We start from the raw sequence: 243793 nt of genomic DNA, 5'->3' as shown, positions 1-243793 counted from the left end.
ATGCTTCCTTGATCCTGCTTCTTCACCCAAACTCCTTGAGCCCAGCCTGGCCTGCTCTTCACTGGACCCAGCTCCTTGGTTCTGGGATCCTCCCAGAGCCAGGAGTGCAAGGAGGCACTAAGAGAAGGGATGAGAAACTCTTCTGATGGTAGAATGCACAAGAACACCCGGACATGCTGGTGGTCCCACATGCCTTGGCAGCATTTGAAAACACTGGGGGGAAAAATGAGAACTGGTTTATTTGATTTGCTAATTGGTTTATTTCATTTGCAGCCACTTCCCCTGCCTGACCTGGGCACAGCTGTCAGTGCTGAGGTGAAAACACACTGAAGGAAATGTGTTCTTCACACCAAAGCTGAGGGACAGATTTTCTTCAATGGCAACTGGCAATTTTACCCCAAACTCTGGGTGCTGAAGATGTGGGGATTAGACTTTGGATTTATCACATGGAAACACCCCACATAACCAGCACCAAGCAGCATTTGCCTGAATTGTTTTAGCCATGCCCAAAGCCAGCTTTGCTTTACCAGGCTGCGTTTCAGCTTTGTGCCAAGACTCATGCTCAAGAGACTGCTTAGGGACCAGCTTTGGTGGTGTCTGTACTCACTAAGGACTTGAAAGACACAGCAGTTTGGAAATGTGAATGAATGCTCAGATGGTAGATCACGTCACACCACAGTGAGGTGTAGCAAGACCCTGGGCCCATCAGAGACTGCCCTGAGACACTTTACCAGTGCTGCCATCTAGGGAGGAACAATCCATCTTCCACAGGTGGAAGAAGATTTCCCAGAAGGATTTCAGAGCTTTTCTGCCTCTAGCACAAGGGTTGAGCCTTTGGTGCACACACTTGCTGACACCAGCTTGTAAAACCATCACCCCACGTGCTGGGAGTCACCCCAGCTGCTGCTGCTCACTAACATGTCTTCTGGCAATGGCACCTCTGCCAGGCCCACCAGAGTGGGACCAGGAATCACTCAGGGGCAGCTGGGTGGCCAGGATGATTTCCGCTGCGTGCACGGCCGTGCTTGTTTTGTGGCTGAGCTCTTGTGATGTATTTTCATTTCAGCACAGGGGAAACTGCAGGCAGAAATCAGAGCCTGCATTACATAAACTTGGGGTAAAGATTAAGACACGTTTGGCTGCTGAGACATCTGGATCTCATTGGGCTCCTCTGGGACAGCAGCCTATAGCTCGAGCCTGAGGAGAAGCGAGAAAGAGCAGGAGTCATTTTTCATCCAAATCTCCATCTGTGCAGAGGGGCCGAGTCTTGGTGAACCTCCATGGCCACAGCTCTGGCAAAGGTAGCCTATGAAGCGCCACATGGGCTGAGTGTGTTCTCCTCTCGCTGCACAGTTGCTAACTTGGAAGGGATCTGCTGTAATGCAGCCCAAGGGTAAAAGTGAATTTCCTGAGAAAACGATGACTAACTGGCCCTGGACACAGAGAACGAAGCCTCCTGAAGGAGCTGCGCCAGTTATAGGATCATAGAATCACAGAACTGTTTCAGTTGGAAAAGACTTCTAAAATCAAATCCAACCATCAACCCAACACCACCATGGCCATTAATCCATGTCCCACAGTGTCATATCCACACATTTCTTGAGCACTTCCAGGGATGGTGACCTCCCTGGGAAACCTGTTCCAATGCCTGACCACTCTTTCTGTGGTTATCCTCAGCCACCAGCCACTTCTACTTCTCATGCTGTATATCCAACTCAGAGACTTGCTGGCATGCAGACAGCTGCCCATAGCTACATCCTGCTCAGTGTCCTGGTGGGTGAATCCACCCAGGCTTCCCCAAGAGCTATCTTTTGCCTGTAGCCATCTCCCTCTCCATTGGAAGGCTCCTAATCCCATGAGCTCAGTGAGCAAGGGCTGCACTGGCACAGTTTGTTATGGGGGGAAGGATATTGATGGGGGAACTGCTTAAGCTCTGCTGTATCACACTTGTAGGTGCACGGGGAAAGAACAGCTGGAGGAACTGTAGCTGAGATGAACCTGTGACATTGCAGGAATCACAGAATCACAGATTGGTCTGCGTTGGAAGGGGCCTTAAAGATCATCTACTTCCAACCCCCTGCCATGTGCAGGGACACCTTCCACTGTTGTTCAAAGTTGTTCAGGTTGTTCAAAGGCCCCATCCAACCTGGCCTCGAACACTTCCAGGCTTCCAACCTCCACAACTTCTCTAGGCAACTTGTTCCAGTTCCTCACCACCTCAGGAAGCTTTGCATTTCCTTCTGAGGATGCTGAATTAAGGCAAGAGCCCCAGCAGAAGAGAGCTGCAAGCTGCTGTCAAGCTGTTAGCAGTGGGCATGAGAGCAGCTCTTGATGCAGAGCCTGACTGAAAAATGCTCAGGGTTCCATTAGAAGGAACTCAGTGCTGACCTCCTTTAAAAAGAGGCCAACCATAAACTATGGGGTCACTTGTTCATGCAACGCTTCAAAGGCAAATCAGAGCAACCAAATTGCTTTTCCCCCCACTAATCCCAGCCTTTTGGTTTAGTGCTTTGCAGGCAGCAGCGAGCAAAGCCCCTGAGCCCTGACCTTGTGGAGGGAAGTGCCGAGCTCACCAGTGGGGCACCAAACCTGTGGCTCTCCGAAGCTTGGGCACAGCCTTCCCCAGGGTCAGCTTCTGCCATGGCACTGGGTGATGGTGCTGCACAGCCCCCAAGCTTGCAAGAATGCAGCCCATGGGTTGTGCTGCACACCTGTCTGTGGGCAGCAGTGGCTCCTACCATGGCTTTCAGCCTTCATTAATGTCTCCTTTCTTCCCTTTACCCCAGGACTGAGCTAGAGTCATAGATTTATAAAATGGTTTGGGTTCATTGGGATCATCTAGTTCCAACCTCCACACGATGGGCAGGGACACCTCCCACTAGCCCAGGTTGCTCAAGACCTCATCCAACCTGGCCTTGAGCACCTTCAGTGAGGGGGCATCCACAACCTCCCTGAGCAACCTTTTCCAGTGTCTCACCTCCCTCACTGTAAAGAATTTCTTCCTAATTTCCAATTTAAATCTCCCCTCTTCCAGCTTCAATCCATTCCCCCTTGTCCTATCACTACAAGCCCTTGTAAAAAGTCCCTCCCCACCTTTCTTGTAGCACCCATCAGGCACTGAAAGGCTGCTGTAAGATCTCCCCAGAGCCTTCTCAACTCCAGGCTGAACAGCCCCAACTCTTGCAGCCTGTCCCCATAGGGGAGGTGCTGCAGCTTTCTCAGCATCTTCATTTCATTAAGCAGCTCTTAGGGTGCTAACCCAATTTTCCAAATGTATGACTCGTGACTCTTGTTGGTTTCTATAACCAAATCAGGCTGAAGCTCTGTGGCCAAGTCCAAATTCTTTTGTCTCTCAGTGTATTTTATAATCTCCACTTTACCTTGTTGTCAGGTTTGCTACTCACTGCCTGAGAGCTCAAATGTTTCCATGCCATGTGTGACCCTACAGAAGAAGCTGTCAACTAGATTTCAGCTTGGTCTTTCAAGAGCTCAGAAGAAAGGAGATTCCCCAGATTAATTTGGAAGCTTCCTTGCTGACTGCACCTGCCCTTTCCAGACCATGTGGCTCACACTTCCAGAAGTCACAGGAGGCTTGGTGCTAATGCTGCCTGACACCAGCACAGGAGCCCTTCATGGCAGTCCCAAACGCTCCAGATGTGCTCCACTGGAACAGTCGCAAACCTCCTCTGTGCATCAAGGAGGGAAGAGTGAGCTGGCTGCATGCTGCAGAGCAGCAGCAAAGAGAAGGTGAATTTTATCTTCTCCATGAAAAGCAGTTCTGCAGAGAAGGATCTGGTGGGTAACAAGTTCACCATAAACCAGCAATGTGCCCTTGTCGCCAAGAAGGCCAGAGGTCTCCTGGGATGGATTAGGAAGAAGGTGCCCAGCAAGTTGAGGAAGGTCAAGTAGGGGTCAAATCAGGAGCAGGAACATGGCTCAGCTCCAAGGGGATAGATTCCAGAAAAACAGGCAGGCAGGTGCAGCTGTAGGCCCTACCATTGACCAGCTACAACCATGTCCCAAGTGACCTTCTTCTCTGTGCCTTTGGATATGACCATAGAATGACAAACTGGTTTGGTTTAGAATGGACATTTAAAGGTCATCCAGTCCAACCCCCCTGCAGCCAGCAGGGACATCTGCAACTAGAGCACGTTTCCCAGAACCCCAAACAACCTGACCTGGAATGGTTCCAGGGGTGGGGCATCTGCTATCTTTCTGGGCAACCTGGGCGAGGCTCTCACCAATCTCAGTGTAAAAAATTTCTTCCTTCTCTCCTTATAGTTCACCTCTTGTCCTGTCACAACAGGCTCTGCTCAAAAGTTTGTCCCCAGCTTTTTTATTGACCCTTTTAAGCACTGACAAACCACCAGAAGGTCTCCCTGGAGCCTTCTCTTCTGCAGGCTGAAAAACTCCAACTCTCAACCTGGCCTCACAGCAGAGGGCTCCAGCCCTTGGCTCTCTTCTGTGGCCACTTCTGCACATTAACACCTGCACATCTGACTGTTCCAAGGATCTTACCATCCACATACAACCAACCAAGAGCTCACCAAAACCATCTTTCCTTCTCCAGAAGGGAGCCTCATGTGATGTATGAAAATACAAGAGCATGAACAGCACATGTAGCCCAAATCACTTTAATGTCCTGCAATCTTGTTATTACTCATCTCTGCATGGAGGGTTTGTTGTGGGTTTTTTTCTTATACAGAAGGCATGTGGGGGTCAATTTACAAAATTTAGTTTTGAAAGGGAAGTGGCAAATCCTCAGCCCTGATGCAGAGCCACTGCTGACTCAGACCTCACCTTTCAAGGGCTGTGTATTAACAATGATCAAGTATTCCTTCTTTGCCAGGAAACTTTCCAAGTTAGAAAAACAGCCTCTGAATTACTGAGGATTTGAGTTTCTCTGTTATTTCCAGAGCCTTTTGTTTAAGAAGAAAACCCAGCAGGTAGCTGAACCAAGAGGCTGTGCTAAGGAGCACCTTACAAGGCCCTCCCACCAGTGCTGGGTGATGCAGGCAAGCAGCACAGCCACGTGCATGCTGTGTTGAGAGAGGCTGGGTTTATTGCCTATCCTTAGCAGTTCAACAGTGCTCTTAAATACAGAAATTAAATTACTCTTGAAGTGAGAGATGTGACAGGAAAAGGGCAGAGAAACTGACTTCCTTCACTCAGGAGCACTCCAGCAGGCTGGCTGACCAAGCCTTTATGTTATGACGGTGGGACCGGTGCGGCCGGTTCTCTCATGGAGCTGGGAGAGTTTCAGTGCAATGGAAATGAGCGGTGCCAGCATGACCTGCAGAAAGGAAAGAGATGGCTCAGAGCTACCAGGCACACACAGCCATATCCACCCTTCCCTCACTAGAGTCTGATGTCATCCCTGGGCACCCACAGCTCAGTGCTGCTGATGGAGGAACTGCTCCAGCAGGACCAGCAGGAGGTACAGTGAAGCAATGGATGCCATGTTACACGAGTAACACAGCTCTGGTGCTCCTGCTGCCACCCTCCAAACCCAACTGCACCACTGGCACAGGACACTGAAATCCCTGCTTTAGTTCATGAGATTTTTTCAGTCTCTTTGTCAATAATGGCACAGGAAGTTATGCACAAAGAGCTTTGAGGTTGTTTGTTGGGAACTATAAAACGATTCTTTTCCTCCTGTGCCTACAAGAGAGGTCAGCAGCATTTTTAACTGATGCTATAAAGAACAGCTAGGACTTAGTACAGGACATCAGTGATATCTCACACACAGCCACATCCTTTAACTCCCTTTTTTTTGTTTGTTTTAAAGAGTTGTTTCCCAGCTGGGTATAGGAGTGGGTTCAAGAATCAAGAATCAAGAAGGTTGGAAGAGACCTCAAGGATCATCGAGTCCAACCTGTCACCCTACACCTCATGCCTATCTAAACCATGGCACCAAGTGCCACGTCCAATCCCCTCTTGAACACCTCCAGGGATGGTGACTCCACCACCTCCCTGGGCAGCACATTCCAATGGCCAACCACTCTCTCTGTGAAGAACTTTCTCCTCACCTCCAGCCTAAACCTCCCCTGGCACAGCTTGAGACTGTGTCCTCTTGTTCTGCTGCTGGTTGCCTGGGAGAAGAGACCAACCCCCTCCTGGCTACAACCTCCCTTCAGGTAGTTGTAGACAGCAATGAGGTCTCCCCCGAGCCTCCTCTTCTCCAGGCTGAACACCCCCAGCTCCCTCAGCCTCTCCTCATAGGGCTTGTGCTCAAGGCCTCTCCCCAGCCTCGTTGCCCTTCTCTGGACATGCTCCAGCAATTCAACATCTTTCCTAAACTGAGGAGCCCGGAACTGGACACAGTACTCAAGGTGTGGCCTAACCAGTGCTGTGTACAGGGGTACAATGACCTCCCTGCTCCTGCTGGCCACACTATTCCTGATGCAGGCCAGGATGCCATTGGCTCTCTTGGCCACCTGGGCACACTGCTGGCTCATGTTCAGGCGCCTGTCAACCAGTACCCCCAGGTCCCTTTCCACCTGGCTGCTCTCCAGCCACTCTGACCCCAGCCTGTAGCTCTGCATGGGGTTGGTGTGGTTCATTTATCCCTAGTGAGGCAACATTTCAACCTGAATCATAGAATAGTTTTAGTTGGAAAACACATTTAAGACCATTGAGTCCAACCATTATCTAACTCCACGAAGTCTGGTGCTAAGCCATGTCCCTCAGCACCACATCTCTGCCTCTTCTAAACACCTCCAGGGATGTGGATTCAACCATCTCCCTGGAGAGCCTGTTCCAGTCTTTTAGAGCCCTTTCAGGGAAGAAGTTTCTTCTAATGTCCAACTTAAACTTGCCCTGGTGCAACTTGAGGCCATTTCCTCTTGTCCTATCACCTGTTACTAGGGAGAAGGTGAGGCCAGGACTGAATCCATGTCCTCTGACACTTGAATCCAGCCATGGATGTCCCACGAGCAAACAGGAAAACTCATGTGCAAATGCACTTGTTCCACACAGAGCTTCACGGATGATTTGATCTGTTTAGACTGGGATTAAAGACACCAAATCCCTTGCTCCCAGAGTCCCTGGAGCACCTCCACAAAGCTCTGAGCACAGCAGTGCTAGGCAAAGTTTTAAGTGTTTCAGGCAGGCTGGGAGGCAGCGGTGCCACAATGAAGATATGACACTTACCTGTGGGTCTTGATGTATCTTCTGAGCATCCTTCTCATAGCTGTCGATGTAGAGCCGCACGGTAGCCCCAGCACTGCCGGTACCGCTCAGTCTGAAGATGATGCGGGAGCCATCCGAGAAGATGAGCCGCAGGCCCTGGTAAGAGAGAAGGGATGAGAAGGGCCTCTCAGCTCCGTGCTTCTTGGGGACTTAAAGTATTCCCCATGAGGTCCAGCCCCATGACACAATCCCCAAGCTCCAACTCTTCAGAGAGCTACCTCGGTATCTTCTCCCCCATCCTGGAGGAGCTACCATCCCTCCTAACCCACCTTGGAGAACCTGCCAGAGCTCCTGAACATGAAGCACATTGCTGCTGTATAGTACCTCACCTCAGTGCTTGCTTGGAAACAAGAGCCAGGGACTGACTCTGTCAGACACAGTATTACGAACCTACTGCTTTTCCACCCAAACAGGACATTAGGACAATGCTTGCTCACCCAACAGGTAAGCCAGTAACTCCTGCAGGACTTCTCCATTATTCCTTCAGAATTCCTGTGCTGCCACATTCTGCTCTCAAAGCCATCCATTCACAGGACATTTTTATTTCAATAATCTCTGGTGACAGGTTGCCCATCTCACATGGAATTAATACCCCATGACTTCTGGGGCCTGGAACTCAATCTCTTGGCACAGCCACTCTGCCATGCTGCCTACCATCCTGGGGACAAGCACATGAGTGCCATCACCTCAGGGATAAGAGCATCTAGGAAGGACTCACCTACAGCAGCCTGGGGGTCTGGTAATAGAGACAAGATGCTACCTGAATGGGAAGGGTTGTGCCTCATGCTCCAGTTCTGACCTTTCAGCACAACCCACATCTCAGCTCCTGATTGCCCAAAGGATTCCCTTATCTCAACCCCATCTCTCCTTCCCTTTTAGGGTAGCTGTAGGGAAGCTCTGCTGCCCCTCCAGCTCTCCAAGGCAGCAAGGCAGAAATTTCCCCTCATGTAGGGCAAGATCCCACCAACAAACACAGGGCAGAAGCGTTTTGTCCAAGGGACACAATGTTTGACTTTAAAGCAGGTGGAAATCCAACGAGCAAAGATTAAGCCCATAATATAGAGGCCAACACCCCTCTGAGGTTACATTCAGCCCAGGCACCTGGTTTCTGGAGACACTTCCATCCACAGGATCATTGTACTCAAAATTATCAGCTTTCTCCACCGTGTAGACTTTGTCACCACTTGATAGCTGCTTCCCCACAAAGGAGCGGTCAAACATTAAGGTCTCCAGATCCTTCATCATTTTGTTAGCTGCATCTGCATCCACCTCTTCATAGTCATACCTACAAGCAGTCACCACAAAACCAAGATAAGGAATGAGTGGCAGTGTTTTGTGATTTGAACTCTGTGGTCTGCTCCATAGATGTTCTTCACTCCTTTCCTGGAGGAGAGGACAGGAGAAGAGAGATTTGTGAGCCAGAATCTGACACAAACCCATGGGATGTGCTGGGTCCTGAGGGTGGACACAGGGCAGAGGTAAGTATGAGGTGTCAGAAGTGCTTTCCCCACCTGGTGAAGAAGTTTCTGCCATATTTCTGCCAGTGATCCTTCATGATGTCCTCCACGCTCTGCTTGCGGGTGGCTAGGATGGACAGCCAAGCCAGGACAGCCCACAGCCCGTCCTTCTCACGGATGTGGTCGGAGCCTGCAGGGAGCAGAAACACATTTCCCACCTCCTTTCACGCAAGAGCCTGTGCTAGGGCCCTACCTTGTCTTTTCCATCCAACTGGCAGCCATACAAACTCACAAATGGAAGGCATTTGAGCTCCATCTCCACTGTAAACTGTTCAAGATATCATCTGCTTTTAGCTGGAGCCCAAATAAAACATTCGGCCCCTTTTAACACACACACACACACACACACAGACACACACACTCTCTCATTGTTCACAGATCCTTAACTCTGTTCCCAAGGAAGTCATGGGGAATGCACAGTAAAAGAAAGGTCATCATCCAAAAAAGAAAAAAGAAGGCCAAAGCAACAGAACAGCTCAGGAAGGACTAACATCAACCTCTTCGAGCAGCTGTCACATACTGTCAGCCAAACCAGCCTGCTCTCATCAGCACAGATCCTGGCAGAACACCAAGAAAAATGTCAGCCCTGGCTCTCAAACCAGACCCAACAGCCCCAAAATGACGTTGCAATGGAGAGAGGAGCAGGTTGGTGAACAGCAAACAGCTCAAGGAGGGACTTCACTTGTGTGTGGAAACTAGAAGAGCACCTTGTGCCTACTCTCAGTGCCACACAGGCAGTGAAAGAGCCTGGTTTGGCTAAGAGATGTTCCTCCAAAGCAAGCACTGCATGAAGAGCAGGATGCCCTCACAGCCCAGCCTAGTCCACACTGGAGAGGGACTGACAGTGACCGGGCAGGGACTGGACAGCACCCAAGGCCCTCAGGAAACCTGAGAGGCTGTTGCAGCTTAGATAGCACCCCTAACACCTAAATTAAACAAGGGATCAGGTGGCAGCCCAGAATACCTCTAGCCTAGACCCCATGCTTTTGGCTTGTGAGTTCAGTGCTGTGCACCAATTCACAGCTCCTGAGTTTTATCTTCTGAGCTCTGGACAACCTCCAAACAGGTATTAATGAAATCCCAGGGAAAGCCTGCTAATGGAGAAAGCACTCCAGAGCTGCCATTTTCCCCTCTCAAGAACTGCCAGAGTGGGCAATCACCAGGGGAAAAGGGCTGGGGGCTGGAGCAGGGGTTACCAGGCTCTTTGCACAAATCCCACCATTGTGGGCACAGCGATAAATTCTCCTTGGGGTCCTTTATGGCGGGGAGAGCTGCAGGGAGGTGATGGAGAGGAATGCTAAATAAACACAAGTCCCCTGTGATGTATCAACTTATGGCTGGAATGAAACAGCCAAGAAAGCAAGTAGGAATTCTGTCATGTCGCATTACTCTAATTGCTCCTGGACTCCCGTCCCACCGGGTCACAGTTTGTTTCAATTTTTACTGGGGTCTATTTGGCTGCTCCTTCACCTCTCTGCCCGTCACCACTCACATTCTGTCTAGCTCCAAACAGCTCCTCATTAACTTGCTATCAACCAACCTTTCTCACCCCTTATTCATTCCTTAAAGTGCATTTACCAGAGGGACAAATCCCTTTTGCAGTACATGGCGAGTCCAACACTCCTGGGCCCTTTCTTCATGTGTCCCCCTTCCCCCAAAACTGCTTCAGTCCCAGTCCTCTCAGACGTGATGCTGCATGGCCAAACTCTCCAACCCCTCTCACAGCCCCTGCTGCAAACAGAATCAGTCACTTTTATTTGTAACGTAGTCACCTACTGGGGGATGGAGAGAAACTATGAGCTCATTGCTCATACAATAAAAGATGGAAACCATTTTAGAGCTGCTCATTAGAGTCCATCTTCCATCAGCAACCCCATGAATCACTTGCTGCTTTTTGTTTGTATTTATTTCCTCAAATGCCTTCTCATTAGCCAAAGTCCACAACATCTACTTAATGCCTGCTGAAATCACTTGGGGCAAAACTCCAACAGCTTTCTTTACTCACCATTTGCTTCAAGATTTCTTTACAGAGATGCCATGTTTGCTGAAATTCCCTTTTCCCTCAAACCTGAGGCCAAATCCCATCTATCAGAGTAGCAGCTGACTGAGAAAATACTGACACTGAAGACTGCTTCAGCCCCACAGCCCTTCTGCTTTCACCAGAGTGTGTCAATGTGATGCCGTTTCATCAGCATTATCATAGAATTCCAGGTTGGAAGTAACCTCAAGGATCATCTAGTCCAACCTCTATGTGCCTGCTCCTGCCAGTTGGCATTCTCTCAGCTACGGAAGATCTGGGATCATCCTTTCACACCACTGCACACCTCAGTTTGACAAAGCACTTAATTTTAGGTGCTTGGGGATTTAAGGCTGTCTGGGCTCTGTGAGGAACCCATGCACAGGCTAAAACATTCTTCTGAAATATGGAGTGGTGGAGCGAAAGCATGAAAGGTCTGAGCCTGGAATCATCCAGCCTAAATTCCCTCAAGAGCTTGTGCCTTGTGTGCCCTTCCACCTATCCACAGTCTCCAGAGCACAGGGAAAACAAGACCTCAGGAAGAATTCAGACCAGATAAAAGTCATAGACTAATTGTGTATGAATTAGGTGTGTGCAGAGAAGGTCCTGTTTCCACAGTCAGGACAGTAAGACCATGGTGGCAGATGCCATGGAAGAAGTCAGAAACTGCTAAGGCCTCCTGGGAGCAGTGAGTATTTCGGGCACACCACTCCAACATGGAGCAAACTCTGCTCACTTGAACTTCCCTGCACAAATAACAGTTTTGTGTCATGTGCACCCCCCTAGTAAATTCCTTGTGATGTTCTCTTTGTTTCTTAGTAACCTAATAACTCGCTCAGTCTGTTCAAAGGCAAGTGTTAATTTAAACTTTATAAATCATACCTTGTTTTTAGAACAGGAAAATGAGGGCCCTATTAAAGCTCAGAGATTTAATAGTGACCTGAAACCTTCCCTAATAAAACTGCATGCTCCAAACCATATTTCTTTCCAGAAATGAAAACATTTAGAAGGTTTTCCTGGCCACCAAGAGTTGAAAAATACATTTAACACGGCACTTAATCCCCACAGACTCAATGACCGGGCTAGTAAAGAGGCCCTTAGACTTCCTGCCTATCTACAGATGCCTTCCTAAATAACTTGGAAGAGAACTAGCTCTTGCCTGACAAAGCTTTTAGCATTGTGTTTGTTCCCACCAGTGATTCTTACAAGATTTTACTTAAGTTTTATGATTTTAGAAGCATTAGCTACTTCACATGAAAGATAAATCCCATGCTGCCCAGCACAATAGGAAGGACCAATCCCATCCCTGGTGAACTCAGGAACACTGACTTACCAGTACCAAAGCTTTCCTCTCCGCACAGAGACAGTTTGTTCGCATCCATCAAGTTTCCAAAGAACTTCCAGCCAGTTGGAGTTTCATACAAAGCAATCTTGGTAGCATGGGCCACCCTTCAAAGGTAAGGTCGAGTCACATCTCAGCTGGACTCTCAGCACTCCCATGTAAAATACTGCAGCACAAGCTGGGGTTGCTAGCAAGCACTGATTTTGGGGTAACCCTGAAGGCAGGTCTTACCACTGTTAAGGTTTGTACAGGAATCCTCTGCTTTATCCTAGTTCAATGTCTGGGGAATGGGTGAGATGCACAACTAAAGAGCAGATATCAACACACAGCTCTTCTAGAGACACTAAATGAGTGACAGGCACTCTTTATGAATCCCTCTCCCTTCCCTAAGGGAAAAAGAAAGGAAACAAGGGAGAGAGGCTTATCAGAGAGAGACTGTCATTCATTTAGTGCCCAGCCCAGCCTTACCCCTTGACAATCTCACAGATTCATAGATTGCATCGGGTTAGAAGGAACCCTCAATGGTCATCTTCTTGTTCAATCGCTCTGCAGTCAGCAGGGATATCTCCAACTAGACCAGGCTGCCCAAGGCCACATCAAGTCTGATCTAGAATATCTCCAGGGATGGGGCCTCAACCACGTATCTGGGCAACCTGTTCCAGTATTTCACCACTCTTACTGTGAAGAACTTTCTCCTTGTGTCTAAGTGTTCTCTCAAAGCATTTAACAAAGATTCACTACCAAATTAACAAAAAAGGGGTGGGCAGGATCATTTGTTTGGGCTTCTCTGCAGAGAAGAGCCAAAAGCAGAGCCCAGCTCAAGCCCCAAAGAGGATTTAATTCATTAAACTCCCCTAGCAGCCAGCCCACTGCAGCCCTGGCACTGCATCCACCATGCACTGCCTCTGCAGTGCAGACACCAGAAAGGGCTGGTCCTCTCCCCTCCAGCACCAGGCAGAGAGGTTGGGTGGTACCTGTCGAGAGCCCCGCTGGTGGGCATGCTGCGCGCAAAGCCACGGACTCCGGTCTGCTGGAAGTAAGGGATGCTGAAGATGTTGGCAGCGATGACGGCGACGGAGTCGGAGGGGTTCACGAAGAAGCCGTGCTTCCCCAGGATCATGTTGCGGTCCTGGCGGGGAGGAGAGGAACGTGCAGCCCTGCTTAGTGCGGAAAGGCTGCGGCAGTGGAGGCTGTGCTGCTTGGCAGGCAAAGCCCATAAACCCACAGTCAGAGAGGCTTTTGACTGGAGTAAATCCTTGTGAGACAGATAACCAGCAGCACCTGTACAGTATTTCACCTCCCTGCTGATTTTTCACAGCTTTTAAAGCTACTTAAACACACTTTGGACTTCATTACTAACACGGCAGCCAGCTATTGCCATGGTGGTGAGCTACGGCAAGTGGATTGCTTCTATTTGCAATTACAGAAGTGAGAGAGGGAGAAGAAAGAGCTTCACCTTCCTCCTCCTCAGCTTAAAAGCAGCTGAGCAGTCAAAGAATCACAGAATCATAGAATTGTTCTGGTTGGAGGAGATCTTTAAGATCATGGAGTCCAGCCATTAATGCAACACTGCCAGGTCCTCACCAAACCCTCAGCACATCTCCATGGCTTTTCAGTCCCTCCAGGGATGGGGACTCCACCACTGCCCTGAGCAGCCTGTTCCAGGACTTGAGGACCCTTTTAGGGAAGAAATTGTTCCTCATGTCCAACCTAAACCTTCCCTGGTGCCACCTGAGACTGTTTCCTTTTGTTTTAACAAAACAGAGCAGCCCATTTACCCCATCTCCATCAAAGGCAGCTCCAAAGTCATACTCTCCCGTCTTCATGGTCTGGACCAGGTCAGCAGCATAGGTTAAGTTGGGATCAGGATGGTGGCCACCAAAGTCCTCTAGCGGGGTGCAGTTCACAGCTGAATTTGCTGGGGCTCCGAGCTCCTCACACAGGATCTTTTTCACATAAGGGCCCACAACTATCACAGCAAAACAAGGAGAGGACACAGGTCAGCCTCTGCCCTCAGGCAGCTCTGCAGCAGCCACAGAACCACCCAGACCTCCAGTATGCTCAGTTTGGGTCAGTTTTCATGGTTTATTGCGCTAAAACCCAAGCACTTACATCAGAAGCCCGAAGCAGCACATAAGTATGCTTCAGTCTGATCTACCCAGGCACACAAGCTCTTGCCCCTCAGCTGAGGGGCTGTCCCACTAAACAAGAGCACTCATGGCTTCAGGTGAGGAGGAGCCTGTGCCAGGGCAGTGTGTGAGCCAGGATCCCACTGTGAAGGGCTTGAGCACTGAGGTAGGAATATGAGAGCCCCATCTAACAGAACAAGCTGCATGTGTGATTCACAGCCAGCCAGCAGTACCACAGGAGTTACTGCTCCTCAAACACTAATTATGGAGAAAATAAGTGAGCATAAGAAAGGGAATGGTCTTGGAACAGGAGAAACAAGGTGCTAAGAAAGCTGGGGTGCTCCTGACAGTGTCTACTGAAAGAGACTCACAAGTTTGGCTTAGATGTTAAACGATATAAAACAGTCTAAAGGTCTCATTTTTGTACTCAAATATCCTTGGCCAGACTTTGCCTAACTGCTGTGACCTGCATGGGACAATGACTGATGTGCAGTCTGCCAGGGCAGCTCAGATCACACCATCAGCACTCAGGTGTTGCTCAGGTGTGGATTGTGGACAGCACACCCCCCCAACCCCCAAATATTTCCCAAATCCAAACATTTGACCAAAAAAATGCAAAGCCATAAAAATTTTGCCTGCAAAAAGGAAAAAGCAATTATTTTACAAACCAGAAAATAAATGTCCAAGTGATGGATATAAACACCAGGAAAAGCTTCTTCTCTGAAGCTGTTGCCAGAGCCCTGGGGATACTTGGCCTAGCACAGTGCCTCAAACCCAAGTCCACCCATACCTCCATGCATAGCATCTATGCGAATCTTCAGGTGGTTCTTCCCTGAGAGCAGTTCCTTTAAGGCATTGAAGTCAAAGATGTTCCTCAGCATGTTTGCATAAGCTTCTACTGAGTCCACAATCTCCACTGGAGAAAAAAAGTCAACAGAGATCAACTCTCAGGAGTCTGAAATCATTGTAAAAATGCTGCTGCTCATGGCAGTGTGATGACAACCCATAGTACAAAGGGACAAAGCTTGGCATAAACTCTTTAAACATCCCAAAGAAACATTTCACAATGGTCCTATATCACAGAGCCATAGAATTGTTTCAGTTGGAAAAATCCCTCTAAGGTTATTGAGTCCAACCTTCAACCCAAGATCACCATGGCCATTAAACCATGTCCCAAAGTGCCACATGTTTCTTGAACCCTTCAGGGATGGTGACTCCATGACCTCCCTAGGCAATCTCTCCACCTGAAGAATTTAATTAGAGGCTGTCATTGCTAATGGGGCTAGAAACCAGATGGACCAACAAAATTCTTAGGGCAAACACTGTTCCCTATTCCAGCTTCTTTTGAGATGGTTCAGTCCCACTCTGTTTACCTGGAGAGTGAGACTAAGAAAAAGGGGGCAAAATACATAGAAATATAAAACCAGATCAAATTTCCACCAAAGTCAACAGAAATTGTGCATCTAAGAGCCTGAGAAAGTTGCACCTTGCAACTAACAGGCAGCACAACGACAGCCATGAAGACCTCATTAACATGATCTGGTTGGAGATGTCCCTGTTCACTGCAGGAAGGTTGGACGAGATGACCTTTGAGGGTCTCTTCCAACCTGAAGTGTTCTATGAACATCAAAACTAAGAAAAATACCAACTTTTACCATCTTTTAATGTATACTTTTTTAAATTACAAGTTCAGGGCACCTGGAGATGATAAAAACATTCTTGCTCTAAGTGTTTTTCAAGTCTTTTTAAAATGCATTTTCATATTTCACAGCTGACAGAAGTCATGTGTGAAGTGTAATGGCTTTCCCACTCCTCAAGAATGGGAGTTTCCCATTCCCCATGGGAAACCATGGGGGGGAAAAAAATCAGTTACAAAAATTAAACACTAACACTAGGATTTTTCCTCAGGAAAACACCCTTTAACTGCAGAGTTGGCAACCTTACAGACCAAATAGCCTCTGAAAGTTGGACTTGATGACCTTAAAGGCCTCTTCCAAGTGAAACAATTCAATGATTTTAAAGAACTTTGATGGATCAGATTTACCTCCTGAAGAACAAGCTTTTTCATGACAGAAACAATGACATAATTGAAACAGCTACACAACGTAAGACGTAGGCCAAAGGAAAAAGCAAAGCTAGAATGCCAGGGTGACCAAAAGTGATGTCCTTGCTTGGTTGACCCAGGAGATGAGAAGGAGAGAACAGAATGGCCATGTCTGTCCTTTAGAGAGACCAAATGTCCTTAACCTGCTCATGGCAGGTCCACAGTAACTCCAGCAGAAAGGAAACTTTCCAAGAAGAATAAGAGTCATTTACCTGTAAATGGTTTAAATTTGTTCTCCAGGTCAAACTGCTGTTTTCCAATGGTGCTCAGGTCCACCTGGAGATCTGGGCAGATTGCATATTCTTCAATCTTCTTGCTGATCTGGAAAATTTTGTCTGTGATACCTTCTGGAGCAGGACCTGAAAGATAAAACAGGCAAGGGGGAAGATGTTAAGGAATCAGACTGCAAGAAGAGTGTGCTTCAGAAGCACAGGAAGAGATCTGGAGCTGGCAATATCTCCCTTGAAGAGGAGTATCAAGGTATGAGGTGGGGGCAGATCAATCACCTGCTCTGTGTAACGAAACCCACTGCTGAGGGCACTGAACCTCTGTGATACCACGACAGTTAAATTAGGTTCCTTGGGTTCAACACAAGAAATGGCCAAGCAGAAACAAATGAGAATGGCCTTACCTCCATTGGCAATATTGAATTTAATGCCAAAGTCCCCATTGGGCCCCCCAGGGTTGTGGCTGGCTGTCAGAATGATGCCACCAATGGCTTTGATCTTCCTGATGATGCAGGACACGGCTGGAGTGGAGAGAATCCCGTTCTGCCCGATGACCAAGCGGCCGATCTGACAATTCAAGAGCAAAACAAACCTACAGTGAGGCCCAAATCCTCAGACCAGCAAAACTGCCAACCTCAAAATGCAGGTAAGGCAGAGGTGTGCTGCAGCCAAACAGGTTGTTCCTGGGAGGCTGCCAAAGCTCCTCACTGTGTCCCATGAAGGTCAGCACCTGAGCCTGCTGCTCTGTTGTGCCTTTTTAGCATTTTCCTTTGTGAATGCTGCAGCTCAACTGGACGTGGCAGCTTGCACTGAAGAGCCGAGCGTTCCAGAGGCAGCTAAACAACAAGCAAAAAAACCCCAAACCCCTTTGGCTATGATCTGGAACTCTGCTTTCAAAAGGCACAATGGGAGTGAAAGAGGCCAAAACAGAACAAAAATTGAACATCATCACTACGCCCACAAGAGCAGCTGCACACCCTCTTACTCACAGCATGCAACACACCTCCTTTCCACAACTACAGAGTGAATCCAGACCAACATGCTAACAATGCAAGGTAATCAGGACCTGCTTGCTGGAGATCACTCAATAAAACAGAATCATAGAGTCACTTTGGTTGGAGAAGACCTTTCAGATCATCCAATCAAACCATTCTCTAACTCTTCCAAGTCTGGTGCTAAACCATGTCCCCCAGCACCACATCTCTGTCTCTCATAAACACCTCCAGGGATGGGGATTCAACCACCTCCCTGGGGAACCTGTTCCCATGGTTGAGAACCCTTTCAATAAAGATGTTTCTTCTAATACCCAACCTAAACCTCCCCTGGTGCAACTTCAGGCCATTTCCTCTCATCCTATCACTTGTCAACAGGGAGAAGAGACCAGCATCCACCTGGCTTCATCCTCTTTGCAGAGAGCTGTAGAGAGCCAGAAGGTCTCCCCTCAGCCTCCTTTTCTCCAGGCTAAACAACCCCAGTTCCGTTAGCCACTGCTCACAGGACTTGTTTCCTAGACCTTTCACCAGCTTTGCTGCCTTTCTCTGGCCCTGCTCTAGGACTTCAATATCTTTCTTGGAGCTAGGGCCCCAAAACTGAACCCAGTACTCAAGGTGTAGGCTCACCAGTGTTGAGTGCAGGGGGACTGCTCCTGCTGGCAACAGTATTGTTGATCAAGGCCAGCATGCTGTTGGCCTGGATGAGGATGAATATTTTGCTGGAAGAACATGCTCCTTACTATAGCCCCAAATGAGGTGCTAGAGATTTAAAACCATACCAGACTACTTTCCATCAACTGAGGAGATCAAACAGAGAAAAGAGGAGGATTTCCATTAAAACACAAGCTGAGCCAGGAAACAAAAGGCAGCACTGCCAGCCTGAAGGTGCCTGCTCAGTGCTAAGCCAAGGGCAGTGAATGACTGCGATTCCTCTGCCCTAGCACTGCCTGGTGCTAAGGTCCAGTTCTGCTGCCCAGCCCTTGTTACATGCTCCAGCTGTCACAAACCAGATGAGCAAGGGAGGTGACTGTGAAAGAACTGCACCTCTAGCAAATGAGGAGCATAAACATGAGAAAGCACCTCATCAACCCAGGGTAGGTGCCCTTCTCTCAGCTGGCCACAGCACAGTGCCTATCTACTAGTTTATCATGACACACATTCAATTCAGAGTAGCCCAACCAACATGGGATTGCTTCTTTGCACATTCTCAGCCTAAGCCAGCACACCTTGCTTCATGTTTTATTCCACCCTCCAAGTCTTGCTCCTTTAGTTTCACTGAGAATTAATGCAGTCTCCAAGGAACTCCTCCCTAAAACTTCATCTTGTGCTTCCCAGCTTCCCTTTGAGGGTCAGGTACAGCCACAACATCCTTCATCATTGGTGCTCTGCTTGCATCATAGAAGCATAATCATAGAATGGTTTGGGTTGGAAGAGAGCTTAAAAATCATCTAGTCTAACCCCACTGCCATGGGCAGGGACACCTTCCATTAGAGAAGGTTGCTCAAAGCCTCATCCAGCCTGGCTTTGAACACTTCCAGGGATGGAGCATCCACAGCTTCTCTGGGTAACCTGTTCCAGTGTCTCTCCATCCTGATGGAGAAGATTTTCTTCCTATTATCCAATCTAAAATGAGCTTCTCCAGTTTGAAGCATCATCCCTCATCCTGTTACTCCATGCCTTTGGCAAAAGTCCCTCTCCAGCTCTCCTGTAGCCCTCTCAAATACTGGAAGGCTTGCTCTAAGGTCTCTCTGGAGCCTTCTCCAGACTCAACAACTCCAACTCTCTCAGCCTGTCCTCACAGCAGAGGTGCTCCAGCCCCTTGATCATCTCTGTGAAGACCAAAGGATGCTGCTGAGAACTGGCAAAACTGGAGGTGCCCTCCCAAACCAGGCAGCAGCTGCAGGAGAGCTGGGTGAGCACATCAGATCCACTGTCCTTACCCAACTTGTCCTCTCTGCACACCTGAACTGCAGCTTTTACATGAGCATTGCTGCTCCTGCAGTAAGGAAGGGAAAAGATCAAAACAGCAAATAAGCAAAGAACCTGTCACCACACAAGCTGCTCTTTGATCTAGGGTCCTCCTTGGCTTCCAGAGGTTTTTAGCTTTCATTCCCTGCTCATCTCATGCCAAATCCTTTGTAGTAACCACTGGAAAAGGTTGCTCAAAGTAGTACTGTGCTGAGTAATTCACACTTCATCTTTTTTCATGTCCTGGAATTTCTTATGAGAAAAATCCAAGGCTGTAATGATGCAGAAATCCCTCTCACAGAATGCTCAAAAGACACCCGTTCAGCAACAGACCCACTTTGTGCAGTCATTTTGGGTTACAGCATTTTGAAGCAATCCAGGCAACAATTCCATCCTGGTTTTACTGAAAGCCTCACTAAGATGCAATAAAGGAGACCTCCTGCAGTCCCTCTCCTCCCTCCAGTAGTGCAAGCTGATGCTTTCACACCAAAAACATGTTTTCCAGGGCCAAGGAAGCTGGTGTCTACATCTCCGTCATGTCACCAGCAGACACTTTCAGTCCTCCTTCTGTAAAAGGGATGCATCACAAGATGTACCAACCCCATATACAAAATCCTCTATCTAAAATAGACACACTGCTCTTTATACAGGCTAGGTTACATGCACAAACTACCTCTGTCATCCCCTTTAATAAAATAATGATTTTAAACACAGAGTGTGATGGTACTGACACAGCAAAGGTGCTCAGCACAGTTTGGAAACCTTTAGCACTTCCAGGATTGGAGCCTCCACAACTTCCCTGCTCCAGTGCCTCACCACCCTCATGAAGAAGAATTTCCTCCTAATATCTCATCTAAATTCAGCTCCTTTTTGAATCCATCACTCCTCATCCATGTCTTTGTGTTAAAAAGTCTCTTTGCAGCTCTCCTGTGGCCCCCTACCACCTCTGGAGATGTAACATTACCTGTGTCTGCCCAGTGCAAGCAAGGAGATTTTTGCATGCTCAGAACACAATATGCATGTCCTCCTCGTGGCTTTTTCCATCTGGAAACATCCTTGGACTCATCACTTCTATTCTACAGAGCAAGATGAGCAGAATGCTGATAGGTATTAGCCAGACTGCACAAAAACAATCACTGAAAAATATCAAAACCAGCAGCAAAACTAGATTTTAGCCAGACATGCTAGAAAAATGTGCAGGAGAGAAGTCTCAGCTGGTGAATAGCAATCTAATGCCACCTTTACCAGTAGAAAAATCTGTCCTCATGTCAAGCAGTCCAAGCAGCAAGCCTGGCTCTTTGTGTACATTTTCCATCTCTTCTCTCAGCCCATACACTGACTTAAGGGAAATACACCAATTTGCACTGCCAGAGGAATTTTTTCCCCCAAGATGGAAAAGACCCTGATAAAACAAAAAAGTTCTCTCCTCCTACTTGCCCATTCACTACTAATTACCTCATTGTCATCAAGGATTTTCTTCTGTCAAATTCCTAAGAGCCAGGTCTTTCAGCTTCAAGTTTGCTCTGTACTAAGAGATCCCAGACAGCCCTCAGAGTTTTTAATTCTGTAAAAGCAGAAAGAAACAAAGACCACTCCCCAGTGCCCAAGAGTCTTGCAGTGCACCAATCACACTCTGCTGCAAACTTCTGCTTCCAAAATGGAGATTTCCAGCACAACCAGAGGTTGTCACTCACTTGCTAACTCTGAGCTCATTTCAGTTCCCAAAGTCCTTATTACATAGCCACCATTTCTGCATGCTGGGAAAGAAACAGCCACCTTTTGCCTTTGCTGAGCAGCTCAGGTGGATGCTGGAAGAGCTTCTGCCAAGCTGCCACTGAACAGGGAGCCACAGCTCTACCACTTACATCGCCTCTGAACACCACCAGAGATTTACCATCTGAAGCACAGACAATAAAATCCACAGGTGCCAAGAGCTTGTGGCATCTCAAAACACAAAATGAGAACACAAAAGCAAGCAGCATGTATTTTCCTGTGTATTCCCACACACTTCTACCCACCTGCATCACAAAACATCATAAAACCAACTGTAATTTCTATACTACCAAACTGATCCTCGTTAAAAAATTAACTAACAGCAGTTGAATAAAGCCTTGGGGGGGAATTAAAGCTCCCAGTGACTAGTTTATTTTGTTTTCCTGCATTTATCAGCTAGGCAGCTACAGGAATTGAAGCCATTTAACGTTTACCAACCCCGTTGGCAGCAGCCATTTGGACTATCAGTTCCACTGCAGACTTATTAAGGTATCTCCCATCACCTCCAACTACCATAGAAGATCCTTGTCGGTCTCTTAAGTCTATGGAAAAAAAGATACTCTGGATAAAGTTCTGCAAGTAATTCATCTTGGATTCAAAATAAAAGGTCTTCTTCCGTAATCCACTGGTTCCTGGTTTCTGGTCACTGTAAGGAGCTGTTGGCATGGTCACAAGAGGCAGAGGAGCGTTTTCCATGTTCTTTTTTCATGCAAATGCATTGAAAAAGTAAATTAGGTCAAAATACAAAACTCAATCTTGACACCAGCAATGGCCCACCTATTAGAAGTTCAGTGAAGGCATTGAGCACCCAAAAATAGCTCCTTGAACCTTGAGCTGCATGTAGTTCTGTAACTGAAGACGTTTCCTTGCACTTGTTGTGGAGGATCAATGTCATGGGGAACACACAATTCCACGCTGCCCCCCCTCACTGAAAGGGCCAGGAAAAGGGCATTTTGGTCCTCTTGATCGTCTTCTGTCCTCCACGGGGGCAGCTCCTCGCCATCCCGTGCTATCACCCACTGCAGAGGTGCCAGGGGAGCAGCTCGGAGCCCTCTGCTCGGCTGCAGCGAGGCGCTGCCCGACGCAGCCCCAGCGTTTTGCCAGCCAAGCAGATCTGTGCAGCAGCACCAAGCCCTCACGCCGCGCCCCTGGGCAGCGGCTGCCCGGGAGGTGAGCTCTGGCGGGCACGGCACAGCTCTGCTGGAGGTATTTTGCGAGGTCTGGGGAGCTAAAGGTCACTCTGAAAATGGAAGGCAACAGATCTGTTACCTACAGTTTGCTCACACAACTCCTGCTCTGATAACCTGACTTCTCCACAGGCTCCCTCTCAAACACAGGGACGTTCTCCATGATGAGCTATGGGTCAGCACCACAAAACCTATCAACAGGGCTCTGAGCAACCTGCTCTAGTTGCAGATGTCCCTACTCACCACAGAGGGATTGGACCAGATGATCTTTAAAGGTCCCTTCAAACCTATAAAACATTCTGTGATTCTATGAATATTTGGAAAATGACATCTGATAAAGCTACTCATTTTGGAGTAGCTTTAACACAGGCAGAAGAGACTCAAATAGCAGCAAAGTTTCACAGAATAACAGAACCACTTCAGTTGGAAAAGACCTTTCAGATCTTTGCTTTTTATTTGGAGTTATACCTGAGTGTGAGGACAATTTCAGTTACAGCTTAAATTGTAAAAGCAGTGGAATACGTTTTTGGGGAGTGACCAGCAGTGGCACCAGATAGTCCTTAAAATTTCTTTATAGAATCACTTCGGTTGGAAAAGACCTCTAAGATCATCCTGTCCAGTCATTCTCTAACTCTACCAAGGCTGGTGCCAAACCATGTGCCTCAGCACCACATCTCTGCCTCTTTTGAATACCTCCAGGTATAATGATTCAAACACTCTTCTAGGGAGCCTGTTCTAGTGATTAAGAATCCTTGGAGTGAAGAAGTTTCTTCTAATACCCAACCTTAACCTGCCCTGCTGCAACTTGAGGCCATTTCCTCTTGTCCTATCAGTTGTTGCTTGAGAGAAGAGACCAGCATCCACCTGGCTTGAACCTCCTTTCAGGAAGTTGTAGAGAGCCAGGTTTCCCCACAACCTCCTTTTCTTCGGGCTCAACAACCCCAGTTCCCTCAGCTGCTCCTCACTGTTCTCCAGACCCTTCACCAGCTTTGTTACCCTGCTCTGAACCTGCTCCAGCACCTCCATGCCCTTCTCATAGTGAGAGATGTCATCATCCTGAACATGGGGAAGGTAACTTTGAACACTAGACTGAAATCAAGAGTTTCCTCCAAACCTTTTCAGTAACACTCAAAGTTCTCTGTCCAACCTGCCTAAAACAATTTATAGATATTCCTGGAGCAATTAAAGAGTATACACTTTGTAATGACTCAGTTTGTCCTGTCATTAAAAAGCGGGCAAGGAGAAAGGAGATGTGTACACAGCTGAACTGGGACCATTTAAGCAGGAGCTCACAAGGCCGTTTCCTGAGGTGCTGATTGTGTCACTGCTCCAAACCCAGATTTTCTTCCAAGGGGTGAAAAGATCCTGTTGTATGCATTAGTGTGTTAAAACCAAGCTGGGTAATTTGTATGACACTGAGGGGAAATTTCATGACTGAAGGCAGAAAAATGCCTCTGAAGAGAAAGGTTCTAACCTAGCCTTCTGTGAATGCATCAGCCAGGTCCCTCAAGAGTGCCAAGGAGCCAGGTGAGCTTCCCCAGGGAGGAGAATTCCCAAGGAAGGGGAATTTAATTCAGGTTTGCTCTCAGCAGTCAAAGCTATTTCAGCCATCTGTAGGAAGGCCAAAAGCTGCTGCCCCACACAGCACCTACCCAAGGGCCAAGCTCTGGCTTAGAAAAAGCCAGGACATTGTGGGGTGCTGACATGAACACACCACACAAGAACCAAGCTTCCTGATCCATCCAGAGCCCTCACATTTCTTTGCTCCAAAAGTATTTTGCATGGTCTTAGAATCTGATTCCCTAATTCCTCTCTTTTCCCCACCAAACCACACTGAAGCATGTGCAATGCAGAACTAGGACAGTGCATCTTTCCCACCAGCAGTGAGGCTGCCTGGGACATGCAGCTACACACAACTGGTTTGTCGTTTATACCCTCATGCTACCTCAGCTTCCTGCAGCTGAAATGCCCTTTATTTCCAAGCAAAGGCACAGGCTTCCCTCTAGTGGCACAGAAACCAAACTCCAGCTCTGAGGAGCCTCAAAGCATAGTCCCCTGGCAGGAAAAGCCCTAAGCAACCTCTTTTCCTTCTTATACCAATCAAGATAAACTTACTGCCCTGTGAAATGGTGTGGCATTAGGTGACAGAAGAAGGGCACAGGCCACCTACCAGCTCTGGAGGCTTCATGAAGGAAATGTACATGCACTTACTGGCAGGAAAAAGGCTTATGGAGGGTCAGGAACTCGATGAAGTTCACGTGTACTGGACAGAGGAATCAGACTAAAGTAAGCTGGGAGGAAGCACCATGCTTGCATACATCAGATGGAACACATTCTGGGGAGCCCAAAACTGTGTCCAAAGAGACAGAGATCTACTGGCCAATGGCACCCTGGGCTGCATCAAGAGCAGCATGGCCAGCAGGTTAAGAGAGGTGATTATGCCCCTCTGCTCTGCTCTGGTGAGACCTCACCTGGAATACTGTGTCCAGCTCTGGGGTCCCGAACACAAGAAGGACCTGGACCTACTGGAGCAGGTCCAGAGGAAGCCACAAAGATGATCAGAGGGCTGGAGCACCTCTCCTATGAAGACAGTCTGAAAGAATTGGGGCTGTTCAGCCTGGAGAGGAGAAGACTCCAGGGAGACCTTACAGCAGTATTGCAGTATAGGAAGGGGACCTACAGGAAGGCTGGGGAGGGACTGTTTAGAAGGGCCTGTGGGGTTAGGATGAGGGGCAATGGTTTGAAACTGGAACAGGGGAGATTTAGGTTGGACATGAGGAGGAAGTACTTCACAAAGAGAGTGGTGAAATACTGGAATGGGCTGCCCAGAGACATGGTTGAGGCCCGATCCCTGGAGACATCCAAGATCAGACTTGGTGTGGTTCTGGGCAGCCTGATCTAGTTGGAGGTGTCCCTGCTGACTGCAGGGGGGTTAGACAAGATGAGCTTTGAGGGTCCCTTCCAACCCGATGCAATCTGTGAAAGCTCACCAAAGGTGGATCCTGATCACCTTAAGGACTGGAACGGAGACTAGGGATTGATCTTTTGATCTGAGAGGCTTTGTGTGGATGACTCTGATCGTTACAGATCACTTACAGGCTGGAAAGTAAATCAGCAGGTCATCTGCTCCCTGCCCAGGACTGGCACAGGATCAAATACACCTTGGGTATCATCCAGAAAGTTGCTGTAACTTGTCGAAATCTTCTCCTCCAGGTAAGCTGTGCCACTGCACAATTAGCCTCACAGCAGTGTTTCCCTACAACCTGACACACATCTTCCTTGCTGTAATTTAAGTCCTTCTGAGCAAACAGAGAAGACAGATTGATCCTAATCCTCTTCCTGACAGCTTCTCAGACATTAGAAAAAAATCCTTCAGCATACAGACTCTGAGTGCCCTCTCTTTGCTATAGTAAACAACCCCAACCTCCTTAACTTTTCCTTGTGGCCATGCTTCCTAGGTCTCTCATTCCTCATGACAGAGGCTAGTGAAGGTGTTTTTGCCTCCAGCTGTAGGCTGGGACATTTCCTAGCTTAGGTCCCCTTTTACTGTCATACAAGAACAGAGTTAATACTATGAACTAACTATTGACTCTGGTTAACGACAAAAAGACAAACAAGACTGTTTTGTGATGACTTAAACTTCACCAAAACATCGTGGAGCACACAGCTCCTCCCTTGGCTGGATAGAGTCAGTCCCTGCCCTAGCCCATCTCCTTCCCTCATCCTACCCACATGGGGATTTAGCTGTCTGGAGCCATCCCCAAGCCTGAGACCAGGCAGCTGGGCTCTCCCAGTCTCCCTCTTCAACGAATTCAACCCCAGCACAGCTTTCCTCCAAGCTACATCTTCTACTTCAACACTCAGGCAAACAAAATAGTTGTGGGAGAGAAAACTCACAGTGCAAAAGCCAGACTGAACAGTTATTCTCTTCTCATTCCCTGTAAACACCCTTGGGTCAGACTTCTCTGAGGTGCAGGATGCTCTCTCCTCTCTGAGCAGCCCTTCTTCTCCACTCCTTTCAGCTTCTTCCCACTCCCCTCTCACACGGTTCTTTCTCCTCACTCCACTGAGTGGAGCCCATGTACCTGCTGTGGAGTTGTGTTTAGTTGTGTTTCTTTTCAGCTTCTCAGGAGTTTTTCTGGCAGCAGCCAGCTAGTGCTAAGCTTTATCTCCCTATGCTCTTCTTGTGTGGTTAGTCAAAACATTAAACTGCATGAAACCCCAGGGAACAAACAGAGTCAAACCAGGTGGTTTGCCCTTATTTGGGGATTTTCCTTTAATGAAGAAATCCCATTTCCCTAGCTCCTGCCCACAGAAAAGTTCTAGTCCCTGCCCTGATGCCTGCACACTCACCATAAGAGGGTGCCAAGAGAACTGAAGAACTGCCAAAACCATGCACTTTCTGCTCAAGTGCAACTCAGGTCCAGGCAGCCACTGCTCTGTGTGTGACATCTGGCAATGTCACGACAAATGGAGCCATAGGAAAATAAACAGACCAACTGCAAACTTATTAGTCATGCAAGGAGTGTGGCTCCAACTGTAAATCCCTTTAGTTTCCTTAAGAATTAATTAAAAAGCTAAGATTTGAAGTTGCTGTAGAGATTCCAGAGAGGCAAAATGCCTGGCAGCATTCCAACCACATGAGGGCAACCACATGAGTACCTGAGTCACCCCACACTGGAGATGTTCTGTGCCTACACTGCAGCACGGGGAAAACGATGCCACCAGCTAGATGGTCAGAAAAGGGCTCTGCAGGGCTGGGGATCAAACCACCATCTGCTGGGCTGCTGTAGACACAGTGCTGGGCTCCAGGTTTGTCACCACAGGGCAGGCTGACCCGCCCCTTTCCCAGGAAGGAGTTACACATCAGCAGCTGAGATTGAGAAACTTTCAGTTCAAAGGTTGGCTCATCCAAGCATGCTCACATCTGTGTGTTACCTTGGACTGCCCTAGTGCTTGCTGTCCTGGGGCACAGGAGAGGGATTCCAGCTGGTTTACCTCCAGTAGACCCAGAAGTGTTCCAGGAATTTCTGGCCCCAGCCCCCTGAGTGATAGCCCCTGTCCCTGGATCCTCTTAGAAACCAGTGCCTGAACCCAAAAAATCCTGAATTACAAAACATAGATAACATTGTGGAGGGCACTGACAGTTGCTAGCATGAGGAGCAGGGTTATATTTGGTTTAACTTTGCAGGGTCAGAGACAGAAGTGTACACAGTCCAAGGTGTACAGAGCCAAGCTGCTGTCTGGTAGCAAGCCAGTAACCCCCAGTATGCATAGGTGATGGTGAGGTGGCTGTACATGACAGGGACCAGCACGGATAGAAGGGAGAAGGGCAGACATACACCAATGTGTAGATGACTCACTAAGATGTGCTGGAGAAGCTTCATCTGCAGGCCCAGCAATAAGAAGCAGCTACGAACAGCAGGAGGAAAGAGAGATGGAAGGTCTGTGGAGAGGTCACCTAGACCCTATCCTAGGTAGGGTCAACCCTCCCCAAACCATTCCCGTTAGGGGTTTTCCGAGGCAGAGATTCAGTGATCTCCTCAGGCAACATTCTCCTTTCATTAGCCTTGAGCTTCCCAAATGCTTTTTAATTTCTGACTTAAATCTCCATTGCTGCAGTTTTTACTCTTGCCCTGTCCCCAGCAGGCCAGAGAACGATTTGTTGCCTTCCTCCCTACAATACCATTGTAGCCTCTTGCAGCCCTGCCAGCATGCTTCTCAGTCTTTAGACCAAGTACATTTCTTCCTTAAGGGCCCTATCTGCTCAACTCCAGGTCCTTCCTGCTGAACTCTCCCTCTCTGTGGGGTCACACTCCAGAACAGGACTTAGCTCCTGGTCAGAATTTTCTCTCCTGGGTTTCACTAACAACAAGCTTGTTAATGTAATGACACTGCCAATAGTCTTTGTGATCTACTCACCAGATCTGCTGCTTAGTATGGTACTGTGCAGTCTGTCCTAGGATTATATATCTGCATATTACATTCATAGTTTATTACTTCTGCCTGCACATCCTTCTTCACACTTCTTCTTACTGATATCCCATGGGATTTCTGTTTTATTTCTTAGGTCCCAGTTCATCCCTTGAAGCTTTAATCAATACATTGACTAGCTCAGAAAGAACCATGGCAGGATGGCAGGGACACATCAGAGAGCATTTCCTGATAGGGAAGGAATTGACCCTATAATCAACAAATTCATATCCTTTGGCCTACTTAAGGAGTGTGAATCTACATACAACACTCCTATTTTGCCTGTACAGAAACCAGGGGGAGGTTATAGGTTAGTCCAAGACTTAAGAGCCATCAACAAAATTACAGATGCCAGTGCTGCTCAGTCTTGGTAAAAGACACACAAGGCAGCACCTATTCACAGCCCAGCTCACCCATCCCAAACTTTGCCCTGGCAAACTTTCCTGTATGGGAACAGGCTGAGAGAGTTGGGGCTGTTCAGCCTGGAGAAAGGCTCCAGAGAGACCTTATAGCAACATTCCAGTACTTGAAGGGTGCCTACAAGAAGGCTGGGAAAGGACTTTTTGCAAGGGCTTGTAGTGATAGGATGAGGGGCAATGGCTTTAAGCTTGAAGAAGGCAGATTTAGACTGGGTATTAGGAAAAAATTCTTTCCAGTGAGGGTGGTGAGACACTGGCACAGGTTGCCCAGGGAGGTTGTGGATGCCCCCTCCCTGAAGGTATTCAAGGCCAGGCTGGATGAAGCCTTGAGCACCCTGGTCTAGTGGAAGGTGTCCCTGCCCGTGGCAGGTGGGTTGGAACTAGATGATCTTTAAGGTCCCTTCCAACCATTCTATGATTCCATGAAAGAGAAGTCATCAGACTCCATCCTGCTGTCCCAGCAGCACAGGCAGAGCTGAGGTTTCTGGTTATGCAGTGTCATTGTTCCAGGAGCTTACAATTAAACCCCTGCTAATATGAATTTCAGCTATGTCTGCTGGATTTGCAGAGATTAAACTGGAAAGCACCTTAGCTCTCCCCTTCAGCTGGAGTTTCATTATTGTAGGGTTTAAAATTCCAAAAAAGGCACTAAACTAGACAACCTGACCACTGCCTTAATAGCCTTCAATTACAAACTGATCTAAGCCAATTAATTTTACAGGCAGAAAGAAGCTAAGCCAGTGTAAGAGCAGTTTCCAAGATGTAAGAGCTGCTGCATGCATGGCTGTCTTCTAAACCCTACCATAATCTGAAGCCAGGATGTCTCTCTGCCCAGGAATGCTCATGGCACAACTGGTATCCATTTCCTTACTTCAGATACCACATCTCAACTTCACCTTCTGCTTCTGAGAAAAACAGCAACATAAGAAAGACCAGAAATTGAGGGTTTCCTTAATGGCCTGCAGGATCCAGCATCACTGCACTCAATTCTGGTACACAGGGATTGCTTTCTGGAAGAACTTTCTTTATGACCACTTTAATTTGATAGGTTTTATACCAGAAGCTTTTACTTAAAGGGAAGATCAGACCCTGAGGACTGAGGGAGTAATGGGTTGCCCAGGGAGGTAGTTTGGGGCCCATCCCTGGAGATACTCAAAGCGAGGCTCAACAGGGCTCTAGGCAACCAGATCTAGTTGAGAATGCCCCTGGTGACTGCAGAAGGGGTTGGACTAGATGACCTTTGGAGGTCCCTTCCAACCCAGACCATTTTCTGATTCTATGATAATGATGCTGATTGCTGAATGGATGCAGGTCTGTAAACCAACAAGGCTCAGGCTGACTGCACAGTGTTGTGTGAAGCCAGGAACAAGCAGAATGAGACAAAAAAAAAACCCAACCAAAAATGAGACAAGAAAAACAAGTGATGCTGAGACAGGGGTGGGCAGGAACAAATACTGCCCACCAGTAGGCCTAAACAGACAGATTCCACTGCGACCCTTCCACAGCGGGGATGCTAAGGCTAGGAACAAGGGCATGCTCCAGATGGGGCCCAGGTGTGGCTCTCCAAGCCTGCACTGCACTGTGCTGCTTCTCCTGGGCTCAGTGGCACTGTCAGAATGGGAACTGCCCTGGAGGCTATGGCAGAACAGACAAAGAAAAAGGGAGCAGAGCTAGAAAAGGAGAGGAGTAACAAATCAAGAGCTGTCGTTCAATGCAACAGAGTTTAAACACTTGGCTTCCCTGGGGTAACTGAGCGGGGGGGAAAAGCTTAATAGCAGCCAGGCCAGGAAACCAAGCTTTCCAAGGAAGGGAACAATATTTCTAATGAAAGCACTGTTTGTCCTGCAGCAGGAAAACAAAACCAGGCTGGTATTTAACATGCAAAGCACTGCCTGGCATTCACAACACCTTCAAGCCATTTATTTTAATGTAGCTACTTTGCAGCACTTAGAAATGTTTATTTAAGAAAGAACTGGGGGCACAGTAAATTTGTTGAATGGCAGGTGACAGTGAATCAACCTGGTACTGGCTGCATGGTCAGATCTAGATTTACAGCTTCAATTCAGTCATTTTTGCTTGGTTTTGACAGAATTTTTTTTTGCCACAATTCTGCTCTGACAGGTAATGCTCCAACAGCAGCTTTTATTCACGTAATTTAAGAGTCAGACTCACTGTGTGGGAATACCATCAAGGAAGCCTGGCACAACAGACCAAAACAGCAGGGCAGGCTGCACTGGATGCACACCAAGCATACAGAACCAACAGCATCTATGTTAGTTGACTCATATAAATGCAAACTTATAAATAGCATAAACATTTCTCAGTCACACAACTACAAATTATAGAATCACACAGAATTGCTGAATGCCAGGTTGGAAGAGACCCCAGGATCATCTGGTCCAACTAAATTGAGTTGGTCCTAGTCAAACACCTGTACTGAGTTACACATTAACCATTCCATCTGGAAACAAAACTAAACCCTGGGTTTTTTTGCCTCTTAAATTGTAAAACTGACACTCACAAACTGTGGTACTTGGGGTTCTTCTGTGGCCCTAAGAGGACTATTCAAGCACATCTTAAAATGACATGATTTTAAAGTATTAATCCAACCATCTCTTCATGTCTAGGAACAGAAATACAGCATGAAATTGTCAAGTCTCTCCAAGACCTGGCTGCTGGAATCACAGAATCATGCAGGTTGGAAAAGACCCTTGGGATCATCAAGTCCAGTCAGCAGACTCCCAAGCACCCCAGTGCTGGAACAAAACCAGTTTCCAGGACCAAATTCCCATATTCTGAAGAATACTTTCTTACCAGTTAATAGCAGTAATCCACCCTTCTCTTTGAAGAGTAGGTAACTTCCAGTTACTTCACATTTATTATGAAGAAATAGGATTTTCATAGGCTCTTACTCAACCACCCTGTGGTTGGGAACTAATACCTTGCAGTTAAAGAGAAAAACCACCAAGCAAGTAGCCCCTAACCATTCCAAAACAGGAAAGAAGTACAAGGGAATTGATTAAAACCCAGCATTACTAATGTGTCCAGAGAAGTCCTGGGGGCTCCAACCCTGGAAGTGTCCAAAGCCATGTTGGATGGGGCCTTGAGCAACTCATCTAGTAGGAAGATATCCCTGCCCGTGGCAGGGGGGGTGGAACTAGATGATCTTTAAGGTCCCTTCCAACCCAAACCATTCTATGATTATATGATTTTGCATTTTCTAATGGAACTTTCTACACTTAGTCACTGCCAGTGCCACTCAAACGCAAGCAGCAGTTGTGTATCAAGTTTTCAATGGCTCTAGAGTCACTGTATCTCTTTCTGGTTACTTATTTAGGCTTTGCCTGCTATTTATTGAATTATTTGGGGGATATTTTGTTCTTCAGTGTTCCCTTATGAGGTCTCAATCCTCCTCTTTTTAAAGTGGGATAATCAGATCAACAATTTTGTGGTGCTTTTGATCTGTTAGTCCTCTTTGCACCGCTGGGGGCAAAAAATGGGGCAGTTTTATGGCACTCTCCAGCACTCTGGCAAGTCTATAGCACTACCTCTGTTCTGCCACAGAAAAGGGATAAAGAACCTGTGTCAGTAGATGACTGGTAATGCTGTCACATTGCCAAATTTTTGCTTTAAATATTCTAACATTTTCTCTCAGGACATGACCATTATCTTGGTTTATAAACCATGACTTAGAATGAAAAGCTTTTAAAGTAAATTTTTTTCTCTTCATGGTGTCTTGGCTCCCAACTTATATATTCTTCCACTTGTGTTCTTCCTGTGCCTTGTTTCCTTTCCTGCCTTTCGAGATCAATTTTCTGACTTCAGAGCCAATTCCATCCCAGCACTTTGAATTCACAGGGAGCAAACACTACAAGGCAAATGCCCATTAGCAAAGGAACCCCCCGGGACCTGCTCTGCAGTGCTGCAGAAAGCTCAGTGCTGTAAAGCTGCACGTACACGAGTGTCTGCAAGAGCAGGGTGAAGGATTCAAGCAGCAGCTGGCTCTCAACCCCTTCCCAAGAAAACACCTACTCAGCCCCCAGTACAGTTTTACCTTCAGGTCTTTGTTTACTTCCAGGATAGAGCTGAGACAGGGGCCAGAGAACTCCTCAGCACCTGGAAAGCTGCCACATCCCACCAGGCTCTAGATGCACATCCAAAAACCTGCACAAACTCAGGCTTTGTTCCCAGGGAACAAGTCTCCCAGTCTGCTTCTTGCCAAGGCTCCAAGGTGCTGCTGGGGTGTGCAGTAAAGGGTGAACACTCTGTGTTTCACCTCCAACCCCTCCTCAGAACAAATAAATAAACCAGCATCTGTTGCTTTTTCCATCAGGGAAGGCCACACAATCCATCACTTCCACACACCAAGGCTGGAGCTGCAGAGGGATGCTGGGGTACTGACTGAAAGTTGAACAGCTACCACAAATCACAGAAGATACATTTCTACATGGCTTAAAAAGAAAGTTATTTGCTTATTTACGCCATAAGAAGGCAGCTATCTCAGTTCAGTATTTTTTCCTAATCCAGACATTTAAAGGCTTGGAAGAACCCAATTGCCACAGGGAAGCTGGAATGGGAAACTCTAAGGTCTTAACCTAATGTTCAGCCCTAGCCACCAAGCATCCATCACCCTCTTTTTGTTGGTCTGAGGGTAAAAGTTTGCTGATGAGGAGGAGGAATCAGATGTCCCAAGAGAAGAGAATGTTTTCATTTGGAAAAGACCACGTGAGGGAAAATCCTCCCTTTGCGCATTGAGCTTCAGCTCAGCTATCCCTACCAACATCACATTCCCTGTTCAGCTTCTCTTAGGCTGACAAAGGGACAGCACCAAGACAAATCCACAGGGATAAAGACTCCATCAGCAAGATGCTATCCAGATCATCCCACTCAATCCACCTCATTACCAGCACGTTGTGCTGTTATCTGGAAAACACAACCATCACTCACAGCAAGAAAAAGCAGTAACAGGAAAGCTGCACTTACTCCACAGGACAACAGCACAGGCTGGGATGTACCCGGCTGGAGAACAGCCCAGTGGAAAGCAACATGGGGGTCCCGGAAGACACAAGCTCAATATAATGATCAACAAGGGCACCACAAGCAGAGATAAAGAAGCCATCAAACCACTCTGCTCAGTGATGACCAGGCCACACCTGGAATTCTGCGTTGTTTTGTTCCCCGCTATGCAAAAAAAGATGTGGACAGGCTGCAGAGGGTACAGAGAAGGGCCAGCAAGATGATCCAAGGACTGGGAAGCTGCCAGATAAGGAAAGGCTGAGAGAACTGGGTTTGTTTGACCCAGAGAAAAGGTGGCTCAGGGTGAGACCTTATCACTGTCCCAGTATTTAAAGAGTGGCTAAAGGGAAGATGCCAGTCTCCTTTTTTACAAGGAGACACGTGGGAAAGATGAAGGGTAGTGGTTCAAATTACTCCTGGGGAGATCTGATTGGACACAGGAGGGAAATTTTTCACAAGAACCATCAGCCTTTGGAATAATCTCCTCAAGGAAATGGTGGACACTTGTAAGATTCAACTGGACAGAGTGTTGGGCTATCTTATCTAGACCCAGCTTAGTCAAGAAAGGTTGGACCCTGATCCTCGAGGTCCCTTCCTGCCTGGGCTTTCCTGACTCCTCACCTCCACACTTGCAAACCCCACCGCTCCTGCAGATACCCAAGGGAGGTGAGACATCAGGTGGGTTTCAGTGCATGGAGTCTCAGCTGCCCCTACGCCGGGCCTCGCCACCTCCCGTGTCATTCACGGCTTCACTTCCAGGCACAGAGGGCGATTACTCACCGCCGCTGTCTCCCAGGCACCCCCGGCCCGGGACCCGCCTCCGCCCCAGGGCGACGCCGTTTTCCCTCCGCCGGCTGCGGGCAGCCGTGAGGGAGCGAGGCGCGGGGCCTTACCCCGTTGGCGGCGGCGATGCGGCCGATGAGCTGGATGGCGTCCCTCATGTAGAAGCGGCCGTCCCCCCCCACCACCAGCGTGGCCTCTTGCCGCTCGGCCGGCGGCACGATGGCCAGGATGCTCTGGATGAAGTTCTCGGTGTAGTGGACATTGCTCTGGAAGACCGTCACCCGCTTGCGGAGCCCGCTGGTCCCGGGTTTCTGGTCGCCGTACGGCTTGGTCTTCACCGTCACGATCTGCACCATGGCCGGTCCCTGCTGCGAGTTCCGGTTGGCCACGGCGAGACGGGGGAGCCGGCCTCGGGCCCCGCCGCCGCTCCCGCCCTGCCGCCCGCCCCTTAAAGGCGCCGGCAGCCCCGGAGGCGGGGGGACCCCCCCTGCCCTGCCTCCCGGCAGGAAAAACTATCCGGGCTGGAAAAGTGGGATAACCGCAACCTGAGGAAGTTCAGCAAGGACAAGTGTAAGGTGCTGCACCTGGGAAAGCACAATCAGCACAAGGAGGATGTGGAGCTGTGGGAGCAGAGCCAGAGGAGGCCACAGCAATGAGGGGAGGGGTTGGAGGCTCCCTCCTGTCCTGCTGTGAAGCCAGGCTGAGAGAGTTGGGGTGGCTCAGCCTGCAGAAGAGAAGGCTCCAGGGAAACTTTCTGGTGGCCTTTCAGAAAGCCGGGAACAGACTTTTGAGCAGGGCTTATTGTGACAGGACAAGGGGTGATGGTTCAAAACTGACAGAGGGAGATTCAGATCAGAGAAAAGGAAGAAATGTTTGACCCTCGGGGTGGTGAAATGCTGGCTCAGGTTTCCCATGCTTTTGACAAGAAAGGTTGGATCAGATGATCCTTGAGGTCCCTTCCAGCCTGGTATTCTATGATCTATGATTCACAGCCTCACACCAGCAGGAAGGTGGCAGCAAGATGATGCCAGCCTTCCTGCCGAGCCATGCGTCTGTGCACCAGGAACTCTCAGAGGATGCCCATGCTGCCAATCCCTGTGTGGGAAGTGGAGGACTGAGGAGCTCTGTCATCAGAGACAGGCTCTGACCACTCAACACAAGCATGAAAGCCACCCAGTGCTTCCAGAAGGGTGGTCAGGGAAGGGCAGTCTTAGCAACATCATGAAGAAGCTGCAGTTTGTTACTATAGCTTTAGTTCTCAAAAGGAAGACAACACACCCCAGAAAGACTCTTTTCCTCCCTAATGTCTCCCATGGAAGAAATGAGACTGACATCTGTGTTCACTCTTAGAAGATTGAAGGTGTTTCCATCTTGGTGGTGCATGGACTTAGAACAAACTGGGACTCACTCTGCAGATAAAATAGATCTCTTACATCCTTCAGGGCAGGAAAGGTAGAAGGTATCATGGAGAGATAGCTTATGTTTCCACCTAAAATGGCAGATAATGAAATTCTTCCTAGCAGTAAGAGGATCACCAAAAAAAGGTTCCACTCTTTATTGCTGTGTCATGTTTACTAGAGCCTACCTACAGCAAACTCAAGACTGTTCACATGAATGATTTTTCTGCTAAGAACTTCAGCTTTAACTGTTCCTTTCCTAAAATGCAGGAAAAGTCCCATAGGGATTCCTGCCACATCTAGCAAGGCTGATTTTATAAACAAAAGAAATGCAAATAATGGAGTGTTGTGCTGTACAGGCAGAGTGCCTCATGATGCCCAGCACCTCCTCAGAGATGTAGCTAGAACTGCTGATGTACCCACACACACCTCGCCTGAGGCAGCATTTACAGAGCTCAGCCACCTGCTAGAAATTACCAGCTATTTCTGGGGCTTCTTAACACAACTTCTACTCCTTCTAGACAATTCTGAAAATTATGTCTGCTGTACTGGCTAAGAGAAGAAAAAAAGAAAGAAAAACTGAAAGATCACCAGCAAACCTGCCTGAGCAGCAATTGCCGAGGCGTGTAAATCACTGGCAGCCTCGTGCAGGGCTCTCATTTTGTAACTGACATTTACTTGCCCAGGGTATGATTACAGCAGGGTAACAGCAGAGTGCAGGAGTGGCTGGCAGATAAATATAGCCTTTCAGGACTGCTTGCTGCCCTTCTACATGAGGTCACATATATTTCATGTCTATTTTAAACTCAGACACTTTCTAAGCATCCAGTGGTCAGGGTCACGATTTTTTTTCCACATTAACAGACATTTAGAAGGGCCAGAAGAACATAATAGGGTGAATATGGCTGAGTAGTACCTTGAAGCTGGTTTTCACTGCTATTGCAGCCTAAACTTGATGGGCTTCAGTCTCCTTATTTCAGCTATCCTGAAAATAATTAATGATAACTGTCAAGACCCCAAGACAAACCTTTATTTTCCTCATATCATCTTATATCATCATGCCATAGAATCACAGAATTGCTTTGGTTGGAAAAGACCTTTAAGATCATTGAGTCCAACCATTCTCTAACTCTACCAAGTCTGGTGCTAAACCATGTCCCTCAGCACCACATCTTTGCCTCTTCTAAACTCCTCCAGCGATATGAATTCAACCTATTCCCTGCAAGCTTGTTCAAGTGTCTGAGAACCCCTTCACTTCAGTGAAGAAGTTTCTTCTAATGTCCAACCTAAACTTCCCCTGATGCAACTTGAGGCCATTTCCCCTTGTCCCAAATACAAAAAGGCAGATTTTATTTTATATAAGAGTATGAATTCAGGCAGTAATTACTGAGAATATGTGCAACATATTGTCACCAAATGACAAAATAAAAGGGAAAGAACCAAACCCTTGATCAGGTGGCAAAATAAATTCATGAACCCCACCCCACATAGCAGAACCACAGGAGTGTTTAGTCAGGAATCCATCAAACCCATTTATCAAAGTAAGTTTTTCCTCAGTGAAGCAGTTCTAGGGTGTGATGAAACTGTATCATGCTATAGAAAACAAGAACATATCTGGGGAACCAGCCTTTATAAAGCACGATTATATTACAACTGCCAGCTCTGATTCTAAACAGCACTGATTTTCAGCATGCCTCAGTGTTTCCATGCCTGTGCATTTCATTAGGCTCTGTGTGATATATACTCTGCTAAAAAATTTTACACACTTAAGAGTTATCCCACCCCTAAGCTATGCCTATAAATGTTCCTTAAAAGCCATTAGCAGAAGTGTGATAGCAGCAACAAGTACTTCGTTGGCTTTAATGAATCAAACTCTGTGAAGTACAAAGGTATGCCTACTTTTGGAGAAGGGTAAGACCAGAAATTGTCCTGAAAAAAATGCCTGGCTTAGTCTGAATGCTACCAAGAAAAAGTCTCCTCGCAGGAATGTTTAATGTACAAGGGAATACACAGAATTATAAAGCCACTCTTCCTGCTCGTTCAGCGGCATCACGTGCTGAGAAACCTGTGCATAAGAGAGAAGAAATTGTTGTTTATTACTGAGAACCTGAAGTTAAAAAGCTAAAAACATTAAATAAGCATCTAGCATCTCTAACAACAGTTGGTGTTCAAAAGTTACTATTGAATTGCATGACAGCAAAATACCCCTGAGGGGCACTGAGCCTGCAGTTTAGATTGAATGAAGCCAAGATTAACATTAATTAAACATCTTCCAGGATCAGACAGTAAATATCTAAAGTGTCAGCAGCAATATTAGAATAGGCCCTAACCCTGCCCATGTCATGGGACTGTCTCTGTTTACCACAAGTTTGAATGCAGCCACATTGGAAAGCTGTGAAATATAAAATAGTTTGGATGCCTCTCCTTTTAAAGAGAAACTCACACTTTTAAACTAATAAAATCTGAATTTTCTTCCTAAATGACTGAAGAAAAATATCATCTGCATTTATAATGCTTTTCTGAATCTTGTTCTATCCCTTAGAAGCCTCATTTAGACTTTTCATTAAAACCTGCCCAGCTCTGGAACAGCAACCAGCAGATCAAATTGTCTCGTGGCTAAACATGATCCATAAATTAAGCCTAACAAAAATTAGCCAGCTGCAAATCCCACTGTGCAGAAAGAGTGCAACTTTAATTGTTTCTGACTAGAACATGCTTGGTCTTTTTCTCATAGAGATCAACCTATCTGCTTAAAATCTGCCAATTTAAAAAAGAAAATACAGCTTTAGAAAACGAATATTTAAAATATTCACAGAATGCCAGGTTGGAAGGGACCCCAAGGATTATCTGGTCCAACCATTCTAGGTTTAAATAAGATGGCCCAGCATCCTGTCAAGCTGAGTCTTAAATATTAGTAAATGATACAATAATGGACAACTGGAACAGGCACATGGATGAAAAATTGAGCAGCTATAAACTTTTGCAGCCATCTGCACAGGGAAACATGGATACATCAAGTGCATTGTCTATCTTTGAAACATCAAGAACTCGATCTGATTCCATACAGGTGATGTAGATGCCACAACCCTACGTGCTCATTATCATGCTAAAAGATCTACAAGAGGAAACTGTAAAGATGTGACATGATTATTTTTGTTCCTTTTTGCTTAAAGTTGGCTAAACAACAAAAATCTTACCATCATGGATTTTGGTGTCACTTCCACAGCAAAAACAGTAAGCCCCCTACTACTCAGGCAGTTCTTACTCTGCTCATTGTTGACATGAATAATCACTTTGTTTTCAGACTGTGAGTGAAAAAACATGAAGGAACTCATTAGTCTTACTGGTTAAGTGGCTGCCCTTTATGTAAGAACTCCACATTGCTCTTACTTCCTCTGGCTTTGCTATTTTATGAGATAGAAACACTTCAAGGATGCTGACGCCTATTCTCCTGGTAGACTAACAGTTCCAAATGTACATTAGCAGAGCCCAGATCCACTGGAAAAAGTCACTTAAGAGTCATTGAAACAACTGAAGCACTTAACTTGGGAATACCACTTAGCGAACAAACTATTTAGATTCTAACAGCTTACAGAGTTTCAAGAGGTGACTGGACAATTTTATGCTAGATTTTACATACAAAGAAGGTATTTCTCTCACAAATAGTCCTTGAACTGCAAATCACTGAAGGTGAGGACAGCAATCTGGAAAAGTGTCATTGGATGTTTGCCCAATTCTGGTTTGCATCAGCCCAAACAGGCCATTTCTGAAGACTTCATTAATTCAGGTTAGAAAAAAAAAAATCTGATGAACTTAATAGAAGTCTAATCACTTAAAGAAAAGATGCTCTTGTTAATGCTATGCAAGGAGGATCCAATATATAAAACTGAAAGCTCAGGTAACAGAAAATTCTTTAACCATCAGTTTATCCTGGGGTAAGGGATCCCAGAAGAGGGGATCATCTCAATGCTCATCAATATCTAAATGGTGGAGGTCAAGAGGATGGGGCCAGACTCTTTTCAGTGGTCCCCAGGGACAGGACAAGAGGCAATTCCTATCACTGCAGAAATATAAACACAGTCTAGTGTTAAGCTGCTTGTGGCTTTGATATACTGCTCTGGCATCACTTTGGTTATTCCTCATTTCTACAAGGCAGTGAGATAAAGGCAACCAGAAGAATTAGCTGTACAGGAAGACAGTTATGGCAAGAGATACAAGGTCACTGATACTCACTCACCTAGCACAGAAGGTACATTACGGTAACTTTGTGCTTTGGGTAGCGTTCCACTTACTGTTTATTTTGACAGAGAAATAGGCAGCGAATAGGCATAGTAATGCTTAGTCCCTGAGAAACTTGTGGCTCTGTATGCAAGGTTTTTAATCTCCCCAGCTCACACCCTCAGTAAGGAGGGTTAGAAGAAAGACACCTTTCTCTACCCACTGATTAAATACATAGGCAAGACTCCCTCAGGAGCCAGCATATTTCCTTAATCACAGAAATAGCAAAGAAACAATTATTTCAATTTAAATCATCAGTACAGTAACTGAAGATCTGTTCAGACTGCACTGCTTAGAAGATGACAAATGCATTTATTTGCTTTTTTATTATTTATCCTCAGACATTTACGATACAAAAAGAAGCCTCTGATGAGGTTTACAAGGAAGTGCAACTATTTGCTTCAACACAGAACAGAGGTGTTGATGAAACTTAAATGGTGTAAAAGGCAGGTGTCAGTGATTTTAATCAGACAGAATCCAGTTGCCTCTGTACAGACCTCATCTCCTTCTCTCACATATCCCCAAACATAAAAATAACTCCAGCATGCCCACCCTAAAGGGCGAAGTGCAGAGCTAAACCTTTAGTTCCAAGGAGTCTCAGCATTCAGTCCTAATATTAGTCCACCAACACACACCCTTCTGCATGTTTGCCCATTTAAAAATATACTTCTTGCTGGGATCTTTCAAGATTTAATGCACCTTAAGTTTAGCACCTTACTGCACTGCATTTATTTACTCTAGGTTCCTGATATAAACGGAGAATGAACAGCACATTCTTTAGGTTCTGTGCAAAAGGATTTAAGGTCTTTGCTTCTCACCAACCATTTTTGCTTGGATTTACAATTGTGAACTTGAATTAGTAATTAGTAACCTCAACAGTTAACAATTCATCCATAATATGCTTCTAAAACAATTAATGCAAATCAACGCTCTTTTACTTTCTTACACACACCGAAAATATGAAACAGTGGAAATGCTGTAGTCTTTGCTGTCTCTGTATGTGTATTTCCTCTTCTTAGTATTTGTTTGCTGGTATTACAAACATATTATGTCTCCAACAATTAGGAAATTCTTGAAAAATTGGAACGTGAGTACAAACAGTGAGATTCTATATGATCCTTAGAACTGCTTGCCTCATTTAATAAAGTGTCCTTCCAAGAACACCAGTCCAGACTGTTTTGAAGTCTGAGTGATTTTAGGTACTCTGGGGTTTTAAATGTTGGGGGTTTTGAGTCTGGGTGATTTCAGGCGCTTTGGGTCTTTTAACGAACTAGATACAGAAACTTGTTTTCAGAAATAAAATACTTAGGGACAAAGGGAGAAGAACCACCACAATACCAGACCTTAGCATGAAGTATCTTACAGAAGTCTGATGCCATACCTTATTTTCAATGACAGAAGTGATTCTCCTGCCTGCTTTGTAGGTGTAGATGATGATGTTTTCACAGCCATCCATTACTTTGGCCTCTCCTTTATTAACAACAGCCTTGCAAACAGCCCTGTTGAGTTGCCAGCTCCCTGCCTCTAGATACATGGCTTTAATTCTGGGTTTGCACTTTTCTGCATAGATGTCAATGACAAAGGGGCATGCCTGCAATAGACAAAATCAGTTTCAACACTTTATCTGTAGCTTTTCTCCACAGATTTTCATCCACATCCTCAGACATGCTCTGAAGCAGAACTACCCAAATACAAGGAGGTCAGTAAATACTGAACATTCAAAACCTGACAGCTGTGGCATTCTTTTAAAACAAATGAAGACTCAGGACAAATGAATGTTTTTCACACCAGTAACAGTAGACTCAATATGCAGTTTGGTGCATTCAGCTCCAACATAACAATCCCTTCCTTGGATAGCAAAATGTACAGAAATTAAGGTGAAGTATGAATGTATTTCAGTCTCTGAAATAAACCTGTCTCCTTTAACTGTCACACTCTTGTTATTTGTACCACTTCATGCAGATTTAGAATCTTAGAATTGGTTGGGTTGGAGGGAACCTTAAAGATCATCTAGTTTCAACCCCCTTGCTGTGAGCAAGGACACTTCCTACTAGACTAGTTGCTCCAGCTCCCATTCACCCTGGTTTTGACCACTTCCAGGCTTGGAGCCTCCACAAATATCTGCCATGCTGCATTAAGCACTCTGCTCTTAGCGTCTTGGCTAAGATGAGTATGTGTAACAACCAGGAGTTTGCATTTTCTTAGACTCAGTAACAGCACTTCGGTTTCTTTCAGATGGCTACTAGCATCCAACTGGGATTTTTCAAGTTCTGTCTTTAATTTGTTAGAGGCTCAATGATCCTGAAATACCAATCTTTTAAATCACCTGAAATCAAGGAATTTAAGGGTTAAGTTACAGAGACAAGCACAAGTGACTGAGAGCTATGTTCTGAGAGCTATGTTCTGAGAGCTTATGTTGTCCTTTGGAAAGCAAAAACTACAGCCATAAACCACAGGTAATAAAAAGCACAAAATGCTTTTTTGAAACATCTAACTGGATAAAAACCTCCCCAAAAATCTTCTTCCTTAGAGGCCAGCTCCCTCTGATGTCTGAAATGCAGAAAGACAGTTTTGTAGTTGCTCTGCTAACCCTACTGACAGGAAAAAGAGAGAGTGCTCATCACAAGAAACCATTCACCATGCTTTCAGGATTTTCACTGAGAGACAACTGATGCCTCTCAACCCTAAGGAGTATTTTTGGTTCTGTAGATATTTGTTTCCCACACATATGTTTTTATACGGTGACTACACACTGAGCTGTGTAATAATATACAGGAAAAAATAATATAATCAGGTTATTTTTTTTAAATCACCTTTTCTTGGGAATGAAACTGAAATAATTAAATTATCAGAATATTTCATGTTTTCTTTAATTTTTCATAATTTTTTGTTTACCCTTCATTAAAGAAAGCCTCTTTCTTTAGTGAGAACTATTAACACCAACACTGATACTGTTTCTGTAAAAATAAAACAAATTTAAAAATCTATAAGCACATAGAAATCAGAAAAGTAATTCTTAGTCCTGTAAAGAAAACTGTGTCACCCAAAGGCCCTTTGTTAAAATTTTAGGTGAATACCTTCAGACACTGATGTGAAAGGCAACAGTAACAGAAACAGCCATGTCTGAAAATTATGAATTCTGAATCATGTGCAAAACCCTCATTGTCTTATCCTTATCCACTTCTGTGGTGGCTTGGGCCAGGAAAATTACTTTTTTTAAGCAGAACAAGTCCTGCATTTTGTATATTTGCTGACAGTCACAGCTTACCATCACTGTCTCCTTATCACTTCCCATCAGCAAGGTGCATGAGTTCTTTCAAGGGGTATAACCCAAGACTCCTTCTACAACCCCACAAAATACTGCCTCTCTCAAAAACAAAATGCAAGACTCCCTCAGGAGCCAGCATATTTCCTTAATCACACAAATAACAAAGAAACAATTATTTTGATTTAAATTATCACTACACTAATGTCAATGTTATCCTAAGAAAGAGGACACCACAAAAACTGAAAGTCACAGCATAAACCCTGTGCTAGCAGTGTTTGGACTGGATCACTGACCTACTAAATTCAATTTGCGACAGACAGAAACAGTGCTGCAGTTAAACATATGTGGTAAGTTGTATGGGAAGCTGTTATTTTTGCTCTGTGGATATCATACCTCTGTCATTTCTAATGCTTTATTGTAGCCCAGAGACAATAAAGTGACCCAAAGGTCACTAGGATCCCCTTCACGGTCATTGGCTTCCATGAGATTCAAATCCATAAATCCTTGTCTTGTTAGCTCATTCTTCTTCATATCAAAATTTTCTGTTTCAAAAGAAATATAAAGTAGGACTTAAACATCTGTTCTCTCTGCAAATACCCTTTGTCCTTCCAAAGCCAAACTCCCACTTAGGTTAACAAGGTTTACAAAATGGAGCCATTTTTGCAGCCTCAAGCTTTCCAGTATTATTTGGGAAAGAATGTCCTTGACCAGCTACATGCTCTTTGCAGAGCCTCCCTATGGATTTTAGATAATGACTAGAAACAGCTGCCCCTTCTGTAACCCAGAAGAGGGTGAGAAAGAGTTAATACTGATTTATGTTTTTCTTTCCTAGTTGTATTGTGGTTGAAATTTGCAAAATGGGGTATATTAGGAATGGGAAATGAAAGCCTGCTGGCGCCAACACCCTTAGTGCTTGAAGTCCTTGCTAGAGAAATGATTTACTTAGTTCCTAAAAAGCGATAAAATGCCAGTGATCCTAACACCCCTTTCTAGATAGGATATCATAGATCGACCACTCTAATGTCAGCAAACACATAATTGAAATGTCCTTATGTCAGAAATGTTTAAAAATGGTTTTCTCATCTTCATAACAATGCTAAATCTTTACTATATATTATTTAAAAGGGATTACCAAGCTAATAAATCTATCTAAGGGTACAGATGCTATAATAAATGGCTTGAACTTTGGTGTCAGAATTTATGATATTCATCTGAACCCTCCAACTGATTAATGACCTGGTAAAACATTCACCATATTCTCTCCTTTCCTCTCTTACACACCTCACACACCTCTCCTACTCACAGTGAGACCAGTGCACTGAGACATCACACCGACAAACTCAGCAAGTGTGGAATAGGCATGACAGGCATGAAAGGGACAGGAAATTTACTTGTAGAAAAGTTTTTTTTGTATGAGCTTTCCATCATTTAAGAAAAAGATCAATATCTTAAGAGTGTTGAGGGGAGGAATAATTAGCAGGGCCTGCCACACTGAAAACAATTTGGCCCAAATTAAGCAATGTGCAAGAGCCTACAAAGGAATTAAATCAAACATGATATGGGCTGACACACAACAATATGCAATACTGTCATGGTAAAGTTGCAGAAAAACTCTTTTACTTATAGAAACTTCTAATTATCAGACAATGGCTTCTAAATTTCCAACTTGTCCACTCACTTTGTCACATGCTTTTAAACCCCTGCTTCTGGCACTGTATTATTACAGCAGCCTGAAGTCACTGGTGGCAGAATTCTCCTAGCCCTTCTAAGAGGTCAGTATGTGTGTTTTCAGGGCCTTTGCAAGCTTAAGCAATGTCACATAATTCCCATTTTCTTCAAAACTGACATTAGTGGTCCAGCACTGCTCCTGCAAGCTGACAAGATATTGAGTAACACTGGTGAGACATAGCAGCAGCCAGAAAACAAAGCATGGCTGAAAGAATCTAAACCATCAGCTTCCTCAGCTCACAGAAATCAGATGTCCCTGCTGACTGAAGCAGGGTTGGACTAGATGACCTCAAAATGTCCCTTCCAACCCAAACCAGTTGGGGATTCTATGACTACATCTCATGGCTGTCATATGGCACACTATGGACAAACTGACACACCATGCAAGAACCTTCAAAAGACAGATGTTTAATGAAAAACTGCTGACACCTGAAGAAATGTAGTTGCAATAGGCATTTTCTAGGTCTAATTTTCTGAACGATCATTGTAAGCTGTAAATGTCATTTTTAAAGCATCATATATAGATGCCTAAAATGCTTTAAATCAAGTAGATGCTTTTCTAAACCATCATATAGACATTTTAAACGTAGATATGGTGCTGAAGGACATGGTTTAGTGGTGACCTGACAGTGCTGGGTTAACAGTTGGACCTGTGATCTTAAAGGTCTTTCCCAACCTAAACAATTCTATCACTATATATACCCAATAACTAAATGTCTCCCTTAACAGTGCGAGATATCAAAGCAGCATCAGTTTAATCTGCAGAAAGGTGACTGATTAAATACCTGTTCCAGTTGACTTCACATGATCCATTATTAGAAAACCTGTAGTTTTTGGCAGCTACAAATCTTTCACCTACAAGACTTTGCAGTTATCAAGAGGAAGAATTTTCTCAGCGGAAGGTCAGTGGCACATGAACCAGAATGAAGCAAAGCAAAGGACAGGAGACTAGAAAAAGGAAAAAAAGAAAAACAAAGAGAGAAGAGAACAGTATCTACAAGTGTTCTTGGTACAGGCTACAGTCTTCTATACTATATACATAGTAGGGTGTTACAAACAACAGCTTGCAAGTAGATTGAGAGCCCTAATTAGTTCTATCAAGAACAGCCATGGACTTACCCTTACAGACAGCCCATGCTTCCTCATCACATTTCTCACCACTAGTTCTCAGCTCAAAGAAGTTGTATTCCTCCAAACTCAGAAGACCATTTCCATCCAAATCAATTGTCTCAAATATATCCAACAAAGCAGCTCTAAAAGATTCAAAAAAGCAGAACTATTTCAAAATATTCCTCTTTCCTTTACTGTCTCCTCACACTATCAGTAACTGCCTGGTCAGTTTGAGAATACTCTGTACAAAAAGCACTTTAGTAACTTTTGAAAAACTAGATGTGCTGTGGAGCAAACACTTTCACAGTAGTCACCATGCCTGCTTGGGAATGTGACTCACCGGAACTCTTTGGTCAGAGCCAGGTCTCCATCTTCATCTCTGTACACCAATTTTGCTTCTCTGGTGATTTGTGATTTTACCTTCTTCAACCTACAGCCTGTTGTGAATGGGAGCAGCCAGTAAACTCCTGATCCAAGCTCCCCTTTCCATCCAAACATCTACTCTTAAAAGAAGACAGGCCAGTTTGTAAGTTATTTCACAAATGATATCTCTCTTTTTTACTAGTAATATCCATACACGAGTTATTAATTACTTGAAAACACAGGTAATTCTAGGTTCTTTCCCGAAATAAAACAAATGAAATAGGAATCTAAGAAAAATATCAAACCTCTTTGTTTTGTTGTTCAGTAAAGCTCACAAGCTGGAGATGTTCCTGGGTTTCATTTTCCTTGAGAATATACAGAGCTGTATCCACTGACAACCAAGGACAAGACTTTCCTAAAAAAAGAAAAAAAAAACCCAAACATTTCCAACACAAATGCTCAATAAAGTCCAGAAAATGTTATTCCTTAAAACTCAAAGTAGATATTTCTATGGTATTTATCATGTTGATCCCTGCTGATGTAAGATAGAAAAAAAGAATCCATTATATGCCATCAGGAATTCCTTCCTATTTAGGCTGATTGGATTGATTGTTCTCAGTCTTGTGATTGTCTTGCAGACAACAATCGCTATTAATAGTTCTAATATTAAAACTTCTGGTAGTTAAGGAAGGTGTTTTCATTATTTTCTATTAGTAAAATACTATTACTTATTACTTTCCTTTACACTAAAACTCCTAGATACTTGCAATTAAGGATGTCAGGAAAATCATACCATATTCTCCTCTGATGGTTTGTAGAACATTATTAAATTAATCTTGACTGGAAAACCACTGCAAACACTTAGGGATACCAGAAGATGTGACTCTCAGAGGGGTAAGTTTCAATTATTTATATGATTTAAATACAAGATCCCCCTACATGGCCTCACTTCAGATTATTTTGATCATGTAGGATTTGTTTGTCTTGGGTTAGACTGGAAAGGAGACCTGGTCTTACATATGTTGAATAGATGCCATTTGAATCTCTTTGATCCAAAGCTAACCAATTTGACTAATTTCAAGTGGCTTAAATTAAGATGGACATTAAAATAGGCAAACTAAGCTACAGACCCCTCAGACAAGATTCATAATCACAACATCAAGATACCATAATGCCATAAAAAGCAATCATCCTAAGTATTTACAGAAATCTTTGAGGTGGAAAATACAATATTCACTGTTTGTATTGTTTCCCACAAAATACCTAAACACCCGACAGGGAGATACTGCAAACAGTGCCACCATTTGAATTGTGTAATAAAAAACTTCACAAATTTACAGTCAAAAATAGTCTAAGAGGTTGGTTGACTAAAGGGAGAAAAATAAAGGACTTTCATGATTTGCACTGCCCAGGCAGTGAACAAAAATGACTAAGCACAAAATGGGTCACAAAATTGATGAAAGGGTTGGAAGCCCTCTGTTGTGAGGCCAGGCTGAAAGAGGTGAGGTCTTTCAGACTTGGAGAACTTTCCAAGGAGATCTTCTGTTGACCTTTCAATACTTACAAGGGATGAACAGAAAGCTGGGGACAGATTTTTGAGCAGGACCTGTTGTGACAGGACAAGGGGTGATGGTTTGAACTGATAGAGAAGGAAGAAATGTTTGACACAGAGGGACCCCGGCCCACATTGCCCTATCCCTGGAACCACTGCAGGTGAGGTTGTTTGGGCTCTGAGCAACTTGCTCTAGTTGCAGATGTCCCTGCTGTCTGCAGGGGGGTTGGAACTAGGCAACCTTTAAAGGCCTCTTCCAACCTAAAGCATTCTGTGGTTCTATGATTTTATGATTTTAAGCAGAAAATCTGGTTGACAAGTTACAACTGTAATAGGGCGCTGTCAACAGGGAGAAATATTCTTATATCACAGTATCACAGTACTCTGAGTGACAAACAGGTGTACCAGCAGAAGAGAAAATATTTCTTAAAGGGTGAAATTCTCTAAAGAAACACAAAGACACTTACCTTCTACCTTACGAATGTTCAAAGGCTTGATGGTAATACATACTGCAGACCTCTGAGGTAAGTGCAGCTTGTACTTGTGACTAATGATTTCACCATCTTCTTCCAAGTAGAAGCATCCTTTGGACTGTGCCCATTGCCATTCCTGGAAACCAAGCAGATATTAGATGTAGCCTGTGTGATGTACCACTGAAAGGCTGGAATTTTGCTTCATTATTTCCATCAGGCTAATGAAGCAAAACCCATAAATGAATACTGAACAATGAGGAGTTATTTGCTCAGATAAATCACAAGCACTAGTCAAATTCAGTGGTTCCCCTTGCCTTCTGGCAAAACTATTGGAAAGACAGAAACTGGAAACTGCCCTACTTGTGGAGAACCTGGTTCCTAGAGAAGCCATGATTTTGCTGAGATCCTAAAGCAGCTTCAAGTTTTGCTGGTGTTGTTTTTTAAAATGCAAGTCCTGATTCTGAGTTTCAAATATCATTTGAATATTTCTTCAACAAAACAAAAATTAAGTCCAAATATACATACATACATATATGTGTGTGTGTATTTATATATGTATATAAATATACATACATACATACATACATATACACATATATACAACTCTCCCTGGAGGTGTTCAAGGCCAGGTTGGATGAGGCCTTGTGCAGCCTTGTCTGGTGGAAGGTGTCCCTGTCCATGGCAGTAGGGTTGGAACTAGATGACCTTCAAGGCCCTTCCAACCTAAACCATTACATGAATATTGAATGCCTCAAGGAATTAAAAACATTCCTGATTTGCCTTCACTGCTCTGGATTAATTCCATGATTTCTAGCTACTTTCCCAGCAATGGAAGATGGTTTTCCTGAGCACAGCCTAGCAGGAAGAATCTTCCAGTGTAGAGAGCTCTGTCCAGGTTTCTGTATCTATGCTTACTGTTCAGTGTCACAGGTAAGCTAACACATATATAAAATGGAGAATCTCTGCATAGAATCATTTAAAAGTGGCACCCAAATAGCACAAACTCAGATATAAAAAAGATCCTCACAGTAAAGGAATAAAAAACATATCATCTTGAAAACATGAATGTGGATTAAACACTGAGAATTCCAAATTTTACACAGCTGGAAACTACGTTCATCTCAAATTACTTATTATTATGGTAAGACTGCACTGCCCATCCAAGATGCTGATCTAAAGTCAACAGTTACTTCATCCTCAGTACCCCAATAGTTTTGGTTTCATAATGCAGTTTAGATGTCAAATTCTGCTAGTTATATTTGCATACAGCTGACAACATGGAGCACTTTCAAGTGCAAACACTTTGCAACTCACTTTCTCCTGTTCTTTGGAGGTTTAGGATTTTTACAGAACATGAAGACTTTGCTGAGTGAGTTCTAAGGGACTTTAAAAGTAAATATGCATCCTCAGAGAACAAAAAGACAAAGATCAATGAAGCTATCTACAATAAAGTGAGATATCCAAGTCTCTCCTTTCCCATAGAAACAAACGAAGCCAAGTGCCATTTGAAGTGGACACAATCTGCTTGAGGGGCTGCTATGCTTAAGCTTTGTGGATGTGAAGCTGCCTATGATATTTGGTCCACAGAGTCATAGATCAGTCCCTGGCCAGCTTTTATGGTTGTCTAGTCCTAACTAACAAGACCACCCACAAATTTTATACTAATCTTTACCCATCAAACTAGATTTTTAGTGATGGGATAAACAAAAAGGGTCCAATCACAAAGAAAAATTAGGAAATGATTAGGGGGCTAGAACACCTCTCCTACAAGGACAGGCTGAGGAAGCTGGGGTTGTTTGGCCTGGAGAAGAGAAGGTTCCAGGGAGACCTAATAGCAACCTTCCAATACCTGAATGGGGCCTACAAAAAGGCTGCAGAGGGACTGTTTCCAAAGGCCTGCAGTGACAGGACAAGGGACAATGGTTCCAAGTTAGACAAGAGGAGATTTAGATTGGATGTTAGGAATAAGTTCTGTACCACGAGGGTGGTGGAACAGTGCAACAGGTTGCCCAGGGAGGTAGTTGAGGGCCCATGCCTGGAGATATTCAAGGTCAGGCTCAACAAGGCTCTGAGCAGCCTGATCTAGTGGAAGATATCCCTGCTAGCTGCAGGGGTGTTGGACGAGATGACCTTTGGAGGTCCTTCCAACTTAAACCATTCTATGATTCTATGAAATAAGTTAACAGAGATAAAACATTATTGGACTTCATGCTGAGGGTCACATGTTGAACAACAGAGTTCTCTCAGGTAAACAGATGAATATTGGGAGTGGCCCTGCAGAGTTAGATAATGGTTAGACTTGATGATCTTAAAGGTCTTTTCCTACCATAGTGATCCTGTAGTGCTAACCTTTGAGGCAACATAAGTCAGGGCTAGAATTCAAACATGTTCAGTCTGTTAAATCATTTTTAGTACTATTTTCAGTAAACTCTTTTTTCCAAAATTTGCAGGACCTCTAACTTCATCAAGTCCATATCCAGTAAATTGAGACTTTTCCTTCGAATATGAAGGAACTTCGTAACTGCTTGTCAGCTCCTTCAGTCTCTAACCTCAACACCTTACAGAACCTTTTGAGACATTAATGACATTTGAAAAAGATCCAAAGGCCTGCTAATTAAGCAATGTGGCTGTTCTCAAAGACACAAGTACACAATGTAAGTTTCAACAGCAGTCCAGATGTGCTACAACTACTCAAAAAGATACTGTGATAATCTTCATATACAAAAATCACCCTAACAGCCATGTTCTATTTCCCCTTTCTCACCATGGTAGACTTCATTCAGACCACCACCTCACAGATGGAGAGTAGGTTTGTCCTGTTTGTTTACCTTTTTCTAGCTGTTATTTCAGATGCAAGTCAACTGAGTTTTGCAGTTTTGCATTCAGATGGACATTGTTACAACAGGAACAGCAAATGATCCAAACAAGCAGGGGTAATCTCTCAGGGAACAATGTGCAGGTTAAGATGTGAGCTAAAGTTGGACAGTGCTTGAGCAAACTCTGCCCTGTTGTTCTTGCACAGAGCAGAAGGTGGTGCTATATCCTCCGTCAAAGGACAATAGGAACCTAAACTGGGGAAGCTAAAAGATGATTTTCATTGGGATTTTAAAATGTCACTTCAAAGCATAACAGAAGTTGTCAAAGATAGCTACCACCGTGGGAAATGTTTGTATTTGAAATGTTAATCATAGGATTAATTACTAATTGATGTTAATCACATTGAAGTGATGGAGCAGGTCTAGAGAAGGGCAACAAAGCTGGTGAAGGGTCCAGAGAACAGGTCTGGTGATGGACAGCTGAGGGAACTGGAGTTGTTCAGCCTGCAGAAAAGGACACTGAGGGGAGACCTTCTGTCTCTCTACAACTCCCTTAAAGGAGGTTGGAGCCAGGTGGAGGTTGGTCTCTTCTGTCAAGAAACAAGTGACAGGATGAGAGGAAATGGCCTCAAGTTGCATTAGGAGAAGTTTAGGCTGAGTATTAGAAGAAACATTTCCATTGAAAGAGTTCTCAAAGACTGGAACAGGCTCCCCAGGCAGGTGTTTAAAAGAGGCAGAGATGTGGTGCTGAGGGACATGGTTTAGCACCAGACTTGGGAGATTTAGAGAAGGGTTAACTTGGTGATTTGAAGGTCCTTTTCCAACCAAAACAACCCTATAAAGAAATTTTAAGGACTATCTGGTGCCACTGCTGGTCACTCTCCAAAAATGTATTCCACTGCTTTTACAATTTAAGCTATGATTGGAATTGTCCTCACATTCAGGTATAATGGCAAACAAAAAGCAGTATCAGTGAGAGGAACTGCTCTTGTGATGGAAGAACTCCAGCTCTTTGTCTTGAACAAACTTGTTCCATATGCACTGAAGTCTTGCTAGCTCAGTTCCATGAGACTGTTTAACAAGTATGAGTGGGAAGATACCTGTTTATTTCAGGAAAAAAATTTCCCTCAGCTATTTCTTTTGTTACCTACTGTGTACGGAGGTCTTTCACCAACTTCAGTAGAGGAGAATGCAAAGCTAAGATAATTCAGCTACTCAAAGCAGAGAAAAGATCTTAAAACATGATACATTGCCTTTTTGTTGTTGCTGTTAAATCTTGATTAAAACCAACACAAAAAATACCTTGCAGAAATTGAAGATCTCCATTAGTGATCTTCTAATGAACTGTGAATCAGCCACAGCTGAAGCCCAACAGGTCATCATGTTATTTATGCACATCTGCCGCACTTCTATAACTATTTTTTTCCCCAAATTTATTTATATGGCTGCAAACATGTCACAAAACTCCACTGACAAAAAGAAAGCACATGGAAGAAGTTACTATGAATACATTCCATGTTTTCTAAGGGTTTTTAGATTTAGACATTCAACATATTTTGACTTCCACTATTTTCTCCTGCCAAAAATGTCAAGCTGGCATTTGTCCAACTTCCTGATGACAAAATTTTCTTACTTAGAGATGAGTTGCAGGGGGGGAAATAAATTTCTGAATATAAGGCAATGAGAAGAATTTTTGAGTGCTAGATTCTGATCCAAACCACAAATGAATCACTTTGCATTTATTAAGTGATTTTTGAGAGTTTGCATTGTGTCCTTAACAAAAAGGGTTAAAAAAAATAATAATTCTGCTTATATCTTTTCATGTTTCCTGATTGATTTCAGGATTTGTATGATGTTAATAGATAGCAACCAATATCTGCAGCTGCCTTTTTTTCAATCATCTCTTATTAGCTTGTACAAAGGAAGAGGAAAACAATATTGGAAGATTGTGTCCTGGTTTTCTACACTACACATCACGTTTGAACAAGGTGAAACTGCAGGTTAAATTGCATGAAGGTCCAGCTACCTAAACAGACTGCAAAAAAATTCCTTAGAGATTATGTTTTTAAATTTTAATATAGAACAAATGTCACTGTATAGCAATGGTGAAGATATAAAGGACCTCAGAGTTCAGTAACAAACACAGAGTTGTTATTTGAAACAAAAATGTAGCTCATGAGAACAATCAGTTCAGTTTTCTAGCAGCAGTTATGCTGTGTGGTCATAACCATTTTTCCCCTTTTATACAGGAGTCTCAAGGTGCACATTTTTAATGTATCCCAGCAATTTCCAGTTAATGTTTTATATTCCTACAGCTATTATTTTCTGTTGAAAGAAAAGTAGTAAAAGCTCAGTCAAGAAAGGGAAAACAAAGGAAAAAGATCAATATTAACACTCTGCAAATATTGACTTAGCAAAGTGACTTTGTTGTTGTTCTCCCACAGGAATTTATATTGAATGAGTGATTTATTTAAAAGAAAATACTGATAGGACATACTAGTCTAACTAAGAATCAATATTTTCAGGCTAGAGCAAGTATTTACAAAGTAATACCCAAACTGAATATGCTCACAGCTCCCGTTATTTATTTCCAATTACCTTTCATATAAAGGTTTATGATACACAATCTTTCAGGCTACTTAAGCATTTAAAAGTTCTCACCAACCTAATAAATTATTAATTTTTAAATTTATCAAAAAGTCATTAAACCTTTTATTCAACAATGATTTAATTTATAAAAAACACACACTTTGTTCTTTTAAACCTTCACACCTGAAAAATTATTTGCAATAACCAGATGTCAGCAAAACCAACAGTATATAAAAATGTTCATCATAATATGTAGCAAGAAACCTTTCAATTGTTTATAGCTGCCCTTGACAAACTATTCATAAAACATAAGCTAAAAATCAGAGAAAACCAGTTTCTTATTTAAAATGCAACAACACACATGCCTAGAGGAAAACAGCCACATTTCCATAGGTCTAGCTTATGTGATACCTTCATCATGTCTGGCTCAATGAGCTTTGTGTTTCTGTGGCTACTGGCAACCATGGTGATAGTGGTAGAAACAGCTGCTTTGCAAGTTTGAGCTGATGAAGGTCTTGAAGGTGTTCTGCTATCACCTATAAACAGAGATATTTTGTCACAATTTCATTCTTTAAACCCACTTCTAGTGCTATTTGTCATCAAATCTTACGTTTATAGGCACACAGAGAAAAACTGAGTGAGAAGAACTTCAGTCAGATAAACTGACTTCCCTTGTAACCATCTAACATTTAGTAATTCACTTACCAAACATCTTTACTTCCCTTACTGTGCATCCCAGGTGAATGGGCGCACAAATGACAGAACCTTGGAACCAAATCTGCCAGAAGGATACGAAATTGTTATCACATGATTCCATTTACCTTGGAATCAAGGTAAATCTGTCCTAAGAGGATAGGTTTAACCTGCTTCTAATTTAAAGTTGCTTCAGTATTTCCTTGCCAGACAGTGCATCACTTAGGCAACAGATGCGATAAACTGTCCTCGTGTAATTACTTCCAAGCTTTTACTTTCTGGTTCCTTACATTGGGGCACCTCTGCTGGTAGATTTAGCTACATAAACTCAGTCTTCATCATTGCCTTGTCATCCTTGGACCACTTCACTATTACCTAGAATTGAAGCAACTTAAACACTGCACACTACACTTGAATATTTCATGCAGTATCTTTGCAATGGTCTTTTTCCAGTCTGGAAGGGTTTTGAAGTATCTTTGTAATTCCAGGAAGAACATTAAACTCTCATATTGATTGTGATTGAAAAGTAGCCTTGACAATTGAAACAACCAGACTGCTTATTGACAAATGTTTAAGGTTTCATCTCTGATCTGGGAAGGAAATAACTTGCTATGTTGCAACATCTGAGCATTCAGTTTCTTTCCTTTGGACTGCGTCATGTGAGTCAAACGCACCCTTAAAAATTTGAGAGCTTCAGATCACAGAGGCAGCCAAAGCCCATTTGAACATGAAATTCAGTTATTCTACTGAGACATTTATGTGAGTGCCACAGCAGAAATTCTAAGCTGAAAAAAACCCAAATACACACTCAGCTGTTCATTGACCCAGAGCATGAACTCTAACAGAATGAAAACTCCCAGTATGAAATAGAAATACCTTTTGCTGGGTCCGCTTTGTGATCAGTTTTCCTCGAGATCCTTGGTGATGGTTTTGACACTGGTGGTGTGATTCCTTCAAAGGAAGAAGTTTCAGTTTGACTTCCAAACTGCTGCTGCCTCAGTCGACTATCAACTTCCAGTTTCTCTCGTGCTGTCTTGCAGCACTTCTCACTGGTTGCCATGTAGAAGTCACAAAACTTTGGGTGAAGAAAAGTAAGCTCTGAGCGAAACATTTTTTCTCATAGTTTTAAGGATTACAATATAACATTAGTAAGGAAAGGACAGGTCGAGAGATTTCCCTTAAAGCATTTTCTCTTAAAGCACAATATTAATGTTAATTCAATCAATCAAGTGACCACTCCAGTGACATAGCAAAATGGAGCTATGATTCAACAAAAAGGTTTAACATAGAATGAAAATTAATTGCACTTTCACGCCAAGAGGTAATTTATATTTCTTTCTAGATATCTGAAAACCTATTAAGTTTTTAATAGATGATTTTTTAATAGGGAGCTGTTTTTCTCCTATGAAACTGTATTTATGTCCAAATCTTTTGGACTGTTTATTCAGTTCAAAAATTAGAGATGATGTCTGAAAAAAATGGAAAGGTTTTGCATCTTGAAATTTAGATGTTTAACATATACAATAATGTGCCACACACAGGCAGTTACCAAGTGCCACTGTCCTGTTTTGAGCTAGAACAGAACTAATTCTGTTCAGTGGTTTTACTTCCCAGCTCAGTTTCTGCTTAGTGACAGCACTTTCTGCAGTTCAGGGCATATTTTCACAGGCAGGGGATGCTTCCAGAAGAACATGATGGGGAGAGTTCCTGCCAAGGGCTGGGCTGCAGAAAGGCTCTGCCTTGGACTTGCTCCTGGGCACACCAAGGGCACTGCAAAATCCTGTGCCCCATGCTGGGAGGCAGGAAGTTAGAACTAGCACCTGCAGGGAGAAGTGGACAGGACAGGTGACCTTCAAATGAGCAACAATGGATTCCACCCCATGGACAGCATCTTCAGGATCAAGCTGAGGGATCACTAGGGTGGCCAGCATCCAAGGACTCTGTCTATTCTACCTTTGATCCCAACCCATGTGTTCCTAAATCCATTTCCCAAATCCAGCTCCTGAAACTGGTTCCCATCTGCTACTGAGTCCAGTCTGCAGCTTCCCCAGTGCCTGCCCCCAGCATCACTAATTACAGGGACTAACTGCCACCAGGGAGTTGGGTTCCATATGGGTGTGTATCTATTTGTATCTATTTCCTGTTATTGTTATTATTTTCATTAAAGCTTTGGTTTTCTTTCCCAACCCATCAGTCTCTCTCATTCCTTTTTTCTTCCCTTTGGGAAGCAGAAGGGTTCACAGAGAGCCTCTGTGGCTCATTAGTGGCCAGCCCTAACCCTTGACAGTCACAGACGCAGCAATTCTGCCTAGATGTTTGTGGCAGTTTGGGCTGGGTGCCCCCTGCCACTGCTGCATGAGATACACCTCTGGTGTCCCGGGTGCCCACCCACAGGGGTGGACACAGGACTCGGCGTATTTCTACCCATAAATCCTGCCCCCTATCAATCCATCTGCAGAGTCATTTTCTTCCTCTTTCTTCCCTCTCTGCCCCCGTGGGAGATGCTCTCTCTTATCGGGTAATGCTGGGGGAGTATCTCAGGCCTCTTAGGCCTGACTAGGCCTAATGCCAGGAGGAGAATGGAGGGGGGGCAGTCTCGGACCTGGCCAGCCTGAGACTTGCCTAGCAGCAGGAGGGGGAAGAAAGAGCCCTGGGGGTTTGGGTAGACCCTCAGGTGGGAGGAGGGAAGGATTGGGAAGCCTCTGGGTACTATGTAAGGGACTCTGTATGCTTTAGGATGTTCTTTGCCACTATGCTTTCTAGTTTTTCTGTAGCTTCACCAATTGCTTTTCCATTTAAACTTTCCATCACTCTCCATGATGTGAGTGTCATTCTTTTGTCCCTTTCGGGGCAAGAGATGTTCTGGCTGGCCTCAAACCAGCACAATGTTTGCTGTTAGTTGTCACCTTTATCCTGCCATTCCTTTAACTCTTATCTTCACACATGCTGTTAGACCAATACACAGCCAGTTGCAGGGGGCTTAGGGTAAGATTGTGAACAGACCAACTCATGGAGGTGGGATGTGTTGTGTTTGATAATGCTAACATTCTCAGGAACCTCAAGCCAATAACACAAGAACAAACAGCATCACCCTGTTTGCCATACCTTGTTGTAGTCAAGTTTGCCATTGCAGTTAAAGTCAGCATGTTTAAGAATGATGCTCACTTCATTTCGACTCATTCTTTCACCTCTCTGCAATTAAAAAAACCCTCAGTTTGGGTTCCTAATCAAGAATGCTGCTCACCTACAGCACATACTTAGCGAAAATACAAGGCAAGATTCCTTTAATAGCCTTTCAGGGAATCTTCTCTTGTGATCAATGTAAATGGATTTTGATTTGAATCATCAAAATAAAGCTCAACATCATTAAAAAAAAAAATTGTCCCTACAATGCTACTAAACACTGAGCAGGTGAATTTAACCAGTTCATGCAATTTTGTGATGTCTTCTGGAAACCTACCATGAATCATAAAACCACAGAACTGTTGAGGCTGGAAGAGACCTTGAAGAGCATGAAGTCCAACAGCTCACCTAGAGCTCACAATCCCACCACTACTGCTAAACCACATCACTAAGCCATGTCCCTCAGCACCATATCCACACATCTTTTAAAAACCTCCAGGGATGGGGACTCCACTAGCTCCCTGGGCAACCTGTTCCAATGCCTGAATGACACAGCAATTTCAGAAAACCTTCCATAATCTGGGAAATCCCAGCTCTCAGTCATCCTTACTTACACTGTAGCATGCTAAGAACCAAGAGCCAACTTCATAATGGTTACTTTCACTCATTTACTTGAGCTATCCTATTATACCAGGCTACATCTGCTATTTAGTTCACTAAAACAGTTATTCTAGGCACACATTTGTCTTGCACTGATCTGTACATGGAATCATTACTGTGAAGCCAAAGCAATTTGTCTCCTCTTGGATCCAGGTCTGAACTGTGTGTCAGAACACCAACTCATTGCCCGAGTTGGTACATGGTGACAAGGTACAAAGCACATCTTCCACAAGATCCTCCAGTAATTTGCTCTATACAGATGTATAGGGCTGTTAGCAGTGACACAGCAGTATGTGACTGCTGCACAGAAGTCTACTTCACTTTTCAGCTATAGATGTGTAGTGTAAACTCGGGACTAATTGAAAACTAATGGGAATGTCATTGTTGGTAAACGTGATATGGACATTATGGTCCTGGAGCCATAGTGGGTTGTAAAAAATCAAATCCTGATCCTCACTTCTTTTAACAGCACCAGCTGCGACTGCAGGCACCCAGTCTTCAGTTTAGGTCTATATAAAGCAAAACCCTGACTTTATGTAACAACAGAGTTTATAGATCTTCTTCATGGCCCAACGATGGCAGCACTCAGCACCTCTTAATTCTATCTTAAGCTATATAAAGACGATTTCCTCACCAAATCTTTTTGTTCATGCAGAATGAGGGTTGAAAGTTCTGCCATGGTGTTTGAAGTAGACAGTTTTGTTTTACTGGGTCAACCACCACAAATACAGTATGAAAATTGTTTGTTTCTTCTGTTCCAGTTTGCTCTCCTCTACATTTCCTTAAAAATTGGTTTATTCTCACTTTTGAGCACTCGACTAGAATTCTACTACTAGTCTATTTTTAATAGCTTCTTCTCCTTAGTCCAGGATGCTTGGCTTTTGTGAAGGGTGCGAAAAACAACAGAACAGAGAAAGGAAATCATTATAATCATCTGTGATATACATCTCTATGTAATTTAAGTGGACAGACATTATTAACTGCAAGACTGTAAGGAGAAAAAATGGAGGAAAGATCATATAACCACAGAAAATTAGACAGAAAATTTTATCACCACCCCCCAAAAAATAACTAATCAATTATTGATTTTTTGATCAGGAATATGTGTTTACACATTCAGAATAGTTTTAACATCTAATATGCAAAATCTTTAATGGTTAAAGATGGATAATTGCTTCTACTGACACTTACCATTGTAAGGACTTGATAAAGTTCATCATGTAAAATATATCCAGTGTTATCTGCGTCTAGCTTTCTGAATGCTTCAAGCAGTTCAGTTTTTGTAGCTGGTTTTTCTTGCTTTAAAATAGTACAAAAATCATCAAAATTCAGTGTGGTTGTTTGTGAAGTCCAATATTTATTAACTGTCTTCTGAGATGGATTCCTTCCAGCCTGCTGAAGTACTGAACAATAAAGCACAATGTTAACTATATATTCCAGCTGTCAGTAAAGTAGTTCTCTCAGAACATCCTTTAATCACTTGCCATGTTCAGACTTTTTTTTTAAAGCCAAATCAATCCTAAGGAAAGGAGGTCTGAAGGAGTTTTGTTCAGAGTCTCAATCCCGTACTTGACTAATACAGACTGATCATGACCTTCCCTAGCCTTGAATTCTCTGATTTGTAGAAGAGAGGCTCAACCAGCCTGAGGAACAGATGAGCTCACTCATATGTTCTGATGAAAGGCAGTGCCTGGCATCCTAGACCATCCCTCACAAATGATGATCCAGCACAGAGATGACATCTGTTGCACTGCTGAGAACCACACCCAGAGAGCAGTTTGGGACTTCTTGTAACACAACAGTAACACGGAAATTGTTTTGTTTAAAGGCTCTGCAGCTTCCACTTAATCATGTGCACCATCCCCCCAAACCCACTGGGCTATCTTCCTTAAAGAAATGTAGTAACTTCAAGCGTTTCATTAAGCCAGATATCCATTAATTCGGTCTCCTCACAGAAAAATCCCAGCATGGTGGGGGTTGGAAGGAACCTCTAAAGATGATCTAGTCCAACCACCCTGCTTTAGCAGAGGCACCGACAGCAGCTTTCTCAGGATCACAATAACCAGGTGGGTTTGGAATCTATCCACAGAAGGAGACTGCACAACCTCTCTGGGCAGCCTGCTCCAAGGCTCCAGCACCCTCAGACGAAAGAAGTTTCTCATCCCATTCAGATGGAACCTCCTGGGTTTGTTTTTGTCTATTGCCCTTTGTCCTGTCACTGAGCACCACTGAAAAGAGTCTGGACCCATCCTTTAGCCCCCCACCTTTTAGCTCTTGCTGAGCACTGAGCAGATCCCCTCTCAGGTTGCTCTTCTCCAGGCTAAACAACCCCAGCCTCACCGGGGCAGAGTAGAGAGGGAGGAGAACCTCCCTCAACCTGTGGGCCACACTCTTCTTAATACACCTTGCTTAAGTGACAAGCGTAAAATTCAGCCCAGTGTCTCCATTCCCTGACTTAACATCAAGAGCCTATTACTTTATTAGAGCCTGCTTATACTGTGATCCATATAAATCTTTCTGCCTTGCCCAGGACTGAGATCTAGTGCAGAATTTATCTTAATATTTTACATCACATCTATATATGTGAACTTGTTCATCCAAATGATGCAACATGATATCAAATGCAAAGGAGAAATTATACCAACAGACATACCTTGTTAAGGAAAACAGCCAACATCTGACACACAACCAGTCCCACTGCTCCTACACCTGGGATTCTTCAAAATTCACTTTCTGGATTTATTCTGCCCTTAAAAGCCTTCACTGAAAACATCCTTTCATCACTTTCCAGTGTGAAGAAGGCTTTATCTTAAACTGAAATTACATTCAAATGCACAGCCTATCTGAGACTGGATGGATTCTTTTACACCTTACATATACATATAATCTGGATTTTAGGGAAACAAGCTATACTTCATCTCCACCTAGGACAGCAGCTTGGTTTTTAGCCAGCTGACCAAGTCTACAGCAGCTGAGAGCAGTTCAGGAGCATCTGTGAAATGAGGTGGTGGCATCATTATGATTCTCAGTAGGCAACTGTGTCACCATCAAAACAAACAAACACAAGCAGACACCTTTGTTGCTAATCTCTGTCTGAATGCTAAGGACTAAATAAAGGTTTCTGCCTTGGCACCTCTACGAGCAGAGTCATAGAACACAGCAAAGCTTTATCCATGCCAGGCTTGTACACAGAGCAATTGTTTCAGGATTTCAGTGTCAAGGTCAGCCAAAGAAGGGCAATTACTCTGTGTGCTTGGTTATGTGGATAGCAGAGTTCCTGGAATCATAGAACTGTTGAGGTTGGAAGAGACCTTGAAGAGCATGAAGTCCAACTGCTCATAATCTCACCACTACTGCTAAGCCACTACCCCTAAACCATGTCCCTCAGCACCACATCCACACATCTTTTAAATACCTGCAGGGACTGGGACTCCACCACCTCCCTGGGCAGCTTGTTCCAATGTTTAAGAACCCTTTCTGTGAAGACATTTTTCCTAATATCCAACCTGAAACTCCCTTGGCACAGTACTGTCACTTGTTACTTAAGAAACCAACTCCCTTCTCACTCCAACTTCCTTTCAGGGAGTTGTAGAGGGTAATGAGGTCTCCCCTCAGCCTCCTCTTTCCGAAGACTAAACAACCCCGGTTCCCTCAGCCATTCCTCCCAAGAGTTGTGTTCAAGGCCCTTCACCGGCTTAGTTGCTCTTCTCTGAACATGCTCCAGCACTTCAACGTCCTTCTTGGAGTGAGGGGCTCAAAACCAACCACAGTACTCAAGGTGTGGTCTCAACTGTGCAAAGTAAAATGAGACAATCACAGCCCCAGACCTGACCGCAAATGTGGCTATAGCACAGTGTTCACTTACATTTAACAGAATATCCTTCAAATATACAACAATTCTGTCCTTTCAGATGGCAAAGTCAGCACTTGCCATACCCTACAGGCCTTCCAAGTTTGCATTTCTGAAAGTTCAGTCAGACTGCACCTTGATTCTACTAATTACCCCAGGTAATATTACAACATGGGATACGAAGCTGCTATCTATGAATAGGTAAAACTCCTACAGATCAAATTTCGCAAGGCCAGTCTCCATGAGAGCATTTTACTGTGTGGAATATCAGTCAAACATGATGAAGCAAAGGAGGCTTAAACATTGGCACCACTCATTTGATCAATTCCAGAATTTACTGAAGATGTACTAGAGATCTGCAATCACAGAATCACCACCTGGTTTGGGTTAGAAGGGACCTTTCAAGGCCATCTAGTACAACCCCCTGAAGTCAGCAGGGACATCTACAACTAGAACAGGTTGCTCAAAGCCCCATCCAAAGTGACTTGGTATTTTTTCAGGGAGGGGCATCTACCACCTCGTGAGGCAACATGGGCCAGTGTTTCATCACCCTCAGCATCAAAATTTTTCCTAGTTCTAGTCTAAATATCCCCTCTTTTAGTTTAAAACCATCACTCCTTGTGATTCTATGAAAACTACTATAAATTCATTAAATCAGTTACTGAGTTTATGCATGAGGGATGCTCTCACTACTCAGTCACCGACTGCTGTTTGCAAACTACCCACTGTAACCATCACACACAAGAGTTATGGAAAAAAAAAAATACCTAATCCTTACCCAAACTGAGTTGTTCTTTTGATTTAATGTTTTCTAAGCTGCTTTTCAAAACAGCTAGATAAGCTGCTCGGCAGTTCATGTAAAAGATTGCTTCTTCTGCATGCTGGGACTTCTTTGTTTGAGAACTTTCTGAGCATGTAACTTTCTGAACAGAGAGGGATGTGTGACTCTCAGGTCTGCTTGCCATCCTGTGAAGAATAAAATTCCAGTTACAATTTGTTACTGTCTTACCTGTTTAATAATGCATCTTCTTTGTCCTCTGAAACACAGACTAGCTCTAATTATCCTTCAAGAGAGACAGGAACTACTGGAGAGAATCCAGTGGAGGCTCTTGAGATACTGAGGGAACTAGAGCATCTCTGAGGAGGAAAGGCTGAGAGACTTGGGGCTGTCAAGCATGGAGAAAAGCAGCCTGAGAGGAGATCTCCTCAATGCTCAGCAAGAGCTAAAGGGTGGGGAGCAAGAGCAAATCTTATCAAGAATAGATGTAGCACTTATTGAAGAGAGGTCATGACTGGCTCATGTCATGTTGGATTCTTTATTGTATTTCCTAGTGTCAATAGCAGAGTAAAATCCCCCCACCTTTGTCCTCCAGTGGAAACTACATGTGAGCAGGTTTATACTAAATTGTGTCAGGAATTCTTCCCTCCCTCAAAAGCTGACTTTCAGATTTCCAGGACTGGAAAACAGGGCAGCTTTATACAGTTTCACCGGAGACACTGTGTCATGTCATAAACACCATGTAACATTCAGTGTTAAAAACAACTGGTATAATAATTATTAAATTGATTGCATGCTTTTTTGTGCTGCCAACCCATAGCAGAATGGGCTTTGTTTTCTGTTTTTACAGTTGCACATATAAGAAAGCTGGGGAGGGGCTTTTTACAAGGGCTTGTTGTGATGGGACAAGAGGGAATGGATTGAAGCTGGAGAGGAGAGACTTAGACTGGATATTAGGAAGAAGTGCTTTACAGTGAGGGTGGTGAGACACTGGAACAGGTTGCCCAGGAAGGTTGTGGATGCTCCCTTCTTGGAGGTGTTCAAGGCCAGGTTGGATGAAGCCTTAAGCAACCTGGTCTAGTGGAAGGTGTCCCCCATGGCAGAGAATTGGAGCTAGATGGTCTTTAAGGTCCTTTCCAACCGAAACCATTCTACGAATCTATGAATTAACTGAAATACATAAATCTGTAGCTAAGGATGTACTTAAACTTCACACAATTTAAGCCTTTTAGGTACAAGAACCTAAATAATTGTAGCTATGTAATTGTAAATGAATGAAAAAAAATGCATTTTTTTATTAGAACTACTCAGAGCAGTAACTAATACTGTTTGCTCACCAGTGGCCAGTAAACTTTAACAGCAGCTTTCTGCTTTTACCAGGGGTGATTAAGGTTTTTAGAGGGCCATCACAGAGGGACACTAAATCGTGTTGTACTGTTGGTCTAACAGCCTCTCATATTATGTTACCCAATGTTGACTTCAGAAAATATATTCCAGGATAATAAATTGAATATCTCGAGTTCAGGCAACAAGACAACGACATCATAGGGTCCCCTTCAGGACTCATTGGATTTTTCCTCAGGAGGCCTAAATCACTTGCACCTTGTTGAGTTATATAGGTCTTTTACACTTGGGAAAGAAAGATAATAATCGCTTATCATGGATGAAGTACCCTATTTATAATACACAGACCACCTGCCTGACACTTTAATACTACACTGGCATTAGAAGCACCCCATAGGGACACTGTGATACAGTCTGGTTACTGCAAACGGATGTCACTATAATTAAGCACCAGTGTTACACACACAAAATGGAAGGGGGTTAAAGTCAAGGAGGAAAAGAAGAATAAATGTTAATTTTCCAGTAACTAGTTTATAAAATGTGAACTCTCGTTTACACTCCTTCGACTTCCCATTACTGAGATATTTCTTATGTGGGCCACAGTTCTGCCAAGAAGTGCTGCCAACACATTGCTCAGAAATCCAGTGAGCAACAGCTCAGTGACAGCACAGCCAGCAGCCCCATGGCTTAGGCTGTGGCTTTTTTACTTGGACAAATGACGCTTTAGACAAAACTGACAGAGGGGAGCTATCCGGCCTTAGCAAGAAGGGGGAATGACACAGCTTAACTATTGCTTTCACAGAATCACAGAATCATAGAATGGTAAGGGTTGGAAGTGACCGCTGGAGATCATCTAGTCCAACCCCCCTGCTAAAGCAGGGGCAACCCACAGCAGCTTGGCCAGGATCACAACATCCAGGTGGGTTTGGAATCTCTCCAGAAAAGAGATTCCACAGCCTCTCTGGCTAGCCTTCTCCAGAGCTCCAGCACCCTCACAGCAAATGTTTCTCCTCAACCTTAGATGGAACCTCCTGGGTTACAGTTTTGTGCTTGTTGCCCCTTGTCCTATCACTAGCCACCACTGAAAAATGCCCAGCCCCATCCTGATTACCTCTACCTTTTAGATATTTATATGCATTTATAAGATCCCCTCTCAGTCTTCTCTTTTCCAGGCTAAACAGCCCCAGGTTTCTCAGCCTCTCCTCGTAAGACTGATGCTCCAATCCCCTAATCATCCTTGTGGCTCTCCATTGGACTGCCTCCAGTAGTTTCCTGTCCTTGAATTTTCCATTTGAGTTGCTAGGATTCTAACAAACAAAAAACGTCTTCCGACCCAGAATTAAGTCATACCTTACTTGACAATACTGACCTTTCCCTCTGCAGGTCTGAGGCTGAGATTCACATCCATCCACAGGCAGGAAAGCTTTGCTCACACCACTGCTGCTTCTTAAGCTTCTGAGCCCAAGAGCTCAGGCCTTGCTCACCTGAACCACAGAAGCATCTAGGTTAAAGACCTTCAAGATTGACAGGATCCCTGGCCAAACGTGGACTGCAGGCCCTTAGCAGTTTGCAGTCAGCCAGGGCAGCTGAGTCAAGCTGGCTGTGAGTCTATTCCTGACCATGATCCTTATGCTCAGTATAAAGGGGGAAGTTACTAGGGAGAAGGGAGCCTCTTGCTTGGGTTCTTTATATACTTTATATTGGCATTGGGATTAATTTTGTTTCATTAAATCCATTTTCATGACAACCATCGGCTCTCCTCTCCTTTTCCTGATCCCCTTTCTCTGCTGGGCAGGGGTAATTGGGTGACAGAGCACTCGGACTGAGCATCGGCAGTAGTTGCTCTGTAGTTTGTTGTTTACACAGAATCAGACTGGTGGGGGCTGGAAGGGGCCTCTGGAGATCACCCAGTCCAACTCCCTGCTTAAGCAAGGTCACGCACAGCAGGTTGCCCAGAATCACAATGTCCAGGTGGGTTTGGAATCTCTCTAGTGAAGGAAAGTCATCCAAGTGTAGGTTTAGCCCCAGATACAGGCTAAACATAGGCAAAAAAAAAAAAAAAAAATCACCGAATCCAACTGTAAACTGAAATGAGGAAACTTTTACCACATGACTCTCACTACTTCGCTCTCCGGTGGGCACGGGGGTCTTCTCAGGCAAAATTTGCTAGGCAAAAGACATTCTAACCCCCCTTCCTCGTTCCATTAGATAGGAACCAACTTTCCCGCTCGCTCGTCAGGCACCCGCCGTCCGCAGCAGCCCTGAGAAGGGACAGGGTTCGGCCTCACCTCTCACACAAGCCGGCCTCGCGCAAACCTTCCCAAGGCGGCAGGCACCACCGGCCCGGCTCCTACCGCTGCACAGCACCGAGGGCGGGAGCCAGCGGGATCCAACTAGTCGGTCCCCACCCCGCAGGGTGACGGCTGCATCGCTCCCCCAGCCCGACCCGGCCGCCACCTCGTCCTCCCTCCCGCCCTGCCGGGGCCACGTCCCGCCCTCTCGGCGCCGTTTCCAGCCGGCGGCGTTTGGCCGGTGCACGGAGGCGGCAGCGGCGGGAGATCTGCAAAGGAAGGCGGCGGTTCCAGGCGCTGCAATGCCGTAGGTATCGGGTATGGGCGGCGTAGCGGGCAAGCCCGGTTCTAGGTGCCGCTTTCGTCCCCACAGTGAGGGTCCTCTCTGGGAGCCTTTGGAGCGGGGCGGGAAAGACAAGAGCAGGGCCACAGCTGGAGCCAAGGCCTGTGTGAGGCGGGGCGCTTCTTCCCGGCGGCCCCGAGCTGGTTCCCAGAGGAGAAGTATGCTCCTGGGGTTATCCCGGAGCGGGAAGGAGCTCACCACTGCGTGGGGAAGGGCGGTTTTTGTTCCTAGCGTCGTCTTGCTGCTATTTGATGGGACGGAATATTTAAGATGGTGGCTCCTTGGGGCAGAGCCTCATCCGGACGGACTTTGGGCGGGCGATGCCCACTGGCTTGTGTAATATTTTTTGTATGTTTCATGTCTGTTCCCGGCTTCCCTAGCCACGGGGTTTGTTTATTTCTGTATATCCCATGGATAAAGCCTGCGAGGCTGTGTGGTTGGGGTAGAAGAGGAACAGTCATGGATGGGTTGTGCAGTTTGCCACCTGGGTTTTGTGCCTTCTCATTTCTCTTCGTCCTACAGCCATGTCGAGTCCAGATTCAGCTTTACTTTGACCTCCAGCTTTGTGCTTCGGGCTGCTGTGGGAAGCTGTTGCAGGCCTGCAGTGCTAAGGGCATGACACATTCCATGTCCACTTTCCAACAGGCTCAATCTTTTCGTATTGCCTCCAGTGGGAATAAATCCTGTTCATATTTCTTCTATTCTTTGCAATTTAGTGGGTGGTAGTCATGCAAGTCTGATGCTTTTCTTGTGTATCTTTGCTTATTATGAGATTCTGAAGAATAAAGAAAGTGTTCCCTGGAAATGCTTAAAAGACACAGAGTTATGGTGCTGAGGGATATGGTTTAGCATGACTTGGTAGAGTTAGAGTTGGACTTGATGATCTTAAAGGTCTTTTCCAACCAAAAAGATTCTATGATTCTATGTAAATGTGTAGAATGTTGCTAACTTCAGCAACAGCAGTAAGGTGAGATCTTAAGTCTCATTCTGCCTATATATGGACTTGGAATACCGTCCCAGTTTACAGCTGTTGATGCAACTTCAACAATGACTTGTGTTACAGCTAAAATATCCCAGCTTCTACCAATCTTGTCCACTGGAAGTTGAAGTAATCATGGCAGACAATAGTAATACACAGGAAGTTTATCAATACACAAGTTTTGATCTGTTGGTGCTTAAGTCTGCTTCTCACTGGTTGCACAGTGAGTTTAAACTACAAAATATGATTATGTACTCTTTCTGCTTTTGCAATTAATAAGATATTTTTGCTAGCAAGAATCAAAGTATTTAGGTGTTTTCTTTTTTTCCTAGTAAAAGCAGAAACTTAAGAGAAGGCTTATTGTAGTGGCCTCAAAATACATTACAACACTTTTAAGATACTATTAATTAAATAATATAATCAAGTTCCTTGATTCTGTGTGGGGTCTTATGTCAAGTCTGTACGTGACCATTACCATTGCATTCATTAATAAATGGATTGTGAAGGAAAGTTAAGTGCATATGGACTTAAAAACAATATTAAGAAATTAATTTCTTTAAAGAAAGTTAAATTGCATACCTAGATTCTTGCTGTAAAGCAGTTCCTCATGTAAGTGATTTCATCAAAGCACTTGTCAAATGAGTGAAGATGTCCCAGTATTAGCAAGGAACTGATAATATGACCTGGAATGATAAGTAAACAATATGCTGTAGAAGTAATATGTGGTTCTTTAACCTGATAAATATTATGGGCAAAATAATCATTGTAAGTTGTGCAGCTAGCTATAAACATGTGCCATCATATTCTGCAGTCAAGAAAGTTAATTGAGCCTTGTCAGGAAATTTTGAGCCAATTCAAGGGTAGGAAACTCAGGTAAATAAGTTGTGTACTGCCTCAAATTTCTGTCTCCCTTTCTCGTTCACACTCTGACTTTTGATTTTACACCATAGCCACAGCAGGGCTTTTCCAGCCATGCCAAACAGATAAAGCTGGTGCTCTTCTTCAATGTATTAGTTTTTCTCAAAGTTCTTCTTTGTAAGGATCTGAGACCAGACATTCAGGCCATTTGGGTCTTCTTGTTAGATGTCTGGACGAATTTTGTTTCAGCTGTCTTATCCAGGGACTGCCAATAGGCTGAAAGCACATAACTTACTTTGAATGAATTGCAGTTGCCAGAGATTTACTTTCTCCTTATGGCATCAGAAAGACAATAATTAAAAATATGTCCACAAGCAAAACAGGCTGCTAGGAAGGATTGCAAGAAGTGAGGCAAAACTGACCTTGTGAAGGCAAAATTGCATCCTTGCTGCTCCTTCCAGCATGATGGGCTTGCTTGGAGTGAGGCTTCCTCTTTGCCATGTAGCTTAGGATATTTGCAGGCCACCAGAGAGGAATTTGGGCTGCCTGTAACTCTGCTGCTATACACAGTACTTGACAGACTTCAAAGAATATAGTCTTGACCAGTCCACAACTTTCTAAGAAATTTTCTAAATATTTGTAATTTAGTGGGATTTTCGTGTCATTTCTCATTTATCTTCATCCTACAGCAATGTTGAATCCAGATTCTGCTTTACTTTGAATGCCAGCTTTTTGTGAAGCCCATCATAAAAACTTCCATCATAACATGCCTTAGTATAACATGCAAATGCATTGGCCCCTAGAGCATCCTTTCAGAGTAGATGGATTAATAAATAGAACATTTCTCTTCTGCCACTGGGGTGGAAGATGTAATGGAGTCTGCATTCCTTAAGCAATATGGGTTTCTGTTTAAAAAAAGAAATACATTGTAAAGAGTTCCATCAAACTGTAACAGCTTTGGTTGCCCTTTGGCAAGCATTTCACAGGCTTTTCTTTTTTTAATTTAAATATTACATATTTACTTAGCTTTTTTAAGGTAGAATACTTCCTTTTCTCCTTTTTGTTACAGAGATAGCTGTAAAATTCATAAGGGATTGTTGGCTGAATTATATTTCATAGATGTGTTTTTCATTCCAGTCTTCTAAGACTTTAATTTACAGTTTTGAAATAATAACATAGATTTTAAAAAAGATACATTTGGAGTGAGGTCATCTTAATTCAAGTCCAAACATTGTTTTTCTGAGATGAAAATGGAACTAAGTACCTGAAATATGGTGTATTTCCTTAATCTTGTGTAATTTGATATAATCTCTATGTTTCTTGGGGACTGTTCTTATAAAGTCTTTAAATGTTTCCCCCTCCTTGTTCTATATAATGCTTGAAACGATTGTTAAGATTTAGAAATGTGTTTAAAAAGTTTCAGTTGTCTCTGGGAGAAATAGTCTTAATTTATGTTGACCTTTCTTTCCTTTGAGCATTTAGCCCGCATTCAATAAAATTTTGATGACTGCTCTTTAGAAGACAGCTGTACGATATAAAGTATTATAAATATTCAGCTTTCCTCTTCCAGCGTTGCCATTAACAGCTGGGCATCCAGTTCAGCAGAGCAGATTTTGCAGAGAGAGCTTGGCATGTTCCTGAATCAGTATAGTGAAGAAGACTAGCAAATAGTTTCTTATGGTTTGGGGACCTGTAAAGACATAGAGCATCTGTTCCCCAGTTAAGTCGTAGTCTGGTAGCACTGAATCATGTTAAGAGCAAAAATGATGGGAAGAACTACTTTTTTCACCTTGGCTGTACCTGTGTTTGAAATGCCTGATGCATTATTTCGACTAATGGCAAAAAAAATTTCAACCCTTAGAAGGTATGTAAATGATAACGCTTTTGAATTTGTTCCTCGGGTTTTTATGAGAAAGAGACAAACCTGCAGAGCAATTTTGTCTTGATTTTTATCTCTGGTATAAAACGGAGAGTTGGATTGTCTTATGCAAACACTTTATCCCTCTAAACAAGCAATGTTTTTGTTACACAGGATTTCAATCAGTTAATCTATTTGCTTGGGGTGAGATTGGTTTTCTTGTGTAACATTAAAAAAAAAAAAGGTAAGAAAAGAAAATGTCTTTAAAATTACGAATTCTGGACCTTACTACCAGAAATCTTTGTGTCCAGATGACCATAAAACTTGTCCGTATTTTTCTCTTGCAGGGTTAAGAGAGCATTAAAGTTGGACACTGTTAAAAAATATAATGTAAGTATATCTTGGTATATGGAATCATCTGGGCTGTATATATAGCTATATAGGTGTATATGTGTGTATGATGTGCACACATGCGTCTATAAACATGATACAACATTGTAGCTGCATTTAGGTTGTTACAGATTGGATGTTGTCTAGAAAAATCTTAACAAGGCACAAAAATGCTGGAAATATTAGTATAAAATGGATTGTATTCTATTTGTCCTAAAACTGCCTGGCTTTAAGTATGGAGAATGCTTCAATAATGGAGAAATGTGCGTTTTGATTTTTTTTTTTATTGCCATCACTATTTGCCCCTAGAGCTGAAGGAGTTAAGATCCTGGGTGAAAAAATTTATTAGGAATTAGCTCCATTATCCTGGAAGTAAATGTTCTGCCATGTTAATTGTACATGTATCAATATGGAATTATGATAAAGCTGTAATCTGCATGTGATAAACTGCGAAATTGAAATGAAAACATTAAAGGCATTTTCGTGTTGAGGATGTAATTACCTCCCTCAGCTAATCTGGCATAATGAAACAATAAAGAACTAGCACTAAGATAAATTTCATCACAGTTATCACAATAAAAATAAAATTGTACTGTTGCTATTATTTTTTTGTAAATGCAGCTATAGCATAGTCCCAGTACCATCATGTCGTGATATATGTCAGTTTATTATCTGCTCCTACCAGCAGTGGGTGTTGCTGCAGACATCAGCACAGAGGAGCTTGTGAAAGATGGCAGTGTTTGAAGGCAGGAAAATTTTAGAGTGGAGAGAAGTAGCTGGTCAGCAAATGAGCTCCTAATAAATCTTCGTGTCTGTGCCCTTTCGAAGAGATTTGTTTCTATGCAGCACATATTTGGAGGCCTCAGTGGTATTTAGCAAAAATAGAAGTTTTCAATTTGAAAAAAATTCTGAATACTTTTTTTTAATTTAAACAAAGGTGGCAAAATACCGCAGTGGCACTAAAAAAAAATCATTAGCAATTTAATTAGCAGCTTAGTGTACCATTACCCAACTTGTTCTGCTCTGAATGCAGCTGTGACTGTAATTTTGCATCTGTTTCTTGGGCTGTAGGAACATTTTTTGTAGATGAGTGGTCCAGCTGAAATTACACACAGTTCTTTTTCTGCCTTAAAGTGATTCCTTCCCTGCCCTCTCCCCGTAAGATAGAAAGTCACTTGCTGGCTACCCGCATTCAGCTTCTTGTGCAGCAAAAATCTTAACAAAAGCCCATCTGAATGATGCCGGCTTTGATTGGAATCTCAACAATGTAGTTTTGCGCTAGGATTTAACAGATACTTGTCAAAGATGTCAAATATAGCATAATTAAATAACATTCTAGAAGGAATGTAAGTAGGAAGCACATGATTTGTGTGAAGTACCTGGTTTAGCTCTGCCACATCCATTGCTTTTTCTTCACTTTCTTTCCTGTTATTCGGGAGACCCTCGTTGCTCCACTGGTCAGACTATCCAGAGCATGCCTCAGCTAACCAGATCAGAAGTGAATGGGTTTAAGTGTTGCAATTTTTAAATCGTATCATACTAAAAATATGTGACTGGGCTAAGACTCCTCTTCATGGAAGAGAAATTCTTACTGCCAAATAACTTCTGTCCTAGGTACTAAGGTCACTTTTCCAGGTAGCTGCTCAAGGGAGTCTTAGTTCATACCTATAAATATGGTGGCTGAGGTGGCTGCTGTTCAAGCAGGAAAAATACCTTGAAAGTGTAAGCGGATTGGAGGTTCTCCCTGTTATAGAAGAGGTTTGATGACATTAAAATGAATAAAGTGGCATCAATCTTTACTGTAATTATTTCACTTAAAGGTGGTGTGCAGCATTCTTTAACTTGCTCGAATTTTGTAATTATAATCAAGAGGCATTAACTACGGTGTAGAAAACTGAAAGCAGATAATGGAGGCTTATCTTTTATATAGAATCATAGAATCACTTTGGTTGGAAAATACTTTTCAGATCTCCTAGTTCAACCAATATCTAACTCTGCTTAGTCTGGTGCTAAGCCATGTCCCTCAGCACCACATCTCTGCCTCTTTGAAACACCTCCAGGGATGTGGATTCAACCACCTTCCTGGGGAGCCTGTTCCAGTCTTTTGAGAACCCTTTTAGTAAAGAATTTTCTTCTAATATTCAACCTAAACCTTCCCCTGGTGCTGCTTGAGGCTGTTTCCTCTTATTCTATAGCTTGCTGCTTGTGATAGGAGACCAGGCTAAACAACTGCAGTTCCCTCAGCTGCTTCTTACGAGACCTGCCCTCCAGACCCTTCACAAGCTTTGTTGCCCTTCTCTGGACCTACTGCAGCCTCTCAATGTCTCTCTTGTAGTGAGGAATCCAAAACTGAACCCAGTATTCAAAGTGTGACATCCCCAGTGCTGAATACAGGTGGACAATCACTTCCCTACTCCTGCTGGCCACACTATCGTTGATCCAAGCCAGGATGGCCTTGGCCAGCTAGGCACACTACTGGGTCCTGTTCCACATCCTGATATGGTTTGTGGCTTTCACACGTTACCTGGTGAGCCTGATTATTGACCTTAAAATGCTTCTTTTTGCCACCTCTTTTGAGATTTAAAATTACTGTAGGTTGATTTTCCAGGGGATATTTGTGAGATGTGAAACCTACGAGGCTCAGGCCTTCTCAAGAATTGTCTTCCCATTCTGTACCACACTCTGGGTTCAGACTGTCTTTGCTCCCGACCATGTCCCTCCAGTAGACTCTTTGCCCAGAGCATGCAGGAGATTCCTGTGCTGTTTAATCTGGTTTAAACAGGTTCTTATTCCAGCAAAGCAGGGCAATATATGATTAAGGATGAAAAGAGAACAGTTTTTTCTCCACTGCAGTTTCAAATGAATATATTACCAAAGTGCAATCAGCAGCTTGTCTGATTCCGTAATTATTATTTTTTTTCCTCACAGTTTGGGTTAGATATCTTGCATTCTTAATGATATAAACCCCAGATCCTCACCTTATACTTCATTCATGATACTGAAACAGTTTGATATTCTTACCTATTATAGTTTTTCTAACCTTAATAAATGGAATAATAACTGGAACTTAAAGAGATTACAGAATAATCATCTACAATAAAGCTTCAATGAAGAAATACTGTGGGAAACTGAGTGACTGTTATGAGTGACATGAAGACAAGTGATGGATGGTTTTACAGGTGGAGTGAGACTGAAGCTGGTAGAAAAGGGTGGTAGTTGTGAAGTGGATGAGGCATTCCTATGCTTCCTACAGTTGTAAAAACAAAGAGATGGGTTTCCTTCCCAAACTCAAAACCTCATGATTGTAACAAATTAAAAAAAAAAAAATCTTTTTTTGGGTTTTGGTTGGGGTTTTGTTGTTGTTGGGTTTTTCTTTTTTTGTTTGGGGTTTTTTTGGGTTCTTTTGTTTGTGTGTTTGTTTTTGTAGGATTTGCTTTGATACCATGTTTCCAGGAGGCAAAAAAAATATTCACTAAACCATAGGAAAGAAAGAGTGCCTGTTTCACTGCATTTAGACCTTCTTTGTCCTTGAGCAAATGTTGAAAAGGACTGTGAAAAGCGGTTTTGCACAAAATATCCCTTTATAGTGTTATTTAAAGCTGCTAGACTTGTTATGTGGAATAGAGTTGTTACTAGAAGCCATTTATGTGCGAAGTGTGGTTTTGGTTTGTTTTTTTTCTTCCTTTCATTAGCAGTGTAGTGAATCCCAGTTTGTAATTCAGCATCCAGTCTAGAGAGTAAACTATGTCCCAGATAATCCCAGGATTGCAGACTAGTTCTGAAAACTTCTCTGCACAATTCCTTTAGCATCATTAACTAACTCCTTTTAGATCATTAGACATCTTGAAATCCTCAGTTGGTCCTGAGACAAAATTTGGATTTAAGGGACTCATTTGGATTTTTTTTTTTTAATTAACATAGAATCATATAGGCTGGAAAAGTCCTTTAAGATCATCAAGTCCAAGCATTAACCCAACACTACCATTTGTTTAGGAAATCATTAGAAATAACTATTTTTTGAGAGAATTAAAATGTAAAAATAGGTGCTTACAGTTTATGTGTTTTAAATTCTCTGTACTGTAAGAAAAATAATGACAGATTTTGACTGCTTTAAAAAACAAAACAAAACCAGGAAAAAACCTCAGATGTCCAGGCCAAAATACCTAAATCCCTGGAAACCAGATGCTTCTTGCTTATGAAAACTGGGAGCTTTCATAAATGGAAGTAGGAATAAAGTTAGGAATTTAGGTCAAAAAATCTGTGATCAGCTAGTAAATGTTCAGGGAGGCTTTGTCTGCGTTGGGTGGCAAGGTGTACCCCTACTGACAGGAAAGGTAGAGCCTGAATGCATTTAATTATCAGAAGGGAAGTTTACAGCTATTGTAGCTTTAGATGGACCAGGTCCTTCTTTATCTTCAGCCAACACTCATCTAAGATTGTCTTTTGCTACGTTTTAGCCATCTGATGCAACACCTTCAAAAACCAAAAGGAAAAATCTAAACTACTCACCAACTACAGGAACTCGCCAGATGAGTCCATTTTCATCTCCTGTGAGTTGTAATGCACAAAACTTCAGAACTGGCCCATCAGATGGTTAGTTGAATGTTCCATCATTCTTACTGCAACATTTTTCTACTTACTGGCTTGATTTAGTAAGTTATGTCTCATATGGTATGTTTGGTTTCTTATTCCTTCTTTAATCACTTTTGGAAAAGTTGATGTCAATTCTTAAAGCTTGAATCTTTTCCCTATCAGTCCACAGGGGTGATGATGAAACAACTTGTTTATGAAACCAGTTTGGCTTTCTGTTTGTAATACACAGCTGAGGTCTGGACTCCCTTCTGGTCAGAAGAGCTGCATGCTTGATTTTGTGGCCTTTTGAAAACAGTGAAATTTGCAACTTAAGTTCTGATTCATGTACTTTCAGGCTTCTAGTGGTAAATGCCTGCATGTATACATACATAGTGCAGTTTTTACAAAGGCATGGATTGACAGGACAAGGGGTAATGGCTTCAAACTGGAAGAAGCTGGATTTAGATTAGACATGAAGAAGTTCTTCCCCATGAGGGTGGTGAGGCACTGGAACAGGTTGCCCAGAGGAGCTGTAGAGGTCTGAGTTTGGCAATGTTGAAAGCCAGGTTGGATGGGACCTTGAGCAACCTGGTCTGGTCCAGTAGGAGGTGTCCCTCCCCTTGGCAGGGTGGTTGGAATTAGATGATCTTTATGGCCTTTTCCAAACCCAAACCAGTCTATGATTTTTTTTTTCTCTGAATATTGGAAGTTAGGTGTATTTAACAAATCAAAGCTAGAAGGGAAGTTCAGTTAGCTTAACCCTTCTGCTTTGCATTATTTTATGTAGTTTTTAGTGGGTTTTATGAACAGGCTCTTTAGGGCAATTTTTAGTTAATCTAACAAAACACTGAATGTTCTTATCTCTCAGAAAAATCTACCTTTTTATAATTACTTTTTTTCCAGCTCACTTTAGGATATACGTTCACATAGTCACAGCTGTTGATGCAGACCATAACTGCTCAAGAAATGTATTTTCAGTAGACTCACCTGCTTTTATGGCTTCAACCATCAGGACACCTATTATGACTTCCTAATATTGAAATGTATATAAAGAGACTTTCTTATCGTCTTTCCCATATGTGGTTTGAAACTGTCTTTTTAATTTTTCCTTGCAAAGTTCAGAACAGAGAAAGTGAAAGAATGTAAATAAGTCACTATTGGGTGTAAGAAAGCAAAATAACGATTGTTCTAAACACTTCCATTGGATAGATAGAAATTTTAAGAACTATCACCCAAAACAAAGTAGGCATTCGGCACATTCTGCGTTCTGCAGTGGGGGCAGTTGCTGGGCTGTCTGGCTGCTGTTTCTTCTTCTCTTCTGGCTGAAGATAACACACTGACCTTGGCAGCTAAGTTAACAACTTTCTGCTCTAACTAAACTCTGCTTCTCTGTCCAGGGGGGTCTGGGGGGGAAGCTCCTGGGAGAGGGAGGCCCCTTTGGGAGGGTCCCCTTGGGGGGAAGCAAAGGGAGCTTGGTTGTGCTTTTCTGTTGATTGTATATATTTGTAAGTGTTGTGAATTTTGTATATTTGTACATATTCAATTGCATTTCATCTGCTTGTAAATACAGCTTTTCATTTGCTTCCAGACTGAGCTAGCCTGGTTATTGTCGGTGGGGGGGGAATTTCAGCTCACACCGACACACTTTTTATTTTTGGCACTCCAACTCGGGGCTCGATTGCTTGTGATTTATTTCTGCTCAGATTAGGAAGCAAAATGAAGCTGTTTTGGGTTCTGAGTCATTCTATTTTGTCTATTATCAGTGTGATTGTCTACAGATGGGCTGTTTCCTGCATGATAGACAAGATTGTGAGATATGTGGCATATAAGTCGTTTCTTTGGGTTAAGAACAAGTTACTGAATGCTGTTGAATTCTGTTGTGGTCTTATTGGGCTTAGAAGATATGGTAACTCAACTATGAATCTGCTAGCAGACACATTTGAGTTTGTTACTCCTCTTACAACTACAGAGGGTCTTTGGAACCAGTGGTACCCTAGATATCTTGTGCTAGCCTTAATTTTGTTGTTTCTTGGAATAATCATATGGCTGCTGATAGCACTGTGTCAAGAAAGACGTAAGGCTACTTGCTCTTCCGACCTGCGTAGATGTAAGAGGAAACATAGAAAAGCTCAGAGAGGTTCGGAATTGGTTTCTGATTCTGATTACGGTGACCAGGAAATCACAGTTCAGGTTTGTGAGAAAGCTGCTGATAATTTTGACTCAGAGCCAGCAGCAGTAGCTGCGGGACCTTTGCCAGAATCTGAGATAACAGACTCGGTACACAGGCAGACATAGTTACACAGACAGACTCGGCGACACAGACAGACTCGATTACACAGGCAGAGAGGGGTACACGGGCAGACAGGGGTACACAAACAGACACAGCTGCACAGAGAGAAATGGATGCGCAGACAGACATAGTTACACAGAGAGAAATGGCTGTGCAGACAGACATAGTTACACAGAGAGAAATGGTTGTGCAGACAGACATAGTTACACAGAGAGAAATGGTTGTGCAGGCAGACATAGTTACACAGAGAGAAATGGTTGTGCAGGCAGACATAGTTACACAGAGAGAAATGGTTGTGCAGGCAGACATGGTTACACAGAGAGAAATGGTTGTGCAGACAGACATAGTTACACAGAGAGAAATGGTTGTGCAGACAGACATAGTTACACAGAGAGAAATGGTTGTGCAGGCAGACATAGTTACGCAGAGAGAAATGGTTGTGCAGGCAGACATAGTTACACAGAGAGAAATGGATGCGCAGACAGACATAGTTACACAGAGAGAAATGGTTGTGCAGACAGACATAGTTACACAGAGAGAAATGGATGCGCAGACAGACATAGTTACACAGAGAGAAATGGTTGTGCAGACAGACATAGTTACACAGAGAGAAATGGTTGTGCAGACAGACATAGTTACACAGAGAGAAATGGTTGTGCAGGCAGACATAGTTACGCAGAGAGAAATGGTTGTGCAGGCAGACATAGTTACGCAGAGAGAAATGGTTGTGCAGACAGACATAGTTACACAGAGAGAAATGGTTGTGCAGACAGACATAGTTACACAGAGAGAAATGGTTGTGCAGACAGACATAGTTACACAGAGAGAAATGGTTGTGCAGGCAGACATAGTTACGCAGAGAGAAATGGTTGTGCAGACAGACATAGTTACACAGAGAGAAATGGTTGTGCAGGCAGACATAGTTACACAGAGAGAAATGGTTGTGCAGGCAGACATAGTTACACAGAGAGAAATGGTTGTGCAGACAGACATAGTTACACAGAGAGAAATGGTTGTGCAGGCAGACATAGTTACGCAGAGAGAAATGGTTGTGCAGGCAGACATAGTTACGCAGAGAGAAATGGATGTGCAGGCAGACATAGTTACACAGAGAGAAATGGTTGTGCAGGCAGACATAGTTACGCAGAGAGAAATGGTTGTGCAGGCAGACATAGTTACACAGAGAGAAATGGTTGTGCAGGCAGACATAGTTACGCAGAGAGAAATGGTTGTGCAGGCAGACATAGTTACGCAGAGAGAAATGGTTGTGCAGGCAGACATAGTTACACAGAGAGAAATGGTTGTGCAGGCAGACATAGTTACACAGAGAGAAATGGTTGTGCAGGCAGACATAGTTACACAGAGAGAAATGGTTGTGCAGGCAGACATAGTTACACAGAGAGAAATGGTTGTGCAGGCAGACATAGTTACACAGAGAGAAATGGTTGTGCAGGCAGACATAGTTACACAGAGAGAAATGGTTGTGCAGGCAGACATGGTTACACAGAGAGAAATGGCTGCGCAGACAGACATATCTGTGCAGGCAGACGCCATTAACGAGGCACAGTCTCCTCCTCCTCCCTCTGCTGCCCAGATGGACGCAGCAGTGTCTGCAGGATCTCAAAGCACACCTCCTGCCAACCCTGCACAGACTCCCTCTGCTCCTGCTAACCCTGCACAAAATTCCTCTACTCCCTCCAACTCTGCTGTGAATGTGAAAGCCAATCCAGTAAATTTGGTGGCCACTGTAAGCAGAAAGCGCAAAGGAGCTGCAGGAGGAGATGCAGATGCTGCAGGAGATGGTGCAGATGGAGATGAGGGTCCTTCTACTCAGGGTCCCTCTGTTAAGAAAGATCCTTCTGGTGAGGAAGAGAAGGTTAGCCTTAAAACTCTGGCAGACCTTTTGAGACCCCACATGGATGATGGAGATGTAGACCCTGCTGAATTAGCAACTGCAGGCAGTGCCTCTGAACTCAAAGAAATTCAACGGAGGATTAAAATAGGATTATGGGGACAGCGACCTCAGGATGATGGTGATGATGAGGATGACATACAGTCAGCTAATGCACCCAGACAGGAAATTAGACATGTGAGGAAGGATTACATCAGAGGAGATAATGAGCCAGTCCTGTCTTGGCTAGCCAGGTGTTTTGATATGGGAGCCCTAGCATTGGTGGTAGGTGACAAGTCGGCCTCTCAGTTGGGGATGCTCTCAAAGGATACAGGCATAGACAGGCACCTAGGCAAGTGCATTGGTAAAGTTTCTCTGTGGGCACGCCTCCTACTGGCAGTCTCGCTGAGGTACCCCAGCAGAGATGATTTACCATGGAACCCTAAGCCTTGCACCACAATAGATGAGGGAATCAAGCGTCTGAGAGAGTTTGCTGTGAGAGAAATAATATATGGAGATCATAAGACTCTGAATCCTGATGAAATTCCTGTTGGAACAGGCCTTGCCAAAAAGCTCACTAAGCTTGCTCCTCCTAATTATGCTACTATTCTGGCAAGCAGGATTGTGGCAAGAAATTATGGTGGAATGCCTCCCACTGTTGGCCATTTCACTGACCAAATGAGGCAATTGGAGGATAGTCTCGCACATACTTCTTTGGTTTCAGCCATTGAAACTCTGTCTGGAGAGATAAAGAATTGCATGAAAGAGCTGAAGGAGGAACTTAAAACCTCCATATCCAACTTGATGAAGGGGGATGATTCTGATTCCTCTTCCTCCAGATGGATACAAGTTTCAGCTGTTAGGAACAGACGTGCTCCAAGAAGGCCATTCCAGAATAGGTCAAACCAAAACAGACAGCAGAGGCAATCACGTGGCAGTATCTGGATAACTCTGCGTGATCAGTTTGGTGAGAACATGAACAGATGGGATGGTCAACCAACTTCTGATCTTTTCAAGAGGTTACGGGAGCTGCAGAGGGGCAGATCCCGAGGTAGCAATACCAGGAGGGTAGCTGTCGCTTCCTCAGTTTCCCAGAACAACTCTGATAGCTCCAACAGTGATCCTAATTCTGATGCTGGACGTTGTGCCAGCTGTACATGTGGAGGTAATCCCCACCATTAGGGGTGCCCTGCCTTCCGCCAGGGGGAGGTAAGGGATAATGGAGATAACAGAATCTATTGGGATGTGTACATCCAGTGGCCTGGCACTTCAAAATTTCAGAAGTACAGGGCCTTGGTTGACACAGGAGCTCAGTGCACCATAATACCATCAAATTATCAAGGGGGAGAATCTATAACCATTCAGGGAGTCACTGGTGGATCTCAAGAGTTGTTTAAGATAGAGGTTGACATAAGTTTAACTGGGAAGCAGTGGAAGAAACATACTATTGTAACAGGTCCTAATGCACCTTGTATTTTGGGAATTGACTTTCTGAGAGAAGGGCGTTTTAAAGACCCTAAGGGTTACAAATGGGCTTTTGGAATAGCAACTGTAGAAATTGATGGAGGAAAATTGAAGTTGTCCATTAGACCTGAGCTTTCAGATGAATCTGCAGTTGTGGGACAACATGAGATAGAGGATGTAAAGCTGCCGGTTGCTTCTCAAACTGTGCATCACAGACAATACAGAACCAACCGTGACTCTTTGGTGCCCATTCAAAACTTGATTCGTCAGTTGGAGAGTCAGAAGGTCATCAGCAAAACTCATTCACCTTTCAACAGTCCAATCTGGCCTGTGCGAAAGCAGAATGGAGAGTGGCGTCTGACAGTTGATTTCCGTGCCTTGAATGAAGTAACTCCACCCATGAGTGCAGCTGTGCCAGACATGATGGAACTCCAATATGAGCTGGAATCCAAGCAGGCCAAATGGTATGCTACCATAGACATTGCTAATGCTTTCTTCTCTATTCCCATAGCAGAGGAATGCAGGCCTCAGTTTGCTTTCACCTGGAGAGGCATTCAGTACACATTCAATCGTTTGCCCCAGGGGTGGATTCACAGTTCAACCATCTGCCATGCAGTGATCCATGATGCTTTGGAGAAAGGTGGAGCTCCAGAACACATTCAGTTCATCGATGACATCATCGTCTGGGGTGAGACTGCTGAAGAAGTCTTCGAGAAAGGTAACAAAATCATTGACATTCTCTTGCAAGCTGGTTTCGCTATCAAGCGAGACAAGGTGAAAGGACCTGCCAGAGAAATCCAGTTTCTGGGAGTGCGGTGGCAAGATGGTCGCCGTCACATCCCAATGGATGTGATAAACAGAGTCTCCACCATGGCAAATCCCATCAACAAGAAAGAAACTCTGCGTTTCTTAGGCATAGTGGGATTTTGGAGACTGCACATTCCTGGATACAGTCAGATTGTGAAACCTCTCTATGATGTGACTCGAAAGAGAAACAGTTTCCAATGGGGTCCTGAGCAACAAGCAGCCTTTGACCAGATCAAGCGAGAGGTAGTCCAAGCGATGGGTCTGGGACCTGTCCGAACTGGTCCAGACATTAAGAACATTCTGTACACAGCCGCGAGTGACAATGGTCCAACCTGGTGCTTATGGCAAAGAGCTCCAGGGGAGACACGAGGACGTCCTCTTGGTTTCTGGGGTCGTGGCTACAAAGGCTCAGAGGCAAACTACACTCCAACAGAGAAAGAGATTTTAGCTGCTTATGAAGGAGTGAAAGCTGCTTCTGAAGTGATCGGAACTGAGTCACAACTTCTTCTAGCTCCTAGATTGCCAGTTCTGAATTGGATGTTCAAAGGCAAAGGTTCTTCACCACATCATGCAACAGATGCTACCTGGTCTAAGTGGATGGCTCTGATAACACAGAGAGCTCGAATGGGAAATCTCGAAAGGCCTGGTTTGGTGGAGGTGATCACAAACTGGCCAGAAGGCACAAGCTGTGCTAAACCTCCAGAGGAGAGAGTAACTCGTGCTGAGGAAGCTCCTCCTTACAGTGATCTGTCTGATGATGAAAAGAGATATGCTTTGTTCACAGACGGTTCCTGTCGTCTTGTTGGGAACAAGCGGAGATGGAAATCTGCAGTGTGGAGTCCAACGCGCAGAGTTGCAGAAGCGAGAGATGGAGAAGGAGAATCCAGTCAATTTGCAGAGGTAAAAGCTGTCCAGCTAGCTCTTAACGTAGCTGAACGTGAGAGATGGCCAAAGCTTTATCTCTACACTGACTCGTGGATGGTAGCCAATGCCTTGTGGGGTTGGCTGAAAGACTGGAAGAAGAATGGCTGGCAGAGGAAAGGAAAGCCTATCTGGGCTGCAGATCTGTGGCAAGACATTGCTGCTCGCATTGAGAGAATCCCAGTGAGAGTGAGACACATCGATGCTCACATTCCTAAGAGCAAAGCTACTGAGGAACAACAACACAACCATCAGGCAGATCTAGCTGCAAGAGTTTCCCAGGTGGACACAAACTCTGATCCTGATCCTGATCTTGACTGGAAACACCGAGGTGAGCTGTTCTTAGCTCGGTGGGCCCATGACTCGTCAGGACATCAAGGCAGAGATGCAACCTACCGATGGGCTCGTGACAGATCCATTGACATTTCCATGGATGCTATCACACAAGTCATCCATGACTGTGACATTTGTGCTGCTATTAAGCAGGCAAAGCGGATCAAGCCCTTGTGGTACGGTGACCGATGGTCCAAGTACAAGTATGGTGAAGCCTGGCAGATTGACTACATCACTCTACCTCGTTCTCCATCTGGTAAGCAGTATGTGCTGACTATGGTAGAGGCAAGCACTGGATGGCTGGAAACTTATCCAGTTCCTCATGCAACTGCATGTAACACCATTCTTGGTCTGGAAAGACAAATCCTGTGGAGACACGGAACTCCAGAGAGGATTGAGTCAGACAATGGAACTCACTTCAAGAACAATCTTGTAAAAAACTGGGCCAAAGAGCACGGCATCGAGTGGATATTCCACATTCCCTACTATGCACCAGCTGCAGGGAAGATCGAACGCTACAACGGTTTGCTGAAAACCACTCTCAAAGCCATGGGGGGTGGATCTTTGAAAAACTGGGAGAAACATTTAGCACAAGCAACCTGGTTAGTGAATAGCAGAGGTTCAGTGAATCGAGCTGGACCTGCCCAATCAGATTTGTTGCGAAAGGAGGAAGGTGATAGAGTTCCTGTTATCAGAGAAAAGAATCTGTTAGGCAAAACTGTTTGGGTATTTTCTCCTTCAGGAGAGGCCAAACCTGTCCGAGGGGTGGTTTCTGCTGAAGGTCCTGGTCACACCTATTGGGTGATGCAAGAAAATGGTGAAATTCAGTGTATTCCACAAAGAAATCTAACTTTGGCTGAAAGAGGTTAAATTCAGAGTGTTGCGCAGACACAGCATCGCGCCCAAGAGGAGAGTCCATGAGATCTACGGTGCACGAACCCTGAGAGCCCTGAGTCACCTGAGAGTCCCTGTTCCTTTCTTCGCTCCATCTGCGAGGAAACAAGCTGTTTGCTGTTTTTCCTGTGATTTGACTCTTTTGAATCATCTACATCTGAGATAGCCGGAATGGACTATGGTCTTTATTCACCTATTGTTGTAGATATTATTTTAGATTAGATAAATGATAGTAGCAGCCAATGGAATTGTTTAGAAGGGGTGGACTGTGGTGGTTTGAAACTGTCTTTTTAATTTTTCCTTGCAAAGTTCAGAACAGAGAAAGTGAAAGAATGTAAATAAGTCACTATTGGGTGTAAGAAAGCAAAACAACGATTGTTCTAAACACTTCCATTGGATAGATAGAAATGTTTAAGAACTATTACCCAAAACAAAGTAGGCATTCTGCACATTCTGCGTTCGGCAGTGGGGGCAGTTGCTGGGCTGTCTGGCTGCTGTTTTCTTCTTCTCTTCTGGCTGAAGATAACACGTACTGACCTTGGCAGCTAAGTTAACAACTTTCTGCTCTAACTAAACTCTGCTTCTCTGTCCAGGGGGGTCTGGGGGGGAAGCTCCTGGGAGAGGGAGGCCCCTTTGGGAGGGTCCCCTTGGGGGGAAGCAAAGGGAGCTTGGTTGTGCTTTTCTGTTGATTGTATATATTTGTAAGTGTTGTGAATTTTGTATATTTGTACATATTCATTGCATTTCATCTGCTTGTAAATACAGCTTTTCATTTGCTTCCAGACTGAGCTAGCCTGTTTATTGTCGGTGGGGGGGGAATTTCAGCTCACACTGACACACCATACAGATCCCAAGAGCTTTCATTTCCTTGCAATGCAGTTCCTAGCAAGAAAGTTAACTCTTGAAGACATTAAATTACTTCAAAAATAACAATAGAAATCCATCACTTCCCTTGTTAGCAAGTTCCTCGTTCAATTACCTTCACCATTAAAAAAAATTCTTCTCTCTGATTTTGAATTTGTCTGGCTTTAATTTTCAGCCATCAGTTCTCATTATGCCTTTTTTGTTGGGTTAAAGAGCTTTGTATGCCCCATATATTTTGGAATTTATGTGCAGTAATTGAGGCCTCACTAACATTCATGAATTATGATGAGCAGAAATATTCTGATCGGGATAGAAAAAATAAGAAATTTATCTGGATGTCTGCAGATTTTTGCATGAGCTTATGGCACCATATTCTCTTGTGATGGATCTGCAAAAGTGGATTTTTCTTCTAGACAAAAAAAGGGGGGGGGGGAATTTTAAGGGTGTGTTTTTTAAAAGGAATCTGATCAAGAAAGTTTGGGATTCTGTCAAAGCTGGCTGACCAAAAAATAAAAGTGACTGGAAGCCTTCAAGCTGAAAATGCTATAATCTATTATTCCATCCCTTTTGCCTATTAAATACAGCAGAGTACTTGAGGAAGCCTGGAATTATGGGGTGATTTGGTGGCAGTGTAGTTAGTCCTGTGTGTGGAGGTTTGGTTTGGTTTTCGTTCCCTAATTAGTAGGAACCTAAAGAGAAGCAGCTTTAACTTAATCACAGAATGTTAGCGGTTGGCAGGGACCTCAAAGTATCATCCAGAGCAGAACCACCTGGAGAAGGTCACTCACGAATGCATCCAGGTGGGTTTTGAATGTCTCCAGAGGAGACTCCACAACCTCTCTGGCCAGCATGCTCCAGGGCTCTGTCACCCTCACAGTAAGAAAGTTTTTCCTTATGTTCATGTGGAACCTCCTCTGTTTCAGCTTGCACCCATTACCACTTGTCCTGTGACTGGACATTTTATTGTCACTATAGCATGTCAGAGCTGTTGGAGGTAGTTTGCAGCATCTATTTGTAGTTATTTACAAGGTAGAGTTGGGGGCCAAGCACTTTTTACTAAAGGAAAAGGGAGGTTTCCTTGTTTGGTCATTACAATGTTTTCATGGTAACACTCTGCGCTGGCTTTAGGCAGTTAATAGGATAAAAAGCTTTGAGTGGAACACAGTAACTGTGTCAGAATTATGCTGAATTCCATTTAATGATACCATAATCCCAAAATTTTCACCAATAGAAATGCAATGTGACTTGATGAGAGGCCAAATGACAGAAGAGTAAATTATAGTGAACTCTGCGTGTTTTATCACAAGGGAACCTGTCCTGCTTTGGAAGTCATACTAGCAGCTTCTCCATGTGTTCAGATACTTATCTTCACCTTTATTGTTTCTTTTCTCTCTTGCCAACCTCCCAGGAGATGGAACCACAGAGCAGAATGATTCAGAAAGCAGATTACCCAGAAGAGGGCAGCCTCAAGCAGAGCAGAAGGTGTGAGTGTCTAAAGCGCAGAGGGGGTGCTGTGCTATGTGTTTTACTTACAGAAGATTCATATTTCCCACAGAATTAATAGCAATTATCTTTTAATACTTGTCATTCCCCAGGATCGGATATTCAAAGGCACAGACTATCAGTTAGAGGTACAGATCAATGCAGGGTTTGCAGTGCAAGTGTCAGCCAGTTCCGTCTTTCACTGGGACTGAAAATGCTAATTACAGGAGTCACACTCGTGGTCCTACACAATTTAGTATCCTAATTAAACTACTGAAAGCAAGCTATGTTTTGCCTTTCCAGACTCCTCTGTAAGTGTATATTTTTCACTCCTTTGGAAGCCTTAACTGCCTAAGATACAGGGCCAGTAACACAGGACTTTCCTTGGATTAAAAAGTAGCCACAAATGGCTCTGGTGAAACTTAGGGTTTTTTTTCAAAATCTTTTCAAATTCTTGTCTTTTCTTCCATGTTGTATTTTAAGCTATGAGCTTCCTGTTGATAATGGACTTGGGGAAGCCCACAGTTAGCAAAGCACTTAATTTGAACCGTTTAAACATGCAAATCAAATGGAGACAACAGAAATAGCCATTTACTGCTTCCTCCCCCAGAAGTGAGAATCAGCCTTATAAGAAACCCAAAATTTACCAGGAGAACTACAGTGTGAGAAAACTTTAAAAGAATCATAAAATGCTTCAGTTTGGAGGAACCACTCAAGGTCATCTAGTCCAAACATGAAGAAACTGTGGGAAACCTTGTAATCAAAGATTTTTCAGTCATGTGGCTAATTGCAGTTATTCTATTTGCACTTCTTTTTGTGCAGGTTTATGGAATTACAGTCCAAAGTGAAGAATTCATTGGATAGAATTCTGAAAATAAGAGCAAGTCTGACAAGCCTACAGGTCTGGTTTACATGGATTTATTTTTTAAATCTACTTTTAATACAGGATTTGAAATAGAAATTAAAATCTTCTATGCAACATGTGACTTTTGAGGAGTAGGGAAGAAAATAAACTACTTGAAAGCAGGCAGTTTTGACTTGGAAATCCAGAAAATGCAGGAAAAACACAGGATTTAGTGGATTGTTTGGGGTTTTTTTAATTAGAGGAGTTGCTTTTCCAAATACAGTAATTTGTATCACTCCTCATTTTGTACAAAATAAAAGAAGTGGTTATCAACTATGATTTATAACCTGAAATATGAATTATTACTGCATAGATTTTTGTCCTTAAATATTAAAGATCCCTTTGTGTAGAATTGTACTATTCCATTTACCACTAAGGTATCATCATTTAACAGTCTACCACATGCTAAAATGTACATCATTTTCTTGTTTCAGTCAGTTTATTTCCTTAATAAGTTTAGCACAAAGTTTGTTGCTGTATAAGAATAAATAATGTCATATAATATAATAGTAAAATAGCATAAAAAAATTAAATAGTTTCCTCTACTCCAAGTATTCTGTTGATTTATTTTACTTGCATATGTGGCCTGACAATGTTTTAGTTACCAAAAAAGCCTGTTCCTAATTGAAGCTATTTTAATTGAAATGTTTATTTTAAAAAACCCTATGGAAAAATTCTTTCTATTTCTCCTGAGATCCGTAGTGTGTGGTTTTAGGACTACCATGAAATGCTGAGGAGTGTGTTCAAGAGAATCTTAAGTGCATGTGGGTTTCCATTTTACTCACATATTACAGCAAGCTTGTCCATGTGCCAGGGTTGCTTTTTTGGGGATCAAGTGTTAATCTGTTTAAACAGCTGAAGACTTAGGAAGGAAGCATAAACAACAGGAGATTTTTAAGTAACACTTTAAAAAGGCACCTGAATGCCACTTGCCAAAGCAACTTTATTTTCTTACACTCCTCAGCTTTCTCCTCCCCTTGACTTTCTGTGAGGTGGAGTCCTTAGGAGGTTTAGACCTTAGGAAATATTTTTTCCAGGTGTTTGTATAAGTTGTAGAGCTCTAAGTAGACAGCTTGGGAATGAGATTTAACTATCTCTTTATTATTTTTTTTCTAGGCTTTAGAGGGCAGTAAAGAGCTTGAGAATATCATTGGTGTCTCGGACTTGTCTTGTGCCCTGAGTGCTGAAGTGCAGAAAACTCAAGTGCTAAGTAAGGAGGAATTTCAATTATATTTATCCCTTCTATGACAATTTAACATCGAGCACTCCAGATGTATTGGTGTGATATGTTAGACCTCAAGACTGAGTGGTTTTGGTGAGCATAAATGCACCTTAAATGTCTTTAGATGCATCCAACAGGAACATAAAAGCAAGGCAGCCCCAACAGTCACAGTCTCAGATGGGGAGGAAAAACTGACAAGAGCAACACCTTTTCTTATGTAAATAGTTAGATACTTAGTGGATCGTTAGGTAGTGATTAGGCTAAATGTTTCCACTTTGATTGCATCACCTTTCTTCTCTTTTGGCAAGGAAGTTGTTTTGTTTGTTTGCCTGGTTAGGAGGATTAGGCTGAATATAGGTTTCCAGGCTTTCAAAATTGCTATTCATGTGTCTTTAAAAGATGGACGTACCAGGTGCTTATTGTGTTGGGATAAGGGCAATTTGCAGCTGGCACATCTGTAATACTTTTCCAAAGGAACCCAGAAAGCCAAACATTTTCATTTCTATGTGTATGGTTTTAGGAAACTCTTTATCCTTACTCCAAGTCAGAGGTTCCCAGGACATATGAACCCCCAGCAGTGAAACGTGGATCCATACTTCTCTTTCCAACTGCCTCTGCAACTAGAAGGGGAATATGTGATGGGGAAATAGTCTAATGCAAAAAAAATTCATTACTGAAAGGGTTCTCAAACACTGGAACAGGCTCCCCAGCGAGGTGGTTGAATCCCCATCCCTGGAAGTGTTAAAAAGTGGCAAATATGTGATGTTGAGGGACATGGTTTAGCACCAGACTTGGCAGAGTTAGATAATAGTTGGACTTGATGATCTTAAAGGTCTTTTACCACCAAAAATGATTCTATGATTCTGTGGTAATTGCAGGGAAAAATAAACTACTACTGGGAAAAGAATTTCCCACTTACCATGTCATTCCTGTAATTCTTAAAAGTGCTGAAAGGCAGCAGTTGGCACCCAAGGCACCCCAATCTTTATGCCTCAGACAGTTAGTTCATTTGTGTTCACAATAGCAACACCTTTCATCTGTACCCATATGATGTGTTTGTGGTGCAGGTGTGTGTCTAAGACTGCATTTACCTACTTTACATCTTCTCAAAGGTCTGCTTATATTGTCCTTATAGACTCTTCATACCAACCTCTGTACTCTAGTTTCCAGGGAATGCGAAACTATGATAATTTATGCACACAAGTAGTTCCTGTGTCCAGCAAAGATGAGAAGTTAGTTTCTTACCCTGCAGCAAATGGAATGTTTTGCCATAATGCCACAACCCGTCTGGATGCTGTTTTCTGCAGTGTAAAAACATGAGAATTAGCTCTAGGAGAATCAAACCTCAAGTGATTGAGGATGCTGCTTTGCTCACAGTTGGAAACAGATGGAGACTAAAGCCAGGGAATTTGTCTTACTAAGAAACCCTATGACTTTATTTTTCAGTGCATCATAAAATCATAGAATCAGTCAGGGTTGGAAGGGACCACAAGCATCATCCAGTTCCAACCTCCCTGCCATGGGCAGGAACACCTCACACTAGATCAGGCTGGCCACAGCCTCATCCAGCCTGGCCTTAAACACCTCCAGGGATGGGGCCTCAACCACCTCCCTGCACAACCCATTCCAGGCTCTCACCACTCTCATGGGGAAGAACTTCATCCTCACATCCAGTCTGAATCTCCCCACTTCCAGCTTTATTCCATTCCCCCTAGTCCTATCACTACCTGATAGCCTAAAAAGTCCCTCCCCAGCTTTCTTGTAGCCCCCTTCAGATACTTGAAGGCCACAATAAGGTCACCTCGGAGCCTTCTTTTCTCCCAGTGCATTCACCCCAGCAGTGGAATTTATGCACCACACAATTCCAGCAACTGCTGTTGTCTCAATGGTGTCTTTCCCGATTTGGATTCCAATGGCTATTCTGTTTTCATTTTGCATGTGTATGCACTGTCCTAGTTCCCACTGTAATGCACACAACCAGATCCTTGCTCAGACAAAAAAAGGTTAGCTGAAAATAGTCTGTGTTTACCTTACTACCCTACCATGTGGATAGGGCAGTGAGACTACCCAAATGAGATCTCACAGCTATTGTCCACACTTCATGTCCACTCTTTCTGTTAGCTTCTCATGGCCTTCAAAATGGGGAAGAATCATCTTTTCCCTCTATCTCTGAGTTAGAAGCGAAGCACTACATCAGCCCTAGAAGACAAAAATGGGAACAAACTATGGTATGAGATGTGTAAGCACAATGTGTCACAACTATGTTAATTCTGAACAGGTTTTGCTAATTTTTGGAGCACAGTGACATATGTAAGTGGGGTTTTTTTTGTCCTTACCAGAAAAATCCCAAATGCTTTGAAAGTGAGAAAGGTGGTGTTAGTACTATTTTTTTTGCAATCTCTTGAGCAACATTTATTGATCCCACATTTATTTTCTCACTAGTGACTCAAGCAGAAGAACTGGAGCTGTGGAAAAGGAACCATGGAAAACTTCCTGCCCGAGGTACAAAACTTTTTATAACTCCTTGTAAGAGTTGTTTTGATGCTTCCTTTCAGTTGACTCCTTCCTAGTTGATGATTCCTTTCAGCTGATTCCTTGCTAGTTGATGGTTTCTTTCAGTTGATTCTGTCCTAGTTCATGATTCCTTTCAGTTGATTCCTTGCTAGCTGATTCCTTCCTAGTTGATGGTTCCTTCCAGTTGATTCCTTCTTAGTTCTTTCCACTTGAAATAACTTGGATGACCTTTAGGATGTGGGAATTATGATAATCAAATGTGTTTCTTCTGAAAACCTTCTCACTTTTCTGCTGTTTTCATTGTATTGGGTGTTTCTCCTTGAAAGTGAGCAAGGAGAAGATATCATTAATGATTTTGCACTTGAGGCATAATCTAGAAATATACAGTCAGGTCCTAGAGAGTTTACAGACCATTTATGTGCCAGTTATCCCTGTTCCTCCTTCCTCTTCCCTCTCCCTGCATTTTCAGTGTGCAGTCAAGTAGCAGAACCTTTTTCACCTTCTGTGTGTTGTGAGGTATTTAGCACACTCCAGGGGACTGTGAAATCCCAACTATTAGGTTTCTTCATAACTAGTGCTGTGAAAATATTTGGCATTTAATACAGTCTGGTCCCCAACAGCCACTTTAGTGCCTCATCTAGCTGGTAAGGTGGCAGCAGGGGATACACACAAGACTTATTTTCCCTTACACCCAGTGAAATCAACAGTCACCACTGATACTCTGATACTCTGTTTTCTTCAAGCATTCTATCTTAAAACAGAGCAAAACCAGAATCAAAGTCAGTGATGGCATCCCTGCTATGCCAACCAGCAGGGCAGCTTCATATCACAAGCAGCCACTTTGATTTGGGTTGTACCTGCTCTTCCACAGGCCTAAATGTGGGACACCGGAACAGGTTGCCCAGAGCAGTTGTGGCTGCTCCCTCCCTGGAGGTGTTCAAGGCCAGGCTGGATGGGGCCTTGAGCAACCTGGGCTGGTGGAAGGTGTCCCTGCTCATGGCAGTGTGGTTGGAACTAGATGACCTTTAAGGTCTCTTCCAACGCAAAACATTCTGTGATTCTTTCTGCTGTGGGGAACTCTCTTAAAAGAGAAGCAAACTGATCAAACTTCAGTTTCCTTGACTCCAGCAGATACCACAAACTCAAAAGGGATGGCATCATTCTAAGGAATTTGGCTCACTTGTGCAACCTGCTGATTTACAGCTCTGGATGTCCTGTTCAAGTGCTCCCAGCCTCTGTCTGTCACTGATATTGGCCAACACCATGGGCCACTGGAGTTTTACACAGTCATGGCTTCCTCTGTGCACTGCTCTTTAATGCTCATACGCTCATAGTCCCATCTTTGGCCTAGAAACCAGCCCCGAACACTAAATGGGAGGTGAGAAATGAGATATTCTGTGAAAGTTGGGTAACACATAAAATTATGAGTTTAAGCTGACCAATTTTGATGATGTTTCAGTGTCAGTTTTGCTTTAATAAAGAATAAATTCAGTTTTCCATTCTTGAAAATACAGTGGTAGGAGAGGCAAAGAAGTGCATGATAAAAGCAAAGCATTTGGAGATGTTTGCCTTTTAGTTCTGGATGTGGTTTTTCACAATTATTTTTAATTAGTTATGCTCAAGAGTTAAAACTGAGGGCTGTTCAGTGGCTTTCTACAGCTGGAATGTCACATTATCATCACATGGTGAGGCATGAAATTTATTTACTTTACATAAACAACCTCAACTTAAAACAACTCAGTACAAAGCATTCCCTGCTGAATGGGCAGCATTATGTAGAAGTCTGTATATAATTTTGTGCCACCAGCAGCAAAAATGGCACCATTGTTTGTCCATGCCTGGTATTGACAGTAAACAAAATGTTTTTGAACAGAACGTAAGCAAACTGTAAAGCAACTGCCAAGAGATGGAATCTAGTTGGTGTGTTTCATGGAATCACAGAAGGTAGGGGTTGGAAAGGACCTCTGAGATCATTGAGCCCAAGCCCCCTGCCAAAGCAGGATCACCTAGGGCAGGTCACACAGGAATGCATGCAGGTGGGTCTTGAAAGTCTCTAGAGAATGAGACTCCACAACCTCTGAGGGTGGCCTGCTCCAGAACCCTTACAGTAAAGATGTTTCTCTTCATGTTAAGGTGGAACTTCCTGTGTTTCAGTTTGTATCCATTGCCCCTCATCCTATCACAGGACACCATTGAAAAGAGCCTGGCCCCTTCTTCTTGACACCCATCCTTAAGGTATTTATAAACATTCAGGAGAGCCCGTCTCAGGCTGCTCTTCTCCAGACTAAACAGCCCCAGGTCTCTCAGCCTTTCCTCATCAGGCAGATGTCCCAGTCCCTTCATCATTCTTGTAGCCTCCACTGGGCGCTCTGTAGTATATCCCTGTCCCTCTTGAACTGGGGAGGCCAGAACCGGACACAATATTCCAGTTGTGGTCTCACAAGGGCAGAGACAGAGAAGAACCTTCCTTGACATGCTGGCTACATTCTTCTTAATGCACCCCAGGAGACCACTGGCCTTCTTGGCCACAAGGGCACATTGCTGTCCCATGGAGAACTTATTGTCCACCAGGACTCCAAGGTCCTTTCCATGGAACTGCTTTCCACCAGCCTTTGCAGCCCAGAACAGCCTTTGTGTGTGTGGAGAGTGAATGTGTGGGTTGGGATATGCATATTTTGAAGGAAAATTTATTGGGTTCAGAGTTTCAGGGAGTGAAGATACCATTCCAAGCAGGAAAGCTGCTTAAACTGGTTGTCCCAAAAGAGAAACACTGAGATAAATAATGTGTTAGCAATAGTGTTGCCAGCAGGAGTAGGGAAGTGATTGTCCTCTGGACTCATGCTGGGGAGACCATGCCTTCAGTATTGAGTTCGGTTTTGGACCCCTCACTACAAGAAAGACACTGAGATGTTAGAGCAGGTCCAGAGAAGGGCAACAAAGCTGGTGAAGGGTCTGGGCAACAGGTCTGGTGAGGAGCAGCTGAGGGAACTGGGGTTCAGCCTGGAGAAAGGGAAGCTGAGGGGGAGACCTCATTGCTCTCTACAACTCCTTGAAGGAGATTGGAGCCAGGTGGGGGTTGGTTTTATCTCCTTAGTATCAGGTGATAGAACAAGAGGAAGTGGCCCGAAATTGTGCTAGGGGAGGTTTAGGTTGGAGATTAGGAAATACTTCTTTCCTGTAAGAGTGGTCAGGGATTGGAACAGGCTGCCCAGGGAGGTGGTGAAGTCACCATCCCTGGAGGTGTTCAAGAAATGTGTGGACATGGCACTTTGGGACATGGTTTAATGGCCATGGTGGAAGGTTGACCTTGGACATCTCTTCCAGCAGAAACAATTCAATGATTCTGTATTCATGATTCTGCTGCCCAAGGAAGAAACAACAATGTTAGAGAAGATCAAATACTCTTAGGATTAAGGAAAACTATCTTCAGCCTTTCTCTTTTAATAAAATAAATCCCACTTTCCTTTCTATGGTGTTCCTCTTCCTGCCCAGCCCACGGGCAGCTGTGATCATCTCTATTAAGTTTAGTTCTAAACATTCCTAATTTCCATACTAGTTTTAAGGAAAGTGACAGGATTGCACTCATTGCAAGCAGTGGTGGCTTTCCCAGAGACTAGATCAGGGCTAACTGGATGGATTTCATTTAACACCACTTGAAATTGGTAGTGGAAAGCAAAGCTGGAGAGATCAGAGCCCAGGTAACACTGAGTTCCCACTCACCAAGCCAGTTTCTGGAGTCTAAATAGATGGCAAGACACAGAATCATAGACAGGTTTGGGCTGGAAGGGACCTCTCAAGTATATCTGCAACTAGATGAGGTTATGTGGAGGCAGTGTGGCTTTGGTCATCTGCTCTTCGTGTGGAAGATGTATCTATTTCTACTCTTAAGGTTTTTTCTGCCATCAGACCTGGGGAAAAGTTAATCTCAGTTACGTTCTGAAGCTGTACCTTAGGGTGAACGCTTGTAAATGCCACTGGGTTCAGCAAAACTGATGCTGCAGTGCTGAGTGTGGGGAGTGGGTTTGGTTTCATCCTAAATCCATCCCCATGCAGAGACCCAGAGAAATCTTTCTGCTATCAGAAGTAGCTGTGAGGTGGCCCCAAAGCACACCAAGAGGAGGAGTGTGCTGGTTGCTACTCTAAGGTGTGTGGGTTAAAGCTAGTGTAGCTGAGGCTGAATGTGGCCATACATCTTCTCTCATCCTCTGTAAGCAGGCCTTGTTCAGTTTGTAACCATGAAAGCCCTTTACAGTCTAGAAGAGGGAGCAGAATCCACTTTGCCTGGTACCCAAAATCTGCAGTGCATAGTGGTTTTCCCAGGCCAAGGGAGTCATCTGTCTGCTGAAGGGCAGAAGAGCTCGAGGACAGGTTTCTGCTTGACCCCCAAATCCATGCTCTTTCCCAGCAGCTTTTGTGTCTGTTGGGTTGTACCCACACCTTAAGGGAGTGTGTTTTAAAATACAGCCTGTGTCTGAGGTCACCAGCAGGAGCAGCTTTTTGGGTGGAATGAAGAGGGCAGGTTACCAACCCCTGCCATGATTTATCATCCTCTGCTATGTAGATAAAATATTAAGCTATTAACTCAGGTGGCAGATGCAGAAATGCACATGAGACGTATGGCTGCAGGCCTGGGACGTATATACATATAGACCTGTCACCCTGCACCTTGGATTTGGGTGTCAGCCACCTTTATTCATGATTTCCACACTCGTGTTTATGCTCTATTTTTCCATATATCTTTCCCCAGATGCAACAACTATTAATTTTTAATTCCAGTAGACCTGGACTTTTAGAGTATTAAGCTTGATGAAAAATTAAAAGGAATTGTAGGTCTTTCAACAGCTCCATGAAGCAGCTCCTGCAGGAGAATAAATACTCTTTTTTTCTCCCATGAATATAATTATTTCAACTCTCCCCCCCCAAAAAAAAAAGGCAGAAAAGAAACATTAGTTTGGACTCACTTAGTAGCAATTATATGTTCAAGAGGTGTAAATAACTTGGCCCATCCAGACATTACAAATATCCAGGTGCTGTGTATGTGCTGATGACAACAAAATTGAAAAGAAAGACCGTAATAACTCTGACTGGTTTTCTCTGCAGAAGATATTGATTATTTGTGTGTGGTGAGAGATTTGGAAAATTCAATTAAAGGAGTTGTGCAAAGGTTTCATAAATTTTCCCCCGTGCGGCGTGTACACAGCCGTTGTTGCCTATTAAATCAAGGCAGCACTTCACAATATATTTTCGTTGAAACATAAAAATAAATAACATTTAAACAGTTCTGCTTACTGCAGAAACAAATTTTATTTGCTGTGAAGCATTTAGTCATGTGCCAGCCCTGCCTCACACGCCTTTGCCAGCTGTAACAAATTTTATAGACGTTTCCCCCCCCTTGAGACATAGCTCATCTACTATGAATTTTTAAATGAGCAAACGGTGAAGAAGGGATGTCAGCAATATAAAAATTGATCAGTTAAAAGATAAAAGCATAAGTAAAGAGATTTGTATGGGAGTCTTAATAGGTTTTATTAAATAAAAATACTATAAAAAGACAGGAACGGATAGACTGAAGGTTTTAACTGTGGTTGAGGTGGAGAAAAATTATTCTGGCACATTTAGGAGAAGATTGGTTTTATATCACCTGACAGGTGAACATTTTTTTTCCTCTCTGCTTTTTAGACCTGCAAATGTTTTAGAGTAGTCCAACTTGGGAAGTGGGAGGGGAAAAGAAACTTGGGCAGATTCTGCTCTTTTTCATGGTTTTCATGGGCCAGGGCCAGGAGACACCACAGCAAAGGGGGCAGCAAGGCTTCCACCAACCCACCCACACAGGGATGAGCCTTCTGGTGACTCTCCAGATGCTGCCTTGCCCTGTGCAACCCCAAAACCCTGAGCAGAGGAGAAGGGAGCAAGGGCAGGCTGGTCCTGCACCCAGGTAGTGCTTGAGCTGCTGTTGGCTGCAGCACAGGGAGCTTCCCGGTAGCCTCCACAGATCCTTTCCCTGCTGCTCTGGTCACAGCACTTTCATCCAGAGATTTCGCTAATGTTCTCTTTGCTTTTAGATAGTTTAGGACTTCTGTGTAGAAAGATGTTGAGAGAGGATCGTTAAGGCTTTGTTGGGATTATTAAGAGCAACTCATTATCTTCATTAGCTCACACACTAAAAAAAGAATAACAAAAGCCACTACCAAAAGTTTAAAACAAACATCTTTTTTGTGCTACAAGCAGCGTTGTAAGGTTTTAGAGCGTAAGAGTGGTAAGTCACATGATTTGATTATCTGAGTATCTAAATCTTGGTGCCATCTGGGTAAACATTACTATAAAATAGGGCTGGTTTGTCAAAATGTGTTGTTGTGGTTTATTTTGGAAAGAAAGCTGAGTTAATGAGATTTGAGATGAATCTGGGCAGCTTACATTTTTAAAATGTGTTCTCAGACTGAAGTGCAGATCATTGAGTCTATTCTCTAACTCTGCCAAGGCTGGTGTTAAGCCATGTCCCTCAGCACCGCATCTCTGTGTCTTTTAAACCTCTCCAGGGATGGGGATTCAGCCACCTCCCCGGGGAGCCTGTTCCAGTGGTTGAGAACCGTGTATGGGCCAGAATGCTGGTCAGTGACTAAAATGCTCATAAAGGCTGAACTAGGAAGTTGCAATGAATCATAGATTCATAGAATCAACAAGGTTGGAAGAGACCTCAGAGATCAAGTCCAACCTATCACCCAGCACCTCATGACTAACTAAACCATGGCACCAAGTGCCACGTGCCATCCTTTTCTGAACACTTCCAGGGATGGTGACTTTACCACCTCCCTGGGCAGCACATTCCAATGGCAGATCACTCTTGCTGTGAAGAACTTTCTCCTCACCTCCAGCCTAAACTTCCCCTGGCGCAGCTTGAGATTGTGTCCTCTTGTTCTGCTGCTGGTTGAGTACAAAGAAGCCACCTTGTCATTCAGTGTCTTTTTCTGTCCCTTGTCACGCCAGCCCAGGCAGTTTCGTATTCTAAGCAATAGTCAGTGGTATTTTTTGGTGATGATTCCTATGAACAGATGGTGTCTGTAGGGTATGAGGCTGAAAAGTTATACCTGAAGCAAAGCTGAACTGGATGCCATTTTTCTGGAGTAACCTCATCAGACCCAGCTTAAGACAGAATTTCTGGCTTGGGCTGGGTCAAGGTGATGTCACTGCTGATGTCACTGGCACCTCATGTCAGATCCACAGGCAGGTCTTCTGTGTCACATCATACACAGAAAGTGTGTGACTCCATGCTAAGTGGGGAGAACTGAGGAGAATCTTCCCTACCACTCCTCATGTCTCTGATGGCTTTGATGCCTCTCTCCATCTAGGTTTATATAGAATCACAGACTGGTTTGGGTTGGGACATTTCAAGGCCAGCTAGTCCAACTCCACTGCAGTCAGCAGGGACATCTGCAACTAGAGTAGGTTGCTCAGAGCCCCAAACAACGTGACCTGGGATGGTTCCAGAGATGGGGGATCTACCACCTCTCTGGGCAACATGGGCCAGGGTCTCACCACCCTCAGTGTAAAATACTCGTTTTTACATATAGTCTAAATTTTCCTCTTTTAATTTAAACCCTCACCGCTTGTCCAGTCACAGCAGGCCCTGCTAAAAAGTCTGTCCCCAGCTTTCTATAAGCCTCTTTAAGCACTGAAAGGCCACTAGAAGGTCTCCCTAGAGCTTCTCTCTTCCAGCATGAAAATACACAACCCCTTTCCTCACAGTCTCTTTAGCCATAAGCTAAAGCCATAAGCTGCTGTAAGTATCTGTGTTTCTCAGGATGTTTAATATGAAGCAAATAATAATGAATTTTCTCTTCATGTTTTGCGGTGGTGGAATTGAAGTGCACTCAGGGTACTGTGACCAGAGCTGATCATCTGCTGCAGCAAACCATTCAACAGTCCTGGCACTCAGTAGCACCTGCTTCCAGACCCTTCCCTCTATGTTCTCATTCCTCGAGTTCCTTTCTACCCCTGCATGCTTTTCCTCTCCTTCTTCCAGCCATCTGCTCAGGCCTTCACCCCCATCCCTGCCCTCCTTGCATACAGAGCTCAGGTGTGGCTGCCTCTTCCTGCTATCTCCTCAGAGGACTCAGGGGAGGGTAGTTTCTCTCACACAGTGCTTGATGGGATTCTGATGAATCTTCTGACATGGTCCTTAAGGATTTTTATTTATTCTTTTATTATTAATAATAAAATATAAGGACCAGCTTCTAATACGTGTAACACATCCTTGTTCTTCTCTGTCATCACTGGTAATGAATGACATATAGCGTATGTGTGTACCCTTACAGGGAGACAGCCTCAAGTGCACCAGGGCAGGTTTAGGTCGGACATGAGGAACAATTTCTTTCCCAAAAGCATTGTTAAGGCCTGGCCTAGGCTGCCCAGGGCAGTGGTGGAGTCCCCATCCCTGGAGGGATTGAAAAGCCGTGCAGATGTGGTGCTGAGGGACATGGTTTAATGGTGACCCAGCAGTGCTGGGTTAGTGGTTGGATTTGATGACCTTGGAAGTCTTTTCCAACCTTAAAGATTCTCCTAAATTCCTATTGAGACACAGTAACTGTATGAAGGAAAAGAGGCTCCTTTAACCACCTCAGTAACTCAACTCACCTTTGGCGGGGGGGTTTACACATGTTCTAACCCCAGCACTGCTCTGGTTCTCAAAGCAGCCTTTCCTCCTACACAGAGTACGTTCAGACTACGAGCAGCTCTGCCTTCCTGACCTCGCTCCTTGACCAAGGTAAGAACCTCCCTGGTCTGCTCCGTGCCTTCTCCATGCACAGGTAGATCAGAAGGACTGAGGGGCTGAATTTTCAACCCCTTGCAGAGTGACCTAGTGTGTAAGCTGCAGTCAGGGCTGTGAGTGCTTGATGGGAAACCAGCTGTGACTCTGCATGTGGCATTTCTCATTACTGGTTTGGTAAGCAAAATGACACTGAACCTGCAGCAGCCCTGCCCCACTGCCAGACACCCAGGAACCTTTTTCCTCCTTGATGCTGTTGTCATTTTGCTCAAGAATGGCCAATCAGCTGCAAGACCACAAGGGCCACCAGGATGATCAGAGGGCTGGAGCACCTCTCCTGTGAGGAGAGACTGAGAGAGTTGGGGCTGTTCAGTCTGGAGAAGAGAAGGCTCCGAGGTGACCTTATTGTGGCCTTCAAGTATCTGAAGGGGACTACAAGAAAGCTGGGGAGGGACTTTTTAGGCTATCAGGTAGTGATAGGACTAGGGGGAATGGAATAAAACTGGAAGTGGGGAGATTCAGACTAGACGTGAGGAAGAAGTTCTTCCCCATGAGAGTGGTGAGAGCCTGGAATGGTTTGTGCAGGGAGGTGGTTGAGGCCCCATCCCTGGAGGTGTTTAAGGCCAGGCTGGATGAGGCTGTGGCCAGCCTGATCTAGTGTGAGGTGTCCCTGCCCATGGCAGGGAGGTTGGAACTGGATGATGCTTGTGGTCCCTTCCAACCCTGACTGATTCTAGGATTCTAAGACACATAATGAAGATGAGACCATTTGTGTACTTCACAGTCTACCTTCAGAAATGCCATGAGTGATGCCCTGGAATTCAGCAGAGGCTGCTTCCCTGCAAAGCTGCTGAGTGTTCCCTTCTCCACTGTCTTATTAATGCCCAGACGGACTCCTCAGCTCACTCCTTAGCCAGCCAAGGGCCTCCAAGCAGTGCTCTTTATCAAGGCAAGACAGTGGGTTGCAGGCCTAATGGTCCAGCTGAAATAGCAGCAGCAGCCCTGTGCAACATCCCTGGAGGGATTGAAAAGCTGTGGAGATGTGGTGCAAGGGACATGGGTTTAGGGTGACCTGGCAGTGCTGGGTTTATGGTTGGGCTTGATGATCTTAAAGGTCTCTTCCAACCAAAATGATTCTGTGATTCTTCGAACTACCTCTTTCCCCAGGAGCCCCTCCCCACCCTGCTCATGCACCTCAGCTGCTGATCAGGCCACTGCCATCAACTTTCTCAGCATTCCCAGAGCAGAAAGTACAAACCAGGGTGCTGACAGACACCTCAAGATGTGATTTTAAGTTCTGCCTCCTTTGGTTACTTGTCTTTGTTGCAGTATTTTAAGGAAGATGTGTTAGTAGTGGACACTGTCTATCATCAGACATTACCTGTGCATGGGAAAACTGCTTGCCTCTGTTTCATGAAGTCTTGTGAGACAAAGAAGTCTCTAAAGATGAGAATATCTGCAGATCATGTGTGAGAACATCTTTTCTTTGGCACGTTAAAGTATTCTGCTTCTTGAAACAGAGGTTGTACAAGATGTATTTACAAGATGTTCACAACTCACTGGGTTAGGCCAGGGGTGAGCTCAGGCACACTCACTTCTCAATGAAGGTTAAATTAGTAGCACAAATAGCTTTCAAGCCTGCTTGTCTACACTTTTACTACCCTAGAGATAGCTGCTCATGCCAGTGGCTTTCTACTCCTTACTCCTTCCAAACCAGCTACTGCACCAAAGGCAGAGCGATCGAAGGCTGGCCACCCATGCTGGAGAGCAGAGCTGGTGCCCACTTCTGCAGCTTTCCCCCTCTGTGCAGTGTAACTTCTGAATCCTACAGAATGTAGAGTGACCGTTCTATGGTACAAGAACCAGTTTTATGCCTTCAGCTGGCTTATTGGCCACTGAACTCCTGCTGAAGTTAGCTCAGAGGACACCTGTGTCTGTTGTTGACATCCATGGATGGTGTATTGTCTGTCAGTGAATACTGGCTTTGCACCTGATGTCCCAATGGACAGATACACAGTTCCTGTTCTGGTTCTGTCTTGTGACCAGCACTGTAACCCATTTTGCTTTCTTGCTCAAAAACTGTTGCTGTGACAGCTAAGTGATCTTTTAGCAATTAGTTCTCCGGATAAAAACTTCAGCGTTTCCTTAAAACATCTCCAAGTATTCCTGCAGTCCAAGGGAGACCGTCTGTCACACTGTGTCACATCAGGATGTCTGCCTCCCTGCCTGTCATGTGCAGTGAGGCTGGTGCTGGAGGCAGGACAGCCCTGCCCTGCTGAGCAGATCACGAGTGACACTGCTGCCATCTAATTGCTATTTATTTTGGTCATTCCTTGTCTCCACACAGGCATTATGTGAAAAATGCATTCCGCATCAACCCCAACTTCTACATTTGCTTGACTGTACTTAAAAGGAGAGAAGAAATGGCTGTAAACCAATCTCCCCAGCAAATACCAGTTCGGGATGGCTTGTTACACCAGGCAGGTGCACATCTAGATAAAATTTCTGGCATCTATTTAAACTTAACAATGTGCACAACCAGATAATCTCAATGTAAATAATATAGCATGGTTGGCTTATGCAAGCATGCCTACAAACTGCAGGGTTAGGCTTGCTGCTGCAGGGAAAAGAAACTCTTTGCTGTATCTTTTTACTGCAAATAGAGAATTTTACTGTTTTAATTAACAAAACTCCTCCACTTTAACCCTCCCTCCAAGAACTGAGCGAGAAGAAACCACAGTAAAAGATGGAGCTTAGGGTCTCGGGTCTCCAGTGGGAAAAGGTGGTTTCTTAGGGCAGAGGATTTAATCAAATCCTCATTGCCCAAGCAAAACATGATTTAAATGAATAAAATTCACAACTCTTCTCAAAGCTGATTAGGCTCAGAAGAAAGAGGAAGGTTTATGTGCAAGGAATTATTCTGAGTGCTGAACATGTTTAAGTTGTTTGAAAACATCTTCCTTTGTCTGTGGCTGCCATAGGCAGGGACCCATTTGTCTTCTGCAGAGATGTTGCCCACTCTCAAGTCAACCCAAGGCACAGCAGATGTGGGTTCTCCTCCCATGGTGTGCTGCACACTGAGGCTTTGGGAGAGGCTTTGGCTCTGTGGAGCCTGACTGGATACAAGTGTTTCTAACTGTTGGAAGGGAGCTGTGCTGGCTACTCTGTTCACCATCTGCACAATTCTCCTAATTAGGCTTCTTCCGTTAGTTGCGTGGACATGACCCGCTCTGTGTGATAATGGAAGGGTGGTTTGCACCAGCAATAGTTTATAGAATCCGATTGTAACCTCAGCAGCAATTAAAGTTACACCATGGCAGTTATTAAATATAACAAAATGTGGTATTTAATCATTTCTTGGGCAAATACACAGTGACAGACCAAGGTTCTACTGCAAATACTCCTAAAATTTGCCTTGGCTGTCTCAGCAGTTACTGTTTCTTTGACCTCTTGCTGGAGGAGGCTTTTGCCGTTGAGAAACAGCTGGGGCTGTTAACCATTTCCAGTTCCACACAAGGTGGATCGTATGACTCTCACTTTATCACCCCTGGAGGCCATCTCAAGGACAAAGAAAGGAGATCCACTCAAAACTAATGTTTTTGTATGGGGGGAAGGAGCTCACCACCATCTCCTGGTGAACACAAAAGAGACCAGGCTCTTACAGCCCAAAGTTCTGCTTCCTTTGAGCTCACTTTGCTGTTTCAGTGGCAGGAGATGTTTCTCAAGCTGCCTGAATGCCTCAGTCCTGCTTGGAGAACATGCTGGTTTGGAGCTCTCACAGCCTCTGGAGCCAAAGCTGCCTATTGATGCTTCCCAACACACAGCAGTGCCACTCAGCCTACACTCCTGAAAAGATGGGCCATGCTGTGGGCAGAGCTCACATGCCAGGAGGAGTCAAACCCTCAGAAACACTAGAAATACTTGTGAGGACAGTTGAGTTTTATTGCTTTATAGTGAGCTGTTCCAGTGGAGGTGAACTGCTGAGCTGTGCTCACCCCAGTACCACCACAATTACTCATCCAGAGCACCTTTTCATCCTGCCTGAGCTGCCACGGGTGTCGTGTTGGCTGGAGTTACTTTTTCCACAACAAATAAAGCTGGAAATACGGAATAAATACACTGGGCCTGCAGCCACTTCCCTTACAGCATTCATAACCCCCACAGTTGGGAGTTCCCACAACAGCTGATTCACACACTGCAGAGACAGCCCCAGAATGTGCTCCTGGCTGGGGCAGCTTGGTATGTGACAGCCCAGCCAGGACAGGGGAGAAGCCTTTCACCGAGGCTGGCTTTGGGGCTTCTAATACATAGAGAAATATAATCATATATAATATAGACTATATATAGTGTCCAAGCAGAGTGAAGACAGAGGACAGACTGACTCCTAATGAAGCTATACCAGCCTGAATGCCTTTATGATTCCTTTTCTTACCCCAGGCTGTTATGTATAGAATTATTCAATCCATTTGTATCCTCTGAACTGTTGGCAGGGGGTGGGGGGCTGTGCCATTCAGAGGAAGAAACTGCAGGGCTGAATTCTATTTACATCTGCAGCTCTGTGCAATAAGGGATGGTTTGCTCTGGTTTTTACCTGCTTTCAAATTGCACTGCTATACCTCAGCTTTTACTTGTTTCTGCTGAAGATCTTTTGCTTTTTGGAGCAGTTGCTGAGAGCCCTAACACTGTAACAGCATTAAAATCTGGCTGACAGCAAAGGCAGGACCATCTCCCAACCTCTGCATACACAAGAACCTTCTCCTTCCCAAACCTCTACTCCCCTACCCAGCTCTAACTTTGGTGCACCTCTGGCTTATGCTCTTCATTCTGAAAGTACTGGCAGTGTGGAAAATAACATAAAAGACAAGAAAATCAAACTCCTGTGGGTGGACTGAGGCTGCTACAGAACTTGGGTCAATCTCCAGCACATGAGATTGGTGGGAGGCCAAGTTCTCTTCCCTGCCGTGTTAGTTGAAGAACAAAGTGCTCTCCTTAGGTGACAGCACCCAAATAGTGCCTCACAGACAACACCCTGTGAGACACCAGTGGAGGACAATTCGTGTTATAAAACGATTCAGCAAGACGAGGTACAAGTCAAGAGTTTCTACTTAACCTCCAATACTTCAGCTGATTCTGTTGGGAAGCTTGTACACTCACTGCTAACAAACCATTTTGTTTGGCTGATACAACTTGGGGATTTCAGGATTAATTAAAAATTTGGTCCTTTATTAGGTATTTTAAGTTTACAAATGGTAGCAAAAGTATTACTCTTCTGAAGAAAACACACCAAGCCCATTTCCACGCACTCTTCCCAATGCTTCTCCTAGAAATGATAAGCGTAATGTGTTTGCTGACTCTCACCAGCTTACAGGAAGTCTATCGTCCTACAAACAGCTTTACCTGCGATGCCAGGCACTGCTCACTGCAAATCCTCTGTCCTTTCACAGTCTAGCCTTTGGTCTTTGCAGGTTAAATGATTTTCTTCTGAAAGCCTCGACTGTTCTTTGAGTCCCAGATTATAACAACATTAAAATACACCAGAAATAACATGAAGTGTAAGCAGGAAATGAGGGACACGGACAGAGGGAACAAATCAGGTAACCTCTGTAGAGGATTCACTGTAGCACTCATCAGAGACAGGACAGCCATTAGCGTCACTGAGAGGAGAAACTGCAAGGGAAGGAGGGACAGATTAGCTGATGGGGATTTAACATTAAGGCTGCTGCTGTAGTGCTGAGGGACATGGATTAGCACAAGACTTGGTAGAGTTAGATAATGATTGGATTTCATGATCTCAAAGGTCTTTTCCAACCAAAATCCCAGAATGTTAGGGGCTGGAAGGGACCTTGAAAGATCATCCAGTCCAACCCCCCTGCCAGAGCAGGATCAGCTACACCAGGTCACACAGGAATGCATCCAGGTGGGTTTTTAGTATCTCCAGAGAGGAAGACTCCACAACCCCCCTGGGCAGCCTGTTCCAGTGTTCTGTGATTTCTATATTCTTCAATCCATACATAGATGACACTGCCCTAGTGTGGCTTTCCCTCTTTGGGGCTTTATACAGTTATTAAAAGTAGTTTGTGCAAGTACTTCAGCACCATGAAGGGCTGCAAGGAAGAGCTACAGGAGTTAAAATGGCTCACCAGGATTTTGACAATCTTGGGAAATGACTTGACCCATGAAACATATCCCCTGAAGGAAAGGAGGAATAGCTTCAGCTGCAGGTCCTCTGCTGATGTCTTCTCAAATATGGAGAAGGAAGCCACACAGACAGAGAGGAAGGCCAGCGAGGTCATGGTATAGGGCAGCAGCAGGCCATCCTTCAGCAGGAGAGGCAACATACTGGTGACACAGAAGTGAGCCCACATTCCAAGTTGTATTTTCAAGGATGTAAAAAAAAAAAAAAAAAAGAGGACAAAGAATACACTTAGACTTACAGGGATTGAGGAAGAACACAGATTTCAAATAACATTTATAGAGTCCAACTCACCTGAATGTTGATACAAGCAAAAACCACGTGGCCATGAATGGGATTTCATTGATGATCAAACAGACAGGTCTGAAATAAGATGAGGGGAATCAAACACTGCAAACACTGACAGAACAGCTCTTCAGCCTCAGCCTTTCACATTGGGCTGCATACCTTCTGCTCTGCAAGTAGGGCAGAGCATTACCACAGCAGTTTGGAGAACAGGTTCAGTGAGGAGCAGCTCAGGGTACTGGGATTGTTCAGCCCATAGAAAGGAGGCTGAGGGGAGACCTTCTGGCTCTCACAAAGTGACAAAGGAAATGGCCCCAGGTTGCACCAGGAGAGTTTAGGTTGGACATGAGGAACAATTTCTTCCCCAAAAGCGTTGTCAAAGCCTGGCCCAGGCTGCCTAGGGCACTGGTAGAGTCCCCATCCCTGGAGGGATTGAAAAGCTGTGGAGAGGTGATGCTGAGGGACATGGTTTAGTGATGACCTGGCAGTGCTGGGTTAACAGTTGGACTTGATGATCTTAAAGGCCTCTTCCAACTAAAATGATTCTGTGATTCCCTACTGTGATATCAGTGAGGTATCAATCACACAATTTAACTTGCCCCCATGGCCCAGCCTTGCTATGCAACTCAGTACATGTCTCTACTGTCCCTGGCAGCAGCACCACCTTGTCCAAGCCCACAGCCAGTCTGTCCCTGGGCAAACAGGGATGCCCTGCACCTCAGTATGCTCCAGTAAATGCAGCCAGAGAGGTAAGTGAAGCAGGAGAGACCACAGCATGGCTGGGTTTGGACACTCATTTACAGGTTATTCAGAGAAGCAAGATCAGATATGTACTTGTAAATGGGAAAGCAGCACAGGGTAACAAGATGAGGAAAAACATTCTACTTACAGTGACACGAGAAGAATAGATTTTTCATGGACTTGAAAGGAGAACAGGAAAAACGACAATGCACAACTAACCTTAGGAAAGGAAATCAGAGACATATTAGCGTATCTGAGCGCAATGCAAAGCACTGGTTCAGTTTCTCTGCTGGCATGGAAGAGCTAAATGATCTGATTTTTCTGATTAACTACTATGTTTACTCTGGTGCAGTTTACAAGTACACAGAGCTGCTCCTGTAACCACCTACACACGCTGCAAAGCACCCTGTGTGGAAGTTTACCCAGAGCACTTCCTCCCAGAGCCCTCACTCTTGCTTAGCTTTTCCTGGCACAAGTATCCCCAACACCAGGCAAACACAACATTCACTGGCAGAGTTCAGTCCTGCTGACACCTACCCTCCTTTTTGACAGAAAAGGTTCATCCTCATGAATAGTCAATACACCAAAGTAAACAGCCTGTCTTTTTTTTTCCCCCCACCAGATAAAGCCACACTGTAAAGCATAAATCAATTCTTGAAGACGACAAATGTTACTTTTAGTCAGTGATGTAATAAACCCTCAGATATTCTTCACATTAAAAATAAAAATTATCTTGTAACTCTTGAAGCTATAGGACCAGCTCCACATAGCTGCTTTCTAGGAAATTTTGATTTTTGCATGTAAATCACGTTCCTGTGCTTAAACCCAATGGCATATGACTAAGAAAAGGCAAACAATTGGGAAAATGGTATCATTTGCTTTTTAAGCTGTTAAGGAGCTTGCAACATCCATCTCAAGATGCTTTTATTGAATTCTGCAGCCAATGCACTACAAAAAAATAGCACTTTGGAAGGTAAGCAGAAGAAAGTCTGACTCTGTATGAGGCTTTTAATGTGTACAGAATCTACTCAAGACTCTTCAATGGAAGATCATAAAAATGTAGCATTATAGAGAACTGAGGGTAAGGAAAAAAAGTCTGGATTTAAAAGCTAGGTCAGATCCTCCTGGCCATGGGTTACAAAGAGTTTTGGACCACATCTCTCAGGAGAAAAATGGACTGCACTTAATGGTACTTCTGATCATTGCAGCAACTGCAGGGAGAAGTGTTGGCTGCAGCCCAGCTCTCAGTGGTGGGCACAAACCAAGGAGCCATTAAAATAGACACTTACCAAAGCAAATTTAAACCCTCTGAGAGAAGGCTGCACAGTCAGCTTTATACATGTGGGAAGCAGGCTCAGGAAGGTCACAGCAAAACTGAAGAATTTTAGAAGAGAAACAGCTTTAATACGGGAGTAGCCACATCCATGGTGTAACATAATCACTTTGGAAAAACGCGGAAGATAGGAATTCAGTTGTGATTTTCACAAGTACAGAAGGAGACCCATCATGAGAGGGGAGCACTCCACAGTCCACTGATACAAGTGGGTTTGAGGAAGGAATGAAGCATTTCAGACTCTGGAGACCTGGACTTGAATTCTTCACTATGTCAAAAGCCAGAACTATAAACTGTGGCTTCCAAGAGGTAATTCTTCGAAGAGGAAAGCAAATTTTAACTGAGTTTCAGCCAACCAAGTAGCTTAAATCACTACATAAACCATCAGGAAATGTTTCATTCCTAAATCTTCCCAACTGTACTTGGGGAAACACTTTTCCCTTGGAAAAAAAGTACAGTATAGGGAAAAAAACAACCAAACAACCAACTTTTTTTCCAAGATATTAACCATCAATTCTCATTATTCTTTGACCAGAATCACTCATTTGGAAGAAAAAAAAATAATACAGATAAACTACCTAAAGCACTTCAGTTATATCTTACCTGAATTTTAGCTGAGTATGAGGTGTGACTATATTCTTTATCTTTACAAGGACACTGAGACTGCACCAAATATTGGCAACTTTATCCTGGAAGGGAAAGAAAAAAATACATTAAAAGAGTAATTAGTGATAATTCAATTCATGTAAATTTATGTTTGTGACAAGAACAGGGCTTGAGAGATGAGTTTTTACCCTGATACTGCAAAAAACCCACTTGTAGTTTATATTCTTAGATGAACTTCATATTCCTAGATATGCTCTTAAATTATTCTGATCTTCAAAAGGTTAAAGTTTCGAGGCAGTCAATTAAATGAGAAATAGTTCTCTAGCACTATCTGTTACCTCCTGAGACCACACATTTTGTGAAAACAAGGCTCTGAAATTGCCTGTCCCTGACTAAACACTGCCACACATGAATCTTTTGTCCAACGTGAAGACACTGTGCACTGTCATGTTTCATTCCATACCTGAGCCTCTTTAGCTGTGCTCACTGCCTGCTAGCAATGACAGAGTTAACCTCTAATAAATCAAGGAGTCTAAAGACATTAGCAGTTGTGCTAGGATCACTTTCAAAATTAAATTTGTAACTCCAGCTCTCATGCTCTTGAAACTCATCCCGAAACAGCTGCTTGAATCACAGCTGTGTGAACATAACAGCCAGAACGCCACTGCCACCAGCAACTGAGCCACCTTCCTCACGTGCTCCCCAGCAGCACAGAATATGCACTTCAGATCTGCTGAGGATTCCGAGGGCACAGAGGGGTTGGCAGCAGCAGGGAACACACAGGACACGCTTGCTGATGGGCCAGTGGGGTTTTACAGCCATCACCATTTGTTACTGCTTCTGTAAATGGGAAGCAAGTCAAAGAAGCTGTCACAGGCAGCCCAGGATAGCCTTACCATTCACTGCTTACGTGGACAGTTTCTCATTTTATCTAGATTAGCATCCAGCAAGTCACTCCCCTGGTCAACTCAGGAAATATTTGTGCTAATATTACACTAAAATCCTTCAACTCTTTCAGACTCACTGCTTATTGTCATTTACAGATTTGATTTTTTAATGTTTGTACTGAATAAAAGGTGTGGTGACCAAAACTATGTATTTATAAACTCCAGGTAAGGATCAGGGTCATTGGTTGGGCATGGGGGGGCTTCAGAGGGCGGTATCATTTGTAGGGGGTTTATTTAGATAAAACTAGTAAGAAAATGCTGTCTTTAATACATCAGCACTAACTTTTGAAGAAAACAAAAGTGCCAGTAGTGACACGACTTGTATCTAGAGTATAATTTAAACTGACTTAGACTCCATCAGCATTTACTCAAAATCCCTGGGACATCAAAACCTGGACGCTCAAAGCTTCATTTTACTGCTTAAACTGCTTTTCAAAGGGTAATATTAAGATTCATGTCCTAATTAAGCAAAGCAGCAACAATGACTTACTGTTAGTTAGGAAATCAGTAATGGCCATCAGGTAAATGAGTAACTGCTTTACTAGATGAAGGCTGCAGGACTCAGCACCTTGCAAATATCCACAGAATGAGGAAAATGGTAAAGGTGGAACTGGCCTCAAACTTGTGGAAAATAGTGTGGAAACTTGCACTGAAAATACAAAGAGTATGCAAAAGCAAGTCCCAGGCTGTACCCAAACCCGTCATTTTTTAATTAATTATCTTCAAATAATGAATCCTGTTGTAAATAGTTCAGCAGAGGCAAAGACGGAGACTCAAGCTGTTAACTTTTAAGGTTCCATCTTCTGACACTGTCAATTACTCTGGAATCTATGTCAATGGAAAAATGTATGGATTGAAGTACGGGGTTTGATGATGGGATAAGTGTTGTCTACTCATATAATATCCTGGAAGATGCCAGCTGAGCTGGGGTTAAATACTGGATTAAATAACTGGCAAGAAACGACTGCTGAAGGCAGCAGCTCAAATTACTAGTCCTGTGGTGTGTCTCCCACATGAAATCCCCAAAGGTCACAATGAAGGTTTCTCAAGGGATCTAAGAAGAGGGAACATTTACAGCAGGGTGGGGGAGAAGAAAACATGCATGCCTCAAACAAGCCTCGGTCAATGGGAAAGAGTCTTCTGAGTACTTGCATGATTTGTTCCATGTTGGTACAGAAGGGCAGCCAGCAGACAGCAAAGGAAAGCACCACTGTCCCTGCTATTTTAGCTAGCAATACCAATCTGCAAACAGGAGAAAAGCTTCCATCAGAAAAGATCAATCCAGCTACTGGCAACAAAAGTCAGCTCTTGATGTATAGAATAAACCTTGTTTTAAGAGATACAGAACTCAAGGTGACAAATCTAAACACAAAGAGTTACAAGTCTTCATCCTCAGAGCAGTGACAACTCCATGAGAACCACCGAGCCACTGCTGTCAACCCAAACCTGCTGCACACTGCAACCCATATTTAGTTTAGCTCACAGAATGAAGAGGGATAAGGAAGAATACCTTAGTGTTCAGTGGAAATAATGTAGGTCTCAAGATACGTTTATTCAGGAGGGGAACACATTACAATAAGGTGTATCTTCCACTGGAAATTAATGGACTCATAGAATGGTTCAGTTGGAAGGGACCTTAAAGATCAACTAGTTCCAACAATTCCTGCCATGGGCAGGGATCACCTTCTACTAGACTCGGCTGCTCAAGGCCTTATCCAGCCTGGCCTTGAACACCTCCAGGGAAAGTGCATCCACAGCTTCCCTGGGCAACCTGCTCCAGTGTCCCAATGTAAAAGATTTTTTTCTAATATCCAATCTAAATCTACCTCCTCAAGGTTCAATCCATTCCCTCCCACAGGCAAATAAAAGCAATCCCATTCTCACTGCCAGGCTGCCTGGGCGTATTCTTGAGAAAGATAAAACAGTTTAAAGCCACTTTGCAGTCACTTACCCCTTTCCTTTCAGTCCTTTCTTGAAGCACTTCCCAAGCAAATAGCAAAAAAAGGGCAAAGAATGGTAGAGTTCCATTTGCTTATAATTTAAGGCCAAGCAAAATGCCAGTGACCCCAGAAGGTCCCAGTCATAGGACAAACAAAGCACAGCCCACAAGGCAAAGCCAAGGCTCACTGAGTTGTATATGGTTTTTTATGTCAAGGACAAGATACACATCTTAGTGCTGGAAGCCAGTACTGAAAGCTCTGAGGGACAGGTGTAAAGCAACAGGCAAAAGGAGTTTGTTGACGTTTTAAAAGCAAATCACCAGTTGTGACTGTTGTTCAGAGACAAAGAATCTGATTTCTATTTAAAGTGTATTTTTGATATTTCCAAGGCTTAACTTGAGGCAAATATGAGGACGAATTTTTTTTGTGTGTGTGTGTTAATTATATATGTAATGTATATTCAGTGGAACAATCTTGTGGTGGCAGTACTCTAAGATTCCTCAGGGTGAATATTGTTTTTTTCTTGGTATTTACACGATTAAGGATAAAGCTCTCAAGAGTCTCTCCTCCCAGCTCCCAAAGGATATGTGCAGAATATTAAAATATATCAGGATTTAAATTATGTATTATTTTGTTCAAGGACTCCTGGGGGTTTTTTGTGATTCTGCTCTACTCACAATGCACCCTCATCCATGGCCAGCTCCTTTAGCTGCTCATATTGAACAAACAATGATTAATCAGTACTAAAAGCAACATTACATATTTTTACAGAGAGAAACCAAAGAAAAGTTCTAGTCAGAAATCTCACAATATATTCTTTTCTCCTTCTCAATATAAATAACTACAACAACACAGCATAGCACAGACTCAGAAAATCATTTTGGTAGGAAAAGACCTTTAAGATCATCAAGTCCAACTATTAATCTAACTCTACCAAGTCTGGTGCTAAACCATGTTCCTCAGCACCACATCTCTACAGCTTTTCAGTCTCTTCATGGATGGGGACACGACCACTGCCCTGGGCAGTCTGTTCCAAGGGTTGACAACCCTTTTGGGGAAGAAATAATTCCTCGTGTCTAACTTAAATCTCTCCTGGTGCAACCTGAGACCATTTCCTCTCATCCTATCATTTATTGCTAGGGAGAAGAGACTAACTCCCACCTCGCTCCAACCTCCTTTCAGGGAGTTGTAGAGAGCCACAAAGTCTCCCCCTCTGCCTCCGTATCTCCAGGATGAACAACTCCCTCAGCTGGTTCTTACAAGACTTGTGCTCTAGACCCTTCACCAGCTTCATTGCCCTTCTCTGGACCTGCTTCAGCATCTAACACATTCAGATTGTCTACCTTGTTTTCAGCCCAAACAAGGCTCTCAAAACCACAATGCATATTTGAGATCTCATCCATTTCACATATACAATGTTATACCAAAATGCATCTTCTAGTATTTTGGCATTTATATCTGGCAGAGCCATGCAGCAGCAGTTAAGGTTAAATAAATCTATTAACCTCGTGGGAGTTGGTCATAGACAGTGAAGTTATTCACCTGAGAGTCCCACGGCTGGAAGAGACCACAGGCGACAGAACATCTGTCAGCTTCACCACAGCATCTGCTACATTTCATCACCCCTGAGGTGAGGTTTACTGAACCTTTCCTTAAAGATCTTGATGCTGCAGATTCCACAACATCCACAGAATTTATTGCAGCATTTCACTCTAAGGTTCAGAGCCTTTAAATACATGGAAAAGACTCATCTTTACAGTCAGGACAAAACCAGAACTGCAAAGTTCCTGAACTGTAACTCAGATATTCAATAGGTTTGTTTTCTTCAGAATCTGCTCTCTATGATTTATTACCTTGCAAGTCAGGATAAGGAGATAAGGAGAACTTATCCCAATGTTCCAGTATTTAAAGGGTGGCTACAAAGAAGATGCTGATTTCCATTTCACAAGGAGTCACATGGAGAAGATGAGGGGGAATGGGTACAAGTTACTCCTGGGGAGATTCCCATTGGACACAAGTATTTTTCACAAGGACCATCAGCCATTGCAATAATCTCCCCAAGGAAGTGTCAGAGTCCCAGTACTTGAGGGAGCAGTGGATGTGGTGCTGAGGGACATCATTTAGTGCTTCGCCATCTTGTCTAGACCATGCTTTTGCCAAGAGAAGCTGGATCAGATAATCCTTGAGGTCCCTTCCAACCTGGGATTCAACAAGTCCTTGCTGCTAAAGAAAGCCACCAATTAGCAAACTATTTGATTGTCAAAACTGCTTTAGTACTAGGTGCTGAGATTCAGTATCTTCTTAGAATATTTCAATATCTACATTTACCAGATGTCCAGGATTGTGTCCCTCTGGCTTGATGGCACTGAGCAGCACAGCCTGGAGCAGTCAATTAACAGCATTTGCTTGTGGATGTGAAAACAAGTATAAACCCAGAAATCTTAGTAAAAAAGACCCACCTGTGAAGGTGTCTGCCACCAGCACTGACTACTTAGCTCTGATGGTGTAGCTAGTATCAGGTGCCTAGTTTGAAATGGTTGGGCAGTAAGTGAAATAAATCCAGTCTCGAGTAGCTGCAAAGGCACATTTTATAGAGCTGAACATTTTACACAACTACACTGTACACCTCTCTCTGCTCTGAGGTAGGCAGAAGCCTCTCAGGTGTCTTGATGTACAAAGGTAATCTAAGAACAGATACAACAGAACAGTGTTTCTTGATAAATGGGAATTCATGTCACTGCAGAACAAGGATACTGGAAGTGTCCGTGGTCAATAAGAATGAGGCCTGGATAAAGCAGTATGCAGAGAGCACTGGCAGCCTGAAAAGAAAGGTCAGTAAAAAGGGAAAAGTAACTATTTAGACGTTAGATAGAACTATTTCTCTACTACTTCCTCAGTACAAAAATTTGCCCCTACACAGTGCATCCTAGATGTAGGAATCTGCTTCTCTAAAGGTAACCTTCTGTCAGTAATATTGATCAAGACTTTCCATAAATAAGAAAACATTGAATGGAAAGCAGCCTGCCCTTTGCCAGTCAGCTCAGAGATCACCCACACCCATCTCTAACCTTCAAACCACTTCAAACATCAGAAGACTCATTCCAAACTGCATTGGTTCTACAATGAGGAACATGCAAGACAAGGCACTTCCTAGATTTGTCACAGCACAAATGCTGGATTTACTACTCAAGCAATAGATTAAAAAAGAAATCGAATTCAAGAATTTATGGATACAACTCTTCAGAGCATTTTGTTATTGTTATTAAAAGAATTACTGTAAGATAAGGCAATGGCTTTATCTTTTTAACTGAAAAGCCTTTAATAAGGGAAACACTGACTGTCATCAGTTCTGTATCAATTGAAGCCATCACAGTGTTCTATACATTAACTGCTATCCACAGTTACATTTCTATCCTGTTTTAAGAATATGTTTTCCCTGGGTTTTAATTTACACACACCAGATACTTGCCTTCTTTTTAGTAGATGTTTCTTTCAAAGAAAAACAATATAAAACAACTGCAGGAATATAAACCAGCAAATCAGCAACAAACACTGAAAAATAAAAGATGGACTTCAGGTTAGAATCTTCCCATATACTTCACCTTAATGCTATTCAAGTTGTGGATTTTCATCTGCAGTGTGAATCTTTGACTCTATTTAGTAGCTTCTTAATGCTCCATGTTTGTATTTGGTGTAAAAAAACCAAACAAACTACTCAGGTGATAACTACACAGTGTTGGAGTGAGACTAGTTGCCTGCTTTGTGAATGTGAATTGCATCTGAATACTGAATACTTCACTCTAATCATTCAGTTGAAGAGTTGTCTGACTATAGTTTGAACTGAATATGCTTTTCTGTTCTCTTACATCGCTTTATGTTTCACTAATTTAAAGACGTTTCAGGCTTGGCAGCCACACCAAAGCTCATTTTTTTTCCCAACTGGTTTGGAAAAGACAAGTTAAAAATACAGGCAAATAAGCATTAAAGTATCAGAAAGTCCTTCCTTAGAATAAACTGGGTAGTTCCACTTCAAAGGACAAGAAGAAATAGGTCCACAGAATTTGATCTTGTTAATGTTTCTACCACTATCACTTCTGGTGTCCAAAAGCTGCTGCTTCCATGTGTTCAGCTGTTTTGGCTCCTGGCACAGCCTCAGTCAATAAGGGAGCACACTCTAGTTCCTCACATGCCAAAATGAGAGAAGGCATTCTTCGTTCGCAAAAGAAATTAGCTCCTACTAGATCCAGTCGAGTGGTTTGATGGAACAGAGAGTCTGGAGATATATACTGGAGATTGTTAAGAGCTCCTTAACTATGTGTGTGAATTAGTGGTGATGTGGATAAACAGAATAAACCAAATTGTTTGGCTCTGATCATCTGCCTACAGTAAATATTGGTAAGAAAGTTGACTGGAAACAGAATCAGCAGGTTCACCTGCCTAGAATTGTGTCAGCTGCTGCCCATACTTAAACCACCAAGTGAATTCTCCTTAGGTATTGTCTTCAGAGCCTGACAAACTCCCATTATGTCTATAAATCAATTTCAGAAAATGGGCAATTATTCCAAGAGGGAAAATATAGTTCACATCATTTTAGTCTCATGTTTTGGAAGAAAGTGTTTGAAGCTATCAGTTATTCAGTGGTGAACTGTTTCACAGGCTTAAGCCACAATTAAATATACCCAGGGCATTAGCAAAACAAATACATCGACACTTAACAGAAAGGTGGAACACCAACTCCTGACATTGACCAGCCTGAATTATTTTAGTGCATCCTTCTAATGGCTGTTTTTACAAAAGGTTTATCAGTTCTCCCAGATCCATCAGGGCTTTGTCAAGTGAGCTGATTTCAAAATTAATAAAGACTATTTCAAGGGTAATTAGGTTCTAGTGATTTTTATTTTTTGTTCAATGCAATCAATAACTAGAGACCAGACTGAGGGGTTGGTGAAGTACAGAAAAGCTATTGATGAGCTACAGCTTCTGCTGTTGCAAACAGAAAATATTTTGAGGAACTCAAAATGAAAGGCAGATTTAAAATGAAAGAAAACAGCAATAGGAACTAGATCTTTAAGGTCCTTTCCAACTCAAACCATTCTATGAAGGCTCAGAGAGCAAGAACTCACTGTCCTCACTGTTCCCTGTCCAGTACTGATACAGCTACTGAATTGTTTCCATATTGTTTTTTTGCACTTGTTTTACCATTTTCTTTGTAGAGGCAGTTAAAAATAAATGGTAAAAAATTATTACAAAATGACATTTAGGATAGAAGACTTTTTTTGTTAACAGAAGTTTGTCTCTAGAAAGTGGTGACTGAAAGAAAAGTGGGATCTTTAAAAACATCAAATATCTCCCTTTCAGGTGAAATATGCAGCTGATAATAAAAATCTGAGACCTCAAGAGGCTGCTAAGTCAGTGAATGTCAGTCTATATGCAAAATAATTTTAATATTAAACTCAATCTAAGATGGAAATAGAATCACAGAATTGTTTTGGTTGGAAAGACCTCTAAGATCATCAAAATGAAAAGTGTATTTATCAGAATGGAAAACACTATTTCAAAATGAAAGCATGTTTCTGTGCTATAAAAAAGTGGCTTTGTTTTAGAGTTGTTACTGAATTTATTGGGCTGAAAACTTGTTTGTGTATTTTATATTTAATCAGCTTCACAAATGGCAGCAGAAAAGAGAAGCATACAGGAGTTTGGTTCATAAATGGACCTGCAAAGCCACCCATCAAAGAACTGGGAATAAACTGGTGAAAACAGAAGCTGTGTGATATTATACATGCTGAATTAGTGAGACCATTCTGTATGACTATCCTAAGGAAAGATAATTTTCCTACCTGTTGTACGCATAAATAACTTATGTGGCTGACTCTCATACCCCCGAGATGTGTGCAGAGCAATCCAATCAGGATTTATTAACTTTGCACTGTAAAACAAAAGCACAGACACATCAAAATGCAGACAGCTCTCGTTTCCCTTTACACTCCTTTCAGCAATAAAGATGACATGCACAGGGGCATATCCCAAGAATTAAGATGAATGAGAAGAAGTATTTCAAAGAGCAGTAGTGATCAGTGGAAGATTTTCCTCACCACTAGAGCAGTTTACACCACAGTTTTCAGCTGCTCTTTCACAATTAAAATCCATAAATAAAAATCTTTGATAACAGTACAACTGGAATTCAGTATTTGTTAGGACAAGATAACCACCTTCAGTCTAGTTCCAGTGACTTTAAAAAAAAAAACAATTGTAAATACCTCTCATGCTTAAGTATTAAATATAAACCATTTACAGTTCACATAGATGCCCTGCATAACTGTGCCCATGCACTTTAACCTACATTCTTATTCCATAAGTCTCATTCCAACAGCAGTAAAGCCCCTGTGGAAAAAGTATTCCAATAACAGAATTCTATTTACATGATATCCAGTCATCAAATGTCACTTGGGCTCTCAATAGGCAAAAGTTTTCCCATGATCTGCACCCAATTCCTACAGCACTTTGTGCCTCACTGCTCCAATAGTGGCTTCTCTGGAAAGCTGAGTAACAAAGCCACACCTAAATATGCTAACGCTGAAAGACCTTACCAAAAGAACATAACCCTTTAATCATTACAAGGCAGAAAACGAGTAGAATTAGTTTTAAGCAACAGGGATACACATAAAAACCATATGTCCTCAGCTTTGAAGTAGCATCAGCTGGTAGTTTTTAGCTACCAGTTTCTCTCCTTGGGACAGAAAGAAAAAGAAAGGAGAAAAAGAAGAAAAAGATTAATTTGGTGTTTGGTGTTCACCATCACAATAAGCATTGAAAGTATTAACTTACATGTAAGCACACATCAAGCTGTGATAGGCAGTAAGAGGTGGATAATCAAGGCCCCAGTACATCAGGTTATTATCACTTGTATTGAAGTACCTAAAAATAAAAAAAATTGCAAGGAGGATCTATGTGCCCAGCTTTGTTTCAGCCCAAGGAAAAGCCCAAAATATTAAAACATATATTTTTATCAACATATTCTAAATACAATATAGAAGTTAGCAACTTCTAGTTCTGTTCTATTTTACATCACACACACCAAAAAAAAAAAAAAAAAAAAAGAGAAGTGGCTCCGAACAACTCAGGGTTGCAAAACAGACTGAAAAAACTGCTAAAGCATCTTTACCTGGAGAGGGAAAAATCCTTGATGTTTGACAAAAAAAGCAGAGACGGAAAACCTCACAAAAACAGTTTTGGACACCTACTGTAGTTCTAGATTTGTGGTAGGCTTTGAGGGTCCTCACTGCCATCCACAAAGCAAACCTACGCTGTTCATGAACAGCAATTAATCCAGAAGACCACAGAAAACTTGCCAAAGAGGAAATAAACCCAATGCAGTTGCAAGGAAATTCCACAAAAAAGGAATTCTAGTGTTTTTCCCCTATATTAATCCTAGATTCTCTTTTTTGCTGGACTTGGACAAACCATTTCATGTGACAACAACTTCTGAATAGTTTATCTTTACCTGCTGCTCTTTTAAACTGTTTTGCAGCAAGTTCTGAATTGCTTCTGCTCAACCTTAACATGAAAACCCATCTGCTGAAGTTACCCTGCTGGAAAGCAACTGAAGAGAAGTGGAAAAGGGTGGCGTGATGGTATTTCACAAACAAAAAGGATCATAGGTCTGGAAGAGAACCATGTCACAGCAGGTGCCCCTAGGCACTTCTGTGAGCATGAGTATAGAAGGCAGAGGGCTAAAATATTCCTTAGAAGGAAGCAGCAAATTCTCAGAATAACAGCTCCCCAATAACCCACACAAGGGCACGAACTTCTGCCACACAGGTCTACCTCAAAACTGTGGTGAAAGCTGGCAGCAGTTAAAATGAAGTCACCTCTTCCAAAGGAGAGGGTGCTTTTATCCAAGGAAGGCAGAAGTCACAAAAATAAGGCGCTAGTCACAAAAATAAGGAACTAGGCCCTCTACATCTCACAGTGAAGCACTGACTAGTGCACTCTGCCTGCAAAGGGACAAGCTCTTGGCTTTCCCAGTTTCTCTCTTCAAATGCAGCTAGTTTCTGACATTTATTATAGTAAATGGTATTTCTTGAATTCTTTATGAGCTGCCTGCAGCTGATGATAATCTGATGATAAATCATATTTCTTTGAGTTGCATCTGTGCTTTTTATCCCACAACCCAAAATTGCTTGTGCAAAGACAGTTGAGATTCTTCATGTAGACTATGACATTCGGTACTTAGTAAACTCTTCAGGTTTTGGGGTTATTTCAATTTTCACTTCCATAAACTCAGTTTTCAACAGAAAAACACCCACTATACTCAGTGATATTTAACAAAAAAGGCTTCACAGTTTTAATTAGCAGTGTAACAAAGGATATTCTTAAAGTAGCTTTTCATAAACAATGTCAAGACTCCAAAGAATAACATAAGAAAGAATTAATTAAATTCTGGCCTTTGGCTCAGAGAAATTTCACACAAGGACACCAAGTATAAACCACACTGCAGCATTATTGGTTTTAATGAATCTTTGGTTTGAATCAAAATAAGAATGAAACATGCAGTTGTATCACCTAGACTTGTCGACTCAACAGGAAATGTGACAATTGTGTCTCAAAAAGATCAGACTTTATAGGACTATGTCCTCACAAGAAAGCTACTCTCTGTTTACCTAGTCAGATGTCCAGGACATGTGCATGCTGCATGGAGAGCTTTATCTAAATGCTAAACAAATAACAGCACTAGAAGAGATTAGTATTTCAGCTTCAAACGTGAACACTATTTTTACATACCATAAAATATCTTTTCCCACTGTAGAGTACAGGAGGTGAAGGGACAGCTTAGCATTCTAGAATGTAACCCCTGCACATCAGCTGAGATGTTCTTTTCCAAACACCCAAGACTGAAAATCACTTCAATATATTAAAGATTCAATTTCTACACCAGTCTCCAGACCACCCCCCCAAAAAAAAACTACAACAAAAAAACCCCAACCAACCCACACACCCCAAAAAAACCCCAAACAAACTCAATAAATAAAAAAAAGGCAAATACAATAGGACCAAGATGCCCAAACTGGCAGCCCACATGCTATACCTGCAATACAGTTTCACCTGGCCCCTAGGATTGCCTAGAAATTAAAAATAATCCGATAATGATATTTAAAAAGTAATCAAATAATAATATTACAATATTCCAAAATAATATTCCAAGCTACCCACTCTATTATTATGTCAGGTCTCCATTATCCCAACTCTGGCATAAGTGGATTGGAAATCCCAGAAAACGTAAAAAACAAATGGTAATATAGATAGAATACAATGATCTGAGGTCACAACGTAGAAGTTATCTCAGAGTTCCACACTGCCATTCTTTTGGAACTGGCCCCACATATACTTACAGAAATACAATTGAATTAACAGTCTGTTCTATCATCTGTCTGTTCCTCGACAGAGAGCTGAGTTAAAAATGACACCAAAAAAACAGAATGCCACTGTTCCTCTTAGAAGATGACCTGGAGTTCCAATTTATTATTGTAGCATATAAATGGATTAAATACTTTTCACTGTTCTATACTAGTTCTAAAGAATCTCAGAAATAATTTAAAAATAAATTATCTGGAATATTTTTACAGTTTTAGGTGACCAGTTTAGGAGACAAATTTTCACTAGCCTTACATTTAGATTCCAGGCACCCATATTTTAGACCTGTGTGAAGAACAAGGGTGTGAACAATGAACTGGCAGGTGTGAAAAACCACCAGTGCCCCGAGTGCAAGAAGTCAAGCCTCTGCATGTGCCCCTGCCTTTTAGTTTAGGGAAGACAAGCAGAGTTCATTTTGGTTTGGTCAGTGAAAGCTTCCATGCATTTCAGGACTGGAACCTGGAACACCGAACTGATCTAGACCAGAGCAAGCTTCTCTGATCTCTAACATAAGCCTGATACAAAATTGCTTCTTGATTTTTCCAGTCAATTCAAAACAAAGGTGGAACTTCACAACATAGCCATTTACCAACCAGAACGTTTTAGTACACAAGCTCATAGCTAGCAAGTAAACAAAAGCACATTTTAGTATTTTTTGTTGTGGTGGTGTTGATATTATTTGTTTTGGTTTTGTTGTTGTGGGTTTGTTTCATTTCTGTGAAAAAATGGCACCTCAGCCTAAGAATAGGCTGTTACTCTATTACTACAAGAGTTTCTTAGACTAGTTCACAGAACAGTAGCTGTTGCAGAGATCCTAAATGTATATTAAGATAAAATAGGAAGCAAAGTTTCATTACATCTACTCCTTTGTAACCTCAACTACAACAGCACTACATACCACTGTCTGATGGGTAAGTTGTAAGTAACTTCTTGCCAATGTCTCTGAGCTTCATAGTCTCCATACATTGGAGGTTTTCCTGCACCTAAAAAGAGAAGACAGTATTTAGGAATTTTTTTTTTAATTGCTTTTCCTCAAGGTATGTCTTTTCATATTAATATATTACTAATTTTATTCTCCATTCCTGTGGTATTTGAGAACAAACTAGATCTCAGCTGCTATGCAGTCTAACACAGAGAAAAAACAGTTACACTTTCTTCCACCTATCGGGATATTTCTGAGCTGAGCATTTATCCACTGTGAAGAACTGCTTCCTCATCTGACGCACACACACAAAAAAAAAACCACTTCTAAGTGTAGATGAAAAACATCACGCTTTCTCTGAAGTACAAAAATGTACGTAACAGACACCTTCTCCTGATTGTACGAACTGCCACACTTCCTTAGCATATAACTGACAATGCTCTCACCTGTGTTTCAGCGATGGCATGGTACCTTGCTATTCACAGTAACAACCAGCCTGATACTTAAATTTACCAGAACTAGGTGCTGCAAATCCCTCAGCTCCTCTCCCTTTCCCCTGTTGCCTGCTTTGCAGGCGTACTGCATGTTTCTTTCCCCACGGTTCTTAACCAGGAGTTAAGGATGAGCCATGTACTGAATCAGGCTATTGAGTACAGAATAGGTTTAGGAAAACTTTTTATCTACAAGGCTTTCTAAATAACTGCTGCAGTTTGGTTTACAGGAATTCTCCCTCACACATTTTTCAGCCAAGTGATGGTTGTTTACGACTTCTGCCAAGTGAGTTATATTAAAGAACACTTTTCACACATGCATACATAAGTCTCAGGAAACGAAGATTATTTTTTTCCCCAGTTTTATCAAGGCAAATACTTCAGATGTCTCCTCCTACACAATTTTTTCAATAGAAACCTAACTGTGATAACAGCCAGATGTTAACCATCTTTATCACAGTTTATTTACTTCTATTAACCTCAATATCTTATTGAAAACAGAAACTGAACTCATCAGACTTCCAGTCAAATATTGACACTAGCCAGACAGGGATTTAAGAGTTTGGGGTTTTTTTTAATATTTAATATAGGAAAAGCATCTGTATTTTTTTCCCCATGATCTATGTTTGTGGGAGTTATGCAATCTCAGATATGTGCTTTTTATTCCTAAGTAGTGGAGAGAACAGTTAATCTCCACTAATTTATTCCTGGGTAGCAGACAGAGTAGATTATCTCCTCTGCATGACACATGCAACTAAAAGTTCCCCAAATAAGTGGGGTCACTGAAAAAGAGGAGTTTTATCACTGTTGATTCTGTAGCTATAAATCTAGTGGAACAAAGAACGTGCCATACAAAACACTAAGTGTTATCAAGATTTTAGAGTGGTGTATATACACACCCATTTTATTTCAGCTTCTCCTCTCACAAAAAAAAAAAGAGGGCGGAATTAATTGACTTCAGAATGAACAAAAGAAATCTTAATCCAAAGGTTTGATTACTAAAAGCCAAACAGAGACTGATCATACCTCAGTTTGAAAATGCATATTTGGCTTCATCTACAGCAAGTATACAGCCAAACAGAACTTGGATTTAATAAAAATGGACTGTTTTGTTCTAAAAGGGTCACGGATTAAATTTAGAATGGTTATTTACCTTCAACTCATTTAGCCAGGAGTTTGGCAATGCATTAAAAAAATTATGCATTAACCTATGAAGCCAAGTTTTTCCTCAATTCTCCTACACCAATTAATATCATAAATAGTAACCTTTCCAAACTAGCTGTTAGTTACCTGCTTTCTCCACCAGCCCACCCTGTTCCCAGTTCTAGAGACAGATCCAAAAGCATGTTAGATATCGAGCAACAACAGAATGGAAATGATAGATCCAAAACCTTACACGGCAGATTTAACCCCCTCACATCTGGCCAGCCACACTGCGATGGTTTCAGAGCACACCAAATCAACATTTCTATCAGAGCCTTCCTCAGAGAATGACTGCTTCTAATCCTTTACTCGATTTTACTGTGTTGAGCAGTAGTGAAAGCAAACTGAGATCATGTCAGTTTAAACATTACCCTGTCCCATTTTTTTCTTGCTCCTGTGATTAGAAGTTTATTACATGTGAAGGAAGTCAAAAGAGAAAACAAAAATTCCAGTGTACTTATGCATTTGAGAGCTGACATTTAGGTTTAGGCTTATTGTTTTGTTTTTTTCCACCAGCCAACCATCAAAGTTGAGCACATGTTTTAATAAATTGCTGGATTAGGTCGGATGAAGCTTTTCCAATTCCTACAGAAGCTACACAATCACTGTGTAGGAAAAAAATATTTAAAATTGTTACTTTAAATTGATATTTTAGCTCAGGTATTACTTTAAGACTCACTTTCAGAATATTGATTGGTTTGAAATTAAATCAACTTTAAGAGAAATTTAGTTAGCAATGGAATTGTAAATACAAAGATCTATTATTGTGTGGCAAAAGCCAGGGTCTTTTTCTGCCTATATGTAGGTTAAAAAAAAAAAAAGGAGGCTTTTAGCTACAGAACAGAGCTCTCATAATGGCATTTTCAGCAAGCAAACTCAAAATAAAACAAGAAGGTCTTCATGCAACTTATCATGAAGCAAATTTCTTCAAGTAAATAAAACCCAGGAGTTCCCAGTTTAAAATCACTAGAATACAACCGAACAGCTCCAGCTATTCAGGGTACGAGGCTCCCAACTGTCTGAACAGAAAATGAAAGTTGAATGTGACTGAGCTTGGGATTCCTGTAGCTGATGGGGACTGAAAGTAATGTTTCTCTTTTTGAAGAAAATCCGCAGAGAGCAGCTTTCTGCAAGCTTATGCTAGGTGCAGGAATGGCATCAGGGGTCTGGAAAAAAACTTACTAGTTCTTTGCAAGTATTATGAGATGGGGAGAAGAAAAACTCATCTATTAAAAGAACATAGCTCTAGCCCATGCTGTAAATAATCTTAGCAAGTACAGCTACAATCACTCACTCCACATCAACTTTACATTGTCTTCATTATCACCAGCATGGTTTGACATAAATAGAAGTAAGTTCTATAACAGACACAGTTTTAAAAGTACAAGATTAAATAAATATACTCTTGCAGCACAATAAAAATCTGCAGCTCCTGTGGAAAAAGAAAAAGGCATAGAGGTGAACAGCCAGCTGTTCTTTAGCTTCACCTCAAACATTAATGATCATCAATTCCCCTCTACATCCCTGTCCTGCAAAAAAAAAAAAAAAAAAAGGGTTGTTTTTTTTTATGGACACTGTTTTGTTCCAAACACTGATGTTAATCACAGTACATTTCAGAATAAGAACACAGTATTAGAGGAACCTTAGGGAAACAGAAGCATTAAAATGCAATGCTTGAAACAACACATTACTTCCTTGTTCTGATTGTACATGCAAATTCATTTTAATTTCTCACAAGGTCCATAATCCACCCCCATGCAGTTGTTTTACAGACCACAAGTGTGTGTTACCTGAATAAGACCCAAGCGATACGGTCCAGCGTACTGTAAGTGCCAGTAAAACAGTAATTGTCATTAAGCTCCACTTGTCCATAGCTTGTCTTTTTATCAAGCCAAAAGGTAACTGAAAAAAAACAACAAACAAACAAAACACCACCACAAACATTTCTACTACACAGCCATGATTTTTTCTTCAGGCACTTAAAATAGCACTACTGATAGTCCCAGTTTTCTCCCCACCCAGAAGCATTCCTGTTACTGTCCTGCCACCAGAAGCATGCTGCAATCAGGAGGGGGTTTCCATACTGGAGCATTTCTAACAATTAAGCCAAACTCTGTGCAAGAAGCACTTTCACCCACTTCTGAGCTAGAAGCTGAAAAGGCACCTGACAAAATGCATAACAATAACAGCAAGAAGAAAGGTAAAATATTTCAAGAGATCCAAGAGAATTCTGATCAATACTACACTGTACATACACACATATACTTCAGTATCACCTTAATAAACTCCACACAATTTAAGCCAACGTACAGCATGTTCCACTCACAAGAGCAGACTCTGTAAGAGATCAGTACTAAAGAAAGTAGTGGGACTCAAAACACGCCATCCATGTATGTTAACTAGCTCACAAATTAATATTTGCCTCCGAACAAGAAAATCTCTACAAGAAAGTCTATAAAAATTCCTAGATTAATAGCTCACTAGAAGAAAAAATATTGTCAACAAGCATAGGGTTTTAAAAAGTGAGTAAATATTTCAGTATTAAGAACACCATTTATTTTCTCAACTAAGAGCACCACAGCCAAATTATAGAACATGTAGGTCTGGTACAGACTTCTCTGTTGGGTTAAATATATTGAAAAATTATTTTAAAAGTTAACTATGTACTAGCAAGTGTTATGCTGGAGCAGGTATTATCTGTTATAAAAACACAGCCTATCATAAACCCTTCATCATCTGTTCTAATTCCACAGGAATACAGTCATGAGTATATAAACAAAATATTAAATGCATAGCAAACCCAGGAATGCAAGTATCTGCCATTAATGACCAAAAATCTCTGATGTGAATCTTACTTTAGTTTCTTTGACTTTAAAAAAGGGGTTTGAAATTCTACCTTGCCATCCCCAAGCACAAGCACACTATCCATCATCTGCCTCTCCCTTGAGGATACACCAGATGAAACCTCCCAGGATCAGCAGACCTTCTCCATCCTTCTACCCAGAACGGCCAGAATGATCTCCCACCAAGCTCGCTTCACCATACTAAGAATAAGAAAGCTGCCAGAGCTGTCAAATTAAAGGCCACATGCACCAAACCCATAAATCAGGAAACAGGAAATTAATGATGTTGCCCTATGCAAGAACCACTAACTACAGAATAAGCAAACTTTGACCCAGAGGATAAAAAATATTTTAATCTGAGTTAGAAAAGAAAATAAAACACTCCAGCCTTGACAGTGAGAGACAGCAGTAAATCCGAGGGCTGTATTTCTGCCAAATCAGCAGCACCATTCCCTCCACAGTCAGCAACAGATACATTACAGGAGAGTGGGTGAACACAACTGCCAAAGACTTTCCTTGCAGAAGAGGCATCATCCCACTTAGGTGACTTTAAGACACTTGCCATTGCAAAAAAAAAAAAAAAAAAAAAAAAAAGTTCACCCCACACCAGCATTCCTGAATTATTTTACTAACAGGAAAATGACATCTAAGAAAAGTTTAGGCTATTCTGCTCAAAATATATTTATTTATGATTCACAGAAAGGTATGACTCAACAACACTGTCCATAGGAAAAAATTAGTTTAACAAAGTAAATCTCTGACAGCAGTAGATCACCATATATAGGTAGAAACTGATACCAGAGAACACTGATATTTGCATGCTTTTCATGCTACCCCTATGCCCAAACCACGGGAGAGGCACATTTATCTGAACCAAAAATACTGAGGTCAACTCTGTAGATCCCTTTACCCTAAGTGAACTCTTCTGCTTCCCAAACTTGGGTCCAGTAAGACCAGGCTCCTATATGACTTCCAAAATCAAGTGTCTCAAGCCTGGCCTTTCCCTTCTATACAATACTCACACTTGCCCTTCCCTTATAGCGCCAGTTAGAATAATTAATAATTATACTTCAATTCCTACATACTGCCAGACTCACCTGCAGACTCTCCCATCACTCTCTCATTTACCTCTGCCATTCCCTACATTTGGAGTAACTGTCATTTGCTGAGGTACTGAGTCTCTTTTCTCTCTCCTCTCAAAAGTGGTTCTTAAAATTCTTTCCTACTTCTTATTCATCTTCGATAATTATCCCACACCTCCTGAAGCAAAAGTCGTGCATTTATTAGAGTCTAAAGCACAGATCTCCTTTTTGCTACTCCATGGGTAACAATGGCAAACAATTAAGGTTTTTCAGATGATAAAAGCTGGTTTAACCAGTCTCAAACTTTTTTACCTCTGGATGAGCAACATTAGAGAGGGTCTCTCAAGTGAGATACCACCTATGAGCCTAAGCTCCAGAAAACCACTTGTCCTTACAGATTGCCTATTACGAAGACTCAGATAAACAAGCAACGGTACAAACCACCCACTCCTCGCCCAAAGGAAGCTTCCAGAATTCAATCATAAACGCAAGACTGTATTAAGATGTAACTCGTTATTATAACAAATATCACCACACAGCATCCTCCCCCTCTCAAAACCACTCAGGCTAAATGTAGATTTTTCACTTGTTGAAGTAATACCCGTTCTCTAAGCCTCCCACTCCGCTACTTCTTGTCACAAAACGTATTATTTCTCCAACTCCCCCACTCACCCACCCTCCATCCCCAGTCTCCTCACACAGACATGACGATAACCTGCAGCTGCTCTCAGGCCTCCCTGTCCGCCCAGGGAGCTGTCCTCAGCCATAGCCCCACCTCACACCACCCTTACCCACCGCTCCAAGAGATCCCTTCCCCTCAGCCCCAACCGCCGCCCTCACCCTGAAAAAGCGCCCCTCGCTAACCGGCACTAACTCCCCTCTCAACCCCAGGGCACGACAGCAGGAGTCAGACTGCCTGCCAAGCCCTAAGGGAGCAGTGGACCGCTGCCGCCGTCCCTTCCCGCCCGGTCCCTTCCCGCTCCTTACTGGACAGAAGGTGCGCGCACGCACTTCCGCCTCGGAAGCTGCTTCCGGTTTTCCGCCGGCCACTGCGCGCATTCGTGAAGGCGGCGCATGCGCAGGAGGGGGGAGTCTACGCCTGCGCCGCCCCGCCCGCCGCGGGGAGGCGGGAAATGGCGGCTTCCCTCAGGTGAGAGAGAAGTGGGTTTGGTGACGACTGTGGGGCATAGGAATGGAGTAGTTCTTTGGGCTACCTCGAAGGTTTTGGGGAAGCTGAAGATGATTTAGCTTCACCTCACGGTGGCTGTCGTGGGAGTGATGTTAGCCCTGTGTGTGAGCCTGGTGTGGGCTGGCTAGCCTGCCCCCAGCTCTCCTTCCCCTGGGTTGGTTCTGTCAGATATGGGTGCGTACTCGTCTTTACCCTGCTCACAAACATCCTTTCAGTGCTTAAATCTATTGCAAGCATTAAGGGAAGCATGAAAATGGAACAGTGAATATTAGTGGTGGAAAATACAATTTTGACACATGGGGAAAAATGGCTTTTCTTTCTGGTGTTGAATCTAAGTGGGGTTTTTTGTCCGTTTTTGAGGAGGAGGGGAGCAGCTGGAAAATGAGGGTGGTGAGGCATTGGAGAAGGTCGTTCAGAGAAGTTGTGGATGCCCAGACTCAGGATGTGTTCAAAGCCAGTGTGTACAGGGCCCTGAGTAACCTGGTCTACTTGAAGGTTTCCCTCCTTACTGCAGGGTGACTGGAACTAGGTGATCATTAAGGTCCCTTCCAGTCCAAACTATTCTGTGATTCTCTGAGCCATGCCAGGGAGTTTGGGAGTGGTTCCTCAGCCTTTCTGGGAGACAATATATGGGAATCAACATGACAAAAAAAAACTTGGGTTCCATAGGCCTCTCTTTTACAACCTTTCACTTTTACATGCTTTAATTCTCTTTAAGGTCTTGACAAAGTACGTAGAATCTTGGAGGTTGGAAAAACCTCTAGATCAAATCCAACCATCAACTGAATACCACATACCAAATAAACCATGTTGTGAAGTGCCATGTCTACACATCTTTCAAGTCCTTCTAGGGATGGTGACTCTACCGCTTCCATGGGCAGCCTGCTCTAATGCCTCACCACTCTTTCAGTAAAGAAGATTTTCCCCTGGCACAATTTCTTCTTGTCCTATCACTTGCTGCTTGGAAAAAGAGACCAAAACCCACCTGGATGCAACCTCCTTTCAGGGAGTTGTAGAGAGCCAGAAAGTTTCCCTTCAGCCTCCCTTTCTCCAGGCTGAACAACACCAGTTCCCTCACCTGCCCCTCACCAAACCTGTTCTGCAGACCCTTCACCAGCTTTGTTGCCCTTTTCTGGAGTTACTCTAGCACCTCAATGTCCTTCTTGTAGTGAGGAGCCCAAAACTTAACCCAGCATTTGAGGCAGTATAACATCAATTATCCTACATCATCTTTATACAACCCTTAATGATATTTAAAAGCGTGGTCTCTGGTTTTCTTTAGATTGCTGTGGTTTTCTTCTGGTTGTGCATCTAACAGCAGTGAGAACAAGAAATATAGTAGAAAACTGATTATTTTACAACTAGCACAACACACTGAGGCATTCACGGCTGAACCTTCCAGATGAACTGAACTGCTCTTCTTGGCCTGTATTCTCAGGAACGAAAGTTATAAAGGATTTAAACCCAACCCAAAATGGGTATGGTTGAGAAGTAGCTTGTCACTTACGATAGAAACATTAGAGTAACCAGAGATGACAGGAAAACAAATTTCTCCATCGATTATTTGTTTTAGACTAGACACTAGGGCCAGACAATGTTGCTTGCTACCAGAGATGGCTTTTTGTCTGGAAGTTTTTCCAAAGCAATGACACTTCCCACCAATTTTTGAGTTGAGTGCCAGTTACTTGGTCTCTCTGACTCCTGCTGTAGCATTCTCACCTGAGAACATTTGAGAGTGTTACCTCAAGGAGGTGTGATGAGGCTGAAATTTAGTGATTTTATACAAGCAGACAAAAATGCACACTGGTCTGCTGGTCTGTCAGGCTGTTTGGAACCATAATCCTATTGAAAATGGCAGATGATGGATCATCAAATCTTACATATTTTACCTAAATCTCTTGTATTTGATCACTCCTATCAGTGCTAAGTAAAATGCTTCCATGTTAGGATATTACTAAGATCCTAAGGGATGTCTGGAGATGAGAAATCAGTGAGATAAGTACAGTCCTAAAAATCCCTCAGCTACAAAAAGATTAGAAGATGGGCAGAGTTCCACATCCTAAACTCCACCATAGCTTGGCCGTATGACACTAAAAATATGGGATGCAAAGTGAATTCCAGCCTGAGTCTGGTGGAGAACCACCAAGGCAAGTCCCTGTTTAATTTTATCCTCTTCTAGGCTCTCTCCTTCCCTCCAGGAGTTTCCATGCCCAGAATTAAAAAAAAATAGTTCCCATGAGTCCGAGGAATACAGCACAGCAGCACCAAGTCCCTTGGCACTGCCTGTGGGTTCCTACTGAAACAAACAAACAAAAAATACAATAATTTAAAAAAATGAAAGAAAGAGGGCAGGAGCAGGAAAGGAGTTTTGGGATTTTACTTGCTTGTTGACAGTTTGGTGCTGGAGCTGATTCAGGGAAGCAGGAGCAGCCGGCTGCAGATTCAAGTGCATTATTTCAATTAGCTGAGCACTCTTTGTTGCAAGGTGAAATCATTCACTCCCCGGGCAAGCTTCTTTATTGAATGCTTCCTAAATACTTGCATCGGTCACGTCGCCTGGAATTGAGTCTCTGTCACTAGTATTTCTGCGGTGACTTTGAGCGGATCAATGACTGGAAAAGGCATTAAGGACACATTGATAACGCGGGGTAGCAGATGAGTGGGGCTCAGTTTTGGTGCTGGGTAGTAAAGAGAAGCCGATAATGAGCAGATAAACGGCTTTCTTTAACCCTTGGCGTAGATGGAAAGCCGAGCAGTGGTGAAGCAAATATCTCCCGGGTATTGCATCTGGAGTGAAATGCGGCCAGGATAATGAGAAAAGTCGTTCCGAAGTAGGAAAGCAGTCCTGGGAGAGGCTGCTGCTATAAAAAGTTGCTTTCCAACTCGTCTAGGATTTAGCTGCTGATCTGAGCCGCGATGCAGGAGCGAGCCGAGAAACAAACTCTGGAGACGTTTTCAATCGCAGATTCTCCATCTGACCTTTTCTCGAGTTTCTGGCACTATAAAACCCTCAGGAATTCAGCATTTGTCAGGCTTTGCTCTGAAAGCCTCCATCGTTCTTTCGAACCTTCATTTCCCCAGCAAGAGAAATAAACGTGTGTGAAATCATGACCCAAACCTGCAGGGAGATGAGGTTTAGTTCCTTTAATTTTCCCCTAAAATTCCAGCACTTAATAATTAGAAAAGCTTGAGGCTTTAGGTTTGTTTTCTTAAATTCCTGCCGTTCTGGGAGCAGGCAGTACTGGTGAGGTGCGTGCTGGGGAGTTGGGGGCACCGTGAAGCTTCTCCTGCCCGCGCTGGAAAAGCTCTTGGAGTCTCCCACCCGAGGGATGCTCCGAGCCCTCCGTTAAACCGGGCGAGACGGTTCATTCTTACGCGAGTGGACAGGCTGAGCGGCTTTCGCCTGTCCCGGCTTTCTGCATTTTGCTGAAGCTTGAGGAAACAGGGATTCAGTTTAACCTGGAGTTCAAGAGCTCTTCTTCTCACTCCCCCTTCCCTCCCCACCCCCCCATCTCACTAAAGTTGTGAAGTGCCACTTGCTTACCAAACCCTGAATTAATGAAGTTTACTTAGTTATTTAAATAGATTAAATGTCACATTTTAAATGGGAGGGGAAGGTTCTCCCTCGCTGACCTATTTTTCATTTCTGATTTAGGAAAAGGCGCGATTAGCATGGATATTGCATTTTCAAGGACCTCGCCACTATTAAATAGACTGTTAAGTGCATTTTATGGCTGAAGAGTCTGTTCCCGGTTCAGTCGGGAAGACGTGCGAAGTTCATCTCTACCTGCTACATTGAACAGTCACTGACTAAAATACTTCCTGTGGAAGTATTTCAATATCCTGCTCAGTATCTGTAAGTACATAACGCTTAATGTTTTAGGACTAAAAAAACGTAATTCAGTGAAAGTCCCTGAAATAGAGGTGTTGGGTAACAAGAAAGCTGCATCGCGGGTGGGCTGGCCAGTGGAACGAATTCCCGGCTCGGGGAAGAGATGAGACCAAGGGAAACTCTTTTGGCTGTGGGGGTGACACGGGTGCTCACAATTCCAGACCGAGCATCCCGCGCAGGGTTAAGCACTGTGAAGGTTTAAGCAGGCACATTTCAAACGCAGAATGTGCTGAACTACAAGCGCCGTTCCCGAGAAGCTGCCTTGGCCGCGGCTGCTGACCCGGCGTAACTTCCGTGCCATTCTCGCTGGATTTCCCCAGCCTCTGCCGTTTAAAATCGCTTCGAATTATGCCCCGCCAAAAATGTCGAGGCAGATTTTTTGCCTTCCTGGGCCATGCTGACCTCCCAGAAACGGGCAAGGACGGGCCTCAGACGAGGATACTTTTTGCTAAAACTGCCAGAGAAGGCACAATCCCATCGAATTCCCCAGTCCCCCGGGAGCTACCCCCTGCCCCAGGCCCTGAGTGGATGAAGGAAAACCTCCCACCTTCCTAAAGCAAGTCTGTTGTATTTTTCCCGGCTTGGGAGACCCCTCCGAGGGCCCCACGAAGGGTGATGGATGGTTATTTCTAAACCGAAACGCTCTCCCGTCTTTGTAGCTGGCCCAGGACACGGAGCCCGGGCTGGCAGGGTGGGGACAGGGGTGAACCGCATTCCCAGCCCCGGCCCAGGAACCTCCCTCGCCCCTTCGCCCTCTCTCGGGGATCCCGGTCTGGCGGATTTGCTGCCCCGAAGGTTTCTCGATGTTTTCCTCCGGCCACCTCTCCATGGGACAGACCGAAAAGAAAAGGTCTCTGACAGCTCTCATCTCCCACTCCGGGACGTTTCCCAACCCAACTGTGCCCTCCCGTAGCTCCGGAGTGAGGTTTCCGAGCTCTTCCCCGCCATGGGGACAGGAACGAGCGGCCGGGTCCCTGGGCTTTATGGCGGCTCTGCCTCCGGGGACACGGCCACTAGACCCGTTGCTGCCCATTACCGAGTTCTAGGTGCTGCCAGCCGCGAAGGTGTCGGGGGGGAGTGGAGGGGGTATAGCGCAAAGACTGGGGCTCCTGCCTGGAGAACAAAGGAGGTGATGGGGGCTGCGAAAGCGAGAGGGTTCCCCAGGAGCCCCGCATTAGCCGAGGAAATGACCCTGAAGAGCCCATCGCGTCCTTTTTTTTTTTTTCTTTTTTCTGTAGCACGGTGGTGGTTTGAAGGATTAGGGCCAGATCCTATCTGTAGCCTATTGTGCTCTCCCCGGCACCTTCCCCCGGGCGGAGAGAGCGGCGAGTCCGCAGCCATAATAAATAATGAGAGAGTTGGGGGGGGGGGGAGGGGGTCAGGATGGCTGTGGGTAAACTCTGGGGGCTGCGAGGATGGACCTTTTCCTCGGTGCTTAGGAGATAGTTATTTTCAATACACCCCGGGGATCGACATGACACGGATTATACTTTAGAGGCATCTGTCACCGGCCGTGTCAGCTTTGGCCATATGCGTCCGATAAATTTATGAAAGCAAAAAGAACAGAAATATCGCCAAAACACCGAAACAAAACAAAATAACAAAAACAAAAAAAGAAAGAAAAAAGAAAACAAACAAACAAAACCCCAAACCAAACAAACGAAAAAAAAAAAACCAAGAACCACGAAACCAAACAACTTTCTGTCACTTGGGTGAAGTGAGCAGCTGCGGAAACTTTACTAGGAGATACTGTCCCCGGTTGTTCCCGGCTCGGTAAAGGCTGCGTCTCTCTGCAGCACCGAAAGTCGCTCGATATTCTGGCTGCAAACCCTCCCCCAGCTTGGGGACCGACGTCTTCCCCCTCCCCGAGCCCAACCGGTGGCTTTGCGCGACTGCCCTCCGGAACGCCTCGTCGTGCCGCCCGCTGCAAGAGCGCTCCTAGCGCGGTCCCGTCCCGAGCAGCTCCGGGCACTGAGGATGCTCTCGGCTCCTCGGAACGCTCCCCCGGTTGCGGGGGGATGTGGGGATGCTCCCAGCCGTCCGGGGATGCCCTCCGGGGATTGCGGGGGTGCTCCCGGCCCCGGGTGCCGGGGGCGCGCCCGGTCCCCGCCGGTGCAACGGGGGCCGCCGCGCCCCCTGCAGGCCCCGGTGCGCTACTGCAGCCCCTCCGCCTCTGCCACCAGGAGCCTTCACCTGTCCACGGTGATCGCAGCCCCACGATTGCGGGGAGGCAGCGGCTGCCACGGGGACTAGGCTGCTGGACGGAAGGCTCTCCGCCGCCGTCCTTCCCGAGTCCCAGTCCCTGTCCGGGCAACAACCATCGCCCCTTCCCCGGGAAAGGCTTCTTCAGCGCCGCAGGGTCTCCTCTGCGATCGAGGGGGAAATCGAGGGGGAGAAAGAGAGAGAGAAGACGAGAGAGAGAGGGAGAGAGGACGGAGGTAACAGACAGAGAAGCGCTTTTCGGGGGCGAGGCGGCGGTGAGGTTCCGCCGCCACTGTCGCGCAGATGCCGAGCCCGAGGTATTGCTGCTATGTGGGGAAATATGAGCGAGTGATGTTCCGAGTAACAAAGGCCGAGGAATGGCATGAGCCCCTGTTATCCGGTGTCCTCTGGAAGCCCTGGATCAGCAGCTTCTTGACACAAAAATCGAATTCAAGAAGAGGCTTCTTCCCCTTTTCCCAGGGGGATCCGCTAAATATAGCCGGTACCCGCGGCGGGCGCGGGTTGCACGGTTCACCCCTCCCGCCACCCCCCAGCCCCGGTTGCTGTGTGTGTAGAACCGATTAACCCGACACAACTGCAAAACAACTTGTTAGAGCCGCCCCGCACAAAAAGATTTAGCCCCGTTGGTGTTCGGGTGCCCATGTAGGGCCCTGCTTGGCACACCCACACGGCTCCCTTCAGGTGCCTCTTTCTCCCTTTTCGCTGCCAGATGATTTAGCGAGTCCTTATTTATAAAGTTCAAACGATCTCAGCACCGCGCTGCTTGGTTTTATTTTAGTCGATGTATGCCGAGGTCTAAATATTTACTTAGGAAGGAATAATATTTACCGGGAAAGCAAAGGACACCTTTATTTATTTATTTATCCATTTTAAGGGGATGAAATTAAGCGCCTGGTCCAGCTCCTCCCTCAGCCCGTCGTTTTTTACCCCGGCCTCTTTTCCTAACAAAAGCAGCGAATTATTTAGGTAGAAAAAAATAAATTAAAAAGCAAAACAAAATAAAATCCACCAAGGTTACCAAAATTTCAGTGCTTTGTGTGGAAAAAAATAGAGTACCGAGCCCTGTCAGTGTGCGGGAGGGCCCGAGAATCCGCCAGGGTAAACCCCCTAAAGCGGGGCTTTAAATATTGCCGATTTATTAAAAAAAATATTCAGTTTAGCCCCGAAAATGCACATAAATTATTTATTTTTCCGCATCTCCCTCAAAAATTAGTTATTAGGAATTAGCTGGGAAAGGCCCTTCCCTTCACCTGTTGTTAAACACCGATTATTTTCCCGATCTAAACGCAAGATCCACGCTCTCACACCGCATGGCCAAGGCTTATTTTATTACTAAAAATAAAGAAATTAAAAAGAAACGTTGCTTAGCTCACCCCAACCTTAATTCCAAACCATTCCCCTTCTAACTATCGCGAAAGCCAAGCCCAAGCGTACCTATTCCGGCGTGAAGGGGTAGGATCCCGCATCACCGAGATGCAGAGTCGAAATCAGGCTGCGGAAAATTAATAGATTTAGGGGGGGGGATCACAAAGTCGAGGGAAATTAGGATCTTCTGGGGAAGGCTGGATTTGGAAGGTCGGTTGGTTGAATCAGGGCTAGTTGCTGACGCTGCGCGACCAGAGCGTCCTGGAAGTACCGCGGGGAGCCTGCCTGCCCCGCACGGAGCTTGGTGGAACCGGCACCAAGGCAGAGAACCGGTGGCCGTCTCTTCGCGGCCGTTCTCACAATGAGCTGAGCCGCTCGCTACGTTTGCGCGTCCGGAGCATCCCGAATCTGCGGGAGGTACCGCAAGGAAACACTCCCGCACAGCACCGGCGAAACCCACAGCTCCGCTCGTTTTTCCAACCTCCCCAAATGGGTGCTCGGAGAAGAGGCCGCGCACACAAAGCCGGGCAGAGCCGTTTAAAAATTTATTTACAAAGTTGTGTACAACACGAAGGGATAACATTTAGAATACATATATTCATCCATCCATATATAAACAGACTTCTATAATAGAACAACAGCGTTTGCCGCCTTTGTTTTTCTTTTCGCGTGTTTTATTTTCTCCAAAATTCTTTTTTTTCCCCTTTTTGTTCGTTCATTTAATATTTAAAATTTCCCCCCTTATTTTTTATACATTCTAATTTAATTTGTTCTTTTATTTTTGATAAAACCCACAGGGAGCGCCGGAACCTTCCAAAAAAATGAAAGTTCGTGGCTCCTAATTGCAACTGTCATTTCGTCTCTTTAGAAAAATAAAAACCCCGAAAGCAACGTCAGTAATTTTTAATACAAATATGTACAAGCGGGGATGGCAGGATAGGGTGAGGGGGGAACCGCTGCCCGCTGGAGCCCGGAGCCCCTCCGAGGGGGCGGCCGGCGGCGGCGGGGCTTGCAGCATCTGCCCCCGGGGGCCTACTTGCTCCGTGGTTGGTGGGGGGCTACTGCGCCGGCCACTTGGCCTGCACGGCGGCTGCGGCGGGGGCTGCAGGCTGCAGGAACTGCCCGGCGATGATGTTGGTAGGCACGCTGAGGATGGGGGCGATGGCGGCGGTGGTCCTGGCCAGCGCCAGCGGCTGGTGGGCCATCAGGGCCGACTGCACGGTGACAGGAGGTCGCAGAAAAGTCTGGGCGCTGGCAGCCGAGCTGGCGGCCGGGACGCCGATGATGTTTTCGATGCTGAAAGAAGGGCGACTGCTGGGCTCCGACTTCACGATGGAGCCGGCGGCTCCTAGGCTGTTGAGCTGCAGCTGCAGGCTGGGGCTGAGCTGGGAGTTGAAGGCTTTGCGGCTGAGCTCGCTGGACGGCAGGAGCGGCACGGCTGGCGGCAGCATGGGCCCCACCGGGGGGATGTAGGGGTACTGCAGTGCGGCCGCGGCCGCCGCGGGGTGCGTGTAGGCGCCGGGGTGCAGCCCGTAGGGGCGGCCGTAGGGGCCGGCGAGGCCGTAGGCACCGAAACCCTGCATCATCAGCGCCGTCTGGTCCCGCAGGTGCTCCTGCTGGTGCCGCTTGAAGCGCTTCCTCCGTCGGAGGAAGCTGCCGTTGTCGAACATGTCCTCGGACTGCGGGTCCAGCGTCCAGTAGTTACCCTTGCCGGGGTTACCGGGCTCCCGAGGAATTTTGACGAAGCAGTCGTTGAGGGAGAGGTTGTGGCGAATGCTGTTCTGCCAGGCGGGGAACTTCTCCCGGTAGTAAGGGAAGCGATTGCTGATGAACTCGCAGATGCCGCTGAGCGTCAGCTTCTTCTGTGGGCTTTGCAGAATGGCCATGGTAATGAGGGCAATGTAGGAGTAGGGCGGCTTCACCAAGCTGCTCTTGGGCTTGCTCTGTCCCGCCGCCGCCCCGCCGCCGCCGCTCGCCCCTTCCTCGCCGCTCCCCTTGCCGCCCTCGACCGCGCCGCCGGGGCCCGCCTCGGCCGGGCTGCCGCTGCCGCTGCTGCCGCTCTCCGTGCCCGCTCCCGCCTCCGCGGACAGCCCCAGCTCCGCCGCCTCGTCCAGCGGCAAGCGCGGGAGGGCGGCGGGGCTGCTGGCCTCGCCGTCGCTGTCCTTGCCCAGCCCGTCGTCGCCTTCGCCCACCACGTCGATATCCACATCCTCGGCCGCCGGGACGGTGGGTCCGGACATGTCGCTGGCGCTGCCGCCTCCCGACAGGGTCATCCCCGCTCGGCGGACGGGGCGCGGTGGCGGCGGCGGTGGTGGCGGCGGCGGGGCCTCCCGCCCGCACCCGGCGGCGCGGCGGGCTCCCCCCGCGCCCCCCTCCCGCCGCCGCTCCTCCGAACGGTCCCTGGGGCTAAACCCGAGTGGCCCGATTGCCCCCCTCGGCGGTGCCGTCCCCGCGGGGCATGGGGCGGCCGCTCCCGTTCCTCTCCCGTCCGCGGCGTCCCGCGGCTCGGGGTTGCCTTGGCCGCCCGGTCACCTCCGATTGCGCGCCCAGTTCCCGCCGCCGAGCATCAGGGGTCAGGCGGCGACGTTGGTTCCCGCCCGCCGCGATGCGCGCCCGCGGGCGCCGGGCATGAGGCCGCCGCTGCAGCTCCGCGGGCACCCTCCGTTCCACCGCTCCGCTCCGCGGCACCGCCGCACGCTGCTCTGCCGCCCTCCGCTCGGGATTGTTGTTTTGGGGTTGTTTGGGGTTTCCCCCCCCCTTATTCCTCCTTTTTTTCCTGTTTTGGTTTGTTTGGTTGGGCTTTTTTTCCGCCCCCCCCTTGGCGGAGGGAGGGGACGGAGCTGCCGGTGGCCGGGCGGGGCTGGGGGCAGGAGGCCGGGGTGTCGCGGGCCCTCTCTCGCCACTTTGGCAGCGCGGCGGTCCCGACTGCCTGATAGATTACTTTCCCGTTAAAGATATACTCGGAGGCGGCGCCACGTGACCGCGTGACGTCAGGCGCCCCGCTGTGAAGTCATCCAAAACTCGAGTTGTTTCATGGACTTGTCAACAAAGAGCAGCGGCAGCTCCCCTCGGCCCGCCCGCCCCGTCGGGGACCCCCTGGGGCATCGGCACCCGCCGGACACCGGGACTCTCCGGGACACCGGGATCCGCCACCCCAAGTTAAAGTTGCCGCTCCCGGGGCTGTCTTCGCTGCCTCTGCCGTTCCCGGTGCACCCCGGGAGCAGCCGGCCCGGCCGAGCGGATGCAGTGCCGAAATGCCGCTTAAACCCACCAAGTTTGGGGATCTGAAAAAATCAACTTTTACGTCGTTTTCTCTTTCTTTTCTTTTTTTTTTTCTTTCTTTTTTTTTTTTTCTTTATTCAAGAGCAGCACCAGCTGGGAGTGGAGGATCAGAAATCGGCTATTGATTAATCTATGCTTGTAGTCGTAGGAAGAAATAAAACCGACCTAAAGTAACTAAGGGAAACTATAAATAAAGAAGCTTTTAGCCGGGTTATTTTTATTTTTGTATTTTTTTTTCCTTCCCTCTTTATTTTTTTTTCTTTTTCCTTTTATTGTTTTTCCAGAGGTGTTAACGACTTAATTATTTCGGGCTTTAGCATATGAAAAAGTAGGAAATGAGGGAGTGTGTGTGAATGTGAGGAGCATATTGACGCGGCTCCAGGTAAGCCCCAGCCCGGGGAGAAGCGCCCGGCGGGGTGAGGAGAAAGGGGGGGGGGGGGGTGCCCGGCTGCCCACCCCTGCCTCTTTGTGCCCAGGAGAAGGAACCCAGTACCCCGGCTTGGATTTTTAATTCTCATCGCCCGTACCCTCGTTGTTGTAGTTCTCCGCGTGGTCGGATTTCGGTAAACACAATGCAACTGGGAAAATTAAAGCCAGGAAGAAACAATTTCCCACCATCGGTTATGGGTTAGGAAACGCGAATGGTGTTACTGTGTGTCTCTTTTTCCCTAAAGTCGCCTTTCTGTTGGTGGATCTCCACGAACCGTGACCCCGGCCTCCGCACGCGTACACCTCACACTCACATTCCTACACTCACACTCATTTTGCCCCCTCCTCGTTGCATCACAAATGGAAAAAAAATAGGAAAAAAAAAAAAAGCCCGAATCCTCGACCCCCTGTTTCGTTTGTTGCGCTTTTCTTCGACACAATAAAAGTAAAATTAATTGATTCATACCATTAATTACGGCGCTTAGCGTGAAAAGAAACGTTTCCCCTCGATTAGGGCTCTATTGTGCTAATCCCCTGTTCAATCACGGCTGCCGGCTGAGCGGCCCGACCCCGCTCCGTGTCTCTCCGCACCTCTCCGCGGGCCGAAGCCAGGCTTCAGGGTTATGACTCGCAAGGCTTCAGGTAGTCAAGTTTTGGAAAGTAGGAGCTCACCCGGCTGGGAAGTATTTAGGAGTCCACTCGGGTGGAGTGGGCAGGGAGAAAAGCTAAAGATGTAAAAGAGGAAACTTTCCCCGAAATATCCTGGGAGCCCCCAGACCCCCGAAGTTCAAGGGCTGGAAGTGAGCAGAAGTCCAGCAAAGCAGTAAAATAATTAAACGGGCCTCTGCGGAGGCGGAAACCCACAATAATGACAGCGGCAGGGATAGAAAGTGGGCGCCCATATAGACAGATGGATTTAGCAACAGGAGAAAAACAAACTGTTATCGTCCGGATCGATATGGAGTCAAATAGAGACGCGGCAAGCGGCGGGGAAAGGGAGGACGGAGCAAGTTATGAGAGAGAGAGAGGGAAAAATTAATTACAACTCAATTTGATTCTAATATGGCAAAGCCAGATCCTGGCTGCGGAGCGAGTTAAAAATAAATCGGTACTGGGGGAGCGGGGCGGGGGGGAGGGGAACTGAGGAGGAAAGGCAAGGCTGGGGCGAATTCTGCTTCTGTAATCGTTTTAAAGGAGAGAGAAACCAAAGGTGTCCTCTTTCAGCTCCTTAAGCCTATTACTTTCACTAATGAGTTATATAAATCGTTGACCTGACCTGGATTAAACCAGCATTGCGGTTCGTTTATAAACGTGCAGGGATAAAAGGGGATGGCAGGACAGGGGCAGCGTGGAAGAAATCGATGGAAAATAAACACGTTCAAGGAGGGGCACACACAAACATCCTCCGGCCGGGGCCGGGATGAAAGATTCCAGTGGCCCCGGAGCCTGGACATCCCCTCCCCCGTTATTTTTCAAGATTCAGATTTTCGTATACATATATATGTGTGTGTGTGTGTGTGTGTGTATTAAGGCCGCTATTTGCACCTGTTTGTTTGGTGGTGGTGCTTTCCGGGTTTTTTTCTTCTTTTTTTTTCTTTTTATTTTTGTTTTAATGATAATGCCGGTAAAGCCGGCAGACCTCGGTGTGGAACGAAATTGGTTCCGATTCCAAAACGGTTTCGGATTTATTTGTATTGGAAATGTCTAAACATCCATTCTGTAAAAGGCAACACGTTTAATTAACGATGAGAGAGCAGTTAGGGGCAGAAAGCTAGTAAAATTGTGTGATAAATTTATGGCATTGTTAGCGTGCTTTTAATTATGGCTATTATGTTAATTATTTCACATTAGCATGGAGTTAGCAGCAGCATGTCAGATTTAATCAAAACGAGCCTTTCTCTCGAAAATTGGGCTGTTCATTCACCACCAGCATGAACGGGGGGTCCCGAGCAGAAGCCGCTCCCCACCCCCCAATCCTTTTTTTCCTTTATTTATTTACAAATAAATAAATGAAGGCTTTTTAAAAGAGGACTTCTCCTTGAAAAGAGTGTCTGGATGTGATCTGGTGCAGGCGGCAGATCCCTTTAGGCTACTGCGAGCAGGGAGGGCAGAGGAGAGAAGCGACGCTCTTGTTTTTTAGGAATTCACCATTTTCACCCCCTCCGGAGAAGGCACTTTGTCATTTTGGATCATTCTGTCAAACAATATGATGTTGCTCATTTTTATCTGTCCCGTTTTACAAAGCCCATGTTTCACACTGCCGGCCAGGACAACACGCCTGAGTACAAAAGAATAAAAGAGACAAGCCGGGAGAATATAGGATCGTTGCCTGGATCAAAAAGGAGAAGAGAGGAGGAGGAGGTGTGTGTGTGAGGGTGAGGGTGGTGGTGTTGGTGTTGGGGGGGTTGTGTGGCCGGTGCCTCCGGCACACGTCCGCAGCCCCCGGGGTTGATCCCCACCCAGTTCCCTCGCCGGGCTGGTGATGCTGGGGAGGCAACCCGCCGGTTCCTAAAGGCTTTCGGCGCTTCCCTGCAAATAATAAAATAGAAATTAAAAATAATATTAATAATAACTTCCTAAGGTAGGGGCAGACGGCGAAGTTTTCGAGGGGGGCTCCATCCATGCCAAGGTGCGGAGCGGCCCCAGCTCTGTGGACAGCTCCGTTCTCCGCCACCGCGCCCGCGGAGATCCGTGGAGATATGTGTTGATTCCCCCTCCAGCCGCCGCTGAAATCACGGCTGCCCTCACGGCTCCGCACCCCGATCTCTCGTGGCTTCGCCCGCTCGGCGCAGGCCAGCGCAACCCTCCCCGGCTCTGCCTGCGCTGTGGCGAGCCCCCTCCTCTGGCCGGCCTCACTCCCCCCTTCCCCACGGGAGCGGGGGGCTGCGACCACGGCAGCTGCTGGCTTATTTTTAGAGCATTTCCATTCCTCCGGTTAATTTTAGATCGATTCATTATTTAGCCCCAGTTCGCCTTTAGGGAAACCCAAGCTGGGGATGGGGCGGGGAGCGGCCGGTGGTACGCGCCTGCGGGACTTTCCTGCGTGCGTGCTGCGCGGCCGCTCAGGGAAAGGCAATTTCGGGACGTCCCCTTACTCCTCACCACGGGGATGGTGCAGGGGCGAGGGACCGGCCGCGCCTCGCCAAAGCTGCGCGCTCACCGGAGAGGCACCAAGCCGGGCTGCGGCACTCCTCGCTGTTTGGAGAGACAACCTCAAACACATTCCCCCACCAAACCCTCCCCACCCCCTCCAAACCAGGTGGAGTCACCGGGGCTGCCCCGCGGTCCCAGCCCCACCACCTCAGGGAACTGGGAGTGGAGTCCCACCCCCTCACACACACAGGGATGGGGTGTGTACATACATTTATATATGCGCATGTCTATGGTCCCCCAGGCAGCCCCCTGCCGTTGGGGGCATCATGTGTTGGACACAGGCAAGGGACATCCTGAGGACCTGGCAAAAGCAGGCAGTGGTGCTTGGGTGCACCCATAACGTATTCTCTGGGGACTCACAAAATAAAACCCAAATGGTCAGAGAAGTGGAACCCAGTGCAGCTCAGGGATCCAAGTGTTCTACAAAGCAGGGCAAAATTAATCAAGTTAAAATACAGGATTATTACTAGGAAAACTGGGCTGTGTGAGCAGAGGAATTTTGCTGCTTTTTGTGCAAGACAGCTGCAAAATTGGTTGAGATATGACTTTAAAAATCCCAACACACCAAAACCAGTTGCCAATTGTTTGATTGAAATTCATTTATCCTGCAGATTTTCATTTCACAAACCCACACTCCAAACACAGAGAGGTGTCCCCAAATTTTCATACTGCAAGCACCCCGTGCCTATTCCATGGTCCCACAGAGCCCCAGCAATGTTGATTCCTGGTAGCATCCTACTCATGTCTTTATCCAAATCCAACAAAATGGCCAAAATTCATCCTCTGAACACCCTCTGTCAAACTCCTGTCCCTGCGGGATGCTCCTGGGAGGTGTAATAAATACCTAGGAACAAAAAAGCAGAGGCAAGTCCACCCAAAAATCCTTTACATTTGCTATATTTGATCTTGAAGTTCTTTTCCAACCAAATGATTCCATGATCCTATGAAGGGGTGAGTGGAGTGACCCTGGCCCAACTTCTGGGGTGCTGTGTGGGGAGGTACATGGCAGCCCCCAGCCTGACTTTGGGGTGTGACAGTGTCAGTCTCTGGCTTGTGCTCCAGGGAATGTGCTTGGGCCATCATTGCTCCTTCCAAATTCAGGGATTTCTCTATGCATGGAGGGAGAGGGAAGGATTGATAGGCTCAGGAGGGAAGAAGTATTCTACATGGAGATGCTGCCTTCTATACTTGGCCCAAAGAGCTGATGCTAATTTGGTAGGAAATGTGGAGACCACCTCAAAAAGAAGGCATACAACCCAAAAAAAAAAAAAAGGACATAGCCCAAAATGAGGGTCCTCACAGAGACAGCACTGGGGGCTTGGTTCAAGCCACTGCCTGTGTGTGTTTTCATACTGACTGCAGGTAGGCAGGAGGTCTTTTTCTTCATCTCTCCTTGCCAGTGAGATGCAAATGGCTGAGAAGAAGCCTAGAGGATTCTAGAGATCCTAGAGACGTGAGCAAATCCCTTTGGTGAAAGCAGCATTGCTGAGACCCCTCCACGGGCTGTCCCAATCCTCTTCCCATCATGAAGCCAACTTGGAGAGACTCCTGTGAGGTTCTGCACATTGGAGCATCCAAGTAGCTGATCTAGAATTTATTGTTACCAACCATTCCAGCCAGGATGTGAGCAGGAGTCAGCCCTCTTTCTATGTGCTCTCCTGCTTCCCAAAGCTTCATTTGTTTGGTTTTTTTCCAGGAGAGTTTTGTAAGCAGTTCCTCTGGCTCCTGCCTAACACACAAGCAGTGAATTATTGCTACTGTTAATAAAGTTACTCCACTAATATTTTTCCCCAACACACTGAATGTTATTGATGGGTGAAGGATGAAGCCCCTCCTGACACAGGCGGCCAGCACAGGGCCTATGCATCACTGTAGCTCCACATACACCATGCAAATGGTGCCTTGGTGGAGTGTAAGTGGTGCACAGGCCTTTTATGGGCCCTCTGCAGAATGCTGAATTTTACCCAAACTGCAGGTTAAAGCCCATGCTAGGTATTAATGTAATCAGGTCCATAATCTCTCTGTCAAAACCTCCCCAAGCACCTCTTCACCTCCTAAACCAGGTAACTCTTTATCTGGAGAGTGCTGTAACACATTTTAGAATTATGGAATCGTTTTGGTTGGAAAAGACCTTTAAGACCGTTGAGTCCAACCATTATCTAACTCTACCAAGGATGGTGCTAAACTATGTCCCTCAGCGCCACATCTCTGCCTCTTTTAAATGCCTCCAGGGAAGGAGATTTAACCACCTTCCTGGGGAGCCTGTTGCAGTGTTTGAGAACTCTTTCGATAAAGAAGTTTCTTCTAACATCCAACCTGAACCTCAGAGCTTAGGTGAGCGTTTCCAGCACTTGTGTGATGAAGCACATGTTGGCAGCTGAGCTCATGCCTAGGACAGGAGAAAGAAACCAAGGGAGGGTTTTAATTTTGACAAAAATAATTTAAAAATGGCATTTCTAATTGACAGAGGAGGATGTAAAGAATCCTTAAACCACACCAACATTATTTTTTGTTGGATTTCCTGATTTTGCCCAGATAAAAAAGATTCCAAGGGGAATTCCAGCTAAAGAGGTGATGAAACAGTGTATTTTGCTCATCAGACAGTATTTACAGTCTGTAAATAAAGCTTATTTGGGAGCTCTTATTAAATTATTCCATGATGGAGATGTTCAACAAGCACTTTGAAATGGATTTGAAGCAACTGGGCAGAGAGAAAATATGTCTGTGGGACCGTGAAACATTTATCTGTCCAGAAGGAGAGGGGGGAAAAAAAACCAGGAATGATCTATCATAAGGGAGGAAATCTGCACCTTAGCATTTGCCAAAATGTCTTAATTGCTTTGTAAACTCATCTAAATAAATAAAACGTGGAGGTCTGTCTCAGCTCTCTGCTACAGATGAGTGTGGTCTGTGTGCCCACAGTATCTTACTGTGCTCCTCTGGTGCAATATTTCATAGAATCATAGAATCATAGAATTGTTTTGGTTGGAAGAGACCTCTAAGATCATTGAGTCCAACCTCCAGCTTAAGACCACCATGGCCATTAAACCATGCCCCAAAGTACCATATTCATGCTTTTCTTGAACACCTCCAGGGACTGCAACTCCAACACCTCCCTGAGCAACACCTCCTCCTGGTTCCTTCTGGGAGATTTTCTAGATGCAACTTTAAACAGAGGCATAGTATTTTCCCTAATTATTCATTAGCCAATCTTCTGCAGGAAATTCTGCCCCAGCCCCATGCCCTCCTCTTTCGCACAAATCAGAGCTCCCTATTTGGTTTAATAAACGGTAATTTCTGACAAAGGTAACTGTCACCTTTTGTTTCATTCTGCGCGTTTATTTTTCAAGCACCAGAGCTGACCTCCGAACTCAATCTGCACTTGCCTATTGATGCATAAATATCTGTAATATCACAGTAAATTAAATCCAGTTTTAAAGGGTTTCTATTTAACAATCTGTCAGAACTTTCACAGCGTTTGATTTCTAGTTTCCTCTGTCCACTGACAGGTTTATCTCAATATGGCTTGATTAATGAAACCTTTTATTTGGAGTAAGCACACCGATGATTACCGTAATCTCTTAATGCTTGCTTAGGCAACATTGTACTCTGACAGCAGGGCTCCAAAAACTCCAGCCCCTTCACTGCTTGGCAGAGTGAGCAATGAGATCTGGGGGCTGAGGGAGGCACAGCACCATCCCACCCCGTGCTCTTGGGGCTGTTGGCAAAATCAAGCAGTTTCCTGGTTTAGTGGGTTTGGAAATGTTATTGTTGTGGAAGCTGGTGTCAAAAAAACCCTTTATCACAAAGCATTTTTTACTTGAGATTAGCAAATGCTCATTTAATTTGTAATTAATCTTGTCCTAGAGAAGTAATTGATGTTCAGGATGAGTTCTTAAGGATGATTTGTTGAATTTAGAGAGAAAAAAAAATTGCTATAGCATAGCTCAGAGATGTTTGTATAGACTTTGGGTATCTCAGTCATTAACTCCTACTGCTTGGTTTTCCTATCAGATGGCCCTGGGTAAGTTACTTCATCTCTCTGTGCTGGAATCCCATCTCACTGATGGTCATGTGTAACACAGCAAATGGAGCCACAGCATGTGAGTGGCAGAGTAAAACTGCTCCAGATGAGAGAAGGGTTGGGGCAAAACATTTCCATTTTGCTGTGTTGAATGGCAATGATCACACTTAGTGCATGGGAGGGGCTGGAAGCTGCATTTTCATAATTTCTGAAAATGAAGACCCCACCTCCCAGCTTGACCACCTGAAAAGTGATTGAATGACCTAGGTGGGCTCTGACAGCTGGGCTATGTCCAGCTTTCCAGGAATTCTTTGCTTTAGCTCTTCAACATCTACAAGAAAATCTCTAATTGAAGTCCACATCTCTCTGGAGTCAGGGACAACATTCCCACCAGAGTCAGTGAAGATTTGATTGCTGTACATGTCAACATAAGGATCATGTGTAAAATGTCACACAAGATATGTCACTCCAAATAGTCACTAATCCCTTTTGTGCTGAAATGCAAAGAACTACCATGTCAGCATCATCTGTTAAGAGTAATTTTTAATGTGATTTGTGTACTTCTACAGAGGTTCCATCCATTCTTTGCTGTGAGGGTGCTGGAGCCCTGGAACAGGCTGCCCAGAGAGGTTATGGAGTCTCCTTCTCTGGGGAGATTCCAAAGCCACCTGGACATTCTGATCCTGGCCAAGCTGCTGTGGGTGCCCCTGCTTTAGCAGCATGGTTGGATTGGATGATCTCCAGAGGTCCCTTATAACCCCCACCATGCTGGGATTTTGTGATTTGAAGAGGTTTATTTTATGAAGACATTAATCACATCAGGAAACACATTCTCAGTTCTGCATTAAGACCCAGAGAGGCACTGTCACCCCGGTAGGAACGAGTGAGGCTGGTATTTATCTGTGGGTGCACCCATACAGGCAGCACACACCAAAGCATACCCAGCACTTGGCACGTATCGCAGAGACATTTCCACTGCATAAAAAGTTGGAGAAACTCATTAGGAGAAAATAGTATATTTTCAATCAACAGATGCAATATGGTTCAATGGCCCTGCAGACAATGTGTGCTGCTGCTGCAGCTCCAGGAGCAACACTTTCAATAGATGAATGCTTTTGATTGTCATCAAAATGTTTATTTGCCAGCAAGTAGAGGCTGCGGCTCATGCAATCCTCCTTGTAGAATTATTATAATTCGCCAACACGTTTCAGACTTTTTTGGGGTTGTTTCACACTCTGCTTTTTAACCTTCAACAACAAATATTGTTGTATCATGAAGACAGCAAATCCAAACAATTACATATGTAGTCCAAAGGCATACACAAGAAAATCAATATTTGACGTCTTTGCAACTCCCTCTTTGGAGCAGCGCTCAATAGCTCCTATTCATTATCCACTTATATCTCTTTCAGATTCGCCTTTGTCACCAGAAACCCATTTTTTTTTCTCCTTTGACTTCCACATAACTTCTTTGCCCTGTACTTTTACAGATGCCTTCTGGCTATAAATACTAATGAAATCTCTTTGCTTAATTCAATTTTGCTGGTACACTTACAGTTATGACCTAACTTTTCCACGAGAGAGACTGATTGAACATTCCAATACCTTATGGATGGGAGCAAACACTCCACAGAACTGGACTGACAATTTCCATAATTATAGAATTCACAGCCTAATGACCTTAAAAAACAATAAAAAGATCTCTTGTTAATTCCATTTCTGTTACTGACATTCAAGATATTTCATTTTTCACAGGACAACAAATTTACTTTTTATTTTCAAAAGAGCAGCCTATCCTTTTCCCCTAGATTAAATTTTCTGAATATTGAAGGATTTCATTGAATATTTAGCATTTCTTTGTCTTTTAAAAGTTAGAATATTTATGATCCTTAGAATGCTTCTGACTGATTTATAGCAATCAATTATAAGAGTGCATTTTCAAATAGCCCTTTTAAAAATGAAGAATAGAATAATTAAAAAGTTCAGAAGTCCTCCCTTGCATATAATTATTTCTTTATTTCATTACAGTGCAGAAATTGTTTTTGCTGACTGCGAACAATTTTAATTGAACAAAATCTGTATTAATATAGGATAGCAAGCAGTTCTGCCTAAGAAATAAGATCACTAATTGCCTAAATTTTTATTCAGCACAGTGAGCCTTAAAAGCCACATTGTAATCTAAACCTAATCACCAGGTACAGCAGGTCCTTTTGCCGGAGTGGAGACATTCCCCAAGCATAACCTTGCTGTACATCTAATTTATTTCCTCAACAGGTTTTACTGCTGCCTGAAGCATTTGTTTGGGTGCTGATTTGTGGCAGGCTGAGAGCAGGGAGCTGCTGCCAGCCTGCCTGGCCTTGCTCAAGCAAGGCTGCCCATGCCACGTGGCCTGAACGATGGCTCATATGGCTGCCTTGTCCCCACATCTTGGTGGGGATGCTGCTGTGGGTGGTCGTGTGCCTTGCCTCCATTGTTCGTGTTCCTCGCTCCCCATTGCCTTTCTCCGCTCTCCAACTGCTCTGGAGTTTTTATCTGTTCACTAGAGAGAAGGAGAAACACCACTATAGAGAAAGTAAAAGCAGGAGCATGACTTTGCAACCTGCTTTTCAACCTGATCTAGTTGAAGATGTCCCTGCTCACTGCAGAGGGTCTGGACAAGATGACCTCTCAGGGTCCCTTCCAACCCCATGCATTCTGTGACTCTGTGATCTGTGATTTGGTGTCTTGAATCACCAGGGGGATGAAGTCTCTCTCACTGTAAGGATCTGAGGAGTTTCTGCTGGTGCTGAAAGGTCTAAACTGTATATACCTCACCCTGAAGCACACACTGGGAAGGTAGAGATGTTTGCTACAGGCTTGACTTCCTTTGACCAGGAGACCTATTCCCAATCTTATGCTACTGTTGATACCTGCATTGGATGCTGTAGTTGGGGTAGACAAGGCTGATGTCTACCTACCAAATCCCAGTTAACTCCAGGCACTGGGAGAAAGCTCCAGAGAAGCAGAAGGGAGTGCTGTGCACTTAAAATGGGATGCTAAGAATATGATTCACTGTCACTGGTGCCTCCTCTCTGCACGGAGGGCTTTGGCTTGCCTCAGGGACTCTCTCTGCTCCCTGTTGGCAACCACCCTTGTGCTACCTGGACTGAAGCTCCTTTAGCCCCATGTGATGTGCAAAATTGTCATCTGCTTTGCAAACACATATTGGGTTGCTTGGCCATGATGGCTCTTCCTGGTGCTTGCAATAAGGGAAGGTAGGACTTGCAGGAAAGGTGAGCATGTGCTACCCCCTGTATTGTGGGCACAGAGAGGGGTTTTATAAGAGGCTGTAAGGGCAAGAATACAGGGGCAAAGGTGCACACCAGCTGATGCTTGCTCCTAAGCCCTCCTCAGTCACTGGGATGCAACATTCCTGCATGCCAGGTACAGGCAATCCATCCTTGTGTTCAGCTCCCACACTGAGCTCAATATTCCAGTGGAGTTAATGAAGACCAAGAAGTACTGGTGAGGGTGGCTCAGTGTCTATTAACTTCATCTCAAGACACTTTTTTTTGGAACGAAGCAAAGTCTTTTTAATAAATAATAACACCTTAGCCAGCACAGTGCTGGCAGGCAGCTTGCAATAGCTTCTGCCTCAGGTCTCCAGCCTTGACAAGAAGAGTGTGTCAGTACTTGTTGGAGGCAGCTTGGTGCCTGGAAGTGCAGATGTGGCTTTATCAGGAAATGGTGGCTGCAGGGGGAATCTGGAGTTTGTCTGTTGTGCAAGTTTCTCCTGTCACAGCATGGTTGCTTCTGGGGTGCTGGGGGAAGTCACAAATGGGGCTGCTACTGGTTTGTGAATGAGGCTCTTTGTCAGTGTTCAGCTCTGACCTCCCCATCTCTCCTCCCAAAGACTGGTTCAAGATAAAATTCTGGGCCAATACAGCAGCCTTAATATAGTGTCTGAATGGGAGAGAAAAGATTTATAATCACCTTGATGTGAGGGTGGAATTTTCTTCCTGAGCTCACCACTTTCCAGTCCCACTGTGAAGTCTTGAATGGAGTTTTGCTCCCAAATTAACACTGTAGCATGAAAGGAAGGACAGCAGAAGTACCAGCACCAGTAACTCCTGGCAGCAAACACAATCCCACTAAGAATGGCCCAGCAGCTGGTGTGATGCATCCTTCTGCAGATGGAGATCGGAAATATTGGAAACTCTTTTTGTTTAGAATTGTTCTTAGTTGGGGTCTGCTGTTTCATATGTGGTTTTCATACATATGAACAAGTCTTCACAGAATCACAGAATGGTAGACTTTGGAAGGGACCTCTGAAGATCAAGTCCCACCTCCCTGCCAGAGCAGGATCACCTAAACCAGATCACATAGGAACATGTGCAGGCAGTCCTTGAAAGTCTAAAGATGGAGACTCCACCACCTCTCTGGGCAGCCTGTTTCAGTGCTTTGCCATCATCAAAGTAAAGAAGTTTCTTCTCATGTTTAGATGGAACTTTCTGTGTTCAGGTGTATGCCCATTACCTCTTGTCCTGTCACTGGGGACCACTGAGAAAAAGTCTGTCCTTATCTTCCTGACACCCAAGTCTTGCATCTTCCCAGGTGAGCTCTTCCTGTGGGCTTCCCTGGTGCTTGGTCACTACAAATGACAACAACTCCACAAACTTTGGCACTATCTCAATTTCCTTCCCGGTCTTCACCAAGTTTGTTTGTACAGATCTGAAGCTAAGTTTCTGAGCCTGTAGCAAACATCCAACAGTCTGCTCTTCCAGATGTTGGCTGAAAAGCCAGAAAGCTGGGCAAGAGCCCTGGTGACTCCACTGGGTATTTTCTAGAGCTGCTGGCACCCAGTACCCTGCACCCTGGATGTCAGCCTTGCAAGGCTGGTCCTCACAATGCTCCAGGAACCTGGCAAGGAAAGGAGGCTCTAGCTGCACCCAGACATTTCTGCAGCACTGACCCTTGGCTCACAGCTCTCTCCTTTGAAAGCTTTGGCACTTTTACTCTGGTGAACCCTCTTGGTGCTTCCTCAGTGCCCAGGGTGATCTGTAACAGGTCTGTTCCCTCACAGTCCCAGGACAGCTGTGGTGGCAGTGTGTGTTACAAAGCATCTGAGCTGCCATCTGTGTCCTTTGTGCCTGCTCATGGCTTCTCCCTCTGTGCCAAGCAAGATGAAGAAGGTTATTTGTCTGAAGAACATTTTCTGCTTCTCCCTCTTTGTTGTGCACCAGCGTCAACAAGCAATTTGCTCTCTCTAGCATAATTCATTTCTGTTTGGGCCCTAATTGTCCCTCCCTCTACATGGCTGACTGCTTGCCGAGCTATTCCCAGGCTCTCCCTGGGGTGTTTCTCAGAGCTCCATGCTTCCAAGGGTCAGCCCTTGTCTGCCAAGTGATGGTTGCCGTGCTGCTCGTGTCCTCCATGCAGAACAGAGACTGCTCTGAGGGACTCCTATGGTGCTCAGTCTGAATGGGGATAGCTCCAAACATCATCCTGGGGCAGTTTAAGACATTATTGCTTCCAAAACAGCTGTTGTGTTGGGATGCTGCTACTACCCAATTCCCAGACCTCCTGAGGAGCCCTGTTCAGAAGACAAGACATGTGGGATAGGTGTTATCTGTTCATCTGGACAAGAAAATGGATGTTTTCTCAGCTTCACAGAACCATAGAATGATTTAGATTGGAAGGAACCTTAAAGATCCAACCCCCCTGCCATGGATGTGGACACCTGTTGCCCATTCAGGGTGCCCCTGGCAGGATTTTGGGCTCTTGGGTGGTGCAGAATGTGGCAGGGCTGCTTTCCCTTCTGATAAGCAGGAATGCACAGATGCACCATGCCCTGCCCTGCTGCCTTCCTCACTTTGATACCCAAGATATCACAGCAAGGTTTAAAACTCAGCATTTCCCTAGGGGGATTTGGTGATTCATCCCGAGCTCCCCATACAGTCAGTCTGTGCTGCAGAGTCATTTCTGCACTGACCTCGCCACCAGCACCACTCACACACAAACCCAGGCTGCAGCTCCAATGGCAAAAGTCAGAATGTGTCTTTTAGAAAGGCTCCCAAAAAGCCACTTTTCTTTTGTAATAATATTTCCACAGGCCGAGCAATTGATGGTTGGACTAGGGGAAAACATAGATCTTTGCTTCCAAGTAATAGGCTGCAGATATGCAAGACTAAATCCTTTTAAAAACCCAGAATCACATCCATCCAGCCCAGAACAGCAAAAGAAGTCTAATTTGATAGCATTATATGTAAAGCGTTTCCCTGCCTTAGATATATCCTAGGTGTGCTGGTTATATAACATGGAACGAGCAGGGGGAGAGGACTTGATCACATTCAGATGCTACTAAATTATCTGATGACACAGGCTGTATCTTTTTTACAACAGAAAATGGAAACAACTGTGTCCTTGACCTTCAAAAAGGAATTGACTCCCCTAGCTTAACTATTCAAACAAACAACTGTGTACTCTCCTCAATTCCTGTGATAATTTTGATTTACTGTAAATGACTGAATTTAATGAACTAAATTATGCTATTTAAATGCATTTTGTGAATGGTATTGTAGTTTGTTACTAAGCATTATGTCTATGCTAAAGTGTGCTGTAAATGATATGATATGGAACATATGTGCTGTATTCATAATTTAACTGTTGCTATGGAGTGCCTCCTTCAATAGGCTGCTTTGAAAAATGAGTTCTTTATTTACCTGGTGAAATGAAGGTGATTTCTCAGCAGATCTCTAGGTCTCACTGACCTTGACGGAATTACAGTGCTAATATTTTCACATGGATGAACTGTTCTTCAATAATTTTTCCCAAAGAGATGGCACAAATAGGTTTTCCATTAATGCCGAGGCACATTGTGTGTTTTCTAATCTCACTTCTCTTTGTGTTTGAACAAATGTTTATTACAGCTATTGCACAACGACTCCTATCCTCATTAGTGAGGACAGGTTTCTGAGCTCAGAGTTGGATCTCAAGATCTTGGACATGATTTCCACAAATGCCTTGAGTCCCCAAAAGCAATAAATCATTCAGCCTTGTCAGGCCATCAGGACCATATTCAGGTCTGTGTAGAGACAATCCATGACTCTTCTGGAGATCCAACCTGACCTTCTGCAAAAGCTCTGAAATGTGGGCTCCTGCACAGACACCTCTTGCTAGTGAATCCTGCTTATTCTATTACTTTTGCAGCTTGGTTATGAGATGGTAAAGCACACTCTCAACTCTCAGTTAGATGCAAAACCCAAAATAGTTGCTTTTGACAGATTTTTACACTCCTAACCCTGTATTTGAGCTTTACGTTCAGATATATATCAGTGATCAGCATCCAGAGCATGGGTTAGTAAGTGGTATTAATTAGACAGGATACCACTAATGAAAGACCAGATCCTTATTCCAGCAAAATCGTGCAAATTAAATGCTAATTGGAAGTGGCAGGAACACATTTCTTTAGCTAACTAGATCATTTACTGGGCAATATATGAAATTTAAATAAACTGTACAATCACCCAAATGCAGCAACATGTTGGCAGGGTGCATTTTATTTTGTATGACACAGATTGTAGAATCATAGAATTGTTTTGGCTGGAGGATACCTTTAAGATCATCGAGTCCAACAATTAACCCAGCACTGCCAGATCACCACTAAACCATGTCCTGCTTTTAAATCCCTCCAGGGATGGGGACTCCACCACTGCCCTGGGCAGCCTGGGTCAGGCCTTGACAACCCTTTCAGGGAAGTAATTGTTTCTAATACCCAACCTTAACCTCATCTGGTGCAGCTTGAGGCTGTTTCCTCTTGTCCTGTCACATGTTCCTTGGATGAACAGGCCAACACCCACCTGACTATAGTCTCCTTTCAGGGAGTTGTAGAGTGAGAAGGTCTCCTCTCAGCCTCCTTTTCTCCAGGTATAACAACCCCAGTTTCCTCAGCCACTCCTCACAGAGCTGTGCTTCACTGAACTCCAGACACCTAACAGGTACTTTGGCTAGTTGGTGCAATGTGCATTAGAAATGTTATATATGACAACAGAACATGTTTAATGGGAAAAGGCTGCTTAAGCACATATTTTTGATACTGAAGGTCATACATTTGACTCTGTTTTGCTTGTATTGTAATTTTTGGCAGTTAAGGTCTGGTTCATCAGAGTGAAATCCAGCAGTTGTATCTGGTGGTGCAGCTGTTTGTAAATTCCCTTTAGCCACATAAATTTTTTCCTTTAATGCTTCCATGCTAGTCAGGACTGCATGGCCACAAATTAAGTAAATTATATGTAAAATGGGATATAAAAATAATCTTACTGTTGTCAAAAAAAAAAAAAACACAGGAAGTTGAGTAAATTTTCTGCAATTTCAATGGCTACTTTTAAATTTGGATTAAATTCAGATTTTTCTTATTCTCTTCTTGTTCCCAAAGGGAAATGCTTTCTGAGAGAAATAACAATGCGAGAAAACTCTGGTGACAACAGGGAAGGCTTTTTTCCAATATCTTGGAACATATCAGTCTTCATACAATGTACATTTAATAGGTCAAATAAGGACACTCTTTAAAGCACTGATGAAACATTGAGCCATATATAATGCCATCTTTTAACTAATTTGAACATTCACCATAAATTATGGCTGGGTTTCATAACTGTTCATCAACCATCAGCTCCCAAGGAGAACAGCTGAATTTTCTGAATATTGATTCTTTTGGAGAACCCAGCTGTTTTTTAACTCTATTTTGTGCACTGCTGTTGCAAGCAAATGTAGCAAATATTGTAAAGGTGGTGTGGGGTTTTTTTAATAGCCATATTTCCAACAGCATACATCACTCTTGGCATTTTTATATGTACAAAGGCTCCTCCTGGAGGTCAGTTGTGTTGTTAGATGCCCTGCTCCACAGCTTAGCACACTCAGGTGAATTTTTGCAGACCAGCCTGGGTTCCTTCATGTGTCAGAAAATGTACTTGAATACCAAACTGTCCAAACTAGAAAACCAAACACCTGTGGTATGCTTAAGAAACTCCTGCTGAGAAACTTGTTCCTAAGCGTTTGCTAACCGAGTGGGAAGCAGATCTGTCAGTTTGGAGCTGTCTTTAGAAGAAGATGACTGTGGTTTTGCTTTCTCTTGAAAAAATAAATGGAAAGATCTGTTGAGGGAACTGTGCTCACACCTGCATAGTGCAAAACCAGCCAGACCTCCTCTGAAAATGGATAGCATTTCCCAAGGCCTGTATAAAATGGGTACCCCCCAGCATCTCCTACAGTGTGGAACTGGAGCACGTAGCCAGTGTGTCACAGAATCACAGAATGTTAGGGGTTGGAAGGGACATGAAAAGATCATCCAGTCCAACCGCCCTGCCAGGATCACCTGAGCAGGTCACACAGGAATGTGCCTGGAGGGTTTGAATGTCTCCAGAGAAGGAGACTCCGCAACCTCTCTGGGTAGCCTGTTCCAGTGTTTTGCCACCCTCACAGTGAGTAAGTTTTCCCTTATGTTCATGTGGAACCTCCTCTGCTCCAGCTTGCACCCATTGCCCTTTGTCCTATCACTGGGCATGTCTGAGAAGAGTCTGGCTCTGTCCTCCTGACACTCATCCTTCACATCTTTATAAACATGAATGAGGTCACCTCTGAGTCTCCTCTCCAAACTAAAGAGACTCAGCTCCCTCAGCCTTCCCTCATAAGAGAGATGTCCCACTCATTTAATCATCTTTGTGTCTAGGAGGATGAATGAACTTTGGGCCTGAGGTGAAGCTCGGGACACCACCTTCCTGAAAGGCCAAAGCTGAGGCTGCTGCTTCAGTCAAGGTGGTGCTGGGAACAGTCTGGGACCTGTCCACCTCCCCTGCCGGCACAGCTCGATGAGAGGGATTTGTTCTCCAGCTCCATTTTTCTTTTGCGTTCATCAGCTGCAAACCACAGTGATGTGCAGAGAGTGGCTAAGGCCTCCTGAGCCAGGAATTGTCACGGCAGGAGCAGTCTTCCCCTGGGTACCTGCTCTGCATTGTGGACCATAATTGTGTGAGAGAGGAGCTATTTTTCAGCAAGTGGCTATCGGATACTTCCTGTGCTGCATATCAACAACCAGATCTTGACCCAGAAATGTCAGTCCCTGCTCAGAGCGGACAAGGAAGCATAATTAGAGATGCTCTGGCAACGTATTTTAGCACTGACGGTGACAATGTTTAAATTTTTAATCAGGCATGTAACATAAAAAGCACATAACATGAAATGTGAAAAGAAAATTGGCAAATACCCACGTGCTGTTTGACACTTTATTCCACTGAAGGAAGTGAACATCAATAAACATTATTTATCATAAATGACAGAGAGGAAGGCGTGTTTCTAATAAAAACCTGCACATTGCAAGGGGTGAATCTCATAAAAGCACCCTTATGGTACTGTAAAAGCTGTGCTGGGCCAGAGTGCAAAAGGAAACACAGAGACCTGCCTTGTGAAAAGTGCACCCTCATGACAATAGGGTTTGGTGTGCAGAGAGGTCCCCCTAAGGACCCTTCATAGAATCACAGAGCTGTGGAAGTTAGAAGAGGCCTTTATGATCATGAAATTGAACTGCTTGCTTAGAGCCTGCCACTACTGCTAAGCTCCTACCACCAAACCATGTCCCTCAGCACCACATCCACATGTCTTACAGATACCTTCATGGATGGTGACTCCACCACCTCCCTGGGCAGCCTGTTCCAGTGCCTGAGAACCTTTTCTGTGAAGAAATTTTTCCTAATAGCTAATATTCCTTCTTCTTTATCTACCATGTCCAGATGTATGGGAGGGTACTGAGGATACTGCATGATACCTGGCTGAAGATGATCCAGCCTGTGCCCAGGTGACCAAAAAGACCAACAGCATCCTGGCTTGGATCAGCAATAGTGTGACCAGCAGGACCAGGGAAATGATTCTCCCACTGTACTCAGTACTGGTGAGGCCATGCCTAGAGTACTGTGTTCAGTTTTGGGTCCTTCACTACAAAAAGGACATTGAAGTGCTGAAGCATGTCCAAAGAAGAGCAATGAAGCTGATGGAGAGTCTAGAGCAGAAGTCTTGTGAGGAGCAGCTGAGGGAACTGGGATGGTTAAGCACAGAGAAAAGGAGACTCAGGGAAAACCTTCTTGTGCTGGGTTAACGATTGGGCTTGATCTTGAAACTCTGTCCCAAGCAAGACAAATCTGTGATTCTCTGTGGCACATCTCTGAGCCCTATGGTGGATGCCACAAAGGTACGTACCTGTGTGATACAGCAAATGTCCTCCCAGGTCTGAGACTCAACCCTTCTCAGTGCTGGCAAACAGTGAACTCACTAGTCAGGCATTTCCAGCTGGAATATTAGAGACAAACCTAAGAGATGAGGTGGGGTGCAGATGGGTCCAATATCCAAGGTGCAAATGGGGAGTTGTTTTGTGACCCTCTCACACCAAAACTCTTATTATCTCTCCTTGGTTCTGCAAAGCCTTTCAGCATCAATGGCTGCTCAAGCTGTTTGGCACTTTCTCCTTTGTAAACCCTGTCCTGCCCATCATGCTTACTGGATGTGGACTCTTCTGACTGAAGCCCCATGGTGTCCTGAGAAGCACTGAGCTCACTAGAGGTTTTATCTTTTCATTATTTTCAGTTTTGACCTAACCAAATTCAGACAGCTTTTATGGGAAGAGTCAAGAGTTCATTCCCAAGAGCAATGGAAGCCTTGCAGCCAAATTTTTAGTACAAATGCTAGTGAAGTGAGATCTCCTCATTGAGATGATTATGAGATTTCTTTTAATGTGGGCAAAAGAAAATATTTTGCCTTGCCCATGTTTTAAGGAAGATGTGAACCCTCTCTTTTTTTCTTTCTGAAATGTAGCAAGACAATCCAGCTTGAGGCAGACAGTCATCATGGGACATTTCGTCTCAAATGGGTAAAGGCTGGCAAAGATATGGGCAACTGAAAGCAGATTTATGCAATGGGAAGTATCAGACAAGCTTAACTGTAGGCACTGGTCTGCCCCACTTTTCATAGCATTCATAATAAAGCTTTTCATGGGAGCTTTGCCTGGGTTAACTCCTGGATGATCACAAGCTTGCATGTTGCTAATAATAGCATCACTGGCTAAAGTATCTCCGTGTTTATTGAGTTTCATACTCCAATTTTGTGTCTCTGTTTTGTCCTGCTTTTTCTCTTTTGTTTTCCATCCCCGTCATGCAGTTACACTAATATTTTCCATCTTGGTTCCAAGGGCTGCCATCATTAGCTCCTGCACCACATGAACATTTGTGTCTCTCCATCAGATTTGTGAAGAGGCTGCTATGACATGGCCAGCTCTCATGGCAGTGTTTCCAGATAGCAGATGGTGACAGCTCAGTGCTGTCACCCGAGGCAGCTGGGGTCAGTTCCCGCTCTTCGAAGCGTGCACTGTGACTGGGACATGCGTTCAGACCACAGCATGGCTAGAACTGGCCAGAAAGTCTGGGGAATTGGGGGAATGGAACAGGATAGAAATGAATTTCTAGAAATTAATTTATTTTCTTAAAAACCCCATAATTTTACAGTTATTTCACATGGAGAACACTGATGAAATACTCTGTTGTCAGCCCTTGCACTACCCCAAATTAAGTTCCCTCACACAGTGCTTGGTAGTTATGACGAAGGGTAAATTTGCATCATGGGAGGAAATAGCAGAGTTTGGACTGGGCTATTACTCCTCCTGTAGATTCCATGAACTCGATCAAGCTCAAGACAATTTCTTCTGGTCCAAAATCACAGTTGAAAGCCAGGAATTAATATTTATCCCAGTTCCCTACCAACTTCTGGGAAACTGGACAAGCCTCCTCAGATCAGATCCTTACATTTGATTTCAAATTTAGATACTGAAGGATTTGGGTCTTAAACTCTGCTCTAGTTTCCTAGCTGAAAGGCAGTGGTAATATTTCTCTGCCATACAGCAGACTTGCAGTGAATAATTATTTCATATTTGTAGACTGCTTTGGAAAGAATGTGCTCCATATTGCTGGTATGATTAACTTGTGGAGCCAAAGATGGAGCTGTAGAAGTGCCTCTATGCTGTGCAGTCCTTGCTGCTCTTGAAATCCAAGGAGTATTCGGAGCCTTTGACAGGAAAAAAAACTCTTAGCAACAAAAAGAAGTCCTTCCACCCAGCAAGAACTTGGGGAACTATCAGCACACAAACTGTTTTCTGGTTGCAGAGTGAGTGTGTTTCCAGCCCACATAAAGGCTCTATTTACTTGTCTTGTCAGATGATTTTGTGAGTGTGTTGTAGAGGGTTGGAGCATGCCAGAACAACTGAGTCAACTTGCAGAGAGGACTTATTCAGGCAGCAGACGTGTGAGTAGAGGTCAGGGTTAGCATGGAGAAGGCACAGGGTCTGATTAGCAGATGAGATACACAGGACAGTAAGTGTGATGTGGGACAAATCTTAGTCATATGGTCATAGATCTTACACTTTCCTCTCCTCCAGTCATGCTTGTCAATGCAAGCTAAGTTAGTGCCTACATATTTTCCTCAACAGGCATGAACTTTTGAATGGACTCCATCAAGTCCCAGCTTACTGTTACAGACATGAGAGGTATTTCCTGACCTGATCACTCAATCCTCTGAATATATGGTAACAAAATCTCTCCCTGAATAAAACATTCTCTCTGTATGTATCATAGAATTATAGAATTGTTTTGATTGGAAGAGACCTTTAAGATCATCAAGTCCAACTATTAACCCAGCACTGCTCACCTTGCCATAGAAGGAGATCAGATTAGTCAAGCAGCACCTGCCCTTCAAGAGCCCACACTAACTGAGCCTGATCCCCTGGTTGTCCTGCATGTGCTGTGTGATGGCACTCAAGATAATCTGCTCCATAACTTTCCCTGCACTGAAGTCAGACTGACAGGTCTGTTGTTCCCTGGATCCTTCTTCCAGCCCTTCTTGTAGATGGACATCACATTTGCTAAGTTGCAGTCAACTGGGACCTCACCGTTTCCCCTTTGGTTATGAAGCTTCATTCTGCTCCCCATCCTTTCCTTCCAACTCAGGGGGCTGGGTACCAGGAGAACAAATAGTCTCATTATTAAAGACTGAGGCAAAGAAGGTATTGAGTATCTCAGCCTTTTCCTCATCCTTGGTCACTAATTCCCTCCCCACATCTGTAGGTATATGTGTGTGTGTGTGTGTGCACAAATCAGTGTGTGTGTGAGCATCCAAAACTATTAATTTGATGTGCACTGTACTGGAATGTGAAGAAACAAACCTCTAACTTCTCATATAGTGCAAAGAAGTCCTAGGCAACCCATACAGAACTGTTTCAAAATGTTTTCCACTTCAGCACTCGTCCACTCTGACCATGCCATTTAGCTTTTCAGCTGGGTCCTGTTCTTATTCCTATTCCTGCTTGAAAATCATTAGGTATCAAGGCACTGAGGACTGAATGTAAGATTGTGATTTCTGTTGTTTGTACTGGAAATCATCCTGGCTCACTTTGAGACATTCTGAGTGAAGGTTGATTTTTTAAATTTTTTTTAATCCTTTTCTTGTTTTTATATAATTTTCGATGATTTCCTCTTGCCTTGTGCTATTTTAAGATGTTTAACTAAGTAGCTCCAGAAGAACCATTCACAAAGAGTGTTGATCTGTGTTTTGAAAGTTTAACATACACTATCCACTGCACATTTACATACACCACTGAAATCCGGCATTTGGGAAATTAAAACAACAAAACTTGATTGCATATCATGAATTCGTATTTTGCAGATGTTAATATTTAATCATATGCAGAGCCATTTAGCTTAAGTGCATTAATGTAACTCATTTAAAAGAGGCCAGTAATTGTCCTATTAACTCCCAGCCTGGATGTTATCCATGCTGCCCTGCTGGTAAGGCCAGAGGGAGAGTCTCCTATTGGCACCCACAGAGATTGCTCTGATCTGTTGAAAATCCTGTTAAAATCTAATTACTTAGGAGAATAGGCCAGGGAATATCTAATGAGCTTCAGGAAACCCACTGAAAGAAATTCTCTTTTAATACAGACTGAAACATCTTCTGTGTTTCAATTACAGTGATAACACACGAACATTATTACACTTGTATAGAATGGGAGGCTTCTTTGTTATTTTAATTATATATCACTAGATTTTTCTCAGTCATGAAAAAAAATCATTTAGTTCCCCATAAAGGTTAAATGTTGATGAAAAGCTTAGTGTTGAAATAAATGTAATCTTTGTTTATGATAATTTCCTCTTTGTTTTGTGAGAAAATGTTAGTAAAACCAGGTCACTAAGGGAGGCTGACCAACCAAAGGCATGCTGAGGAAGCCCAGGGAAGGTGGGAATGTTGTTGTATGTATGTGAAAGACTTCAGAGAAGGTTGCTGACTCTTTCACCTGCCTGAAATTTGGCCTTACTTTTGTTATGGCAATTTAAGCTGCAGATATTAAGTTAACAATAAAATTTCACAGCAGCAGCAGCAAAACAGGCTCCTCTTTCTGACAGGGGGGGACTATTTACAATTTCTTTTGCTTGTAGTCTTTTTTTAGAACCATGGAATCATTAAGGCTGTAAGGAACCTCCAAGATCATCAAGTCCAACCATCAACCCATTACCACTATGCCAAATACAACCATGACCCATAGTGCCACGTCTACACATTTTTTGAACAGCTCCAAGAACTGCAACTCCACCACCTCTCTGGGCAGCCTGTTCCAATGTCTGACCACTGTTGCAGGAAAAAAATTTTTCCTAATATCCAACCTTTTAATTTGATTAATTTGAAATTTTCCCTGCTAAAAAGACCAAAATAATCATTGATGGCTCCCTACAGTGAGACAAATGGCACTGCTCTGCCTCGCTCAGAGGTTGTGGAGTCTCCTTCCCTGGAGACTTTCAAAACCTGCCTGAATGAGTTCCTGTGTGGCCTGCACTAGATGTTCCTGCTTTGACAGGGGGTTGGGCTTGATAATCTTTAGAGGTCCCTTCCAACCCCTAATATTCTGTGATTCGGTGATTCTGTGACCTGCCCTGCTTTGCCCTGTCAGGAAATGCAGAGCATGGGACTGTGCCACTCGTGGGTTTGTCCTCTTTGTTGTGGCCACCAAACACCCCAGAGCCAGAGCATCTGATACAGATGGCCTGAAGCATTACTGCAGCTGCACTAACTGGGCTTTCTGGAGCAGCTCAGCTCCACTGGATTTAATGGTGTGGAGCCTTGAGGAGATGGTGTGAGCACAGGTAAGGTGGAACACCATGTCTGCCTGAAGGAATGAGCTGGGCAGCAGAAGTCCCATACCAAGGAATGTTATGCCAAATTACTTTTGTCTCAGCACTGAGTCAGACTGGTCCCGGTACAGGGATGGTGGAGAAGCCAGTGTCAGAGAGATGCTGGATGACCCCATCCTTTTCCCCCTTCACTATTACAGGCTTGTTAGAGAATAAGGTCAGCTGTTCACCACTTCAGACTCCTGCCCATGTCTTTATGCTATGATGAAGCTATTGAAGGCAGGCTGGTGAAGTCAGGGCTTTAGTTTAACAGAGGTTGCTATGAGCAGGAGTCACCTTTTGGGCTGCTCTGACTTCACAGAATGTTGGTCTAATGTTAGCACAACGAGGGACTCAGGTGACAAGGCCTTACCTCTGTTTCCTTTGTTTCAGGTGGTGCACAACCTTGCGTTTGTGCTGACGTGTTTGCTTCAGTGCTGACCCTAATATCTTCATTTCGAGGCATTGTGATATCAGAGGTGTTTGAATGGCAGACCAAGGGAAACTGACAGCACAGGTAGCATACACAAGAAATTTCTATCTGATATCTTGTATATCTATATAATTTATATGTTTTTATAGTTATATTAAAAATGCCTTTGTTTTCTTTCATCACTGAATGCATTTTACAGCCATGCTTGTCTTGCTCTGAAAGTATTCTGATAGTGCAATGCAACTCCAGAAACGTGGATCGATGGAAAACTCCATTCTGTCTGAATCCAGAAGTCTTATGAAGAAAATGAGGCTGTATTTTCTTAAGATGTTGGGGGCTGAATATGAAGGTTCAGAGAATAAGTTGTAGAGCTTGTTCCTTGACTCGATGGCAAAAGGCAACCTCTTCCCTTAAGAGGATTTTCTTTGAAGTTTAAATGATAAATCTTTGTCCAGCACTGTAAACATATTTACTGTGTTCACTCCAGCTATCAAAGTCAGCTGAGTGGGATTGCATCCATTATGTTTGGTATTACTGGCAGTGAGGGGGGAAAAAAATGTGCTCCCTCAAGCTGAACTTGCACTCATCTGCCTAGAATTTGAAGGCCAAGTGCCTTAAAAGGCTCATATAAAATCTATCAGCAATATTCCTCAGTACATCATTCAAGTCCTTTTTATACTACTAAGATGCACATTTGGCAGGGAGAAGGCATCAAACTTGGGGGAAATGTTAAGATTTGGCTGGACTGTAAACTCTGTATTAGGAATTGATCCAGGCCTTGATTTTGCCCTTTATAAACCACAAAACTGGACCTAGATTCAGAGTGAATAATTCTCAAGCTCCTAGGCTCGGTTTGATGTGGAATTATAGAGTTCTCAAACACCTAACCCAGGCCCTCGGGTAGGAAACCCCTTGGAGGCGATACTGGCACAGCATGAGCTAGCACGAGAGCTAATGAACCAGGGGGAACTCCTAGGCACTGCTGTCTCATTCACTGAGTGATTATTGTTAACAACTTGTGCTGCTACTTTCCTGTATCTCATCCTTAAAAGATGTCACATAAAAATGGGGGATTCTACCTACAGAACGAGAGATGGATTTTGGAGACACAGGCTTGGTGGAAGAGGAAACTCGGTGACAGGAGGAAAATAAAGAAGGATCAAAAGTGGAAAGGAGGGAGGAAAATGGCTACTGTGCAAGACAGTTCAACCCCCTTGAAATGTTCCCACCCCCACTCAGCATCCAGGCTCCCGCTCTGTGTCACATCGTTTCTCTGGAAAAAGAGCCAGCCAAGTACATTCCTCCTGAAGCCTGAGCGGGGGCCTTATAAAAATGGAGAGCAGCATGTAAATCATTCATGGAGACAGGGAAATAAATAACCCTTTATGCCCATATAAATACTGATCAGCTGTTCATAAGGGAAATTTACATGGAGTTTTATTCAGTCCTGTCAGCCATTCCTCTGTCTTCCATCATTCCTGCCATGAAGACAATTCAAAATATGGCAATGGAGGAAGCAGCCTCTCCACCAGTTGATCCACAGCACATCAAGTAGAAAGCTCTGAACTTGCCCTCAGTACTGCTGTTATTTTTATTATGGCTCTTAGCCGAGTGAGATCATTCTTCCTGGTTTGCCTCTCAAGAAATAATGGGAAATAGTATGTTCAGTCAGGGGATTGATTCAGTGATCTATTAGTCTAATCCTGACTTTGCCAATCATCTACTAGGTGACTGCAGACAAATCACGTCACTCCTTTGTGCCTCTCTTTCCTCTCTGACCTTCTGTCTGTCTTGTTTGTTTGGACTGTAAGTTATTGAGGGCAAGGGCTACCTCTTGCTATTTGTATGTGTGTGCCATGTCTAGCACACTGGGACCTCTGCCATGGCTTCATCTCCAACTGGTGCTGCATGTAAATAATAACAGTCAGCTCCTCCTCTAGGAAGTCACAGAAAGAGTTGGCAGACAGTTGTAGAAACTGGTGGCAAGCTAGAAAAAAAGGAGGAAGATCCTTTGTCATGAACTGTTTTGCTAGGTGCTAAATGAGCACAGAGCTGAAAGGTGGTCCCTGCAGCACAGATCATGATGTAAGGGCCCTCTGTCAAGGAAACCTGCTCTGAGCTCTCAGCACCTGGATTCACAAATTAGGAACATGTACTGAGCTACAGGATCTGAGCCAGATGCATGCTGTGTGGCAAAGGGAAGCTAAGGTGATCTATTTGGCCCAAATTAGGCTAAATTATGTGACTATATTGCATCTACTATGAACAAGGAGTACAACTGAGGCTCTTCTGCAGGCCAGGTGGAAGCTGTGAGCTGTTCAGATGAGCCCTTGGATTATGGCTATTCTTTCTTAGAAGGATTAGGTTGAAATTTCATAAAATCATAGAATGGTTGGGATTGGAAGGGACCTTAAAGATCATCTAGTTCCAATTCTGCCACCATGGGCAGGGACACTTTCCACTAGACCAGGTGGCTCAAGGCCCTGTCCAACTTGGCCTTGAACATCTCCAGGAAGGAGTCATCCAGAAACTTCCTTGGCAACTTGTTGCAGTGTCTCACCATCCTCACTGGAAAAATTTCTTCCTAATTTTTCCTGGTTTTGAGGAACTCCTATGTAATGGCAAGATTCACACTTGTTGGCAGGGCTGTATACCAGGAATGTTTTTCATCAGCAGCAATATCGCCTCTTGCCACGGATTATTTTAGCCATCAGTTTGGTTTTGAAGCCCCTCTTTTAGCTGCAGGAATGATACCAATGTCATGCAAGTTTTGGTTGTATTTGGCTTTACCTCACTAGACTATTCCTCATGGGAAAATCCATTCATTATTTTGCATATGGCTTTTTTGATAGGACTGAAGCTTTTTCAGGGACATTTCATATATCAGATTCTGGAATTGTCTTGAAGTGTTGATGTTCTCTTCTGGTGGAAATCAGGCATGAAGATTGGGGTGTGAGTTCCTCAGTGGAGCCTAAGATTTTGTTTGCTGATTCTTCTTTGGTCCCTGGAAAAAGAAGTGTAAAATGTGAAAAGAAAGAAGATGATCCTGCATTGTCATCCATGGCTTTTAAGATAAAATTCATCATTTTGCTTTATGCACTCAGTTTATCTCTCAGAAGCTCCTTTTAATTCTAACCTAAAAGTTAAGATTGGTTTTGATATTTGAATTGTCCAGTTCAATTGTCCGTGACTGGTGATTCTGAAAACAAAATTTGATCCAATCAGATACAAATGAAGAACAGCTTCTAAATAACAACAAATAAGAACTTGAAATTGCAATAAATAACTTCTACATAACAACAAACAACTTTAGGATGCAATAAATAACAGCTTCAACTTTGATAAAAGTGCAATAAGAAAATGGAAATGATAGATGTTTTGTGCTGTTTTCCTAATTGGGTGATGCTTTAAAAATGGAGGTACAGGAAATAGCTACTTAGTTCCAGGTTGATAGATTAGTTTCTCTGTGGTGAAGATGTTTCATAACCTACAAAAGCAGAATGAGCTGTATATACCCTATCCTAAGTGGCATTATCCTCAAAATAAAGTGTAGAAGTTTAAATAAAACCTGATGGTTTAGGTAAATCCTGTGCATCTGTGTTCAGGGCCATTTGGAAAGGACTCAAAACCCCTCAACCTAGAATGCATCCTGTTTCACTATTCAAAAATATCTCCTCAGAAATGCTTCCTAATGGTGTAAACAGCCACAGGTTGTATAGTTGTTTAGTAAGACCACAATCACCACAATGCTGTATTCTGCTGTGCCAGTTATGCCAGATCCCTTCACTGCTGTGACGCTGCTCCTTGAATACTGGGTTCAGTTTTGGGCCTCTCACTCCAAGAAGGACATTTTGGTGCTGGAGCAGGTCCAGAGAAGAGCAATGAAGCTGGTGAAGGTTTTGGAGAACAGTTCTGTGAGGAGCAGCTGAGGGAACTGGGGTTGCTCAGCCTGGAGAAAAAGAGGCTGAGGGGAGACCTTCTGGCTCTCTCCAACTCTCTGAAAGGAGATTGGAGTGAAGTGGGAGTTGATCCCTTCTCCTAAGGAACAAGTTATAGGACAAGAGAAAATGGGCTCCGGTTGCAGCAGGAGAGGTTTAGCTTGGATGTTAGGAACAATTTCTTCCCTGAAGGGCTTGTCAAGGCCTAGAACAAGCCCAGGGCAGTGGTAGAGTCCCCATCCTTGGAGGGATTTAAAAGCTGTATAGATGTGGTGCTGAGGGATATGGGTTAGTGGTGACCTGGCAGTGCTGGGTTAATAGTTGGACTCAGTGATCTTAAAGTCTTTTCCAGCCTAAATAATTTTATGCTTTATTGATTCTATGTATGATGGCAAGTTTCTGAAATCATAGGATGTAAGTATATTATAGAGTAATAATTTGGCTAATGTTATAATCCTATAGGAAGGGAATTTGTGGAAGCAGATCCTACTAGTTTTAATGAGATTAACATGCATAAAACCCTGTGCATCAAGAGGGTGAAACTCAACTCTCCGTTTTTAATTACTTGTTACACCACTTCTTTGTTATAAATTGTAGTTGGTGCTCGGGGAGGGAGCCTTGGTACAGCTGCTGGTCCGCTCCTCAGGCAGGCTGGTGGGTAGGGGCTTGTGACAGCAGCTCAAACCTCTCCTAGGGACAGATGAAGTGTCTGTGTGTGCTTTGATAGCCACCTCCAAACCGTCTGTATTCATTTCAGTGTCTGTCCTCTATGACTCTTGTTCAAAGCCCATGTTTATAATATGAACAAAATGCTGCAAAACTCTACTGTGTGCTGTGCTGCAGCTTTAGTGAGCTGACCTATCACTGGAGTGTGGTGTTGCTATTGCCACAGCATCTGGAGTTGGATAAGAGGTAATAGCAGCTCACACAGGTATTGGCCAGCCTGGACAACACAGAACAAACAACCCAGGCTGTAAACATGGGCTAATTCTCTTTTCTATGGTGGAAAATAATATAGGGAAACATCCTCAGCTTGTATAAATCAGAAATATTCCACTGAAAAGCTATTTGGCTTATTAATTCACTTAAATTTTCTGGTATTACACTTATTTATGCTATTTATCTGCCCCATCGCTTTCTTAGTTCCCAAAGAATGACATTAAATACACACATATGTACCACATGTACAGTAAAGCAGATCATAGAATCATAGAATCACAGAATCAAGAAGGCTGGAAGAGACCTCAAAGATCATCGAGTCCAACCTGTCACCCTAAACCTCATGACTATCTAAACCATGGCACCAAGTGCCACGTCCAATCCCCTCTTGAACACCTCCAGGGATGGTGACTCCACCACCTCCCTCTGCAGAGCCCTTCTACCTTCTAACAGATCAACACCTGCTCCCAGCTTGGTGTCATCTGCAAATTTACTGATGATGGACTCAATCCCCTCATCCAGATCATCAATAAAGAGATTGAACAGGATGGGGCCCAGCACTGATCCCTGGGGGACACCACTAGTGACAGGCTGCCAGCTGGATGTGGCACCATTCACCACCACTCTCTGGGCTCGGCCCTCCAGCCAGTTCCTAACCCAGCACAGAGTGCTGCTGTCCAAGCTACAGGCTGACAGCTTGGCCAGGAGTTTGCTGTGGGGGACAGTGTCAAAGGCCTTGCTGAAGTCCAGGTAGACTACATCCACTACATCCAGATGTACACTTGGAAAGAAATTATTTGGAAGTCAAAGCAAATCTAAGTCTGAAATTCAAACTCTGATTACATTTTCAAAGGCTTCATAATTAGCTTTTTAATTAATTATGTGTATATGGGTTTATGTGTGTTTTTAATTTTTTTGGATATCTTTTCTTATAATATACTTTGCCTAATATCCTCAAAAATTATCTTCTCTTTCTGAAATCTGTGCATGTTCCATTTTAGTTTAGGTCTTGCAGAAAAGTGAATCAGGCAGAAACATAAACATAAAATACAGTAGTTAAAGATAAAAATTTAAGTGCCTTGAATCAAAAATAATAAGATCATTGCTATGAAATTAGAAGAGACTCATCAAAGTAAAAGTAACTGTGACTAAGGACTATGAAAATATAAAGGGATTAACATATGTGGTAATAGGGCAATTAAATCCTTAGCTTTTTCACTGGGATGATTTTATAGCATCTTCTTACTGTTGCCAGTTTGGAAGCTGCCAGCAAATATTTTCTTAATTGCAAAAGGAGACAATATGTGTCCCACTGTTTCATTCATAACATTTGATTAAGTTAAAGAGGCTGCACTTCTCTTTGAGAGAACAAAGAGATGGGACATGGAAATAGCCGAGACGTTATGCATTTGAGAAAAGATCCTGGGAACAAATGATTAACCAGAAATTTTACAGGAAAAAAAAAAGGAAAAAAAAAAGGCTACTTGTCTTGACAGAATAGCCTGATCCTGTAATAAACCCTCCCAAAGTCAACAGTTCATAAAGTCTTTTGTTCTAGTAAAAGGGTCTTTAATTTTTAACACAAACTCACACTTTGGTATGCATGAGCTTAAGTAAAATTAGAAGACATGTATATAATAGGATTTAATGGATTATCATCTGCATTTTCCAAAGATGTCAGCTTCTCTCGGCTCTGATGGAGTAGCACTTAATGTAAATTTAATTTGAAGTGATGTATGGAGGGCTTGAGGTGGTACTCTGTGATTCCCTAACTGCCTGGAGAGGCTCTGTGGGTAGCATCTGGATTTGGCTGCTCCACATGCCCAGCAGCATCTACTAACTAGGATTAATGAGGTGGCCTGTTCACCAGTGATCCAAAGGAGGTATGCTACATTTACTCCCAACAATATGAATAGGAGGGCCAGTTTCCTTTGGGGGCACACTGTTTGATGAAACTTAATGATGGTCTCCGTATTAGGTGTAATAAATATACTGTATAGAAAGCACTTCTGCTTTGTCAGATTTAAATGTTATTTAATCATAAAATGGTGTTTGGCTTCGCAGGGCCCACTTAAAGACCATAATGGTCTCAGATGGTGTCTTTAAAGCTAATATTTTGCCTAAGTTGGGGAGTAAAGGAGCAATTTAAAAGGTCTGCTATTTACCTTTGAGACAAATTTTTTTTTGCAGTTGGTGCAAAAGAGGGAGAAAATCTCTGCTTGCTTCAAAGTTCTGAAGTAGCCTTGAAAAACATCTTAGGAGTTACCTCAGTGTGTTTATGTGGAAATCAACAGCCATTAACTTTTAGGCAAAACTTCTCTGTGTGGTCTCAGGCTCATTTATGCCTCAGAATTGTATTTTGCCTTTGTGTCTAACTGAGCATTGAATGAAATCTCAGCTAATTTCAAATTCCCTTTGTCATCATGGTTTTCAGCCAAAAGTCTATAATAAATGGTCAGAAGATGAGCTGAGACTGAATGAATAGTGAGTGGTATTCATCAGCCAAACATAGAGTCCAGATCCAATTATATGTATTCATTAAGTGATAATGATATCATGGTCTTTAACTAGGAAGAAAAGAGTGTAATTGAATAATAACAGTTGTACAATCCCAGCGGAACACACTTTCCATCCCAGCACAGCGACCCTCGGGGATGATGCAGAATTGATGGAATTCTATTACTCTTTGATAGATTTATTATGAAGGGCTGAGTGGACTTGCTACTCCACTTTGTCACTCACACTAATCAGTATCGTAAGGCCCCGAGCGTGCAGGCTTTTGTATCCCTTTGACAAAGACAAGGTTAGGGGAGGATGACAGACACCCAGACCTTTACAAACCCATACTGCAAGATGAAATGGGCCAGCTGAGCTCTGAGCTGGGACAGAATTTTAATTTGTTTATCAATGGCTCACATGTGCAACACCATAAGGATATTTGTCAGAGGAGTAACACTGAAGCTAAACTCTTTTGTTTGGCAAGTGGAGCTTGGAAAAATATTTATTGAACTGTAAAAAACAGGGTAAATGAAAGGAAGGTGAAAAGTCTAAATGGAGTGGAAAATAACTTGCATTACTGTGCATAAAGTATAAGGAGGATGCTTATCTTCGTCTACATTTGTTTGTTTCAGCTGGAAGAAATTTACTCACAAACTACAGTCTGATCTCTTGTTGATTTAGATTCTAGGGGGGGACTCAGACAAAACAGATGTGGGTAAAATGAATTTCAACTGTTGTTTTTTATTGTTGTTTATTTATAAGAAGCTTCCAGTTCAGACAGATGGATTGCTCTCCTGCTTTTTCACCATTAAAAAAAAACAAAACCAAACAGCACAGCAAATAAAATACCCTGGCCTTAAAAGCTGGAACTTGTAAATGCAGTCTTGGATTTACAAAACCAATCTTGTCTGTGTTCAAGTGCGGCTCTTCCCCCTATTCATCGTTCCCATTCAAATGCAGGCAATGGGCTCTGTCAGCGTGGTCAGTAGCTATCAGAGCCCACTGGATGCAGAGAAACAGACAATTTGTTGTGCTTCTGATCCCAACAGGAGCTGCAACCAGCGTTGGCATAAACAAGGCATTGCATAGGAGGCTGCTGCCAGGGTTTGTTTTTTGTCAGTGTTGTTGAATGATAGATATTTCCATCCTTTTCTTCTCTCTGAATTGCTTTTCTTTTTCTTTCTTTTTTTTTTCCCTTTTTTTTTTTTCTTTTCTTCAGTGTAGGCATTCTGCATTCTAAGAGTGCCTTGACAATTCCAAGTCTGGGTTCAGTGTCCCTGTCCATAAAAACAAATAACTTGAGCAATGCTGCTGTCCTGTGTGGATTTGCCACACCAGCTCTTCAGTCTCTGCTCAGGATTTGTGTCAGTGGCAGCACAGTCAGCTGTGACTGCAGCAGCAACTGGCTTGGCTGGCTCTGGGGTGGAAGTGCACCCTGGACAGCGGCAAAGCAGCAGCAGGGATAATGGTGACTGGAAGGGAAAGCAGTGAGGAGAACATTAATTTCCCACATTGTGTGCTGTGGATTCTCTCTAGGGCTTTTCTCCTGCAAAAGGTATTTTGGCTTTTTTTTCTCTCCAGCCAAGGGCACTGTTGTGTGGATGTATCTGTGAAGCTTGGTGGCCCTTCTGGTTGTATCTAAGTAGCAAACTGAAGATGCATCTGGAGCCTGAGAAGACATGACCATGCTGATTATTATCTTGCCCACAAAATGAGTGAAGGGAAGATGACCCAGGTTTTACTATGTGTAGCAACCACAGCACAGAGCTGCTTGCTGGCTGGTGCTTGGGGCTGGAGCCCAGGCAGAAGCCTGGTACCACAGCAGCATGATTACTATGTGGGTTTTGTTTTGTCTCTCTTGTTCTCCCTGCACAAGTAATTCTGTGGCCTGGCAGGGGATTTGTGCTCTCTTCCAGGACCAGCCACATCCATAAAGGAAGAATTCTTTTACACTGAGGGTGGTGAGACACCGGCTCAGACTGCCCAGAGAGGTGGTAGATACCCCATGCCTGGAACTATTCCAGGTCAGGTTATTTGGGGCTCTAAGCAACCTGCTCTAGTTGAAGATGTCCTTGCTGACTGCAGGGGGGGTTGGACTAGATGAACTTCAAAGGTCCCTTCCAACCCAAACTAGTTTGTAGTTCTGTGATTCTATGAACTGTGCTTACTGGGGTTCAATGAAGTATTTTGCTTTGGCTAAGGTGCCAGTGAGTGTCTGAATGCTTCAGAACTAAAGAGTTGTCTGCAGTACAAGTAAGACCCACTGTGACAATGACCCATCTGCATGATCTCCTTCGTATGCTACAGCTGTGTGTCTCCCTTTGGGCTGGGTGGACACTGCTTGCCCACCTAGGCATTTTTGTCACCTCTTTGCATCTTGCACAGTCATGGCAGCAGTGAGCAGATGGTAGCATTTTACATCTGTTTGCAAGAGGATGCCCAGAAAATCCGAGTTCGGTAAATGGACAAGAAGGGTAATCCTTTCAATGCCGTGCAAAGTGGGATTGCGCAAGCTTCTGTTGCTTCCTAGTCTCTCCCAGGGGCTGGCACAAGAACAGCCACTTCCTGTCCTGCCCCACTTTGCTCCTCTGCTTTGGCACATGGATCAACAGGTGTAATTGAGTGGAAGGGGGGTGCAACTCCATTGCTCCCACAAAGGACCGCTTCCTGCAGAACAGATGTCAGCTGCAACGTTGTGCTGCCTGCCCATCGAAACCCCTCGGTGTCTGGCCAAAGACCTGACCAACGTGCAGGCAGGCAGAGTGCCTCCCAAACAGATGGGCAGGAGCATGGGCAGGCCAAGGACCACATGTGAGCAGGAAATATGTTGGAGGCAGGCAGTGTGAGCAGCCAGGAACGTCACAGTGTCTTTCACGCCAAGCACCTGCACAACGGTGGCAAGATCAGATCCAGCTTAGAGATGAGAGAAGCAAGGAGGAGAGTACAGAGCCAGGCAGAGGAGTTACTTGAAAGAAGTATTTTGAGAATGTCATCATTCCAGCTTCACCTAAAGTGAGGAGTATGCATGGAAGAGGCCAGGATAAATGGTGTAACCTAGCAACATAAATCCTTTCTCTTTTGCTGGGCAAAGTTATTGTGAGGAGATGTGTACCATACCTGAGCAGACTTTTGAGAGAGGATAAGAAGAGAATGATTTGAATAGAAAATCCAGCATTAATGCTGCTTCAAGTTCACAGCTGTCACAATGAATTCATTCACCACAATGTTTCCACACACTGGAGTAGTTTGTAATTTTAAGAAATGTGTTTATTAAAGGAAAAAGATCTGGAATAAGAAAGAGCAGCTTATGATCAATAGAGAAGGCCAACAGTGTCATAAAAAGGTTTTAAATAAAATCTGTAGTACAGCATCTAGAAAAGGAAGATGTTCCAAGGAAGTCTTGGTGGCTGTTTTGTTAATAGGTTTCACTTTCAAATGGAAGATCATTTTCCAGGGAAACACACTGTGTGTGTGTGTGCTCATGATGTTTTGATCCCCTGTGTTGACAGCAGATAATTGCATGAAACTCGTTTTATATTGCAAGGTGGGAATCACAAGCCAGGATGCTGATTCATGTTCTGTCGCTCCAGGAGGAGGCAACAGATTGAGTCTCTTGGTACTTACATCCACTGAGGTCAATGGAGCTGCCCTGATAGCCACCACTGTAACTGAAGGCAGAATCAGGCCCCTTTTGATGTTCAGAGGCAGTATCCATTTCTGGATGTATCTGTAGTTAACAAAAGAGCAATGGGAGCAGTGATGGGTGTTCAACTGGATGTTCTTTCATGGGAGATATCAAAATAGAATCATAGAGTACTCTAGGCTAGAAAAGACCTTTGAGATCATTGAGTCTAACTGGTAACCTAACACTGCAAAGTCACCACTAACCCACATCTACACAGCTTTTCAATTCTTCTAGGGATGGGGACTCCACCACTTCCTTAGGCAGCCTGTTCCAAGGCTTGACAACCCTTTTCAGTAAAGATTTTTTTTCCAAATGTCCAACCTAAACTTCCCTTGGTGCAACCTGATGCTGTTTCCTCTCCTTCTGTCACTTGCTACTGGGGAGATCAACTTCCACCTGGCTCCGACCTCCTTTCAGGGAGTTGTAGGGAGTGAGAAGGTCTCTTCTGATCCTCCTTTTCTCCAGGCTAAACAACTCCAGTTCCCTCAGCTGCTTCTCATAGGACTTGTTTTCTAGACCCTTCACCAGCTTTGCTGCCCTTCTCTGGCCAAAGTAATGATTTAGTGCTAGCCAGATATTTTGTTGTAGATGATATCAAGCTCCTTGTGAAACAAGGATTCACGTTCTTAGGAGTGTATGGCTGCAACAATCTATTCCTTTGGGATCCTCACACCTCTGTAAGCAAGAAACCCCAGCACAGCTGGAGTGACTGGTCCAGAGTAGATTTGCTGCAGCCATATGTGAGGTGGATGCCTGCAGTTCTACCAGTAGAATGGTTTGGAACTTGTTCCTCTGTGTGTCCTGGGATTTACTTCCCACAAGACAGTAGAGTGTACACTAGCTGACTTATCTGTGAGCCATGGAAACATTTTGAAAAGGTAAAGCAGACAGTACACTGAAGAATCATTTGTCACAAGTAATTGCAGGCAGTCAGAAAGAGCAGAGAGAGTATATGAATCATGACGTAAAAACAGTGAAGGGCAGGCATTTAGTCTGGTCTGTGGCTATAAGAGCAGTGACACAGGTTAGTCCTGGCATGATATACAAATGTTATGTGCAGAGGGACAAGTACAGTGGATAAAGAATTCCCTTTTTCTCATTATCTCATGCAGCAGAGAGGTTTTTTACTTCACACATAACTCATAACTTTTAGTAGGCAAGGAGATGACTACATTGAATTAGTGGGAACATTTTGTTTCCTGAATTTAAATATTCTCCCTGTGACAATTTATTTCTAGTGTAAAATCCTGGTAGGGTGCACAGAGGCAAGGAAATGAGCCCAAGCAGCCATTTCAGCTGGCCAAACCTGGGACTGGGGACCCACCACCACCAAAGCCCCAGCCTGAATCTGACAACTAGGCTGTTGGTAATGCTGACAGACTACCAGGCATCAGTGAGCTGTATACATTATGTTTAGCAGCTCCTGACCTATAATCAGAACCAAGAGCTCTCCATAAGGATCATTAGAAAAATAATAGTGGGAAGAACTAGGAAAAGAAAAAAGACAACAAAATATACTTTTAAAAACTTTGGCTTCATTGTTTCCATTGTTGGGCTTCAGTGTTTCCATTCAGAAATATTAAAACTGATAAATTCCATATAACCTAGGTAAGGAGAGAGGTAGGATCCAGAGTGAAACCTCTCATTCAGAAAGGAACAGCTGAAGAATCATGTACAGAGCTATTGCTTATGAATTTGTTATAAAGATGATAGTGGGAACTCCTGTTCTTATGTCTGCTTCAGGAATTTATTATTTATGGGCAAACACATGCATGATACATAATAACTTCGAGTTGTTCTGTAATTCTCTTCACTCAGACATCTCAAAACGGTCTGTAAATGTGGGTAGAATTATTAGCTTTATTTCAGAGAAAGAGGAATTGAGGCCAGGCTATCAGCCATCAGTTGTCTGTGAGGTATGGCTGGACTGAAGTGCAAATGTAGTACCTTGGAGTTCAGTGCAGAACTGGACATAAGATCTTTGAGAATAGGATAAATTGATTTTTCTCACTCCAGTTTTGCATCAGGGTAAGTCCATGGGTTGGAATTCTGATTCACAGCCCCAGCTGAGTTTAGTCAAAGCAGTTTAAGAGGTTATCACCACTGTTTCTTCTCCATAAACAACCAAGAGAGTCGATTTTCAGCCTAAAATACTTGCACAATCATGGGAGTAACATGAATACCTTTAAAGTATCCTTGAACTGTTTTAGCATGATTCAGCAGAACTCACAAGATTGCATTCTCAGTTACAGGCACCTAAAATGTGAATTGCTCTGCAAAGTGCTTACACCACATCACCCAGCAGCTCACATGTGCCTGCCTCAGACTGGCTCAGTGCAAGCAAGTGATAAAAAATGAAGATTGCTCACACACAGCAGAAGTTCCTTGCAGCTGTGGTGTTCTCAGGACATGAAGCACTGGAGGCAGCACTAAAGAAGCAATTATCTTTGGTGAAAGTACTGCAGACACTGAAAGCTCTGCTTGGCCATTGGAATGTGCTGCCCAGGGAGGTGGTGGAGTCACCATCCCTGGAGGTGTTCAAGAGGGGATTGGACGTGGCACTTGGTGCCATGGTTTAGATAGGCATGAGGTGTAGGGTGACAGGTTGGACTCGATGATCCTTGAGGTCTCTTCCAACCTTCTTGATTCTATGATTCTATGATTCTTGTCCAAGTATTTTCTTGTGCCACTCCACAGATTTAGGCACAGATGAAGCTGCAGATTGTGGATGTCTCCATAACAAAGTGACAAAACAGTTACTTAAGAGATGCAACTCAGCCAAGCCTCTTACTCCACAACTCATCCAAAATCAGCTGTATTGGGTAGTGGCAATAGGAAATGAATGTCTGGGCTTGATTATCACTTGTCATAGAGTAGTCCATTAGCTTTCCTTTTTCTGCTAACAGACGGTTGTCAAATAAATGCATAGCCCAAGCTGAAAGTTCTCATTTTCAAGTGAAAAAAGTTCCCTGAAAGTTGAAATATCTTATTTTGACATTTTCAGAGCAAAAAGTGGAAATTTCAAATGTTGAAATTACTTTTCATTTCAAATATTCAAATTCTGTATTATATTTAAATGTTGTTAAGAGATAAAAAGGTCAAATTTTAAAAGACCATGTTAGAATTATTGTTTCAATTCAGCACTGAAACTATTTCCCACGTTGTACAAATTTTCCTTCATTGAAAATTTCAGGTTTCATTTCTGATCATAATACAGACAAATGTTCAAACTTCAAAATCCTTTGCTTGGCTCCACCGGGAGTTTCTTCTCTACCTTCCCTCAGAGTGACTCTCAGCCTGAGCCCTGAGAAGCCCAGTGGAAGTGGTCAGGATTTTTTAGGAACCAAACAGTGATCTTAAACCAAGCCACTTTCACAAGTGGATTCCATGAATCAAAACTTCCTGTTGATGGATAAAGTCATAAATAAATCTTAAACCTTAAACTTCTTCAAAACAGACAGGAAAAAAAATGTCCCCACTGTTCCCAAAATTATTTTTTCTTCATACCTCTGTAGAAAGAAAAAAAAAAGGAAAAAAAAAAAAGAAAAAGAGCCAAGGATCTTTGTAGCCATGTTTATGTATGTTTCTTTTCTAAAGCTAGTACTGATAAAACTGAACCTCTGTGCTACTCTAATTACCAGGCTTTCATGTCCAGTGTTGAGATTACAGACATCAGTTCTTACAGTTTCACATCCTTCCATTTTGTCTGGAATTGGCTGTCCTCTTGGCTGTCCTCTCCTCTGAAATGTGTATTTCCCTGTGCTGTAATTGGGTTATTCTCCAGCTATTTCTGTATTGACTTCCTGAGATGGGGTAAATCATGGTGCCTGCAAAAGATCAAAACGCTGAACTTCAGCGTAACTGAAATCTCTGCAGTCTCTATAACTTTTTGTAACCCATTTGGTTTTTTTCTTCTCATCTATCTCACGTTTCTCCTTTGTTAAGCAGTTGCAGCAGCCACCTTTGAAGTGAAGGCTCATGCTCAAAATCTTACTGTTTTACAAGTGAAAGGAGAGATTTGGAATGTAGTGTCTTTTTCAGCCTTAACAATAACATCACTGCCAGCAACTCTATAACAAGGTCTGTTATACTCCCACTCCTACTTAGTGGCAGAAATTGGTCTGTTTTATGTTCCTGCTCAGACATTTCCATTCATCTCTGCCTTGCTTTTAATGGCCCAATCTGTACCACTCTCGTTAGTGAGTGTTTACATTCATGGTCCATTTGGGTGGAACGATTTCTCACCTGAGGATTGCATAGCCATTGTTCTGCTCAGGTTCTGTGCATTCCTTCTATTTTATGCTGAATCTGACTATGGGTGGCATTGTGTTTTAAGATATCAGCCTAAGAGGAGAGTGCTGCTGTGACAAGCACCAGCTTGGCTGGCACACGACAAATGGTGCTGGCAGATCCTGTAGCACATCACCGTGTTACTGCACCCTGCTTCTGTAAGGGTCCCCATCAGCTGTCTGCTGCCATACAGGGAGTGTAGACTGGTGCACATTTCCCTCCAGGAGTGCTCTTGGAAGAGCTCTGTGGCTAATCTAGACAGTGTACACCACATAAACAGAACACCCCATTTTTGCACGACTCTAGAAGAAGGGTTAGAAGATAGGTGGAAGAAAAAAGGGATGAAAAAAGACTTTCTGAGCTTATTGTAATGTACCCATTTTTTGTTGAGGCTGCCATGCAGTCTTTCCTTTCCATCCGTGGAGTTTTAGAGCCTCAGATGAAGCTAAAGAAATGAGTTTATCTTTTTTATTGCTAACAAACAGCCCATCGGAGATGACTTTTGAAGACAATCACAACACAGTGAATTATGTACTTACTAAAGGGTGGCTAAATCAGACACCTGCAGCATACAAGAACCCCAGCAACTGTAATGAATGAGCAACTGAGACCATTTTATTTCAGTCAGAATCTCAGTGAACAGCTGTTAATTCAAGGTGATTTGGATTTGGATTTTATTTTAAGGGGGTTTAAAATTTATTTTGTTTGTTGCCTTTTTTTTTAAATTGGAATGGTGGTGGGGTTTTTTCATTGCAGTTTAAATTATGCATCTCAGCTGCTGATTTAATTTAAATTTAATAAGAGTTATTATAGGATAATTAGATACTATTAAGTATGTTTTTAAATTTAATAGTGATACTACACATCAATAAACATCCTCTTAATAATCAGCTATGTTTTAATCACACGTTTTTTAAATGAAACTCATATTAAATCTTATTCAGATATAATTTAAACTGAAACAAACAGATACTCAAATATCTATTACTCTAAAGTAGCAATTTGTGTTGGCTAAGCACTGCTTTTATGAATAATGGCACACAGCTCTTTAGTCTGAGAAATACAGTGACCTGGCAGGATCTAGGATGAGCACTGCTGGCCAGATGTGGTACAGCTAAAGGGTGGGGAAAGTGGAGAACTTAATGGTGAGATGCAATTTGCTGTAGATGTATCTCCCTGAGATTTTTAGTATTTTTTCCTTTAAATATCTGGATACCGAATGTCAGAGTGTAAACTGTATGTAGCTCCAACCATGAAATCCGTGAACAAATTCCTATCGACTTCAGTTAAGAACTTGGAGAATAAGCCCTGGTTACGAGGGAGCTATTGTCATGTTTGTGAGAGGCAGCAAGGTACAGCGTGGAATTTCTCACCATCAAAAGGGTCACAAAATGCAACTGAGGAGATCTGAAAATGGAAAATGTTACTAAGGTCTGAGGCAAAAACTTTTTAGCTTTCTATTCTCTCATCTTTCATGCTTAACTCTTCCCTCTTAGCTTTGCAAAATACATGCACAAGTGCATTGCACTGACTTACATTTGTTAACCTTGCTATGGGTGTAGTATCTGCTGGCATCTGTATGGTAATGTTGTTAGGAAGCCAAAGCCTCAGCAAGCCAGAATAGGTGTGAATGACTAATCACATGGGATTGTCCCTCTAACTCTTGCACCTTGAATGCCAGGTTCAGTTTTGAGCCCCTCACTACAAGAAGGACACTCTGGTGCTGGGGTGAGTCCAAAGAAGGGCAACAAAGCTGATGAGGGGTCTGGAGAACAGGGCTGGTGAGGAGCAGCTGAGGGAACTGGGGTTGTTCAGCCTGGAGAAAAGGAGCCTGAGGGGAGACCTTCTGGCTCTCAACAACTCCCCGAAATGAGGCTGGCACTGAGTGGGGGTTGATCTCCCAAGTAACAGCAGACGGAATGAGAGGAAATGGATTCAAGTCATGCCATGGAGCACAAGGTTTAGGTTGGATATTAGGAAAAAATTCTTCCCTGAAAGGCTTGTCAAAGCCTTGGAACAGGCTGCCCAGGGAAGTGGTTAAATCATTATCCCTGGAGGTGTTTAAAAGACATCTAAATGTGTTGATGAGGGGCATGGTTTATCACCAGACTTGGTAGTGTTGGGTTAATGGTTGGACTTGATGATCTTGAAAGCCTTTGCCAGAATAAATGATTCTGTGATTCAATGATTTTGTGGTTCTATGATTCTAATACTAACTTAACCTTGCAGTCAGCAACGGTGAGTTAGAATCTCTTGGGATAAGTTCAAGGCTTTGGTGTATTTTTAAGGATCACTGGATCTGAATTTATAGGACTATGCATAAGTCATCTCAGGGTTGGAAGGGCTGCTACAAATGCAACGAATCTGGGTTATGATGTTTGCTTCCTTTGCAGGTTGTCGGCCTGCAGCTCAAACAGCACAACTGCTGGTGTAATGAATCATTAACCCACCTCAGTCAGAAGTGATCTAGCTTCAGAGAACCTTGTGCTAAACCTCTTTAAGCTAAGCCAAGTCATTTGACAGCTCTGGGCTAACTAATGGCTACCTGAACAGTTGTGCTGGCCACTCTAAAGGAGTGATAATCTCCAGTGGGTGCTGAGGGAGTAGGGAAGCACAGTTGCTACCTAGACCAGCTGCAACATCATGGTACCACCAGAAGTCACCCTTGTAACTAACATACTTAGACTTTTGTTCTGTACAACATACAGAAAACGACCTGGTCTCAGGATGTGGCAGGGACTTGCTCATTATATGGCTGCCTGAAGGCTCTATTTACTGCAACCCAAATGTGTTTGTCGTTCCATATGCCAGCCAGCTTGTGAAGGGATAGCTCTGTAAGATGCACCGGCAGGCATTATGGAGAGGGAGTAGCAGAAACAACAGAGTGTTTCTTGTCTTTCGAATTAGAAGGATGATTGGACAGCAGAAAGGGAAATTTGGAAGGTTTTAGCCTATTTTAAAAAATTAATTTCTACATGACAAATGGTGACATTTATAAACTGTTGGAGAGGGCCCTAAAATAAAGAGAAAGGAGGTTGAAAATATGAAGACCAGCCTGGAAGGAGATCAGGAGGAAAGCTATTCATAGCAAACCCCTCCCTGCAATGTAGAGAAGTAATAAAAGAACTCCAAGGCCATTCCTATTGGTGGATTTTTTTTTGCCCTGACCCTTCTCAGAACATTTAATTTAGTTCTGCTGCTTTACAAAATGCTGTTGTCACACAGATGGATTGTGCACCACTACAAGAAGAAGGGGAAATCTCCCTAAAGCAAAGCCTTGCAGCTCAAGGTGAAGTCCCTCTTCCTTCAGAGGGGTTCCTCTGGGGCACACTCAGCAAGGCTCCTCAGCTTTGTGTCAAAAGCTAGTACAGGCTCTGTGTATTTCCTCCATGGCTCTGCAAAGCCATAAATATGGAGTCCACTCAGTGCTTGGGCAACAACCTCCAAATGAAAGCAGAGAGTACAGCTCTGTTCTGAAGAGGTGATTATGGAGATCCGTGGCTTCATTACCTGGTAATACAATCCTTTAATGAGGAAGCTAAGGTTTATTGGTCAGAAGGGATACAGGAAAAGATCTAACTCCAGCTTAACTTCATGAATAGAATTTGGTGGATGTTGGCCAGGTTTGCTTTTTACATGTAAGCCTGTGATTGGAAAACATCCAGGAAACATTATTGGCAGAACACCCTGCACCGAAATCTAGACATTGGTAGTATTTAGTATAATAATATCCTCTTCTTTTTTCACTTAAAATAATTTCAGATATAACTGGATTTCAGACATAATCACAAATCTGACAGATTGGAGAAGGATATCCAGTACTTGAAGGTGGCCTACAAGAAAGATGGGGAGGGACTTTTTATAAGGGCTTGTAGTGATAGGACGAGAGGGGATGGATTGAAGCTTGAGGAGAGGAGTTTAGCCTGGACATTTACAGTGAGGGAGGTGAGACACTGGAACAGGTTGCCTGGGGAGGTTGCGGATGCCCCTTCCCTGGAGGTGTTCAAGGCCAGGCTGGATGAGGTCTTGAGCAACCTGGTCTAGTGGAAGGTGTCCCTGCCCATGGTGGGGAGATTGGAACTAGATAGTCTTTAAGGTCTCTTCCAACCCAAACCATTCAACCATTCTATGATTCTATGATTCAGTACCTTCCTTTCTGCAAGTGCAGAGCCCTCATAGAATCTTAGGATCAGTCAGGGTTGGAAGGGACCACAAGGATCATCTACTTCCAACCCCCAGGCAGGGACACCTCACACTAGATCAGGCTGGCCAGAGCCTCATCCAGCCTGGCCTTAAACACCTCCAGGGATGGGGCCTCAACCACCTCCCTGGACAACCCATTCCAGGCTCTCACCACTCTCATGGTGAAGAACTTCTTCCTCACATCCAGTCTGAATCTCCCAACTTTCAGCTTTATTCCATTCCCCCTAGTCCTGTCATTACCTGATAGCCTAAAAAGTCCCTCCCCAGCTTTCTTGTAGCCCCCTTCAGATACTTGAAGGCCACAAGAAGGTCACCTCAGAGCCTTCTCTTCTCCAGACTGAACAGCCCCAACTCTTTCAGTCTCTCCTCATAGGAGAGGAGCTCCAGCCCTCTGCTCATTCTGGTGGCCCTTCTGGACACATTCCAGCATGTCCATATCCCTCTTGTAATAGGGGCTCCAGAACTGGATGCAGTACTCCAGGTGGGGTCTCACCAGAGCTGAGTAGAGGGGGAGAATCACGTCCCTTGACCTGCTGGCCACACTTCTCCTGATGCAGCCCAGGATCTGGTTGGCTCATGTCCTGTAGTAATGCAACCAAACACTGTATTGGTAGCATGTGCTAGCTTGAAATGTGGAACCAGGGTCTTGAAAACCTTTTGATTTTGTTTTAGGTAGCCCTGGCATCTCGGCTATGACTGGGTGATGATGACATTCACTCTTCCTGCACTCTTTTTGAGGCTTCTCTGCAATACATCTTTCACTTCCCCTCCTGAAGAGCCGACACTGTTGTGGTATCACAGTATGCTGCTAAATGGCTGATTCCTGCTACTCTGTATGAGGCTGTGTTTCTGATGAATCCCAAATAAATCTCCAAATAAAAAATGCTACACAATGTCAGATGATCATTACTATTACAGATGTGGAGACTCCATTAACAATATGATAAAACATCAGTCATATGCTTGAGGTTCTTTAAGGTGCAAACCAAGTCTGGCACATGAGCTGGCTGTGAAGAGAGCCATACACCACAGTATTTTGTTTTTCCCAAGCGAATACTATTTCCTTTGAGATTTGAGTGTGATTTAAGTGGTGATTTTCTGGAGCTTCCCAAGAGCTTTAACAAGGGCTCACATTTTATTTTAACAGCTCTAGTAAGTCATAAACTGGTGTGTCTTGCATCTATGTGGTTTGTTAGCAGCTTAAAACCTTCTTTGCTGCTGCTTAAAACCTTCTTTGCTGCTGCTTAACACACATGGGAGCAGAAGCCATCTGGACCATGTCAAGAATCTTTCTGTCCTTGCATGGATAAGCTGAGATGGTATGGAAGGAAGGCACTCAGCTGATTCCAGAAACAATTAGGGAATACAGCAAAGGAGTAACCCTTGGTGATTAGAGTGACCAAGGTAATCCACTTGATTCATATGCTGAACCCACGTTTTCATTAGGTACAGGCTTGCTATTATCTCACCTAACTGGAGCAAAAGCTTACAGAGAATCCCTGCCATTCCCTCATTTAAAGAAGAGTTACAGTAGATCCTCATAACTACAGGAGGACTGTTAGAAGATGTGGGCCAGCTTTATCTAAATAGCTAGAGAGACTGGAGGCTCAGTTGGAGCAACCCAGAAAAGGAACCTGATTTGTTCACAGGATCATAGAATTGTTTGGGTTAGAAAAGACCTCTAAGATCATTAAGTCCAACCTTTGACCTAACACCACCATGGCCATTAACCCAAGAAGTTTCATGAAGTGCCAAGTTAATTTTCTGAAAAGTTAATTTTAAAGGTGCATGATGATACTGTGAGAATGATTTGAAAATCTTGTGCTTTGGCTGTTAGCCAAACTGGCTTCCATCTAGCTTTTTTTTCTCTCTAAAATAAGTTTCCCCAGTTCCGTGTGGGTTACTGTTGCGTGAGGTATGAGCAGTGCATCAGGCAGAAAAGAGAAACTTGGACTCATGTTTTCATTGTGATCATAGAATTCACCCTGGCTGCATGTTTTGTTATTAAATCTTACCTACAATTTTATAAGAGGTCATCTGATGAATTTCTATAGTGGATTTGTATTAAATATGTATTGGATTAATATATATAAAGCAAAGAAAGGGCAAGTGGAAATCCCTTTATCTGGCCATGAGACTGCTCTGCTGCCAGCTCTGTGAGTATTGCTTGAATAACCAGAGACCTAAAATGATATTACATAGCCATAATTCAAGAGTAATCTACTTAAAGGAAACAAGCCACTTGATTTTATATTACTGCCAAAATAACCCCAACCCTACATTAAAAGGATGTTAAGGGTCCTTGCAGTGAGAGAGTCCTGCAGAAAAGAAAAGGAGATAATGATGTTAATTATGTTATCTCTAACTGCTGGCATGAAATATAAAAGGGAGTTAAATTAAGAGTTGTTGGAAGCAAACTTCATTCTCATGTTCCTGAATGGGAGTGCTGGAGTTTGTTATTTTAAAGTTGATTTGATCTGTGTGATTTCCTGGGCTGTTAAATAGGCAAACTGGGTCTGACTGGAAAAAAATCTTGTATGAAACATGGTGTAGCTACCAGTGACTTGGGTTTTGGATTGGTTAGTAACAGAAGATGTCATCCTGCCACATGAACCAGCACAGAACTGGAACTGGACATACTTCACCACTGGGTTTCCCAGATGCTTGCTCAGAGTAGAGAAATTCTGACATACAAGAATCCTGCTTTCTTCTTGGATTAGTCCTGCCTCTCCCAAACCTGCTTCTCACCCATTACTCTCTTCTTCCCTGCTCTGCTTCTTCCCAGCTATTTGTCTTTAGGTGGGGAATTTCCTCTCAATTAATTCCTCTCTTAACCTTGTGCTCTCAACTAACAAAGTTCTTCATCTAGTATCATTCACCCCCTAATCTCCCACCTGCTAGTTTCTTCCAGTCCTGCATTCCCTGGTCTCCTTCTTTCTGCCTGCTGTTCCGCCAAGACTTTCACCAGCTCTCCATGTCCTGGTCTATATTGATTGATGTGCCCCTCTCTTCAAGCCAGGCCTCCTGAATGTCTTACTGCTTTTTGCTGCCTGAGTGCTAGGAAGGAAATAACTGACAGTAGCATCAGAGAGAGGAACTTCTCTGGACCAACTCCTATCTACAGGAGCTTGACAACATCTACAGGTTGTCTTTTGATGTCTATGTTTTCATCTTGGCCTAGTATCAAACAATTTAATGTTTCTGAAGTCTAAAGATACTTTAGGAGAGGGTGAAAACACTACTGTAGGCTGCCACTGGGGAGAAGACTTGGGTGAGATGCTTCCTCCTCCGTGCCGGAGCTGCCATCTGGGCGCTAACCAGGAGGGGGGGATGTTCCATGGGAGGACAGCTCAGGTACCGCTGCTCCGCTTCTCCGTGCAGCGGAAGGGGGAAAAAGAGAGCAGAGCTGGCAGCAAGTCGAGAAGATCCCCACTCTGTTGACATCTCATTCTCGTTTTCAGCTTGTCGCTTAAAGATTAGGACTGCTGGGCAATGAATAATTAATTTTGTATCTTTGCAAAAGTGTCTGTTTAAAGGACACTGTGATATCTGGAGCAGTTGACAATGTCACAAGTCAGGTGTTGGAATAGGTTGCTCAGGAAGGTGGTGAAATCACCATCCCTGGAGGTGTGCAAGAAACATGTGGACATGGTATTTTTGGACATTAGTAATGGCCATGGTGGTCTTAGGTTGATGGTTGGACTTGATGATCTTAGAGGTCTTTTCTGACTGAAACAATCCTACAATTCTCTGATTATCTAAGCAAAGGATTTCCCAAGGCTGAAGGGCTTTTGTCACCATTGCAATGTCTGTCATGGTGCTGAGCACTATGGAGAGCCTTTCTGAACAGCCACATCCAGTTAGTGAAGAAACTACACTGCACTGGGCTCCCTTTCATAGAATCATAGAATTGTTTTAGTTGGAAAAGACCTCTAAGATCATCAAGTCCAACTATAAACCTAACACCTGCAGGGCCGTTAAACCATGTCCTGAACTGAGAGGATCCAAACTGAAAGGATCCATAAATTCACCCTTCGCAGTGTACTCTCTTTCCAAGTACTCCAACTAAGGAAAACCAGAACTTCACCCTTCATGGTGTACTCTCTTTCAGCCTTGTCACATGCACGGGCATTTCTATTTTTGTCCCATTCCCCCTAACGATAGGACTAGGGGGAAGGGAACAAAAATAGAAATGGGTAGATTCAGATTGGATGTGAGGAAGAAGTTCTTCACCATGAGGGTGGTGAGATGCTGAAACAGGTTGCCCAGGGAGGTGGTGGAAGCCTCATCCCTGGAGGTTTTTAAGGCCAGGCTGGATGTGGCTCTGAGCAACCTGGTTGCGAGGTGTCCCTGCCCATGGCAGGGGGGTTGGAACTAGATGATCCTTGAGGTCCCTTCCAACCCTGACAATTCTATGATTCTATTGTGGATCAAACTGTCACTGGGGAACCTCATGGTACAACCCATTACCAGCTCAGCACAGGATGAAATTAGGTGTGCTGGGGAGGCAGGCTGTCCTGGTATGGGTTGGATCCTGCCCTCAAGTGATGAAACACATGAGGTTGCTTCTGTTAAGCATGGTGTATCCTTGAGCATGCTCGCTGGAGACAGTGTGATTTGGAACCCTTTGTGACAGGACCCACAATGCAAAGCACCCCATTGGCCCTAGTGCTTCTTTACCAATCAAATGCATTAATGACAAATAGAACCCAATTACGAAGGCGATAACCCACAGTAACAATTCAGCTAGCTCAGGGGATGAAAAAATAATGTAGCTAAAAAGTCATAAAAATGAATACTCTTTGATTAGATCCAAAGCAGTGGTATCAACTGATTTTGCTCATTTAACCTGCCTCCTGCTCGCAGTGCGGCCGTCATTTAGCTGCAGGGTGGATGTGTTCAGACCGAACTATTAATCTGTTTCAAAATGCCATAACATTTCCATGAAGAACTTCCTAATTTTTTTTTTCCAGAAATTAAATGTCTGTTTAAAGTTCATTCCCTCCTGCTGCAACTAATTGAAATGAGATTTGGTTTATCTTTATGACATGAAAATGAGATGGAGTTTCATAATAATAACAATAATGATAACTCTATAGATTTTAGGACTGGTAGTTAATAATTACAGTAATATGTGAAGATTGGAGCAGAGTAATGCAGCACAAACAGGCCCTCATTATTTGTTGAGATGTGAGATTGGGTATCAGTTAATACCATTTTTCTTATTTTATCTCTGTTTTCTGTTCTCATTGAATTTTAATCAGGAGCATTAATTAACTTCACCCCACTATATGAGAGTTTAAATAACCTGATTTGAACTAGTGAACAATCTAAGCCATAAAAAAATGGATTTTTTAAAGGGAAAAATTCTTGAAAAGCAAAAACCTAAGGAATATAAACATTCATCAGCTCTCTATCCTCCTCACCATCTCCTCTCCTTGAGGGTTTGTGATCAGGAGTTGACCCTGAGGGTTACTGTAGCAGCTTTAGCTGCAATTTGAAGGTGAACCTGAAGGTCCTTCACTCTCAGCTTATGCACTGAAGTCAGGGAGGGATAGAAAGGATCTGTCCTTTGCCCAGGGCAGAAATCCTGGAGTTGCTTCCTAACTCTGTTTGAGTTGGTGGTGGGGAGTTAATCCAAAGGTTTCTAAACCACCCAAGCCTGTACCTTCTCTATTTGAGGAGGGGGTTTTAATCCAAAGGTTTTAGACCCACCCAGTGCCCAAATCTGTACCTTCTCTATTTGAGGAGGGGGGTTTAGTTAAAATGTTGTTCTCTATTTGAGGATGGGATTTTAATCAAAAGTGGGAATATAACCCTGCAAAATGAAGGTATATTCCAGAGGAGATCTTCATTGCTCCTCATGCAGGTGTTTGGTTTTTTTTTTTTCAATCTTCCTTGGTTGTTTTTATTTGTTGAAGCTGAAAGTCATACAACCCTCCATATGTAGAAAAATATCACCACCTCTGTGTTGCTTTTAACCATGCTGAGATTTACCTTATACTATAAATAACTAGTGATTGCAGCATGCTTTTGGGGAAATAAGTAGTATTTAATGTCAGTCAGCAAAAATCTGGTTCTTAGTGCTTTGAATTGTCTCCTGATGGGAGTCAAAGAAATAAACATGAGACAAGCATTGTGTGGGGCTGACTTTGCAGTACCACAGCACTACCATGTGAGTGAGACCATCAGTGAGACCAGCAGGAGAGGTGAGGAGCTGGCAAACCCTGGGTTTATGTTTTCAGTAAGTTATATTAGTGTGTACAAAAGAGGAGAGAAAGTATGACCAGTGGATTTGAGACTCCTGACAGGAGTTCAAGGAGATTCTGAACTTGATGAAGTTGAGATTTCTCACTTAAAACAGGAGGAAAAAATCAGCTATGGGTCACCATCCATGCTAGGTACAGATCAGAACAGTGGCCATAAAACCTCTCATCACACTTTGATTTAGAACCTTTTTACCTTGAGGACATATAGGAACCCCTCTGTGTGCCCCAGAGTAGAAAAACAGAGGCTGAAGATTGGATCAGGATGAGAGAGGACTGGACAGGAGGGAAGCTGCCCATGTGGTGAGGGCTTGATGGTTTGGGGAGGAAGGGAATTGTTGTTATTAGAAGTAGCGTCTCCAAGGGGGACTCAGCTGAGCCTTTTTGGGAGGGAATGGAAGGAATTAGTTGACACAAAGGACAATTGCTTGTAATGGCTCTTTCAGATGGTTATGTTTTATTGTGTAAATGCATGTTTATAGGTTTTTTTAAAATGCAGATTAAACACCTAGCCTGCATTTAGACTTTTGGAAGAAGGCAGTCATTGACTCAACAAACCACTGCCCCCTCTTTTAAGCTGACCTGTTTCCTCATGCTAAAATGTGTTGGGGCAATGTTTAATGTGTGTATTGCATAATCAAAGTTGGCTAGTGGTGCTGCTGCTAGAGGAGATACATGGAGCAACAGCCTCTTCAAAGTGTCTTTGAGAGTGCAGACCTAAAGATATCCCTTATTGTTGTGCATGTGGATATGAGATGGAAATGGATACACTGTGTTTGAGTTGGAAGCCAATATACTGTTTAATGGTAAGTGCTGCTTTACAAAGCATGGTTTAGACTTGGTGCAGGTTCACTCGTTTCATTGGGACCAAGTAACTTCAGCAGGATATGACTTTGGCTCAGAGAACCTTTTAAACATCATTCCACATCATGTGCCAGTGCTGCTGCCCATAGGTCCTCTTTCAAGAAGAATTGTGTTCAGCACATGTCTGAATGGTTAACACGATTTCATCACCTGAGGGAACTGGGGTTGCTCAGCCTGGAGAAAAAGAGGCTCAGGGGAGATGATCTGGCTCTCTACAACTCCCTGAACTGAGACTGGAGAGAGGTGAGGGTCAGTCTCTTCTCCCAAGGAACAAGTGACAGCATAAGAGGAAACAGCTTTAAGTAGTGCCAGGGTAGATTTAGGTTGGACATGAGAAACAATTTCTTCCTGAAAAATTTCTTTCTGGAAGAGCCTGCCCAGGGAACTGGCAAAGTTCCCATCCCTAAAGGGTTTTAAAAGCTGTGTAGACACAGTGGTGAGGGACACAGTTTAGTAGTGACTTGGTGGTGCTGGATTAAGAGCTGGACTTGATGATCTTCAAGGTCTGTTCTAGCCTAAAAGATTCTATGATTCTGTCCCAGGAAGTTTTGGAGAAAATGAGATTAAAATACACTTTGAAACCTTCAAATGGTTAGAATGGCTTCTGTGAGAAGACATGGGGACCACCCTGACCCTTCAGAGCAGCCTGTCCGCCTTGGCAGCCCTCCCACTTGAGCTCAGGTCTCTCACACGAAGTGAGAGCACAATCAATAGGCCACAAGGGCAACCCCAGAATAAATTTTCCAAGACATGTTCTTAGCTGTCTTCACAACAGGAGATGGAATGACAGTGCTGACATGGAATGGCACTGAAAGACTCCTGTAAGTGGGCTGGTCAATTTTCTTCCTGTGTTTAAAGGAAAATTAGGTTTTCTATGATGATTATTTTTCATGACAGGTGCCCACTTTCCTCTAAGCATGACAGTGTCTTGTCAAAAACCAACACTTCCAAACTGATGTATTTAATTTGAAAATTAATGTTTTCCATTTTTTTTTGTTACCTGACAAGAAGTAGGAATTTTGCCAGGAGAAAACACTGATGCAGATAGAAAAAAAGATATCATTTTCCTAGGAAAAAAATGGCTGTTTTCTGTTTCTTTCTGCCTTGTACCTGTAGAGAACTACTTAGATCACAAGCATCAGTAAAAACCATTTTAAAATTATGGCACATTTTAGGGAGGCTGTGTGTAAAAAAATACATCATTAAGCACAGAGAGTGCATATGAGAGTTCCTAGGACATAATCAGGGGAAGTCACAGAATGAAAACCTAAAACACATAATATGAATTAATATTCTGTCAAGAAATGTGGCAAATTAGCCTGTGCTGATTTCCATGCTCTCATGGGGATTCTGGGGTGCTCACTGCCACTAGTTAACACTCAGGATGTCTGTGACTGTAGCACAACCAATTATCCTATTACAGAGATCAGAGCAGAACCCAGAACGAGAGCAGTCCCATCCTCAATGGTTTAGGTATATGTTTGTAGGTGTTTCTTTAGCAGCTGCCTCAGATATATGTGGGAATTCGTGCCATATCTGCTCATTCATTGCACAGGAGGTGGGAACAAAGCCTGGAGGATAGCCTGGTGAGAGAACTTGGTAAGGCATTGTATGATGTCATAGAATCACAGAATGGTTTGGGTTGGAAGGAGGGACCTCCAAGGGTCATCCAGTCCAACACTCCTGCAGTCAGTAGGAACAACCTCCACTAGATAAGGATGCTTAGAGCTTTGTCAAGCCTGACCTTGAAAATCTCCAAGGATGAGGCCTCAACCACCTCCCTGGGCAACCTGTTCCAGTGTTCCATGACCCTCATGGAAAAGAACTTGTTCCTAACATCCAGTCTAAACCTCCTCTAGTTTCAAACCATTGCCCCTCATCCTATCACTGCAGGCCTTTGTAATCAGGCTCTCTGCAGCCTTCTTATAGGTCCCCTTCAGGTACTGGAAGGCTGCTATTAGGTCTTCCTGGAGCCTTCTCTTCTCCAGGCTGAACATTCCCAGCTCCCTCAGCCTGTCCCCATAGCAGAGGTGCTCCAGCCCTCTGATTGTTTTTGTGGCCTCCTTTGGACCTACTCCAACAGCTCTGTGTTCTACCTGTGTTGAGGGCTCCAGAACTGGATGCAGTACTGCAGGTGAGGTCTCACCAGAGCAGAGCAGAGTGGCAGAATCAGCTCTCTTGACTTGCTAGCCCTGCTTCTTTTGATGCAGCCTAGGATGCCACTGGCCTTCTGGGCTGCAAGCACACCTGGTTGGCTCATGTCCAGCTTCTCATCAACCAGCACCCCCAAGTCCTATTCTGCAGGGCTAATCAGTAGCCTTGTAGCCAACCGTGAATGCATCATCCTGAGTTACTCCAGCTGTAGTTGCATAGTTGCCTCTTTCTGGTGTCTTCTGAAGAATGAAAAGTGACTAGAAAAAGGACAAACGAACTCTGAGAGTGCTCAAAATGTGATGCAGGCATGTGGTGGCTTGGCCTACAGTGCATCTGGTATTCACAAAAATGTTTGTTGGAACATACAGGACTCAGACTAAACAGTAAATCTTTCAAATAATGTCGAAACATAGAAAATGTTAATCTTCATTATCAGAGGAGCCTGGCTGGTTTGTGTGGCATGGTTTCTTCTATCACATATTAAATAGATTTAGACTTGTTAATGCTGTAGGAGCTTGCACAAAGAAAGAAATCTCTTGATGGCATTGCAAACGTTCCCCCAGTAAACCAGTACACTTGGCACATAATTAATAAGCCTTTGAGCAACATTCCCCGGAAACACTTAGAATTTCCTAAAGGACAAAAATCTCATTATGCTACTAACTTTTTAGTGTTGAGGTCCCCATTTTTACTGAGATAAACATGTATTCTTTTAACACAGAGCCGACTTATCATTAATATTTTTAAAGGGTGACACCTCGGTTCATCAGATTTTAATTTCTTTCGTTATATTTGACAGAAAAGGAGGCCTTTGATTTTCTTGGGGATCCAAGTGCATGCAGAATGATACTTTGATTTCTTAGAAGTACCTCAGGAGGCATTGTAGCATCAGTGTAATGCGTAAGATAGCCTTTGGGGACAAATACAACACTTATTTCTACCCAGTAAACCATGTCCTGGTTGGTAGCAGCTACTGCTAAATGACTGACAAGGAGAAGCTTTTGATGTGTCAGCCTAAGGTAGTCCGGGTAGGCTTATTGTTTTGCTATCTGTGCAACACTCTCTTCCCCAGTATGGGGTAATGTCCAGAGGAGTCACAGCGTCCGCACCAAACCCCTTGCTATGGCAGCAGCCACTTCAAACATAGTTTCATGAATAGGAGCTCATTTGACCCTTGACCACAACCAGCCTCTAAATTGGCAGACAGAGAATCAGAGTAATTTGTATCATTTCAATTAGTTACTAGCTGCATAACAGGGAGGTCATGACTTTTTGGGGATGATTATTGCCCATGGCAACCAAACTTCAATGTACCATCAGTTTCCAAATACTTTCACTTAATAAATCTAAGTTCATAAACAAGGCCCAATTGTTGGGGGGCACAACAAAGCTAATTATCTGCACTGCTACCAAGCGAGCGGAAGATGACATAACTTTGTCGGCAAAATCCTTTTTATTAGCAATCCAAAAAAGAAAAAAAAAAGGGGCTGATAAATGGCTTTAATAACGTTGGCTGAATGAAGAGTATTGATCTGTGACTATGTAAAATGGGGAGGAAAGGCAAGTTTGTATAAGAGCACTGTTGTTGTACTATTAAGAGCAGGCCGGTTTTGTTTCACAGTTTGTTCTATGCACCCAAATTCTGAAATTCTAAAATCAATGTTGCCATTGTTGGGCCAAAACAGCACACCCTTACCACAGACAATGCAAAGAATTTCAAAATATAGATAGCTCCCTGATACATACAGATGGGATTGTAAGAAACATTGGGTTGTTTTTCCTTCTTGAAGAAAGGGCAGCTTGTTCCAGGGTGTAGACAATGGTGTGTCTACATGCCTGTGAAACTTCATGAACCCAGTGCAATAATTCAAGCCTTTGATTTGAAAAATGTTTTCTATGTCTTCCTCCACATCTGCAAATACCTCCACTTTCCCTTGATGCCAGCCAAGAGTTGTTAGCAGGCAAATGTTTTCCACTTGAGGAAGGGAAGAAAAAAAAAAAAGTTAGGCACGTACATAAGTTTTGCTATTTGGCTTTTGTTTTTTGAATTAAAATAAAGGTTTCCTTCTTTCATGTCACAATCTATTAGCCACCAGGATACCTGGTATCACAGTTCTTTCCCCTTCACCCCTGCATTTGTAGCAGATTTGACGGTGTGTGGAAACCAACACAGGCACTGCGCTGTGACTGCGTCACCTGCAATCAGCCAGAGATGCTGCTAAGATTAATCATGACAGTAGGCAATATTTCCAACATTATTAGAAGAGAAACCTAATATTTTGGGACATCAGGGATCTCTGAGCTGTTGTCCATCAAACTGAGAACCTTCATTTTCTACTCCTTGGATGGGTAACCTTAAGTTTTAACCATTTCACAGGCAGAGGCTTCGCACACACAAACACAGAGGTACTGCACCAGATGCATGACGTTAATCCTGGGTGTTTGTTGTAGTTGTTCTCAGGTAACTGAACAAACAGGGACATTGTGGTCAGACCAAATCTCTGTCTCCTCTTTAGCTTTTCGTGAGCCACTGTTCACTGCTTTAACTCCTCACCCTGTTGATAATTTGTTTATAAATCTGTGAACATTCGCAAGAGGTAAAGGCAGCTCCTGGTGCTGAGCTGACATCTGTCCATTCTTCTGCCTGGACTGCAAAGAGGAATTCATTCACCTTGCTGATGATCTCTCAAGTACCATTTCAATGCATCAGATTTAAAGTTGGCTTACATTTTGAGGCCTTAGGTTGTACAGAAACCTCCCAATGATGTTAAAAGAGTTTAGCTGAACTGTTCAGACTTCATAATTTTTGAGGGATAAAGTTAAGGCAACTTTTGTCTGAAGATGAAACAATGCAACATCCACCTGAATGGGCTGGGAATTTCCATCACAGTTTTACTTTCTTCCTTGCAGCTGTTGGTTGTAGGTCAGTGACATAAATTTTATTTAAGGCTTCATCCTGCAAAACCTTATGATGGATGGTAGAGGTTATAGTCAGTGATACTGGGCATGGCACTAGGTGCAACCTTTCATGCCAAGGACTTGCAGGGTCAAGCTGTGCTCTACTTGCAGGAGTAAGCAGTGACTAAGGTTAAAAGATATGGAGGATCTGGTACTTAAGAAAAACCTCTTAAGACCATGTACAGCACGCAGCACGCTTAGTCCCTCATGAATGCAGTGGGAGTTGAAGGCACTCAGCACCTCCTGGGATCTGGCCCAGAATAATTGTTTTCAAATGGGATTGCAATATTTGATTTTATTTGTAAAACAACTGGAGTCCTTACTGAGAAGGGAAAGCTGACATTGTTGTGGGATTTTCTCTCACTCAGCAGAGAGCATGAACAATTGTCCTTTGATTTATCAAGAAAGCTCAGTGTGCAAGGGATCTGGACACTGCAGTCTGAGATGGATTTGCATGCTTACTTCCAGGCAGTTCCTGAGAAGCTGGTGAGAAAGGGCCTTTCTTAAAACTACCACTGCATCCTTTGCAGAATGTTTTGGGACCTCCTCACCACATTTCAGTGTGTTGCTCTGAGCTCACACACAAAGCTGGTTTCTGTAATAAACCAGAGCTTTGGCAAGGTGTTGTGAAAATCCAGCACTAGAAATTTCCTTCTATTCTCATTTGAAACATCATCCTGAGAGAGATTGAACTTTCTTGCTCTCCACGTAAGTCAAGTGCTGAGACCCCGACTCACATGGCGTTTTCTTCACAGTTAAATTCCAGCAGTAGACAGCCACTTAATAACCCCTGAAGCAACTTACAAAGGCTTTCAAGTTTGGCCCATGATGGAGCTCAGCACCCCTGCAAGAACTGCACATATGTATCTAGCCATGAGAGTCAGAGAAACAATGCCCCTCGAAGAAACAATGCCCCTCACCTGGGATGGAGCCTATACTCTTCTCCTAGCACTCACACTTGGTGACATTACACCAAGCCATTAACAAACTCCACAGAGCAAAATGACTGTTGAGACAGCAAGTAAATTCCAGTTGCTTGTGTTCCACAATACCTTCCAAGTAAACCAACAGCTTCTTCCCACACCCTTTCTTCCCCCCCCTCCCCTCCATGATGCATTTCTGAATATTTCTAGAACCTTTTCACACTCCTTTGGCAGCTGATCCTATCCCACCTTATCCATCATCATTGCTGCCTTGAGAGCTGATTCATTTATCTCTGTGCTTTAATGCTGTCACCTGGAGCTTTGGATACATAGACCCAATTTCTTGGATTTGGTCTTTCATGTGGCCTCTTCCCTGCTGGCATCCACTCAATCATCCTCTCTCAGCTGATCTTCTAAGCTCCTCATATGTCATACACTTCTCAACCACCTGGTGGTTGCACACACTATCTACTTTTAGATATTTCATTCCCCCCTTCATTCCTTGTTTACTATCATATAATGCAGGATTCATTTTTTTTGTGTGTCCTTGTGTCTTTTCAAGGCTGCTTTTTCTTAATTGTAGACACAGCACAGCAACTCAAAAAAAAAAAAAAAAGATAGTTTTGTGCTTTTTCTTCTTTAGGTTCAGAATACTTTCTCGCCTCTGGAAAATGATTTCTGATGAAATTTGGTTTTATTCTGCACCTTCTTTTCCTTCTTTTTTCTGCCTTGCTGCCTTGGCCCTAAATAAATTACTTGCACTTAAAACTAATGTATGCACTTTCTTCCTTGCCACCACCAGCAGATCTCTGCTGCTAGCATATAGCAGGATGTTATCTTGTAACCACCTTTGTTTTTCACATGCCACAAGCTCTGACTTTGTTAGATGAGACACTGCCATTCCAAGTTCCTTTCTTCCCAGCTGCTTGCCTTTCTACCAGCCCCAACACAATTAATATTCTTTGCTGCAGGTAGCATCTTCTGCATATTCCAGCACCTTTTGCTCTCTGAACATAATTCTTATTTAACTCTTGATATGATAAGTCATACTGGCCAGAGTTAACCTTATTACTAGAGATGTACTGAGCAATCTTGCCCATCATGAGATACCAGGGATATTTCAGTAATGGGAAATCTGCTTGCCATACAAGATTGATTTTACTTATGACCTTTAGCTGGAATGATGCCTGTAAATTCTTATCTGCATTAATTTCTTGTTTTCTCTTGTCACATGCTGTCAGTGTATGTGTATCTTGCAGATAGGATGTCTTAAGAGTTGGCCACATAACGGGACTTGAAGTTACTGCAATACATTCAGCTTTATCGGTCTGAAGTATCTGAACTCCTGGACTGCCCTTAGGACAGAAAGGTTAACAAAGATACAAATCCTAATACTGACTTTTCTGTTACTTATAGACTGAGAATTATTTCAGTGCATCTGCTTGATCTTTTCCTAATCTGAGTTAATAAATGGCACGTGGCCACAGTACTCGCTTTGCTAAAAAGCAGGGCTTGAAGAAACCATTAAAGATTAAAGAAATAACATTTCATTTTCTAACATCATCTTTTCTTCCAACTTGCTTTTGGTGGCATCTCAGTCATGCAGAGTGTTTGGGATTCTGGTTTTCTGCTTCTAAAGATTTTATTGTCTTTGCTGATAAGTTTGAGTTCACACTGTAAAAATGAGTGGTGAATGAAGGTTGAATATACCCCTTAAAGATAGATTGCAGCTCACACAGTAAGGTATGCTTAGTAGATAATTCAGTGTGGAGGTCCTATGGCCATTGTTATGCAAAAGGACAATCCCCTTTGACCTGAAAATATGTGTGTGTGCATAGATGAGAGGACCCTTACTGTGTCTTACAGGATCTTTTCACCATTAACTAATTTTGGAGACTTTACATGGAAATTAGCTTCCTAGTGCTTCTTTCTGTTTACTCTGGACACTGTTTGTATGATACTTCCTTAAACAAACCAACTTATTTAAACTTCTGCTCCTTCACAGGCTGTGTATATTTGAGTGTCCTACTGTCTATAAACAGGAGATAAAATACATTACAGATCATGTAATAAATCAGACATCCCATGTCTTTATTGCTAAAATGATTGCAAAGGAATCTTTCCATTGACAAAGAAACCAGTCCCTTCCATCCTTTAAACTCTTTATTTTCTTACTTGTCTTTGCAATATTCAAGTTGCTTTTGAATATTCTGAATTTAGTTGTGGAATCAGAAGCAAATTAGGTCAAAGGAATTATTTGAATTAAATATCCTGGATCACTCTCCAGAAACTTACCAACAGTAGTCTGGAAGGAAGGAATAGCTTCTTGGTTCAAGTGGTGTAACACTGAAGTCAAGCTGCCAGCTGTGTTGGTCAAATCATTCTGTACACGTTGTGCCTAACGCAAATTAAAGACAACATCATGGATAAGGCATCCTCTGCATGGCTCTCTTCTGTTTTCCTCACAAGATCTCTACCCAGAGGCAGGAATGGAGCAACATGGAAGATTAGGCCATGGTATGAAGAAGAAGAAGATCTGCAGATATATTAGGTAAGAAAGAAATATATAAAGCCTCCAGTTCAGAGGTATTAGGAATTTCCCCAATGGGTATCTTATTGCATAACTGTCTGCTATAGGGATTTTATATCTAGTACTAGATGTACCATTGGTCTGATTTAGTAATGAAACTCCTCTCTTTCCTCCATCATTTTCTCTTAGGGATACTTCCCATCAAAGTCTGCAATGTCATTTGAGTTAATTCATTAATTTTCATTGGCTTCTTCACTAACTTAAGCTGGGTGCACCAACAAATCAATTAAGGTCTCTTAGAACAGTTGAACATCATTCTGGGTCCCCACTGAAGGCTGCTTGTTGGCTGACCCACCAACAAACAGCTATGTGATATTTGGGTAGAGGAGGTAAAGTTGGTCATGTCTAGTCACCTTGGTCACTCGTGCTGGGGAGTGCAGAAGCTTAGCTCCGTTCCCTACCTGATCCAGGTTGGGTTTAAATGTGTTCTGCTTATTTTTCCAGTACTCTGCAATGAATTTAGCTGCTGCTTTTCTGTTTGTCCTTTAATAAGGTCAACAGGAGAGTTTTCATTACCTCTTTCATTCTCTTGCCGGCTTCACTTCTTTCTCCTAATTTCACCGGCTATATGAAATCAGTTTTTTACTGGCTGACTTTTACCAGATCAAAGAGTGAATACCACATACGTTTTGTCCTGGGAAACCTTTTAGAACCCAGTACAACCTTCCCAAATGACACCAAAAATGCATGACTTTGCCCATATGTGTTTTGTTGTGCTTAATTTGTGACATGGTGCATTGTATGCTCCTGAAAGACCCAGTGTGGGGCAGTAGGTAATACAGCAAAACTACAGTGAAGGTAAACTATTGCCCTAAGTTTGCCAGCTTTATTTCACCTTAACAGAATCATGAGAAGGGAAAGTAAAAATAGAAGCTGAATGAGAGGAGGAAGAGACTGGGGTGTGGAACTGGAAGAAGTGGGTTTATTATGACCAACAGGGAATGTGAGAACATAGCCACAGAATTGTTTAGGCCGTAAAAGACCTTTAGGATCAAGTCCAAACATTAAGCCACCAAATACTACCAAGTCTGCTGCTAAACCATGTCCCTCAGTACCATGTCTACATGCCTTTTAAATACCTCCAGGGATGGTGATTCAACCACTTCCCTGACAGCCTGTTCCAGTACTTGTCAATTTTTTCAGTGAAGAAATTTTATCTAATATCCAACCTAAACATCCTCTGGTACAATTTGAGGTTGTTTCCTCTTGTCCCATCAATTGCTGCTTGGGGGAAGAGACCATCCCCCACCTGGCTACAACCTCCTTTCAGAGAACTGTAGATTGAGAAGGTCTCCCCTCAGCCTCCTTTTCTCCAGAGGAGAAATCACTGCCTAGCCCCAGCTCTTTGCATGCCAAAGGAGGAAGGGCAAACACCATGGATTTTTCTTCTAGCATTTCTAAATGCCTGTGTTCTACCCTGCCCAGTGTGGTCCTGTGCAAGCAATGGCAGGTCTCTTCTGTGATATGTCTTTAATCATCAGGGATGACTTTCTCTCTTCTTAGGCAGCCAGTCTTAATTATTGCTTGTTTCTTACCATGTTTGTCCTGGGTCTAGTCTTCTTACCTCTTTGGAGTTTTAGGAACAACAAGAGTAGCCAGTGCAAGTTTGTGTCAACTCCAGGTTTTCCTTTGTCTCATGAACTCTTTTCCAGGTCCCTGAATGTCCTGTGATAACAGAAAGATTCAGGATTTTGCAGCAGTGGAAACCGGCTTCTTAAACTGCTCAGAACATGGTGAGAGACTCAAGCTTCTTTAATGTCTCGAATCTATTCTCTCTTGCTGTCAGTGGTGACCAGTCCTAGGCGTCCTTTCATCAGGCAGCCTGCATGTGATGTCATGAGAACACACTGATTTGAAATGTTGACCCTCAAAGCATAAATCTTATTGGTGTCACAGCACAACCATGAGTAAGGAGCTGAAGGGTAAGGCTCAGGTCATGTAGCCAGGTCATGTAGCCACAGGCTATGAAGAAAGGTCTCACCCCTAGATACTATTTGCTTACCCAGCTACAGTGAAGCTATAGAAAACACAGGTGCAGGCAGTTGCGTACTAAGGCAAAGCGCCCATGTTAAAATGTGATAATTATGCCTTAAGAGGTTATCTCTGATTGGCTGGCAAAGAGACAGGGTCCCCAAAAGTACTATCAAAGGGCAATTTGGGAAAGCATGGAGGGGTAGATCACAGCACTCTTGGGAATTCTGTGGTGTTCTCAGCCAGGAGAGAAGCTTTCACTTGCAGCCCAGTCTCCCCCTGACTTGTTCCATTAGTTGGAGCACAAATCCTGTCTTGGGTTGAATTGTTCTGTGTGTTGAGTAAAGTCAGGACAAGAGTAGCACCTGCACCATACCCTAAGGAAGCAGTGCAGTGAAAACAAGGCTATAGCTGTTCTTGGACTATTTTCAGTCAATAAAGGAAACTGAAACACTGTGAAGATTTCAGAATGTCTCAGAAAACTCTAAGTACAGACAGATTCAGTTTGAAAGACAGCTCTACATACAGCTTGAGACCTACTGATATTTCTTGGTGTTAAGATAATATATGATGTGATATCACCTCCTGCATGCTATATCCTCTTCTCTTTCTTTCCATGTTCTTCTAGGAGTCTCTAGCTTGAGCACTTGCAGTCCTTCAGCCTAAAGCTTCCATATGCCTAGATTCCCAGAGAATCTGGCTGCACGTTTTCAATGCCATTTTATCCCCTTCTTTACTAGTCAGTATTTGAGTGGAAGAAAGGAAAAAACCTAAAACAATAGGCAAAGAACTAGTCTGAGCATTTTTTTCCTCTCTGCATGTTTTAGGCTTTCTTCACACTGCTTTTGCTTAATCACTCCCGCCAGCTTCATTTGCAGCCTACAAGATGATGGTCAGATCCAATTTAATGCCTCTGGAAGACTCTTTGCTTTGTACAGTGCTGCCAGGAATTCCTCCTTACTATCACACAACCAGTTAGAGCCTTCATTTAGCAAAATGTAAAGGAGCTTGTACAGGTTTTTTCTGCCGTCCAATGTGTAATTCACAAAGGTGCAGGGCTGTAGCTGCCCAGGTGCTGCATGCTCCATCACCCTGGTGCTGCGATTAATAGTTTGCTGCTCTTGCAGCAAAATTGTGGCTCTGGGCTTTGTTCTATTTTTACATCATCCTATATGCTTCTGTTCTCACTGTATTCTACATCCTGTTGCCATCCTCCTGCTCATCTGTCTCTGCCATCTTTAGATATCTTCCACTATCAGGTTGACACCACTGTAAATTCAGTGCCATCAAAGGAATTACTTCGGAGTTATGTCAGTAAGTATAGACTTTAGGCCTTTGTTTTTTTCTCTTACACCCACGCTTCTTTTCTTGCCATGTGCAATTAGAACTTCTCTCAAGTGTGGAGGTACACTGGTCATCAAAATTCTTTGCCATCAAACGCCACTGTAAAGTCATCAATGTCCTTATCACTCTTTTCCGGGACATTCTTTTATGAAGGGTCAGTGCAGTACGGTCTGGAGATGACCTGAGGAAGGGCCTGTCTGTGATCTGCCCCTCAAGCTGATGTGCACCCTGACAGCATGCTGTGTAGCTGCCCTGTCCAAAAGGAAGAAGCTATTTTGCTTGAGGTAGTGCAGGGATATACCAAAATAATACAGTGAGATCTGAGCTCTGTGAGCATGTGCCATGTGTTCCATGCCACTGGATTTCTGGAGGCTGTGGTACTAGCAGCTCTACTCATCATCATAGCTTACCACTTGGAAATAGTCCAACAATTTTAGGGGCCTCAACTTACTTTCAGCTCAATGGGGGCTGTTAGGAGCCCCTGTCTCATGGAATGCCAAGAGTATTTTCATTCACAGAGTCCTAAATAATTTCTGAAATGGAATTTAAGGTGCATTTTCAAAAGCCCAGCGTGCCTTCCTGAGTCAGTGTCAAGCTTAGATTTGTATTACCTGAGTATTTATACTGGATTAACTAAAATCACTTGATGGTGCATATGACTCCAGGATTACACAGGAATGAATGTACATGTAATTCCATAAAGATTACATAAGAGAAGTGAGATTTGGAGTGTTTTCAGGACAAGGCTCAGAGGTGCCAAATCTCCAAAGTCTCTGGTTGTGGAGTGCTCTTTTGTGAACACTGACTTCCACTAAGGACTAAGTGCTACTTGGTCCTGACTCTGGCCCTCAGACAACTGAAGAAAATGGTGTTACACCCAAGAAATTCAGAAAAGCAGGGACCTGCCTCAGTCCTTTCTATCATTCTTCTCCTAGCATGTATGTGCCTTGTGTAAAGCTTTGCTAAAGTAATGGAAGTGTTCTCCTTATATAAATGCTTGATAAATCAGCAGCTTTTAAAGTGAGATTTCCTTGTGCCTGCTATGAGTTTATGATGTAGTTTCGTGAGAAAAAATGCAGAATATAAAATGTGAAAACTCTGTCTGAAGAAGGTCCAATCTGTCATCATACAACACACTCAAATTTCCGTAACTCTTGCCATGATCACAGAATTCACTGGCTAAAATTCTGACATTTTCTCTCCAACAGCAAACAAAGGAGAGCAATATGCACAAGAAGGCAGTAGGAAGCCTGAAGCTATTAGCATGTCATTGTCAAAGGCAGGAATAAAACCCACAAAAGTTAAAGGATTCTGGAATATAGCAGAAATCTCCAGACATGAGTCAGACTCTAAAAATGTCCAAACTCATTTAAAAAGCTCTTTGTCACAGTCCAAAAAACAACATTTTCAGTGTTTTTCCTTTGACTTTACATCCCGCTATTGCAAGTCCAGGGCTAATTATGATCTGAATGATATCTATTATCCCTGCGTCCTCCTGGAGCTGGCCGGATGTGTTCCAAATATGGCCACAAGCATATTACAGTGTCCAGTAAAATCAAAAGAATAAGATAATTCTGTTTTAAGGGTTAATGGTATTCACTCCCACTCAGTTTGACTCACTGGACAAAAGCTCCAGTGTGCCTATTCTAGGCAGCTGTGCTGAACAGTAAAGATTTGGAGTCCTTTGTAGGCTGGAGAAAAAAGAAAGTCTTTGTAAACTTTTTATTTAGTATATTCTACCAAACACCCATGTGTAGCAGTTAAAACATTTGGAGTTGCAACAGGCTAAGGAAAGTTTGCACAGATAAACAGAGTTATTCTAAATTTTGTGCCTACTAAGCTCTGAATCACAAAGTCTCATTGCATTTCATTTAAAATGTATGTGCAAGAAATTATTTTTCTTACCAGGGCCATTGTGTGCTTTGGGCTTTGCTTAATCATGTTGAAAATGTTAATACAAAGGAGCAAAATTCTGTGGGGGTTGAATCAGTACATGTTTACAGTAAGCCCTGAGTGAGAGTGCTTCAGGAGAGCATTGTTTTAATGCTGAGCTAATTCTCTTTAATTCATTGACATGGTTCTTGATTTATACTGATGAAGAGTCAGGCCCAAAGCCACTGTAAACCAAATCCATCTAGACATCTTCTTTCCTTATGTGCATATAACCCTCTGAAACAAGTTTAGCTTTTTAAATGTTCTCTCATCCTTTCCATGCCTCAGCATTTCCCTGTTACCCTGGCTAAGAAGACACACAGGGACAGCACAACAGGACTTCAAGGAATCTGGCTCCATGAATTCCTCCTCAGGGCTAAGGCATGTACGGGAGTTTATAGCCCTCCCTGGAATGATTCAGGGTTTCCTTCTCCATCACACTCTAAAGCATCTAGAGCCAAGACCACAGCCATGTTAAATGAATATGGCTATTTTTGTTACCCAGACAATAGTCAGAAAAGAATGAAAAAGACAGAAAAACTTGGGGGGCACTGTCAAAAGGCATTTCAGCCCAGCCTTTACCTCCTTCTGTGATCTTACAGGATGTCTCTGCTCTGAACACATCCATCTGAGGCAGAGGTGACTGAGACTGTGTCAGGTGTTAAGACAGCCTCTTCATTTCTCCCTCTAGTTACTCAGTATTTCACAGCCCATTTTATGAAGTGCAATATTACTTCTATCACAAATGTTTCCTTTTCCAGCAGCTGTCTGCTGCCTTGAGTACCGGTTGGTGGCTTTTTCTGTCCCAGGGCAGGCTGTGTTTCATTGGGATCTTGTGCTTATTTCCCAGTTTTTAAAGTGTATTGAGGAGCAAAGATGTCACAGGAGTGGTTTCCTCAGGAAAGAAAAGCAATGAGGAAATTACCTGTGTTGGGCTGACGGCCACCTTCTAAAGACCTAATTCTATTTTCAGCCAGTAAAATTCCTGTTACTTCTTTTTATTAGGACTTTTTAAATTTTGTTCATCAGAGCAGGAATACAACACCTAATCCAGAGGTTTTTCAAGTGTTTTTTAACTAGGTGCCAAAATATTTGCTAAGTTTCGAAGGAAACCCTCGTGTACTTTCTGTAGGTATTGACTAATCTCCATCTTATTAAAGATTTCCCTTCTTTCACTGCTGTTTAGACCTTGCCTTTTCCAGATATTCAATCACTGTCATAATTATAAAATGGGTTGGATTAGAAGGGACCTTAAAAATCATCTAGTTCCAGCAACCACGTTGCTCAAGTGCCCGTCCAACCTGGCTTTGAACACTTTAGGCTTGGAGCCTTTGCAGCTTCCTTGGGCAACCTGTTCCAGGGTCTCACCACCCTCATGGGGAAGAATTTCTTCCTAACATCTGGTCTAAATCAAGCTTCTTCCAGTTAGAAGCCATCACCCCTCATCCTGTCACTACAAGCCCTTGTAAAAAGTCCCTCCCTGGCTTTCCTGTAGCCTCCTTCAAATACTGGAAGGCTGCTCTAAGGTCTTCCCAGAGCCTTGTCTTCTCCTGAAGAGAATAGGTAATGTCATTCTATGTAATGGCATTATTCACTGTGTTTATTAAGAGCACAAAGGATGAAGGCACTTACTTCAAGACCATGTTAAAAGTATATGTAATGTTATTCCAGTTGCAATTATCTCAGAGAGAGGGTTGTGCTTCCTTTTCAAACCGATTTTGATGTACAGATTTGCCAAACTATTTGAAAGCTGCAGACACTTTAGCATTCATGACACTATTATTCACTGCCATAAATCTAGATCAGATATGTGCTGTCTGAATTGATAGTGGGTATTCTGTCTGAGAAAAATGGGTTCCCCTTTAACTTTTAGCAGTGACATTGCTTATGTTACATCACTTTTCATGTTACTATGCATCATATTGGTCAAAGATGTCATTATTTATAGCACAGAGATTGTGTCACTATAATTAACGTTGTGTTAGGCTTTATATTACCTTATAAAAGCTCTATTTTCAGGAGCTTGCAACTCCATTACCAAATTCATTTTGGCTGTGAAGCTTTCAGCTGGGGAGTATAAGAAATGAAACATATTCTTGTAATTCTAAGTGGATGATGGCCTCTGGTCTTCCAGATTGGCCCTTGCTGGGTGACTTCCAGTCACTGTCAGGTTTTGGGTGGTTTTTCTTCAATCTAACATGCACTGAGAGGTAAACAAGCTCTTGCTTCTTTCTATTTTTAAACTAGCAGGCAACAGGAAAAAAGCAGAGGTACACTTGGTGAACCTGTGAAATATGCATTCTTATCTTTGGTACTTCCTGCAAGTTGTCCAGTGCAGGTTTCTGAGCTGATCTAAATCTCCAGGGCAGGGAGTGGGTGTGCAGAGCAGGTTGCAGTGGCAGAGCAGTAGGCTGGTAATACTCTGTGTCAGGGTCCTGTGCTGTAGCCTCCCAGGTCATTCGGGTGCTACCACGGCACAAATCCAGAGTGGAAGAGAGCATGCTGCTCTTCAAAAGTACTAAACATCATAACCAGGCCAAACCCAGACTGTATTCAAGTGGGTGCAGTTCTTCTATGACAATGAATTTCTTTGCTTTTTGCACTTTGAATGTCTTACTGTAGGGCTATAAGAAGTTCTTCCTAAAGAACAGCACATAAACATTGACTCTGGAAACATCTGTGGACAGACTCTCAGCTGGTGCAAGTCAGTGCAAAGCTGAGCTGCACAGAACTACTCAGATATAAGTCAAGTAAAGCTGTGAGCCCACTATTTGATTGCTTTGGGGTTTTTTTGTGGTTTTTTTTTTAATAAGGGTGTAGCTATAGTTTATTTACAGCAACCCTCAAGTTTGGAGTGATTCGTCACAAAATGGACATAAAGTCACAAATGCGTTGACTGAAAAGCTCAGATATTTTCTTTACAGACTAAGTGTGGAGCCAGTGCTTGAGTAATCCCTTTTATTGGACAAACTGTACACTATTGACAAACCAGCTTTCTGGGTATAGGAATCCATTCCTAGAGCCAACCTCTTCCTGACCTGCCGGGGAGTTTTGTATATCCCTAAAGCACGACTGTCAATATTGCTGCATTAGTCCAATAAAAGGCATTACTTGAAACTTGACTCTAAATTTTGTCTCACTGGTAAAGGCAAGTAATTAAAAATATTGAGTTGTGTAAGGAGACACAGTGTGTATCATGATGCGCTAACAAACAACTCCTTCCAGAATGAGCTGCTGTAGTGCTTCCAAGGTTCACAGGGGATAAAAACAAGTAGGACATTTTCAGAAACCTCTAACAAACAGCAGCCTGTTTGGGCTGTGGTCTAGTGGTCATAGAGGTGTTGGGTAGAAGGTTGGACTTGGTGATCTTAGAGATCTTTTCCAGCCTTAATGATTCTCAGATTCTATTCTATGATTCTGATTTGCATCTGAGATTAGCCAAGCTGAATATGCAGATAAGTAATAAGAGCAAAGAGTTAAACATCCTTTCTCCTTCCAGGAACAAATAGGTCAGCTGACATTTTCAACAAGGCTTTCAGGCTAAGTCCTGACTCACAAACTCAGGCCACAGAGTGGATCTGAGCATTTCTGGTGAACATTTCGGAACTACTCACACCACAGGAGGCCACTCAGTAGAAATAAAGGTATCTGAGCATGTGGCCTCTAAATGTTGTGGACTTGATAAGGACCCAGAGTTAGTACTAAGCTAGAAACTGCTAGTAGAAACTACAGTGGTATTTTGAACCCTCCAGCACTGAGCCCCTGTTTTTGTTCCAGTGTATGTAATATTCCAGGCTGCTGTATCAGAAGCTGAAAGACCTTCATACTACCCTTGCTTCTTATGGACGCTTGTGAAACTAGGAAAACTCTGCTCTTCAATGAGAATTTTCAGCTTGAGGAATTATAGCCCTCAGAGCTGTCCAGTGTGGACTGGATCATACACTCTGTGTTCCACCTAAGCCCAAGCCTGGACTTTTGGGGGGAAGTCAGAGGAGTTTTTGCTTCCCATGAACCCCAGATCCCTCCACAGCATTTTCAGCCAATGCCATGTGAAGCAGTTCAGTAGCTTTTCCATAGTCCTCCTGGAAAGGCTGCTGAGCAATGCTTGGGATCAGCCATTCCACCCCAATCTCCCCCATTATGTTCTTATGCTGCCACCACAGGATGCCCAGATGTACCAGTTTGGTAAGAGAATGGGAGGACTCAGGCATCCCTTAATACAGAGAGTGCACACTCTGAGGGTCTTGTGCACACTGCCAGCAACCTCACCCCACCAGAGGATACAAACTTCCCACTGTGCCAAGATGCATGAATCCTGACCTGGGTCTGTGCTGAAAACTGCAAGCTGGGACTCCCTGAAGCCAGAAGCTGGAAACTAAAAGCTGCCAGGTTTTGGGAAAGCTGGATTTGATTGGGGCTTTACTGCTTGGGCCATTTTCTTCCAGCCTCCCAGAGAAAAACCCAGCCCTGTTCCTGCTGTTCTTGCTTGCTGTAGAGCCACACTTCTCTTTAGAATGGAAGCCTCAACTGACAGCTTTTGGCACCCAGGTCATTACTGTTGGCAGTGGCACAGGGAAGGGGGAGCAGCAGTGGGGAGCCTCAGCCTAAGTGCTCCACTGCAGGGGGTTTGTGATTAAAGTAGAACAAATTGTTTAGATTCACCCTCTTGTTTTATTATGTATGGCTTAATCTATTTTTTTCCCCCTTCCCCATTTCTCCTGGAAGCTGAGGAAAGTGAGTGCAATTTTTTTTTTACTAGCTTTATTTACTTGGATGCTTCAGGATACTAAGTTATGACAAATTGTCTGCAGTAGCTTTTGGCTTCCTTCTTCTTTGAGCTCTTAAGACCTTTGAACCGCTGCCATTACAGCTGCCTCTGACCCTGTCATGTGGCTGCTGAATTGAGCTTTTGAGTATGTCTCTGCAATGCTCTCATTCCTAACTGTTGTACTTTTAACAGTATCATTGTTTTGAATAAAACAGCACTTCTGTGCCAAAAATGAAGGTTGTTTCTCCACAGTACATTCTGGGCAGCAAGCATTCAGTCCGCCTGCTCTCTAAGCCAATCAAGAGCCCTGCAACCACATTAACACAGTATTGTGCTGGGCTAAATAAACTGGATTTGCATTTGGGCAGAAGTTCTCTTGAAGTACTTGACTGATTGAGGGCAGAGTGAGAGGCAGCTTGTCTCTTCTGAGAGCATGCAGGATGGATATATTTTAACTAGTGGGATAGAATTCAATGGTGATATTATTTTTACAATTGTTGTTGTTATTACAAAAAATACTTCTATCCCATTGGAAAATACTTCCATCCCATTAGTGACTCTGACAGAATAAGCATCTTACTGAGGTGGTCACTGTGCTTTCACATCAATTGTGGAATGACAATATTAACAGATCTCAATCTTGTAGACATTTACACACATATTTAACTCTACAAAAAAGTGATCAACTAACTGTATCTTAATCAAACATGTGACTCTTCCCTAGAAAGGGACATTTAGAGCTTGCCAAGGTTGGTCTTTGTTTCAATACACATATGTATAGGCTAGAGTCCGAATTAACGCAATAGTAGCATTATCTAGAGCCAAAAAGCATCATAGAAGGTCATTTGGTTGCAAAAGTCACAAACAGATTTTCTTACTGTTTAGGTTGAGCCTTTTTGTCATTATAACTACAGCAAATATCCTTGGCGAAAAAAAGGCAAAACTGTGTCTCAAGTGCAGTGAGTTAAATCCACAGAGCCAGTGCTGCAGCCAGCTAGCAGTGGGACAGATTGCAGCAACAGAGCTGGGGAAACAATTACTACCTGATGTTTTCTACAAATGCCACTTCAGAGATGAATATGATGGCCTACTAGATTTTTGCTTTTTTGTTCTCTTTGAAGTGGGAGCATTAAATTAAAAGCAAAGTGACAGAGCACCGAGCACTCGAGCTGGAGAGCACATGATGAGTTTTAAAATAATGTGGAGGAAAAGACAACAGAGAATAGAAGAGGCTTTGTGTCATGTTAGGCTTCGTTTTCAAGCAAAACTAAACATCCAAATATTAGAACACAAGCACAAAACCTCATTGTCAGTAAAACTAATTAGTGTTCTGCTACTTAATGCAAAAGCCTACATGATGTCTTGACCTTTTTTTACACATTGTGTCTGAGGTTGTGCAATAAAACAGAGGGAAGCACAGAATGCCTCCAGTTAGCCTCAGAGGTTTTCTTCCTTACGGAGTTCAATTGATGGCAACAATACAGGCTATGTATAGAGCCCTTTTTAAAAGCTCTGCTATTTCTTAGAGCCTGAGCCAGTGAATTAAAGCAGTCATGCTGGCAAATAGTTTTCACTAGAATGGTTGCCATTCCATTTGCATGGAATCTTGAGTTTTTACCACTATACACATAACAAAGATTAAAAGATCTTAGAGAAGTAATTGCTGATGGGATATGCCCACAAACTCTTCCTTTTAAGCAACTAGTCAACAGACAGCCCTTTTTGAAACTGGTAGCCAAATCTCTTTCATATTGGCCAGATATTGCAGAAATACATTGCTACAGGGTAGTACAATATCTTCTCAGATAGTAAATGGAGCTGAAAAATACATGTGAGAATTTAGGAAACAGAGTTTACTGCATTCTTCTCTTTAGAACAAAACTTTTAAGTCAGTCAGAAGTCAGTCTTAAAACAAAGACCCTGTGTCAGAGCCCTCAACTTCCATTCAAAGTCACTATTGGATATGCAGATCCCTCAGCTCTGGATATTTCCATTAAAAGCACCTAGAAAAAGTTAAGTAAGCTTAGGTTCAAATTTCCATTAATACTTGGTGTAAACCTGAAAAAGCCTCTCTTAAAATCAGTACTAAAATTCCCAAGCAATTGCAAACCAACTATTACTCCAATAATATTTACAAAAAAATGCTACTCTTAGTGTATGAAACACAGAACAAGTAAATGTGAATTGACTAAAAGCAAGACCTAAAAGTGATTTTGAAATAAAAGACAGAGGGAATGCAAAGAAAATATGAGAATTCCTTATTTTTACTCATAAGCTTGCAGAGAGATTGGAAACCTTTTATAGAACTGAGAATGTGTTTCTTATACTAATATAAAGTTTGTTCCAAGGTTTTTACTAGTACAGGAAAGCAGAAATGTTCTACAAAGACTGACTTGTCAAAATGGAGCTCCTAAATTGTCCATTTATTTGAGTAAGACACCTTAGAAAAACTGTCAGCAAGACTGTAAGTCAGTCTGGGAAAGGCCGAGGAGTTTCTCCTGGCTTGGGCTGCTGCAACACTGCAGCTAATCTGGTTGCTGAAGGTGCATCTCTGTTCCTGGTAGAGAGATGAGGCAACCTGCTGTGTAAATTGTAAAGATACAACAAATCATGGTCTGGTCACAATCCAGGGAGAGTTTTGAATTTCGTCATTTGCACTGAGCTGCTAGGTGTTACTGGAATCAGTGGGTGCCATTTCTTGTGGGCAGAGTGGAAGGTTGTGTCAGGCTCCTGTTAGCCAGGGAAGGAGAAAGCAGGTCTCAGTGTTTGCTGTTACCAGTGCTCAGTGTGCTTGTGAGTGAAGTGCACAGCGTATTTCCTAAGGTATAGGGTGGTAGCAGTTGTGATGCAAACTCCATGAGTCCAATTTTGAAGCATAAATGCTTCACTCTATTGTTCAAATCCTTTAGCCAGGTACTCCAGATGCTATCACACTCTTAAGGGCTGCAGGATGAAATACCAGAGGTGATACTATGGTACCAGAACAGGCTTGTAGAGTAGTTAGAATTGAGGGACTGTTGGGTGAGTTACAAAGCAGGCAGAGTCTCTGGATGCCAGCTTTCCCCACTCACATATACCTCCCAGCTTTCCAAGAATCTGTCTGCTGCGATTTGGAGCACACATTAGAATTACATTAAGATAGTAAAGGCACATGGAGGGAAAGGTATGGCTGCAGACAGAACACTGAGTGGCAGATGAAGAAGTGCTTTTGTGTACCTGCCTAGGAAAAATCCTGCTGGTCAATCACCAGAGTTAGATTTACCAATCCTAGCCTGAGTGAAATATTCATTCTCCTCACCCATTTGCTATAGCTCCTCCTAAACCCTTTTGTTTAGGGTTTCCTTCCATGTCAGGCTCTGATCATGTAGAGGTGGGGTTCAGATACCAAACCAAAGAACCCAGATTTAAGAAGAGGGTTGGAGCTGTTGTGTTATTGACTGACGAACACAGCCACAGACTTTTCCTTTCTCAGAATTAACCTCCCAGGTCAGACAGCCTTGATTTGACCTCCACAGGAGATAATATTTTCAATTCTGTGATGTGATGGTTTGAAATGAAACATTTGCTGATTACAAAAGTACTACAAGCTGTGCCAAAACCCTTTTTTGTTGTCTGGAGAGTTGTAACGATCCTTTTCTGGCAGTTAGTTTTAAGATCATTAAATGATCTTCATTTGCAATATATTTGCAGAAGATTACAGCCCATCTAAATTGACCCTGAAGGAAGACTTATTTCATTAATGGGCTGTCCTGTGCTAATGCATAAAGCTAGAAAAATATATCTATTAAATTCTTAATGTGTAAATTATGTTTCTGGCTTTCTTCTTAATTACAAAGCAAAATGAGCCTGAAGTGCACTCTGTCTAGGAAAAAATGATCAATTTAATCATCTTCCAAGAGAAAACTTTTTCAGCCAGTTCCAAAATTCCAGTTATTCTCAGCTAAGGCTGGAACCTTATTGCATTGTTCAGAAACACAGTAAAATGTGCCAACACAATTTATTTTTTCCCTAGATCCCAATGAGCAGAGCTTTTTCACATCAGTTTAGTTTACTCTCTATCTGTTAAGTTTCTGAGGCAAAAGGTAATGCAAAAGCTGGATGAGCAGTGCTTTAGAAATGAATAATGCCACGAGATTATGGGTTGATGGGGTATATGCAGAATATTAATACAGCCCATAGAAAGAGATTTACAGTACATAGGGATTTGCAGTGTTCTCTCTGCACAGAACCACCTCACTAGGCTCTGACTATCATTACAATATAATTCCCTGGCAAAAAAAAAAACAACACCTTATCAAGGTGAAGGTAGGGCTGTAAATACACATCAATAATTTCAATGGGGGAAGGAAGTTAATAGAAGAGTGCAGTTTGGAGAGCCTAGTGAAGGGCAGGAAATTAATTCCAAGTTAGGGTTACACTTACAACAACCAAACAAGGGAAAATGTGGAAATGAGGGAGAGCACTGAAGGCAGTCTCCTGTGGCTCTGAGCATCCCAGGGTCTGCCAGGGAGATACATGTTCAATGACAAGTATCCTAGCTAGCTGACATGTTTAATCTAAGATATGTCTGCTTTGGCCACAGCTCTTGATGGCTGAGGACCTTTTAAATCCTGCGTACTTTGGCATTTCACTTTTGGCTGATGACATTTCAGACTGTGTCCAGTTTACACAGCAGAGTAACTGTATTGTAATGAGAGGTTTCAAATGTCCGCAGATGCAAGGAAATGGCACTAAAATTTTCCAGTGCATGTCCTGAAAGGAACTGATTCCACCTGCTGTAGAGTTTTAAGATATTCCTGTAGGTGACCATTGTGCAGCAAAGACTGATCCTGTGTAGGGAAATATCTGCTGTGCCCATCTAGGGATGCTCAGGAGCCAGGGAAAAACAATAACCCTATTCCTAATGTATAGATGGTTTTTGGGGAAGGCCCCATTGGAGTCCATCTTGTTAAGAGGTTCTTTCTTGATTTTGCTAAGCTGATTCCTCTGATTCCAGGGGTTCAGCCACCAGGAGTGAATACCCCACATCATTCCTGATGTCAAAGAACAAGCTCCAGAGAATCAGAATATGCCAATCATTACAGATAGGAGGCCACCAGCATAACTGGCCTCCGATTTAGACCTAGTGTTAATATGTTCAATATCAAGTGCAGAGCAGGGTCCTTCCCAGTTGACAGCTGGCCTTCTGCTCCTGTCATTTTACAGACTAGATTCTCTTGGACAGAAGTTTTCTTTCCTCTACCTCAGTTCTTTCCCTTCACAATAAGGTGTTTCCTTATTATGTTTCTTCCTTCCAAGCTGGTTGTATCTGGCAAGGATTTCTTGTTGCCACCACCAACATACACTGGACAACAATAACAGGCATAGTGCTGGGTAACATCTTCCTCCTCTTCTTGCATACTGGGTTTATAGAATCACAGAATGCTTTTGGTTGGAAGAGACCTTTAAGATCATTGAGGCCAATTGTTAATCCAGCACCGCCAAATCCACCACTAAACCATGTCCCTCAGCACCACATCTATGCAGCTTTTCAGTCCCTTCAGGGATGGGGATTCCACCACTGCCCTGGGCAACCTGTTCCAGGGATTGACAACCCTTTCAGGGAAGAAGTTGTTCCTCATGTCTAACCTAAACCTCCCCTGGTGCAACTTGAGGCTATTTCTTCTTGTCCTTTCACTTGTTACTTGGCAGAAGACACCAATATCCACCTGGCTCCAACCTCCTTTCAGGGAGCTGTGGAGAGCCAGAAGGTCTCCTCTGAGCCTCCTTTTCTCCAGTTGTGGCACTGCAAGGCAACTGCATGACTTGAACCTTGAAGTGGCAGAGTTGTGCATGTGTTTTGTACACAAAAATGTTTCAGGGTTGCTACTTCAGCTCTGTTTTCTGTTAGCAAGTGAATGAGTGTGACTCAGCTGTGTGCTGATATCTGTGTTGGGTTGCAATTCAGCACTCACTGAGTACAGTGTGTAGTGGGAATGCTGCTATGGCATGGTAGATAGACTCGTGCTTCCCTTGTGGGCAACACCTGCTGGGGCTGCATCCTTGGGAATATTAGGGATCTGTGGGTTATAGATCTGCCAGGATTTAATCCTTTTCATAAAAGCATACACTTCAGGAATTCCTTCCTTCACTTGAGTATTTATATGGAATTCAGCAGGTTCACAATTTAATTACAAACCAAATCCAAAGTTCCATCAGTTTAGAGAGTGAAATCTACTCCTACTTTGAATTCAAGCCTCCTGAAGTCTCAGTTTTATTTCCAATTCATTCCCACTTATTATTGCTCCCATTCCACTTAATGAATTTGATATTTAATACTTTATTCACACATTTTATTTTTGCACCAATGATAGAGAAGACAGACACATTGTTCTTACAGTTTTCTGCCATCTTCAGGGCATTTTTTCCCCCTGGTCTTTTTTATTTCCTTAAAATAACAATCATCTTGGTATTTAAAGAGGATAACAGCAGGGGCAAGACTCTTTTAATACTTAGGGTATACTGAAATGTATCTTTTGACGTCAAAAACAAAGGTGGTGAGAGAACATCTTCAGAGTTTATGCCCTTGAGGGGTCAAATGAAGTGTGTCTGAAACTGAAGAAGTCCTCCTGTAACCATGCCAGCGGAAATGAAAATCACACCACTCATACTAACCAGTGTACTTCCAAAGGGGCTGGAGGTATTAGCAGACTCTAAACAGATGCCTCTGAACTTAAAATACACTTAATTCCAAAGGCTTCTCTTGTAATTAATTTAGCCAGCACAGAACCTATGAAGAGAATGCAGGGCAGAGCCCAGCATTACTCAGCATCCACTGACTTCAAGGAGCACAAAGACAAGTAATTTAATTTCCAAAACCCCCTCCATTCCCACTCATTTTTCACATTCATTTCCGTCAGGACCGTTGTGGCAAACGTCGAGGAAAACATTCTCCAATTTATAGCTTAATCTGCTGGAAGTAAAATATCCATCTGCTATAAAAGGAAAGTACACACATAAGCCACATCAAAAGGATATCACTCATACTTTAGTTTCAGTTTTTATTCACATTAACTGGGGCTGGTGGTATGTAAGTCTGTAAACAGCCTATGGAGCAAGTGAGGCTTACTACTGACTGTTTTAGTAACACATAGCTGAGCCCACAGTTTTAACATGCCTCGTGTGAACGCAGCTTGTATTTCATGAAGAACTACCAAATCTCAGCTGTTACCTGGGAGTTGACAGCTGTGGTTTTCTCCCATTAACTAATAGGCAAGGGACAGCAGGGCAGAGGGAAGTGCTGAACTTTCCTGAGCTACTGTTGCGAGTTGGTTTGCAGTCCTGGTGCTGCAAAATTGAGTGGAGACTGCTGCTTCTCCCTTCCTCCACGTGTATTTTTGGTGTTGGAGTGGGATAAGGCAAATCCTCTCTCCCTCAGCTTGACCTCCTCCCAGATGAAGTTTGGCGCAGCCTCCTTGCGGCTTTGTGACGCTAGTGTGTAACGGTCTGTGTCAGAAACAAGGATGCAGACTGAGCCTGCCATTTGTAACATAGAATCATAGAATTGTTTTGGTTGGAAAAGACCTTTAAGATCATTAAGCCAAACCATTTGCTAACTCTGTAGTTTGGTGCTAAACCATGTTCCTCAGCATCACATCTCTGCCTCTTTTAAACACCTCCAGGGATTCAAACACTCCCTGGGCAGCCTGTTCCAGTGTTTCCTGACCCTGTCAGAGAAGAAATTTCTTCTAATGTCCAACCTAAACCTCCCTGGTGCAACTTGAGGCAGTTTCCTCTCACCCTGTCACTTGTTACCTGGTACAAGCAACCAACATCCACCCGTTTCCAGCATCCTTTCAGGGAGCTGTAGACAGTGAGAAGGTCTCCCCTCAGCCTTCTTTTATCCAGGTCATCAATGCAAAGCTGCAGTGAAAGACTGCTTTGCAGTGAAGACATAACTTTAGACAGCCATGTAATTTCCTTTTCATGTTTGTGCCTGACAAGAGACAATATGTTATAGTTCCAGGAATGGATAACAGGGGGAAGAAGGCAAAGTCCAATAGCTTTACTTTTAAGTCTGCCCAATCCTGCTTTGTTTTTCAAATAGCTTTTGGAGTCAGCCTGGTCCTGTGCTCAATAAATGATACTGGGTTTACTGGGTTTGCTATCAGTTAAGTGACTGCTCCGGGGGGTTGCAAGACATCTGCTCTGGTTTCCTGGAGGATTGTGATTAATATATACTAGCACACACAATCAGTTAAACACTTGTGCTTTGCCTTCCTTATAATCTCATATTTAAGATATATTATGCCAAATTCTTTGCTGCTTGTGGACTCTCCCTAACTTCAGTGATGGGTTTCCCACAGCTGTTGATAGCAGATGGATCTGTTATTATCCAATCAGTTGTATTCAAGTCTCTAAAAGAGCAGGACAGGCTTCATTTGGTCTTCTTAAAGAAAAAATTTGCAGACTGTCTTTTGAAACGTCTGCTTGCATTTGTTTAGGGATAAAGACCTCACCCAGCATATTGTGTCCAGCTCTGGAGCCCTCAACATAGGAAGGACCTCTGCTACAAGGACAGGCTGAGGCAGCTGGGCTTGTTCAGCTTGCAGAAGAGAAGGGTCTGGGGAAACCTAATAGTGGTCCTCCAGGACTTCCAGATCCTCCAAGAAGGCTGGAGAGGGACGGTTTACAAAGGCCTGCCCCTTAGGACAAGGGGCAATGATTTGAAATTAGAGAAGAGGAGATTTAGAATGGATGTTAGGAACAAATTCTGCACCATGAGGGTGGTGGAACACTGGAAATGATTGCCCAGGGGGAGGTAGTTGAGGCCTTTTTCCTGGAAATATTCAATGTCAGGCTTGACAAAGCTCTGGGCAACCTGATCTGATGGAGGATGTCCCTGCTCACTGCAGGGGGAGGTGGACTAGATGACCTTTGGAGGTCTCTTCCAACACAGACCATTCTATGATTTTATGATTGTATGCACATGTTACATCGAGGGATAAGTGTGCAGTTTGTTTTCTGAAGAAGCCATTGATAGGAGTCAGTTGTATATCCAGTTTTGAACAGCGGTTGGGAAATTCATCTTGTGGAGCTGATGAGCAGTTATATCTTCATCATGCTGGCTCTGGGCTGCACACTCAGAATCACACACTGGTTTGGTTTGTAAGGAACCTTTAAAGCCAACCCCACTGCACTGAACAGGAACATCTTCAACTGTATCAGGTTGCTCAGAGCCCTATCCACCTGACCTGGAATGGTTCCAGGGAAGGGGCACCTACCACCTCTCTGGGCAACCTGAGCCAGGGTCTCAGCACTCTCATTTACCTGTTACCTGTCTCACTGGGCTTTAGTTCTGCCATCTGATTTCTTACTTATTTTTTTATAAAGAATTTAAACTTCAGACTTTTGACCAACAATATCTCAGGCATTTATAGGAATTTTACCTCATATTTTAGCTATCTTTGTATCGAGTCTCTACCCTTCCACTTTTCTCTCTAAAATAATTAATTTCCTTTAGTTTTGCTGCTTTGTATTTATTTTGAGGGGCAAATCGTTGAGGGAAGCCTCAGAAAATCTCTACAGGTGCTCAGCTGCCGTAGTGGCTTTTGGATGCCATGGTGATTGATAAGTAATGACAGAAAAATTCCCTTGGAGTGTCCCCACCTGAGGATTATTTCCTTCTGTCTCTGTTTCACAGGTGAAATTTTTCTCTGTGATGTCAGAGATTTACAAAGCTCATTAGGTAACCCAGCATCCCATCTTCTCTCCAAATTAAGACTTAACTCTGTTCAGATGTTTAAGGTGACAGTCTCTGAACTGCACTTTTGCCACCTTTGCAGGTGTTTGAGTACAGTAAGCAGCCTAAACATGATCCATGAGCCAGCAGTACATCAGAGCATTCAGATTCTACCTCACTGTAGCCAGAAATAGGAAATAAAACCTGTAACCCGACTGTTTTCATTGTATTATTACAACAGAACAACTGTGAAATATGGAAGTGCTTCATGCCTTTGGTAATATTATGAGGAGTATTACCACTATCTGGACAGAGCTCCAAATCATTGAGTTTTAAAGGAATCTCTCATAATCACACCAAAATTCAATCTAACATTTGTGAAATCAGGTTGGAATGTGTGCATCTAGATGGGTGTGCATGTAAAGCTTTCATATTTTATCCTTAATATGCATATCATAGTGTTTAAGAGAATGTTCTCTCCTGAGCAAGGCAATTTCCTACAGATGAGAACAGGATTTTTACTGTATTGGTGTTCATGTGATAAATCATCTTCTATTGCTGCTCTCTGGAAATTAGCAGATGAAAGAGCATTCCTCATTGAAAGGCACAATATTGGGAAGTTAAATTTATTGATAAACATGGTCTTGGTTATTATTTTATTTTTCCTAACCAGATATTTTGCAAGGAAATACACATCTTGTGTTTACTTCTGTTTGTTAATGCTTTGATAAATCAGACATTTTTAGTATTCTATCAATGGCAAAAGTCTAATTGCCTTATTGTATTCTGATTTATTTCTTTCCTTACTTTCTTTGCATCTGCAGCCCAACAAACGAGTCTCCAAAGAGATATCTGTTATGATACAGTGTCAGTGAAATTAATCCTGATCAATTTTAAAGTTCACATTTTTATTTGATGACTTTCCTGGGAATCACTAAAACTGAGATTGACTTGGTCTTTTTTTGTTGCTTAAACATTGTTGTTTGAGAAGGCTGGATGCAGCAGCTGAAACCTCCTTATGACTCTAACACAGTCTGTGGAAGAAAAAAGCAAGACAGGTAATGACTAATTAATAGACACCAAATCTGCTCTTTGCTGGCACCAAGGAAAGGTTCCCAGTAAGGATGTGATGGTGAAGGGTGTTGCTTCCCTGAAAATGCCTTACCCGGGTGAAGGTTTGATGTATAGCCTGAGGTCCCTGTATGTAAGTAATGTAGGAAGATAAATACATATGGTCTTCTAAAATCTATTCCAAAAGCCAGGCTTTCTGTTTCCTTTAGTATTTCAGCCCTGCAGCTCTTGTGTGTACATATTATCTCTAGAAGAAATCAGAGTTTTAGGTTATGAAGGGAAAACAGAGATGGGATAGTGCCTCATAATTTCCCTCCTCCCAGCTCTCTGTTTTTTATTGGGAAATAGTTTGTTTCTCAGTTTATAAATGCTTCCACATCAGCCTGAATGAACCACCTAGATTAGTGTTAGAACTACCTAGATTAGTGTTAGAACATGCTTCTATTGAAGAAGTATTTATATATACATATATATCCCCCCCTACATACCTACCTTGTATTTAGGTTGGTTATGGGGTGACATTATTTATTTATTTATGGATTTGATTGTCAGCAGAGCTTGTTTTCTTTTCCAGGTACTGCTGGTAGGTGATGCTTTTGACCCAAAGGAAACAAAAGACTCAGTGTTTTGGTTTTATTCTTCCCTCTTTCTCTAAATCAAAGAAGATGGGAGCGTACAAGAGTTATTGCTGTCAAAAGGAAATAATTATACTGGCTGAAATGCACAACAAATCACATCTTAAGCTGCTCTCCCCACCTTACCCCTGCCTTGCCAAAGTTTAAATAGCATAACCAGTTTTTGGGAGGAAACCAGATTTTTTTGGGGTATTTTTTTTTTATTGTTAATGTCAAACAAACATTTATTTCAGGTGCAAAGCCTCAGGATATGTTAGTGAAAACAGTGGCACTGCTGTTCTATTGCTTACTGCCCACTAAGTGGGTGGGAAAAGGGTACTGTGACCCTTTTACCCTTCCCACCAGTCTCCCTAACAGCTTTGGCCTTTGGGTCAGCTCAATTTCCCCTCCACTGAGTGGCCATTACTGCACGAGGCTGTGATAAATGCTTTTTGGAAGGGCCGGAGTTGCCGGCAGCGAGCGCCAGGCGAGTCGGTAGCCTGGACCAGACAGACCGAGGCAAGAGACAGATAGACTAACATGCCTGCACGCTGAGTGCCTGTTACCTAGCAACCTGCCCGAGATCACCAAAAAATGAATAGACCCACAAACAAAAATGAAAAGGAGATAAAAAAGAGTAAAAGTCTATGGGGCTCAAAGGTTAATATTCCTCTATCTAATAACTTAGTTTCAGAAAATTGCATTTTAACCTTTTCGAAGCATTCCAGGAGAGAGATTTCTTTGAAATTAAATTAGACCACGTTTATATGAAATGAGGGAGGAGAGAAATTAAATGCAGAATTTACTATTATTCCATCTTCCTGCCCAGCATTTTTGCAATTCCTTGTATTTTTCTGTTGACTGCCGCTGCTGCACTCCCCTTCCCAATTGCACGTAGCTAGCAGCTTGGTGTAGAAGTATTGATGGCTCCAGAGCACTGGCCAGTGTGAAGCACTGTGATATCACTTTGTAGTTTTGTAGAATGTTCTTTTAAGGAAACAAAAACTCTTCCTGGTGTGGAATAATTAGACCTTGTAACTCCTCTGTAGGCCCCATCCGTCTTGCACCTCTCAGAAGGAATGGTGAGTGACACACTGAAAGTCACAAAGCAAAGGCCTGGCAGAAGAAGGAATGAGAGCTGGGCTATGCAGTTCCTGGCTTGAGAGTCTCAATCCTTCCTGGGACATTGCCATTCTTGCCATGCACCAACATCCATACCAGACTTGGAGTGTGTGAGGTGCCAAACCCCCTCTCACAGCAGCCAGCCTCTGCCCAGGGTAGAGGTGGTCAAAAAGCTGGAACCAAGCTGGAATTGAATGAAAATGGAGAAGCCTGTGGTAGAGTAGGATTGTACTCCCAGGAGTGCCTCCTTTAGTAAATAGCTTTGCTTACTCCAATCTGTTTTCATTCAAAAAAGCCAAACTCTTTCAGATGAAGTAACTTGTGGTGGAGAGCTGAAGTCCATTTTTGTTAACTTTGTTTCTGATGCAAGCAGATGGAGCTTTCACCTTGCCTTCCAGCTCCACAGGGGACCATTATAAATTCCCCTTTTATTACATAAGCCTTATTTAAACCTCTGGATCCAAATTCCTGGTCAAGCCACCATGGTGTAAATCTGGAGTAACCTCACATGTTCCTGTGGGGTTATTTTGGGTCTGCAGCAGCATGCTGGGGGCAGGATCCAGCCCCTGAATTCCTCAGCTGCCAGGGAAGTCCGGGTGAAGCGATTGTTCTATTTTTGTCGTGGCTGCTATATTTAACTTCACAACAGAATGCCTTTAAACTTTACTGCCATCTTTAAACCAATGAGCTGTATGGTTAACTAATTTTCCTGTGCACTGTATAATACAGGATCGATAATGCTGTTTCCCCACAATATATCTGCTCTCTTTCACTCACTCTCTTCATATATATCGTATAATTACAAACACTGAAATTTATGAAGCATGTAAACCTGTGTTTTAAATACAGGAGATCACTGCAGTTGGAATGGTTGCTATTATTTAGCATTTTCCAATCAACATCTCCCACTGGAGACAGGGAAGCTGTAGCATTACTCTGTGGCTGGTGAAATGGCCTCACATAGGGCATTCTGCTGCCTGAGTTTCACCAACCCCTCTGCTGAGCAGCCCAGCACCTCCTTAGCTGGTGAAAGAGGCTGAGAAGTGGTAGGAACCACTGGAGGCTTTCCTGGTGGTAAGGAAGTGAAGCTTCAGCAATAGCTTTTTAAATCCTCACGCTCCTGGAACAGAAACCAGGAGTCATACCCAAGTTTTCCTTCATTTAAGGGAAAAAAAAATAGTTTGCCGTATCGTAAAGGCCATCGTTTGAAATGACACTACCCTAATATCTTATTACTAACTTCAGAAGGGGCAATGAGATACTTTATTGGAGCTGTTTCCCTATTTCTTTCTCTGCCATGATACAGCTAGTAATGAAAGGGCTCAAGCTAATTAAAAGACAATAATTTCATGAAGGGGTGGTGATGATGATGAGGCAATAAACTGTGAGAACAAAGCTTGAGGGGTTTTAATGACTCATCAAGCCCTTGATGGGAATTTAGCCTTACAATCACTATTCATTTATAATGCTCAGTGATATACCTTCCTTAAGAACAGAGAAAACACACTGCTAATGGTGCCTGTCACACACTGGTATCCAGTGGTGAGTGGCCCTTGTGCTTGCAGTGTCCCCAGCTACTTCCATACTACAGTGCTCAGAGTGCTCAACATATTGTAAGTTAATTCATGGTGCTTTGAACTCTTGCTGTATCAGAGCCTCAAAACACAGCAGTGACAATGTTACATCAGTTGTATCTGGATGTGATTTAAGACTGATAAGAGGATGAGGAGTCAGATCAGTGGACAAGCAGATGATTATGGATTTGGAGGGGATTATGCTATACACATACACACAGAACACCAGTCTGCTGGGACAGTGCTGATGGGACCTTTGGTGAGCTCTACTGCAGGATGTAGTTAAAGAGCAAAGAGGTTAAGCAGGTTAAATTCAGTTAAATTCAGTCATATAGTAGGTTCCTTGAGAAAAAGGTCCCTTCTTCCTATCTTGTGTGGTATTGCCCCCAGCCAGGTGTTGGGGTATGGGACCCCAGGCTGTATCAGGTTCTCATACGTGCAGCTGCAGTGTCAGCTTTGCAGGTCCAAGAGGTAGGAGTTCTGCTCAGGTAGGAGCTAAAATGTGTGTGCTTGCTCAGGGTGAAATGAAAGCAGGAGGAGAGGAAGGCAAGAAGGCCAGTGACAGTCTGATTTTTCTTAAGTGAGATGATCCCAAAAGTCTGAACAAAAAATACCAGTGGAACTGGTGAAGAAAAAAAAAACACATTTAAAGATCTTTTTCCTTTTGCAAGCTCTGTTTGATTCTTCCCTCACTCCTGAATTCTCTGATGCCTCAGAGACACATTTGTGCAAGAGGAGTATTTCTTTGACCTTGCCATCTCTAAACTGAAAACACAACAACATGTATATTAAGAAAGAAGAAAAGGAATCTGTCCCTACCCACTGAACACACATCTTTCCCTAGAGAAATGACCAGAGGACAGCTAGAGCATACTTCATGTGCCAGTGGAGGCACCCAGATACTGGTGATTAATAGAATGGAATAGGTTATGTTACTGTCTCCAGCAAATCCACGCAACTGTAATTAACAACTGCTTTTTCTGACATCGGCCTTCTCCCATCTCTCTTTCCTCTGTTCTTCCCTCCTGTTTTTGCCTCTATCTTACTCCTTTTATTTTTTCATTCTCTCCCTGTTGCCTCAGTGTCTAGTTCACCACTTTCACCTAATGACCAACTATTTCCCCCTTACAAGTCCCTACCATCTCTCTTTTTATTTTTGTGTGTGTTTTTTCCCCAACCATTCCCTGACCTCTTCTCCCTATACCATCATTTCATCACATTCTCCTTTTCCTTTATGATTTCACCTTGAAGGGCAAGTTTATTTCTCTGTAATTTTTAAAGGCATGAGACATATCTATACTGTGTATTTTGATAGGGAGTGAGAGACTTACATCTTTCTGGAATTGTGCTGTAGCTTGCGCCATATATCATGGCTCTTTAATGCCTCAGAGTCCTCTCATATTGACCCAGGCTCTGTTAGCCTCCTTGGGTCAATTTCTTTACCATTCTTTCCACTGGCTTTCTCAGCAAGCACCGAGGGCAGCCTGGCGCTGGGTTTGCTTGGCTCTCTTGGCTGTTAGCCCTTGGGAGATGCTGAGCTCTGGAGAAGTAAGAATCCAGGGCAGAGTATTATAATAAAGAGATCTCCTAATGGTAATTCAGGGACATTTTGGATGCCTGCCTTTACAAAGTTTTCTGAAAGGATCCTTCCTTACCCATCATGTCAGATACATGGAGGAAAAGGTAGGACCACTCTGGAAAGCCATAATAGCATAATGTTTACTTTCTCCTCTGAAAAGGAGCTTCCCAAGTATAAAGCCTATTCCATTATGCAAAATATACTTCCAGACCTAATGTTTGCATGATGTTCATTCTTCCTTTCTAATACTAATAAATAGAAAGGTTGCAAACTTCCCAGAGACTGGAAGATCTGGGATGGTCCAGTACAGGTTGTGAAGCTCAGCTGTGTCTGTGTATGCACAGTGCAGCAGCTCAAATGACAAGAGCATTGCAAATAGCAAATGAATTTGCTCCATGTGCCTAAATTTGGAAAGCAGAGCTGCCTAATCTCTGTGTAACAAGCCTGATTTCCTAAGTCAAGCTCTTTAAGTAGCTGTCCTTATTAAATTGGTGCAATCCCCTGTGCAAATGGAACAATACCTGTCTTGCTTGCACACAAAACAAGAGTAAATTAGTGTTCATCCTTGATTATTTCATTGAAGTATGTTCTCCTTGTTACAAGGGGACAAAAGCACCCAGAAAATAATTCCAAGTGGGCTATTCTGTCTCTCATTATCATTCATAATTTGCCTTTGCTATAATTCACACCCCTTCACACAATAGCAACATATTAGTTAGAGCTTTTAATTAAACCCCCAGCACCTGCAGGTGAGAAAACACAGATGGATTCACTCCTCCATGGAAACACTCAGTTACATGTGAACTGGCCACAGAGCCAAGGAGAGAATAGGTGTTAAAATAACACTCTGCTCCTCACAGTGACTCTATTCATTCCTACAGAAACAAACATACCTTGAATGTGTGTACACAGCTTGCTCCACATCTTTAACCCTTTGCCTCTCACTTTGCCAGCTCTAACACACTACCTGCAGCAGAGACAGGTTAGGTTCTCACAATGGTATTGAGAAAGAGCAGTTGTGGGTTAGATGTGAGCTGTGGATTCCTAATCTTGCCAAAAATGAGATTTTTAAACAATTCCTAAATTTATCTCTCTGCTTGATCTCTGACTGGATTTTCCCTTTTCTCCCCCTGCTCTTCTGGAACCATGAATCAAACTAAAATTCAAAGCTTGCTAATCCCTTTCTGAATACTTCAGACTAACATAGAGCAGGAGGTGGTAAAGCTGCTCACTGCTATGTACCTCTACCTGTACAAACCCATTTGTTTGCCTTTCTGTACGTGTCAGAGAGATCAATCCTGATCACCAGCATCATTCTTCCAGGCCCTGAACTTCCCTCAGCTCCTGGTATCTCATAGAGTTTCACTTGAAATGACAGAGAAGCATGAAAGTCTGCTGGTCTTTAAAGTTATTTAACATTATTAACTTGGATGAATGCTCCTTGCTTGTTTATCTGAGATAAACTGAATTAATGATGTGATTTTAAAGCAATTAGATGCTAAAGCTTTCAGGCCTCATCAGTCAACAAAAAATGTCTCTGTCAGAATCTTTATGAAAAAAAAACAAACAAGTATTTCATACCTGGTAATCCTTTCTCTGACTGTTCCATTGTATCTCTGTGTTTACAGACAACAGGTGATAGTTGCTTTAGAACTACTTGGGGATGAAAGCCTCTGAGTTTAGATGTGGAAACCCTGTCCCTCATTTAGTCTGTAACTGTCAGCTCTAATCTAGACTCTCTCTCTAAGGCAAATGAAGGATTCACAACATCTACAGCAACTGTATAGGTGGACTTTAAACTTGCTATGTTACAAAAGGCCAATTAAAAGCAGATTTGTACTACACTGAGAAGACAACTTCTCCATCTACTCTTGTATCTCATGGGTTATGTTTGAATTATAACTCACACATTTTTATAGTATTTTTAACATAAAAATTATGAAAAAAACCATAGTGTTGCTACTACTACAAAAGACAAGTGCATGCTGTGACAAATGCTTTAAGGCTGAGGAGGAAGAGAAGATGGGGAGGAAGAAGGTTAGTCCTGATGGATCAAAGGACAGGTGGCTCCAAGTGAGACACAGAAACAGCTGTGGTCTAGGTGTCTGGGCAGAGGTACAAGGCCAAACTAGGGCTGAAAAGCTGAGTTTTATGTTCAGTATTTAAATACTGTGAAAGACTGATCAAGAATGAGTGAGTTTGGGGAATTCAGCAAACAAATAAATAATATTATCTGCCTGGGTCTAAGGTTAACGAAAGTACTTGGAATAGTAGAATGGAATTGTGGAATCACCTGGTTGGTTTTCCACAGAGGAATTCATGGGAACTGGCCCAAACAGTTAACAAAATGGTGTGACTTTGGCCTAAATCTTCAGCTGCTCAGCCTAGATTTTAATACTACTGTTAGTTATGCTTTATAATCTGTACAGATTTTGACTTGACTTCTATACGAAAGTATGACAGGTAGGTGGAGGTATGAAATCTTGTGCTCATCTTAGGATAAATATATAAACAAACAAACCTGAGGAGACACTTTTAAACTTCAGTGTATCTAATAACAAGTAGAAGAACAAGGGTGGTGACACTCTGGAATAGGTTGCCTGGGAAGGTTGTGGATGCCTCCTCCTTGCGGGTGTTCAAGGTCAGGCTGGATGGGGCTTTGAGCAGTCGAGTCTAGTTGTGAGGCATCCCTGTCCATGCCTTGTCCCTTCCAACCTGAGCCACCATTAAGGGACTGGATGCTAAACATAAAATATTTAGCCTCTGTAGTTCCTGGAGAGGATTCTGATGGAGTCAATGGTAGTTCTTATTTCTAATCCCAGTTCTAAGTAGATGCTATCTATATATGGCCTATAAAAGTATTCCAGATTCTTTCTTGCCCAGACAAATAAGGGGTGGTGCTTTGGATGTGCAAATTCTGTATGTAATTTATTTCCATACCTAAATGCAAGCACTGAAACACTTTGTTTAATATGACTAGGTAGAGGAACTGAAAAGTCTGGACAGACAGCAAAAATGATACATTTGATTTAAAATACATTCTTTAAAATATGGACTATTTTTATTCTATTAGAGATTGAACATGGTGGGTTTGGATGTCTTGTGAGAGGATTGCTAAAATACAGGGAAGTGGTCCTTGGCTCCTCTGCCAGTTCAGGTTCTGTCTTTAATTTACATGACTGGACTAGGTCTGTATTCCTGAGTCCTTCTGAGTTTCCAGTTGGCAGCAATCACTGGCCTCATCCTAGCTCCTTGATGTGGATGAAACTAAGACATGCACCGGGCCTTTCTTTTCTTCCTTGCTCTTTTCTCTGGATCTCTCTGGAGGGGAACCCTGGATGCACAGCCTGCAGCTGATCTCCAGAGGACTCCTTGTCTGGTTGATTCACAGAGCAAGATCCTGGGGCATACTCCAGCATGATCATGTCCCAAGACAGTCTTCAGGTGCTCCAAACCAGCACGGCTCCCTCAAAGCTGTTTTTGCTGACATCAGTTCATAACCCCCTTCCAACCCCTACCATTCAATGATCCTATGATATTTCATCCTTATCCTCTGCTTCCTGTCCTCTCTGAAGACTCTTATCTTTCACTTCACCTAAATTCACCCATAGTGTGTTAGTGGCTGTACATTAAAGTTACTGAAGTTGGCACTCCTCCCTCTACCCTAGCATGAACTTTCTTCTCCCCATGTCTCAGATTCAACCACACCTTATTTTACCAGATGATGAGATGTGACTTTTGGTGTCTGAAAATGTTAATGAGACAGGTTGAGCACCTTCAGTCAAGTACCTGCAGAAGGGTGAAATGAGGTGTGAATCCATGCTGAAATTTGGCCTGCATAACTAGGAACCAGGAAATTCGGTACATAGTTACAAATGGGGGAAAAAGGTTTCCCAAACATTGACCTGACATTTTACATAGACTTTTCTACCTAATTGCAAAAAAATTCCATAGGCAGGACTTCCAGATAAGGCTGAGGGTGTTCCATCTGTGGAAGGCACTCTAAAGGAGCAATGTAAAGAGTGAACTCTGTGGCCTGTTCAGTCTATTTAGTAAGCTCTGAGATGTGTGAGTACATTATCTGCAAGGCTGGTAAAGAGCGCTCAGGGAGGATTTGTGGGTCTGTGGGAAGGACAAAGAAAAATGTTTTCTAATAAATTATTCACAACCTGACAATCCCTTTTGGGCAGATTGTTGCTCTGTTTGCCCCAGTGCTTCACGGCTTTTCTCTCCGCATTCACACACACACAGTTTCTCACCTCCAGAGAGCAGCAGAGATCTCAAGCAGGTTGCTGCAGCTAATGGTGGCAATTAATAACTTGTCATAATCCTGAGGATGAAAGGGAGGGCTCACCATCAGCAGTCAGGTCATGGTGCTTCTCTAAAGCAAATGAGGTGCAGGTGTTGTCCAGATTTAAGAGCTCTGCTAGCCTGTCAGTGCGCTGCAGTGCCAAGCCACAGGCAGAGCAGTACCCTACAGGTACATAACTTACTGTACTAGTTTTCATGCTCCAGGTGCACACACATTACACAATCTCCCCCCACCCTCCCACTGTTCATTAATGCTGAAGAGGAATCGTCAGAACGTTTCAATAAATCATAACACAGCACAGCTAATTCCAAACCTGGAATTGCAGCCTGCCTATATATTTGCATCTATGAGGCAGACCGGTGAAGCTTTATTTTTCACTTGTAAACAGGAATGTGTTTGGAAGCCAGTGTGTTATCTTTTTCATTTAATTGAGGATTGTAGACAAATAGCAGCTTGGCTACCTAGCAGCTTTTCTGGTCCATGTTGTCTATTCAAGCCTGAGAATCCTATGAGAAGCCTCATTATGCTTTTTGTTAAACAACAAACTACAGAGTCACTTGTTTCCAGACAGCTCAGTTGGCTTTTCCTTTTTCCATTCCTGTGGGTCAGTTCTGCTTGAAATGAACAAGTTTACAAATCTCTACTGGTTTGTACACTCCTATTATGCATACTAGGTTATGCATTTGTAACTGTCAGAGGAGTCAGGGTGATACAGCATTCTCATCTGACCCTATTCATTTAAATGGGTGCGTCTTGTTGACATTGATTCATGTTATAAGTTATATCGATGCATTATAATCCTTTTGTGTCACCCCACTGGTTATTTCTACTCAAATGTTGTGAATAAATGCTGGCAAATAATGGTCAGCAGGACTAGAAGCTGGTTTAAGGGATGTGGAGTCCATCTGATGTCCTGGGTCAGTGCCTCACCCTCCCTTTCTCTCTGCAAGACAATTAACATGCAAAGTATCCCATTCGTATGCATTTGCATGGCAAAGCATCTACCAAACTATTAATAATTTGGGGCTGTGCATTCCAAATGTATACTGCACTCAACTAAAGGGATAAGTAAACACCATTATGCATGCATGTAGGTCTTTATCAAGGTGTGGTTGATAATGTTTTAAAGCAGAACTATTTCTCATGAAAATAGCTCCTCTTAATAGCCTCTGTCTCTTTATTGTGCTTCTTAGTGAAACATAAATCACTAATATGTTTTCAGCTGCAAACTACTCTCTTTTCCCATTGTATTCACAGATTTAGTGGCATTTCAAATAGATAAACACAAGCAACATCTATCAACACTACAAAAAGGGGGCCTTAATCAAAGCTCCAGGTCCCAGGTCTCAGCATCTCCATTTACCTTGAGATAAATCCATTGGTGTGACCACCACTGCACAGGGTGACAAATCACCCTAGTCAGCTGAGCAGTGCAAGGGCTTATTGGCCTTTCTTTAAGTGGTCTTACCCTTCAATGAAAAGGATGGTGCTTGTCAAGCAGGGCCAGATTAAAGTTAGACAAAAAGAAATGATCTGTTATTAGAAAACTCCGATTGAGAATCACAAAACAGGAAAGAAATATGAATAAGAATTTACAGTGAGGATGCTCCCCCCACACTTTTCTCATCCTCCCCCAAGAAGAAATTAACTTTAATTACTTTCCCAGCTTAGCACATTATGAATGTCAAGACAATAATGCATTAACATTAAATAAATATGTGGCTCCAGGACTGTTGCAGAGCAGGAGAAGGGAAGCCCATGCCTGGTGGGGCCTGGGTTGCTGAGCTGTTCCAACTCAGCTGTAGCTGGAGTCCATCACAGGAGTGGTTTCCTTCAGGTGCAGCAAGGCTGTGGAATTGCTGGCTATTCAGCATAGAATGTCTCTGAAGATATCCACACCATCACCTGTTGGAAGGCAGTGGGGTCTGTGTGTGGATATCTGGAAATGAGAGGATTAGGATTCAAAGGGAGGAGAGCAACAGATATATGAGCAGAGTCATAGCTGGGCTGGTCAAGTGCCTGTTGGTGCCAAGGGCAGATTGGAAAAGTTCTTGATGTTTCTGTGGCCCCATTCTGACCTTATTGAAAATGATGCAACTGCAAAAGCATCAAAACCTCCTATCAAGTTTGGCCCTTTGTGTTTTAGTTTGCATAGGTCCTAAAAAGAAATTTGAGGTTAAAATATCCTCCTTTTAAAAAGGAAATAACTGAACAAACAGGAACTGAGAACATTCTGACCAAGCCTGCCAGGTAAACTAAGCAAGTATTTGCCTATCCAATGGGTTTGTTTGCTGAAGAAATTCACAGTGAGGCCCTATTGAGACAATAAGAAGAAAAAGTAAGAAATGGTTTGTGTTCAGTTTTATTCATAGGATCAATATATATGGTTGGATGGGTGCTTGTGGGGCTTGGAGGTCTTCTTTTTCACCTACCATTGAGATTTATGCCTTTAAACTGCACTTGATTTCTCATGACTTGATAGACCACTATAGAAAGATTAATTTTCTTCAATCATTTGGTTTGATAAATGTCTCCACAGCCCAGCATAAGTTTATTTTTCTATTTATCCTGATCCTGAAATTAGTTGCTAAGGGTACTCAGGGGAAACACTTCAGTAATTATAAATAGGTCCTGACAGCAGACATTTAAAACTAATGTTAAAATGGTTATGTCTCACACCAGGACATAAGCCTGCACTGGTAGGGACACAGGAAGGAAGAGCATGCTTCTTTCTTACACATAGTGCTGTATAAATCCATCTGGCATTTGCAGGCAAACATTTCACTAGCTTATGTGCTTCATTATTTTACTTTTTTAAGGTATAGACAGTAAAATAGAGAGAAATCAAGAGACTTGCACAAGACCATAGCAGAAGTAGCAGCAGAATAAAGAAAGGTCAAGGTTTCCCAAGTCCTGAAGTGGAGAGAGCAACTGTGCTATGCCAGTTTCTGGAGTAATCCAAAGTAACGTTGGTCTTGGTATCTTAAAAGCCATATCCAAAACTCATTGAAACCCTGGGGGGGGGATGGCCTGGAACTGTGCCAGGGAAGGTTTAGATTGGATATAAGGAGCATTTTCTTCCCTCAAGAGTAGTCAGGTACCTAAACAGGCTGGCCAGGGAGGTGCTGGTGTCTCTGTCCCTGGAGGTGTTCAAGAAATATGTGGACATGACACTTGAGGACATGGTTGAACAGCCAAGGTTGATGACCTTAAAGGTCTCTTCCAACCAAAACAGTTCTAAGATTCTGCTGCTCTGGAGCTGCTGCCTTGCTTACTGCAGAGGCTGTTTGCTGGTTTACAAGGCAGCGCACAGACAATTAAGTATCACCTTTAAATGCCATTTAAAGACAATGCAGTCAGGGTTACTGGGGTAGTCCAGATATAATAAAATGTCTATTTAAAGACACCAGTTGTGTAGGTATAAAGTATCAAGTAATGCTCAGAAGTTAAGAGAACATAATAATTATCTGCTAAAATGTCTAATATACATAGGCATAGCCTTAAACTGCCATGCTGATTGCACAGTCATTTAACATAAATTGATTAAGTACATTTTTAGTGATGCTTAAAGACTAGTCATAGCTGGGGAAATGATGTTTTGTTATCAGCTGTTCCTAACTAGACAGCATTTGCTGGAATAAATCCAAGTGTTAGCTTTAAGGCACGTTATTTAAACGGGAAGCAGCTGCTGTGCCTGTGCTCCAGGTGGAACACAATTGCCAACCGCCTGCTCTTCCTTGCAAAACCAGTCAGAACTTGCTCTTCTTTCTCCACTGACTTGAATGTCCTGCCCAGGAGTGCTGTTATGGATAGGTCTCAATCACCCTTGGTGCTGGATCATATATATCATCCCAGTTCTCTTTCCTGAACAACAACCAGCTGTGATAGATAGCATGTGGAATAAAGCATATGCCCTGGTGAGCATCTAATACAGGCCTTGGGGCTCATCTTCATGGTGTGAGAAACACTCCAACAATTTGGGAGCTCCAAGACTGAACCTCAGTTGCTGCATCACAGCTGATGTCTCCAGCCTGTCTCCAGGGTAGCAGGTGAGTGTCTGTCCCCTGTCCTACTGCAGTGACACTTGGGGTTCTTGTTCCCCACGTAGGCATTAGCTGTGCCAGATGGGTGATGTGATGCTCTTGGAAAGGCAAGACCTTATTGCCAAGTTGATCTTTCTATGCTCACCTGATTCGTAGAATCATGGACTGGTTTGGGTTGAAAGGAAGGGACTTTTAAAGATTATCAATCCAACTCCCTTGCAGTCAGCAGGTTGCTCAGAGTCTCAAATAACCTGACCTGAAATGATTTCAGGGATGGGACATCTATCACATCTCTGTGCAACCCAGGCCAGTGTTTCACCACCCCCAGTGTTAAAAAAATTCTTCCTCGTATCCAGTCTAAATCTTCCTGTTTTAGTTGAAAACCATCAGCCCTGGCCCTGTTGCAACAGGTCGTGCTAAAAAAGACTGTCCCCAAAGACAGTCTCTTTTCACACAGAGAGCAGGTGGAGATTTGGGCTCACTGAGAAGAGAGGTTCTCTTTGCCCCTGAGTCTTGTGAGGTGAGTCAGCTGCAATGGAGTGGTTTGGAAACAGTGAGGTCCCAAGAAGAGTGAGAAGGGCTTTAAATTATTAACTAAATTAAAAAGTGAGCTGGACGAGACAAAGGCTGAGTCTATCCATCTGGTCTTCTTGGGCCTGCCTAATTAGACTCTCTTTTGTTTAAACTGTAGTGCCTAGTCAGCACGGGCAAGGCCATAGCTTGTACTGTGGCAGGTCCGGAGGTGTCCAGTGTAGGTGCTTGTCCCACAGTAACCAGCATGTTCTGTCACCTGTAAGAACTTAGCACACCAGGGTATGATGGAGGAACAAAGTTGCCCTTGCCATTAAGAGAAAAACAATTGCTTTCACCAATGTAAACAGAGGAGAATCCTCACATTCCTCATCCAGATAGGAAGAAATCTTTTACCTTGTGGGATCATTAAAGGCAACATCTCACTTGAGGTAGAGATACTGGAATAAAGATCACTCCAATTTATATCTCCCAGTCTGGAAGAGACTTCTTGTTGATCTGCACATAAGTAACCCCTGGACTAGCATAACCTGCCAGATCATGAGGTTATTTTCCATAATGAACATGGCATGAATATTATTGGAATGAAACTCTAAATATTTATGCTGATAGAAAACCCACTGTTGTTGTTATTGGGTTTTATTGCAGTACCTTAGAAGAGATGCTAGATAATTGCAAGATTCAATAGGTCACTAGAGGTAGAGGGGAATTTTCCTGGAGCTACCATCCCTGACTACAAACTGCCAGTCATAGTATCTGGAGTTTTTCCACTCTGAGAAGTCACTATTTCTCTTTTTAAAGAAGAGAACATATTCTCTTTTAAATCTTTAAAGATCATCCATTCTGCAATGCCTGCAAATCATTACTGTTTCATGCTGGTTTGCCAAGCAAAGAGTTCAACTATCCGTTTTTCTGCTGAACTCTTTCTATCTTAGATCATACCCTCATCTCTGGTTGCCTGTGTTCTTCACCCCAGATGCTCTCTGCAAGACTCTGCTCCATAGTTTAGGTTTGATATCAGGAAAGATTTTTTTCCTGCAAGAGAGGTCAGGCATTGGAACAGGCTGCCCAGGGAGGTGTTGAAGTCACCATCCCTGGAGGGGTTCAAAAAAACATGTGGCCAAGGCACTTTGGGTGGTTTAATGGCCACGGAAGTGTTGAGTTGATGGTTGGACTTGATGATCTTAGAGGTCTTTTCCAAGCTTTATGATTCTATGTCTTTACTCTGTTATCCCATCAAAGACATGTTAACAACTGCCTTGTGTTCTGCTGTGCTGAGTCACTGCTTTTGAGTGAAGCTCTTTGCAATGCAAGCAAGAGAAACTTCAGGGAAATCGATAGGGCTTTTAACCTGGCTATCAAAAGTGCTGGAGGTATTTAGGTCATTACATGGCCATGGACACAAGTAAAAGCCTCTTTCTCACATCATTAGCAGTAAAGACGCTGTTTAGTTTTATTTGTTAAATGACACAACATATATAAACTGCACAAGAGATTTCCAGAGGTGGGATAAAAAAAAGAAAAAATCCAGTGAAGAGACAAAGGCAAAGAATGGCCAAATTTCCATGTTCTCAGCGCAAACTTGGTTTATTGAATTTTACTTTTATATGCCATATTAACATTTCATTTGCATACAGATTGCATTCCATCTTTACTTTAAAACCACACAGTCAGCAATCCTCTTCTGCAGGCAAGGGGTGGCACAGCAGCATTTCAAAATACTCTTGTCAAATTCTAAAGCAAGATGCACAAGCATTTGGTCAATCTTCTTTGGCAATTACCATGTACATTCATTTGTGCCTTCATGCTAGAGTGGTAGGTGGGTTTTGATCCTACGTCCTGCTTTTAGGATTGTTTGAGTGCTCGCAAATGAGACACCCACAGCTAACTGCTTCAGCTGCTCCATGCACAGAGTCCATGCTAAATCCAGTGCTCTTCATGTCAGGTTTCCCTGCCTTGTTAATGCTCCTGCTGTTAGAACTGTGAAAGTGATGGCACAGCTGCAGCACTGCCAGTGCCCTGGTTTTGCCACAGTGTTGTAGTTACTAAAGAGTTTAAACACTTAAATCTCTGAGTATTGATACTAGTGGTAGAATTACATTGGGTCAGAGAGAAAAGAGAGTGCTGAGGAGAATGCAAGGTAAATACATCCAGTGAAAGACCACATAGGTGCTGTAGTATCTCTATAAGTGATAGATAACCATAACACAGTTTGTTTTCCATGAGCAGCTGGTATCTGATATGCTGTAATAATAGAGATCATAGAATCATAGAATGGTTTGTGTTGGAAGGCACCTTAAAGGTCATCTAGTTCCAACCCTACTGCTGCCTGCTATTGTCCTTACAATGTGTTTCAACCAAACTGCAAACCAACTGCTAATGGGGGTGACTCCATACCTTTCCTCACCGTTCAAACAGTGTAAGTGGAGGGAGGTTTGCAAAGATAACAATTATTGGTTCAGGTGATGATCCTTTCAGCAGCAGGTAGACATGATTTTAGAATTGGATTTAGTGAAAACGGTTCTTGGGAGTTGAATGAATGTGGTGAAATATTTGCTCTAAATTTAGCTTTGCAAATAAATATGTAACCCAAAAATGACCAAGTGGCAAGATGGTAGATATGTGGCAGATTGTAACTCTAAGCTCTGCTTATTTACAGACATTGAAATGCGGATGCTGTGTTATTTGTATTTTATGTGTTGTTCAGAGACAGAGTGGAAGTGCAGCACTTGATAGCTCTGCTTCTTACCTGAGAATCTCAAATTCTCACATTGCTACCTGCAGAGTTAATGGAAACCTGCTGATAAAACTCTACCCAGATTGTCTCTAAAGTCATTGTAGTTATTAGAACACCTCCTCATAACATTTGTTGCTCCCAGCCAAGCCTTTGCTTACTCCGAATTACACTTGTGCAGACAGCAATTTGCTCCCTTCCTTTAAACCTGTATTGCTGAGGGCACCAAAGAATCATTAGGCTGGAAAAGACCCTTAAGGTCATCAAGTCCAACCATGATCTAACTCTGCTAAGCCTGCTGCTAAACCATATCACTCAGCACTGCTTCTCTGCCTCTTTTAAACACCTCCAGGGATAATGATTCAAACACCTCCCTGGAGAGCCTGTTCCAGTGGTTGAGAACCATTTCAGGAAGAAGTTTCTTCTAAAACATCCAACCCAAACTTCCCCTGTTGCAAATTGAGGGCATTTCCTCTCATTCTATCACTTATTGCTAGGAAGAAGAGACCAACCCCCACCTGGCTCCTACCTTCTTTCCAGGAGTCGTAGAGAGCAAGGTCATGTCTCCTGAGCCTCCCTTTCTCCAGGCTGAACAATCCCAGTTTCCTCAGCTGTTCCTCACCAGACCTGTTCTCCAGGTGCTTCATGAACTTTGTTGCCTTTCTCTGGACACACTCCAGCACCTCAATGACCTTCTTGTGGTGAGGGCCCCAGTATTTGAGGTGCAGCTTCACCAGTGCTGAGTACAGGGGGACTTCCTTAGTCCTGCTGGTCACGCTGTTCCTGATCCAAGCCAGGATGCTGTTGGCCTTGTTGGCCACCTGGGCACACACTGACTCATGTTCAGCTGGCTGTTGAAGGTCTTTTTCTGCTTGGCAGCTTTCCAGCCACTTTGCTCCAAGCTTGGGGTTGTTGTGACCCAAGTGCAGAGATTTGGTTTGACACAGCAAGGACTTGAATCCTGATCTGCTGAATGTTAACATCATGTTTTCATGATCATGTGGAGCCTTTTGCTGTTTCCTGAAATCTTAATTTTGTTACTTAAATCATGCAAGTGTTAATGTGTGTCCCCTGCACTGCTGATTTCAGTGGTGGCTGGTGGGTTCTGATAATGCATCTAAAGAAGCAGATCCAGGCCAGGAGCTATCCATCACACTGAGATCTGTTTCAGAAACAGCTCATTCAGAAATAGCTTTTGTAACTGTTAGAGAGCAGAAAAACAGCTGGACCCAATGGTACAAAACTGGGGGGGTTGGCTGACACCCCTCAGGCTGTGCAGACATCCAATGTGACCTGGACAGGCTGAGAGCTGGGTGCAGGCAAACCACGTGAAGTTTAATAAGGACAAGTGCAAGGCCCTACATCTGGGGAGAAATAACAACAGCACCAGGACAGGTTAGAGGCTGCCCTGCTGGAAAGCAGCTCCACAGAGAAAGACTTTGGAGTGCTGGTGGACAGCAAGTTCTGCATGGAACAACAATGTGCTCTTGTGCCAAGAGAGCCAATGGGATCCTGGGATGCATCAAAAGAGGTGTGTCTAGCAGGTCTAGGGAAGTTCTTCTACCTCTCTACTCTGTCCTGGTGAGACCACACCTGGAATACTGCATCCAGTTTGGGGCTCCCCCGTTCAAGAGAGACAGAGACCTGCTGGGGAGAATCCAAGGGAGAGCCATGAGGATGCTTAGGGGACTTGAGCATCTCCCCTATGAAGAGAGACTGAGAGCCCTGGGGCTGTTTAGTCTGGAGAAGAGAAGACTGAGAGGGGATCTGATCAATGTTTATCAATATCTGAGGGGTGGGTGTCAAGTGGAGGGGGCCAGGCTCTTTTTGGTGGTACACAGTGATAAGACAAGGAATAAGGGGTTCAAACTTGAACACAGAAGATTTCACCTCAACATGAGGAGAAACTTCTTTACAGTGAGGGTGACAGAGCCCTGGAACAGGCTCCCCAGGGGGGTTGTGGAGTCTCCTTCTCTGGAGACTTTCAAAACCCACCTGGATGCATTCCTGTGCAGACTACCCTAAGTGATCCTGCTCTGGCAGGGGGGTTGGACCTGGTGATCTCTTGAGTTCCCTTCCAACCTCTGTAATACTGTGATGCTGTGATGCTGGTAAAACACATTCTAAAAATAGTTGTCTTTGACAAAAAATGGCAGCTCTTCAGTTTTGGATTTGTTGGCTGATCTTGTTCTGTAGGGTGTGCCTGTTTGTGTGCAAACCTCATTCTGCAAAGGGGGAGAACGACCTCCAGGAAAGAGCAGGATGTGTTTTAGAAAAGGGAGGAAATGTGATAGTCTGGAAGCTTGGAGTACAAGATCCAATCTCTCTCCATGGCTGGCAAGAGCATGTCAGACATAATGGAATATTAAGAGAAGGAACCTATTGCAGACTCAGGGGATTTCAGTTAGATAGCATTAAAAACTTTACTGCTATTAAATCTGGGAAAGCTGTAGATAATTTTGCTGTAGAGGAGCGTGGCTACTGGTGTGGTTAAAAATGCTATCGAAAAATCCACTTAGGAGGAATTCCTCAATAAACCAGAAACAATTGGGGCTACATTGGAAGTTCCTGTTAAGGAAAACATCATTTGGCAGAGAAGATTAGAGAGGCTGGAGAGTGACAGGAGCAGTGGAGTTTTAGGACTGCAAGCAGGTGCTGAGGGAAATGGTGGAAAGACTATTGAGACTTTATTAACTGCTGCATTGGGGATCAGAAATAGTACTCCCCACAGAGAGAGAAAAAGCCTTTCACAGACCAGCAAAACATTCTGCATTAGCTCCTGTGCTAGGGAGAAGGAAGAAACCTTTCTTTTTTAATCTGAAGTTCTTCAGATTGGAGCAGCAAAGCTGATAATCAACAACAAAAGGAGATTTCGTTGAGCATAAAGCTTCTTGTATGAAAATATTTGCTGAAGGGATACGTGTGACATGTACAAGTAGCAGAGAAACAGAAAATTGGGTCGTATCTAAATTCTTCAAAGCTGCCTTCTCTTTTGATGACTGACTAGCTAATGACACCACACACCCTGGCTTTCTCTGAATGTCTGGCATTTAGCTCACCACCCTTAGTATCCTCCCTCAGCCCATACATCTTCCTCACTAAGCACAAGCAGAAAGTGAGAGCAAAATTGGTGTTTAGAATCTTTAGAAGAAGATAGACATATTTGGAGATATTTGGATTATTTTTCAAAGACAAGACCTGTCTGAAGAAACAAAAGACTTTCCTTTTATCCCTCCAAATATGTGGCACTGATAAATACACTACACAGAAATACAAATACACAGCTGTGGTATTGCTCTTTTTATTTATTGTTCCTTTGTATTTTTACAATATGGGTGCTGTAGCATTCCCCAGGCTACTGAATACCCCAAATTCATTGCACAAGGGTGACTAAACAGCCTGAGCAGAGCATAACTCAACCCAACCAAATACAGTCACTGAGGAAAGACGGTAGTTGTGATCATCTGGGACAAAATACATCTATACTTTGTAGAGCTGGAGCTGAACACAGACATAGATGAGCTCAGGAGAATAGCACCAAACTGGAGCAAAGTGCTAGTGACAGAGGAGGAATTGCCTTGTGACTTGTAAGCGTATTAATTTTCCTTCCATTGTGTGGAGGCTTTTGTCAGCACAGCCCTGTTTACCATACATCATCTCTTTGTCTCTTTCTTCATCACACTCCTAACAGACATAGTTACTCCAGCAAATGTTTGTAGTGCTGGATAGTTTATCCCAGTGAGTAACACTGACTGAATTCACCATAATCCTGTAAAATGTTTCTTGGAAGTTCTGGTATTGTTGGTAGGAAGCAAAGGGAAGACACACAGTGGTAGGAAGCTGTGAGGGGGAGTTAGGATGGAAAAAAACAAGTTCTACAAAATTTTTTATGCTTTGCCTTGTTTTTTTTTTTTTCCTCTCTGAAAGAATAAACTTCCTGCTGGCACAATAGGATCTGGGGGTTAATTTCTGTGGTTTGTTCTTCTCTAAGATCATAGAATCATAGAACGCCAGATTGGAAGGGACGCCAAGGATCATCTAGTCCAACTTTTCTAGGTGATGGTGGAGTTGAAATGAGCTGGCTCAGCACCCTGTCAAGCTGAGTCTTAAAACTGTCCAATGGAGGGGAATCCACTGCTTCCCTTCGGAGATGATTCCAATGCCTGACTGTTCTCATGGGGAAAAATTGTTTTCTGGAGTCCAATGGGAATCTTCCCAGCAGTAACTTGCTCCCATCACCCCTTGTCTTTCCCACAGGACTCCTTGTAAAAAGGGAGTCTCCATTCTCCTGGTAGCCAACCTTAATGTATTGGTCCATGGTAATAAGGATAAATATTCCAGCTCTGTTCTGTGTCTGTTCTTCAAGATCTGTTCCATGGCTGCAGTTTGGGGACTGTCCCCATAAGCACTACAGTGTTACATGTATCAGTTAGGTCCCCAGATACCTTAGAGGTTGGCCAACTGGTCAGGTGGCCTTCTTTCCTTTGAGATTTGAGCTAGCCTAAATTCCAGCCTTGGGATCTTGCCAGAACTCCATGTACCTTGTAGAGGTCTCCTTCCAACCTCATGCAAAGCAGATTCCTATTTCTGGTGCACTGGAAAAGCCACTGATACCTGCGCAGAAAACGGTGGAAGCTTTGAATTTTTAGGTTCTCTCAATCTTTGGTTACTCTATGAGTCTTAAAGCCTTACTATGGGCAACAGGAAAAAAAATCCTTACTATGGGCAACAGGGAAAAAACAAATCCTTCTACCATACAAAAAACCCACCACAAACAAAACAAAACAAAAACCTCACAAAAAAATAAAGGAGAAAAATTTTATGTATGTAGCTCAGAAAATGAAGTGGAAAACAGGAAGCAGAAAGTGAATGACAACCACTAAGAGGTCATTTCCACTTTGGAGAGCAGAATCAAGTTGTGGCAGAGAGTAAGAGCATAAAATGTATTATATCCACACTGCCTGCTCTGTCCTCTTTTGTTTGTGTCAGAGTTTTCTTGTGTATCTCTCACTGCTGAAATTTGTGTGATCTGTTTTTTGTTGGAGTGATAGTTACAGAGGGAAAAGGAGGTCCAGCAGTTCTATAGCTTCAACAGCATCAGACACATAAGGGGAAGACTTTCCAAAGTTCCCAGTAAAAATCTTTAGTGTTCTGCTGATATTTACAAGAGCGTTCTCTGAATCATGCAAAACTGTCTTGCTTTCAAGAGGACTTTCCCTGTCACATACAGAACAGCAGGTGAAACAACATCAGATTTTTGCCTCAGGTGCTTTGTGTGCTTGGGATCATTGCTGAGATTTGCTGCCTTGATGGATATTAGGAGGAAGAACCAAAAATCTGCTCTTTTAAAAGTTATTTTCATAGGCTGGTTTGGGTTGGAAGTGACCTTGAAGGCATCTAGTCCAACACACCTCTTGCAGTGAGTTAGGGCTCAGAGCCCTGTCTAACCTGATCTGGAATGGTTCCAGGGATGGGACACCTACCATCTCTCTGGGCAACCTGTGTCTCACCATTCACAGTGTAAAAAATGTCTTTCTTGAATCTAGCCTACATCTACCCTTTTTCAGTTTAATACCATCCCCTCTTGTCCTGTCACAACTGGCCCTGCTAAAAGTCTGTCCTTAGCTTTCTGATCAGCCCCTTTAAGGCCTGAAAAGCCACCAACAGGTCTCCTTGAAGCCTTCTCTTCTCCAGGCTGAACAACCCCAACCTTCTCAGCCTGGCCTCACAGGAGAGGGGTTTCAGCCCTCAGATCGTTTTTGTAGCTTCATCTGGACCCACTCCTACAGGTTCATGTCCTTGTTTTGAGAACTGCAGAGCTAAATTTGTCTTGAATTTTAGTGGGGAGAGTGGTCTTCCATTACTTATCACTGAAGACAAAGGTAAGAGCTGGATTTATCATCATAGAACTTCATCATAGAGCAAATCTGCCCCTTTTCTGCCACATCTGTGAAATCCATAACATGAAGTACAAGCAAGGGACCCCAAATAGCTATCACAAGAGCAGCACTGGAAGACTTCCCTTTCAAGAAAGAACCCTATTTTGGTCCAGAAAAAGGTAAAAAAAAAAAAAAAAAGAAAAAAGAAAAAAGACAATTCAATCAAAAAGCAAACTACTTTAATGAATTGCAAATCAACTGTAAATGACCACAGAAAAAACTGATGGTGTGAACAAAGTACATAAAATCCTGTGTGCGTATACTGTTTATAAATCAAGCTCTCACCCGCCACACTTGGAACAGACATCCAAAGGAACAGATCAAATTATATAAAAGGTCAGTGAATGTAAAATACTGAACAGACTGTTATGGGATCATTTTTAATCTTTCCCATCACGTGAAAACTTGCAGGGAGGGGTAAATTATATCAAATGAATTGAAGAAGCTAGTGAGAATTTTTGGATTATAAGGCCAAAATCAGGAGATTTTTTTTTTTTTTGTTCCAAAGATCTGGAGCTTGCTGGAAATTCTGAAGACATTTGGGAAAGTTAATTCCCTCCTTAATTTCTTTTTATGCACTACTGACTTCAAAAAAAAAAAAAAAAGAAACAAAGTTTTGAAGTATTTATAACATTATGAAAATAGATAGAACTCCTCATTCAATTATTGCAGAACCCCTCTGAGGTGTCAGCACTGATTTACAAATG

General features: G+C 43.5%; 5 protein-coding genes across 6 annotated transcripts; 1 reads left to right on the top strand and 4 right to left on the bottom strand.

Annotated features, from left to right (window-relative positions):
* Window positions 1-4628: 4628 nt before the first annotated feature.
* PGM1 (phosphoglucomutase 1) lies at window positions 4629-34994 on the bottom strand. 2 transcript variants are annotated; one of them, XM_054384038.1, is made up of 11 exons: window positions 34749-34994; window positions 16932-17094; window positions 16513-16659; window positions 14987-15112; window positions 13846-14036; window positions 13042-13196; window positions 12059-12174; window positions 8703-8838; window positions 8293-8476; window positions 7153-7287; window positions 4629-5293 (listed from the first exon to the last, which is right to left on the bottom strand). In XM_054384038.1, exons 1-11 carry the CDS (start codon window positions 34992-34994, stop codon window positions 5204-5206), a joined length of 1689 nt encoding a protein of 562 aa, XP_054240013.1. In that variant the 3' UTR covers window positions 4629-5203. The 2 variants fall into 2 exon arrangements, with proteins under 2 accessions (XP_054240013.1, XP_054240012.1); XM_054384037.1 differs by lacking the exon at window positions 34749-34994 and adding an exon at window positions 21699-21956.
* Window positions 34995-38025: 3031 nt separating this feature from the next.
* Window positions 38026-63503, bottom strand: EFCAB7 (EF-hand calcium binding domain 7). Its single transcript, XM_054384391.1, has 13 exons — window positions 63317-63503; window positions 59880-60091; window positions 58011-58097; window positions 55782-55980; window positions 54624-54748; window positions 48802-48943; window positions 47088-47197; window positions 46760-46917; window positions 46429-46562; window positions 43975-44123; window positions 41695-41904; window positions 39233-39340; window positions 38026-38100 (listed from the first exon to the last, which is right to left on the bottom strand). Exons 1-13 carry the CDS (start codon window positions 63501-63503, stop codon window positions 38026-38028), a joined length of 1896 nt encoding a protein of 631 aa, XP_054240366.1.
* A 4061-nt stretch (window positions 63504-67564) lies between these two features.
* On the top strand, window positions 67565-101638 carry ITGB3BP (integrin subunit beta 3 binding protein). Its single transcript, XM_054384560.1, has 9 exons — window positions 67565-67611; window positions 71337-71379; window positions 75837-75972; window positions 86824-86899; window positions 87720-87798; window positions 88918-89011; window positions 91466-91525; window positions 100245-100298; window positions 101631-101638. Exons 1-9 carry the CDS (start codon window positions 67565-67567, stop codon window positions 101636-101638), a joined length of 597 nt encoding a protein of 198 aa, XP_054240535.1.
* Window positions 101639-105719: 4081 nt separating this feature from the next.
* Window positions 105720-129297, bottom strand: ALG6 (ALG6 alpha-1,3-glucosyltransferase). The gene is made up of 15 exons (XM_054384376.1): window positions 129289-129297; window positions 126167-126278; window positions 122659-122743; window positions 119175-119264; window positions 118187-118275; window positions 115816-115898; window positions 115101-115165; window positions 112358-112543; window positions 111513-111648; window positions 109457-109542; window positions 108810-108894; window positions 107669-107739; window positions 106789-106857; window positions 106442-106640; window positions 105720-105968 (listed from the first exon to the last, which is right to left on the bottom strand). Exons 2-15 carry the CDS (start codon window positions 126246-126248, stop codon window positions 105768-105770), a joined length of 1527 nt encoding a protein of 508 aa, XP_054240351.1. The 5' UTR covers window positions 126249-126278; window positions 129289-129297; the 3' UTR covers window positions 105720-105767.
* Window positions 129298-138028: 8731 nt separating this feature from the next.
* Window positions 138029-139243, bottom strand: FOXD3 (forkhead box D3). The gene has a single exon (XM_054384318.1). It carries the CDS (start codon window positions 139241-139243, stop codon window positions 138029-138031), a length of 1215 nt encoding a protein of 404 aa, XP_054240293.1.
* Between the last annotated feature and the right edge of the window lie 104550 nt (window positions 139244-243793).

The sequence above is a fragment of the Indicator indicator genome, chromosome 10, assembly GCF_027791375.1.
Source record: "Indicator indicator isolate 239-I01 chromosome 10, UM_Iind_1.1, whole genome shotgun sequence".
NCBI classification, from domain to species: domain Eukaryota; kingdom Metazoa; phylum Chordata; class Aves; order Piciformes; family Indicatoridae; genus Indicator; species Indicator indicator.
The sequence above is the reverse complement of the archived record's forward strand: the minus strand, read 5'-3'. Positions and strand labels throughout refer to the sequence as shown.

Bases quoted from the DNA above. Each gene is read 5' to 3' on its own strand.
- PGM1 (XM_054384037.1), bottom strand. From the start codon at position 21,956: ATGGAAAACGCTCCTCTGCCTCTTGTGACCATGCCAACAGCTCCTTAC. The intron at 8,839-12,058 runs GTAAGTCAGTGT...TGCTCCCTGCAG, and splicing joins AGAGGAAAGCTTTGGTACTG to GCTCCGACCACATCCGTGAG. The intron at 5,294-7,152 runs GTAAGTGTCATA...TCCTTTCTGCAG, and splicing joins AGATACATCAAGACCCACAG to GTCATGCTGGCACCGCTCAT.
- EFCAB7 (XM_054384391.1), bottom strand. From the start codon at position 63,503: ATGGCAAGCAGACCTGAGAGTCACACATCCCTCTCTGTTCAGAAAGTT. The intron at 60,092-63,316 runs GTAAGGATTAGG...TTTATTGTTCAG, and splicing joins AAAAGAACAACTCAGTTTGG to TACTTCAGCAGGCTGGAAGG. The intron at 48,944-54,623 runs GTATCACATAAG...CTTGGTTTCCAG, and splicing joins TTGAGCCAGACATGATGAAG to GAATGGCAATGGGCACAGTC.
- ITGB3BP (XM_054384560.1), top strand. From the start codon at position 67,565: ATGGTGGCTCCTTGGGGCAGAGCCTCATCCGGACGGACTTTGGGCGG. The intron at 71,380-75,836 runs GTAAGTATATCT...GCTACGTTTTAG, and splicing joins ACACTGTTAAAAAATATAAT to CCATCTGATGCAACACCTTC. The intron at 91,526-100,244 runs GTACAAAACTTT...CCTCCTACACAG, and splicing joins TGGAAAACTTCCTGCCCGAG to AGTACGTTCAGACTACGAGC.
- ALG6 (XM_054384376.1), bottom strand. From the start codon at position 126,248: ATGGACAAGTGGAGCTTAATGACAATTACTGTTTTACTGGCACTTACA. The intron at 112,544-115,100 runs GTATCCTTGTTC...ATAAAAAACCAT, and splicing joins ATTGACCACGGACACTTCCA to ATACAACTCAGTGAGCCTTG. The intron at 108,895-109,456 runs GTAAGATATAAC...AAAATTCTTCAG, and splicing joins CATACTCAGCTAAAATTCAG to TTTTGCTGTGACCTTCCTGA.
- FOXD3 (XM_054384318.1), bottom strand. From the start codon at position 139,243: ATGACCCTGTCGGGAGGCGGCAGCGCCAGCGACATGTCCGGACCCACC.